Raw genomic sequence first — 278,565 nt, 5'->3', positions numbered from 1 at the left:
TCATGCAGGAGTCACTGATGAAGGTATACGGCAGAAACGGCCTTCATGATCACAGTGCCGGCTTAAAGCGAGAGGAGAGCAAGCTGCCTGCGTGCATCCCAGGTCTTAAGGGTCCTCAAGGCCACGCCCCAGGGGTGTGTACTTCAAGGTCATAGACAGATAAAGGAATAACCTGCTGCATCTCTAGGGGCAATGCTTCAAGGTCATAGACAGAACAGCTACCCACTACATCTCCCCTAAATGATGTCTAAATAAGAGAGTCCTAAACAAAATAAACTACACAAGAACAACATCAAATGAGAGACACAATCTAAAATCCAGAGAAGTCCAGAACATATATAAATGGTATGTTACAGAGATTATTCCAAAAGCTGTCCTATCCTGAAGAATCTGAATCTAGTACTTAAAATGTTCTAGCTAAGATATGAGAAGATAGTAACTGTAACTATCTAGTCTTTAACTCCATCAAACACCTGAGAAGAAACATAAGAATACCCGAGAAAACAGAAAATGCAAACAAGCAATTTCTGAAATTCTTGCAAGAACTGACATAGACAGTTTGCAGCCTGGACAATCACCTAAAGTTTCTTAGCACTGTTGAGGCATCCATTTTGGCTACAGGCCTAGAATATCTGACAGACCATTTTCAGAAACAGGAATTTTGAAAGACCATCTTACCCTGTCTTGGCAAGGTTCAGTAGTTGCTTTTCCTTGTGTCCTGCTCATCTGGAAAGAGCAGCATTTGTACTGTCAGCAGTTGAGGCAAGGGCAGATCTTTGCCCAACAGGCCATTTGTGGCAAAAAGAAGACAACTTTTAAACGGAGTGTCTTAGAAGCCCAACATTCTCTCGGGAGTAGATCAGTGCTACCAGGACCATGTGTCTCACATCAACAGAATTCTAAGTATCAAAACATTTAAATGCCATATTCTCTAGGTCTATGAAGTGTTTGAAGATTACCTGTCCATCTGATATATGTTTCTGTAAATCTGGACAACCTAACTAACATAACTATAGAAACAACAAGCATGGATGACTATAAATCTGTAAGTCTTCTCTACCTAAATAACCTAAGGACTAAGGCTTCACATTAATAAGGTAAACAGTCTGTAAACAGATGTACCATATAAGGACACTGACCTCAAAACTGTGACAATACACAAAATGTCTTAGAGGCAGAAATGTATAGTGCAATATGCAATATGACAACAATCCTAAATATGTATCAATATACAAAATATCCTAAGCAGAGGTAGAATATACATACAGTATGACAAATATAATTTTACACTTGTATCAATATACAAAATATTTCAAACAGGAATAGAAATATATGTACAATACAACAGGTAGAGTTTTGTATTTGTATCAATATACAAATTGTCTTAAATACAAATATAAAAAGAGTTTACATTTATATCAATATACAAGAATCCATATCAGTGCAAATTATCCAAGGCCGATGGTTTTCTAAATCAGTTTATTAGTAGATACAATAATCTACCTTAATATCCTATATGTAGTCATTCCCCTTTTTCTTTTCTTAAGGAGAATGCTGAGTCTAAATTTTATTGTTCCAACCCCAACCCTATAACCATTTATCCATAACCCCAAGAAAAATGAAACCTTTGGGAGAGGTGACATTTTCTTAGAATTGTTTCCTGCTATTTAGGGGCAACAGTATCTCTCTGTGTGTGTGAAGCCAGTTCCCATTTTTTCCCAGGGTACTCTTGAGGAGAGAAGGATAAGAAATTTGTAGATAGAAAGATAGTGTGAAGAAGAGACAGACAGAAACATAGAATAAAGGAGGGCCTGGGTCAATATCCACCAACCCCTTCTGTCTCTTCTAAAGGGCTTTTATAGGAATGCCAAGGTATGGGGCAAAAGACCTCCCCCAGGACAGCCAGTGCAGACCCTTCCAAACAATTGGTAAGCACACAGGTGGTCAAGCCTTGCCCTAATGCAGCCCTGATGCATAAAGCAAGCTCAGATCTCACTAGGAAATCTCTGTGGGCCCCCACATGTGGGGTCTCCTATAAGAGAGCTTACATAGTTAGGTCTCAATAGGACTAGCTATAGAATCTACAGCCAGTCTCAAAGTAATGAGTAATGTTGTCTGAGATTCTGGCTAGAAGTGTAGTATGATGGACAATCTTATCTTGGAACTGTCCTGAAGAGTTTTTAGTCCAAAGCTGATCACTGAGTGATGTTCTTAGGTACAATGGCATCATTCTGGACCAGGTAGAGTTGTTGTGGGGCCCTATCTTCCTTCTGGAGACTTCAGAGATGGATGTGTGGGGTTTAGATGCACGTGCCAGATAAAGCATAAAATCCACAGAGTCTGCTTAAAAAGCTAGGAATTTATTAGGGGATAAAAACTCACTACAGCATGGGAGATTTATCCTAGGGTCCTAGAAAGCCGAGCTATGATCCACGCCATTCTGCCTGGTCCATCTCAGCATCCAAAGCCATGAGAGAGAACGAGCTGCCTATATGCATCCCAGGTCATGAGGGTCCACGAGGCCACACCCCAGGGGCTTGCACTTCAAGGTCAAAGACAGATGGAGCAGTCACCTGCTGCTTCTTTAGGGGCAGTGCTTCAGGTCATGGACAGAACAGCTGCCCACTACACCCACTGACTGGCTATTTAAAGCAGGAGAAAAAGATTGCACAGTTATTATTATTGCTTTATGTAATCCCTTCACAAAAAAGAATGCACTTCAGCCAGGCAGTGATGGCGCACACCTTTAATCCCAGCACTCAGGAGGCAGAGCCAGGCGGATCTCTGTGAGTTCAAGGCCAGCCTGGTCTACAGAACGAGATCCAGGACAGGCACCAAAACTACACAGAGAAACCCTGTCTCAAAAAAAAAAAAAAAGAAAAAGAAAAAAAGGCACTTTGTGAGAGAGGATTTGGTAGTACAGATAAAACTGTAGTTTTAACCACCTTATTGAAAGAAAATTATAAAATATTATTGGATTTAAAAATAAGAGGAAAAAAATTTTTCAAAATAATAAAAGAAAAAACTTTTTATGATTGTTTGATTCTGGAGCTGATAACTATAGAAAGATGGGCCCTAAATGGCCTGTCGTGGGGGTAAATTCAACTCTGTCAGGACTGGGAACTATGAACTCGAACAGGATCAAACAAAGTGCTACAAAACTACAATGCACAGGTCTAGAGGGCTTGGCGGCTGTCTTTCAGCCTTATGTCACTTCTGCTCTGATTAATCTTTAGGGCAGAGACTTTCTGCAACAAACTCTTCTTCTCCCTGGGATTTCCAGTTTTTGTAATTAAAAAGAAATTTGGCAAATGGAGATCATTGATCAATTTACATAATGTTAATGCCACCATGTGGCCGAGGGGAGCTTTACAGCCAGATTTACCAACACCAACACCACCCCCTCACACCCCCACTATTTCTAAAGATTGGTCTTTAATATATTTGGATTTAAAAGATTGCTTTTGTACTAACCAACCTATCTGGCTTACTGTGTCAGCAGAGAAACCTACTGTTGAGGGGGCAGAGAACCACTATGGACATACTGTGCTTAAGAAATAAGAAAGGGTGGATGGATGTCAGAGCATGCTCCATGAAGGAAGTGTGAAGAGGATTCTGAGAGCTTGTGGGAAAAAAAAACCCTCCAATAAAGAGACAAGAATCTTGTGACCTCCGTTCCTCCAACACATGGGTTGATCTTGGAATGTGCTTCACGCCCCTCCCTGTGTAGTAAACAGAAGTGGGTTTGCTTCCAATTACCCATCATCTTACGATTATTCAGATGATGTTTCCAAGCACAGGTTGTCCTCGTGACTCTATACAGCCTAAACTCATGTGACCTTTGCTCATATGACCTTGCTTAACCTTCAGAATATCCTCAAAAAATAAAATAAACATTTGAATAAAGTTGATTGTTTCAGGAGACTTCAGCCTGCTTCATTTTTAGGGCTTGCTCTCCCAGGTTCATGCTGCTAACTAGAGCTGTAACACAAGTTGTATATATTCAACATACCATGATACCAAGTAAGCATCCTTATTCCAAAAAAGAAGACTCAAAGCCATAGCAAATGAACAACCACACCAAAGCACAATCAAACTCAGCAGAGAAAACACCTATCATATAACTCCAATGACTGTCATCTGAAACCAGGAATTCAGTCTTCTGGAATCTGTTAGGTCTCAAATCCAGGACAAAAGGCTGAGCTGCCTATTTAACGTATCAAAGTGGACCTGGCTGCCAGGGGTCCCCAGCACCCCTCAGTCCCTATTGCAGGTAGGGACTTGGGGATGCTGGGAGAACCTGAAGGCCAGGTCAGTTGTGATATGTTAAACAGGCACCTCAGCTGTTTGTCCCAAGTTTGAAACTTAACATCCCAGGCTTTTTGTTATTAAGCAATGAATGATTAAGGGGTGATGTAATCATCTATGACTACTTCCTGTTGACATTGGGGTGTCATTGTTGGGGACTCAGATGAAATGTTGGCCAAGTCCAGGAAGAGCAGGCTGTTTCACTCGCTGTCCCGGCTCTGCACAACCACTGTTTGTAATCCGTACTGAAATCCACATTGTAGAAAAGGCAGTGGACTCACACCTTGGAGTCATAGTAAAAGCCTGGGAATCTAAAAATGATTTTGGTTAAAAGCATTAATACTTTTACCAGAAACCTGGATGTGTATAGATTAGACAGATGGTTTTAGCACAATGGGAAGCACTTTTAAATCTATACTTAAAAGACAATAAAAGGGAATTTAAAATCTTGAGCCTGTGACTATGATAACACCAGTGCTAGCTATTTAGAACTACATTGATTAATGCTAAAACTCTGAACTTTCGAGTCTTAGTACAACAATAGCATAGTGAGTGAAGACATCTGAAACATTTTTTCAATTTTTTATACCTTAAGTCACTTTCTTATCACAACTTAAGCTTTCGCCTCCTCAGAACTTTGTAACTTGCATTTACACACTTTAAAACACCTTCTTAGACCCCCAAACACATTCTTAGATCCTCACAACTTAAGCTTTTGTATCCTCAGGCCTTACGTAAACTCTACACCTGTTTTCTATCCACTCTTCACCAGGAGACACGGGCGGTGATTACTGAAAGCAGTCATTGTGAAGTGAGTTCCTTTAAATAAAGGAATAGAAAGAAGTTACATTGAAATCGGTTTTGTGAGTTTATCTCTTTTTTGCAGCCAGACAGAAAGGTAAACTGTGTCTAGATCTAGTAGTAGCTCCTGGAAAGTGAGGCCTGAGGCCTGAGGCCTGATTTTTACATATGAAGAGAGCTGAGAAGGCAGCTGAAGTCTTGGTTGCTGCTGGTAAATTGACAAAGCCATCACTAGCCTAGTCATCAACACCATCAGAGACCTGAGAAGGGTGAATTTCACCTGAGTAAGCAGGAAATCCAGACCAAGCAGCTTCCAAATCTATTGAAAATGACAGGGACTTACTGGCTACTTGGACAATTACCCTAGGTTCCTCCGTGGTCACTGGGGACAGAGGTCCCAGGGCAGTTGCCAGGCCAGAAGACCTGACAGACTTTCCTGGGGAGTGGGAACTTCTGGGGAGACTGGCCTACCTTGTCTATGTAAATCAGAGTAATCAACTCCCCAGTGTCGTGCTTGTCCACAGCCTGGACAGGGTCTGGCAGCAGTTGAGGTGAAGGGCAGTGGTTTTTTTGTTTGTTTGTTTGTTTGTTTGGTCATGTCGTCCTCCCCCCCCCAACCCCCACTGGCCAGCTTTGCCACATTTAAAGCAAGCTCCAGGTGGAGGTTCTTCTGTACCCATCATCTTCTTTGGAGGAGATTAGGATACTGCTAGGGGCTATTATGTCTCTCTATCATGAAAAGGCTTTTTCATTAAACATTTTAAATACCATATTCAGCAGATCTCTGAAGAGTTTTCAGACCACCTCTCTGTTAAGTATACCTGATTTAGTTACTTGCTTTAGGCTTAACTTTGAAACATATACAGGAGGCTAAATAAATCTTGTTCCTGTAGTTAATTACATTAGTACTTAACATGACTGCAAGTATAGTTCTGAACACATTAAACAATTTGACCATTTATAAGGTGACTGACTATTGTATTTTTTAATTATCCTTAACAGTTTATAATAAGTTAGTAGTTTTTATAATACTAGGATTTTACACTCCATCCCTTTTAGGTTTAGCCTTAAAAAATAACAGTTCTTGAAATGAAGCTCTTCTAGTATCAAAACAAAAATTTTTAATCATAGATGCAGTCCATAGAGAGACTGACAGCTTTGTTGATCCTTTTATAGTGCACCATTAGGGAATATTGCAGGGTTTGTATGGCTTAGTTTATCCAAGTAGCTAAAACAAAGTCAGTAAAGACAAAGAAGCTGAATAAATATTACTGTGAACATGAGTAGACCTTGAGTATTTATAAATCTTGTTGTCAAATATACCTTATTTATCAAACATATGTTGTTACTTATCTAAATTTTCTAGCAGCTTGGTGTGGAACAGTTAGTGAAGACATAAATCTTAAATCAGCTTCTGTTAATCAAAATAGACCTTTATAACATTAAATTTTATCACCATATAAAGTATCTTCTAAACCAGAGTTGAATCACATATATAGCATGTTGTAGCATATAACTCTAAATTTTTATCATCATACAAAAATTCATACTAATCCAAAATATTTTGGAGACTTGTTGTTGTTTCTTTAATTTAAAAGGAGATACAATGATATACATAGAGCTCATTAGGACTGAGAAGTTTTATAATTGTTGCTTTATGCTACATGGTCATTTTAAGATGGTGAAGACAAATGGCATGTACCCTTTAACCTTAGTAAAGATGGCTGCTAGTCATGTGACTGCTTACATCTTGAAAGTCATCAGCTAAGACGGAGGAAAGCAACATGGTTGCTATATAAAACATCTGTTTTCCTAAACAAGAGTTGAACTAAGTTGTACATACAGTATATTCTAGATAAGAGTTGAATCACATATACGGGATGTTGTAGCAAATTAAAATTCCCATGTATAGGTTTTAATTATAAGCCTTTTGTGATAAGTTTAAAGCTAAATTTTGTCTCTGATTTTACGATTCTTTAACCACACCCAATGAATTTACAAATCCTTAGATAAAGACTGTATATACAATAGTGTTAAGAGATTTCTTGAGAGCAAACAACAGAGAAATCATAGATACAAAAGATTTAAGAATCAAAAGTTGTAAAACCTTATAGATAAAAGAATTTAGGAATTTGCTTGTGCAGTAGCAGAAGTTGTTACAATCTGCTAGAATCTGGAATGAAGCTGTACTGAGGCCAAGTCGTTTTCAGTTAGACAGTGAGACTGTAAGAAAATCTCTGCGACTACAATCCACAGATCCAGAGAAGCTAGCTAACAAAGTGGACCCTAAGAGGGACTCATGGATCTCCCTGGGAAGGGGAAATAGATGAGATCTCCTGAGTAAACTGGGAGTTGGGGGGGGGGCTATAGAGTAAGTAGGGGATGGGCCTGAGAACATAAGGGAATGGGATGGTCAGGCTAGAACAGGGACCGAGTGGGAGAGCACTGAAAGAGTTATCTTGATAGAGGGAGACATCATGGGGACAGGGAGAAGCTTGGTGCTAGGGAAATTCCCAGGAGTCCAAAAGAATGATCTCAGCTTAGACTACTAGCAATAGTGGAGAGGGTGCCTGAACTGGCTTACCCTGGTAATCAGATTGGTGAATACCCTAACTGTCATCATAGAGCCTCCATCCAGTAACTGATAGAAGCAGATGCAGAGATCCACAGCCAAGAACCAGGCCGAGTTCCAGGAGTCCAGTTGAGGAGATGGAAGAAGGATTCTATGAGCAAGGTGCATCAAGATCATGATGGGAATATCTACAGAGACAGCTGAACCAAGCTTGTGGGAACTCACGAACTTTTGACTGAAAGCTGTGGAACCTGTGTGGGACCGGACTAGGCCCTCTGCATACATACGGGAGACAGTTGTGTAGCTTGGTCTGTTTAAGGGGCCCCTGGCAGTAGCATCAGGCTCTATCCCTGACGAATGAACTGGCTTTTTGGAGCTCATTTCCTATGGTCTGACACCTTGCACAGCCTTGATGCAGAGGGAGGGGCTTGTTCCTGCCTCAACTGAATGTACCAGGCTCTGCTGACTCCCCATGGGAGGCCTTACCTTGTCCGAGGAGGGAATGGGGGATGGGTTGGTGTAAAGGGCAGGGGGTGGGAGGAGGGAAGAGAGGGGGATCTGTGGTTAGTATGTAAAATGAATAAAAAAATTATTAATGAAAAAAAGAAAATCTGAGTCCAAAACAATTGAGTCTGAGGAGGAAAGGTAGTGAAATGAACTCCAGCATAGGGAGGGGTAGGCAGCTAAGAGGCAGAGAACAGTGTGGCCATAAGGGACAAGGAGGAACAAGCAGGGACTCCACCCAAGCAGTTCCAATATGGTAGAAGCCAAGGGAGCATAGGGAAGCGGGAGGAACTTAGCAAGCAGCTCCTGGGGGAGACAGGAAACTTGAAGTGTACAGGCCAGGGGCCTCAAGGAGAAATAAAGCAGGTAGCTCCAAAGAGAAGAGGTCACAGACCCAGGATGTGGAAAACATGTGGGAAAACTAGACCTTAGTAGGTAGCTCCCAGGAGGAGGTAAGAAGTTCCAGGAAGGAGCTGGGAGGAGTCATGGAAGAGCAGAGGGGTATGTGTGGTGGTAACAAGAATTTCAATCCGAGTCTTCCCCAGGCTGACTAAGAGACTTGTCGGGGAAGTGTCCCAAATAACAGAGAAGAGGCATCCCTTTCCATGTGGTGCGGCCCAGAGGGCAGAGGGAGAGGGGACACTTACTGAGCAGGCAGGACGGTTAGTTAAGGTGGAGGGAAGAAGTGGCTGAAGAGGCAGACTCCAGAATTGAATTTGGTGGGTGGCAAAGCCAGCAGAAGCAAATGATCTGTCCATCCCCTAGGCAAGTTGGCTCAGCAGCTGGGTTCAGAGCAGCCAGTTCCTTGGGGAGGGAACTCATTTAAGCTACTGTTAGAATTCTGCCCTCACTCCAGCTGCATGACGGCACAGGCGCAGTTCAGGAGTTAAGCAAAGAGTATTGCGTCTTATGTCATCAGTGTGCGCTGGCGACTTCGTGCACACAGCATGGTCACGCAGTCAGCGCGTGCATGGTGTAGCTCCGGAAGCCCACCTGTGCATGTTCACAGGGGACCCTTAAAAAGCAGGACGCAGACCCCACCCTCTCTCTGTTCTGCTCTGTCTCTCCCCACCCTCTTTCCCTCACCGAACATGCTCCTTTCCCAGGCCTGGTTCTTCTCCACCCCCACCCCTTCCTCCTAATAAAGCTCTAAAACTAATACTGGGTTCTGTTATAAGCATGACCTTTCTACGCGGTAACCAGCGGCACCACCAGTGCCTCTTACCGTTCATTTCAGCTACTCCCTCAGTTTCAGCACCAAATGAATGAAATAAAGAAATAAAAAGCAAAGGACATGACTGCTCCTAGGTGTGATGGAGGAGAAAGTTTACTGTAGATAAAGCGGGGAGCATAGGTAGAAGCAGGGACATCTGGGAGAGTCCAGAGTGGACATGACCAGGCTGAGTGGGACCATGTGGGGGAGGGGGAATTGAGGTGCAGCAGCCAGGAGGCCAAAGGTACAAAAGGGGCTGGTGACCAAAATGGTTGGCTCACATAGGGAAGAGCAGCCCAGCCCCCTGGGTTGGAGAGGTGAGGGTAGGCAGCTGGATATGCAAGCCATACCCTGTAACAGGTATGGACCGAGGGATGCTGGGAGAGTCTGGAGGCCAGATCTGTTGTGTTACGTTAAATAGGCACCTCGGCCATTTGTCTCAGGTTTGAAAAATAACAGATCCAAAGAACTTGTATAACAAAGTTCTTTGAGGAATGTTTCATGTCTCGTAATTTAAATATGACAACAGAGGCTTATAACATTTAACCTTTAATATTATCTCAATTATTGCTACATTAAATAAACTCCAAATATCTACTTATTGTATACACAAGCATATTCCTTCCAAATAAGGGAAAAACCTGTCCATTACAGTACTCATTTCTGTAACTGGCCATGTGGCCTTACCTGGTATGACTACCTTCCTGTATTTACCCATTCTGTATCTCCTCTGCTCTCAGCAAACCCCTCAGCAGGTCCTGGGTCCTTTCCTGGAGGAGTGGCCCATATCTTCATTCCTGAAAGGTCTGGGTCATCTATCCCTCTGCTGGGACTATGCTGTTCTAATTTCCCACTGACCTTAATCACAGGACATGGTAACACCAAGAGGTGTCCTAAAGGATCTCCTACCCTCCAGACATATTCTTTCTTATTTCCACGATGGAGAAGCAGTCCAGTTTCCCTCTGGTAGTCCAGATATATCACTCCTCCGAATACTGTTACACCTTTCTTAGCCAGCTGCCTCAAGGACATCAGGACCTCAAAATAGCTGGGAGGAAACGCGTTTCTTCTGAATTCTAAGCCTGCAGAGCTTACAGTTGTGAGAACAGGAAGCAAACAGTTTCCTAGTAGGTCACAGTGAATGGAATCCTTTCCATTTCCACACCTTGACTCCTGGAGCCGTGCATCCTGGCTGAGGGAGAAACAGGACCATATACTGGATGAACTCGTAGCCTTCTAGATAACCTTGCCTAACCCTCCAGGCTATTACCACCCAAATGATGTTAGAGGTGGATCTTTAAAAAGCCATTCCATTGCTCTATCAATCCAGCTGTTTCATGATGGTGTGGGAGATAGTAAGACCAGTGGATTCCATGGGCATAATCCCACTGCCAGATTTCCGTAGCTATGAAGTGGAATCCACAGAAACAATGCTGTGTGGTGTTGGATAAGGCATTCTGTAAGTATGTCCCTGGATGGTCATTTTGGCAGAGGCATTAACATCCAGGAAAGGCAAACCCATAGCCAGAAAAACCATCTATCCCAGTAGGGGCAAAAGGCTGTCTCCTCCATCATGAAAGTGGTCCAATGTAATCCATCTGCTGCAAGGGAAATAATGCCATACTAGGAGCTCCTGTCAAACCAAAATAAGTGACATGCTTTCTTACTCCAAGAGAGAAGAGCCAGGGCACACTCACAGTCAGAGCAAAGCAAAGTCCAGCGGTGAGGATCAGTGTCAAACATCTGGGACTCGTGACGTCCAGGTTCCAATGGGTTTGCACAGAACACACAGCAGAAGCCATGGGGGAACATGCTTACATGCTTCTCCACGGCTCTGCTTCAGCTCCTGCCTCCAGGTTCCTGCCTTAACTTCCCTCAGTGATGAAGTGTGACCTGTAAGGTGAAATAAACATTTTTCTCCTCAAGCTGCTTTTCGGTCATGGTCTTTAACACAACAATAAAGACCTTGACTAAGAGAATGGTTATACCTGTTTTTATTGGGTTTTAGTGTGTGTGTGTGTGTGTGTGTGTGTGTGTGTGTGTGTGTGTGTGTGTGACTTTCTTGCCTCTGATCTTCTTTACCTCCATGTCTCTTCTTATCTGTCTACACCTCTTTCCAATCCTCCCTCCATCTCCAGTCAAAAGGGTCAAAAAGGCCAGACAGGAAACGAAACTGTTAAAACTGTCAGATGTCTCTAGGTCAGCACTGTGAAGGTAGATAAGGCCACTAATGGGAGTGTGTGGCCGCATTGCTGACTGATGTGTGGTCTTTACAAGAGCGGCTCAAAACCTCCTGACCTTTTCATGCTGGTGCTCAATTAAAACAGGAGCAGGAACGAGCCACCGAGTGTAAAAAGCAGGCCAGGGCCGGGCGGTGGTGGCGCACGCCTTTAATCCCAGCACTCGGGAGGCAGAGGCAGGCGGATCTCTGCGAGTTCGAGGCCAGCCTGGGCTACCAAGTGAGTTTCAGGAAAGGCGCAAAGCTACGCAGAGAAACCCTGTCTCGAAAAAACCAAAAAAAAAAAAAACCAAAAAAAAAAAAAAAAAAAAAAAAGCAGGCCAGGTGCACGTGCAGGGAGCGTGAGACCCCAGGGAGCTGGATGTGTTTCACACAAAGTCAGAGACCACGAGCAACGCCTTCCCAGGTGTGGGGCTGGCAGGGGTCCCTCCCCCTTTCAGGAAGAATATAGAAACGAAGGCTTTGCCATAAGAAAAGACCCACCCTTTAATATTGGCAGGTGGCAGTGTTAACCAGAGTGATGGAGTCCAGATTCAGGGATAAAAACAGAACTGAGCGTCATAGTCCCTCCAGTTTCTGGAGAAGTCAAGATGAAGACCCTGTGACTCCTCCAAGGGTGCTCAGACTTTCTCTCTTTTCTAAAATTTTAATTTTCCCCCTGTGATGCTCAGGATGCAACCTGGGGCCTTGTGCATACTGAGAAAGCACTCTACCCCTGAGACACGTCCACAGCCACTCACTGGGGTCACAGGCTCTGCCACTGAGATGCACCCCTGTCTTTCGTTTGTTTTGATAAACCAGGTTCTCACTACAAGGACTTCAAATGGGGCACGTTCAGTAGTGTACTGTTCTGGGGTGCGACTAGGGACAGAACCCAGGTCCCCTTGCATCATTGAGTTGCATCCCAGCCCACAGCAGCAGCCACCTCTGAGCTGACTGTGGGGTGTTTACAAATGCCCCTCTTTTCTCACCCCATTCACTCGCCCCCAGCTGTCCTTCCCACTGTTGGGGTCCAGCTATGTTCTCCGTGCCCAGCTCCAGGTCAGAACTTCCCCAGGGCTGCTGAGAGCTGCAACTCTCTCTCCTCCAAAGTCTCCCCATCTTCACTTCTTGAGGGGATCCTGAAGATTGCTCCAGCTTGGTCCTGGCTTCTCCTTGGAAGCACATGGATTTCCCCACTGGCTCCCCCGTTCTGTGTCCATACTTAGGACAGAAATGCTGCTCTTTGTGGAAGGTGACAGGACAGGCCCCAAGACAGCCTCATGGCACTGAGTAAAGCGGGATGGCCACATGTCCTTGCCCTTGAAGTAAGTTCAACTTCAACTCACAGCTGTTTGGAAGGTTTAGCAGGGAAAATTGAACAAGTCACTTGATGCTGCCTGGGCCCCCAGCTGGACCCCAGCCAGGAAAGTCTGGGATTCTAAAGTGGAGGAGTCTCCTCGGTAGGGTAGGAGCCTGGCTCACCTGCCTGCTGCAGCAGGACCTGTTTCTCCAGTTCTGCAGGAGTGGGCTCTGCCTGGCACCCTGCCCCAGGCCCCGGTGCCTCCAGCCTTCCCCCGCCAGGCTGCACCTCACTTGTATGTAGAGATAAGGGCAGACGGCTCAGGTGAGGGATGTCCTGCCTGGGTGTGTCCCAAGCCCCCATATCCTGTGTCCCTGCAGGAGCACGCCACCTGTCCAACTCTGCAGCTGCAGTTTTCTGAGAGACAACGGAACTATGTGATCAATGCACACTTCATGCTTAAGCTACTAAGTCTCAAGTTCACTGCCACTTTGCTGCGTGGCCTTGGGCAGCTTGTTTGACCTCTCTGTGTCTGTCTCCTCTTTTACATGGTGGGGCATTATACTGGGTCTCAAGGGGTTATGTTTATAAAGCAACTCCAACAATACATACAAAGGAGTAGGTGATATAGAAACATTAGTCTTCCATTCTGTTTTTGAATAATGATGATGATGATGATGATGATAATGATGATGATGATGATACCCCTAACTCCCAAGTTTCTCAGCGTCTGACTTTTTGGCCACCTTCTCCCTGTGCAAGATCTGTCCAGCTCATTGTCTTGTTCTGTTCAACCATCTAAATCCCTCCAGCCTCAGCCTTTCTCTGACTTTCAGTGTTTACTTGCCTCTCTGTGCCTCAGTTTCCTTATCTGTAAAAGAAGTGCACAGGTCTCTCTAATCCACAAAGTCATCAGAAGAGAAATGAGTCAGAGGTTTGGTGTCTCCAAGTCAGAAAATTCAAAATACTTCAAAATCTGAAGTTTTAGAACACCGAATGACACCTTCAGTTGGTGAATTCTATGCCACGGTGGTGTTAGGAAGAGCGTGCTACCCGCTGTGTGCGGTGCTCCACGCCTGTCACCCCAGCACTTAAGAAGCCAGGGCACGAGGATTCTCTGGGATTCAAGGTCAGCCTGAGCTGTAGAGTGATTCTGGTTCAGAAAAAGTTTAAGAGGGGGCCCAGGATGACTCAGCAGGTCGAGGTGCTCATCCCAGATCTGAATTCCATCCCCTTGACCCACGTGGTAGAAGGAGAGATCCAGTTCTGCAAGTTATCCTCTGACTTTGATAAGTGTGCACTGGCATGCATGATATAAACAACATAAATAATAATTAACATAAACACATGAATGTGATCATTTTTTAAATTTTTTAGTTTTAGTTAAGTGTGTCTACGGCTGTGTGTGGAGATGTAGTGCAGTGCCCAAGAAAGCCAGAAGAGGGCATCAGGCCCCCTGGAACCGGAGTTAGAGGCATCTGTGAGTCTCCTAACATGAGCGCTGGGAACCAAACTAGATGTGGTTGTAACTGCTGAGCCATCTCTCCAGTCCCACTGATTTCTCACATGTTTGAAAATACTTGAGAACAGGGTGGAGGAGATGTCTCAGTGGGTAAAATGCTTGCCTTGCAAGCAGGAGAACTTGAGTTCCATCCTCAGAAAACAGATGAAAAAATTAAAATTAAAAAAAAAAAAGCCAGGTGTGGTGGTGCTTATAACCTCAGCCCTGGGGAAGCAGGGATTCAGCCTCACTGAATCAGTTACAGGCCATGGAGAGACCCTGCCTGAGAAAAAAGGGGGGGCAGGGCAACATCCAAGGAATGATGGCTAAGGCTGACCTCTGGTCTCACACGTGCTTCCCTACACACATGTGCACCTGCACACACGTAGCACACATGTACACAACACACATGCACAGAGAGAGAGAGAGAGAGAGAGAGAGAGAGAGAGAGAGAGAGAGAGAGAGAGAGAGAGAGAGAGAGAGAATACTCCATAATCCCCATTTCTTCTGACCCAAGCACCCCGGGTGAGGAATCTTCCAGTCCTCCCGTGTGCAAACCCTGAAGGTGGGGCCAGAGGGAGTGCTCCCCAGAAGTTAACTAACTACTATACTACTGTGTGTTGCTGTTTTCCCTGCCCTCTGCCGCCCTCTTTCTGTCTGCCTCTGTGCTCTCTGGTTCCTATCTGTGGGCCTGCATCCATCCGTCTAGCCTCCAAAACCAAGACACAGGGGTCTGTTCTCAAAGGACTCCCAATGTTAGGAGAACTAACAGACAAACAAAACTGTGCACAAGTTGTTCCACTGGGCTCTGAGAGATGTGCAGGATGCTATAGAAAGTCAACAAGGGCTGAAGAGACGGCTCAGCGGTTAAGAGCACTGACTGCTCTTCCAGAGGTCCTGAGTTCAGTTCCCAGAGCCCACATGGTGGCTCACAACCATCTGTAATGAGATCTGGTGCCCTCTTCTGGCACACAGGCAGAACACTGTATACATAATATCTTAAAAAAATAAAACCAACAACAACAAAAGGGCTGAGACATGGCCTGGCTCAGAGGTCGAGCCCCTGTCTGGAATTCCTCAGTGAGGACTGTGGGTACGGCTTAGTGGTGCAGCTCCTACCTGGAGACCCCCGTGGGGCTAGCGTGTGGCTCAGTTGTGTGTCCCTCTGGGTATGTGTTTCTGCTCTTCCCATTTTCAGGTCTCCAAGTTTCCGTCTCTCTGAGCCTTCACCTCCTTCTGGCTTGGTGTCACTTTCCCGGTCCTCTTGACTCACATCTGTCCCTCCTTGTCTCTGCCCTTCTGCACCCCACACCTCAGACTGTATTCTGCCCATTGGAGTGGATTTCCATCTTAGTGCAAATAACTCCAACAGTGAGACCAGAAACACCCCCACTGCCTGAGTCTGTTCCCAAATAATCCTAGGTCACCTCCACCTGACCCAGTGAGAAAAGAGACAAAGAAAACACCATGCGCCTCTTTCCTCTCTCTTTAGCTGCCCCCTGTGCTCAGTAGGGGCCTCATCCTTCACAGTATGAGCCTGTGAGACCTGATGCACAGAGCACTACCACCTGAACCCCCGCATCTCTCACTGGACCTCAGAATCTCCCTCCAGGATCACAGCGTCTTTAATCAGGACCATGGCAACTCCCGTCTAGGGGATGGCATTTCACACCTCAATCTCAGCATTTCCTCCTCAGTGTGGTCCTCCCTTCCACCCCCTGCCTCTGTCCCTCCTCACCAAGAGTGATTTACAAAGTAGACAACTCACGTCACTTCCTCTACCACTGGGCCTAACATACAACCTAAGCCCTTAACCTTGATGTTTAAACCATTTCTGCAGGCTTCCTTGTCTGTCCTGTTTCCCATGGAAATATCCACCAACATACACCAAGATGTCTTCTGCTGCGACCCTCACCTGTCCAGTCCCCACTCTTCCTCATAGCTGTCTGGCTCCCGGCTTAAATATCCCCTTCTCAGACACTGCCAACCACCACTTATTTCCTGATCCCTCAAGGTTTTCTTTGTTGTCTGTCTCCCCACCCTCATTGGAACATGAGTCCCAGGAGACATCTTCATTTTCCCGGCCCTGGCTCCAAGCACAGCTGCTAGAATGCTCTTGACACGCTGGTTCCCAGGAGCCTCTGCGCTGGCACACCTGCAGAGTGAGGATCTGCTTGCAGGGTTATCTGAATTCAGGCTAGTCATGGGGTGATGGTTACCCTGATCCTACCTGGGAAAACGGAGGATCAGGCGGCTGGTCACGAATAAGGTTCCCAAGGAAGTACGAGATGCAGGCTGGATTTGATGCCGGGCAGTTTTTGGAAGACACACAGGAAGAAACTCATAAAGAGAGAGAATATGGGAGTGATGTAGGGGAAATTTTATTTGGTGAATAAGAGGAGCGTGAGAGATGGAAGGATGAATGAAAATGCATAAGGGAGGTTGGAAGGGGAGAGAAAAAGAGGCAGGAGAGGCTGGGATCTGGGCACTCTTCCCTTCCTGTGTCCTAGACTCCATCAGGCAGCCTGAGGGCTTTGAGCTGGAGTTTGCAGCACCTGACGTGCGGAATGTGTCCCCTGGGGGGCAGGGCCAGCCCCAGCTGAGGAAGCTTATAAAGCCCTGTGGGAGCCCCTGTGGGTAGCAGCTCTGCTCAGCCCAGCCGCAGAATCGCAGGTTCCACAGGATCAGGAGCCCAGAAGCAGCAGGTGAGGATCTCTCTCTTTCCCTCTCCCTCTCTCTCTGCTTAGAAGCTTCTCTCCAGTCCACTCTAAATCTTTGGCTCTGGTCTCTGCCTCTCAGGCTGCCTCTGACCAGAATCCTCTTGAATGCCCTGTCTGGGTCTTTCTTGTGTCCTAAGTGAAAATCTATGCCTCTGTCTCTCCATTTCCCCCGCTCCCTGTTCCTAGATATTAAATGCTTCCTCCTCTTCCTCCTCCTTTTTTCTCCCCCCACCCCATCTCCTTCTGCCCATTATATCCCACAAACAAGAAACGAGAGAGAGGGGGGGGACAGGGGGGGATGGAGAGACTAGGACTGCCACCCCCAGACTCACTGGTCTTCATTTCCAGGAGCCAACATGATGGTCACTGCGAGAACCCCCTGGGGCTGGTTCCTAGGGCATCTCTTCCTCGGGGTCACAGGTATCTGAGTGTGTGTGTCATGACGTGTGCCTGAGGGAACATTCAGGCATCACTCAGTGTCTTACTGCTTCTGACATCATACGCAGTATGATGTGACTAGGGGATGGGTGTAAGGTCATGCCTGCAAAAGGTGGTGGGTCATGGAATTCAGTGATCGTTTGTGCCACTAAGGGGAAAAGGGGTCTGTGCCTAGTTCCTGGGTAACTAGATGATCTATCTTCTTCCTTCCTTCCTTCCTTCCTTCCTTCCTTCCTTCCTTCCTTCCTTCCTTCCTTCCTTTCTTTCTTTCTCTCTTTCTCTCTTTCTCTCTTCCTTTCTTTTAAACTCACTATGTACACCAGGCTGGCCTCATACTTACAGAAGTGAGCCTATCTCTGTCTCCTGAGTGCTGGGGTTGATACCTGACCCATTTATTTATTTTTAAAGAGTCTTACATAGTCCAAGCTGGCCTTCAATTCACTAAAGCTAAGAACTTGGACTGTTGATTCTTCTGCCTCCACCTCCCAAGCGCTGGGATTACAGGTGTGCACCACCATGCCCAGGTTACTTGGTGCTGGAATTCAGACCCAAGGCTCTGCTCATGCTTAGTTAGCACTCGACCAACTGAGCTCCGAGCCCCTCTGGGATAATGATGTCTGGGTGAATGGGCTGTGGCTGGGTGTGACTGTGGTGAGGCTGGGTGGAGGCACAGCTATGCCACAAAGTTGAACAGCTCCTGGAGTAGCTGGCTGAGTGTCTCGTCTCGTCTGGGCCAGCTGGGTGAAGGGGCCGTGTGTTCTGAAAGATTCCTGGCATGGCTCTGTGTATGAAACATAAATGGTTCCTGGGTCCTGAAGACTAGCCTGAGACTGCAAGCTGACCCACCCTCCTGACAGATGACCCTGCATTCAGTGTGCTGATCCTGACTCCCAGCCCTAAGGAGGCCCCTGGACCTTAACTTCTCTCAAGGGACCTGACCCCATCCCTCTGAGCCTTGACCCCACCCCTCTGAGCCCTAACCCCACCCCTCTGGGCCCTAACCCCACCCCTCTGGGCCTTAACCCCACCCCTCGGAGCCCTGACCCCACCCCTCTGAGACCTGATTCACTCCAGGCACCACTTGCTTGGTGACTGGGGACTAGTTCCTTTTGACTCCCAAAACACCAATGACTCCTCTTGGTAATTCTCCTCCCTCTGACCCTGACCCTTATGAACCCTAAAGCTTCAGCCACACTCCTGTTCTCAGACTCTGCCCTTAAGAACCCTGGTCCAGCCTCTTCAGCCTGTCTCCAGCCATGCCTACATCCCTGAAGTAAGACCTTGTTCCCTGAGTCCTGGATTCGCTGAGTCCTGGATTCGCCTCCTGATTCTGTCCCCAGAACTGCCCAGTTTATGTGGTGAACCCTAACTGCTCTCAGGAGGCAAAGACCTTGATCCCTTATTGACACCCTGTCCCAGTGAGCCCTGCCTGCCCCAGTCCAGACTCTGACCTGACCACCCACCTTCAAAGCGCTTTCCTTCCCTTTCCCACGACTCTCCCAGGACCTGGGAAGCCCCAACCACATGTGTGTGCACTCAAACCCCACCTGGTCCAGCTTCCTCATTCTGCCCCCAGCCCTGGCTCCACCCCTGAAGCCCTGACCAAGCCTCCCTGCACTAAATCTTACCCCCAGAAACCCTGAGGCTGCATCCTGAACCTGTCCCCAGCAATGGCCCAGACCCTAAAACCCCGATTCCATCATAAAACTCTTAACCAAGTCCTTACTCTGATATCCTACCCTTGGGAGACATAACCCTCTCTCTTGAACTGATCCCCTGCCCTGGCCTTGCCCTGAGGCTGTAACCACTCCCCTTCACTCAGACCCTACTAGGAGGAACTCTAACCCAGGATTCAGTTTGTCCCCAGTCAAGACCCAGTCGCTGTCCCCCACCCACCCACCCACCCCCCACACACACAGTGCAGCTTCTGATCACATTCCTTCACTCAGACATCACCACCATAACTCTGAACTCTCAACCCGCCAGTGCCCGCAAACCCTGCTCTAAACCCTGTCCCATCCTAGAAGCCATGAGAGTCCCTGCTCCTCACCCCATACCTCCCAATTCTAACTCCATCCCCAGGATCCTTAGCCTCAAGTGCCAGCGGCCGGATCATACAAGGCCAGGACTGCCGTCCACACTCGCAGCCCTGGCAGGCGGCACTGTTCTCAGAAGACAATGTTTTTTTCTGCTCGGGCGTCCTGGTGCATCCGCGGTGGGTGCTGTCAGCCGCGCACTGCTTACAGGAGTGAGTGGGGGTGGTGGGGCGGGATGCCGAGGGGAGGGCGTTCGATGTCAGACTCGGCCTGCAGAGGGTGCTCAAGGGGCCACAGTGTTGGCAGCTGTGAAGGGAGCTGGACCAGCTGGACCAGGACAGTCTAGTGGGGAGAGAAAGGCAAAGCGGGAGGTCACCGTTGCTTTAGGGTGGAGGATGAGATGGGAGACACAGGCGCCACTGCACAGCTCACCTGCTGGGTGATCCTCAGTTCCTACACCGTGGGACTGGGCCTGCACAGCTTGGAAGGCTCCCAAGAGCCTGGCAGCCGGATGTTAGAGGCCCACCTCTCCATCCAGCACCCGAACTACAATGACCCTCCTTACGCCAACGATCTCATGCTCATCAAGCTCAACGAATCAGTGATGGAGTCTAGCACCATCAGACGCATCCCTGTGGCTTCCCAGTGCCCCACCCCTGGGGATACCTGCCTAGTCTCCGGCTGGGGTCGACTAAGGAACGGTGAGCTGCTGGGAACATGACTGCCCTCTCTAAGTTTCCCACCCGCCAAAAGGGCCTGACCCCCCACTCTGTGTCCCAGGGAGACTGCCCAGCCTGCTGCAGTGTGTGAACCTCTCGGTGGTGTCGGAGGAGACTTGCCAGCTGCTGTATGACCCTGTGTATCACCTAAGCATGTTCTGCGCTGGAGGAGGACCTGACCGAAAGGACACGTGCAATGTGAGATAGAGGGAGGACCGAACAGGGTGGGGGCGGGGAGATGCAGAAGGTACACCTGAGGCACACTGAGATGGGCTGGAGAAGTGGAGGAGCCAGGTGTGGCAGCCCACTCAGCAGGGGAGGCAGACGCAGGTTATTTCTGTGAGTTCAAGGCTAGCCAGATATACATACACAGTGAGACCCTGTCTCAAAAGGAAGGGCCAGGAGGGGAGTAGAGAGGAACAGGGAGGCAGAAACACACAGACCCAGAAGCCAGGCATGGTGATTCAAACCTATAAGCCTAGCCTCTCAGGAAGCTGAGAAGGAAGATCCAGCCTGGACAGTGAGATTGTGTCTCAAAATAAAATACAAAAAGACAGCTAGGAATATAGACCAGTACAAAACATCTGCCTAAATCCTCCAGTGAGGGGTGGGGGTGTGGCTCAGTGGTAGAGCCCCTGCCTAGGATCCCCCAGTGAGGGGCTGGGGTATGGCTCAGTGGTAGAGCCCCTGCCTAGGATCCCCCAGTGAGGGGCTGGGGTGTGGCTCAGTGGTGGAGCCCCTGCCTAGAATCCCCCAGTGAGGGGCTGGGGGTGTGGTTCAGTGGTGGAGACCCTGCCTAGAATCCCCCAGTGAGGGGCTGGGGTGTGGTTCAGTGGTGGAGCCCCTGCCTAGAATCCCCCAGTGAGGGGCTGGGGGTGTGGTTCAGTGGTAGAGCCTCTGCCTAGAATCCCCCAGTGAGGGGCTGTGGTGTGGCTCAGTGGTAGAGCTCCTGCCTAGAATCCCCCAGTGAGGAGCTGGGGGTGTAGCTCAGTGGTAGGGACCTTGGTAAAGGAACTGAATTCTGTTTCCAGTACTACAAAACAGAAAGAAAAATAAACATATTTAGAAACAGAAATGGCCATTCTGAGAAAGTAAAAATGAAGAAGACATAGATATATATGTGTCCCATAGAACACAGTGACATAGAGGCAGATGAGCAAACCCTGAAGGAGACAGACAGACAGACAGGGCCTCAACAAGCCTCAGGGAAGCAGCCGGTGGTGTGGACACATGGCTCCTGTTCAGGTGGCCTCTGGGCTCTGGCAAGGGCATGTGGCTGGCTTCCTCCTGTCTCTCTGTCTGCCATGCTTATGTGAATGCTGGGACCTCGTGTGTACCTTCAGCTCATGCTTTCCTGGGTTCTCTCTCTCAGGGGGACTCTGGGGGTCCCATAGTGTGCAACAGATCCCTGCAAGGGCTCGTGTCTATGGGACAAGGAGAGTGTGGGCAGCCTGGCATGCCAAGTGTCTACACCAATCTCTGCAAGTTCACCACCTGGATCCAGACCATCATTCAGACCGGCTAGCTGTGGACTGACCACCTCGCCCACATGAAGCCTGCTGAGGGAACCAGAGACTCAGATTTGCTTCCAGCCCTCTTCCCTCAGACCCACCCATAAGTTCAGGCCACAACCTCCCTCCTCAGACTCAGGAGTTCAGGCCATAACCTCCTCCCTCAGACACAGGGATCCAGGCCACAACCTCCTCCCTCAGACACAGGGATCCAGGCCACAACCTCCTCCCTCAGACACAGGGGTCCAGGCCACAACCTCCTCCCTCAGACACAAGGATCCAGGCCACAACCTCCTCCCTCAGACACAGGGGTCCAGGCCACAGCCTCCTCCCTCAGACACAGGGATCCAGGCCACAACCTCCTCCCTCAGACACAGGGATCCAGGCCACAACCTCCTCCCTCAGACACAGGGGTCCAGGCCACAGCCTCCTCCCTCAGACACAGGGGTCCAGGCCACAGCCTCCTCCCTCAGACACAGGGGTCCAGGCCACAGCCTCCTCCCTCAGACACAGGGGTCCAGGCCACAGCCTCCTCCCTCAGACACAGGGGTCCAGGCCACAGCCTCCTCCCTCAGACACTGGAATGGAACGCACCTGCGTTCTCCTCTGTGTGCAGCGTCCTCTAGCAGCCTAGTGCTGACCCAGCCTTGCCACTGTTAGGCTTGCCCCCACCCCAAACACCTGTTGTCTCCTTCTCAGGGATCCACAAATAAAAGGCCTTTTAGTTCTGTTTGAAGTATTCTCCTTGTCTCCCTTTCCACTCACGGGATATTCCAGCACATGGTTTTCCCTTTCCACTGGGCTCTTGTGCAGCAGCCTGTTGGCACCAATTCTGAGGATGTCCTCTCATTTCCAAAGGTGGGGTTTCCAGCTTTACAACCTCTGCTGTGATTGGTCTGCTTGTGTTTCTGTCTTTGATTTTAAGATTCATTTTTTTAATTTTTAATTTAAAAAAAATTGTGTGTGTGTGTGTGTGTGTGTGTGTGTGTGTCCCATAGAGAACAGAGAGGGCAGCAGATCCCCTGGAGTTGGAGTTGGAGTTACAGGAGGTTGTAAATCACTGGACATGGTTTCTGGGAATCCAACCCCTATGTCTTAGGGTTTTGATTGCTATGAAGAGACACCATGACCATGGCACCTTTATGTGTTTGTTTGTTTTTTGTTTTGTTTTCTTGCTTTTTTGAGACAGGGTTTCTCTGTGTAGCTTTGTGCCTGTCCTGGAACTCACTCTGTAGCCCAGGCTGGCCTCGAACTCACAGAGATCGGCCTGGCTCTGCCTCCCAAGTGCTGGGATTAAAGGTGTGCGCCACCACCACCCAGTGGCAACTTTTTCAAAGGAAAACATTTCATTGGGGCTGGCTTAGAGTTTCAGGTTTAACCTGCTATCTTCATGGTGGGGAGCATGGCGGCATGCAGACAGACATGGTGCTGGAGAAGGAGCTGAGAGTTCTACATCTTGATCCACAGGCAACATGAAGTGAACTGAGTCCCACACTGGGCATAGCTTGAACACATGAAACCTCAAAGCCCACTCCCACAGTGACACACTTCCTCTCACAAGGCCACAACTACTCCAGCAAGGCCACACCCCCTCACAATGCCACTCCTTATGGGCCAAGTATTCAAACACATGAGTCTGTGGGGGCCATACCTATTCAACCCACCACATTCAATTCCCTGGCCCACATAGACTTATAGCTATAACATAATGCAAAATGAATTTAATCCAACTTCAAAAGTTCCCATAGTCTATCACAATTTCAACAATGTTTAAAAGTCCAAAGTTTAAAGTCTCTTCTGAGATTCATACAATCTCTTAACTGTAATCCCCTATAAAATCAAAATAAAAAAAATTCAACATATAATGGCACAGGATATACATTATCATTCCAAAATGTAGGAAATGGAGCATAAGGAGGAAATACTGGACCAAAGCAAGACCAAAAACAAGCTGGGAAAACTCCAGACTCTGCATCTCCATGTCTGATGTCAAAACACTCCAGATCTCCAGCTTCTCTCAGCTTTGTTGACTTCAACACACTTCTCTCTCTTAGGCTGGTTCCACTTTCTGTTAGTAGCTTTCCTCATCAGGTATCCCACAGCTCTGGTATCTCTAACATCTTGGGGTTTCCAAGGCAATCCAGGCTTCACCTTCACAGCTTCACAAAATGGCCTCTCTGTGCCTCCACTCAGGGACACCCCTGACATATGCCTGGCCTCAGTGGCTTAGTTGCAGAGGGAGATTCCATAACCCCTTTCTTGTATCCTTGACTCTAAAGCCTGAACCATGTGGCTGAAGGTACCAAATTTCCGTTGCTTGCTGGGGCTGGAACAAAGTCTCCTTGTTCAATTACATCTTCACCAGCTTTTGTTTTCCATGATTTCCTTCACTGCCTAAGCTTGGCTGTCCTTGAATTTGCTCTGTAGACCAGACTGGCCTTGAACTCAGAGATATGCAAGCCTCTGTCTCCTGAGTACTAGGATTAAAGGCGTGTACCACCACCCCTAGACCCAAGCTGTTCTGCAATTCCTTTTCACAAGTTGGAAGCTTAGCCAGGTGAGATCTTGCCATGAGGTCTCCACTCCCTTTATTCCATGTCTTAATCTGTTTATCTCCTTAAACACAGGATTTAGCTCCATCCCACTTCCTGGTTCCCCCTTCTCCTCAAATTGTACATTTTGTATTTTTCCTTGCTCAGCTTTTTCTATTTCATTATAGATCTTCATAAGAGTGAACACTAATAACCATACAACAGAGTCAATCCTAGGCTGTTTTGAGATTTCCTCTGCCAATGGAATTAATCCAAAAGCTTCACTTTAGCCTCAGGTAGACTTTTCAGACAAGAGCAAAAAGCAGCCACATTCTCCACCCAAATATCACAAGACTGCTCACTGGGCCACACACTAACATTCTTCTCCTTTGGAGCCCCTTGATCCAGGCCCCCACAGTCCACCCTCAGCACCAATGTCTTCCATGATCCAACTAACGTGGCCCAGTAAGCCTTTAATGCATTCAACTGCATTTCTAATCCAAAATACCGAAGTCCACATTCCTCCAAATAAAAACATGGTCAGACCTATCACAACAATACTAATTTCTGTCTTAGTCAGGGTTTTCTATTGCTGTTTAGAGACACCAAGACCATGGCAACTTTTTTAAAAGAAACATTTAATTGGGGCTGGCTTGCAGTTTCAGAGGTTGGGTCTATTATTGGCATGATAAAAAGCATGGCAGCATGCAGACAGACATGGTGCTGGAGAAGGAGCTGAGAGTTCTACGTCTCGATCCACAGGCAACAGGAAGTGAACTGAATTTCACACTGGGCATAGCTTGAGCATATGAAACTTCAAAGCCCACCCCCACAGTGATGCACTTCCTCCAACAAGGCCATACTCCCTAATAGTTCCATTCCTTACCTCCAAGCACACAAACACATGAGTCTATGTGGGGGGCATACCTATTCAAACCACCACACCCTATTTTCTTCAAGAACAGCCAGTGCTCTCAACCACTAGCCATCTCTCCAGCCCCTGTTTTTGTCTTCCTTCCCACACTTTAAAAATGTTTCACTGTATCTGTCTCAGAACCCAGCTGCTATAGCTGGAAGCTGATGGGAAAAATCTGATGCCTGCTGTGAGACCCAGAGACAGAGACAGGGGCACACTGAGCACCCATAATAGGAGGAACTGCTATTGAGCTCCCCACTGATAAGTTATACTAACAAGGTGGTGCATATCTGTAATACAAGCATACAAGAGGCTTGAAGTAGGGAGATCAAGTGTTCGAGGCCAGCCCAGGTTACATAGAGAGACCTAGTCTCAAAACAAAGAAACAAACAAACCGGATTTGTGGACGTACTCATAAAGGAATTATGGAAATGTCTACCATCTTTTATTTATTTATTTAGTCTTGCTGTCCTTTACTTTGTTTTGCTTTGAAACAGGATCTTATGTAACCCAGGCTGACCTGGAATTCATTATGTAGCCAAGGATGATCTTAAATCCTGATGATCCTCATGCCTGCACCTCCCAAGAGTGGGGGTGACAGGTGTGCACCTTCACACTCAACTATCAAAAATTTTTATATATCATTTAACAGATTCTAAGATACACAAAATATAGAATAAGTTACTAAAGGGAGCATTATCAAGTTCCTCGTCACAGAATATTTTTACAGTGACTCAGAGTAAATGATAGAACAACCAAGACAGAAATCAGTATGATTCAAACAGTGTAATCAGCACACTTTGCTTCCTTGGCATCTGTGAAACGGGGCATCCTTTGTCTATAGAACGTATAATCTCTCTCTCCCACACACACACCTGCCAAGATGGCTGACACTGCCAAATGTGACCAGCTCAAGTGTCAATTATACAAAGAGCAGGAATTTCAGAGAGGACTTAAAATGTATACCAATTTAGAAAGCGGTCTAGCAGATTCTGTTTGTAAGTGTGTGTGTGTGTGTGTGTGTGTGTGTGTGTGTCTGTGTGTGTGTCTGTGTGTGTGTGTCTGTGTGTGTGTCTGTGTGTGTCTGTGTGTGTGTGTGTGTGTGTCTGTGTGTGTGTCTGTGTGTCTGTGTGTGTGTCTGTGTGTCTGTGTGTGTGAGTGTGTGTGTGTCTGTGTGTGTGAGTGTGTGTGTGTCTGTGTGTGTGAGTGTGTGTGTGTGTGTGTGTGTGACACTGTGGATGCATGTGTACCACAGCACATATGTGGAGGTCGGAGGACAACGTTGAATGTTGGTCCTTGTCTTCCACCTTGAGACAGTCTTGTTTTCTGCTATATTCAGCAGGCCAGCTTCTGGGGATTCTCCTGTCTCCACCTCCCATCTCACATGGGAGTGCTGGAATTACAGATATGGGCACTATTATGTCTGGATTTCCTGTGGGTGCTGGAGATCCAAGCTCAAACCCTTAGTGATTGCATAGCAAGTGATTTACCCAGAAAGCCATCTTCCCAGCCCGCTAGCAGATGCTTGATGGCCAGCAGTTCCACCCCTAGTTGTTTATCTAAGATCCATTGGAAGAAATTAAGAACAGAAGCCTTGATTAGGAATGGGGAAGGCACTCAGTAGAGTACTTACCCAGCATGCATGGAGCCCTGGGCTCCATCCACAGCACTGCATAAACTGGGTGTGGTGGTGGATACCTGCAATTCCTCCACTTGGGAGGTGGAGGCAGGAGACTCAGAAGTTCAAGGCAGTTCTCAGTTACTTGGCCTAGTTTAAGGCCAGTCTGGGCTACATGAGACCTTGTCGTCCCCTACTCCTCCCATACAAACTTTTTGCTTAGGAATCGGGTTGAAAATAAAGCAAGTGTTTACCAGTTAGTGAATGACATGGTGACTTGGAGATGAAATGGGTGGCACTCGGTGTTTAAAAGAAACAGAACTGCTGATATAAGCAACGATATGGTTATGGTTATGTCTGAAAAACCCTTGTACCAGGAAGCCATACACAGGCCGTTATATACTGTATGGATCCATTTACATGGGGTTCTAGGACCCGCACAACTAGCCAGAGGCACCTAGGTGTGAGGATGGGTGCTGGGATGAAAGGGGAAGCAAGTGTGCAGCTTGGTTTTAACTTCAGTTTGGTCCATCTTGGCCAGCCAGTAGGAGGTGTCGGATCCCTGGAGCTAGAGTTACAGACAGTCCTGAGCAGCCTGATATGGGTGCTGAGAGCCCAACTTGGGTCCTGCAAGAGCCGTACATGGTTCTCACTACTGAGCTAAAAGGAGAAAGCCAGAAAGAGTCTTAATGCACAATTATGTAAATAAGTTTGCCTGTGGGCATGTCTACAGGGAATTTCTTGGTTGCTAACAGACATAGGAGGACCCAGCACACTGTAGGAGGCACTATTCCTTAGGCAGGGGGTCCTGAACCAAACTGTCGAAGACAGGAGGAATCTGGCTGAGAGCAAGCAAGGGTGCACATTTTCTGTGTTTGTTCTTGAGTTCCTGCCTTGACTTCCCCAAAATGAAGGACCGTGACTTTGAATTGCCAGCCAAATCAACCCTCTCCTACCTTAAGTTGCTTTTTGTCAGGGTATTTTATCACAGCAACAGAAGGCATCAAAACATGCTGGGAAGAGGCACAGGAGAACATGCAGAGTTGGTGAAAATTTGCAGGAGTTGGTATAACTTTACAGTACTGAGAGTTTCACAGACGCAGGCATTTGCCAAGTCTCATTACATTATTCATTTGAAATCTGAGCACTATACCATGGATTCCTCAATGAAAAATTATCCCTCAATTAAGGAAACCACACACAGTATTTACAGAAATGAACCAGATACCAAGAGGCCCCACGAAGCGAACCTCAGCAAAACCAACTTTATAATACACACAGCACTTTTGTCTGGCCTCAAAGTAATTGCATCAGAAATCATGACAAAGTGGCAATCAGAAAATCACCACATGTTCATGACTGGAAAAAAAACACAGCTCCGATGGGACACACAATGGAAGTCAGAAATTATTTTCAAGTGAATAGTTAAGAAAGGTGTGTTTACTTTAGATGCCTGCTGCCTGTTTAGAGAGAAATGCATAGCCATCTTCACACAGTTAGAGAAGGAAAAAAGGTGAGAAATCATTACTAAGTCAATCATCTTTAGAAGAAAAACAGCAAATAAACCTCTTTTAAAAAGATGAAAAAGGAAAGAAATATTGAAGAGTCTGGAGAGATGGCTAAGTGGTTAAGAGCACTGACTGCTTTACAGAGGTCCTGGATTCAATTCCCAGCACCCATGTGGTGGCTCACAATTGCCTATCACCCCACTCCAGGGGATCTGACACCCTCTTCTGATCTCTGTGGGCCTCTACACTCATGTACAAGCACGTGTGTACCAAAGTAAGCATATTAAACATAGTTAAACATAAAATAAATCTTTAAGAACAATTTCAGCCACGAAATTTAACATATTTTGTAATTAGATTGTCATGGAGTATCCAGAATGGGTAACTCCACAGAAACATGCCCGAGCTGGAAGGAGGGGACAGTGGGGGATAACCACGCATAGTGTGACGTTTCTAGATTTAATTATGACGATGACAGCTGGTGCTTTGAGGCTCATGTGTGAAGGTGTGTGCGTGTGCGTGTGTGCGTGCGTGTGTGTGTGTGTGTGTGCACGTGTGCATGTGTGTGTGCGTGTGCGTGTGTGTGCGCGCGTGTGCGCGTATGTGTGTGTGTGTGTGTGTGCATGTGTCTTATGTATGCTAGCATGTGTGTGTGTGTGTGTACAAAGGCCACAGGAAGACATCAAGTGTCTCTTGAGACAGAGTCTCTTGCTGAACCTGGAGCTAGGCTGTCATCCAGTGAACCCCAGAGATCCTCTTGTCTTTGTCCCCAACAGTTCTGGGGTTACAGGCAGCCACCAGTAGCTTTTTACATGGGTGCTGGGGATTCAAACTCAGGACCTCATGCTTACGTTACAAGCACTCTTCCCCACTGAACCTCAGGTATGGAGGTTTGGCACATCTTGCCCTGAAGAGAAGATACATGGTCTGTTCATTCCCATAGGACAAGGACAGACCTCAATGAGTTGGTCGATGTTCAACCCTAAGGATCAGGATGAAGCCCAGGTTGGGGAGGGAAAGCCAGTGTGTCTCTATTAACATTGTAAGGGTCAGTGGTCCCTTGTGTCTCTATTAACATTGTAAGGGTCAGTGGACCCTTGTGTCATGTAGTGGTTTCCTCTGAATCGAGCTGCTCCCTCCTGCAGGGAGGAGATGGGGCTCATGAGACTCAGGAAGTAGATACAACTTACAAGTCTTGAAAAGTTCTTGCAACTTACAAGGTTCACAAGAAAGCTCCCCCGAGTTATACAAGCAGTGACGATTCAGGGATAATCTTTTGTGAGTTGCCACCCCGATACAGACTAAGCCACCAAGATGTAGCTGCTGTCCTTCTTGGTCACCTTATCTCTAGCTGTTGTCTAAAGCATAGCCTCTTTTCTGGAGTAGATGGAGGCTCATCGTTAGGAACCATTCTTACACATGACTTGTTACAATCAGCTGTATTAGAAGCAAGAATATGTAAAAGGACAGCATTACCCTGTGTGTGGTCCTCAAGAAGGTGGGGCCTTCAGAGGAGTCAGCTGGAACTGCTAGACTGGCTTTGACTTCCCAGTGCCTCGGCCTTCTCCTCAGGGGCTCATAGTCCGGTGTAAGCCCTTTCCTGTCAGTACGAGTGTTGCTGGTCATTTCCTTCCAGCCCTGACATCTGCTCACATCCAACTGACACTTGCCACAGTAGCAACGACAGTCCCAGGGCCTGCCTCCAGAGGCTCTTATCTCCAAAGCCAATCCAGCCACAAATTCGGATTCTGGAGTGTAGGCCTCTCATGCCCCAGATCAGACTGTGCGCCCCAAGCTCTGAGCATCAGCGTATCCTGTGGGCCCTTCACTTCCATTCTGATGCCCCACACTGAGACAGGCCCCACTTGCAGACCAGGGCCAGCTACCTCCTGTTGGTATAAATAAAAATTTTGAAAGCCAGCCATGCCACTGGAGGCAGGAGGATCAGAAGTTCAAGGCCAAGTTGGAGGTCAGTCTAAACTACATGAAACAAACACAAAAATCACAATTGAACTTTGAGGCTGGGCATGGTTCACATGACTGCAGTCCTGGCGACTAGGAGGTTAAGGCAAAAGGATCAAGAATTTAAGGCCTCTCTTGTGAAGAAAGAGGTGGGGAGGGAGGGAGGAAGAACCGGAAAGCCAGGCACAGCGGAGCATACTATGATCCCAGCATGTGGGAAGTGGAGGCAGGAAGATCATTTATTCAAGGTCATCATTAGCTACGAGTGATTTTGAGGCTAGCCTGGGCTACATGAGACCCAGGCCAGAAAGAAGGAAGGAAGCAGGGAGGGAAAGAGAAAGAGAAAGCCAGTGAGTCACCAGCCCCCTAAATCCACCCTGGAGGAGCTGTTTTTGTGCTAGGACAGCAGGGGTGAATAATTGTAGCAGGAACTGTCTAGCCCACAAAACCTGAAATCATTACTTTCTGGACCGTAACTAAATGTTCGCCAAGCTCTGGATCCCACAGTCCTGATGATCTCAACCCAGACCCCGGGGGCCCAGAGCAGGCGAGACCAGGATGGGTGACTTCAGGTTCAGACCTCAGCTGTGCTCACCATTTCACTGTCGACATCAGACCACAGGCTCCACGAGGGACCCCAGCACATTCAGACACGTAGATACACAGACCTGTGCAGACAAGATAGAATCCCCAGAGATGGAGGGAGGGAGAGGGAGGGGAAGGAGGAAGACAGGGAGAGGGAAGAGTAAGAAGAAGGGATGAAGAGGTGGGGGAGGAAGGAGGAGGGGAGGGGGAAGAGAAAGAAGAAGAAGAAAGGAGGAGAAAAATAATTTTGTCTACCTGAGAAGGATACACCCAGGCAGGTGCCTTGATGGGGCCACAGACTGGAGGACACAGCCCGACTGTGTCGCGATGACCCGTATTAGAAAACGTGAACTCATTTCCACTTGTTCCAAATCTATCTCAAGTATCTATTGTGTAAGCAGCAGGATTCTGGGGGCTTTGGATAAGCCAGTGGAAAACAACGAGGCTCGTCTTTATCATGATGAGAGACTCCATTGCAGGAAACAAGTGTAAGAAAGTTAACTGTCTCATAAACTAGATGTGTAATAAGATGTCACTGGTTACTGTCAATCCCCTGCACGAAGTTCAAGAGCAAGGGAGGTCAGGAGTGAGGGGAAATCTTGGTGTCCAAAAAAGACAAATGTCCCATAAACTGACTTAAATTGGTCCATCCAGACAACAAAATCCTACTCCACACAAAAGGGAATGAGCAGCCAGTGTAGTGGCACACACCTATAAACCCAGAACTCCAGAGTCTCAAGGCAGGAGAATCAGGAATTCAAGGCTATCTTCAGCTACATAGCAAGTCGGAGACCACCAGCCTAGGCTATACAAGACCTTGTCTTGGGAAACAAACAGAATTCAACAAAGCTGGATGTGATGGGCAGGTCTAAAATCCCAGAACTTGGGAGACTGAGGAAGGAGGATCTCAAGTTTAAGGTCAGCTCGCATTATAGAGTGAGAGCCTGTCTCTAAACAAAATCAGATAAAAACTGCCTTTAGGGCCAAAAACCCAAACCAGGAGCTTCTGGGAACTTAACTGATCTGAAAGGAGGCATAGAAGAATTTGGGGGATGATGGGAAATTCTGGAATGTGATGGCAGCAGTGGTTGTAAGGCTGGGGAGATGGCTCGGTCAGTAGAGGGTGTGGTGGCCTCCTCTAAGTCCAGCTCAGAAGTGGAGACAGGGCGAGCTGGCCAGCGGGAGCAGCCCCATGGGAGATCTCCAGGTGGGAGGGACCCTGCCTCAATAGCAGGAGGAAGAGCAACTGAAAACGATTCTCAACATCAGCCTTGAGCCTATATCCATACCCACACATGTGCGCGCGCGCACACACACACACACACACACACACACACACACACACACACACACACACACACACACAGAAAACCTGAAGTCATTCTGTGGTCTCCATGTGTACCACACCCAAGACTATACATGCCAAGTTTTGCAGGCCTGGAAAGCCTCCCCAAAAGTGAATTTTACTTTGTGTAACTTATTTAATTTAAAAAAAAAAGTTTATTTTTGTTTTTAATTACCTGTGTGAACATGGACTTGTGAACTTGAATTTGTGAATGTGAGTGCTGGTGTGCACCAACACCAGAGGTAGAACTGGATCCCGGAGCTGGGTTACAGGCAAGTGTGAACTGCCGGTGTGAGTGCTGGGAGCCAAACTCAGGTCCTTTATAAGAGCACCAAGGGCTCGAACTGCTGAACCACGGCTCCGGTCCACTGTGCCCAGCCACGGCTCCGGTCCACTGTGCCCAGCCACGGCTCCAGTCCACTGCACCCAGCCACGGCTCCAGTCCACTGCGCCCAGCGTCCCGCCTGGGCCATGGGGGTCAGACCAGGTCCTCATGCTTACACATTACTACCTTTTTGACTGGGCCATCTCCCCAGCCCCTCGGTGAGGTTTTCACGTCACAGGTCCTCGCTGCGTGGCCCCAGACAAGTTCATCTGTCTCTCTGTGCTTCTGTTGTCCACTCAGTGAGGTGGGAGTATTAATAAGACCTGTCAGATGTGATTGTTATTAAAAGGTGTCAGTGATGATCAAATGCTCAGAGTAACATCCAGGCAGAGGCAGAGCCCTGAGTGCACCGGCCACACACACCTTGGTTCATGTCTGTCATTAACTCACCCTGAGGCTTCTTTGTGACTGCGTCTCTGGTCCCAGTTCAGACCCTCTCCCAAACTGTCTTGTCTTTGGCTTTCACTGCCCCCTAGCTCCCCGACTCCCTTTCGGTCCCCCTGCCTCTCCCCGTCAGAGGTGTGACTGTCTTTGTCCGCCTCCCTGAGGCACAGTGGAGACAGTCTCAGACAGTGCCAATTGTCCCAACTTGGAAGGAGATGCTGGCATCTAGTGGTCAGACCCAGAACTGCTCCAAAACACTCTACAGTGTCCTGGGCAGGGGCCTGGTGAGAGCTGCCAGCCAGAGCTGACCGTGGATGGGGTCTGAGAAGACCATGGAGAAGCCCTTTAAATGGTGGCTTCAGGGTCACAACGGGAAATGTGGGGTGGATGTCATTCTTGCAGCTGGTCCTGACTGGAGGCTCCTAGGAGGTGTGGAAGGACAGAGGGACCCAGAGTGACCTGGTCAGTACAGAAATCATGGCAGAAACCTTTGGAGTCTGGCTCCAAGGATGCCCTTCAAAGGATAAATGCTCCCTCCCTCTGCCCCTCTGTCCCTCTCCGTCCCCCCCTTTCCCTCTCCTCCCTCTCCCCTCCCTCTCTCCTGTCTCTTCCTGTCCTCTTCCCTTATCTCCCCATATTTTGTGTCTCTCTCTGTCTCTATCCCTCTTTCCATCTCTGTCTGTCTCTCCCCCTCTCCTTGTCTCTGGATCTCTTTTCTCTGCATCTCCTGTCTCCCATCTCCCTCGTGTGTGTGTGTGTGTGTGTGTGTGTGTGTGTGTGTGTGTCTGTCTGTCTGTCTGTCTGTCTGTCTGTCCATGTGTGTGTGTGTGTGTGTCTGTGTGTCTGTCTGTCTGTCTGTCCATGTGTGTGTGTGTGTGTGTGTGTGTGTGTGTGTGTGTGTGTGTCTGTGCCTGTCTGTGTGTGTATGTCTGTGTCTGTGTCTATGTGTCTGTGTGTGTCTATGTCTGTGTGTATCTGTCTCTATGTCTGTCTGTCTGTGTGTGTGCCCCCACCCAGAAGAGAAAGTCAGACACACACACACCCAGAATTTGAGTTACTGGTGGTTGGGAACCACCTAATGCGGCTGGAAACTGACCTTGGTTCCTCTGGAAGACCAGCAAGTGCTCTTCACCACCAAGTCATTTCTCCAGCCCATCTCTCTCCTTCTAAGGACACTTACTATCCCCTCGAAGGCCCCCATTTGCAGACTTAGGTTACCCTCCTCTGCTTCCAAAGAATACAGTTTCAAAATCCGCCGTGGGGGCTGAGGCTTCTGTGTGTGGACTGGATGACAGGTCAATGCACCTAGCTTTGAGTGGTGTGTGTACTAAAATGTGTGCCATATCCTCCTCATGAGGCCCTGGGGAGGCTGAGTGAACCAGCTACAGAACAGGCTCTATCTGGCCATTGGCATCACCATCCAGCACCTGCAGAACCAGCTCACTCCAGGCTGGAGGACAAACGATGAGCTCAAGTGTGTCTGTCTCTGGATCCACCACTGCCAAGCCAGTGTTTCTGACCCTGTGTCCCTTGTCACATGGAGTCCCTCCAACATCGCACAGTGTCTAGCTGTTTCAGGGTTGCCTGTGGAATTCACGGGCAACTGACCACTGAAGAGTCCCCTGGGGCAACTTACAGCCAGCTACACCACTGAAGAGTCTGAGCTCCCAGTCGATATTTTACCTCTTCTATAGCTTCATGGAGGCTCAGGGGAGGCTCCAGCGAGTATTAAAGGGTCGTTAGGGTCATAGCCTGGACTATGACAGCTCTAACAAGCTAAACTTGGCGGCTCACCCTCTGAGATCTATTAAAGAGACACAAAATAGAGAAAAGCAGAAAGGATGTTTGTTCAGTGTGCCACATTAGGAAGCAAAGCAAAGAGGTCCAGTGACATCTCTGCGCCTAAGTTCACCTTCAGGTTCCTGAGCCAAAGGTTTGACTTTCAACCAAAGGCAAGAGGCAAGCATAGCGGAGCGGCGGGGTCGAGGTGTGGTGCCTCCCGTCGGCCTCAGCTGCAGTCTGTCCTGCCAGGTGCTCTGACAAGCTCAGAACTGTCGGAAATCTCTTTCCAGGAGAACCTCCCCCCTCCACAACCTAGTACTAGACTTCAGCCTTGGCATCTCCCAGCACGCAACTCCCAGGGAGACTCCAAGTTCTTCCAGTCTTTTGTCCCCATAGTCTGATAGCCAGGGCACAAGTGTCTCTCTCCTGGCACGTTCTACAAGAGAACGTTAGTGGTTCTCTCTTCAAGAGTCTCCTCTAGGTGAGCACAGCCACTCTGATCTAAGATCGATATGCCCAACTCCGACCTGAAGAAAAGAACTACACATTGCTGGGCTGGTGTGGAGCAGAGCCCATTCCTGAACTCCCACCCTCCTGGTCTCCCTCCCGTGCCAGCCATGCCCCACCCTGCAGGGGAGCTGCCAGCAAAGGCTGGGCCAGCACACTGGCATCAGCGAAGGTTCCAAGATGAGCAGGGCAGGAATTCGGAAAGGCCTGTCCATGCCTGCCTGTGGGTGCATAGTTTACCACTGGTCTCCTTGACGCTCCTCCATGACAGTCTTGGGGTTGATTTGTCCTGCAGTCTCACAGGGGCTGGAGATCACCCCAGACTCTTCACCTCTTGGAGCTGCCATGTCTCGAGACTTGCTGTAGGTCCCTCTACCCTCTGTCTGTTGTCTGAACACTGCGTGACAGTGCTCACCCTATCATTGTGGGCTCCTCCTGCCTCCATCTGTGCTGGGGAGGAGTGTCTGTGTGTGAGTGAGTGAGGGGGGTCTGTGTGTGAGTGAGGGGGGTCTGTGTGTGTGTGAGTGAGGGGGGTCTGTGTGTGTGTGAGTGAGGGGGGTCTGTGTGTGAATGAGGGGGTCTGTGTGTGTGTGAGTGAGGGGGGGTCTGTGTGTAAATGAGGGGGGTCTGTGTGTGTGTGAGTGAGGGGGGTCTGTGTGTGAGTGAGGGGGGTCTGTGTGTGAGTGAGGGGGTCTGTGTGTGAGTGAGGGGGTCTGTGTGTGTGTGAGTGAGGGGTGTCTGTGTGTGTGTGAGTGAGGGGGGTCTGTGTGTGTGTGAGTGAGGGGGGTCTGTGTGTGTGTGAGTGAGGGGGGTCTGTGTGTGTGTGAGTGAGGGGGGTCTGTGTGTGTGTGAGTGAGGGGGGTCTGTGTGTGTGTGAGTGAGGGGGGTCTGTGTGTGTGTGAGTGAGGGGGGTCTGTGTGTGAATGAGGGGGTCTGTGTGTGTGTGAGTGAGGGGGGTCTGTGTGTGAATGGGGGGGTCTGTGTGTAAATGAGGGGGGAGTTGTTCTCTCCCACCACCCTGTTCTTTTTCAACAGCACTCTTCTTCCCACAGGCACAGGAGTCAAAGACCTCATCCTTCTTTCCCAGACCCTATCCCTCCTCAGACCCAGGATCTGAGGCCCCAGCCTTCTCTATTAGACTCACATGTCATTGAAGAACGGATTTACTTACCCTGTGCCTCCATTTTCTTAATCTGTGAAATGGGGTTTGTTTTCAGTGTGAAACAAGGAGAACCCTTAATTATATAATAATCCCTTAATGAAAAGTAGTTATTTCAAATAAAAGCATATTAGTTATTCAAAATGCATATGGATATATACGATTGTAGAGATAATATCTAAAATAATATTTTTAGATCGCACATATTCACACAACTAGATAAAGACAGTCAAGGGTTATACCTTTATCCACCCATAAAGCCTGTAAGAAGAAATTCGGACTCATGGACCCAAACTTGAGAGGTTCAGCATTCATAGATTGATGCAGTGGACCACATTCCAGGCAAACCTCAGACACAGAGCTGCAAGGCCAAAGTTGTTGAGGACATGGCAAGGAATCAGGATAGGAAATATGTTTGTCTCCTAGATCTGCCAGAAAGCCAGGTACCCGAGGCTGAAGGTTACTCACCATATGGGGACATGGATTACATTTGAGGGGAGATGATGAACACAGAGAGGGAGTGAACAAGAGAGGGAAAGATGCACACACACACACACACATACACACACACACACACACACACATACACACACACACACACACACAGAGAGAGAGAGAGAGAGAGAGAGAGAGAGAGAGAGAGAGAGAGAGAGTTCATCATGCAGAAATGCCAAACGGGGCTTGCAGAATCCAAGGGTCACAATCCTTTCCCTTGTGATAGATTGATTTGTCTCCTCAAGAAGAAAGCCACACACACACACACACACACACACACACACACACACACACGTTCCTTAACAATAAGGCAAATCTTCACACCCTCTCATCATTGAGCCCCAGACCCAGAGCCTGGGGGAAGTTACACAGATGTGATAGAAGAGGGACATGATGAAGGTAGTGTGAGCTTATCTTGTAGGGAGGAATACAAGCACGCAAGCTGAGTGACTTTAGAAAGAAATTCTGGGGCTGGAGAGATGGCTCAGAGCTCTTCCAAAGGTCCTGAGTTCAATTCCCAGCAACCACATGGTGGCTCACAACCATCTGTAATGAGATCTGGCTCCCTCTTCTGGAGTGCAGGCATACATGCAGACAGAATACTGTATACATAATAAATAAATAAATCTAAGAGAGAGAGAGAGAGAGAGAGAGAGAGAGAGAGAGAGAGAGAGAGAGAGAAAGAAAGAAAGAAAGAAAGAAAGAAAGAAAGAAAGAAAGAAAGAAAGAAAGAAAGAAAGAAAGAAAGAAAGAAAAAGAAATTCTGCATGGTATCTTGTGTTTATATGTCTTTAGAAAAAAATAAAAAGATACCCTCTGTCTGGACTGTCTCTCAAGAATGTTGGACCAGGCAGGGTATGGTGGCACACACTTTGAGTCCCACCACTCAGGAGGCAGAGACAGGAGGATATCTGTGAAATCAAGGCCAGCCTGGTCTACAGAGTGAGTTCCAGGGCCAGAGTTACATAGTGAGACCCTGCCTCAAAAAAAAGGAGGAGGAGGAGAATGTTGGTCTAGTTCTCCACAAGAAGAAGAAATACATGCCTGGTCTGTAAATCTGGCTAAAAACCAATAGTTGAAGAGCTTACAAGCCATTTTGCTAATGGACACAATATCAGACTTGAAATGTGTAGATTAATGCAGCTCTCAGACCTCATAAAAGAAGTTTCTTTGGGCAGTGAATGGTGGTCAGTGCAGAAACTCACAACTGGTCAATACGCAGAGAATGAGTGTCAGTGGAGTGCTAAGTCACAAATGGGCTACCTATCACACACACACACACACACACACACACACACACACACACACACACACACGAATCAGAGATGATCACAGAAGAGGGAGTGTAAAGACTGTAAGAATCAGAGGTCAGGAAGGATCAGAGCAAAATGGTGTCTTCTGAATATAGCCGGACCGATGTACCCATGAACTCACAGCAACTATGGGTGCCTGCACAAGACCTGTGCAAGATCAGGCCAGGCAACATTCTAGGATGAAGTCAGAAGAGGTTCACAAGACCCCATCCTTGAAGAACTATGGACAGTATACAGCTCTGACAGAGGAAGAGTTAGTTCTCATTAAAGGTGTGGCCTGGTAGGTTGACTACTTACTATGTAGTGGGTGGCCCCACGCTCATGAGCACGTGTGCAGCACAAATTGGACTTAGTGGGTTATTTAAACAGAAGGAGGAGGAGGAGGAAGAGAAAGGAATTTGGAATGGGGGTGTGGATCTAGGAAGAATTGAGGGGAGAATGTGAGAGTGAATGTGTGATCAAAATATATTGTATGCATGTATGAAATTCACAAAGAATTTATCAAATACTTTACTAATAAAAGAGGAATGTTGAGCCAGCAAGTAGGTTTATTGCTGCACACTGCAGGAAAACTCAATTGAATTCAGCTACTATCACAAAAGCTACTACTTGGAAAAGTCAAGGACTCCTCCAAAGGTCAAGCCATGGCTTAAGAAGTCTTGGTGATATTTTGGTTTTGTATATATATTAGCTGATTCCTAAAGTGATTTTTCTTGTAATGCTATGCATGCTTCCAAGAACTCCTAACAGTGTATTTATCTAAAATGCCTATCAAGCATCCAAGGCCAAATGAAACGACACCCGTCTCCTAGGTCAGGAGGATAGCTTTATTTAATTTATGTAATTTAGGGTGAGACCCTCCTTCCTTATAGCCTTACTAATAGACTCCTAATTTCTTACCTAACCACTTCTCTCTCTCTCTCTCTCTCTCTCTCTCTCTCTCTCTCTCTCTCTCTCTCTCTCTCTCTGGAATTGAGGATCGAACCCAGGGCCTTGTGCTTGCTAGGCAAGCGCTCTACCACTGAGCTAAATTCCCAACCCCTCCTAACCACTTTTCAGATTGTAGATTGAGCACATAAATTCCCTTCTTGATATACTAATCAATCATTAGCTCTCTATTGACCTCCTCCTTTACCACTCCCCTTTTGGGTTGTAAAAGAAAGCCTGACAGTCACTGCCTGAGGAAAATTCTTACCTGCCTTTATGACCCCATAACAATTCAAGCCTGGTGACCTTTCTCTGCCAGAGGATTGCTATTGCTTGGGTTTATAACTGGATTCCTGAGAGACTTAGAGAGAACAGAGAGAATAAGGAGACAGAGAGGAGGAGAGAGAGGGGAAAAAAGAACAGAAGAATTAGATGGGTAAGAACTGGAGAGAAATGGACTAGATGGGAAGAACAACTAGAATAAGGGCTAAAAGAGAGTACTAGAGAACAAGATGGAAGATGAGGAAGAGCCAGATGGGGAAGAACAGGTTGAGGAAGAAGGAGATGGAAGAGAAGCTAAGATGAGAAACAACTAGATAGGTAAGAATGAGATGAGAAGAACTTAGACGAGGCAGAACTAAGATGAGAGAATTAAGATAGAACTTAGAAGGGACAGCAGATAAATGTAGAGAGAAATCAGGCAAGAAAGGAGTTAAGAGCAGACCAGAAACTTGTAAAGAGAGAACTGATACAGAATAATAAGGTGTATGGACTAAGGAGTTTTGTGTACATAGATTCTTTTCATTTCATCATGATTAAATTATCAGCTGGTTGTGGATTCTTCCCAGACCCTGGGAGGGGACTATCGAGGGGCCAGGCCCCCCTAGTTCCGATAGTTTATAAATCATGTCTCCTCCAGAGTGGCCATGATTAATTTCCAGGATGCCAGACGAACTGTGTTCCCAGGATTGTCTTGTTTAACATCAGGAATAATAAGTACTGTGGGTCCCTGAAGAGGAACCCTGACTGCCATTCAAGAGAGTAAGGAACCCATTTCCATCAGGGAAGAAGTCTAGGAAGATTGGCTGGTAGCTTTCCTTTCTTATAAGATCCGGGATTTCTGACTGTAGCTACAGTTCAGTGGGTAAAGAGCATGAGGACCTACCCATGTTTGAGTCCCAAATTTCATGTAAAAAAAAAAGAAAAAAAAAGGCAAAGCCAAGTGAAGTGGTGCATGCTTGTAATCCCAGCCAGCCTGTAAGTCATGTTGAGGAGACTGGGAAGGTAGAAACAAACGGCTCCCTGGGGCTCACTAGCATCCAGCCTTGCCCACTCGGGGCCTGTTCTCTTGCTGTCTCTCTGACAAGACTGGTCTGCTGTATCCCTGTGTCTCAGGAGGCCCTGTATGGCCTCTCCTGAATCCTGTCACTAAGAATCTACTCACCTCCCATCCATTACATCTGCTGCTTTCCCCCTCTGCCACAGGTGCCTTACAAGCACCTACTGTCCTGGCACTGGCCAGGTTTTTTGTCAGCTTGACACAAGCTAGGGTCATCTGAGGAATGATAACCTCAATCAAGAAAATGCCTCCATCAGATTGCCTTTAAGAAAGTCCATTGGGCAGTTTCTTGGTTATTGATTGATGTGAGAGGACCCAGCTAGCTTCAGATGATGCCATGCATGGAGAGGTAGTCTTGAGTTATATAAGAAAGCAAGTTGATAGACTATTAGCAATAGTGGAGAGGGTGCCTGAACTGGCCTGCCCTGGTAATCAGATTGGTGAATACCCTGTCATCACAGAACCTTCATCCAGTAACTGATGGAAACAGATGTAGAGATCCACAACCAAGCACCAGGCCGAGCCCTGGGAATCTAGTTGAAGAGAGGGAAGAGGGATTATATGAGCAAGGGGAAGGGGGTCAAGATCATGATGGGGAAATCTATAGAGACAACTGAACCAAGCTCATGGGAATCCACAAACTCTAGACCAACAGCTGTGAAACCTGCATGGGACCAGACTAGGCTCTCTGCATATAGGAGACAGTTGTGTTACCTGGTCTGTCTGAGGGGCCTGTGGCAGTGGGATCAGGATTTATCCCTGGTACATGAACTGGCTTTTTGGAGCCCATTAAGTATGGTAGGAAATTTTGCTCAGCCTAGATGCGTGGGGGAGGGGCTTTGTCCTGCCTCAACTAAATATTCCTGGCTTTGTTGACTCCCAATGGGAGTCCTTACCCTTTTGAAGGAATGGATGGGAGGGATAGATTCAGGGGAAGGAGGAAGAAGGGATCTGTGGCTGGTATGCAGGAAGAATTTTTTAAAAATTCTTAAATGAAAAAAAAAAAGGAAGAAAGAAAGCAGGTTGAGCAAGCCATTGGAAAGAAGCCTCTGTGGAGCACCCTGGCAGACCCCTGTCCCACTATCAGGCCAGAGGCTAATTCTCCAAAACCTCTGAAGAGTTATTTAGTTTTTATATTATTTGTGTGTGTGGTGTGGTGTGGTGCGGTGCGGGGTGTGTGTGTGTGTGTGTGTGTGTGTGTGTGTGTGTGTGTGTGTGTGTGTGTGTAAACGTGTCTGCCGTTATATGCTTCTGTGTGGGCATGGAGACCAGGGGAGGACTGCATGTCCCTCTCTATCATTCTCCACCATACTCCTCAAGACAAGGTCTCTCAGTGAACCAGGAGCTCCCCGGTGGTGGCCAACAAGGCCCTGTGGTCCTCCTGCCTCCACCCCCATCATAGATGGGGATTTCCGGTGTGTGTGACAGTGCTCTGTGTGTTTGTTTGTTTGTTTGTTTGTTTGCTTGCTTGCTTTGGTTTTTAGAGAAAGGGGTTCTCTGTGTAGCCCTGGCTATCCTGGAACTCTCTTTGTAGACCAGGCAGGTATTGAACTCACAGAAATCCTCTTTGCCTCTCAAATGCTGGGATTAAAGACCACCATCCAGGCAACAGTGCTTGTTTTCTAAAGGGTGCTGGGGATTGGGACTCAGATCTTCTGCTTGCATACCAAGCACATTTCCTCCCCAGCCCCAATCTCCAGCTTCTAATGCAGCTAGAACAGTCTCAGAACGCAGAACTCCCCGGCTCCCACCCTCACGTGTGCAGAATTGCCTTCCTTTGTCATAATACTCCTCATGATAAACGATGTTGTTCATAGACTCGCCTACCCAGCGCCCTCCAGTCAGGAAATGGGAGTCTCCATGACCAAGCCCCTAGGATGTCAAAGTCAGTCTTCATGTGAAGGATTGGGGTTCACTGACCTCCCTAGGCACCTTCCACTACCATGATATCTCCATAGATCACCATATCCTTTCAGGCCAAGAGCATCTTGTCAAAAAACAAAAAAACAGGCCGGGCGGTGGTGGCGCACGCCTTTAATCCCAGCACTCGGGAGGCAGAGGCAGGAGGATCTCTGTGAGTTCGAGGCCAGCCTGGGCTACCAAGTGAGTCCCAGGAAAGGCGCAAAAGCTACACAGAGAAACCTTGTCTCGAAAAACCAAAAAAAAAAAAAAAAAAAAAAAAAAAAAAAAAAAAAAAATGCTTATTTTAAAAAAAAAAAACAAAAAAAACAAAAAAAAAAGTGTCTTCTCTTCAGGACATCACTCAGACCCAGATTTGGGATTTGGTTGGATTTTAAATCTCATTGATATGTCACAGAAGAGAATCAGAACAAAAGCCTGGCCACTTCCTTGATTAACTCTCCCCAACTGCACCCTAGCCCATTCTCTCCAATCCTCATCCTCTGTCCTCAACCAACTCAGTATCTGAAGTGGTCAGAGGAACCCAAATGCCAGAACATCCTGATGCTCAGTCAGACCCCACGCTTGTCACCATGGGTCCCTCTCAACTAGGGCCACAGAAGAGTTCCCACCTCCACCCCCGCCCTGCACATATCATGCTAAGTACCAGGCAGCCTGACTAGTCCTTGTTCTAGACATGCCTGAGACCCTGGGGTATCAGCACAGTCCAATAGACCTGAGAGACCTGGGAGGCCAGTGGAAGTGGATGATGCCCCTAAAGGCAGGCTCTTCCTGCTTCCACCCAAAGCCATGGAGAGTCCATCACTGTGAAAGCCTGGCCTTCCTCAAGCCTCTTTCCACCAGGTTCCCTTGGGTCACAGGCTGTTTATCTGACCCAGCTTCCAGGTAGCATCACATGAGCTGTCCCTAGAAAAGAGACAAGGGAGCTTGCTGGCCTGGGAAATGGGTGAGGGCTACTTGCAGGAACATTATGTCATGGCAGTGGCTATATACCTCACAGTCTGGTTTCTGGGTGAGGCAGGATAAGACCCCAAACCCCAGGGCTTCGAACATGGCTCAAGGTACTACCTCAGGAGCACCCTGTTGTATCTAGAGTTTTCCTGCCTGGCCCACAGCCGCTCAGACCCAACCAATAAACACACAGAGACTTTTATATTGCTTACAAACTGTATGGCCGTGGGAGGCTTCTTGCTAACTGTTCTTATATCTTAAATTAACCCATTTCTATTAGTCTATAAGTTGCCACGTGGCTCGTGGCTTACTGGTATCTTAACATGTTGCTTCTCATCATGGCAGCTGGCAGTGTCTCCCTGACTCAGCTTTTCATTTCCCAGAATTCTCTTCTCTGCTTGTCCCACCTATATTTCCTTCCTGGCTACTGGTCAATTAGCATTTTATTTATACAGAGTGATATCCACAGCACTTCCCCTTTTCTTTTTTTAAAAAAGGAAGGTTTTAACTTTTATATAGTAAAATTACATGACAAAACAGTTATCAAGCAAGAATTACAGTTACAGTATCTAGTCTATTTATAATATCTAGTCTATTTGTATTTGGCAAAATTAAAGAAGATATCCTATCTCGCTTATATTTGTGAGTTTAAGGTTTCATATTTAACATATCTTTTATCATAACTGAGGAACAATCTAGTCTTCAACTACATCAAAGACCCCAGAAGGATATGCTATTACCTGAGAAACAGGAGAAGGATACAAGCAACTTTTGGGAGTCTTGCTAGGTAGATAGAGACAGCTGGCAGCATGGACAGTCACCTAATGTTCCTTTGTAAAGTTGTGGCATCTGTCTTCAACCCACAGGTCTAGAGTCTCTCAGTCACTTTTCTCTGTGTCCTGTAGAATGTCTGGCAGTTTCCTCTGCAAAGCAAGAACCTAAAGAACCATTTTGCCAAGCAAAATTCAGTGGTCACCTTCCTATGGGTCTTGCATGTCCAGTTGATCAAGCAGTCCAGGCAAGAACAGTTTCTTGTCCAAGTGCTATTTTTGCCAAGGTGAAGATAAACTCCATATTGAGTGTCTTCAATGCCCATCCTCCTCTCTGAAGTAAATTGGTGCTGCCAGGAGCAAACATGTCTCATTGTCCAGAAAGTCTAAATTTTTAAAACATTTTAAATGCCACATTCTGTAGGTCTTTGAAGTGTTTGAAGATTACCTGTCTATCTGAAATATATCTATGTATACCTAGAAAACTTAACTAACATGCTATAAGTTTGACTATCATAGAAGACTAATTATTAATCTGTATTTCTTAATTATCTATTACAATCTAAATGAGTTACATAAACATAATACCTCAAACGAGAGTAGAGATATATAGTATAACAAAATTAATTTTAAACTTGTATAAATAAACTAAAATCTATACCAATGTAAAACATTTCAAACAAGTTGTTGCTCTTTAAAAGTAGGTTCATTAATCTACCCTTTAATCCTATCATCTCTATATTATATATACATATATATCTATATCATATCCCCTTTTCTTCTTTAGAAAGAGATTGCATTTATAATCAACCTGTTTTAAATAAAAATATTGGGGTTTTTTCTGTCCCACACCAGAGGGCTTTTCTGATTTGGGACACAAGAATCTTTTAACCATTTTTTTAAACAATATGCCTGGGTTTAGAGGAGTGAGCCAATTCCATCTCCAAAGCTAGCTTGATATATTTGGGAATTTGGGCGTAGCTTCTCATACTACTTCCTGCTGGAGGGGGGTGCTGTATCTTATGGGGACACAAAGAAAATTTTAGGATTATGGAGTAGTCTGTGAGGGTGTATTGTCTGAGCCAGTTGCCTTGAAACTGTTCTGGATGTTGAATCATCTGGGTCATGGTGTCATCGGAGACCTTTCAGGAGGTCTTGGCTAGTCAAACCTGATGTATCTTAATCTGGAACAAATCCATAGCTTCTGGCTTTCTGTGGAAACAAAAGCAGAACTTCTTTTCCAAAGCAACATATCCTTACATCCAAATTTTGAAGTCAAGGTACCTTTAAAATATATATATTGGTTTAACTCATCTGCCTTTACAACCAAATGGTTTTTTTGCAGTAAAAATCCCAAAGACGACACAATCCAGATTCTCTGTGTGATATCCATCTTTATGTGGCTTATTTTTTATACTACATTTATTTCTTCATATAACTATATATATCATTTTTTTTCTTTCAAGCCTACGTATATTTTACACACATTGTAAACTATTCCATCTGAATCTGTCTTATTGTGAATCTACTGTTTTAAACTGCAGCATTCTAAGACTGTGGCTGCTGGCTCCACCCACCTCAGCTTCCCACATGGCGGTGGTATAGTTTACCGCCAGCTCTGGGTCTGGAGCCATGTGTACCATCAACTATCAGAAGCAGTTCTATCAAAACAGTGTGTAGCCCAGAAACCTCTTTTTTTTTTTTTTTTTTTTTTTTTGGTACTAGCAAAGACTAAATCCACCATGCAGCGTAACATGCCAATTACAGACACCTCATTCCCGCCATACTGCAGGTCAAGCAAGCATGCCAGGAACCCGCCCTAGTAGCTCAAACACGCAGGCTGCCACTAACTTGAGAGAGACAACTAGGAAGCTGTTTTTTCCCAGAATTCTCTTCTCTGCTTGTCCTGCCTATACTTCCTGCCTGGCTACGGGCCAATAGGCATTTTATTTAGACAGAGTGATATCAACAACACCCTGTGGAGGGAGGAGAAGAAGGAGAAACCATAGAAGGCAGAACCTGCTTCTCCATCTCTTTGGAAACCTAGGGATCTCAAGTCTTCCCTGAGAGCCTGGACCAATTGTTCCTATCAGGGTCGTGGAGCTCCCAGCCACACACAGCTGGAATGAGGCCCCTAGGCTTCCAGTTCTTTCTTTCAAGGATGCAGGAATCCTGGGCACCTTGCAATATTCCCATCTCAGTATTGAAGAGCTGAGGCCTCTCCAGTGTGCCCCCTCAGGAGCCTCAGGTGCTGGACCTACACCCTCTTCACCCAGAGCCTGACCTCAACCTCTTCCTCTTTCAGAATACAGCATTCCAGCCCTTTCCAGTCCCACCCATGGTCCTCAACTCAGCCAAGCCCCACAGAGTCTAACCCTGCCTGTCTTCTGGACTGACAACAGGCTGCTGTAGACACTGTCAGGAGCTGGACCTGCAACCTTGGTTACCAAGGACATGAGGAATGTAGCTGTCAGAATATTTCATGACACACTGTTGAGGTGCTCTGAAGATGGGGGAGGCCTGAGCAAAGTGCTGAGCAGACAGGAGTATGCTATGTCTCCTCCAGCCAGGCCGTCACTCCTGCCCCTTCCCAGGATACCCTTCAAGGATGTTTGTACAGCAGGCAGCGTTAGGAGATGGCATCTCCCAAGATCAGCTTTGCTTGCTGTCCTAGTAATAAATGTACTGTCTCTCTTACAACCAACTTCTTTACTGCTAGGACAATAAGCATAAAGTCTGTGGTGGTGGATTTGTTTTTAGCCTAGGCTAATAAAGATAGCATGTCTACAGAAATGAAAACTGGGTGTAGCCGGAAGTTTTCCTGTGTCCTGCCTAGTCCCTCGGTCGCTCAGACCTGAGTAAGCACACAGAGGCTTATATTAATTACGAACTGCATGGCCTATGGCTCAAGCTTCTTGCTAGCTGCTCTTATATCTTAAATTAACCCATTTCTATTCATCTGTGTTTTGCCACCTTTTCCATGGCTTTACTGGTCTGCTGGTATGTTGTTCCTTGGGTGGCAGGCTGGCCTCTCTCCTCTTCTTTCTCTTCCTGTCTGTCTGCTTGGATTTCCACCTGCCTCTAAGCTGCCTTGTCATAGGCCAATGCAGCTTATTTATCAACCAGTTAGAACAACACATATTCACAGCATACAGAAAAACATCTCACAGCAACTGGGTGTTCCTCCACAGGGCCCCTGATGTACTCAGGAGGTTTGTCTTTATGTGTGTGTGTGTGTGTGTGTGTGTGTGTGTGTGTGTGTGTGTGTCTACACGTGTATTTAAATTTTTATTTTTGCAGTGGTAGGGATTGAATCTAGGAGTTTTCGTGTGGTGTGGAAGCAGTCTTCTACTGAGCCACACCCCAGCCCCTCACTGGGGGATTCTAGGCAGGGGCTCTTCTACTGAGACACACCCCAGCCCCTCACTGGGGGATTCTAGGCAGGGGCTCCACCACTGAGCCACACCCCAGCCCCTCACTGGGGGATTCTAGGCAGGGGCTCTACCACTGAGCCACACCCCAGCCCCTCACTGGGGGATTCTAGGCAGGGGCTCTACCACTGAGCCACACCCCCAGCCCCTCACTGGGGGATTCTAGGCAGGGGCTCCACCACTGAGTCACACCCCCAGCCCCTCACTGGGGGATTCTAGGCAGGGGCTCTACCACTGAGTCACACCCCCAGCCCCTTACTGGGGGATTCTAGTCAGGGGCTCTTCTACTGAGCCACACCCCAGCCCCTCACTGGGGGATTCTAGGCAGGGGCTCTACTACTGGGACACACCCCCAGCCCCTCACTGGGGGATTCTAGGCAGGGGCTCTACTACTGAGCCACACTCCCAGCCACTCACTGGGGAATTCTAGGCAGGGGCTCTACCACTGAGTCACACCCCCAACCCCTCACTGGGGGATTCTAGGCAGGTGCTCTACCACTGAGACACACTCCTGCCTCTCAATGGGGATAGTAGACAGATGTCCTTACACCGAGTAGTTCCTCAGCCCTCTGTGTTATTTCTGGGACAGAATCTCTCACTGAATTTGGCGGTTACCAGGACTTGTGGCCATGGAAATTCAGGTTTTCATGGATTCACCTCAGGCCTTTTACCAACTAAGCATCTCTCCCACCATAATCATACACAGGAGCATCTCTTTTGTGATTCTTAAAAATCCCACTCAGGTACCTCAGGTGGACCTCATCTTAACATAGTGTCCCTGACAACAAAGATCCAGAGTCTGCTTGCCCATGCATGCATTCTTAGAACCTTGGGTTACAATACTTGTGTACTTGGGTTTGGTTGAGATTTTCAGACTCTGATGCTATGATCATGTGTCAAATGTTGGATCTGAGACAGTTTAAAGGACAGGAGGCAGAAAAGAGGCAGGAGTGTGACCTTCAATAGATGGGGCTGTGGTTATTGGCACACACTGCAAGGGTACCCTTTGCCCATAAGAAATTGAGAGTTCTGCCTGGGAAAAAATCCGGCTGTGGGGTGTGGAATGAGGAAACTGTTGCAACATGTAGCCCGGCAGCCCCTCCTTCCTGGAGTTGTTTGCCCACGGTGAGACAGGTTGTCCCAACAGATATTCCCTTCTGCGATGACCAAGCAAGGTCATCCTGTAGAAATTCTATTTTACAGTGCAGTCACTCTCTCATCCAAAGCCATAAATGGATATAAAATAGAGGATGGGCCATAGACCCTTCCTTAGTCAGGAGGGGGTGGATCAGGGTCTGTTGAAGAGGGGGATCCTCTGGCCTCTTAGCAGTCTGGTTTTAACTTAATCTCGCATGATGGATCATGATCGCTATCTTGAATTTCTGGAGAGACTTTTGAAAACTGATTATGAGAAGGCTGTAAGCAGATGGTGGTGGTCACAGTAGGACTGAGAGACTGCCGGGGGTGGAGCAGAGGGGGACAGAGTGGACCAGTGGGAAGAAGTGACTACAGAGTCGATTCAGGGTGACTAATCCCACCAGGGTGCTACACCAAAGTGAGCTAGCAGAAGCAAAGAGATCTACGCAGCGCTGAAGAAGGGGAACAGGAAAAGTCAGAGAACTAATTTAAAGAACTGTGGCTGGCCTCGGGTGAAAGGGTCCCTTGCAGCCAGAGTTTCTTCACAATGTCTGAAAGGTCTTTACAGATGTATGGGGAACAAATGGAGCTGTTGTACTCAAGAGTCATTGGAGAGCTTATGTGGAACATTTTAGTTTGATGTAGGGAGGTCAGTAGTAAGCCACTCAAGACAGGGCAAAATCATGAATATGGGGATAATAAGGAGGAAATAAGTGATCAAGGGGAGGAGCCACAGTGGCAGGAAACCAGAAGCCCATACAGGGGAGGAGGGCTGTGGAGGAAGTTTTATCTGGTCCCTGTGTCTTTGGCCCAGATTACAAACCAGTTAGGATTTGTTGGTGCAGAAGCAGCATTATTCATGGAGGACATTCAGGACCCTTCTAGACCACATCCTCCACATCTCTTCATCTGGTTGCTCATCAGTGTCCTTGATTACAACTTATGCTATTGAACTGTGACAGTGACAAGAGTGTCCCCAAGCTCCCAGAGCTGCTGTGACAAATTAGTGACACCTGAGTGGACAGTAGTACATCATGGAAGTCTTTCAGAAGCCCAGGACACACCCAAGGGTTGTGAGTGACATCTGAAGTGGGCTGCATTGAGTCTCGGGGGCCAGAGTCCTGTGACTTCTAATACTAACTCCAGACATACACATTCATCTGTGCTTTGACTTTGAAAACACTCAGCTAGTGGGTGATGAAGGATTGCTCAGCATGTAGGGAGTGAGCCTCACAAATCTAGTACCAGAAATGTGGCACTGAAGATGTGAGACTAGGAAAAACATTTTGGTGTTTCTTAGATCTTACAGTAATTGTCATAAAAAGAAGTTTCCAGTCATGTATGGCACATGCTCGTAGCATCAGGGTCTGCAGATCTCAGCTAAACACAAGGACACAAATAAGGCAACCAAGTTCCTAAGTATGCATGCATGGGCAGTGACACTCTCCATCCTTGTCATCAGGGACAGTGTGGTAAGGCAAGGTCCATCTGCAGGTACCGGAGCGGGATTGTCAAGGATCACAAAAGAGATGCTCATGTGTGTGTGAACACAAAGAGTGATACATGTCAGGGGACATGCTCAGTTGGTAAAATGTATGCCTTGAAACCATGAAGACCTGAATTTTGATCCCACAACTCATGTAGAAATATGGTGAGTTCCATGTTCAGGGAGAGACCCTGTACCAAAAACAGTGGGACACTGGGAAGATGGCTCAGTGTTAGAGCACCTACTTAGAATCCCCCAGATGAGCCCCAATCATGGCTCTGTGTTAGAGGCCCTGAAGAGCACCCCTCAGTTAAGGCACATAATAGTAGAGCCCTGGTCTAGAATCCCACAGTGAGGGATTGTGGTGTTGTTCAATGATTGAGCCCTTGCCTAGAATCTTCCAATGAGAAGCTGGGGGTGTGGCTCAGTAGTAAAGCGCCTGCCTAGAATCCCCCAGTGAGGGGCTGGGGTGTGTCTCAGTGGTAGAGCCCCTGCCTAGAATCCCCCAGTGAGTGGCTGGGAGTGTGGTTCAGTGGTAGAGCCCCTGCCTAGAATCCCCCAGTGAGGGGCTGGGGGTGTGGTTCAGTGGTAGAGCCCCTGCCTAGAATCCCCCAGTGAGGGGCTGGGGTGTGTCTCAGTGGTAGAGCCCCTGCCTAGAATCCCCCAGTGAGGGGCTGGGGGTGTGGCTCAGTGGTAAAGCCCCTGCCTAGAATCCCCCAGTGAGGGGCTGAGGTGTGTCTCAGTGGTAGAGCCCCTGCCTAGAATTCCCCAGTGAGGGGCTGGGGTGTGGCTCAGTGGTAGAGCCCCTGCCTAGAATCCCCCAGTGAGGGGCTGGGGTGTGTCTCAGTGGTAGAGCCCCTGCCTAGAATTCCCCAGTGAGGGGCTGGGGTGTGACTCAGTGGTAGAGCCCCTGCCTAGAATCCCCCAGTGAGGGGCTGGGGTGTGACTCAGTGGTAGACTGCTTCCACACCACATGAAAACTCCTAGATTCAATCCCTACCACTGCAAAAATAAAAATTTAAGTACACGTGTACACACACACACACACACACACACACACACACACACACACACAAAGACAAACCTCCTGAGTACATCAGGGGCCCTGTGGAGGAACACCCAGTTGCTGTGAGATGTCTTTCTGTATGCTGTGAATATGTGTTGTTCTAACTGGTTGATAAATTAGCTGCATTGGCCTATGGCAAGGCAGCTTAGAGGCAGGTGGAAATCCAAGCAGACAGACAGGAAGAGAAAGAAGAGGAGAGAGGCCAGCCTGCCACCCAAGGAACAACATGCCAGCAGACCAGTAAAGCCATGGAAAAGGTGGCAAAACACAGATGAATAGAAATGGGTTAATTTAAGATATAAGAGCAGCTAGCAAGAAGCTTGAGCCATAGGCCATCCAGTTCGTAATTAATATAAGCCTCTGTGTGCTTACTCAGGTCTGAGCGACTGAGGGACTAGGCAGGACACAGGAAAACTTCCGGCTACACCCAGTTTTCATTTCTGTAGACATGCTATCTTTATTAGCCTAGGCTAAAAACAAATCCACCACCACAGACTTTATGTTTATTGCCCTAGCAGTAAAGAAGTTGGTTGTAAGAGAGACAGTACATTTATTACTAAGACAGCAAGCAAAGCTGATCTTGGGAGATGCCATCTCCTAACGCTGCCTGCTGTACAAACATCCTTGAAGGGTATCCTGGGAAGGGGCAGGAGTGACGGCCTGGCTGGAGGAGACATAGCATACTCCTGTCTGCCCAGCACTTTGCTCAGGCCTCCCCCATCTTCAGAGCACCTCAACAGTGTGTCATGAAATATTCTGACAGCTACATTCCTCATGTCCTTGGTAACCAAGGTTGCAGGTCCAGCTCCTGACAGTGTCTACAGCAGCCTGTTGTCAGTCCAGAAGACAGGCAGGGTTAGACTCTGTGGGGCTTGGCTGAGTTGAGGACCATGGGTGGGACTGGAAAGGGCTGGAATGCTGTATTCTGAAAGAGGAAGAGGTTGAGGTCAGGCTCTGGGTGAAGAGGGTGTAGGTCCAGCACCTGAGGCTCCTGAGGGGGCACACTGGAGAGGCCTCAGCTCTTCAATACTGAGATGGGAATATTGCAAGGTGCCCAGGATTCCTGCATCCTTGAAAGAAAGAACTGGAAGCCTAGGGGCCTCATTCCAGCTGTGTGTGGCTGGGAGCTCCACGACCCTGATAGGAACAATTGGTCCAGGCTCTCAGGGAAGACTTGAGATCACTAAGTTTCCAAAGAGATGGAGAAGCAGGTTCTGCCTTCTATGGTTTCTCCTTCTTCCCCTCCCTCCACAGGGTGCTCCAGAGATAGCACCTTGAGCCATGTGCAAAGCCCTGGGGTTTGGGGTCTTATCCTGCCTCACCCAGAAACCAGACTGTGAGGTATATAGCCACTGCCATGACATAATGTTCCTGCAAGTAGCCCTCACCCATTTCCCAGGCCAGCAAGCTCCCTTGTCTCTTTTCTAGGGATAGCTCATGTGATGCTACCTGGAAGCTGGGTCAGATAAACAGCCTGTGACCCAAGGGAACCTGGTGGAAAGAGGCTTGAGGAAGGCCAGGCTTTCACAGTGATGGACTCTCCATGGCTTTTGGGTGGAAGCAGGAAGAGCCTGCCTTTAGGGGCATCATCCACTTCCACTGGCCTCCCAGGTCTCTCAGGTCTATTGGACTGTGCTGATACCCCAGGGTCTCAGGCATGTCTAGAACAAGGACTAGTCAGGTACTTAGCATGATATGTGCAGGGCGGGGGTGGAGGTGGGAACTCTTCTGTGGCCCTAGTTGAGAGGGACCCATGGTGACAAGCGTGGGGTCTGACTGAGCATCAGGATGTTCTGGCATTTGGGTTCCTCTGACCACTTCAGATACTGAGTTTGTTGAAGACAGAGGATGAGGATTGGAGAGAATGGACTAGGGTGCAGTTGGGGAGAGTTAATCAAGGAAGTGGCCAGGCTTTTGTTCTGATTCTCTTCTGTGACACATCAATGAGATTTGAAATCCAACCAAATCCCAAATCTGGGTCTGAGTGATGTCCTGAGGAGACGACACTGGGCTGGTTGTTGTTGTTGTTGTTGTTGTTGTTGTTGTTGTTGTTGTTTTGACAGGATGCTCTTGGCCTGAGAGGATATGGTGATCCGTGGAGACAGCATGGGAGTAGAAGGTGCCTAGGGAGGTCATTGAACCCCAATCCTTCACATGAAGACTGACTTTGACATACTAGGGTCTTAGTCATGGAGACTCCCATTTCCTGATTGGAGGGCGCTGGGTAGGCGAGTCTATGAACAACAGCATTTATCATGAGGAGTATTGCGTTCTGAGACTGTTCCAGCTGCATTAGAAACTGGAGATTGGGGCTGGGGAGAAATGCACTTGGCAGGCCAGCAGATCTGAGTTCCAATCCCCAGAACCCTTTAAAAGGGGGGTTTGTTGCACTGTTCCTGGATGGTGGTGGTGCACACCTTTATCCCAGCATTTGAGAGGCACGGGAAGGAGGTCTCTATTGAGAGCCACTGGCAGCAAAGTCCATGGGAGTATACAGCAGGTGACAACTAGAGTTCAGAAGGCCAACCTGTCAGAACTAAGGATTCTGTTACAGGAAACAATCACGGTAGGCATGATGGAATTACTGCCTTTTGAATGAATTGACTTTTTCTTGTTGTAAACTTCTTGTGCAATAACAGCTACGATTCTCCCCATTTACTGTGCATTTCCATGTTATGTGTACATGTAACTCCATGACTACATCTCTGTCTTGGGCACAACTTTCCTTATATATTTTGGGTGGAAAACTGTCCCCAGCTGTGTTTATTTTTTATTAACATACATCTGGTCAGGGCCATTCTCGGGACAAAAGCATTTCAGCTAAGATGATTTTTTTCCAAGGACAAAACTGCACATAGATAAACATTTGTTCATCTCACTTACCGATAAGAGGAAATAACCACTAGCAATTAAATCCCCAAGTCCTTACCTTCACCCCAGGTTATTCATATAAGATCCTAACTTAAGAGATTTCCTGCTCACATTCCTGGGATGATGTGATTTTAGCTACTTGCTAGTTACTGAGTTAAGGTAGATATTTCCCACTGACCTAAGAAGATATCTGATAAGGCCAGGCGAGCGATAGGTGCCAAGCTTCGTTTCCTGTGCAAATTAAGTTTTAATTCCTCCTCAGCCAGGTACTATTCCTAGATTTTCTCCTCAACAATTACTCTGAATGAAAGTGCTTTTACTGACCAAATGCTACTTGCTCTGACCTAGGTTGCCTAGCAACCGATCATACCTCCCCCTCCCTTCCAGAAAGGAGGTGCCAAAGACAGTTTACATTTTAGTGACTTACTGACCCCTAACTTTCTACCTAGCCACTTCTAGATTATAGTTTGAGCACATAAATTCCCTTATTGATCTTAGCCTTCAGTTGACCCTACCAGAGAACTCCCCTCTAGTCACTCCCCTTTTGGGGTTGTAATTGGAAGCTGATAATTATTGCTTTATGTGTGGATCCCTATCATCTCTCTCTGCAACCCTGAAAACTTCAAGCCTCACCTTGCTTTGCCAAAGAATTACTGCTTGTGTATACATACCGGTTCCCACACAGCCCTTGGGAAATTGATTCAGAAGAACAAAGATGAAGACAGAGATGGAAAGAACTAGATAGAAATGAGAGAACAGCAGAAGGGACTGAGCGCAGGAGGGACTGAGAAGAGCTAAGTATGAGAACAGAAAAGAAACTGTGCAGATAGAATTTACTTAGAAGACTAAAGGAATGGACTAAAGAACACAGTGTGCTTAGATTCATTGAATATCCCTCAGATTAGAATCCTCAGCTGGTTGGTAGACTCTTCCACTGGCCCTGGGAGCAAACAATATAGGCTAGACCTTTTCTTGTTTTCGGTAGATCTCTGCGAGTTCAAGGTCAGCCTGGTCTACAAAGAGAGTTCCAGAATAGCCAGGGATACACAGAGAAACCCTGTCTCTAAAAACCAAAGCAAACAAACAAACAAACACACAGGGCACCATCACACACACCGGAAATCCCCATCTATGTTGGGGGTGGAGGGAGGAGGACCACTGGGCCTTGTTGGCCACCACAGGGGAGCTCCTGGTTCACTGAGAGACCTTGTCTTGAGGAGTATGGTGGAGAATGATAGAGAGGGACATGCAGTCCTCCCCTGGTCTCCATGCCCACACACAGAAGCATATAACGGCAGACACGTTACACACACACACACACACACACACACACACACACACACACCCCGCACCACACCACACCACACACACAAATAATATAAAAACTAAATAACTCTTCAGAGGTTTTGGAGAATTAGCCTCTGGGCTGATAGTGGTGCAGGGGTCTGATAAGCTCACAGCCCAGATGGCACTGGTCATTGAGACTTGGGGGAAAGGACTTAATCGGCGTTTACTTGATGAGACTCTGCATAGAGGGCTAGTCACAGCACTGTTCTTTCACTCTCTCCCAAAATTTCCGCTTCCTTGATCAAACTCCCTGCCTATGAGCCCTTCCACGGTCAGGGCTCAGACCATAGGACCCATCCAGTGTGATCCACGTCACAGAACAAGAAGATGCAGTTCTCATGCCCAGTCACAGCCCTCCGTGCAGACCTGGAGGTGGGCTGGCATCCTCTTCATGCCAGCAGGGCGGGAGGGGCTGTGCAGGAACGAAGACTTTATAAGCCTGCAGGGACACTCAGCTCCCAGCTCACCGCCCGTCCTGGACACCCGCCACCATGTGGTGCCTGCTTCTGTGTCTCATCCTGTCTCTGGGGAAATGTGGTGAGAATTTGGGGGTGCATGGGAAGGGAAGGGGACCAGACTCCTCCAGCTTCTCCCCCATAAGTCCTTCCTCAGGCCAGCAGCCCAGCTGCTTAGGACCGGGGACTGGGCTCTTACTTCTGGTGGTGCCAGCGTGAGACCCCATCTCCGCCCCTCCATGCTGCACAGACCTTCCCACTCCCTGTCTTCTGAATGTACCCTGAGGCCCTGGAGCATCTCCTCATCCCCCTTGTCCACTCCCTGCCCCCAGGCACTTTACCTCAGGGGCAGGTCCCGGGTCATCTCTGTCTGTCACTGTGGGATTCGGAATCCTCCACTGGAGGCCGCCAGTCTGCACTGCAGCCTCCTTAGCCCAACTGAGACAGACTGCGGTTCTCACGGGCGTCACTGTCACGCTAGCCCTCAACCTGACTTCTGTCCCCCAGTCCTGTTGCTGGGAACACAGGTCCCATGACGCATGCTGTTTTTGAGACCAAAGAGCCCCCTAACCCTGCAATCTGGAATTGGGGTTCTGGAATTTCCTCCTTGTTCTGACTCTGAACTCTCATCAGTGGGGCGGGGGTGATCAAAGCCTCGGTTCCCTAGAACAGCTTCCTGGGTTACACCCCCTGAAATTTGCAATCTAGTCTGTCCCTGCCCTTTCCCACTCTGCTCCCTCAGCACTACGCAGGATCCCCTCCCAACAAGCAGACATCACCCACGGGAGCTCACTCCTCCACTTCAGGAACTCTCTGTCCCTGAGAACCCACAATTCACACTCTCACCCGTCCCATGCCCCTGCTCCCCTCAAATCCCTGGAGCCCACGCAGCTCCAGACACTGACTTCATCAGCTGTCTCCCAGGCTGCTGTCTGAGGTCAGCTTTGTGCACAGAGCATAACGTCTCTCTAATCAGGTCACACACCAGGTGACACTCCTAAAATTCAGTCCATTCTAGCACCCCTTAATCCTGACCTCAGTCCTGGTCCTCTGCCCGTGTCCCTCCACACCCACAGGACAGCTTCCCCTCCCCCCCCACCCCTTTTCCATGCCAACCCCGGGCCCCACCCAGCATTCCTTTCTACAGGTGCCCGGCCCCTCATGGAGTCCAGGATCATCAGTGGCTGGGAGTGTGAGAGACATTCCCAACCCCGGCAGGTGGCTGTGTATCATTATGGCAGGGCCCTGTGTGGGGGTGTCCTGGTGCACCCCCAGTGGGTGCTCACAGCTGTCCACTGCTTCAGCCGGTAGGATGGGCTAGGATGTGGCTTGTGGCCAGAGGCTGGCATGCTAGAGGCCCTGGAATCCATCTCCTAAACACATTAGTAGGAGAAGGGCAGTGTGGGAGGGGGCCTTCTATTCTTCAAGGAAGACATGTCACCTTCCTCCTTGAATGACCTCATGCGAGATAGGGGTCTGAGGGATGAAGGATGGTGATTCAGGAAGCCTGGGGGCGGCAGAGCTGGGGCTGGCCCACCTCCACCCCATGACCACCTGGGTCTCTCCCCAGGTCCCTGTCTTGCTGTCCCTTGGCATCCTGTCCTCTGTGTGACCATGTGGCCTTGGGTTTGGGTTTTGGTCTCTTCTCCTTCCCTGTCTCCTTGTCTGTGTGTCTCCCCTGGGTGACATCTCTGTCCTCCTCTGGGTGTCTCTTTCTGTCACTGTGTGTCTCCCCCTCCAGGTCTCTGGCCAACCTTCTCTGGGTCTGGGTCTCACCCTCCCTCTTCCATTTCTACTGGCCACACTGGAGAACAGGCTTGAGCGGAACCAAGCAGACGGGAAGAGGTGTCCCCAGCATGCATGTGTGAGAGAAGTCCTCAGCTTCCCCTGGCCAACCTGTCCACTCTGGGGACACGCGGAGGGAGGCTGGGCTGAGCTGGGTGTGGGGGAGGGCAACTGGGTGAGTATAGAGTGTGGGCAGGGAGCTGGGAGAAAATGGGATCAGACCTGGGGCTGTGGCCAGAGCCCGCAGGCCAGGGAAGCTCAGGCCAGCCCTGGTGCTCCTGAGTGGCCTCTCTGTTCCATTTCTCGTTCTCTCTTTACTTCCCGCCTCCCTCGCCCGCTCTGTCTACTCTTCTTTGCCTTTCGTCCGTCCCGGTTGCTCCCCTCTCCTCATCCACGTCCTTGCTGCTCCCATGTGCTTTCTCATGGTGCTCTTCCCTGCCCCCTTCCTCCCTTTCCTTTCTAGCTCTCTCCTTTCAGTCATGTGTGTGTGGTGTATGTGTGTGTGCTGCTGGTGTGTGTGTGTGAGTGTGAGTGTGCATGTGGAGGCCAAAGGTGGCTGTCAGCTGCCTCCCTCTCTTGCTCTCCAGCTTATGTTTTTCAACCTCTTGTATCGCATGCATTTGGTGTGTGTGTGTGAGTACGTGTATATGTGAGTATGCATGCCAATGCACACAACTGGCGGTCACAAGACAGCCCGCAGTGGTCAGTTCCCTCCTCCACCATGCGGGTCCTAGGATTGAACTTGGGTCATGCGGCTTGGCTGCAAGCGCCCACACACCCTGAGCTGTCTCACCGACCCCATCTTCTCTATTAAGTCATCTTAATAAAAAAATGATCTATATGAGTGTTTTGCCTGCATGTATGTCTGTGCACCATGTGTGTGCCTGGTGCCTGGAGACCTGAAGATGGCCTGCAACTGCAGTTACAGTCGTGAGCCACTGTGTTTGTGCTGGGACTTGAACTTAGGTCCTCTGGAAGAGCAGCCAGTGCTCTTAACCGCTGAGTCGTCATCTATCCAGCCATTCTCCATCCCTATTTTTTTTTTTTCAAAAAAACTCAAATGTTCAGCATAGCTGGCTGCCAGGCAGCTCTTGGGATCGTGCTGTGTCTGTGTCCTCAGCACAGGGACTGCAAGGCATGCACCACTCAGCCTGCTTTTCACGTAGGCTCTGATGGTCTAAAGTCAGGTCCTCACACTAGCAAGCCTTTATCCACTGGGCCATCGTCAGCCTGGATGCTCTCTTTCCCGCCTGTCTGTCTTCCACTCTCTCCCCATCTAGCGTTCTCTCATTGTTTCTGCTCTCCTCCCTCTCGTTCCCCATCCCCTTCTCCTCTCATTCCCCCTTTCGCCCAGATTCCTTAGCCCCCACCTTCTCCCTCATTCCTGCTTCCTCCCTAGCAACGGCGTGGTGGGGCTGGGTCAACGCAGCCCGTGTGCGGATGAAGACCCTGCTTAGCACGTTCCTGTCAGCCACTGAGTCCCACACCCACTCTACAACACGAGCCTCCTAAAGCCCAGATTTCTCAGCCACACCGACAACAGCCACAAGCTGATGCTGCTGCGGCTGAGCAAGCCAGCTGACATCACAGAGTTTATGAGGGTGCTGAGCCTGCCCACTGAGGAGCCTGAGCTGGAGAGCCTCTGCCTGGCATCTGGCTGGGGCAGCATCAGGCCAGATAAGTGTGTGCCTGGGCCAGACCCTATCCCTTGGAGCAGGAAGCACAGTTCTGGAAGAAACTGGGCAGCTGGGCTGCTGGGCCTCTGGGCTGCTGGGTACCTGCCATGGCTGTATTCTCTTGGCCTACAGCTATCAGAGCAAGGAAGCTGCGGTGTGTGGACGTCTGTCTCGTGTCCGATGATGACTGCAAGACAGTCATTTGCAGAGGGTGACAGAAGTCATTTGCAGAGGGTGACAGAATTCATTTGCAGAGGGTGACAGAATTCATTTGCAGAGGGTGACAGAATTCATTTGCAGAGGGTGGCAGAATTCATGCTGTGTGCTGGGTACGAGGAAGACGACAAAGATACTCGCATGGTAAGCAGTTCCATTCCCTAGGACTCTGAGAGGACAAGAGCAAAGGAACCTGATTCTGGGCTGAGGCCCAGCCAGCATCTCCTCAGCTGCTTAGAAACTGCAGCCCATCAGCCCCCCAGTGTGTCAGAAGGCTCCCCTGCTTTAACAAGGCACACTATGTCTCTCACTCTCCCACTCCAGTGGTCTCAGCCTATGAACACCTCTTCTTAGGTATCTCCCAGGTGCCCGTGACCACAGTAGACCTTGGGCAGCCAACAGTGAGCAGAGAGCAACCCCCCACCCCCACCCCCCGAGCACCATTATGGGGCTGGGACGTTGCATTGCTCTTCCTGGGCAACTGTTCCTACTCATCACAGACAGAGAAGACAGCATACTAATTCCATCCATCTTGGTGAGTTCACGAGTTATTGGGATTAGCTTCGGGCGCGTGGGTGACGTAAAGTCAACTGTATCACCAAAAAGCCTGGCCGGGCATAGGTGATGGCTCAGGAAAGTTGCACCCTGCACAACTTCAAGCAGTTCCACTGAAGAGCGCCCCCTCCTGAGGGGCCTCCTGAACCCCCGTGCCCTGAAACACGGCTCAGACCTGATGGGGTGGGATGTCATAAGGCTGTGGAGCCATGGGGCAGGCAAGAGGCCCGCGAGGGCAGGAGGCGCACCTGTGGTAGGAGGGGCTGCTGTGTGCAAGGTGAGCTGAGGTAACACCTGTGGAGGGGTGCCCTATGGTGTCAGGGGAGAGCAAGTGCCAGGTCCCCGGGGAGAGGGGCTGGAGGGTTGAGGGACAGCCAAGGGGCTTGTGACTAGCTAAGTGTCAGCAGACAGTGTAGACAGGGAGGGGTCAGAGCAGACAGGAGATCGCTTCCTGCAGGGTCTCAACTGGGCCATTTGGGATGCTTTTACCCTCTGCGGTGCGGAGCAGAGCCTGGAAAAGTTGGCTCTGCTCACAAGCGCCCTCTAGTGTCCATTAGATCAGACTGCAGGAAGGCAGAAGTGGAGGGAGTATGTCAGCGCGGAGCTGGGTGCAGACTCCAAGTCTTACCCTCACCTGATCTCACCCCGCCGCCTTCCAATGTCAGAGCTGGCTTTTCCCTGCCCCGCTTACAGCTCTCCGTGTAGTAGGGTATCTGTTCTGGGAACAGTTCATGAGGAGGGGGCCATGAGGTGACCAAGGGTGGAAGTGTTGCCTCTGTTCCCTCGATGCTGACCTGGGAGGCCTGCCTTCTGATCCCTGTACTGACTGGGGACCCTGCCCTCGATACAGGAGCTGCAGTTTCCCCTCCCCCTTTCCCAGGGCTCCAGGCTACGCCCCCTTTTGAAAGGCTATCCTGCCTTCTTCTGGAAGGCATAACTGGGAGGCTGCAGCCAGTAATCTGGTGGTGGTCATGTGTGAGAGATGAGGCACCCCAGAGAGAAAGTGGGGTGTCTTTTCTCACTCTATCTCTGTGCCTTCTCCCCTTAGGGTGACTCTGGAAGCCCACTCATCTGTGACGGGCTACTCCAAGGTATGACATCCTGTGGTGGTAATCCCCATGCTTGGCCTAGATGGCCTAGCATGTTCAACAAGTTGAAGCTATACAAGAAGAGGATTGAAGTCACCATGAGGGACAACCCATGGGGTCTCCGTGTCTTCCTTAGTAACCTGACATCCATCATCTTATGTTCCTCGCTGTGCCCCTTTTCTGGGCTCTAGGCACCTGGGGGCCCAGGACTCAGCTGGCAGAACCCAAACCCCCTAAGCCTCCCAGCTCAGGTGCTGGGTATAGATTCATGACTTTAACAGGAAGAAAGAGCTGAGACATGTGGGAGCCAGCAGGCCTCAGAGGGCTTCCATGTGCTCCTCCCGTCTGGAGAACACAGCAGGTCTAGAAACTGCTCAGGCAGAAGGAGGTGGTGGTGGCCTGGCATGTGTGTGTTTCAGAGATGGAGGAAGGGGGACACCCAGGAGACAGGACACAGGTACACGATGACAAATCCGCAAAGCCTCGAGCGAGATCCAAGGCCCGTGCAACTTGGCACATAGTGGGGTGATGCTAAAATGTCACCCTCATTTTTCTGGAGGCACCAGGATGCCTAAGGACATTCTGAGCAGAGGAAGGAGGTCACCCCGTGTTACAGGGCTGGGGCAAGGGAGGAGGACCACAGAGTGGGGAAGCTTATTCACTACATGGGTGTTGGTGACCACAAACCACAGTTAACAGTAGGACTCACAGTCACTGCAGATGTGGTGCTAAGGTGAGTCATGGGTAGAGACCACAGCAAGCAGCTAGAGATCCAGAGACAAGCTCTCAGGCGGACTGTGGACTGAAGAGGTAAACCCTACAACCACTTGTCCAGTGGCTCCTATGGACTGTGGCGTGTGAGGACCTGTCCAGTGTGAGGACGCGGCCAGAGGGCTCCTGTCCATGGCAGCTGGCCAAGCCTGGTGTGCGGGGTGCTCTGTACTCAAAGGGGGCCACGTGACTGACATCCTGTCCACCTCCAGTGTCGGCAGGGCAGGGCCAGGACCCCAGATACCCAAGTCCAGGTTCACACCTACAGTCACACTGTCAGCACAGACTGTTACTCCAAGGCTTCGCTGTGCTGAGACCTCTCAGACCGGGAAGTCTGAGGCAGCCGCCATTGTGAGGGATCTCATGGTCGAGTGCCCAGGCCTCCTGGGAAATCTTCTACTGATCAGGGGATGACGGAAGAGAAGGAGAAAAGAGGGGAAAGGGGGAAATGGAGGAGAGAGGAAATGTGGGGAGAGGGAGAGGAGGGGAGGCGTGAGGAGGAAGAGCTACATCCTGTGATAAGCTGATGGGGGTGGCATGCAGAAGAAAGTGAGGGTGGAGACGACCCTGCACTCGCTGGGGACATGGTGGTGACCCCACTGCTTTCTCTTCACACCCTTGTGCATGAAGGAATCCCACCCAAGTCCATGGCTAGAGGGACACCCAGCACTCCACGCAGGACACAGGAGACCTTCGGGTGTGTGTGTGTCACAGCTGGGGAGGTAGGGCATGGCTGGGCACATGGGACCACACAAGCCTGTACTCAGGATCAGGATGACAGCAGGTACTCCGGGAGTCAGGCTGAGGTTCGAGAACTCTGGTTCTCCTGGGGAGAGTGGAATTGTGCTGTCAACCTCCCTGAAGGCTGGCAGGATGTGAGGGCCTTGTGAGGAACTGCTGCTGACAGAGCAAGCCGCTAGCCTGGGGAGCCTTCCACTGGGAGGGACCCTGCGGGCCGCTGAGGCCTCCTGATGACAGACTTGGAGGCATTGGGTAGGGCTGGACCCCTCCCTCACTGTCCACAGCCTGTGAAACCCAGGCACTGCTGGACTTTAATTACTGCTCAGAAGAGCAGGGTCTGAGTCACAGCTGTGGCTCCAGGATAGGATGTGATGTCCTGAGCTACCCCAGGAGCTGATACTCTGTGGGATTACACCCTCACAGGAGACTGAAGAAGAACATGGATGCTCCACTACCCCCTCCAACTAGGCCTGTTAGTCACACAGACAAAACAAAGTACCCCAGTGCTGTGGGATGGTCTGTATGTCAAATTACTCTGATTGGTCAATAAATAAAACACTGATTGGCCAGTGGCTAAGCCGGAAGTATAGGCGGGACTAACAGAGAGGAGAACAGAGAAAACAGGAAGGTGGAAGGAGTCACTGCCAGCCGCCACCATGACAAGCAGCATGTGAAGACGCCGGTAAGCCACGAGCCATGTGGCAAGGTATAGATTTATAGAAATGGATTAATTTAAGCTATAAGAACAGTTAGCAAGAAGCCTGCCATGGCCATACAGTTTGTAAGCAATATAAGTCTCTGTGTTTACTTGGTTGGGTCTGAGCGGCTGTGGGACTGGCGGGTGACAGAGATTTGTCCTGACTGTGGGCCAGGCAGGAAAACTCTAGCTACACCCCAGGAAAAACTGCCTGTTCTGGAGGCTTTAGGAACAGAGTGAAACCTGCCTAAAGTGTAGACCACGACACTGTCCATGCTCACCCTTGCGCCTCTCTCTGCAATAAACTCTCCCATCTTCTACACAACGCTCTGTGCATCTCAGATGAATTCTTTCTGATGGAGAGCACAGTGACTGGAGAGTCAGGGGGAATCCAGCGCAAGGTCCTGGTGACTGGACCGTAGAAGTGTGAAGGGGTATTTGGTGACCAAAATATTTAAGTTGGATTTCAAGTTGAGTTAGAAATATCCTAATAAACACGCTGAAGGAGACAGGACAAGATATTAACAATATCGACCATGAAAACATAAAGCAAGGCCAGAAAAATACTAGGCAGGAGAAATCTAATAGTTGAAAAGCAAACTTGCAAACCGTGAGGATCTGGGCAGATGACTCAGTCAGTCAAGTGCTCCTTTGCAAGTGTTAGGACCCAGCACCTGCGGCAAACTCTAATCTTCCAGAAGGTTTATTACAGAACAACACAGTCAGTGGTGGGGTGGGTCTTCCCACCAATGAGGACAGTGTGGGGGGGACCAGTGTCGGGGAGCCATCCAAGACAGAGAAGACGGACAGAGACAGAGGGAAGAAGGTAACAGAAGCCGAGAGGCCATACAGGGTGTCTAGACCCAGGGAAACAGGAAGGCAGGAAGACACTGCGGGGAGCATCTTGGCATCACGGATGGGACTCTGTGCTGGCCCTTCCAGGATCCCACTGAACACAAATTAACCTTCTTTCTGGTCCTTTCTGCCTGGCTCCTTGTCTCCAGCCATGTCCACCTGCCAAGGTTTCCTCTGCCAGAGTCTCCAAGTTGCAGTTCTGTGGGAGTCAGCCTCCGCCTGACTCCTGTCCTCCTCTCTGTGCATCTTCAGCAGCTTTCACCTTCCAACTCTAAGCCTGAGAGTTTCAGTTTCCTGGAATCTGATCTGGCAGGCTGATATATGGATGCTGGGTCTCTAGGGTTTGGGTCTGCAATTCTGAACCTCTACTAATGGACTTTTGAAGTGGATGACAGTATGACCCTTGACAATCATTATTTAGTTTTGTGAATATGTCTGACTTTATTTATCTACACAATGTGACTAACCCTATGAACCTCCTATAAATATATTATATGCCCTTGATGAAAATAATCACTGTTTACGAAGGAGGTCCTGTATTTCAGGCATTATCATACATATACAAATAGAGAACTTCCCTGTACCCTTAAAACAACAGCATCTCACGGGTTAAATAAATAAGAGTGTGATCAAATAAGCTCTTCAAAGAAACAGGGCTGGTATGGTGAATGCCAGGGGTTTAGACTGGGCATGTACTCGATGTACCACAGAGCCCTGAGTATAAGTAATTCTGCCATTCACTCACAAAGCTCCTTGGACCCACAAAGCCCCTTGGTGGAGATTTGGAATTGTAGACCTAGCCACAGAGACCCAACACATAAGGACACATTAGACAAGATTCCAAGCAACTCCCAGACGTAGAGTTGGGACCTCAGCAAATGTCAGTATCTTCCCCTGCACAAACGTTTCAAGACACACACACCCTTTTTACACATCCAATCCCTTGTGCAAATATCCGCATTTGGGGCATAAGCTCTCCAAATTTATACTGGAAACCGTCTGTGTTTACCCATGTCTTAACCTTATATATTAATTTATGCATATGAACTCCAATGTTGTGGTTATTGAAGCTACACTGTGAGGTCCAGCTAACAGCATCATCCACATCGGTACTCTAGCTGTGCACATGGATCCACAGCTGAATATGGCCACATCCATGCTGTCCTAGTCAGGGTTACTATTGCTGTGATGAAATACCATGACCAAAAACAAATTGTGGAGGAAAGGGTTTATTTGGCTTATACTTCTACAGCACTACTTATCACTGGAGGAAGTCAGGGCAGAACTAACAGGGGAAGGAACCTGGAGGCAGGAGCTGATGCAGAGGCTGTGGAGGGGTGCTGCTTACTGGCTTGCTCCTACTAGGATGGCCCATTAAGCCCCTCTTAAAGCATTCAACCCCTTTTCTAGTCCAAAGTCCTGAAGTCCAGCATGGCCAGGCCCGTCACAGCAATACCCTGCTCCCTGGTACCAACGTGTATCTTAGTCACTGTTCTATTGCTATGAAGAGACACCATGACCAAGGCAACTCTTACAAAAGAAATAATTTAATTGTGGCTTGCTTAGAGTTTCAGAGGGTTAGTCCATCATCTTCATGGCAGGGAGCATGGTGGCGTGCAAGCAGATGATGCAGCAGTAGTTAAGAGCTTTGCATCCTGACCAGCAAGGGGGGTGGTGTCCTGGTGTGAGCTTTTGAAACCTCAGAGCCCACCCCCAGCAACACACCTACTTCAACAAGGCTACACCTCCTAATCTTTCTAAATAATTCATCAACAGAGGACTAAAAATGTAAATTTATGGTCTCATGGGGGTCATTCTCATTCCAACTACCACACATGACTTTGTATGTCACTGAGTTTGACTGACAAACACTAACTCTGGGAGTAAACCTTCATTTAGTATCTGTGACACATGGATGGTCTTCATGACTGGTTCCCAAGACCACCTGTCTGGACCCACTGTATCCATAATCCATAGTCCTCATCTCCATCCCCAACTAGAGATAACCTCAGCCCTGCGCCATCCCCATGCCTTCTCTTTTAGGGATCTACAGAAAATAAGGCAGATGGAGGAAATAAATAGAGACATGGTTCCAGAAAAACAGGAAGCTGGGGATGTGGCTCAGTTGGTAGAGTGCTTGCCTAGCATGAATGAAGCCCTGGGTTCAAACCACTGCACCTCACAAACCAGGCATTAATACCAGCAAGAAGATCAGAAATTCAAGTTTATCCTTGGCCATATCATGAGTTCAAGGCCAACCTGAGCCATAAGACCCTGTCAAAAAGAAAAGGGGGGTGAGAAAATAACTGAGGGTGTCTTAGTTAGGGTGACTATTGCTGTGATGAAACACCATGACCAAAAGCAAGTTGGGGAGGAAAGGGTTTATTTGGCTCACACTTCCACACTGAAGTCCATCATCAAAGGAAGTTAAGACAGGAACTCAAACAAACAAGGAACCTAGAGACAGAACTGATGCAGAGGCCACGGAGGGGCGCTGCTTACTAGTTTGCTCCCCCTGGCTTTCTCAGCCTGCTTTCTTACACAATCCAGGACCACCAGCCCAGGGATGGTACCACCCACAGTGGGCTGGACCCTCCCCCTTAGATCACTGATTAAGAAAATGCCCTACAGGCTTATATACAGCCCGATCTTACGGGGGAATTTTCTCAATTGAGTTTCCTCCTCTCAGATGACTCCAGCTTGTGTCAAGTTGACATAAAACCAGACAGGACAGAGAGGAAGGGACAGAGCCATAAGTGTTCTGAGGACTGTGCCTCTGTGACCCACGTCCAGATTGAAAAGTGACCTTGTAGGCCTTGGCAACTTGAGCCCCAAGCACTCCCAACATCTCCCCACACTGAGTGCTGCCTTTCAACTCAGGCAGGCTCACCACTGAGGCTGGGAGTGGGAAGTCCTGACTGCTGGTGAAGCCCTAGAGAAGGCGAGGGCCTGACTCCCAGATCTTGGGGAGACAGGTACTAGCACCCAGGCCCAGACCCTCAAATGCTATTCGTGTTTTGGCGCAAGATTATCCCTCTCTCAGCAACCCCGGAGTAGAGACTCCAGCTCTCCTCCTTCACACACTGGAGTCCAGGCCCTGGATCCTCTCCCTCAGGCGTCCACACCGGAGCCCTCATCCCTTAGACCAGGGCCCTCCTCCCCAGAGCCATGTGTCCAGACTTCAGTCTCCTCCCCAGATCCAGAACAATTCTCTGTCCCTTGTCCCTCAGACACAAGAGTGGAGGTGACTCACTCCTCCCCCATAGAGGAAAAAAGGTCCCTGTGGAGTCACCCTGGTGCCACCTAGTGGCTAGTTCCTCCAAGTACAAGTCGCACTTTCCACAGCACAGCCTGAGCAATGAAGACTTGGGAAACCTGGACTCCATCCACTGTGTTCTTCACTCTGTGGTGTGGCCTCACACTGGACTTCACTCACTCACCCATTTCTCCCCGTGCCTCGGTTTCCTTAACTGTAAACCAGGTCATGGTCAAGGTATTTTAGGGATACAGAAAAGGGTGTCACACCTGTGAGATTAAAAAGAAACAGCCAACACTCAGGAGGCAGATCTCTGAGTTTGACCCAGCCTGGTCTACAGACTGAGTTCCAGGACAGCCAGGACTACACAGAGAAGCCCTGTCTCAAAAACAAAAAAGAAATAAAGAAACAAAAACAAATGTCTTCTTCCCTCACCCCATCTGCTTCCCTGACCTCTGTGCCCAGAGACTGTAGCTCAGCACTGACTCCCAGCCTGCAGGGACCCCAGCCACCAGCGCTACTGTAGAGAGAGGCACTTACCATCCCTACCTCATAAATGAAGAAAACGGGGCACAGAAAGACTAAGAAAGCATTGTGTGTCTGGGCAGGATTTGAACTCAGCCTGCCTTGTTCTAGAGTTCATGCCTGATTCACACATGCTGACTGGTTTTTAAGCATTAGCTTGATTTTAAGATTTGCACATATGCTCCATGGGCATTACCTCACTCAACCCCAGTAAGGTCCTGTACCTTCCCATCACCCTAGCCTAAGACAACCAAGAAGGACTGCTTCATACCCAAGGGGCAACAGTATCCCTGGAACCAGAATCTTAGCCCCCCAATATTTGTGTCTTGAAGACTGGGACAATCTTCCTCATAAACAGCCTGTTTGGGCATGATGAATCTAACCACCATCATTTACTATGAAAACTTGAAAAAAATAATTTGGTGTTTCAGAAAAAAACTTCATGTGGGAGCCAGTACTGTTCTGACCAACTTCTTTTAAAAGATGAGAAACAGATGCACCAGGGTCTCCAAATAAATGACTAATAAACGAAGGTCCGGAAGGCAGCTTAGTCAGTAGAGCATGCGCAAGGCCATGGATTCAATCCCTGCTAGGCATAAACCAGGCCTGTGATACACGCCTGTAAGCCCAGCCCTGGGAGGCTGGCAGCAGCAGGCTTGAGAAAGAAGTTCAGGCTCATTCTTCACTGTGCAGCAAGTTCAACCTGGGATACATGAGACCCCGCAACTAAATGGGAACTGGAGAGACGACTTGATTGGTAAAGTACTTGCTGTACAACCATGAGGCCCTGAATTTCATCCCCAGCACCCACAAAGAAGTGGGGTGCACATGGAATCAAAGCACTAGGGAGGCCTGGACAGGAGGATCCCTGAGGCTCCCTGGCCAGCCAGTCTAAATGGTCAGGTAAACTCTGGGTTCAGTCAGAAATTTATCTCAAATAATAAGATGGAGAAGGATGAAGACACCCACAATCAACCTCTATGGTCTGCATGCACACACACACACACACACACACACACACACACAGCATTGACACTAGAAAAAAATAAATAGAATGGGGCCTGAGCCAGGCTCTGTGAATCCAGTTTGAGTCTTAGAATTCACCCTCAGCTGAACCAGTGGAGAATGGGGTTTGAGAGGTCAGGTTCCCTCAGCCTGAGACATCTGCTCTCCCTGGGCATCAGGACTCACAGGCACTGTCTCCAGCAAAGCCAAATCAAAAACCTGCAACTCCAGACTGAGAGGCAGGGCCCTTGTCCAGGGATGATGGAAACATCAGAGAAGGGCTGTGGAGGGTGTGGAGACCACGTGGTGGCACCGTGGGCAGAGCAGTGAAAGATTAGAATGTGAGCTGCAGCCAGGCTGAGGGGACAGAAATGTGGGACCCGGCAGAGGGAGAGGCACCCAGGAAAGGGCTGGGTGGATGAACTGCAGGAAGGAAGATGTGAGTGAATTGAAAAGGAAATAAGAGGAGGACATGATTGCTCCTGGGTATGGTGGAGGAGAAAGTTTACTGTAAATATTAGGGAGAGCCTAAGAATCCAGTAGACATAACCAGCGGACTAAGCCAGGTCACGTGAGGAGAGAGGGAGAGCCAGGAATAAAGACCAGGAGGCCCAAAGGGCCAAAGAGGCCCAGAAGGGCTGGTAGCCAAAACGGCTGAGGTTATAAAAGGAAGAGCAGCTGGGGAAGGGTAAGCCAGCCGGAAGGACCCTGCCACAGGTGGGGACTGAGAGATGCTGGGAGACCTGGCGGCCAGCATCAGCTTCGATGTGTTAGGCCGCTCAGTTAGCATGTGTCCCGGGTCTGAGACCCAGCGGTAAGGACAGCAGATGCACGGCGGGGGAGAAACGAGTCAGGGTCCTGGCGACACCGGGGAAGCGGGTACCGGGAAGCAGGTGCTGAAAGGTAGGATGAGATGGACTGAGCCGTGGGGCTGACCAAAGAAACACTCCTCAAGCGATGAAAGGGAAAGAGAGGACGGGAAGAGAGGGGGGAAACGGAAGGGTGAGAAGGAGATGATGGGAAAGAGGAGGAGGAAGAGGAAGAGGAGAAGGACAGAGAGAAGGGGAAGAGACGGAGGTGGGAAAGGAGATGTGTAAGAAGACCAGGAGATGGAGGCGGTGGGGTGAAGAGGAGAGAAGGAAGAAGAGCAGGCACACGGGGCCCGGGGAGGAGGAAGAACACACCCAGCCTGAGGCCCAAGGACTTCTGGGTCAGCCAAGACTCCCAAGAGGATGGTTGCGTCCAGCCTGGGGCAGGCAGGACACGCAGATGACGTCACCGCTAGGGGGCGGGCCAGACACACTCCCAAAGCCCACACCCCAGACTGCACTTGGCAGGGCGTGAGAGCGCCTAGGTTGTTGTTCTTTTGTGTGTCTTAGAGCCAAGGTCAGTACCTGCCTGGGCAGGCTCACAGCAGCATGTGTCATAGTGGAAAGCTTAGTTCAAGCCGCCCCCCTCCAGGAGCCCTCAGTATAACCCCAGAGAGCCCCCTTACCCGTCCCCACACCCACACTCCGCCACCAACCAGGGTGCTCCAAGACCAGAGGTGGCTGGAGGCTGGGAATAGGAAAACTAGACTCTCCTTCCCTGGTCTTCTGCATAACCTTCGCCCTCATCTGAGCTTCAGTCTCTCCGTAAGGAGGGAAGCCTAGGAGCCATCCCACAGAACTACAAAGAGGACTCGATGATCCGCGGACAGCACTGTGTGACAGCCCGCGTCCCACAGAAGTGCCCAGCTGAAGCTCATCTCAGCGTGAGGCTAGACAATGCTGAGTGTGAGTGTGGCAAGGAGACAAGTGGAACGGGAGACTTCTAGACTAGCTTAGCCTGGGGGTCCAGGGTGTCTGCAGGTCTAGGATGGAGATTTAAACTAGCGGTTCTGGGGGTTTGAAGCTCTAGGGTTCCAGGTTGCCTGGAGGCCTGTGATTCCAGACAGTTCTAACACCTTGGATTCCAGGGTTTCTGAGGACGTAGGCAGACAGAATGTCCTAGAATCTGAAACCCAATTTCTAAGGATATCTGTGTCCAGTAGCTCTAGAGGGGCTGAACCAGCCATGCAGGTTTGTCCCATAAAGTCAACAGCTTCCCAGACCTAGGGAGGGACGGAACTTGTAACTGAAGCCATGCTTGGCTGTGTGACCACAGCTCAGTCCCTCCAGCTTGAGGGGCCTTCTCATTATCGAGGTGTTAGGTAACTGCTCAAGTCCCTCTGGGGGTTTGAGACACCAGGAGCCACAGATACCATAAACCTTGGGCCATCTCTGTGATGGTTCCAGCCTACAGATGCAGTCTGGAGGCCAAGCTCCGGATCCCACAGGACTACAAAGAGGACGCGATGGTCTGCGGACAGCACTGAGTGGCAGCCTGGGTCCCACAGAAGTGCCCAGCTGAAGCTCGTCTCGGTGTGAGGCTAGACAACGCTGAGTGTGAGTGTGGCACATTAACCTGGGAATCCAGCACCGAGACACCGATGCCTAGCTGAACACTGAGCGCATGCTCCACAGCCAACACTAGCAATCCAGAACCAGAAGTCAGGCTGTCTTGAGTCCAGACGTTTTGTTTGTTTGGCTGGATAGCCCAGGCTGCCTCAAACCTCCATCTTCCTGTCTCTACCTCCTAAGGGCTGGGATTGTAGTATACAGACATGTGACGCTGGCCCTGGCTCGATGCAGGTCTGTTCTTTGTTTTGTTTTTGCTGCTGTTGTTGTTTGAAAGCAAGCCTTGGGTATCCCAGGCTAGCCTAAAGATCACTGTGTAGACAAGCATATCCTGAACCTGATCCTCCTGCCTCAGGCCCCCAAAGGCTGGGATTGGAGGCGTGCACTATTCTATACGGTTTGTGTGGTACTAGGGATGGAATCAGGGGCAAGAGGAGGAGGAGATGGAGGCAACACCAGAAGAAAGAAACAATAAGGAGCACAAGCCTGGGACCTCAAAAGTCATTCACAGTTCCGAGCCCAGGATACAGATGACTCCAGGCATGGGACATCAGCCTTCAAAAGTGAACTCTCTAGGGTAGGGACATGGCTCAGTGAATGAAGTGCTTGTCATGCAACCCTGGGGACCCAAGTTCAATACTCAGAACCTACGTAAAATCTAGCTTGAGCTTGCAATCCAGATGGGCACAGGTGGGTCTCGGGAGCTGGCTGCCTAGCCAGCCTAGGTCTATCGAGAAGCTGCAAGTCCAACTGAGAGAGTCTGCTCAGAACACAAGGTGGAGGGGCTGGAGAGAGAGCTCAGCAGTTGAGAACATAGTCTGCCCTTCTAGAGAACCTAAGCCTGGTTCCCATCACCCATGTCAGGTTGCAACCAACACAGCCTCCTGGGAATCTGAGGCCCTGGCCTCCATGGGCATCTGCACTGGTGCCCAAGCTCACATGTGCAAGCACACACATAACAAAAAAACAAAAACAAATAAGGTGGACAATGACTTAGGAAGACACCACAGTTGATGCACATGCGCACGTGTGTGCACATTTAATATATTTCAATGACTAAAAATAAAAGTAATTAAATTTCACACTGTAGACTCGAGGTCATGACGACCAAATTCGAGACCTCCCCATTCTGTAAGCTAAGATGAACCCAGATCCAAGTTCCAAGGTGGCATGGTGGCATACACCTGTCGTCCCAGCCTTTGGGAGGCTGAGGCAGAAGGATCTCAAGTTCAAACTCAGATCAGTCTGAGCTGCTTGGCAAGACCCTGTATCAAAACAACAAAACAGAATCAAAGCTCAACACTCTCTCCCAGGCCCAAGCAGCATGACTTTAGAACCCAGCTTCCACCCCACACCCAGAATCCCAGGCCTGCATTTCACAGTTCTGTGCTTGTCCTCTTGTCCCCTCCCTTGAGGAACTGCCCCTGGGTGGAATTCCTCCTCACAGACTCAGACAATGGCTTCAGACTAATAAACGCTCATTAGACCGACCTGGTCTGGCATCGCACCTGGCACCAGGGCGTCCAGCCTGTAAACCTGACCCTCCACTGCCTCTCACTCTGCTCTGCCCAACCCCACCCCAGACCCAGGCCGGCCCAGGAGCTTATAAATGCAGGCTTTCGGGCATCTGCTCCCCTTCTGGCATCCCAGCTGCTCTGGATGTCACTGGAGGACCTGGAGGGGGTGAGATCTTTGAGAAAGAGCTTGGGAAAGTGGGTGGGGGTGGAGAGGGGACCCTGAAAGTGCCTTGGGCTCCAGGAGGCACAGACTGCCCTGGAGGGCCAGTTGTCAAGGGCATTGGGTCTTCTGTGTCCTTTTTCTGTAGCTTCAAGTTGAATCTGAACCAAGAAAATGTCTCGAAGCTTCTAGAAAGAACCTGAGCTGAAGGGGGAGGAAGGGATGGGGTGACTTGGGAGGACGTCCCTGAGAACACTTGTCATGGAGCCAAGGACATGGTCAGCAGTTATCACGGGTCAAATCAGTTCAGAACAACCTCCCTGAGGACCCAGTGCCAGGTCCCAGGCTGAACAGAGCTGGGGACAGGAAAGTCTGACCTGAACTCCATCTTCCTCGAGGATGAGGAGTGGGAGCAGGCAAGTCTCAGTCTCTGCAGTCAGTGCTACCATGCAGGGACGGGGTGGACGCCACAGGATCTTAATGACACCCCTCTGCCTAACAGTGTCTTAGAAGAGTCAGGCTGGGCTGCCAGAGTAAGTAGCAAGATGGAAGATGGAAAGGACTTGAATTCGCTCCCCCAAACTTCCTGAGGTCTCTCTACTGGCCAGATCCTAACACTGGGTGGGCCCTGGGGACCCAGGGCCAGTCAGGTGGGGTCTGCTCCAAAGGAGTTCTCAGTCTGATGAGGAGACACCACAGAGGGTCGGGGGAGGGGTCAGAGAAGGTCCAGGGGGAATAAGCTGAGCAAAGTCAGGGTGTAAAACTGCAGAACCAAAGTCCCGCACTGCCTGTACCTAGGAAGGTCCCAGAAACCCAGCTGGACAGGCTGGAAGGGGAGGAGGCATTTCTGTCCTTCAAAGTACTGCTGGGAATGTGGGGCTTTATTTGGGGGCTCTCAGAAGACCATGGGAGGCTGAGACCAGGAGAGAGGAGCCCGCAGCTCTTGTGTGGAAAGACCCTGTGGAAGCCAGGTGTGGTAGTGAATACCTGTCATTCAGCACTTCAGAGGCTAAGACATGAGAGTGGAGAGTTCAAGACCAGCATAGGAAACTTAGTGAGACCCTGTCTCAAAATGAATAGTGAAAAAAGGAGGTGGGGATGTGGCTTAGTGATGTGCATTCCTAGAATCCACCAGTGAGGGTCAAGAGGCATGGCTCAGTGCAGCTAGTCAGCGTAGGTCAGGCTCTGGTATCCAAGGGGAAGGAGAGAGGAGAGGAAGAAGGAGGCAGGGAGGAGGGGAGCTTAGCTCTCTGGGGCTTTGTGTACAGGACAGACTACAGGAATACTAGACTTAAGGGGACCCAAGAGTCCCCATGGGAACCTGGATGGAGTCCTGCTCCGGGGCCATGGGGATGAGAGAGACCCAGGGTGCTATAGAACGATGCTGGGGTCTGCCAGTGCTGAAAGGAACAGAGGACCCTTCAGAGATAGGAACCAGGAAGGAGCGTGGGTGGAGGCTGCGGGAGATGGAAGGCAGGGCAGTAGAGGTAGGTTTCTTAGTCTAGCATAGTGCCCTGCCCCTGCCATCTCAGCAGTTAAGAGGCTGAGGCCGGAGGACCACGAGTTTGAGGTAAACCTGGGATATACAGAAGAAAGTGTGTCATATACAGGGATGCATTTCTGTCTGCAGGGATGGTGACAGGGACAGACGGATCCAGCCTCACCCCAATTTTTGTCATCCTCCCCGCCACCAGATCTCCAAGCCCAGGACCCTCCTCCACAATGTGGCTTCTCCTTGCTTTCATCTTGCTGGTGTCTGCAGGTGAGGGACACCAAAGTTGGGTACTGGTCTGATGAAATGGGGTGCCCCTTTTCCCAGAGTGTCTGGAACATGGGACCTGCTAGCCCATACTTCACCCAGAGACCCCTTTATGATCCTATCTGGACCCCACCTGAGCCACCTGCCAAATGTCCCTGAATCCTCAGTTCCTTGAACCTGAGTTCCAAGACCATTCCTTACTACTGTGTAGCCTTGGGGAGACCCTTTGACCTCTCTGGGCCTCAAGTGCTTCCTACCTGTGACAGTCACTGTGAAGTCCTAATCACATCATGTAGGTGATGTACAGGACAAGCAATCAGGCTGGTTGAGACACCAAGAGCATAGGATCTAGGTTTGAATCCCGTGGCCGCCCATTCCTCAACCCTGCAACTCAGGTTTCCCAGCCATGGGATGGAGGCAACTGTCCTCCATAAAAATTCAACGTGGTGCTCCATGAGGTGTGTGAGTATTATGGAACAGTTTGGACACTCCCGGCAGGGCACATAGCATTTGCACATAATGACCACGTGAGGTAGAGGGCTTGGGGAGATCCCCAGTCCCCTCGTGAAAAGCCTGCAAAATCCCAGAGCTGGGAGGAGGAGATGGGGGTCTCTGGGCTTACTGCCGTCCAGTCCAGCCAATCTGTAAGCTCTACGTTCAGTGAGAAAACCTGTCCCCCCAAATAAGCTCGAGACTGGTGAGGTGGTGCAGACGGTAATGCCGTCAAGCGTGAGTGGTTGAGTTCAGGACCCACATGGTGGAAGGAGATGAGCCACCCTTGCCCTCGTTTGCCAGGTGGAAAGCAGGGATGACCACTAAACCAAGGTCACTCCGGGTGACAGGCCAACTCCAGACCAACCTCTGCCACTTCTTGTGGGAATTTCCAGTGTAACCTGATGCTTCCTGCCCTGGAGAAATGGGAGGGGGTGTCCGTTAACGATCCCCTGCTCCCCACCTGACCTCTGCCCGGGGCTCTCAGCCCTCCCCCATGGCAGGCCAGCTTCCCCTTGGGCTCTCCCTGTGCTCTGCCTGCTGTTGCTGCACCCAGCTGGGGCCTCCGCCCTCCTCCAGCTGGGACTGGCCAGGTGCAGCCCGATGCCCAGCTGTTCAGCCGGTGCCCTCCTCGGCAGGGTGACCTCACCCTTCCTCTGTTAAGCCCCTCTTCTGCCACATCCGCATTCCCTTTGGCCCTGTTCCTGACCTTGGAGGACAGAGGGCAGAGTGTGGACATTGGCTTGGTTGTCACACAGCCCAGGAGTTGGGTGTCTGTCATGGTCTTGACCTTGGAGGAGTGGGACAACCACATCATTCAGTATAAGGAACTGTGGCCTCGAATGTCCCAATTATGTCATTACATGTGATGCCATCCTCCCTCTCTCTCTCTCTCTCCCCACTTTGGGTGTGTGTGTGTGTGTGTGTGTGTGTGTGTGCGTGCGTGCGTGCGTGCGTGCGTGCGTGCGTGCGTGCGTGCGTGTGTGTGTGTGTGTGTGTGTGTGTGTCCAGAAGCATGAGCCAGGTCCCCCCTTTCCAAGAGTGACCTTAAACATTAGAGATCCTATTTTCTCTGTCTCTCCTGCTAGTATCTTTGACCTTGAAATCTCAGCTCTGTATCTGGCGGCTCTGAATGTGGTCTAGGTTAGTGGGCACTGTTCATGTCTGAGTATTCATCATGTAGATGGGTATCTGGGTCTCTGAGTGCTACAGAATGGCTTGTGTGTAAAGCACATCTTTACATTGTGTACACATGCATGTGGATGCCCAGGTCAGTATCAGCTCACTCCTCAGGCAATTCTGCCTTGTTTTATTTCATTATTTTATGTGTAGGAGTGTTTTGTCTCCAGTCCCACCTTGGTTTTTTACACAGACTTTGTCAATGGCCAAATGCTCACTGATTAGGCCATGCTGGCCGGCCAGAGAGCTCCAGGATCCAGCTGACTTCAGGCACTGGAGTAATAAGCACGCACCACCATGCCTGACTTTTTACCTCGATGCTAAGGATTAAACATGGGTCCTTGGGCTCCCAAGGCAAGGATTTACCAACTGAGTCATGTCCCAGCCTTTAAACTGTAGTTTTGCTGTTAGCTGTTGTAACTAGGTCTGTGCAGATGTCTGCCATGCTTTGGCCTTACCTGCGTCACCAACCTGAACATCCACATGGACACCCCTGTAAATAAATGGGTGTCCTTCGTTTAAAGTAACAAATGCACATGACTATAATCCCAGAACCTGAAGACTTAAGAGAGAAGGCTGCCATGAGTTCAGACCAGCCTGGTTACATTGTAAGTTTCAAGCCAGGCTGTGCAACAGAGTGAGACCCTGCCTCAAAACACCCAAGAAATAAATCAATTGTGTTGCAAGGAGTTACAATGTACCAGGTACAATTCATACACGGGCACACACAAAGGCACCCATAGACCCCGCTTACCTTCATGGCCATCCCCACAGTTTTACAGCTGAGAAGAGCAAGCACCAAGAGATCAGCGTCTGCCTGGGGAGAGGGCTCGGTCAGTAAGCTGCTTCCTTGAGGACCCGAGTCTGCCCCTAGAACCTGTGTCACAGCCGTGTGTGTAAGGCGGCACTGGAGGGGGTGGGGGGAGATCAGTGGGCTCCTGGGGCTCACTGGCCAGCAGGCCTGGCAAAGTCAGGGAGCCCCAGGTTCAGTGAGAGTAATCCAGTCTCAGTAATCAAGGCGTTCATGCCTGAAGAAAGACACTGGAGACTGTCCTCTGGCCCACATGCACGTGTGTGCAGCCATGCATGCACAGACATGCAAACACAGGAGTCAACGCCTCATGGCAAGTACAGGCAGCAACCGTCACAACTGGAACACACGGCTCCAAGACAAGTGTGTGTGTGTGCGTGTGCAAACAAGTGTGCATGTGCATGTGTGCGTGTGCGTGTGCGTGTGTGTGTGTGTGTGTGTGTGTGTGTGAGAGAGAGAGAGAGAGAGAGAGGATCTAGAGTTAGTTAGCTGTGAGCCACCGTGTTGGTGCTAAGATCTGAACCCAGGTCCTCTGCGAGAGCAGTATGAGCTCTTAACTACCGAGCCATCTCTCCGGCCCTCCATCTTGTCTTTCTCTTCTTTTCTTTGAGACAGAGTCTCTCACAAACTAATCATCAAGCCCTGGGATCAACCTCTCTCCCCTCCCCCAACCCCAGCCCTGGGGTTACAGGCATGTGGGACCACACCTGGCTTTTTATGTGGGTGTCCAAACTCAGTTCCTCATGCAGCAAACACTTTACCCAAGGGGCTCTCCTCAGCCCTAAGCATAGATATATTTCCATCCTTCCTTTCCTTCTTTCTTTCTTTCTTTCTTTCTTTCTTTCTTTCTTTCTTTCTTTCTTTCTTTCTTTCTTTCTTTCTTTCTTTCTTTCTTATTTTCTTTTTGAGACAGAGGTTCTCTGTGTAGCCCTGGTTGCTCTGGAATTCACTCTGTAGAGCAGGCTGGCCTCGAACTCGGAGATCCATCTGCCCCTGCCTCGGGAGTACTTTTCTTCTCTCTCTCTCTCTCTCTCTCTCTCTCTCTCTCTCTCTCTCTCTCTCTCTCTCTCTCTCTCTCTCTCTCTCTCTTAAAGAAGTGGTTTCTTAACGAACAAAGGGAGGGCCTGGGTGAAACCTATAGAGAAAATAGGGTAAGGGGGGGCGCCGGATAGGGATGCTGAAAAAGGCGGGGCTCACGGAGAGATCCGCCCATGTCTCCCGCAGCTCAGGATGGTGACAAGGTGCTGAAAGGCGAGGAGTGTGCGCCTCATTCGCAGCCGTGGCAAGTGGCCCTCTACGAGCGTGGCCGTTTCAACTGTGGCGCTTTCCTAATCTCCCCACGCTGGGTGTTGACTGCTGCCCACTGCCAAACCCGGTACAAAGGCAGGGGATGCGGGTCCTGCGGGGTGTGGCTGTGACTGGGGACGGCTGGGTTTGCGGTACATGGACTGTTGGGTACGTGGGGAAGTAACGTGGGGAAGTAACGCAAGTCTTGGTTTCTGAGGACTGGGAGGCTGGAGGCTCAGGCCCTGGGTGAGAAGGGGTGTGGATTCTGCCACCGTAGATTCCTAAAGGGGAAAGGAGGAGGCTGCAAACGTCCCATCTTTTGGGCCCCTGCTGCGAGAGGGGTCTAGTGGGTGAGAATTTCTATTCTGAAGAAGGAAAGGCGCCAAACCTGGGACCGAGTTCCACGTGTGTACCTGACTTGGGACTCCTGGCTTTGTTTATCTGCTCGTTTTTTTGAGAAAGTCTCACTGTGTAGCCCAGGCTGGTTCAAAACTTAGAAAAATTCACCTGCCTCTGCCTCCCAACTGTTGGGGTTAAAGACATGTGCCACCACACCCTGCAACTCCAGGGCCATGGCTGGAACCACTGGTTTGAAGGACCTGAGAAAAGGAAATGAGATTTTTAAGGTTCTCAACGGGTCAGAAAATGGCAGGTTGTCGACTCTTTGACCCCTTTGTCTGCTCCTTTCGGGTAACGACTCACCCGCCCAGTTTCATGCGAGTGCGCCTTGGCGAACACAACCTTCGCAAGCGTGATGGTCCAGAGCAAGTGCGAGCCGTTTCTCACATCATCCCACATCCCGGCTACGAGGCTCGCACCCACCTGCACGACATTATGTTGTTGCGGCTTCTCCAGCCTGTCCGGCTCTCATCTCAGGTGCGCCCTGTGCCTCTGCCCACGCGTTGCCCCTTTGCCGGCGAGGGCTGTGTGGTGTCAGGCTGGGGCCTGCTATCAGACAACAAGCCTGGAGCCACAGGGAGCCGCAAGTCACAAGGTGCGTGGAAGGATGGCGCTGGATCTAGGAATTCCAGCAACGCTGTCCTCCGGGGCTCTTGGGTGGAGGGCACAGGGACCAAAGGGAGTGAACATATTCAAAGCCATCTGTCCTCCTCAGTGAGACTCCCGGATGCATTGCATTGTGCCAACATCAGCATTATCTCCGAGGCATCTTGCAACAAGGACTACCCTGGTCGAGTGTTGCCCACCATGGTGTGTGCTGGTGTAGAGGGCGGCGGCACGGACTCCTGTGAGGTCAGAGCCAAGGGGGGACTTTGGGTGAACGTGGGGAATAAGATGGATGTATCCTAGCTTGCTTTTCTGTTGCTGTGATAAAATACTCGGACCAAAAGCAACTTGGGGGGAAAGAGTTTATTCAGCTCTCAAGCTCACAGTCCATCACTGAGGAAAGGCAGGGCGGGAACTCAAGTGTGAGCCTGAAGCAGAAACCACAGAAGAATGCTGCTTACTGGCTTGCCCACCTGCTCCTGTTGAGCTGGCTTTCTCTTTCTTCCTTCCTTCCTTCCTTCCTTCCTTCCTTCCTTCCTTCCTTCCTTCCTTCCTTCCTTCCTTTCTTTTCCCTTCCTTCCTTCCTTTCTTTTTTTATGTGTATGAGTGTTTTGCCTGCATGTATATCTGTGCACCACATGTGTGTGGTGCACATGGAGACCAGAAGAGGGCCTTGGGATTAAAATTACAGACAATTGTGAACTGCCTTGTGGGTGCTGGGAATCAAAGCTAGGTCCTATGCAAGAGCAGCCAGCGATCTTAACTGCTGAGCCATCTCTCCATGTCCTCAGCTCTATTTCTTATACAACCAAGGCCCTTTCCCTAAGGGGATGGTGCCACTCACAGTGAGCTGGATCCTCCCGTACTGAACAACAGTGAAGACAACTTCCCACAGACATGCTCTGGGCAACCTCTCAATTGAGACTCCTCAGATGATTCTAAGCTGTGTCAAGTTAGAAGCTAATTAAGACAGAATAGAACAAGTAGGATATTGTTAGAATTTTCTTTGCTTTGGGCCAGAGAAAATGTTAAGTTCAGGTATGGGATAGATTTCCAGGAGCAGTTAGAATCATAGTGAGATTGGAAATGGTCTGGGAAGCTAAGAAGGGGAATGAGCTTGGTTTGACTCAGGACGGGAAGCATGTTGTGGTTGGCAGGGGATGGCATGGGTTTGGGGGAGGGTGGAGAAGCTGTAAAGATCGGGATTGGGTTGTTTGGTGAGCACAGGTCTAGTTTGATGTTGAATGGGGAAGGTGTGTGGATTGGATGGAATCTGACTTGAACTTAGTGCTGTAGGGCTGGGGATATGAGACAGAGCTGAACTCGGCGGGGGCGGGGGAGGTGAGCTCTCTTGGGTTGTGTTGAATCAGAGTAGGCTTAGATTGGTTTGGGGTGATACTGGAGTTTCCCAGGGTGAGGTTGGTTTGGGGTTTCACTGAGATGAAGAATAGTGGTTAGTTAGAACAAGGTTGACAGTGGGGTGGGGTTGTAACTCGGTTGGTAACGTCATAGCATGCACAAGGCCTGGCTTCCACCTCCAGCACCATGGGTACCCGACATGGCAGTGCACACCTGTCATCCCAGCACTTGGGAGGTTGAGGCAAGAGGGTGAGGTGTTCATCCTCTCTCTACATGGAATGAAACACTGAGGAAAACCTCCTTTTTCCCCACAGGGTGACTCTGGAGGACCCTTGGTCTGTAGCGGTGCCGTGCAGGGCATCGTATCCTGGGGTGATGTCCCCTGCGATACTACCACCAAGCCTGGCGTCTACACCAAAGTCTGCAGCTACACGGAGTGGATCCGGGAAAACATGAAAACAAGAAACTGACTGTTGGTGCACCACCTAGGTCCCTCACTAACCACCTGGGACCCTGACCAAGAATTCCCCATAGCCGGCCAGCAGCCCCATTCCTACCGGAGACAGAGCTGAGTCCTCCTTCCCATTGACATACACTGCTAGCCAGGGCCCCACCCCTCCCGAGGTCACCTGCCTAACACCAAGAAAACAGTGTTTCCCCAACACTCTCGCGGCAGAAGCAGGCAGATCTCTGAGCTTAAGGCCAGCTTGGTCTAAAACGTGAGTTCCAGGATAGCCAGAGCTACACAGAGAAATCCTGACTCGGGAAAAAGAAAAAGAAAAAAAGAATGAAAGAAAGAAAGAAAGAAGGAAGGAAGGAAGGAAGGAAGGAAGGAAGGAAGGAAGGAAGGAAGGAAGGAAGGAAGGAAGGAAGGAAGGAAGGAAGGGAGATAGTGTTGATCCAACTTTCTCTGTAGGGATGTGACTTTCTTTCTTTAGGGTATGATGGGAAATGGGTGAGGGACTAGGATACAAAATCTACTATTCCCTGTCACCTAGGGTCCCTTTCCCTGGGCTAGGGAACATGGTTTCAGGTATGACTTTGCTCATTTAGATCAGATATGAATGTTGGATCAGGGGCCTGACCCCACTCATTCTTGGTTTTACCATCTGTGAAATGGATCACCATAACACTTGTCTCCTAGGGTGTCTGCAAATATTAAATGAGTCATTCATCTTAATGGATCAGAACAGTGTCTGCCACTTTGTCCACACTCATGAACTGTACATCCCAGTGAGAGAACCCAATACACACTAGATTTCCAAGAGTCACCATTAGTTCTAGGCTTCCTGGCGACCAAGACAATGAGGCCAGCATTCTCTTTTCCTTGGCCACACTGATGACATACAGTACAGGCTCGTGAGCTGCCTTGCTGACTGTATCCAGGTCTCACGTTTGAAAACTCTGGCTTTACCATCAAGGCTATAGGAGTCCAGTTTCTGATTCTTTTCAGAGACCCCCAAAATGTGGTTCTTGGGGTCACTGAATGTTGAAGCCCTTGCTCTTGGTCATTGAAACTGATAGATTCTTAGATTGAGTGAGGGGTTGTCGTTGCAACTTCTGATGATATTATTTTTATTTCACATATTTATTCATGGGTGTTCAGAGATCAGAGAACATATTCTAAGAGCTGGCTTTCTTCTCCCACCATTGGGGTTGAATTCAAAAGCTGTCGGGCTTGGTAGTGAACATCTTATCCACTGAGCCATCACGCCAGCCTCAGAATATTTTCATTTATTTATTTACTGCTCATGTTAGCCGAGGATGACCTTGAACTTCTGGTCCTCCTGCCTCCATACCCCACACGCTGGTTTTACAGGCATGCACCACCAGACCTGGTTTTACACAGCACTGTGGCTCGAACCCAGGGCCTCATGCATGCTAGGCAATCACCCCACCAACTGGCCTACGTTCCCAGTTCCGACCAACTCCCACACACACTTCTTTTGGAAGTCAGGGTCTCACAAAGCTCAGACTGACCTAGAACTAGCTCTGTAGCTGAGCTACCTTAAACTCCTGATCCTCCTCCTGCCTCCACTTCCCAGACTCTATGGTGATAATCTTGACTGGGGAAGGTCGTTAGTTCAAATCTTTGGGACTTTGAGGACATGACTTTGAGTACCTTTATCTAGGAAACAAGGAATAGAAAGGTCATTGAGACCCCAACACAGTTGGGGTGGGTGACACTCCCCTGGGATAACCTGAATTCTCATATTCTTGGATCAAAGAGTGATCAGATATAGTAATGTGCAGTCTAACTTCCATTATTTTTATTTTATTTTATTGATTTGTTTTTGAAACAGCTCTCTATGTAGCCCTGGCTGTCCTGGAACTCACTCTGTAGACCAGGCTGGCCTCGAACTCACAGGGGTCCACCTGCCTCTGCCTCCCAAGTACTAGGATTAAAAGTGTACACCACCATGCCTGCTCCCAAACTTCTAACAAGAGCACTAAAATCAGTGATCTAGATTCCAAGTCTAAGAAGGTAAGAATTCTAACATTCTCAAAATCAGGATCTGTGCTTGCGAGGGGCTTGGGGCCCCCGGCTACCACTGTACCAGGAATTTGTTTTAACTGCTGGTTTCTGAGGGCATGCTGGGCCCTGAGGCACAGGACCTTCCTTAGAGCTGTGTGGTGGGGGCCCCCTGCTCCCCCACCCTCCTATTGCACCCTTCATCACCACCACCCGACCTTGCTATTCTGGCTATGGCCCCCAGATCGCGCACAGCTCCAGGAGCGGCAGGCCCTGTCCCACCCAGTCTCAGCCCGGGAAGGCGTCCAGGGTGACCTAGAGCCTGCAAGACAGCAGGTGCCACAGGTCCCTCCCTCCCACAGCTGTGGGGGTGAGTGGGGAGTCCACCTCCGTCAGCAAGGGCAGGGCCTTGGCCAGCATCTGGGTGCCAACAGGGCAGGGGCGGGGCTGGGGGGGGGGGAGAATAAGGGTTTTTAAAGGCTCCCTGAGGAGGTTCCTCAGCTCCAAGCTCACCGTCTGCTGCTCCTGGACCGCTGTTACCATGTGGTTCCTGATCCTGTTCCTGGCCCTGGCCCTGGGAGGGACTGGTGAGACAGTGATGGGAAGCGGGAGGGGCCAGAGCCCTGACTCTCATGCTGCCTTTAGCCCTGGAAATCCCTTTCCCCTTTCCCCTCACCCCAGCAGGCCCGCACCTCCCCCCTCCCCGCCCCTGCATGCTTACAGTCCTCAGTCCCATATCAGGCCCTGTTCCTTCACACTTTCCAGAACTTTCTCTTCCTCCCTAGCCACCTGATCATCTCTGGGTCTTTCCAAAGGAACTTAGCCCCTTGCAGCCCTTGGGATCTTGGTTGCCCCTCCAGTTTGCTGTTTTTCTAGAGCCCGATAGTCCAACTCCTGAGTTAGGGGCTAACTTGGGCTGTCCAGCAGCTGCCAGCCTCCAGCTGTGTCCTCCAGCTGACAGCTGGTCTCCCATCCTCTCAAGTGCCTCAGTTTTTACCAACAGTCTTAGCTTGTGACACTTAGCTGGTTTGGGGGATCTGCCCATGTCCCTTCTCACTGGGTTTGTTTGTTTGTTTGTGGGATCTGTTTTGGGAGGAGGAGTCGGTGGTGAAAGCCAGCGATGGATGCCGAGTGTCTTCCTCCACCTTACCACCTTATTTTTGAGGCGGGGTCTCTCACTGAATGAAGTGCTCCCCTCTTAGCTAGGTTGGCTGGCCAGCAAGCCTGGGGGATCCTGCTGTTCCCACCTCCCCAGCTCTGGGGTTTCAGAGCTCAGGTCCTAATGCTTGCGTGGCCAATACTGTAGCAACCAAGCCAATTCCCCAACTCTCGGGAATAACTTGTGAAACAGGGTCTCATTATGTAGCCCAGGCTTGCCTCAAGCCCATGGCAATCCTCTGCCTCAGCCTTCTGTGTGCTGAGATTACAGATAAGAGCCACCCACCATGCCTGGGCTCCCTTTCCTCTGTTCCTAAATACCATGTTCCTAAATACTGATCTTCCCTCCCACGCATGCCCCCCACCCCCAACCACAGGCTCCTGATTGACTTCTTGCTCCTCACCGGCTCCTGTTCCCTCCCGACTGAGTCCCACTGCACAGATCCGGTTTCCACTCTGCCCAGGACTTCCCAAAGACCCCACCCAATACCTGAACCTAGTACCCCATAGCAAGTGGGTCCTCCCCTCCACTCCTGTCCCAAGGCTGCCTCTGAACCTCTCCAGTGTCCCCAGACCACTAGCCCCACCCCACGAGAAGCAGAGCCCTCCCCACATGGCCCAGCATTTCCTTCTCTCACTCTCTGACCCACCCCAAACTCTGTTCTCAGGGAGTTCCACCCCTCTCAGATACCATCCCCACCGCAACCCTAACAGGAGCCCACCCCTAGCCTTAACCCTACCCTTCGACCTGGGAACCCCCTCATTCTCCCCCAGCCCAGCTGGCCACTTCCTGTCCAATCCAGGAACCCCCAAATCATCTTGGGCTCCCTTTCCTGGGAGCCTCCACTCTCATAGGCCCTGACTTCTCAAGCCTTGGAGACTGTAAATACCAAACCTTCTTGACCTCTGATTCCACTCTCATTGGACTAAGAACCACTGGCCTCTAGAATCCCACCTCTCTCTCTCTCTCTCTCTCTCTCTCTCTCTCTCTCTCTCTATCTATCTATCTATCTATCTATCTATCTATCTATCTCTCTCTCTCTCGCAACATTGCCCTGCCAGCCCTTAGCCCAAAGTTCTAAGTGACCTGACACCATGCCTGATTCTTGCTCCAGACGCCAGGAGCTAGGCTATTTCTATCCCCAGAGCAGCCGAGATCTCCCTATCCGGGGCCAGCCACCTATGGGTCCCTTCCCCCAGGTCACCTGGCCGGTGATCCCAGGCCTGGTCAATTGTGCCCCCCCAACAGCACACCTCCCTCTCTGAGCCAAACCCCCCCCCCCCGGCTGTGTTGCAGGTGCTGCGCCTCCCATGCAATCTCGGATCATCGGAGGATCTAACTGTGAGAAGAACTCCCAGCCCTGGCAGGCGGCTGTGTACCACTACACCGCTTTCCAATGCGGGGGCATTCTGGTGGACCCCAGCTGGGTGCTCACGGCCGCCCACTGCTACAATGAGTGAGCAGGGCTGGGGACAAGGAAGCAGGGTGGAAGCCAGGCCAAGCTGGGGTGCCGAAGGGCAGGAGGATGGGATGGGCTGAAGGTTGAGAGGAAAGAGGCAAGGCAGAGCTAGGCCCCTCTGTCCATGACCTCCTGGCTCTCTCTATGCCCCCTCCAGGCTTGTGTTTGATTCCGTTTCTTTCTTTTCTGTCTTATCGTCCATGTGTTTCTTGTCTGTATTCACAGCTGAATGTCTCTGGGGCCATCTGTTGCTATACATCTCCCCCTCCGGGGCTCTGCCTAGCCCTCTCTGGGTCTGGGTCTCACTTGTCCTTCTCCATCACTACTGACCCTACTGGGGAACAAGCCTAAGGGGCTCCCTGAGGATAAGCAGCGACGTCCCTGAATATAGACGTGAGGGAAGTCCTCCCTCTCCCCAGACCAGCTCGGCCCTCAGGGCCTTCTGTCCACTCTGAGGACACACAGAGAAGGTCTGGTCTGAGCTGGAGCTGGATAAGGGCAACTGCGTACAGAGGGAGGGCAGGGTGCTGGGGTGGAGGACTCGGGCCTTGGGCTGTGGGCCAGGCCTGCCTTCTGGGGAAGCTCAGCCCAGCCGCACAGCAGCTGAGCAGCTCTCACTCCTCCCTTCTCCCTGCCCCCTCCCCCTGTGTTCTGTCTGTCCGTCCGTCCGTCTCTCTTTCCTCCCCCCTCCTTCCCTCTCCCTTTCCCTCCCTCCCCTGCACTCTGCCCACTCTCCCTGCCTCTCTCCTCTCATTCCTCCATCCCTCTCCCTGCCCCAGCGAGTACCAGGTTTGGCTGGGCCGCAACAACCTCTTTGAGGATGAAGCCTCAGCTCAACACCGGTTTGTCAGTAAAAGCTTCCTTCACCCTGACTTCAACCTGGACCTCCTGAAGAACACCACCCAAAACCAGGAGAAAGACTTCAGCAATGACCTGATGCTGCTTCGCCTGGCCCAGCCCGCTGAAATCACCGATTCTGTGAAGGTCATCAGCCTGCCCTCCGAGGAACCCACGCTGGGGAGCACCTGCCTTGCCTCAGGCTGGGGCAGCACTGAACCCATCAATTGTAAGTCTGGGCCAAACCACACAGCCTGGAGAGGGACACCTGGGTCTGAAGGAGAAGAGAACAGGGCTAGGCTCTGCTCACCACCCTCTTGCCCCTGACCCACAGTCGAATACCCGGATGACCTCCAATGCGTGGACCTCGAGCTCCTGCCTAATGAGAACTGTGCCGAAGCCCACATCTATCTGGTGACAGACTCCATGCTGTGTGCAGGAGACATGGAAGGAGGAAAAGACACTTGTGTGGTGAGTGGGCTCCTCCCTGCAATGTGGGGAAGGGCTGACAGAGGGACCTCGGAGTCTTGATTCCCACTCCAACGCCCAGCCAGGCAGGTGCTTCTCACCCTTCCCTACGGAAGTGATGAGCTCCGGGAGGGGGGAGTCCTGGAGCTGGCACTACTTCACTTTGACTTGACTTCAGCAACTTCCTGTCCGCCCCCCACTCTAACCTCATGTCCCTGCAAGAGCAGGACCCCCAAGAGCTGGAGTCAGTCTCAGGTTGTCAAAGCAGAACCCAGTTGCCAGGCCCTTCCTCATGCCTACCACTCTCCTGCTTTCAGGGTGACTCAGGGGGCCCACTGATATGTGACGGTGTACTCCAGGGTGTCACGTCATGGGGCCCTGCCCCATGTGGCGAACCCAAGAAGCCGGGCATCTACACTAAAGTTATTGATTTCATTCCCTGGATGAAAGAAGTTATGGAGGAAAACTCTGAGTGACACACTGTCCCCTGCTCCTAATAAAACCCACCATGCAGCAAATGAGCTCGAGTTCTGACATTCTCTGGCCTTCTGGAGTCGGGTTTAAGTCAAGGCCCAACCAGCTGAGGTCAGGACTTCCCCAGTGGATCTCAAGTTTGCGGCAAGGGACAGGTGTACATGTACAGGTGGCCACAGGGATGGGTCTGAGACAAGTGCAGACAAAAGACTCAGACCAAGTCAGAGATGCCACCTGAGTCCACCCTGGCAAGGAAAAGGCTCAGATCTCAAATGCAAAGTTAGAGATGTCAGGAAAGTCGGCTCCAGCTAGGCTTGACCCTAGCTGGAGAGATAACAAGCAGTCTGACACTGAGAATTTTGGACTGCCGACCTGGTTTTATTGAGTCGGGGAAGCTAGGAAGGGGGCGGGATGTTGTATCAAGCCTTGACTTTCTGGGGAGGGTTCCGTCCACAGAAGGGTGGGGACCGTCCCCAAGGCTGGGCTGCAGAGTGTCCGCCTGGGGCCCCTGGAGGGGATTCCTTGGGTGGGTGGGGCTGGACCAAAGGTAGGAGAGCAGCTTAGGGGCGTGGCCTGTGGGGCGATCATCCCACCGCGCTCTGGCTGCTTGGGACCAGGGACCAGGCTGCTCAGAGGGACATAGCCACAGCCGAAAGTATTGGAGGACTTCCAGAGTGGTTTCCTCGCCAAGACTCAGACCGCAAGGGGTGGGTCCTTGCGCGGGGGAGCGGGGCTTGCCACCTGTCTCCCGAGGGTGCTGCCCGCTCTCATGGGAAGCGTGTAACCTCAAGGGAGGTCTGATGGTGACGGAGTCACAGGGACAGAGGTGGAGGCATCTGGCTGCCGGGACTTCGCAGTGTCCTGAGAAGTTGCAGCAGACTGCTTCTGGATGGACTCCGAGCTCTGGTCCAAATTGGACTGCTGCTGGGATTGGTGTCTCAAGGCCCAACGGAAGTAGCTGACCCTCCGCTCCATGATAGGCGAACTGTAGCTCCCCCTCCGCACTTGGTTGAGGAAGGATAGAGTTCCTATGAGGAGGGACCCGGTGGATATTCGACTCTGAGCCCCACACCAGGCCCCACCCTGGCCGTGGAGGCTGGCCTCCTTTCCTGGGCTCCGCCCTTGCCCTGCCCAAGCCCCACCGTTCCGTCCAAGGCCCCTCACCGGCCCACAGCATCAGGACGCTGGCGCACCAGCACAGGTAGAAGACCAGCAGGTAGGATACCTGTGGCCTCAGGGGCAGCCTATTGCAGTTGATGACAAAGAGCATCAGGCTGAGGAGAATCAGGAGCCCTGCGTCGGGATGGGGCCAGAGAAGGGCAGGAAGCTAGACAGGGGACCCCTCCCAGGAAGAGGACAGACACAAAGACAACCTCCCTGACCTGCCACACTAAGTAGACACACATTTGTACACACACACACACACACACACACACACACACACACACGACAAATTGAAACATACTTGGAGAGAGGGAAAGGGAAAAGGGGAAACAAAGCCATCAGCCATGACTGGTGTGCATAGGCCCTTAATCCTAGCTATCCAGGGTGCTGAGGCAAGAGAATTATATATATATATTCATTCAAGGCCATCATGGACTACAGATGAGTCAAGGCCAGCCTGAGCTACGAGAAAGCCCAAGACAGACACAGAGATACCCCTGTCCCCCAGAGCAACAGAATTGGAAGTCTAGCCACACCTCTGGGCAGAAGGAGGCTGTGAGGCGGGGTGGGGGCTCCCCAAGCATCCCTGTCCTCACCGACACTTACCGATGCCAGTGCTGAAGAAACTGAAGATGTAGTCAATCTTGTTCAAGCGGCGGCAGACTGGTCGGAAGGAGAGGAACATGGTGGGCAGGAGAATGAGGCACAGTGCCAGGGCCAGAAACATGAAGCCCTTGCTCATGTGAATGTAAACTGGGGAGGAGAGATGGAGAGACAGCCACAGTTAGCCCAGGTACACGCGCGCGCGCGCACACACACACACACACACACACACACACACACACACACACACGAACAACGCGTATACATTCTCTCTCTCTCTCTCTCTCTCTCTCTCTCTCTCTCTCTCTCTCTCTCTCTCACACACACACACACACATCATTCCCTCTCACACCATAAGGAGCCCCATGAATCTGTAAATTACCCCCAATACAGGGTCTGGTGGCGCACATTGTCATCCTAGGTACTCCGGTGGCTGGGGAGGAGTGCCGTTTCAACACCTGCCTGAGCAGTTTAGTGAGACCTAGACCTTATCTGTCTCAAAACACAAAGTAAAAGAAGTCTAGGGGTTCTGAGGATGTTGCGTCATTGGTGGAATGCTTGCCTAGCATGTTCGAAGCCCTGCATTCCATCCCCAGCACTGTGGTAAACTGGGTGCTGGTGGCACTTACCTGTAATTCCAACACTTGGGAGGAGGATCCGAAATTCAAGGTTATCCACAGCTACACATTGAGTTGGAGGCTAGCCAGGGCTACATGAGACCCCGTCTCAAACAAGACAGATGATGAGAAGTAGCTCAGCACCTGTCTGGAATCTCTCAGTGAGCAGCGGGGGCATGGCTCAGTAGTAGAACCCCTGTGGAGTGTGTGCAAGGCCCTGGGTTCTAGCTTCAGCACCCCCAAAAAATGAAAATGAAAAATCACTACTTCCACTCACATCACCAAAATCACTTCCTGGAAATTCTAAAACAACTCTACTGCCACTCAGAGTTACCCTCCAGCAACAACGACGCTCCCACATGAGCCCTAAGCTACTCCCCCAGGGAGACTCCTGACCCATGAGTAAGACCCACAGCCTATGCGACTGACCAGTGACTTGGCCCGCGTTGGCACACTTGTGCCTCCTGCAGTCAATCCAGAGGCCGATGAAGCCAGTGTACGGACCTTGCACATAGGCCATCTGCCCATCCACCATGCTGAACACCAACAAGGTTGCCAGGGAGATGAAGACGAGGGACCAGCCACGCAGGACCAACTTTCGGTCCTCCTCCCAGGAACAGAACAGGTCACCTGGGGAGGGAGAAAGTTCTGGGGACCTGGGTCTTCCTCCACTACCTCGATGCATACCAACCTCTAGCCTCATCCCACTTTCCCTTCAGCCTCCCACCTCCCACCACCTCCTGTGGAAGCTGTTCCCAGTTCACCTCCAACACCACTTCAACTCCTTCCATTCACACTGGCCTCTTTGGATGCATTACTACCCCGTGCTAACCCCAACTCAACGCCGGACCACCACACATTCACCAAGTCCCACCTCAAGTCCGCTCCCCTGTTCCTTGTGTGTCTCCAAGGGGCTTCTCCTACCTCCAAGAGCTGCCCGACCCAGGGGCCTCAATGCAGCCGCGTGCCTGCCCTTGGGACAATTTCATGGGTTTGGATTTGGGTTTTGCGACAAGGTTTCGTGTTGCCCAAGCTGGCTTCTAACCCACTAGAGAGCCAAGGACCACCCTGAACTCCTGATCCTTCTTCCTCCACCACCCAAGTACTAGGATAGCAGGTGTGCACCAACCCTTCAGGTTTATGTGGTGCTGGGGTGGAATCTGGGGCTATGGCAAGCCCTGCCTGCACTCTCCTGAGTGAGCCACTGCCCCAGCCTCCATTGCTCACTTTTGCCTGGCCTTCCACAACCACCTACCCTTCAATTTCTCTTCTTTCCATCTCCTTCCCTGAGCTCAGCCCGTACTCAGTCCCCAGAGCCCTCTGTTCCTGGTCAGTCAATCTGTTAGATGTCTCCATGGTGTGAGGTTCATCTCCTTCACTGACAAATCCCAGATTGACAATGAATCACTTGCTAATTGTTTCTCCCTCACCAATCCTCTGAAACAGGTTCTCCTGTGTACTCCCATCACTTAGCAGAGAGGCTGTGGTGCTTGTTAAATAAAAGGAGTAAATAAACGAATGTATGAATGGATGTATGCATCCACGAATGCACACATGAGCGAATGTGTAAGTGGACACATGAATTAATTAATGGAAACAAATGCATGAGTGGATACATAAATGAATGAGTGCATGAATGAGCTCATGAATGGATGAATGTGTTCATGAACAGATGTGTGCATTAATGGGACCAGAAATGGTAACTCCTTTCTCATCCTTTGTAAAAGAGAACAATGTAGTTTTCAGAAGAACTTAGGCACAGAGTCCTAGGACTCAGAGAAGAGCTTGGTGGCCAACTGATCACTCCTCAGCTGGTCTGGATTCAGGCTGGCCTGACCTTCTTGGAGTGGATCACACACCCAGATCAAATGTGATAAATGCCATGAGAGTTGAAATAATCTAGATGTCCAACAGGAGGGGATACGTCTGAAACATGCAGCAGGCACACAGTAAGTAGGTAGCAAAGGATATGTATTCCTCCTTTTCTATAACAGAACCCAGGCTGAACTCTTGATTTTTTAATTTTTTTGAGACTAAGTTTCCCTATGTAGGTCTGACTGGTCTGAATTTACTCTGTAGACCAGTCTGACCTGGAACTCACAGAGATCCCCCTGCCTCTGCCTCCCAAGTGCTGGGATCAATGGTGTGTGCCACCACCATATCCAGCTCCTAAGATGAACTCTTAATGGGGCTTCTGGAGGTGTGTGTGGCATTTTCTGGTTGCTGTTTCTTGAGAAAGGATCTCACATAAGCTCAGGCTGGGCTAACTTTGATATGTACCTTAGGATCATCTTATACTTCTGATCTGTCCCCAGGGATGACAGGCAATGCCTAGTTTATGCCAGGCTGGGATGCAACCCAGGACTTTATGCTAAATGAATACTCTACTGAGCTATGGCTCCAGCCTTGTCTTTGTGGTTTTGGTCTGAGGGTTTGTTTGTGTGTTTGTTTCTTTTTACATTTATTTCTTTATTTGTGTAATTAGGAAGGGAGAACATGAGTACCGTAGAATACGTCTAGAGGTCAGGAAAAAACCTAAGGGAGTCAGCTCTCTCTTTCCATCATGTGGGTTCCAATCATCAACCAAACTCAGGTCCTCAGGCTTGGCACCAAGTGCATTTACCTGCTGAGCCAGCTTACTGACCTGGATTTTGTTTTGTTCTGTTTGTGTTTGTTGTTTGTTTGTTTGTTTGTGTTTAAATAGGATTTCAATATTGGTCTGGAACTCACTATGTAGAGCAGACTCACTTTGACATTCTGGAGATCCTTCTGCTTCAGCATACTTAGTCCTGGTATTCAGGAGTACACCGGCTAGCCCAGCATGTGTTTAGGATTTAAACCATCTAGATTATTTCAACTCTCATGGCATTTATCACATTTGATCTGGGTGTGTGATCCACTCCAAAAAGGTCAGGCCAGCCTGAATCCAGACCAGCTGAGGAGTGATCAGTTGGCCACCAAGCTCTTCTCTGAGTCCTAGGACTCTGTGCCTAAGTTCTTCTGAAAACTACATTGTTCTCTTTTACAAAGGATGAGAAAGGAGTTACCATTTCTGGTCCCATTAATGCACACATCTGTTCATGCACACATTCATCCATTCATGAGCTCATTTAAATTTCATTTTGAAATTTGGTTCCAGTAGGCAAAAAAGTATCTCAACAATGGGATATACCACATTTTGTGCTATTTTAGAATGCAAATTTCTCTTAGATTTTGGTGTTGAGACAGGGTCTACCACATAATTTTGGCCTACCTAGAACTCACTATGCATATCAGAATGGCCTTGAACTCAAAGTGATCTTCCTGCCTCTGCCTAAGTGCCAGGATTACCAAGTCTGGCTCGAAGATGTAGTTTTAGCACCCTTAAAATTGGAATGCATCGTACAGTCAGACACATCTCAAAATTCACCTTTGACTTTTAAAAATAAAAAAATTAACATCTACTAAGGCCAGGCATAGTGGTGCACGCCTTTAATTCCAATACTCGGGAGGTGGAGGCAGGCAGATCTCTGTGAGTTCAAAGCCAGCCTGGTCTACATAGTGAGTTCCAGGCCAGCCAGGGCTATGTAGAGAGACTCTGGCTCAAAACAACAAGCAAACAAAAGAATAGCACCTGGCTCCTCAGTATTTACATAATCACTGAAATATGATCAAGCTTGGCATGGTGTCACCTGTCTGTGATCTCAGCACTTGAGAAGTTGATGCAGGAGGATTGTTATAAATTTGAAGCCAACCTAGTCTACATAGTGGATTTAGGGCCAGCCAGGGCTAAACAACAGGACAATCAATCAATCAATCAATCAGTCGGGGCCAACAAGGTAGCACTCAACAAGGTGGAGGTTTTCCCCACCGAGGCCAATAACCTGAGCCCAGTCCCTACAATCCACATGGTGGAAGGAGAAAATTGATCCTTAGAAGTTGTCCTCTGACCTCCACACACTCTCTGTGGTACACACACACACACACACACACACACACACACACACACACACACATAGATAAATAAATAAATAGATGTGATAAATAAGTAAATAAATGTGGAGCTGGAGAGTTGGCTCAGCAGTTAAGAGCACTTACTACTCTTGCAATGGACAAAGGTTCGGCTCTCAGCGCTCTCAGCCAGGAGGCTCACAACTGCTTATCAGTGCAGATCCAGAGAATCTGACACCCTCTTCTGGCCTCTACAGGTACTGCATGCACATGGCGCACATACAAACACACAGGCACTCACACATACACATAAGAAAATATAAATAGGGTCTGGAGAGATGGCTCAGCAGTTAAGAACACTGGCTGCCCTTCCAGAGGACCCAGGTTCACTTACAAGCACCCACATGGCAGCTCACAACTGTCTGTAACTCCGGTTCACATAAGACATACATGCAAGCAAAACACAAATGTACATTAATAAATAAATTTTTTTAGAAAAAGAAAATATAAACGAACCTTAAAACAAACAGATATAAAAATAAAATCTAATAACATGGGTGTTTGTATAATAGACATAAAGTTTGTGAGTGGTTTTTCCTCTGAAGTCCATCAAAGGGAAGTAGGGGAAGGAGCGGAAGGTTTTCCACTGCTGTCTTTGTTGTTGTTATGTTGAGATAGCCTCTCACTCAGTAGACCAAGATGGGCTCCAATTCAATGCAATCCTCCTGCCTCTAAGTGCTGGGACTGCAGGCATGCACCTTCATACCAGCTGGGGAAGAGGATTTCAAAAGTCCTTCTCCCTGTGTGGGACGCCTTGCTAAGCTGTGGCTGGGTCTTCCTCCCCGCCTGACCCCAGATCTGAAGTCTTCAGGAGCAAGGAGCAGATTCGGTTGTCTGTGAGGTCTCGGGAGAGGATGAAGGGAAAGAGAGCCAGAGGAGAAAGAAAGGGGAACAAAGTGAGACACAGAGGCAGAGAAAGGAACAAGAGACAGAAGCTGGCTCAGAGCGGGCCTGGGAACTGAGGGAAAGGCACGAGTAGGTGGAAGGAATTGTAAGTTCAGATCTTCTAGAAACCGGAATTCATCTCACACACGCTGCCCTGACTCTCAGTCCTGCCTGGCCCCGATCCTAGCCAGGTCTAGCCCAGACCTCCGCTAACCCAGCATCACCCTGTCCTACCCAATCCAGACTCCATCGAGTCCCCCTGACCCAGCCCAGACACCCAGGTCACTCACGAAGGTCTACGGTGGAGTCCGAGGCCATGGCCAGCCACAGCCTCTTGGAGCCCCTCCAACTGTCATAGAATCCACCCCACCCCAGCTGCTGCCCAGCCAAGACCCCTGAATAACTGTCTGGGGACAGAGAGACAGACAGCAGGAGCCACAGACAGAGGGACACATAACTTCAGAGTCAGACCTACAGGTGTCCAGGATGCCATGGGAGTGCCTGGAAGCAGAGGCTGGTGCGAGCTGAGCACACTCGGGGGCCAGCCCCATCTTCTTTCTCCACATGGACCGGCACTCCTCTGGCCTCCAGAGCAAGAGGGCAGCAGCTCCCTACAGCAGAAAAAATGAAACCCAAGACTCTCTGAAAGGGACCTCCAACCTCCCAGATGCCACCCAAGGTCATCAGATCAACATACAAGCACCTGCGCCCATCATCCATACTCAAGGACTCAACGGCCAGGAGCCATCAACATCCATACCTCACCGCAGGGTGAGAATCCAGGAACCGCCAGCATCCACCTTCCTTCCTTGGAGGCTCAGCACCAAAGCTTCTCCCCCATCCACCATTCTCCCTCAAAGGCTTAGCACTCAAGAGACCCCTTCTCAGGGTTCCCAGCCCAATACACAACGTATACAATCTGTTGGCTACAATCACTCTCCCAGTTCCAGAGAGAGCTTTTCCCTTTACCATAATCACCGACTCAACATCCGAAACTCTCATACCCTGAGCAATGTCCAGTCAGAAATCCACAGCTTACAAACCAACACTGACAGCCCCCTCTCCTTGATCCAGTCACACCAACTCAACAGAAAACAAAAACGGTCCAGTGTGGACGTCCCCCCATCCATAACCTGCAGCCCAGACGCCAGCATCGAGAGCTTTGAGTCCTTCGTCGGGGACTCCAAGGATAGTTTAAGAGAACACTTACACAGGTCTCTATCCAGTCAGAGCGCTGTAGGCAGTTTCTCCAAACTGGCAAGCCTTTCTACTGCAATGGGCTCCAATAGGTGAGTCGAGGAGGCGCGGGGGGCCACAGTCAAGCCTGGAGCTGTACCTGCATTTGAAACTGGAGGTACAGCACAGGCTAGAGGGGACCTGAGTGAGACAGAAGGGATCTGAGCAGATGCAAGGTAGATGAGTTCTGGTGTTTTGTTTTGTTGGGATAGGGTCTCTCTATGTAGACCAAGCTGACCTTGAACTCAGACCCTCCTTCCTCTGTCTTCTGTGCAGAGATTAAAGGCATGTGCCACCATGCCTGGCTTCTCAGATGGGATCTGAAGATGGTTGTGGGGTGGCTGGGCAGGGTACATGGACTTTCTGCTGATACTGGTCACATGATCTGTCACAGGACTCAGAGCAAACACTGGCCACTGCTGCGCATGGGCTGGATGCTGCTGCTGGAAGCCAAGAAGATCAGCCAGTACCTTAGCCTGGTACTGACTGTGGTCGGCATGCTGATGCTCAACTTCATTGCCTTCTGGCAGCCCTGGATCCGCTTCCAAGTGCCTCTAGTGCCCTCAGGGGACCCCACTGGCCCCAAGACCATCCCCATTGACACCACCTTCTTCATGGGCTGCCCTGACATCTCCTGCATGAATGACTATGGTAAGAATGCTTTTAAGGTTGGCCCTGTTCCCACCCCTGCGAGACTCAGGTATTCTCTTTGTCTCAGAGAAGCTCAAGGAATAGTTTCTCCCCTCCTTAGGTTACTCCTTGATGCCTCACACCTTCTTCATGCCCAAGAGCCTGATGTCACTGACCAAGAAGTCTGTCTCACATACCGGGTCTGATGCATCCAATAGCCAGTTTTTAGAGCTCAATGTTGGTTTGTGTGTGCATGTGTAAGTGTGCAGGTGCAAGTGTGTGTGGAAGCCAGAAGACGGCTTCAGCTGTCTTTTTTCAGGACTCATCTTAGTAGGGGTTTCAAATACAGGGATGAAGCACTCTAACCAAAAGCAACTTGGGGAGGTTTATTTCCTCTTCAGTGAATCAGCATCAGTTGCAGCAAAGCAAAGAATTCATTTTCTTGGTCTTGTATAATATTAGAGGAACCAGCCTCAATAGTATATATCCCAGGGGCTCAGGAGAGAGAACTACTAACGGCGAGGACAATTTTCAGGAAATAGAATCTCAGCACACCGAGCTCTATCGTCCACTTGCTTTAATTCCTCTGGCATAACATCCTTTATACACAGCTTCAGTTCTGTTCTCATGTCTAGCTCCTTTCTTGCCTAATTTCTCTATATTTGTCTACTGTCCCCTCAAGGTTCTATCTTAAATCCTTCATCTAGTTCTGTCCCTTCTAGGTTCTCATCCATCTAGTTCTTTCCCCATCAGCTCCTCTCCCATCTCCTTCTCGCTCATCTGGTTCTTCCCCATCTGGCTCTTCCTCATCTTCCATCTCGTTCCTCTAGTCCTCTCTTTTAGCCCTTCAATCTAGTTCTTCCCCATCTCAGTTTGTTCCTCTCAAGTTCTTACCCATCTAGTTCTTCCATTCTCTTTTCTCTTCTCTGTCTTGTGCCCTGGAAGTCCCGGTATATAAAGGGAGGGTCCGAGCTAAATTGTATAAAGCTATTACTTAATGTCCACCTCTCCTAGGCGGTGTCTCCTTGTGGAATTTACCGTAAGTCAGGAGACTTGCATGTGGGCTGTTATCATTGTTAGTCCACCTGGGACTAACAATGGGCGCCCACCTGGGTGGTGTTTCCTGTAGTCCTTGAAAGTGGCCAAGGGAGATATCTGATTCCAGAGAAAGCCTTTCCTGAGGCTGTTCTCCAAATACCTGGAATGTGTATGTCCAGAGAGTGATCAGTCTACACTGTTAGTCCTTCTTAGGGGAAACTCAATTGGAAAAACTATGAAGGCACACATGATTTTCATAACAGAAGACAGCTGATATATAACAAGCCAAGTAACACCAAAAACTCCTTGGGATTTGGCTTCCTCTGGAGGAATTCCCTGATCCCTCCAGGTATGACTTTGCCATAACCAGCTGAGTTCTTTTGAGATATTCCTGTGGCCCGCAGCAATGGTCCTTACCAATCCTAGGTGGCTTACAACCACTTGTAACTCCAGTTCCAGGTAATCTACTGCCCTCCTCTGGCCTCTAGTAGAGTTCTAGTAGAGAGTGTGTGTGTGTGTGTGTTTATCTGCCTGCCTGACTGTCTGTCTGAATGTATGCATGTCTGTATCTGCATGTGTCAGTGTGTATGTCTGTCTGTCTGTATCTGCATGTGTCAGTATGTGTGAGTGTGTGTGTGTGTGTGTGTGTGTGTGTGTGTGTGTGTGTGTGTGTGCATTTGGAGGCCAAGAGGTTAATGTTAGGCACTTTCTCAATCACTTTTCTTTTAAATATTTATTTATTGGATATAGGTTCTTACTATGTAAATCAGGCTAGCCTCAAACTCACAGAAATCTGCCTTCTTCTGCTTCTCGAGAGCTGAGATTAGAGGGATGCCCTACGATGGCCATCTGTTTTAAAATCTTTATGTGTCTGTGTGGGTATGTGTGTGGGTCTGTGTACATTAGAGCAGGTGCTCACAGAAGCCAGAAAAAGGCATCATATTCCCTGAAACTAAAGTTACAGGTGGTTGTAAGCCACCTAGAGTAGGTGCTAGGAATTGAACTCAGGTCCTCCAGGACAGCAGGGGGCACACTTAACTGTGAAGCCATCTCCTCAGCACAAGCTTGGCGCTCTTGATTCTCTTCTTTTCCCAGACTTGCTGGACCTGGCCTGGGCCTGCCTCCTCATCTCTGGTATCATGAGTTTCTGTGTGTGTATGGGTCTCATCAGAACCATATTCTTCTCCAGCACCAACACGCCCTCGATGGACTTCTTTCTCTTCATCTGCAGCCTCATGACAGGCATGTACTACGATGCTTCCCATGGGTGCCCATTATAAAGGCCAGCCACATTTTCTCTATACTCAGCTCTCCCCATCCTCATCTTCAGCCCCAGCCCTACCTCCTGACAAATCGCAGCCACCATGTTGCATCCCGGCCTGAAAGCAGCCTCATCTCTAACTACCATCCATAGCCAGCAAATCCAACCCCCTCCTTCCTGACACCTGTTCCATCCATCCCCATCTCATCCCGAATCCATCTTTTCCCAGACCACACTCCTTACTGTCCTCAGCCTCTTCACAAATCTCAACACCCAACTTGGCCTCAAGCCTCATTACCCTCCGAGACTGTCTCAAGGTCAGCCCAGCCTGCCCTTCTGAGAAGTCAGCCTCACTCACTCCCAGGCCCTAGCTTCACCTCCTTCTCAGTCCACACTCCAACTTATCCCTCGGAAACTCATCCCAAGTTGGATTCCCAACTCCATCGTCTTCTTCAAGCCCATCCCAGGACATCTTCCACCTAACACATCCCCAGCACAGCCTGGACTCCAGCCTTTACACCTAGCCCTATGTGTAGTTCTGTCCTACCTTCCCAAGAGCATTTCCTTCACGCTACTTCTTCTCTCCAAGTCATACTTTGCTCATCTCTTGAGTGAGGATACATTTTCATTTTTCTGTTTTTAACTGGGTCTCATGTAGCTGAGGCTGACCTTGATCTACGTAGAAATGCAGCCAAGTATATCCAGAATGTCTGTGAACTTCTGATCCTCCTGTTCCCACCTCCCTGTGGCTGGGATAACAGGTGTGTGCTGGCACACCAAGTTCCTGTGGTACTGGAGATGGAACCCAGGGCTTCGTGCATGCTAGGCAAGCATTCTACCAACTGAGCTACATCTCAGCCCACTGCAGATAAAATTTTTCTGTCATGTGATGATGTGGGGAGTGTTCAATTAGAAAATGTTAACTCTGGGGGTTGGGGATTTAGCTCAGTGGTAGAGCACTTGCCTAAGTCAAGCGCAAGGCCCTGGGTTCAGTCCTCAGCTCTGAAAAAAAGAAAGAAAGAAAGAAAGAAAGAAAGAAAGAAAGAAAGAAAGAAAGAAAGAAAGAAAGAAAGAAAGAAAGAAGGAAGGAAGGAAGGAAGGAAGGAAGGAAGGAAGGAAGGAAGGAAGGAAGGAAGGAAGGAAGGAAGGAAAGAAAGAAAAGAAAAGAAAAGGTTAACTCTGTTGTCTTTGTCACCCCATTGAGTCCCAAGGTTGGTTCATCTGATCTGACTAGCTAGGCAAGCGTCCCTTTCCTCCCCCACCCTCCATTGTAAGTCCCTCCTTACCCAGTAGAGAAGGGATATCCTCCAGACAAACTCCCAGGATCTGTGGAGGCACACAGGTTAGGGACACAGCTAAGACTCCAGGCATATGTAGTCCTCTGGTGGTCTCCTTGGAGAAGTCATGCATGGTGGCACAGGTCTAAAAGGCCAGCACCCAGGACGCTGAGGTGTGAGGACGAGAAGTGGGATTTAGAGGGTCAGCACTGGATGCTGGCTTGTTAACCCTTACTGTGATCACCTCCAAGCGATTCACAACTGACACGCTGATTGGAACGTCTGTGTCCATACCCGTGCCCAGATGGCAAGAGGCTGAGGGCGTTTTAATTTGGCGTTGACTGGCATGGTCCGCCTGTGCTTGGCAGTAACTGACCACAACTTCCAGTTGTGGAACAAAACATTTCCGAGGAGGATCAGCACGGCTGAGAACAGAGAGCACGCAGCTCCTGTCTGCTGGTCACTGGCTGGTGTCTGCTTTGTCTGTAGCTGAATCACCAGTGTGTCTGTTTGTTTCTAGCCGGGAATCTGCTGAGGAATCCCAGCCACCTTCCTGCTTCAGCCTCTTGCTTGCTGGGATGAAGGCACCACACCTCTAACTGTCTAAATACAGTTGTTGAGACTGGAAAGACAGCTGGAAGTTAAGAGCACACAGTACTCCTGCAGAAGACCAGAGTACTGTTCCCAGAACCCCCGCGGACCCCCGAGGCAGCTCACAACCGCCTGTACTTCACAAAGTAGCTTCATTCTTGTTGATTCAAATTACCTAAAATGTTTGAACTCTGTGTGTGGCTCCAGAATCCCAACATTAAGGAGCCAATAATAATGAGAATTATCCTAGTCTTTGAGGTTTACCATGGGTCAGGATACATTACAATCACCACACACCCTCATGATGGCCCTCACAGATCAGTTGGTGGTTATACCCACTGTACAGATGAGACTATTGAGGCTTAGGTACATTAGAGGCTGCTCCAAAGTAAGGAGCAGAGGCGGGAGAAGAGGCCTGGCCTGCAAGTTCCAAAATCGCCCAATGTCTCACATCAGGTACTGTCAGGAGGCCGTGGGGGGAGGTCAGGGTCTGGATATCAACGACACTGGAGACAATGTGGGGGCACATGCTTGCAGTTGTACAACTTGAAGGCTAGAGCAAGTTACCAGCTAGTTCACCAGCCTTAACTACATAACAAGTCCAGAGCTAGCCTGGGCTATAAAGCAAGCTCTCGTTTCAAAACGGCAACAACCAAAAGGAAGGTAAGAAGTGAAGAAGGGAAGTGGATGGAAAGTGGAGAGAGAAACCAAGGGAAGGAAGACAGGAAGAGAAAAAAGAGGGCTGGGGTGTAGCTCAGCTGGTAGAGCACTTGGCTAGGGTTCCATCCCCAAACTGCACACACTGAGCATGTGATGCCTAAGACAGGAAGAGTTCAAGGTCATCTTCAGCTGTGTAGGGAGATTAAAGAAACCAGCACAATAGTGGGAACGCCGCAGCCGTGTGCCTAAGCCTGTGGGGCTCACAGCTGGTCCTGGTCTGTGCTACACAGGGATCAGCATCATTCTGGGGGTCCTGTTCTACCTGATGCAAGCCAGAGAGTTCTTACAGGAAGGCATGACCTACACGATGGGGAGCAGCTTCTACCTGGCCTGGATCAGTGTCTTCTTCTTCTTCATGATTGGTCTGGCTGGCTCGGGTGTGGCCTCGGTGGTGCAGATGCTGCTGCGGGGATGTTAGGAATGGGGGTCAGGCTGCACACAGGGCCGGGGACAGTGGGGCTGGGCTTGGGAGTCAGGGTTAGGGATTCTCGTAGGCTTGGGGTGGGCTGGGGACAGCATGAGAGTGGAGTTGATTCTGGATTTATTAGCCTACTGACCTCTGTCTTCTCTGCCCTTTCTCAGGTCTCTTCTCCTATCTGAACTACATGAACTTCTGGTCCATCCTGCCAGCCCAGGCCAGGTGGTCCTAGGCCATGACAAATGAACCAGTGATCCACTCTCACGACTGTCAACTGCCTGACGAGCTCACTCTCCAGCCCTATACTCATGAGTTATGTAACTTCTGACTCCCCTCAACCCAGAGTAATAACTTACATTTTAAAGAAAAATATCTTCTGCCCAGAATATTTCATTACTTGGCTTTGTATTTTGAAAGCACATTGTGGAACTGCCATACCCCCCCCCCAACACACACACACACACACACACACACACACACACACACACACACACACACCTTGTCCATTTCGGGGCTATTCTTAAGTAGAGGGACAGAAAAGGGACTCAGGGGTAAAACATCAAAGGTCAGCAAAAAGACTACGGTGAGGATCCTTGGCATATACACAGTGCTTTTTTGTTTTTTTTTGTTTTTGTTTTTGTTTTTGTTTTGAGACAGGGTTTCTCTGTGTAGCCCTGGCTGTCCTGGAACTCACTCTGTAGATCAGGCTGGCCTCAAATTCACAGAGATCTGCCTGCCTCTGCCTCCCCGAGTACTGGGATTATAGGTGTGTGCCACATGGTGTTTAATGTTTATTGACTTACCCCATGTCTTAACTTCAACCTTTAGTTCTTTTGATTTCTGTTGTGGTTTTTGTTTTTGAGACAGGGTCTCACTATGTTGACCAGGCTGGCCTAGAACTCATAAAGATTGGCCTGCCTCTGTCGCCTGAGTGCTAGGATTAAAGGTGTGCCTCACTGTTCCGCAGCTCCAACCTTTAGTTGTATAATCAATAACTCCCCTTTTCTGAGAAGATCCTGCTCAGGTCCTCAACTCACCCCCCATCTTTTCCTGCAGCTTCTCCCCTAGCCCTACTCTTCTTCCCAAAGGCCCTCAACACAATCCCGCTCAGCGTAGGGCTCTGGGAGGGAGGTGTGGGGCCAATAGACAGCTGCTGAATAGGGAAGGGTTGATACGGAAGTAAAAAGCCCATCACTTCCCAGGTCCCCCACCACCTACCTCCTGCAGAGGGAATGAGGCTCTCCTTTTCTTATTCTCACAGGTTAGAGACTCTCACTAGCTCTATGACTCACAGCAAGGTTGACTTGGGACTCAGTTTTCTTGTCTACAGAGTAGAGGCAATGATGTACTATACAGGTCCAACCTTTTGACATCACCATATGATAATATTATCTACAAAGTTCACATCCAAGAACTGCACAATCAAAAGGCTGGAGAGATGGCTTAGTAGTTAAGAGTGTTTGCTTGCTTTCCCAGAAGACTGAGTTCAGTTACCAGCATCCTTGTTGGGTGCCTCATGCTGCCTGTAACTCCAGCTCTAGGGGATCTCTTGCCCTCTTTTGGCCTCTGCAGGTACTACACCCATGCATACACAAATAACCCCCAACACACACACACACACACACACACACACACACACACACACACACACACACAAATAAATTTGAAAAAAAAGAACTGCACAATTGTGTTATCAAAAAAAAAACCTGCAAGGGGCTGGACAGATGGCTCAGCTGTTAAGAGCACTTGCTTTTGCAGAGGATCAGGGCTTGATTCCCAAAACTCACATGGCAGCTCACAACCACCCTTAACTCCAGTTTCAACACTCTTCCGACCTCTGAGGGCACCAGGCACACCCGTAGTACACAGGCACACATGCAAGCAAAACACTCACACATATAAATCCAAAATAAATACATTTTAATTTAAAAAAAAATTAGACACTTTCTCATGTATTCCAGGCTGGTTTGGAACTTACTATGTAGTCAAGATGGAACCTAAATTCTGCATCTCTTGTTGGCATTACAGTTGGCCACAACCATGCCTAGTTTACATAATGTTAGGAATTGAAGCCAACACTTCCTACAAACTAGGCAGGTACTCTACCAAGTGAGCCACACCCCCAGCAAATGTGTCCATTTTTAAAGAGGAGCTACAGCTATATGCATTACACTAGGTCTGTAAGAATGATCAATAAACACAGCCCCAATCCTGTGCAGAGGAATACAAAGCCTGTGCCCATAAGGAACCAGATGAGATGTGAGGGAATCCATGCTATGAGGAAAGAGAGGAGGTGTCTTATTTATTTTTCTGTTGCTATGATGAAAACACCCTGGTAAAAGCAACTTAAGGGAAAAGGTTCACAGTTAAAAGTACAGTCCATCACCTGGGGTTAGGGGGTCAGGAGGCAGGAGCTTGAGGAGGCAGCTAGTCACACTGCATCTGCAGTCAGGAAGCAGAGGGACACGAACACTGGTACTCAGCTTTCTCCATTTATACAGCCCATAATCCCTACACGCAGGCAGATTATCTGGAGTGGAGGTAATCTGGGGATTCTCTGCCAAGATGACAGATGAACAAAGGTGACTGGAGAAGGAGGGAGTGTAATGAGTCTTTCTCTGTCCTGCCAGCCAGCTCCCAAATGACATGGAGACTTATTATTAATGATAAAAGATTGGCCTTTAGCTTAGGCTTGTCTCAACTAGCTCTTATAACTTAAATTAACCCATATTTTTTAATCTGTGTTCTGCCGCATGGCTTTACCTCTCTTCCATCTTGAGCCTCCCATTTCCTCCGTGTCTGGCTGGCAACTCTGCCTTTCTTCTTCCCAGAGTCATCTGTCTCTGGATGTCCCGCCTAACCTCTTCCTGCCTAGCTATTGGCCACTCAGATCTTTATTAACTCAATCAGAAGACACCTTGGCAAAGATACATCTTCACAGTGTAAACAAATATTCCCCAACAAGGGAGCCATGTGGATTGGAGTTGCTTGAAATGCAGAGAGAATGGTACATGCCAAAGGTCCTGGGCAGAGACGGACTTTGTAGGTTCCACAGAGATCAGGAAGACCACAAGTGAGGGAGGAAGGTAAGGCCCTGAGAACACACAGAAAGGCACCACTACCAGCCTTGTTGAGAATATTGCCTTTCCTCTGGTGTGAGCCAGCAGCCAGAATGGAAACTCATTCACATACCTAAGAGAGGAATCAACCCCTTCCCCTTTACTTCAGACCATTAGGTTCCAGGACAAATCTCCTCAATGGAAAGAAGAGCCCTAACGAGCAGGGGTCAGTGGAACAAAGGACACTCGGGTCTCATGAAGGATTGCAGCTATGGCTTAAAGAATGTAACAGCTCCATAGGCACTGATATGGAAAGACTATTTGGAGAGCAAATTGAAGAAGAAGAAAAGGAGAAAGAAAAACCGTTACCCAATGTGTATGTTCGTAGAGTAAAAAAAAAAATCCATGTCCAATTGTGTGCTGTGTGAACTTTTGAAATGGTATGAGGTACAGACTTTTTAAAAACAAAAACAAATCCTCTATTAGTTTTGTGCTTGAGACACTCCAGCCCAACCAATAATTCAGAGCCCTGACCTTTCTCCCTAAGACCTATGGGTCCAGACCCCCACCTCCTCCCTCAGATCCAGAGGTCCACACCTCAGCCCTCCTCCCCTAGACCTGGATGTCCAGGTCCCAGTCCTCCTCCCTCAGACCCAGCGGTCCAGATGCAAGCCACCCTCCCTCAGGTACAGGGAGTCCCCGCCATTCCGCCCTAGCGTCTCTGCTAGGACGCTGCCCATCACAGATCACATTCGCCTCTAACTGCACCACGCCGGGCTTCCCTGTGAGCCCGGGCTTGGTCCCGCCTCCCGCGCTGCGGCGGCGACCTCTGTTGGGTGGGCCCTTTAAGCGTAACCCAACCTCTGCTGCGGGCACTTGCTCCCCAGCCGCGCTGGCAAGTCCATGGTTTCCGGTTCTGACCCCGCCTATCCCTCGAGGGCCTTTCTCGTCCCGCCTCCTCCTGGAGGCTGCTTCAAGAACTGCCAGACAAGAGTGACGGAAGAGCTGTCCAGATATGCTCTTTATCCTTTTAGTACTCTTCGGAGACAACAGATCTTATGTTCTGATCAAGAATATTCTAGCGGCAACGGACGCTTATTCTTTCTTCTGCCGTCAAAGCGTGGTTCCCAGCAAAGGCTCCAGTGTAGGCTGCCTCGGGGCGGAGCCTGAGGGACGCCGGGGGCGGGGCCTGGCGGGCGCGGTGGGCGGGACTGACAGGCGGCGCGCGCTATAAAATGGGACTCGCGGCGCTGGCGCGCGCTTGAGGCGAGCGTGCTGGGTCGGGTGTGTGTGCGGCGCGGTTCCTCGAGGTTGGTCTCGGCGCCGTCCGGTCTGGGGTGCCGCCGTGCGCCCTAGGGAGCGCGTGTCCGGAGGTATCGGTGGCCTGCTCGTGGGTGTGCCTGTCGCGTGGACGGGTTCAAGGGCGCTGCTTGGGGCCGCGGGCTCGCCGGGGGTGGAACCGGGGTGTCCCCTGAAAGGGCGGATGCGGGCACTTTCGGGGATGATGCCTTCCGCCAGGTGTGTGGAGCTGTGGATGCCGGGACGGGCCTTCCTTTGTCTGTGCCTGAGCCGGGCTACGCCATTTCTGCTGCTCACGTCGCGGGTCTTGTCCGCCATCTTACCCGTTTTTAGGTGACAGGGAGGGGGTGTGTGTGACATAGGATTTTCCTCCCGGTGACAGCCCCGTGCTACCTGCAGGTTCTCTCCGTAGGAAATCTCTGCCACTGCCCCTCCTCCCGTGTGGGATTTTGACATTTTTGTGCAACCTAGAACACTTGAGGGCTGGAGGAGGATGGGGTGTAGGGGCAGATACAAGATACGGAGTTACCAAGGCGGAAGTGAGTGCACGTGGAGGACTGGATTGCTTCGGAGCACCAGGTAGGAGTAGACAGGAGAAAGGAAGTCAGGCCTTTTTTCCACCTGCAAGAATACTGATACAGTGTTGGGCCTGGCGGTATGTCATCCCAGCTGCTCGAATTTTGAAAGTAAATTACAGCCGGGAGGCGGTGGCGCACGCCTTTAATCTCATCACTTGGGAGGCAGAGACAGGCGGATCTCTGTGAGTTCGAGGCCAGCCTGGTCTACAGAGCGAGATCCAGGACAGGCACCAAAACTACACAGAGAAACCCTGTCTTGGGGGGAAAAAAAAAAGAAAGGAATTAAATTACATATTTCACCCAAAATATTTTAACCACACGTTCCCCTCCAAAACAGCCTTTTTCTGCCCACTGGTCCGTGCCATTATCACACTTGATTAGACTTTCCTCCTGGGATCCTGCTGTTCTCTTTGTGTTCATTGCGAAGCCATCTCCCGGATGCCTTTCACCGGTGGTTCAAATCTGGCTGAGTACGGTCCTTGTCCATATCACTTGTATCTTTGGGTTTGGGTTTTTTGTCGGTTTTATTTGGTTTTTCTCCATAGAACAACCCCTTGGTTCCTCCAATCAGGTTCTTCAGAGGGACTTGTGTCTTCACAGGTTTTATTTTTCAAGGTTACTAGCAGAGACAGCCAAGACAGGGGAGCAGCAGAGTCGTCTTCATGCCGCGGGTACATAGGGAAAATCTGTGGACCTGTCACTGGGCAAGTTGGGGCATCTAGTGGATTTTGTGTTTATAGCTTGGCCACCATCCCTGCAGGCAAGCGGCCTTCACATTGCAGAAGGTCTGAGGCTCCCATGATGTTTAGCACTGGGCTCCGATCATCCTTGAGGACACAGTGCCCCTCCAGGACCTTTGACACCTGGGGGTCTGAGGGGCTCTGGTTTTGGTGTTCTTTCTACACCTGTCCCCATGCATACACCCTCACCAAGTCCTTCCTGTGTTACAGGTGTATCTTGAAGCCAAGTAGCCGCCCACCATCATCTCATCGTGGTGAGAACCTTTACTTCTTGATCTCTCTACACCTAAAATAGAATACCTTCCTCTAGGGTGACTTTCTATAATTTGGGGTCTAATGGACCAGTAATTATGGGAATGTTACATATTAAAATTCTCACGTACGAGACCAGTCAGCCCTGCTGCTCAAACTCCATACTGGTCAGTGAGCCGTCTCACTTAAATCTGGGTGCTAGGCGGAGCAGACGCACATCAAGGGGGGGTGGCAGTGTTTCCTGCCTTCCAGGGGTAAGGGCTGGGTGCAGGTAAGGTGGTAAGGTGCAGAAGGGACCTGGTTTTCAAACTCAGTAGAAGGAACAAAATGGCTGTCAGCATTATCATCTGACCACTGGATTTTGGGCTGAATACAGTGTGCTTTTGAGAATCCTTAAATCATTTGTACATAAAAATGATACTTTTAAAAAAAAACCTTGAATTTACATAGGAGTCATTATTAAAATAGCAATGTTTATCAGAAGACGGGAATGTGTGTTATCTGTAAAAGAACAAGTTCTCAGCTCTAGGAGAATTTCTCCTTGTTTTTTGGGTGTTGGGGACAGGGAGAACAATGGCTGTGTTTTCTATCTGACCATACTGGGCTTGGGCTAGTAACGAGGTGTCCTGCATATCACTGAGTGACGCATGGAGTCTCGGTAGGCAAAGATAGGAGAACTGAAAAGGAGAAAATACTGGCAGGTGGCTAGGGAGACCTCGTTCCTGTAGCCTGTGTCCATGGTCCACTCCACTGTCAGAAATGTGCCCATTGTCCACCCCACAACCATATAGGGCTTATAAGCACCTGAAATGGGCGTTTCTGGGGCTGAATTTTTCATTCTTAATTGTGTGGCTACGTCTTTGGACCGCTTATGTCTGCACAAAATTGAGGCTTATGGTTGCTAAATAATTGAGCACTTGTGTGAGAACTTAAAGCAGAGCAGAGCAGGATAAGTTCAAGGCCAACCTGGGCTACATAACAAGACCCTCCCTGTTGGGTGGAGGAGAAGGCCACAGCATTTGAGGAAAATGAGTTCAGCAAATCCCAGCAGGATCCTAGCAATAGGCAGGTCTCCTCCTCCTCTGGCAAAGTCATCCTTCCCCAAGTGCAGTGTGGAACAGTGTTGCTGGCCTCAAGCTCAGGCAGGTCGAAGAGTTGCTTTGGGGTAAATAGGCCTGGAGGAAGGGCAGAAGCCATTGAGGTACATGTTCACTACGTCCTGGGAATTCCAAACGGGCCTAGAGCTGAGCTGTGGGCCCAGGACTGCCTCATGTGCCACACATTCCCAAGGACAAAGCAGCCTCAGTCTGTTGGCAGCAGAGCATATGGAAGGCAGTGTGCAGGGTCAGGGTGGACAGTGAGGGATAACTGTGGCACCTGCTTATACTCCCAGCATTCCAGGTGGCTGAGGCAGGAGGATCCTGAGTTCACGTCCAGCCTGGGTTACATACAAAACTACGTGAGTAAGATGGGGTGTGGGAGTGTGCGTCTGTGGTCCTCTTTGGGGTAGAGGCATGTCGGGAGTGTCACAGGGAGGTCTGCTTTCTCAGAAACCAAGTGTCAGCCATTCTCTTGCCTGAATGTCTGAGCACTGCGCTATACTATCCCCCTGGGGCCTAAGAGATGGAGAGTGTTGATATTACCAGGACCCCTGTGATGTCCAGCACTGGGCTCTGACCACCCTGAGGACACGGTGCCCCCCAGGGACCTTTGACACCCTGGGGCCTGAGGGGTCCTGGCTGCAAAGGGAGTAGACGGAGAAGTTGTGCTCTTCGTGCGTGCGTCTCACCAGCCACTTTCCCCTCTTCTCCTGCAGACAGACAGACAGTTCCTTCAGACAGCCAGGCTTCCCTCCGGGTAAGCAGAAGGGTTGCCTGGGGGTGGGTGGGGTCTCAATACTGCTAGTACTTACTGCTCAGTTAGACTCTGCTTGTACTGTAAGAAATCCTGTCAGTGTCTGCTGAGGGACCCCCGTGATGTCCAGCACTGGGCTCTGACCACCCTGAGGACACGGTGCCCCCCAGGGACCTTTGACACCCTGGGGTCTGAGGGGTCCTGGCTACAAGGAGGGGGTGAGTGGGGGTATCATGGTCTTCCTTACCAGCTTCTTTCCCCTTGCCTTCCTGCCTACAGGTGGTTCCTGCGGACAGCCTGCTTCCTCCGGGTAAGAACAGAGGGGCTGTCTGGGGTAGGGGTAGGGTCAGGGTCTTAATTCTAGTCCCATGAGCTGTGTGCAGACATGGGGATGGGTAAAGAAGCTGGACGAGGTGGTCAGGAGGCATCCTGTCCTACTGCTCTTGGTAACCCCCATGATGTCCAGCACTGGGCTCTGACCACCCTGATGGTGTGTTGCGTGACCCCGGGACCTTTGACTCCGGGCTTCTGAGGGGTTTCCGTTGGAGGGGGTGCTAGCTGGGGGCGTGGCCCTTTGTCACCTGCTAGCATGCCTTATGCCTTTTTGCAGCCTCTGCAGCAGCATTGCCTCCAGCCCTCTTGCTGTCCTTGCCTTGAGGCTGTAGGGCCATGGCGGAGAGAGTGCTGGTACCCACCCAGATAGGCCGGGGGGACCGCTACTACACATACACGGAGCTCTTGGCTATCTCACGGCGTTTCAAGCAAAACCCCAACGAGCTCATGGTCACCTGGATCCTGCGGGTGTATGACCAGGGAGGCCCGGCCCTGTCCCTGAATTCCGGGGAGCTGGGGCTGCTGGGTGACCTCACCCACGATGCCATCTTTAACTACCGCTGCAAGGCCCTGCGGGGGGGTGGCTGCCAGACGCTGCTGAGCTGGCTGCTGCAGGCCTGGCGCCAGCGCTGGGAATCTTCCCTGCATTTTGAGGCCACGCAGCTGCCCTTCAGGCCTTGGACCACCATGGAGGAAGGCATCCAACTGGTTCGTGAGCTGGGTATGATTGAGTGGATCTACCTTGACCCAGAGGGGCCTGTGGACCTGGCCCCAGAGGATGTGGCCTTCACTCAGGGCCTGCAGCGGCGCCTGCTCACAGCAGCACCCTCCGAGCTGCGGCTCTCGCTGGTCAGCCTGCTGGTGCGCGGCATGACAGTACTAGAGGCTGTGATGGAGATCCAGACCATTGCTGACGTGGGTCTGCTCTGGCGCCAGAGCCAGCCAGGCCGCACCAAGCTCATGCTGGGGCCCAACCCAACTCGAAAGGACCTCCTGGGCTGGCTGCTCAGCCACGGCGTGCCCCGGGAGCAAGTAGACAGGCAGCCCACCAAGGTGCTCCTGGAACTGTACATCAAAGAAGCCAAGCGCAGTCGTGGCCAGCCCGGCTATGGGCTGGCTGAGGAGCAGCCCCCACCTCCCCCCTACTCCGACCAGGCCTGTGGGGAAGAGCCCCCTGTGCGGCACGACTAGACCTGGACTGGCTTTGAGCGCACACGCGTACCCCGGGGTTGAAGGTGGGGAGGTGAAGTGCAGAGGCTGCCTGCAGCCTAGGCCACCAGGAAAGAGCTTGGCAAGCCCCTTTCCCACATTTGTGTCCCTCCAGCATTTAGTGCCAAGTTCAGTGGACCCCCAAAGAGAGGTGTGCATGTCCCCGGCCACGCAGTCCATGTGGGAAGTGAGCCACAGGTGGCCGGCCATTTGCTGTGAGTCTAGGGTGCTAGTGGCCCTGGAGTTAAACCCCTTGAGTTGGAGCATAAGGCCATGCTGAGGTGGGCTGCCACATCAGGGTCCCCGCCCCTCTGCCTCCACATGGGCCCCAAAGCACTACATACAGGCCATCTTGAATTTTTTACTTTTTCAATGCAACACTTAACAGTATTTTAGGTGTAGGCCACACTTCATGTACTTTTACTGGGGGGTTGACACTTTAGGGCCAGGCTCCCTATTTTAAAGACTTAATATTGTGAACTTTTCTAATGCAGCATTTTTACTTTATATTTTATTTTGAGCTTATGTGACACTTTGGTTTTGGGGGGAGGAGAGCCCCCTTTTGTAAGGACTTTGCTCTGGGGACCCTGTCCCTGTTTTCTTTTGGCCATGCCCTTCCCTTTTGAAGCACCTTCCAGCTGGGTCTGGTGTCCCTGGCTGCACACATGTCCCCTGGCCAATGTAGATCTGGATCTAGTGGAGGGGCGAGGCGGGCAGCCCTGGAGCTTCTGCCTCCGCGAGTTCCTATTAAATGGCTGCTTCATCGCCCTCCGCTGGGTGTGCTGTTTGACTTGGTCCCGGCGTGGGTAGATTCGGGAGGACGAGCTGGGTCCAGGGCAGGTGAGGCACAGGTGCACTTGCCCACCTCTGGCCTGTTTCCAGAGGATGCTCCAGCGGTCTGGTGAGGAAAGGTGGGCTGGTGGGCCAGTCAGCCACTGGCCGGCCTTAGCCCCTACCCTGCAGCCTGCGTTGGGTTTGAGTGTATTCTGCTTCTTGTGAACCAGACCCTTGAGCTCAGGCTGTCCTGGGGTCCCAAGGTGTGCTCCATAGCTTCCTCAGGATCTTTAGTCTTGTACCTCCCCCAGAGAGGAGCCTGGCCACCTCAAGAAAGAACACCCATTGACTTCCCAGTGTTGGCGGGGGGCTCCAGGGATGCCAGTGGCATGGTTGCTGGTCAGTAGGGGGTGGGGTCCTGCAGTGGCAGTCCTAGGTGCAGGCTCATCACCACATCCATCAGGAGCTTCCCCACTTCAGGGAGAACTTAGGAGAGTGGTGAGGGTGGGGCTTCTAGAAGACTGGTTACCTTAGCCAGTACCCTGGAGACCCCCATCTCCATCTGTAATTACTGGGAGCAGAGTTCCTTAAGGACAGTTCAGTCCTATAGGCTCTCACCTGCACACGTGCTTATTGCCTGCCACCTGTATGTATGGCACCTGACTGTAGAGACATGCCCAGTGCCTGGGGCCCACCCAGCCTTCATTCCCACGCGCGCGAGCACAGTAAGTGACAAGTCAGAGCAGCAGGTGAGCACACGTGTTGGGATCCAGTGTCAGCTGAGGGGGTGCTTTTGTGTTTATGCGTTCCCCCTCATACAGCCCCTCCCAGGGCCCTCAGGCAGCTGGGCCTCCAGGCCAGTAGGCCAAGCCCCAGGCTCAGCACAGCCAGCACTGCCACAGCTCCGGCCAGAAGGGGCACCGTGGCTGCAGGAAGAACATGGGGGTTGTGAATCCCAGGCCTTGGGAACACCCCGCTCCCACCCCTGCGCAGAGGGCTGTCACCTGGGGGGCTGGTGGACTCATAGGAACCATGGCAGGGGGCCCCACGAGCTGGAGGCCTGGCTGGAGCAGTCAGCTGCTGGAAGCGCCCAAGCGGACAGGGGGCTGGGCACCCGGGAACCTTCAGTGGCAGGGGTGGGCTGGAGGTGTCATTCCGGTAGATGAGAGAGACGGTGACATTCCTGGTGGTGGAGAGGACAGTGGTACGGCCTATTCCCTCCTAAGAGCTCATCCCACCCAGTGCCAAGCCATCACCCATCCTCACTCTCCATCTTCTTCCTCGGGTTCCCTGGAGCTCCCCCGGAACTCAAAGGCCATGCAGGCAGCGTAAGGTGGGGTGTTCCCGTCGTAGAGGCCCAGGGCCCCCTGGAGGGCCAGCAGGGTGCTGTCATGCTACAGAGAATCCATTGGGGGAGGTGAATTAGGACCCAGAATGCTTCTAGCACCCTTAGAAATAACTCCGGGCCACTCCCACGCACACCATGGACATTCTGTGATTGTCCAGACATGTTAGTTGTTCCTGGCAGTTCTGTTTAACAGTCCTTGAAGGGGGACTAGAGCTCCTCAGGCCCCTCCCCCTTCATTACTGTCTCCCATAGGTACTGTAGGAGATAGGGGTGACCCCAGGCTGTGGGCTTAGATGACATCCCCCTTCATTACTGTCTCCCATAGGTACTGTAGGAGATAGGGGTGACCCCAGGCTGTGGGCTTAGATGACATGGTCTTAACCACCACTGCCACCCACGTAGCAGCCAATCCCTGTCCTTCCCAAGGACTCACAGCTGAGTACATGACCATCTTGAGGGGCAGCCCCAGGCTCTGGGCCCGGGAGAAATTGCTGAGGATGGCATCCAGCAGAATCCCTGAGGGACAGGAACAGAGAGCTTATATACCCCCTCCCCACCTGAAGAACAGCTCCCCCACCCCCATAGGCCTTACACCTCACCCCCTGTCAGCTGGGCCTTTTCTGCTGCCCGGGGTGGGCCCACATGTGCCCTGATATCCAGAGCTGAAATCTGTGACAGAGTCCTCAGGACGTCTGGGGAGGCCCAGGATGGAAGGGTGAGACCATGGGCACGCTGGGGAGAGAAGAAGAGGACCTCGAGAGGGAGTCCTCAGTCACCCCCCATTTGCTTCATGTGTGCATGTGTACAGTGTGTGCCTGTGCACGCATGCATGTGCATGTATAGGTTAGAGGTTACCTGCAGGTGTTCCTCAGGCCTGGCCCACCACCTAGTTTGAGAGTCTCACTGGCCTGGAACTCACCAAGTAGGCCAAACTGGCTAGCACTGAGCCCCAGGGTTCCTCCCGTCAAGGTCTCCTCAGCACCAGGAGTGAGCTGCTGCATCCAGCTTTTTCATGCAAGTGTTGGCAGTCCAGACTCCTCGGGCTTGTACGGCAAGCACTTTGCTGACAGCCAGCCCTCCAGACCCTGACCCTCATTCAAACCCTCAGATCAGCTCACCACAGTGTGGGCCAGAGCAATACCAGACCAGAATCCTTACCAAGCCCTTGGGGACCAGAGATGCCTTGGAATCTGACATTTGGGATTCTAGAAAGATCCAATGAAATGGTACCAGGAAAGGGGGTGTCACTGTCCACCAGCCTGTCACCAGCCCCACCGTGCAGATGGGGAGACCAGGGTACACAGGCTAAATCACTTGCCCTAATAAACAGCTAGGCCAAGTGCTGGTTTGAAATGCCCGGCTGGGAAAGGTGAGGAGAAGACTCACCTGACAGATTAGTGTGTCCAGAACTTTCCACGCTCTGCGGAGTGGCTCTCCAACCAGCGACAGCCCGGTGAAGTTGCCCAGGCGGGTCAGGAAGTCCTGGGTGGAGATGCAGGGCTGGCTGAGCCCTGACCAGTCCTTGCATGGCACCCAGCCCCCCCCCCCCCCAGCACTCACCGTCCAGCCCTTCAGGGCCTCCTGGTAGTCCGCGGCCTCTGTGGACTCCCGCAGCAGCTCATGGTATCGGGGGCAGCTGCGCATGGGGAACCTCAGCAACTGAGAGAGACTGAGGCTCAGGGAAGACAGTGGCAAGTCTGGGGGCTCACGATTGGCCATGGGGCCAGGGTCCCTGGCCTTGTCCCTCTCCCACTGTCCCCTGTACCCAGCTAAGCTGGGCGGGGGTGACAGCTTACCCCTCTGGACAGTTCCACCAGGGACAGTCTTGCTGATCTCAGCTGTTCTGGGCTTGGAAGCCCAGCAGTGTGTCCACCTGGCTGGGGGCTGCCTCTGCCCCTCTCCAGCTCAGTGGGATGCTTTGCTTCCATCCCTTTTTGTGTATGTGTGGTGCTGGTTATGGAACCCAGGACCTTGGACAAGCTAGACAGTTCCTCTACCTCTAAACCACAGCTCCAGCTCCTCACTGGGGGACTCTAATGCTTCACCACTGAGCCACACTCCCAGTCCCTCCCTGGGGGATTCTAAGGTGTGTGTGTGGGGGGGGGGGGGTTACCACTGGCCTACATCCCAAGTCGTCTTGTTAACTTTTCATTTTGAAAAAGTCTCTCTAGGTTCCCAGGATGACTTTGAACTCGAGATCCTTTGTTTCTCCCATCAGATCCAGCCCCTGACCTTGTCCTCCGACACAGGCACTGTGTGCACTGGGATGGGCTTCCAGTCGGCCTCAGGACTCCCCGGGGCAGCTTCGGGGAACAGCCCAGCCAGGTTGGCCTGTGCACTCTCCAGTGTCCGGTCAAAGTCTGTGCTGCGGATGTACACCTGGGGGGGGGGGGACAGCAGAGGGGTGGGCGGGCCAACGCTCGGCAGTGTCCCAAATCAAAAGCTGCAGATTCAGTTTGGGGTAGGTTAGGTTAAAGGTCAGGCATTGAGGGTTAAAACTCAAGGTGAGTTCAAGTGTCTGGCCTTCCAACTTTGGATGTAGGGATGGGGGTCAGAGGTCAGAGGGGTCTACTGGGGTGTTGAGAGTTAAAGGAAGGTCAGACCAAGGAGGTTGGAGGTAAGAGGTCAAGATGTAGAAGGTGGGAACTGAAAACATGGAGCTCAAGTTCAGTACGCAATTCTCAGAGGAATCAGGATCGGGGCCAGGAGGACTCAGCCTAAGGATGCCAGCAGACAGAAAAGGGAGGCCAGCCATGATGAAAGCAGAGGTCCCGGGTTGGAAGTTGAAGCTTCTGGGGGTGCTGTCACTGATGAGGGCTTGCCCAGCATGTGGAGGTCCAGAACCCTCCCAAGAAACCCCACCCCAGGAAACACAGGAAGGCAAAGCAGGGACCAAAGACCAAATCAAGTTCAAAGGTCGGAAGGTCAGCATGGAGTAGTTGGGAATCAAGACAAAGGTTGAGGTCCAGTCAGTGGTCAGACTGCCATAGTTTCAGAGGTCAGTGTGGATTCCTTACTAACTCAAAAGCCCATGGGAATGCAGATCAAGCTGATAGAGACCAAAGACAAGAGGTGACGGCCAAAGGGGACACTGGGGTTAAAGGTCAGCAGCAAAGTACCTCTTCACGCCTGTACTCCGGGCTCAGGAAGGCCTTATAACGCCTCCTCAGAAATCGGCCCAGCTCCAGCTGCTGGCGGATCCCCTCCTGGGGACAGAGGCAGCCTCAGCAGACCCTCATCACCTGTCCCCCAGCCCTCTTCCTCACCCCCTCTCCCTCCTCACCTTGGTCAGCTGGCCCAGGCCTCGGGGCCACAAGGTGGAGGCAGCTTCCTTGTGTGGATCTGTGGGGTAGGAGGCCAGTGGGGCCCGGTCGCCATGGCGGAACACCTGGGGATGTCGGAGAACCAGGTCAGGGCTGGTCTAGGAGGTAGAGAGTGGGTCAGGTGGGGTGGGAGGCTGCGCACCAGAGCCACAAATAGCAGGGGCCCCTCTAGCAGGGCCTGGGGTGGGAGCAGCAGCAGCAGCAGCAGCAGCAAGGGTCCGGCAGTGTGGCCCTGAGACCCAGGCTCGGCCATTTCCACAGAGAGCAGACGCTGAGCTCAGCCTCCGTCTGTGCTGTGGCCTCACCTGCTCATTAGCCTCCGGCTCAGCCCCCTGCAAGCAGCGCAGGCCCCAGCACGCTCCACAGCACTGCCCCAGGCTGGGGAGGTCTGGGGTTAACCCAGTTCATCTTCACAGACCCCCCAGGAGGTGTCCATGTAGCCACCGGCATCTCTGCTATGCTGATGGGGAAACTGAGGCACAACAGGACCACTGACTTGCCTGAGGAAACATCTAGGAAATGGCAAAGCTGAGAGGTAGTTACAGGGAACCCCACCCCACCCCCACCACCCCTGCTTCCCCAAGCTTTCTGTTCCTTTTTGAAAATGTCAGGACTCTATGAGGCCCCCTTGGACTGCTTGAAGATCACTTTCTCCCACACCAACAGAGCCCTGGAGCCAAATTCCCAAGCCAGGAGTAGACGGACTAGGTTCAAATCTCTCACCATCACAAGCTGTGGGATACTATCAAGTTACTGGAACTTCTGCGTGCCTTCATCTCACAAGACAGACCAGATGGGTCAAAGAGCATTAAGCACTGGAGAACCTGCTTGCAGAAAGGAACCGCTAAGAAGTTGTGTTTATGACCACTTAACAAATGACCCTAAAACTTAGCAATCTATGTGTGTGTTCATGTGTGTGCAGGAGTGCATGTGTGTGTGGAGGCCAGATGGCAGGTGTCTTTCTCAAACACTATTCACCTTATCTTTTTAGATAGGGTCTCTCACTTAACCTGGAGCTTGCTGATTCAAGCTAGACCAAGCTCCAGTAATCCTCCTGTCTCAACCTCACAAGCCCTGGGATTACAGTTACATGCCATTATGCCAGGATCTTTAACATGGGTATTGGGGCACCGAACTCGGTACCTCATACTTGTGAGGCCAATGAGCCACCTCCCCAGCCCCAAGCTCAATATCTTAAGGCCGTTGTTATTGCATTGCTCATGGGTTTTATGGGTCAAGAATTGGGAAGGCTTAGTATAGAGGGAGTCAGCTGTTTAATTTTTGAGTTTGTTTGTTTGTTTTGTTTTGAGGTTGTGGTTTGAGACAGGGTCTCACTATGTAGTTCTGGCTGTCATAAAACTCACTACATAGACCATGCTGGCCCCAAACTTACAGATCTCTGCCTCTCAAGTGCTGAGATTAAAGGCGTGCATCACTACGTCAGGCCATGATTTTATTTATTTTTATTTTATGTGCTTGTATGTATGTGCATGCAATGCTCACAGAGGCCAGAAGAGGGCGTTAGATCCTCTGGAACTGGAGTTACAGATGTTTGTGAGTCACCATAACTGAACCCAGGTTCTCAGGAAAGCAGCCAAAAAGCAGTCTACTATCATTTGAACACCTGCTGAGCAAATACTGCGTCTCTGAGCTACATCTTTATCCACAACACCTTACTCCCCCCCCCCCTTTTTAATGTTGTAGACAGAATTGTACTACATTGCCCAGGCTAGCCTTGAACTCACCCTGTGCCCTGGGCTGGCTCACAACACTACAACTTCAGCTTCCCCAATGCTCAGAAAACAGGCATGTGCTACCATGGCTCCAAAATTGTGTTAATCCCAGCCAGGCACAGTGCTATATGTCTTTATTCTCAGCACTCAGGAGACAGGTGGATCTCTGTGAGTTCAAGGCCAGCCTGGTCCAAGTAGCAAGTTAATCCCAAAGCAAAACAAAAGACAGCCATAAGTGACACAGAACCATAGGAACAATGCGGAGTGGTGACCAAGTTCTGTCCCCAGAAATGCCATCGTACTCGGCCTCCTGGGGTGCTCACTCCCTGTGCCGCTGTAGCGATTGACCACCAGCCAGGCAGCAGCTGAGGACTCATGATCCCCAGCTGCCCTGGAGGCTCCAGGTCCCCAGTTTGTGTGACTAGCTGGAAATCAGGTTGTCCTCAGGCCATGCATCCACCAGCAGCTAGGAAGGAGAACTCTGTCCCCTGCCTTTCCCGCCTCTTGGAGCTGTTTTCCAGGACTCCATTTTCAAAGCCAGTCACACGCCACCCCCTTCAGCTGTCACGTCACTGGATTCTGTAACCTGGTGGCCCCCACTTCTGTGTGTGTGTGTGTGTGTGTGTGTGTGTGTGTGTGTGTGTGTGTGTGTGTTTATTCTTTGTGTTCATTGAAAATGTATCTCACTTGTGGGGTGGGGGCTCCCACATGCCACAGCTCATATGCCAAGGTCAGAGGAGAACTTGTCAGGTCTGTCCTTCTACCGTGTGGGCTCTGAGAACTGAACTATCTTGACAACCCTTCTTTTATTTTTTTATTGGCTTCTTCACTTAGCAACAGGGTCTCATGTATCTCAGGCTACCCTTGAACTCTCTATGCACTCTGTAGCTGAAGGTGACTTTGAACTCCAGTCCAGACAGAAAGAGCAACAGCAGACCCAAGAAATCACCCCGAGTCCCGCATGGTGAACCAGTTAGTGTATTGGGGTCACTCACAGGATTGTGACTCAAAAGCAGCTGCAGGACCAGAGAGTCCCACGGCGGGAGGGGGGGGCGGGGTGTACAAAGTTGTCTCACTGGAGTCTTCTGACACCTTGCAGGCAGCTCCACTTGAGAGTGTCTTCTCTCCAGCAACGACCTACTGCTCGTGTAACTTGTGAGTCTGGAAAATGCCTTGAGTTTTGTGAGCCTCTTGACCCTTCTTCCCAGCCTGGACTAGAGAAACCCCTCACCACACACAGAAGTTCTCCTCTGTGTGTGGAGAGGCCAGCGGTCGAGTCAGATGTCTCCTTAATTTCTTTTCACCTATTCTGATGGCTCTCACTGAACCTGGAGCTCACTGATTTGGCGAGCAAGCCCCAGAGATCGTCCTGTCTCCACCACCACCACCACCACCACCACCCCAGTGCTAAGGTGACAGGCACATGTGCCATGCCTGGCTTTTGACAGGAGTGCCAGGGAATCAAACCCAGGTCGTCATGCTCGTGGGATACGCACTTGGCCCACTGAGCACCCCCTCACCCAAGGGATATGTTTCTTTGTGTTACAAACAGAAAATGGCTCAGACATCTTTAAGTGACTCACCCAAGGTCATCCCACGGACAGACGTCAGAGCTGGGATTCAAGCCCACACAGGCATCCCTCCAGGAGGCTTCCTACCCTGTACTTCCCTCCTCAGTGTCTAGGCTGGGGCATCACTGCAAAAGCCTGGGCCCCTCCCATGGCTCTCACCCATGGGAACAACTGGTAACAATTTGTGAAGGTGAAGGCAGTTCGGCACACACGTGTTTATCTGCCCTCTCCTCTGTACCCCTAATAGCCTGGAGAGTCATTATAAAGTCTAGAGGACAAAAGAGTTAGGAACCTATGAAGAGCATTGGGTGGTCAGAGTCCAAGTGCCTTGATGTCCCCGTGGTCCAGATGTCAGCATCCGCCACCGCCACCATGCTTCACACTATCCTGATGCTCCTGCCGTCCTCACAAACTGGGGACCAAGTTCTAGTGTAACTCCTGACTGTCGTCCCCACCATTGCGTCTGGCAGACATGAGGATGCCGTTTTGCCTGGGCTGTTTAGACCTGGGGCAATCTCCTGCCTCAAGACACCAGACCCAGTCTGTTCCTCCCCTGCTCACAATTCTCCCATGGCTCCCAGCACACTCCAGGGAAGAAAACAGAACTCAGTGAGTGTGGAGATCCAGTTCTGAACTCTCCAATCTCATAGGTCTTGATGCTGGATTTAGGTACCACGTGTGACATTCCACACCCACATCCCCCTCTTCCCAATCCCCAGTGTGAATGTCTCTTCTACCCAAAATGCCCTTTCCTGGTCACCATGGTCACCATTCTGGTCTCCCCGACAACCCCCTCCCATTCTTGAGGCATCTTCCTGGCTGACTCAGAGGCCTGGGGGAGGGAGGTCAAGCCGCTGTGTGGCTAGGACCCATGGCCATGAACTTGCAGGAAGTGAGGACAGGTGAAGGGGCTGGGGCAGGGGTGGGCACAGGGAGGGGAGGGAGCTGATTCCTGACCTCCTCCCCTAGAATGTGACCTTGGCCATGGCCGTGTTCACCATCCTAGCCTCCATCTACTTCTTCAACAAGGTGAGGGGGAGACAGATGCAGGAGAGTCTGCGTCTCGCGTCTCTCTTCATTTGGCCGTGTAGCCTTTTCTGTGTCGAGTTGCCATGTGTCTCCATCACGCTTCTGTCTCTGCTCTAGGCTCAGCAATGAGAAGGCATGGCTCCCCAGTCCTCCAGCCTGGCCTCTGCCTGTTCTACCATCGCTCTGGCCTCTAAGATCTAATAAATGTAACAGCATCAGACCAAGGCTGCCTTCTCCCTAAGCCCTACTCGGCACAACCCTGCCCCCACGATCAGCCAAAATCTCAGTGGGAAGAAGGAAAGTAGAGACCTGGCCCCCTAGATCTGAGGGAGGAGGCTTGGGCCCTGGACATCTGAGTCTGAGGGAGGAGGCTGGGCCCTGGACCTCTGAGTCTGAGGGAGGAGGCTGGAGCTTGGACCCCTGGGTCTGAGGGAGAAGTTCTGGAAACTGAGGCAGGAGTGACAATGACCTGTGTGCTCTCTAGTTGGAGAATCAGGGTCTGATGTCTGACCTGGGTTTTGAGGAATGAGTAGGAGTCTTTAAGGGCCACAGGTATCTGAAGGGCATTTCAGCCATGCGTGTCAGAGCACAGAGGACTCCCACGGTCCCGTTCTCCCTCTGGCATCAAACGGCTTGTTCAGGACTTAAGACTTATAACTTCTCTCTGAGCACTCCTGCCAGGTAAAAGTGAAAGTCTGTTTAACAGAAGGCCACACTAAGGATAGCTGGAGCTCAAAGGTGTGTGTGAGCAGACCTCGTGACTGTGTCCAGCGTCTGGGTGGTCATGATTCCTCTCAGTTATCTTAAGGAATGCTGACGCTTCCCCTTTTTTCTCTTCTTAGCAAACTCCTATTCAATGGCTATCACATGCAATCAAATCCCTTTCTTATAGAAGCGTCCAGAACGCCGAATAGGGACTCGGTTAGTCCACACTCAATCACCTTCCTGTCACCTTCTCCAATCTCCCCAAGTGAATGCTCTGAGGAACACACCTGTTCATTTCCACCCAGTATCCGAGGCAGTGGCTTCTGAACAGGGTATATGCTGGGCCTTCAGGATAAGGACTAGAAATTTCAAATCACAAACAGATTTGTGAATCTGTTTAGCTCAGAACTGTGGAATTTTAGTGGCTTGAGACCAAGGGGAACTGGCAATCGCGCCCTCTGTTGACTAGAGCCTGTAACAGCACCCTCTGACCTCAACTGCAATGACTCTTTGGATGCAGAATCAGAAATAGCCGCATGATGGCGATGTCGGACTATCTTCCCAGCTTCTAATTGGCCACAGGGTTTGAATTTGCAGCGCATGCTGGGCCTCCCTGGGCTCTCTCCCAAACGCTTCCCAAGCCTTCACCTCCTCCTGTCTGTAGAGTGGCCTCCCTCCAACCCAAGACCACCGTGCACCTCCCTGCTCACAGGGCCCCCACCGGGCCTCTCTGCTATATCCTTAGCCCCGTGACTCAAAAGTGGTTGAGCAGTTCCACGCCAGGGCTTTCCACGCCAGGGCTTTCCACGCCATGGCTTTCCACCTGCTGTGCGCCAACAGCTGTGGTGCCCTTTGCAAGTCCTCCATTACAAACATTCCTTCCTGCCCAACCTCTTCTCCTCACTCCCCCGGTGGGCTGGCTTGGCTGCCAATGTGTCTTCAGACACATTGGCAACCTTTGCGTGCTCCTCATCCCTCCTTCCCCCAGGGCTTGATCGTTTATGAGGTTTCTGTGTCCTCAGGGAGCTATCAACTTGGCATTTTCTCAACCGCAGTCCAGTGGAGATGGATATGTCTCAGGCCGGCGCTGTGGGGACCCACTGAGGGCTTTGTCAATTCCCACCACTGGGCTTGGGGTGGGGTGGAGCATTGATTTTGCTCTGAAAGCTCCCCAGGGTGCTATGAATGGGCAGTTGGGGTTCTGAGGCTGCTCATTATTGAGAGGAAGCTGAGTGCTTCCCAGAGGTAGCTCTGCTGCCTGAGAGAGTCTTCCAGAGACCTCTACTCAGACAAAGATGGAACTCTATTACTATTATTATTATTATCATCATCATCACTATTTTAATTTTATTTTTAAAAGTAAATATTTACTAAGTGTCAGGATTGCATTATGTGCTTTAAAGATTATAATTTAATTAATTATTTGAGTCAGGTTAGCTGGAACTCAGTATATAAGACTAGAATGGCCTCAAAATAACAGAGATCTGCCTGTCCCTACTGGGATAAAGGGGTGAGTCACCACCCCTGGCTTTTATTTTTCAATTACATGTATGTGGTGTGTGTGTGTGTGTGTGTGTGTGTGTAAATGTGCACATATGTGGGGGGTGTCCGTGGGCCAGAAGAGGGTGTCAGATCCCCTGGAGCTGGAGTAATAGGCTGCAAACTGCCAGACATGAGTTGGGAAACAAACTCCTAACTCAGGTCCTCTGCAGAAGCAGCAGGTGCTCCTAACCACTGAGTCATCTCTCCAGAACTGTGAGTCAGGGTGAAACAGAGTTGGGATTAAGCGTTTAGGGCTGAAGAGATTGCTCAGTGTTAAGAGCAAACGGCCTGGGTTGGATTCCCAGCAAACACGTGGCAGCTCTGAGTCTTCTCTGACTCCAGTTTCAGGGGACTGAGGCCTCTGTGACACAGCACACATGTGATGCACAAGACAATGCAGACAGAACACACACACATACAATGTTAAAAGTGAATCTCTAAAAGAAAACAGTTTCGGCCTGAGGACATGGCTCAGTGGGTTCAAAGTACTTGCTAGGTAAAATGAGGACCTTAGTCTGACATTCCAGAACCCACATGTGTGGAAGCTTGAGGCTGTAATCCCGGCACTGCTGTGCCAAGATGGAAGGCACCCACAAGAAAACCCCTGGGAACCGGAAGGACAGCTGCTCTGGATACACGGTGACAACACAAAGACAGTGTCTAAGTTACTGTTCCATTGCTGTGACAAGACACCACAGCTAAGGCAATCCTAAAAAAGCCATTTAACTGGGGGCTGGCTTACGGCTTCCCAGGGTTGGTCCGCGCTCATCGTGGCAGAGAGTGGAGTGGCAGGCCTGGTGCTGGAGAAGCAGCTGAGAGCTCACATCCTGATCCACAGACAGAGACGCAGCAGGCAGGCAGGCCTGGTGCTGGAGAAGCAGCTGAGAGCTCCCGTCCTGATCCACAGACAGAGACGCAGCAGTCAGGGAGACAAACCGGGCCTGTGTGGGCTTTGAAACCTCAAAGCCCACCCCAAGTGATACACTTCCTCCAACAAGGCCATGCCTCCGCCTCCTCCTCTTCCTCCTCTTCCTCCCTGGTGACTAAGCATTCAAATCTATGAGCCTATGGGGGCCATTCTCATTCAGACCACCACAGACCCTGTCTCAACTAAGGTGGAAGGTGAGGATCAGCATCCTCAGGTTGCTTTCTGACCTCAAACACACACGTCATGTCACATGCAGACCTACAGTCTGACATGAATGCACACCCATCATAAACATATACAGAAATAAGATTTTTAAAATACTGCTTTTGACTGTGTGTCTGTGCACATGAGCTCAGTCAACGCCCATGGAGAGAGAAGGGGGCACCAGACCCCCGCCTAGGCCTTCATTTACAGGTGGTTGTGAGTTGCCACATCCTTTGGAAAAGCAGCCTATGCTCTTAACTTCTGATCCATCTCTCCAGCCCCAAGAAAAGATTCTGATCTAGAGAAATGCCTAGGGGAGAGCTGTGCTTCTTAAGACAGCATCACCCTCAAGTGTCTGGACTCTGGTCACATATTCGACTCTGTTATTTTTTTTATTTTTTGGAAGTTTCTGACATTACTTTGTTCAGAGGAACTTATTTTTTCTCTTTTCTTGCAAAATCACAAGATGCTTTCCGGGGCTCATCAGAAAAGATTACAGCTCTCAAAATAAAACCATAGTCCACAGGGGAGCTAGGGCATGCTTCAATCTGCACCCAAAGTTTATAGTTTTGTTTGTGAGATTCTCCAGAAAATTGCCTTTAAAATTCTTTAAAGTTTGCAGTTTACAGCTTTGAAAAAAGCTTGGCCACAGACGCTTCAGACTTGTTCAAGAGTTCGCTGCTATTTTAACCTTGGTATTGAAAACAGCTCTGTGGGGAAGGAACGCTGGTGTTTTGTAGGCAGCCATCAGAATAAACAGGTTTTTGTTCTGGGGTTTGTGTGTCTGTTGTTTGGTTTGGGATGGGAGGAAGGTGGCGCGTGTGCCACAGCCCTCGCCTGGAGGTCAAAGAAGGGCTTGCAGGGGCCGTTTCCCTCCACTGTGTGGGGCCCGGGTGTTGACGCAGGCTGTCAGGCTTGGTGGTGAGCGGCTTTCTTAGCCGCTGAGCTAGCGTGCTGGCCTGCAGATATGGATGGTGCTGGAATTCCTGACTCTAACTGGAGACTCAGCCAGACTCTGGTGAAGGCTCCTTTCCCTTCATGTCCGTCTACTTAAATTTCCCCTTTCTACATCTGACAGTGTCAGAGGCTCAGGACAGCCAGATGTGGTGGTGGTGGTGGTGGTGGTGGTGGTGGTGGTGGTGGTGGTGGTGGTGGTGGTGGTGGTGGTGTGGTGTGTAGGCTGGTCATCCCAGCACTGGAAGGGGGCCTGAGGCAGAAGGATCACCATGTGTTTGAGGCCAGCCTGAGCTATAGAATGAGACCCTGTCTTAAAAAAAAAAAAAAAAAAAAAAAAAGACTTAAAAAAGGCGAGATGGGTGGAGCTCAGCTTTGGGGTTGAGAGGTGTCATGGAAGGAGAGCACTTTTTAGAATCCTCTAGTGAGCTGGAGCATGGCTCACTGGTCGAGCCCCTGCCTAGAATCTTCCAGTGAAAGGTTGGGCTCTGGCACAGTGGCAGGGCTCTTCCTAGCATGCTCAAAGCCTTGGGTTCCATTCCCAAAGGGGAAGTGTAGTTAAAAGGGACTTGGGATTTCAAAATCCCAGAAGAAAGACACTTGGCCAGAAAGCCGCTCCTCCAGAGGTCCGGAGCTGGCGGGTCTCTCTCCAAACCACGTAGTGGGGCAAACATCCAGGTTCATGTGCGGGACTGTCCCAGCACCAGTACTGGGTTTGGGGCCTCAGGAACTGCTCAGTTCTGGGCCAGCAGGGGTGGCTGGTGACCAGGACTCTGTTCCTGTGTTTGTGTCCAGGCCAGGACAGCTGACTGCCTCACACCTGTCTCCTCTCCCAGGCTGCCTGCCTGCCTCCCCACCCCGTTCTTCCTCACACAAGTTCTATTTACACACACCACTGGAGCCTCCTAGGTTCTGTCTGTACACTTGCCCTGTCTGTCACCCCTGCTCCCTGTCAGGACCTCTGTCTGCCACATTCTGTGTGACTCCAACAGGACCAAGTGCTCCCTCTGCCTGTGTGCTCTACCCTCTCCCACTCCCCCAATCTCTTTCTTCCTCTGGGTCTCTGTCCCTCTTTTCTAAGTCTCTCTCTCCTCCCCACCCCACTTCCTGTGCCCTTATTTCAGCCCGACTCCATTTTCAGAAGACAGAACCCCGCCCACCCCACCCCAGACTGTGCCCTGCTCCCTCAGGCAGCCCCAGAGCCTCTCAGCCTCCACCCCCAGTGCCCAGGTTCCTCTGCCGCCTCCTCTTCCTCCTCCTCCTCTTCCTCTCCTTCCTGTCGATGGAACCTCAGGGCCTGGCCTAGCCATCTCTGGATTTCCTTGTCCCCACATACATACAGCAGTGGGTTGAGGAAGCAAGTTGATGCCAGCAGAGTGAGCCCCAGAGGTCTTAGCAACCCCCACACATCCCCCAGCTGCAGCCTGGGCCCCCACATGCCCAGGAACTTGAGCAGCATCAGAAGGTGGAAGGGGAACCAACAGACGAACAGCATGGCTGCAATGGCTCCCGGCAGACTCAGCAACGGAGGCCGCCCGGAGACCCTGGCCAGCTGGAGCTGCCCCCGCACCACACTGTGGAAGACACTCAGTACCCCCAGTGGCACCCCAAACCCAAACACCAGCTGATCAAGCACAGGGCTCCAGGCCAGGGGGTCCTGGCCATGCCTGGGGGATTCCAGGGTCGTTGTCCTGTTGCAAGGGTCACTCCAGCCGTTCCCATCCCTCCGAGTTCCCAAGGCTCTCCCAGCCAGGCCCAGCAGAAGGATCCAGAACCCACCAGCACAGATAACTATTTGGCGGACTACACAATGACCCAGTGCCCAGGATGGTTGGAGCAAGGAGGTACAGTGGTCAGCAGCCACATGAGTCAGCAGCCGGCCGCTGGTACTGAAAGCCAAGAAGGCCAGACCTGGATCCAGGTGGCAAAAGGTGAGGCCCAGGGGCCAGCAGCTGTGGGTCCAGGTGAGGCTGAGAGGCAGGAGCCCCAGGAAGACGATGTCAGCTATGAGCTGGTAGCCAACCCAGGCTGCAGACAGAGGGGCAGGATGGAGGGATCCTCTAGGCTGGGCCAGCAGGCTGTGGCTGGCCATGTCCAGGAGGTAAGAGACAATTGTCACCAGAGAGTAGAGGAGAAAGAGAATCGTCCAGGGCAGGTACAGAGTCCCCAGAGGAGCTGGCTGCTGCATCTCCGCAGGGTCCTCCTCCACGGGCTGTATGGAGCTGGAGAGAGAGACAAAGCCTCCACATCAGAGCACACACACAACCCTGCCCCTTTGTCCCAAGCCCCCGATCCCAGCGCCCCCAGAACCCTGGTGCCATTCTCTCCCTGTTCCTGTGACCTGTCACCAGTCTCCCCTCTTGACAAATCGTGCCTCCATCACCCTGACCAGCTCAGCCCTCGCCCTCCTCTCCCATGCCCCCCGAGTCTGTCCTGGTAAGCAGGGCTGACGTCTGCACCCTCCACTGTCCTTTGCCTCCTATGGCTCCCCGTGCTCCTGAGTCTAAGAAGGGAATATCCTACCCGGCCTTCCCCTTCTCACCTATGACCCCCTCCTGTCTGACCCTCGCTCTCCAGGCCCTCCGCTTCATCCCTGCCACCTCCCTCCATTCTGAAGAACACAGACCCTTCAAGTTCAAGGCCCACCAAGGCCATGAGGAGGAGTCAGGCCCTGGACCCTGTCCCACCCCTCAGTCCTCTGACCTCTTGGGTGTCGGCTCAGGTTTTAGACCCAGGTCTTACCACCACTCACCCCCGCCCCCGTCCCCTCATGCCCTGAGCTCACCAGTCAGTGGGTGTGGGGTGTCTCCGGGATACCCAAGCAGCATCTGGTGGTCTGGTCTTCTCTTGACCCAAAGTTTAAATGCATGGTGAGCTCACAAAAAAAAGGGAGTCAGACCTGGCTGGAAACCAGAGAGACCACCCAGCCAGACTGAGTCTGGGCCTCAGTTCCCCACTCTGAGAATGGAAGGAATGGCTTGTTCATCTGGGTACCCCCACGTAGAGTCAGAGCCCCTCAGGGTCTGTGTGTGGTGACTCTACCCACCTCGCCAGCCTCCTGGCCACCACTTCCCTTCCTCCTGCACTGTAGTTCCTAGAATAAACCATGTGTACACACACACACACACACACACACACACACACACACACACACCCTGTCCCTGCTATCTTAACATTCTGGTGTATCTGGCTTGATCTTGTTACTGCAGATACCATACTCCTGTTCACCCTTCAAAACCTCACTGAGTGCCACCTTCTTGAGACGCCCTTCTCTGGCTATCACTTATTTTATCAGGCTGGGAGAGTGTCACTGTCCTTGAAAGCAGGGTCCATCAAGAATGGTCTATTCAAGAATGAGTTCCAGCCACACCTTGAGTAAGGAGCTAGCTATCTATCTACTCTGTGCGGGCCACATTTTTTAAGATTTATTTTTTATTTTATGCATATGGGCATTTGGCCTACATCCATGTCTATGTACCAAGTGTGTGCAATGCCTGTGGAGGCAAGAAAAATGTGGCAGGTCCCCTAGAACTGGAGTTACAGAAGTCTGTAAGCCACCATGTGGGAGCTTGGAACTGAACCTGGGTCCTCCGGGAGGGCAGCCCATGTTCTTAACGTCTGAGCCATCTCTCCAGCCCCACGTACTATGATCTTAACAACACCTGGGCTGTGTGAGACTTGGGTGGATACAGTTGGTGGAGCACTGGCCTAGCCAGCAGAAAGCCCTGGGTCCAAGGCTTCGTGACACAAGCCTGCAATCCCAGAACTTGGGAGATGGAGACAGGAGGATCGGAAGTTCAAGGTCATCCTCACCTATGTAGCAACTGTGAGGCCAGCCTGAACTGCATAAGACCCTGAAAGAAAGAAGACAAGATGGTTTATCGGGCAAAGACGGATGTCACAAAACCTGGCAGTCTGAGTTTGATCCCGGGAACCACAAGCCATCCTCCGACCTTCACACAAATATGAAATGCTTTTACACCCCCAAGTGAATAAATGAACGCAATTTTTAAGCTTAAAATTTGATTTTATGTTTATAAGGGTTTTGCCTGCCTGTAAATCTCTGCACATGTGAGTACCTAAAAAGGGAGGCCTGGAGAGTATGGCTGGGCTGCGGTTGGGGAAGAGGAAGTGGGTGGCAGGTTAAGCCAGGCTTTGTCTTGGGGTTGTTGTGGGAAGTGGGGGAGGGGGACAAGGAAGGAGAAGGGGTGTGGAATTGAGCCTGCAGTCAGCTCCCACCCCGGCCCTGCACCACCCACTCTGCCCATCAACTTTTTGCCAAGCTCCTAGTCTGGGCTCTCCACCCGAAGGCTGCCTCCTCTGCCCTAGGTCTAGCTCTAAGTCCCGTTCTGCTCGCTCTAGAGGCATCTTTTTGCTACCTCCCCCAATCCTCTCCTGCTCCCAGACCTCACATAGCCCCCAGAACCCTGGGACAAACCCCAACCCCCCGCCTGACCCATCACAGAGACCTCTTCCAGCCCTAGCTGGCCCAGCCTCTCCTCCGGACCCTGGCTTGGCTTTGGGGCTGATCTTGGTGCCCAGGGTCTAAACCTCGGGGATGGTGATGGCAGCCTGCACGCAGGAGGCTGCGGGGACTGTGTCCTTCCCTTCTCCTCTTCCAGTCTCTTTCCTTCTTCTTTTCAGTGCTGCTCTGGATGTGGCATAGATTGCCTGGTACACACTCCCAGCTTATTCTATGCTGAGCCACACCACCAGGCCCTCACTACGGGATTCTGGGCAGGGGCTCTAATGCTGAGACACACTCCTAGTTGTTTTTTGTTTTTAAAACAATAACACAGTTAAGTTGCCCAGAACAGCCTTGAGCTCAGAATCCTCCCGCCTTCAGGTAGGTAGAATGACAGGCTGCCCCAGCCTGAGGCCCCATTTCCAAGGCCTGCATCCCAGTCCTGTGGCTCCCAAACTGGAATGAGTGTGAGCACAGCCTCAATCACCACTGTCACCATGGGTGTGGCCGGGGGCATAGACAAGAACAGAACCAGAATTCACACCTGGTGTGGGAGGACAACTTACTACAGGATCCCTGGGTCTTGAGGTCGAATCTTGCCTGGGCAGCGGGTCTGCCAGACCTTCTGAACAGCCACAGGATGAGAAAACTCTGGCTCTGAGGGAACAGCCATCCGCCCCGCACCTGTTCTCAGAGCAGGTTCCACGCTGGGTGGGGGCACGTCAGGGCGGGAAGAGCTCGTGACAGCTACTTCCCAACATGGGTGACAGATCCAGCCCAGACTGGGGACTCTGCCTCCTGCCACCTTCCAGGAGAGACACAGACAGTGAGGAAGGCTTCGCTCTGTCTTCCACGCTGTGTGCTGCAAGCTCCTGGAGCTTTGATCCACAGGGAAGGGGCCTGTGTACCTACTGTGTGCTAGCTAGGTCAGTGCTTGTTGGAAAAGGAGATTGAACAGTCTGGTCTACAGAGCGAGTTCCATGACAGCCAGAGCTGTTATACAGAGAAAGCCTGCCTCGAAAAACAAAACAAAACAACAACAACAAAAAAAAAACAAAAAAAAAAAAAAGGAAAAGGAAAAGAGAGTGAAAAGAAGTCACAGGCTCTCAAGCGCAGTGGTGGGCCAGCCACTGGGTGAATCAGCCACTCCCCAAGATATTAGCGCCTCCTCCAGTTGTCAGGCCCTTCCCCTCAAATATTAGCACCGCCCCTAAGGTATTGGCCCCTCCCCATTGCCCACCCATTTACCTGACAGGTGCCCTATGAACTTGACTCAGTGTGTTAATGGAGTCACACCCATCAAGCCCTGACCCATCACTTCCTTGCTGTGTGACCCTCAGAAAGTGACTTCATCTCTCTGAGCTAAATATTCTCATCTGTGACAGAGGGTCAAGGTGCTCACTCCAGCAGCTTGCATCCATAGAGATGTCTGTCTGGGGCGTAGGGTGCAGTGAGCACCTTTGAGCACCATCAACTGACAAAGTCGTCATTTTCACATGGGATCTTGTTAGAGTAGTTCTGGTCCAGTGCACAGAGGGTAGCCTGCTTTCCCCAGGGAGGTCTCTGTGACTTCTGCATCCACAGAGGCTAAGCTTCTCATCAGGAAGCCTGCTCAGGATCCCACTCTCCCTTCCAGAGGAAGGCAGATCCAAGACTGACCGAGGGAGTGGGAACAGTGAGAACTGAGGAGTGGGAACTGAGGGAGTGGGAACAGTGAGAACCGAGGAGTGAGAACTGAGGAGTGGGAACAGTGAGAACTGAGGAGTGGGAACTGAGGAGTGGGAACAGTGAGAACCGAGGAGTGAGAACAGTGGGACCTGAGGGAGTGAGAACTGAGGAGTGGGAACAGTGAGAACTGAGGAGTGGGAACAGTGAGAACTGAGGAGTGGGAACAGTGAGAACTGAGGAGTGGGAACAGTGAGAACCGAGGAGTGGGAACAGTGAGAACTGAGGAGTGGGAACAGTGAGAACCGAGGAGTGGGAACAGTGGGAACTGAGGAGTGAGAACAGTGAGAACTGAGGAGTGGGAACAGTGAGAACTGAGGAGTGGGAACAGTGGGAACTGAGGAGTGGGAACAGTGGGACCTGAGGGAGTGAGAACAGTGAGAACCGAGGAGTGGGAACAGTGAGAACTGAGGAGTGGGAACAGTGGGAACTGAGGAGTGGGAACAGTGAGAACCGAGGAGTGGGAACAGTGAGAACCGAGGAGTGGGAACAGTGAGAACTGAGGAGTGGGAACAGTGAGAACTGAGGAGTGGGAACAGTGAGAACTGAGGAGTGGGAACAGTGAGAACCGAGGAGTGGGAACAGTGAGAACTGAGGAGTGGGAACAGTGAGAACCGAGGGAACAGTGGGACCTGAGGGAGTGAGAACTGAGGAGTGGGAACAGTGGGAACTGAGGAGTGGGAACAGTGGGAACTGAGGAGTGGGAACTGAGGAGTGGGAACAGTGAGAACTGAGGAGTGGGAACAGTGAGAACTGAGGAATGGGAACAGTGAGAACTGAGGAGTGGGAACAGTGAGAACTGAGGAGTGGGAACAGTGAGAACTGAGGGAGTGGGAACAGTGAGAACTGAGGGAGTGGGAACAGTGAGAACCGAAGAGTGGGAACAGTGAGAACTGAGGGAGTGGGAACAGTGAGAACTGAGGAGTGGGATCCATGGGAACTTTGGGAAATGAGAGAACCCTGGGAGTGGGCCCTGGGACCTGAGGAAACTATGGGAACTGTAGGAAGTGAGAGAACCCTGCGAATGGACCTGCAGGTGCCAGACCACGCTGGACTCACCCTGTACCTGGTTTCCAGGAGCCACCTCCGCAGCACCCTTGTTTCCCAGGCTCACCAGGTACACCCGTGTTCCTTCATGCACACTCTCTTCAGCTTTCGTGCGTGAAGAAACAGAGAGGCAGGAGAGACAGTGGGGCATGGTGGTGCACACCGGATTCCAACATTTCAGAGGCAGAGGCAGAAGGACCAGTGGCTCAAGGCTAGCCACGGCCACATAGTGAGGTTGGGACTAGCCTGAACTACATGAGACAAGAGAGCTGAAGACAGAGGAGGCGCATGAGCAAGCACAAGCAATGCCTGCTCCCACCAAGAGCCTGTCCTCCTCAGCTCCTGTCAACGTCTCCTTTCAACTTGTCCTGCGTTTATTTTATTTTGTGGGTTTTTTTTTTTCTTCTTGAATCACTTGCTAATTTCCTTTTGGACATTGTTTTCTCCTCCTGAGATTTAAATCTACATTAAATCTACAGCTCCTCCTCTGAGGATGACTTTGATGGTTCCAAATGAAGTGCAGCTTCTGCCTGTCTATCCTCAGAGCATGGGAATTCTTTTAAAGGGCATTCTGCAGCATCCAGGGGCGTCAGAGTCCTTTCCCTTTCTTTCCAAAAAAAAAAATTACTTTTGTGTGTAAATTAAAAATAACTAGCATGGCTGTTTTGCCTGTAAGCCCCTCAAGGCATGGGAGTGGCCAGCCCCCACCCCCACCCCCACCCCCACCCCCACCCCGAGGATGCTCTAACAGCTGGACCCAGCCCCATGAGATGCAGGCAACCAAGCTCTACCCCACAGAGGAAAAAGCCCAAGATCAGGACATAAAATCCCACCAATCCCAGGCCACCTGGGAAAGCTCAGCCCACGCCCCCAAGAAACCCTATATAAAGCCTGCCTCCCACTCAGTTCCTTACTGCTTCTCTCTGAAGCAGAGGCAGCCGCCCTCCGGTGTCTTTACTAATACATCTCTCGTGTAAGGTTTGCTGTGCTGTGTGACTTTGTGGTATTCCTTGGCTCTGACTGCCAGGATACCTTTCGCCTCATGTGTATCTGTGTGTGCACTGTCTGCACACAGTGCCCTCAGAAGCCAGAAGAGGGTGTCGGATCCCTTGGAACTGGAGTTACAGATGGTTGTAAGCTGCCATGTGGAGCTTGGGGTCCAACTGGAGTCCTCTGGAAGAGCAGCCAGTAACTCTTAACCACTGCACTTTCTCCTGTTCCTCTCTCTTTGTTTTTATGTGAGTGTGCCTCTGTGCAGAGGTATGTGCATGTGAGTGCAGTGCCCACAGGGGTCAGAAGATGGCGCCAGGACACCTGAAGCTGGATTCACAGGCAGCTGAGAGTCTCCTGGTGTGAACTGTGGAGTGATACTGTGGTTATCCCGGTGAAATGTCCTTGTTCTCAGATGACTGCAGGATTTACAGATAAATATCATGATCCACACTTATATGCAGGCTTTCAGGAGACTCAGGAAACTTCCCATAATAGACGGTCTTGTTGTCTTGTTGTTTTTTTCTGATTCTTCTTTGTTTGTTTTGCTTTTTTAAGTTTTTAAATTAGCAGATATTAATTGCACACAGTAGTAAGTTTTATTATGACATATTCTCTCACGTTTATAATGTAATATTTAATCATATCCATCCTTGTTTCTCTCTCTTGTACTCTCCCACTCCTACTGAATCCTTTTCTTTCCCAACTAGTCCCTGTTATGTGACATTCATTATTCCTGGGGAGATATAAACAAACATCCACTCACCCTAAATAAGGAACTGACGACACCCCAAAGAACAGATGCCACAGAAAGTCCTCTTGGTGAACTGATGAGTTTTATTGGGGCTACTTACAGGGATATGCGTGAGGGTTAAGTACAGGAGCAGAAATGACTCAAAGACAGCTTACAAAGTCCATTCCGGCACAGGTAACAGCTCACAAACTCTGGGATCCTGAGCACACTGCAGTCTGCAGACAGCTCAGCAGGTTAGAGGGTGTCTCGCTCTGGTCTGAGAGTTACTTTCAGCAGTCCTAAGTGCTTATGTATACTTGGGGAGGAAGGAGCCTAGTGAATCTGGTCAGTTTCAGGGACTTCCTGAAGCCTTTGACTTGTTTACTTCCTAGATTAAGGAGCTTCCCTCCAAAATGGAAGGTTTTTAATCTCAGAGGAAATTTGCTACACAACAGTCCTCTGTGGTGAACCTTGGTTGTCAATTGGACCGCATCTGGAGTGAGATGGCTGCCCAAGAAAAGGTGCTTGCTTGCCAAAAGGTGCCTGATGCCTTGAATTAGATTCCCCAAGACCCACATGGTGGAAATAGAGTCAACACCAGAAAATTGTTTTCTGACTTCTACATGTATGCCATAGCATGTACACATGTGTACATGTGCATGTACATGCGCGTGCACACACACACACACACACACACACACACACACGAGAGAGAGAGAGAGAGAGAGAGAGAGAGAGAGAGAGAGAGAGAGAGAGAGAGAGACTCCTGAGGTTGATCCGTGATAGTGTAGGGTCATCTGTGAGCTAGACTTTGCAGTCTCTCTTGTGGACACAGAAGCATCTCACACAGCTACTGTGGCAGGGTACAAAATGACTGTTCTGTCTGGGCAATGTCACTTTGCAGATCTTCTCCTGGAGAGGCAAAGCCTGTCCCTCATGCCTGGATTCTCACTTGTAAGCCCTTCTTCCAGTGGGCCCGGGAGATGCTCAGTCACTACAACATGGCCCTGTAAAGCACGAGGGCCTGGGTTCAATCTCTGGAACCCACATTAAAAAGCTCAGATGTGGCCAGGCAGTGGTGTCGCACGCCTTTAATCCCAGCACTCGGGAGGCAGAGGCAGGCGGATCTCTGTGAGTTCGAGGCCAGCCTGGGCTACCAAGTGAGTTCCAGGAAAGGTGCAAAGCTACACAGAGAAACCCTGTCTCAAAAAAAAAAAAAAAAAAAAAAAGCTCAGATGTGATTTTGCACACTTGTAAAATCTGGTGCTAGCAGAGGTCAGAAGAGGGTGCCGGATGCTCTGCAAATGAAGTTATGGATAGTTATAAATTATATGGGTGCTGGGAATCAAATCTGGATCCACTGTAAGAGCAACACATGCTCTGAACTGCTGAGCTATCTCCCCAGCCCTGGGTGGGCTTCATATTTGAATACCTTCAAACTTGAAAGGGAGTGTTCGTCAAACAGCAAAAACTGGCTGAAACATTCCATTTCTAGTCAGACGGAGGAAGGATGGACAGAACGCTTTCATTTAAGGTCACTTTAAGGAAGTTGCATTTACTATGCATACTTATGACCTATTGGCCAGAAATCATGTTTGTATATAACTGCAAAGGAAACAGGATCTTTCTCTTTCACAGTTCACCGTGTGGGAAATGGATGCTGATGTCTATACTAGAAGGTTTTTGATGATGGATTGCTGGGGGTCTTTCTAGAAGTAGAAGCAGGTCTCAGAAGTTAATGTATTTGTTCATAGACTATGGAAGAGGATGTGATAGTCTGAATGTAATTGGCCTCCATAAGCTCATAGGGAGCGGCGCTACTAGGAGGTGTGGCCTTGTTAGAGTAGATGTGGCCTTGTTGGAGGAGTGTGTCACTGTGTCACTGTGGAGGAGGGCTTTGAGGTTTCTGCTGCTCAAGCTACACTCACTGTGAACACAGATTCCGGCTGCCTGCCTATCAAGATGTAGGACTCTCAGCTCCTTCTCCGGCACCATGCCTACCTGCACAGTGCCATGTCCCACCATGACAATAATGGACTGAACCTCTGAAACTGCAAGCACCCTAGTTAAATGCTTTTCCTTGTAAGAGTTGCCATGGTCATGGTGTCTCTTTACAGCAATAGAAACCCTGATTAAGACAGAGGACTTCTGGTCTGAACCCGAGGGTTTCCACCCTCTGTTGGAGCACTGGTCTGAGGGACAAGATGACTGATAAAACCCTCTTCTCCAAACGCTCTGGCCAGACAGAAAACCCCTGGTGATGAAGATGTAGAGGAAGGGTTTGAGGTAGCTGTTGAAGCAGCCCCAAGAGATGAGCAGCATCTTGGGGTTGCTGCAGAGACGTCAGCAGCACTGACTTCAACAAGAGCACCACACTAAGAGGGAACCTAGATCAGGAGTACAGCCTCTGCCTAGCAACCCCCACCGAAGGGCAGGGGTGTGGATCAATGGTAGAGCCCTTGACTAGGAACCCCCAGTGAGGGCTGGGATTTGGCTCAGCCATAGAGGGCATGTGTGAGGCCCTGAATTCAATTCCCAGAACAAAAACAAAAACCAAAAAAGAGGGTTGGGAGAAGCTCTGTGAGTCTACTCTACTCTAAAAGCACATGCTTCCACATGTGTGCACATCTGTAAGCCCAGCATTTGGGAGGTGTGGGATACATGGTAATCTGAGGCTAACCTTCAGAAGGGAGGTGCATTTCCAGAAATACTGACGTCAAATTTACTAAATGGGTGGAAGCGGTGGATTTACAGATCCATGTATCAGCTCCCAGTCTGAAAGGAGCTGGGGCACCAGGGACAGAACAGACTTGTCATTGCAGGCTGCACCGTGCAAGTGGAGAAGAGGCTACAAGACAGAACGGACCTGGAGAGACAGCTCGGCTGGTAAATACCTGCTGCACAGTCATGGGGACCTGCGGTTAGTCCCCAGCACCTACACAAAAGCCTTGGCTTGGCAGTGCAAGTTTCTAATGCCATCATTGGAAGGCAGAGACAGGAGGATACCTGGGAGTCCCTGGGCAGATGCTCCAGCTGACCCTAGGACAGTGAGAGAGCCTGTGTGACGATCAGGCATCTGAGCAAGCATGGCCAGTGTCAACTTCTGGCTCTGACCATGCAGAGGAGGGAAGCCAGGCCTTTGGACACATTAATCGAACACTTTCTCCCTAAGCTGTGGCCCCAGTCCCTGGTCTGAGACTATGTCTTCCATTCTCAAACTGGCCATCCTCTATCTCTGCCTCCTGCGTACTACAATTACAGGCATATGTCATAACACCATACCTTGGGTGATTTCCTCGCCCACACCTGTCTTCCCTTCCCCACTCCTCACCCCCAAACTCCCCAAGCCTGCCCAGCACATCTAGACCCCATCACATACCTTATGATGCATTGGACTAGCTGGCCAGAGTCGGGCCAAGGGTTCTGACTCTGATATCTGTCTGTCCAATCAGCCCAAGCTGAGGCTCAGGGCAGGGGTGGTATAGAGCTGGAAGCAGCTGATGAAGCTGGGAGCAGATTAAGTTCCAGGAAAACATGTTGAGCAAGTGTTATGATGACCCCAAAGATCAGTATCAAGACTGAGGGACAGGACACTCAATGTAAGGCCTGGATCCTGAGGTCTAAAGAGCCACCTCCCAGACATGGTATGTGTGTCTTGGCTCTTCTCCTCCAGTCATAAAATCAGTTAAGATGTGCAAAGGACTAGATGAGCGCCCAACACAAAGCAGATGTGCAATTAAATACAATTGGCTCTCCTTATTAAAAGTAACGTGGCGGGGGCAGGTGGGGGGTTGGAGAGACGGCTCGGCGATGAGGGTTCTTGCTGCTCTTGCCGAGGAACCGAGTTTGGTTCCCAGCACTGGTGTAACATGGCTCACAACCACCGTAACTCCAGCTCCAGGGGCCCCAGTGCTCTCCTCTGGCCTCTGTGGACACTGCACTCGTGTGTACATACACAGACACAGACTTACACACACACACACATAATTAAAAGTAAAAGGCCCATCATAGCCGGGCAGTGTGGCACACACCTTTAATCCTAGCACTCTGGAGGCAGAGGCAGGCAGATCTCTGAGTTTGAGGCCAGCCTGGACTACAGAGTGAGTTCCAGGACAGCCAGGACTACACACAGAAAAAAAAAAAAAAAGGCTCATCAAGACAAACATAGGACATTTATGTTTCATACACATCTTCTACTTGCAGCCTGATGGTAACTTCATAGTTTTCACAGGTATGTTGAGACTGTGACCCTCCTATTGTGGGGATTTATTAAGGTAACTCCATGTAGTTAAAAAAGAGGTTTATTGGGGGTAACTTACAGCCAGTAAAGGGGGTGGTTACAGGATCCGGGAGAGGTGAAATACAGTCCAATGGTGTTCTCTGGAGAACTCTGCTCGTTCTACCATCCAGCATCCAGGATCACAAGGAACCAAGAGGGCCGGCACATCTGGATCTCGGGTCTTAAGAGCTCCCATCTTGGCCCTGCCCCAGGGGTGCGGCGTCATAAGTAGGCGAAGCAGGTACTGGAAGCCTCATTGGGGTAGTACTTCCAGGTCAAAGCTGGAACAGCTGCCCACTACACCCTCCCCTCAAGACAGGAAAGGATTTTGCACTATGTCATATCAATGCTCACAAAGCTCTGGGTTTCAAACACTGTGGGTTCCAATTTGAGGATCAGGAATGCCGTATAACTAAAATAGTCTCAAAATGCATCAATTGCCACTGGAAGGGTGGTACACCCTCACCCACATTCAGGAGGCTGATGCAAAAGAACCACAAGTTTAAAGCCAGCATAAACTCCATGGTGAAACATGTCTCAAAAACACAAAAAGAGAAACTAGGGAGATGCCTCCGTGGATAAGAGTGCAAGGTGTGCAATCAAGGGGCCTGGAGTTCAAATCCACATCTCCTTGTCATAGCAGGCACAGCCAAGCACGCAAGTACAACCTAGCACTGGGGTAAGGAAGCAGGCAGAGCAACCAGTGAGGGCTGGGGCGTGGCTCAGTGGTAGAACCCCTGCCTAGAATCCCCCAGTGAGGGACTGGGGTGTGGCTCAGTGGTGGAGTCCCTGCCTAGAATCCCCCAGTGAGGGGCTGGGGTGTGGCTCAGTGGTAGAGCCCCTGCCTAGAATCCCCCAGTGAGGGGCTGGGGTGTGGTTCAGTGGTAAAGTCCCTGTCTAGAATCCCCCAGTGAGGGGCTGGGGTGTGGCTCAGTGGTAGAGCCCCTGCCTAGAATCCCCCAGTAAGGGGCTGGGGGTGTGGCTGGCCTGCCCACCCTTCATCACTCAAGGAAGGGCAGCACACAGCATGTTTGCTCTCATTCCCAGCCTTTTGAAGATTCATTATGACAGATCAAATTTGCTACATAGCGTCTTGTGTTTTCTTCCTTTTTTAAATCTTGCTTTTTGTTGGGATTGTGAATGCTATTTTTAACATTTTATGTCATGAAGAATTGCGGCATGGGTGTGTGGGTTCACGTGGGTCTGTGGAAAGAAGATTCAGAGGCACTTTAAGAATGAATCTAGCCTTTCATGATTGCTGGGGGGTCCAGCCTCTTAAGGACTGAAGCACTTTCCCTTCGCCGCCCAGGGCATTTTTATTTTTCTCAATATTTAAAGTTTAGCCAGTTGATTTCTATGTGCTCAAAACAACCTGAAAGGAGCTCCCCGAAATACAATGCCAAGTGCAAATTCCTTGATTTTCCAGGTTTCCTGAAGCAAGTTTTGCATAGGCCTTTGATCCTTGGGAAACTCTCAGACAAGATTCACACAGAGCGTCTAGTTAAACAAAAGATGGATTAGGTCTAGGTGCTGCTCTCTGGAGCCGGGCCAGGAGTAGCTCAGCAGGAACGCAGCCACAATTGATAACATAAAGAAATGAAATGACTTTACTATCTTCTTAATTTGTGTGTGTGTGTGTGTGTGTGTGTGTGTGTGTGTGTGTGTGTGTGTGTGTGTGTGTTTCTGTGCTGCATGGAGACCCCAGAGGAAGATGTCAGGTCATGCTCCCTACAGTTACTCCATCAAGACAGGATTTCCTACTGTTACTGGAGAGGGCTGACTTGGGGCCAGCCTGGCTGGCCAGCAAGGCCTGTGACATCTCCTGTGTCCACTTCCATCAGCACTGGGGTTACAGGCATGCATGGGCATGCTAGCTTTTCACAGGGGTTACATGTGTGCAGCAAGCACTCTCCTCTGCTGAGCCTTGTCCCCAGCCCCTCACACAGACTTTGTATGCTGTTCTCGTAACTGGAGACTCTCTGATCTCTGTGTATTTGTCCTAGTTTTTGTTCTGATTGATTGACAGAGAGTTATATCACATTCAAATGATGACAGCTTGTTTGGTTCCCTTCTGGTCTTTGGTCCTAGAAACCCACCCCAGAATCTGTACACACCTAAGGTGCATTCTCCACCACTAAGCTCCACTCTGGCCCCATCCTTCCCTTTAAGAATAATTTTGTTTTTAAGTGTGTGTGTGTGTGTGTGTGTGTGTGTGTGTGTGCATTCGCATATGAGTGAAGTGCCCAAAGAGGCCACAAAAGGGCATTGTTTCCCCCTGAAGCTGTAGTTACAGGCAGTTTGAGCCACTGTGTGGATGCTGGGATCTGAACTCTAGTCCTCTGAGTTGAGTGAGTACTCTGAACTGCTGAACCATCCATCTCTCTAGCCTCTTATTTTCCTTTTCTTTCTTTATATTTTGGACAGGGTCTCACAGCCTATGCTGGCCTCGAACTCACTATCTCTGTAAGGATAAGTTTGAACTGCTCCTCCTGCCTCCACCTCTGGAGTGCTGAGATTAAAAGCATGCAGCACCACATCCAGTGTATGCCGTGGTGGGGACAGAATCCAGGGCTTAGTGCATGCTGGGTAAATACTCCACCAACTGAGCCACATACCCAGCCAACACACACCACAATGTTTTGATTCACTTCAGAAGCAAATTAATGGAGTCAGCTGATCATAGACCAATGCTTCTGAAGCCAAGAGCTAAAATAAATTTACCTGGCCACCGCCACATTTCCTTCCACCTGCCATGCGGTGGCTCAGGTTGAACCTGAATAAAAGGATCCTTATGTGCTTGCATCAGAAACCGGCTCCTTGGTGGTCTCTGGGGGTTTCTTGAAACAGGTACAACATTTGGTGCATTGGCCAGGAACCCCCATGACCCCATGGGACTCCAGACCGAAGGGTTCCTGACTGGCCGGTAAGCTAAGTGTCTGTCTGTGTACAATTTCATCTCTGCGGCATGCCTAGGTCTGTGATTGTGATCAGGACCAGTTAACGGGTGGACACACCGCAGACCATGATCACAAGGAGCTGAAAGACGTTTCAGACCCCATTAGTGGGTTTAGTGGGGGTGGAGAACCCCACATCTGTAGTAGAGCCCCACCCACATCTGTAGTATAGATGGCATGGGTCACTCCCATGGACCAGCATGAGGCTGGAGTCTTTTTGGTTTTGTCTCCAGGCACAGGAGAGCTGTTTTGTTGTCTTATGTTGTAAAAACAGTTTTGTTTGCCTTTCTGTTGAAATGTCCTACCTATATGAGTGTGTAACTGTGTGAGAAGTGTGGCCACATGTATGCGTGCTTTATGCCTGGGCTTGTGTGTGTGCTGTGACTCCTGGGCCGGATGGCCAGCGGAAAGGATGGAGGTCCCTTTGGTTGAACTGGGACAGACTAACAGAACCGCTTTGTTCCCCATTGCTTCCTTGCTCTCTGACCTGAGCGCAGCAGTGAATGCACTTCAGTGAGTCCCAAGGGCGGCTGCGTGCAGCCCAGGGGCACTACAGGGACCCGGGGCACCCCTGAGTGGGCTAGGCGGACTTGAGCACCACAGGGCCCAGACGTGGGTTTGAGGCCAGGCCCCTGCTCTCTCAGGGAGCCATGGGGTGGAAGCTTCACAGCACATCGAGGGTGGCAGTTCTGGTTGCCTCCCTGCAGGAGTCAGAGAGCTGTGGGGCAGAGCTGGTGGAGCCAGCAGGGGCCTCCAGGAGCTCAGAGTGTGCCTGAACCAGACGGGGGCTGGTGGAGAACTAACTGCCCCTCCAGGGTCACAGCTGAGGAGTGGCCTCAGGTCTGTGCCCCATATCCTTTCTACCCCATCCCAAGTTGCCAATTCCTGGCTTGTGGTTTTTCCCTATAAAAACCCTCTACACCTGGGCTCGTGGCTGCCGCCACATTTCCTTCCATCTGTCATGCGGTGGCCCAGGTTGAACCTGAATAAAAGGACCCTTATGTGCTTGCATCAGGAATAAATAAATAAATTTATCTTCTTTACACAAGCAATCAAAAACCCTCAAAACAACATAATGCTGCATAGCAGGTGATTGGACATTGGCTGTGCCCAGATGTGGCATCTTCAGAGAGACATTGCTCACCTGTGCATCCTGCAAGAGACTGTATGGCAAAGCCTTTGTCAAGAGGCACTCTCGGACTGACTGGAGGGACTTTGACTTTTAAGGGGGAAGGGCTGCTCTTCCAAAATGTCCGTATCCTAAATATGGAGGCATTTCAGACTGAAGGAGGCCAAGTAGCGGGTGCAGGGGTGCATGCCCATCACCCCAGGGCCAGAGAGGCCAAGGAAGGAAGGCATTAAGGTACAGACCTGTCTGGGTTAGACAGGGAGTTACAGGACAGCCCCATCTATGTAGGGAGACTTGATCTTAAGGAACTAGAAAAAGAAACAAAGAGACATTCTGTAAAGGAGGCTAAAAAGGCAGTTATTACTAACCCCAGTGCTGACCCCAGACCGCATCCTCAGCTGATGAGGGAAGGTCCCGTGACAGACCCCACCGAGGGCACTAGAGACTAAGGGCTCAGTGAGTAAAGCCTGCCAGTCAAACATGAGGACCTTAGTTTGGATCTCCAACACTCACCTAAAAGCTGTGTGGGGGGGCATGTAACCCCAGTGCTGAGGAGGGAGAGACAGGAAGATCTAGGGGCTGGCTAGTCAGCCATCCGAACCAATCAGTGAATGACCCTGAATCAGAAATTAAGGTGAGAGAGACTGAGGAACACCGTGGACCTTAACCTCTGGGGAAAAATGCAAGTGTGTATGTATGTGTGTCAACAGACCAAATTAGAATACTATCAAGAGATTAGATAGAATGTCGTGTAAACATCAGGTTTACAGTTGAGTAACCAATTACATAAGGCCTGCCTCTATTCTTTGGAAGTAAATGTAGAGTAACAGGCCAGTGGAAAATCACCCTGCCCCTGGCCTGCCCCAACCCCCATGACTCCTCAGTTCTCCCTTTATAGGAGGTTGCTGGGGTGGACAGCTTGGTCAGGGTATATGTCCCCTTCTCATTAAGTGAATTCTTTACACTACTAATTCTCCCACCTTCATTAAAGAGGTCCAATATATTATCCCATCTTACAGCCTCACTGTCTTAGGATTCCCATTGCTGCGAAGAGACCCCACGACCATGGCAACTCTTGTAAAGGAAAATATTTAATAAGGGCTGGCTTAGAGTTTCAGAGGTTTAGTCCATTGTTGGCATGGCAGGTACAGGCAGACATAGTGCTGGGGAAGGAGCTGAGAGTTCTACGTCTTGATCTGCAGGCAGCAGAAGCCACTGTGTGCCACTCTGGGAGTACCTTGAGCAAATGAAACCTCCGAGCCCACCTCCACAGTGACACACTTCCTCCAACAAGGCCATAGCTCCTATTAGTGCCACTCCCTATGGTCCAAGCATTCCAACACGTGAGTCCATGGGGGTTGCGCCTGTTCAAACCACCACACTCACTTTCCAAGACATTTACGTGGTTCTCACCAACAGCCTTCTTCCTGAGGAGTGCAGGTAAGTCTGGGACCAGGCTAGGGCACATGCAGACAAGGTCCCCAACCAGATTCCCGAATGAATTACAATACCCCAGAGGGCATTTTAGCTAGAGATCAGTTCATGACTCACCACCTGACTGGTCTCCATCAGGCTGCCCTTAAAGCAGTAAATTATGAAAAACTCCCAGAGGTCACCCAGGACAAACATGAAAACCCACCTCAATTCCTAACCACCTTACAAAGGCCCTCTTGACAATATACCAATCTGGATCCCCAAACTCCAGATGGACAATTCCTCCTGACCTACTTCTTCCAGAGATTCCCTGACATTGGGCCAAACCTAAACATCTCAAAAGGGGGCCCCTGACTCCACAGGCAGAAGTCCCATCACTGGCCTTCAGGATAAAACCATGGGAGAGATGAAAGAGGCTGAAAACAACAACAAAATGCTGGCCAAGGCCTTCCCATAGCAACTGCTCAGGCTCCCTTTCCTCCCACAGCCCAAGGACCTCTGGGTCCCTCCTTCAAATGTGGTCAAGAGGGTCACTGGGCTCTGGCCTGCCCAAACCCTTGAAAACCACCCTGATGACATCCAAGTTGCCATCAAGAGGGACATTGGACTGTTGACTGTCCCCAAGTCCCTCACGGTTTAGAGACATCAGACCCAGATCATCCTCTATCCAACCTCCTAGGTCTTGCCATGGACAACTGAGGGAACCTGGGCCCCCTTGGCCCAGCCACCACTGTGCCCAACAGGAGCATTCGGTAGTTATTATGGTGTCAGGGTGACCCACCTCCTTCCTTCTGAACACCGGGGCCATTTACTCGGTCCTGATGGAGTTTTGAGGGCCCACCTCTCCTTCTCATTCACCTATTGCTGGGGTAGGTCAGCCTTATCAGCTTCACCAAACTCTACCACTCAGTTGTATCTTTGGGGGTGTTCCCCTTACCCCCTCCTTCCTAATGGTGCCAGCCTGTCCCGTCCCCTTGCTGGGAAGGGATCTCCTAGCTGAAGTGGGAGCCTCTGTTTCCTTTGTCCCCCCCCCCATCCACTTGACCCCAGGCTGGCCAGCTGTTCCCCTCACCTTCTTCTCCAAACCACACCATCCAACACACATTTTTCCTTGCTGGACTCCCAGGTAGATCCCCGAATATGTGACACCCAAAACCCCTCTATAGCCAAACATCACCTGCCCATCATCATCTAATTACAAAACCCTACCAATTACATCATCCAGGCCCAGTATTCACTCTCTCTCCAAACTCTCAGGGACTTAAACCTCTTATTTCTGACCTCTTCAGAAAAAAACTTAAAAAAAATAAAATGAAAAAGAAAAAACTTTTTGCATGCCACATGTTCCCCCTTTAACAACCTAAAAAAAAAAAAAAAAGAAAAAAAAAAAAAGAAAGAAAGAAAGAAAAAAAAAAGCCCAATCTACCACTTGGTTCAGGATCTCCAACTCATTAACTCTGCAGTGGTTCCTCTTCAAACCATCATACCCACCCCCTGTACTTGCCTCTCCACTATCCCCTCAGAGACCTCTCATTTCTCTGTCCTAGACTTCAAGGATGCCTTCTTTTCCCTTCCTCTCAACCCCAGACACAAAATATCTTTTCCTTTACTTGGACTGACTCAGACACTCACATGTCTACCTAACTCACTTGGACTGTCCTACCCCAGGGGTTCCAGGACAGCTCACATCTATTCAGCCAGGCTTTGGCTTCTGATTTACTCTTTTGTTCCTTCTTAAACCCAAGCTTATACAATACAGATGATCTTCTCTGTAGTCCGTCCCTACAAATTAGCCAGGCTGACACCTCTTCTCTACTAAACTTCCTGTCTGGCTGGGGACATAGGGTCTCACCCTCTAAGGTCCAGCTATCACCTCTCAGGTTACTTACCTGGGACTATTATTCTAACTCATAAGGCTATCATCCCAGATGAAAACACCTAATCCAGTCATGCTTAGTCCCTACCACCAAGGACAGAATTATGTCCTTCCTAGAGTGGCTCTCTTCGTATGCTCTTTGACCCCCTTCCTCCCTTTTTGATCACCCCCTATATGAAGTGGCCCTTCGCCCCCACGAGTCCATCCTTGCAACCATTGCCAAGCCTTCTTGTCAGCATCAACAGGCTCCAGGTCCTGACCCTACACATTCCAGATCTCTCTCTGAGTTACAGAGAAGGAAGGATATGTCCTCAGGGTCCTGGGTCACCAACTGGGAACCTTTCTTTGTGCCCATCATATACTTATCAAAATAACTAGACCATACTGCCCAATGATGGACACCTTGCCAATGTTCTCTGGCCACAGCCAAACTCCTTATTTGTGAATTAAAAACTTAACTATGTCGGGGGGAGGGGGTTGCACACCTTTAATCCCAGTAATTGAGAGGCAGAAGCAGGCAGATCTCTGTGAGTTTGAGGCCAGGATGTTCTACAGGGTGAGTTCCAGGACAAGGGCTACACAGTGAAACCCTATCTCAAACACACACACACACACACACACACACACACACACATGTTAACCTTTGGGTCACCTACCACTGTCTTTTCTTTTCACCACCTATCCTATGTCATAATGTACAAATTATCTTTTTCCTGAGTTCTCTCCCTTCAGGTAGCATTGATAGAGGATGCCACCCTTACCTTTCATCCATGCTCACCTCTCAGCATTTCAAAGCTCCTCCCTTGGCCAATCCTGGGATACTCTCCATCTCATTCTTGCATTGAGACCCTAGAAGAGCTATCACCTCATCCCACACACATACATAAGGGCCCTCTACCTCAAACTACCTACATCTATACAGGGGGTCCAAAAGGCAGGATACACCATCATCTTGGACACCAAGGTGGTTGAGGAACAGGCCCTCCCAGCTCAACCACAAACCAACAGACTGAACTACTAACTCTCACTCATGCCCTTGAACTAGCAAAGGGACAATCCCTAAATCTCTCCACAGACGCCAAGGATGCCTTCTATACCCTTCTTTCACACTCAGCCATCTGAAGGAGTTCGGACTAACAACAATGGGAGGATCAATCACCAACCACGGCCATGTTGAAGGTCTCCAATCTCCCCATGGCTATAGGAGTTGTTCACTGCCAATCACACCAAGTGGACAATTCAGTCATCTTCAGGGGAATAACTGAGCCAATGAAGGGGCTAAAGCTACAGCTCTTGGAGGCTTGGGTCCTTCACATTTCACAAGACATCCTTACTTTACAGCTCACGTCTTCACTATCATCCCCAGACACTCAATTCTATACTATGTGCACCAGCTCTTTCACCCTAATAGCCAGGCTTTGTCTCACTTCTCACTTCACTAAGGCCCATCTACTGCTCACCCATAGAATTTGGGGGTTTTGTTGTTGTTGTTGTTTTGTGTGGGTTTTTTTTTTGTTTGTTTTTTTGTTGTTTTTGTTTTGTTGGTTGGTTTGGGGTTTCTCTGTATAGCCCTGGCTGTCCTGGAACTCACTTTGTAGACCAAGCTGGCATCAAACTCATAGAGATCTGCCTGCCTCTGTCTCACGAGTGCTAGGATTAATGGTGTGCACAATCCTAGCTGGATTTGTCCTTCTTAAAGACTATCACTGCCTCTTGCAAGATCTGTCAGGGGATCTCATCCAAGAATCGACTGGCAACTCAATTTTACCCACATGCCCACTGTCAGAAGAATCTGATACCTTTTTTTCAGGGTGACTGGAAGCATTCTCCACCAACAACAAGGGGCTCAAATAGTCTCAGATCTTCTCTTCTGAGAGGTCATTCGTTACTTTGGAGTATTGTACGACATTTTATGTTCTGACAAATAAAGCTTGCCTGGAGATCAGAGGGCAGAGCTAAGCCACTAGTTAACCATAGAAACCAGGCAGTGATGGCACACACCTTTAATCCCAGCATTTGGGAGGATGAAACAGGAAGATCAGGTGTTGAAGTCACACTGGGCTACTCATGTACCAGTCTAAAAGAGATTGAACCAGTCTAAAAGAGATACAGAGCCAGGTGGTGCATGCCTTTGATCCCAGCACTTGGGGGGTGCACACCTTTGATCCTAGCACTCGGGAGATGAATACAGGAATATAAGGTGGGTGGAGACAGGATCTCAGTGGCCCATTCAGTCTAAGGATTCATAGAAACAGGATCTCTTCTCTCTCCATTCAGTCTGAGGATTAGTAGAGACAGGATCCCTCATTTGGTTTGAGATTTCATAGAGGTAAGAAGTCTCTGGTGGCTGGTTGCTCTGCTTCTCTGATATTTCAGCTTTCACCCTCAATATCTGACTCCAGGTTTTTATAGCTAAGGTTAATTAGATTCATGCTTCATTGGAGTCCCAACCTCCCTTCAATCATATCATGGCCCTGAGTTTAATTCTCAAATCCCTCAAACTTTATCCAAAGCTCTCGAGATCCCTTGGCATTTCCATATCATTCCTAGTCCTCATGGAAGGTCAAGCAAACCAATCATTGCCTCAAAAAAGTTCTTACTAAGCTTTCACAGAACTTCACCTAGACTGGATAAAGCGTGTGCACCTAGCTCTCCTAGGCTGAGGTCCCTCCCAGATGGCCTCTGTCCATTTCTCTGTTCGAGCTTATGTATGGGCAACAGCTCTTAACTCCTGCTCTCTTATCTCAGCCTTCACATCTCCCCACTCACTTGCTTAGCCCCCTGCTCACCTACCTGCACTCTATTCTCTGGACATCCACCAACCATTCTCTATTATGGCCATCTGACCACTCCAACCCATCATCTTTTAATATTGGGAACCTGGTCTTCCCTCTTTCCTGGACCAGTGACCCTACTGCTCTCCCCCTAATGGAAAGAGACATCCTTGTCACTCCCCCTTCTGCTAAACTTGAGGGCCTCCCCCAACAGGGTATACATCTCTCGTCTTAAACCCTTCACTCCAAAATTCAAAACAATGGGATGAATCTTTATTTTACAGTTTAACTCCCACAGACCTTTGCTCTCTTAAACTCCAGAAGACACAAAGACTGTCTTTGATCTCTGGCTTCACACAGTTGACCATGCTCAACTCCACTGCATTGGGCCTTGCTCCCTCCTCTTCTATTTCTTCCTTTCTACACCTGCCTAGGGGTGGCTCTGACATGGGGATGTTTAGCATCCAAGAGACTCTCACTTCTAACCAACAGCCCACCCTGTCAAAGGCTAATCCAGTTCCCTAGAACTCCTTTATCCATCTCTCCTTCATGGTCTTATGTAAGTGTTACAGTTCTGAAGGGAAAGGTATCCCAGCAGTCAGAAGGCAAGGGTTACCACAAAGTCATGCCTTACAACAAACTTCACTCAAGGGATTATTGGGAGGGAGGAATCCAGGAGAGTGGCTGCCTCTGCCAGAGTGGAAAAGGGAAGGCCCAAGCTGAACTGGCACAGGGCTTATAGGGCCAAGCTTTCCAAGGTAGAGATTTTCTGGGTAAGGATGGGTAGGGTTTCAATGTCAATTTCAAAATTGGTTGGATTATCGTGCTCAGGGATTGGTTGGTTTCATTATCTGGGACTGGCTGGTTTTCATGCTCTGGGATTGGTTGGTTTTCAATTCCTTAATTGGATAGGGGCAGGGTGTATTTCTTTGGTGCTGGTCTTAGGTCTAGGATTTTCTTTCACTGGCCCTTTTTTTTTTTTTTTTTGGTTTTTCGAGACAGGGTTTCTCTGTGTAGCTTTGCGCCTTTTCCTGGAACTCACTTGGTAGGCCAGGCTGGCCTCGAACTCACAGAGATCCGCCTGCCTCTGCCTCCCGAGTGCTGGGATTAAAGGCGTGCGCCACCAACGCCCGGCTCACTGGCCCTTTTTAACCCTACAGCTTACCTCCATGCCTGTTTTCTCTATGACCAAAACAAAGATTACCGTAAGAAGTGGCCAGAAACTTACTGAGGTTTCCCATCGTGGTCCTGCAAATACCATGAGATAAATGTAAGCTTTGTTAATCCCTCCTCTTTTTACATACAGAAGGGATCCTTGCACCTCTACATTCAAGCCCCATGGGACACCAGATGGGAGTAGGGTGTCACTGTATTATGACCTATTCAGCAGGTGCCCAGTGAGCACAGTCAAAATACAAAGAGTATACACCCCGTTCTCCCAGCATCTAATTACAGAAAAAACGGAAGATGTGATCCAACATTTATCAAAAGTTCTTACCTCCCTAACGTATCCTCTCTTAGATGACACTAATCCCAAACTGCTGTCCTCATGGTTGCTCCATCTCTTGTTTCAGACCTTAATCTTCATGTATCAGTTACTAAATATTGCTCTGCCTGGCTGCCTTGGAGAATGCTGATTGTGTGTCCCTCCCAGAACAAACTCACAACTGCCACTCGTGTCTTCATCCATCACCTTGTCACTCTCCCCTCAATACCCTTTGTCAGTTGCTCTGAACCAAACATAACTACAGCCCCCTGTCTTTCCCATATTTTTCTCTTTGATAATGCAGGCTGCTTTAACTCCTCAGGGACACATTTTGTGGGCACACAGATTCTTCAGACTATAATGATACCCTAAACCTCAGCACTACCACCCAGTCCTTATGCCTGAATGTTCATGACATCTTCATCCTTTGTGACACTCAGATTTACCAATGCCTACCCATTTGGTGGTCTGGAACTTCTTCCCTGGTGTTCCTTTTTCCAAAACTAGAGATATACCTGGTGAAGAATCATCACTGGTTCCCACCAGAGTTTATAGTGGCAGGGCATGATAAACAAGCTGCTCAAGTCCTACCCTTTCTTGTAGTCCAGATAACTGCTGGTATCTCCACTGGAACAGCGAGACGAACTACTTCTCTAACAAGCTACCATCAACTTTCCCCACAGTTCATCCAAGACTTCTAACAGGTGGTTCAGACCATCCTCAGCCTCTAGGACCATATATACTCACTGGATACCATAATGCTACAAAAATCAGCAAGAACTAGATCAGCAGCAGAGAAGGGTGATGTTGTCCTGACTTTCTTTTTAGGACTTCCAGCTCCCAAATAATGACATGGAGAATTATTATTAATTATGAAAGCTTGGCCTTTGGCTGAGGCTTGTTCCCAACTAGCTCTTATAGCTTAATTATTCTGTTTCTATTAATTAACATTTCAACACATGGCTTTTTACCTGTCATCCATTCTGTATGTCCAACTTGTGCCACGTCTCGCTGGCTAAATCCTCATGCCTAGATTCATCCTGCTGAATTCCTCTCTCTGCCAAGAAGTCCTGCCTATCCTGTCCTGCCTATCTATTGGCTGTTCATCAAACCAATCAGAATAAAACATCAACACATTTCCCCCTTTTTGTCTAAATAAAAGGAAAGGTTTTTAACTCTAACACAATAAAACTGTATACAATAAGAACAATTATCAAGTAAGTATTACTGTGGAGGCCTACAAAGGTTTCCTAGTGAGAACTGAGCTTGTTTTACCCAGCACAGCAGCATTAGAGGATGGCTTGACCATGTGCATGGTTACCAGGTGTTTGGAAGGGTCTGCACTTGGATGTGCAGTATGCTTTGACCTAGCAAGAGGAGGTCTTTTGCTCTGCCCCTTGGCATTCCTTTTTAAAAAAAGCCCTTTAGAAGAGACAGAAGGAGCCGGTGGATAAGGATCCAGGCCCTCCCGAGCTATTCTGTGTTTCTATCTGTCTCTCTCCCTCTATCCTTCTATCTAAATATTTCTCACTTCTCCCTCCTCAAGAGTAGTAACCTTGGATAAAAGTGGGAGCAGGCCTCCCACAGATTACATTAATTGTATTTGGCAAATTTGGAGAAATTTGGAGAAATTATTCTATCTTGATGAGTCCAAAGTTTTATACCTAAACCACTTTCTATCATAATTTGTATTACCATCTTAAAAATATCTTTTTAGAACTTAAAACATTTTCTTAGATAGATAACTTAAGCTTTTATGTCTCTCATCCTTTATAAACTTTAAATCTCCTTTTAAGTTTGTTTTTCTGAATTTGGTAACAAAGAAAATGGCATAACTATCTAGTCTTCAGCTCCATCAGAGATCCAAAAAGGATAAAATATTACCTAAGTAAGCAGGAAGTGCAAAGCAAACAACTTCTAAAACTATAGAAATGACAGAGACAGCTGGCTGCCTGGACCCAAGATTCCTCTGCAATGTTGGGGCATCCATCTTAAGTCTACAGGCCTAGAATATCTGACAGACTTTTCTGTAGCAGGAATTTTTGAAGGGCTGTCCTACTTTGTCTTGTCAAAGTTCAGCAGTCACTTCCTTTGTGTCCTGCTTGTCCAGTTTGAACAGTATACTGTCAGCAGTTGAGGCAAGGGCAGTTCCTAGCCAAAATGGCTAGCTTTGCCACATAGAAAGCAAACTTCATATGGGGGTTCTTTGATACCCATCATCTTCTCTGAAATAGATCAGTGCTGCCAGAAACAGACATATCTCACTGTCATGAAAAGCCTTATGTTAGTAAAACATCTTAAATGCCATATTTTGTAGCTCTCTGAGGTGTTTGAAGACCACTTATCTTTCTAAAATATATCTGTTTTACCTTGAAAACATACCTAACATGCCTATAAGTTTGATTTAATAGGTGACTACTAACCTGCATTTCTTAACTATCCTAAATAGTTTGTAATAATAGCTTTTAAGGAGTAGAACTTTACATTATATTTTTAAATGAGCTCTATAGGTTCAATACCTTAAATGAAAGTAGAAACATATATACAGGATGTTATGACAAAAAAATCCTTAAATTTGTATCAATCTACAAAAATAAAGAAGAGTAGAAACATATGTACAGTATAAAAATAACCTTTGTCTCGATATACAAAAAATCCATACCAATGTGCAATGTTTGAGGCTAGTAGTTGCTTTTTAGTTTAAAAGTAGATTAAACAATCTACCTTTTTATCCTATCATTCCTATACCCCCCTTTTTTTCTTTTCATAAAGAGATCCCTTAATTTAACTTCCTTTGCTTAGTTTCCTCCCCAACCATGTAACAACTTGCAACTAACCTACCTGAACAATGACAGATATCTATAACCCACTGAGTGACCAAAACCACCCACCCCACCTCTTGGTAATATGGGAATTCTTAAAATTACTTTCTGTTGTCTGGGGGTGATGGCATCTTTAGGGGACCCTGAGAAAATTGAGATAATGGTCAAGTCCTGGGAGAGTTAGCTGTAACATTTGTTGTCCAGTCTCTGTGTGATGGGAAAGTTCAGGGCTTATCTGAAGACCTGGCTAGAGTAGTCTGTGAGGTTAGACCATCTCAGCTGGCAGCTTTAAAGTTGTCTTGAGCAATTTTTTGAAGAAACTTCAATAGAGGTATTCTGAGAGGGTGGATCACCTGGGCTACTTGTCTTTGTTAGTACCTGGTTCTTTTCTTCTGAAAACACACAAACATTTAAAGGTAAAATTCATATCTGCACTAACACAAGTATGGAATGTACAGTATTCATAAATCAGCTAATGATTTTCTGTTCTATGTTTGAGCAGATAAAAGGCATCTGTCAACTTTATAAGTCTGTTTGGACTGCATAACCAACTGTAATATAAATCTCCATCCATGCCACATGAAAGGATGGCAGGTAATAATAAGTCAGGAGGACTCTATAGCCAATAGATTTATCATGTCTCATCCAATCTCAGAGTTGTTCCCATGGTAGAAAGATCAGCATATACATCACCTGTCTTGTGATGTTTTTTTCTTGGTTTCTTCCTTCATGTCTGAAGCTATGATTTTCAGGAGGTCTCCCCCTATCAAATCTAACCTTTATGAATTTTGAAGAAATCCATAGTGCTGTTGGACGGTCTGTATGTCAAATTGCTCTGATTGATCAATAAATAAAACACTGATTGGCCAGTGGCCAGGCAGGAAGTAGGTGGGACAAGGAGAGAGGAGAATTCTGGGAAGCAGAAGGCTGAGGCGGGGAGAGACACTGCAGCCGCCGCCATGACCAGCAGCATGTGAAGACGCCGGTAAGCCACCAGCCACGTGGCAAGGTATAGATTTATAGAAATGGGTTAATTTAAGATAAAAGAACAGTTAGCAAGAAGCCTGCCACGGCCATACAGTTTGTAAGCAATATAAGCCTCTGTGTTTACTTGGTTGGGTCTGAGCGGCTGTGGGACTGGCAGGTGACAAAGATTTGTCCTGATTGTGGACAAGGCAGGAAAACTCTAGCTACAAATGGCGCCCAATGTGTTGGCAAGAGTTTCCACCTAAAACCTGAGAAAAGATTCTAAAACGGAACTAAAAACAGCTTCCTAATTGTCTCTCTCAAATGAGCGGCAGCCTGCCGGTTTGAGCTACTGGCGGGTTCCTGGCGTGTGTGCTCGACCTGCAGTATGGCAGGAATGAGGCCTCTGCAAGTGGCACATTAAGCTGCATGGTGGATTTAGCCTTTGCTAGTACAAAACAAAAAGAGGTTTCTGGGCTACGCGCTGCTTGGATAAAAGCATAGACCCACGATGGCTCCCAGAGCTGGCGGAAAATGTACCACCGCCATGTTGGGAAGCTGAAGTGGGAGGAGCCAGCAGCCACAGCGCCGTTTCAGGCTTAAAAGGCTGCTGTTTAAAGCAATAGGCTCAAGTAATATAAAAAATAAGCCACATAAAGATGACTATCACACAGAGAATCTGGATTATGTTCTCTTTGATATTTGTAGCTGAAGAAAAACATTTGATTGCAAAAGCTGTTGAGTTATGCCAAAATGTATATTTTAAAGGTACCTTAACTTCAAAATTTGGATGTAAGGATATGTTGCTTTGGAAAGGAGACTCTGCTTTTGTTTCTACAGAAAGCCAGAGGCTATGGATTTGTTCCAAATTAAGATACATCAGGTTTGACCAGCCAAGACCACCTGAAAGGTCTCCGATGACACCATGGCCCAGATGATCCAACATCCAGAATTGTTTCAAGGCAACTGGCTCAGACGATACGGTCTCAAGGACTACTCCATGATCCTAAAATTTTCTTTGTGTCCCCATAAGATACAGCGCCCCCCTCCAGCAGGAAGTAGTAAGAGAAGCTACGCCCAAATTCCCAAATATACCAAGCTGACTTTGGAGATGTGTAAAAGTTAAAACCTTCCTTTTAAAAAAAAGAAAGGGGAAGTGCTGTTGGACGGTCTGTATGTCAAATTGCTCTGATTGATCAATAAATAAAACACTGATTGGCCAGTGGCCAGGCAGGAAGTAGGTGGGACAAGGAGAGAGGAGAATTCTGGGAAGCAGAAGGCTGAGGCGGAGAGACACTGCAGCCGCCGCCATGACCAACAGCATGTGAAGACGCCGGTAAGCCACCAGCCACGTGGCAAGGTATAGATTTATGGAAATGGTTAATTTAAGATAAAAGAACAGTTAGCAAGAAGCCTGCCACGGCCATACAGTTTGTAAGCAATATAAGCCTCTGTGTTTACTTGGTTGGGTCTGAGCGGCTGTGGGACTGGCAGGTGACAAAGATTTGTCCTGATTGTGGACAAGGCAGGAAAACTCTAGCTACACCATAGCTTTTTGTTTCCTGTGAAAACAAAGGCATAACCTCTCTCCCACAATGCAACACATTTCCTGACTTCCATTCTGAAGTTAAGACATTCTTAAAGTATATAGGCTGATTTGATTTAGTAGTTTCCTTAATCCAATGTCTCTCCACAGCTGTTGTTTTTTGTTCCCTAGTATTTAAATACTTCAAAGTTAACAAAGCACTATATAAGATCCAGACATTCTGTGTTATATTTTCATCCTTGTGTGGCTTATCCTCCTTACCCTGCTTTACTCTCTCTTTAAAGGCTTTATTATTTTTAAACCATTTAATTTTTTATGACTGTCTATACCCAATTTATTTTCTTCTGTCAACACCTAAGCACATTTTCAAGCATACTGTACCTGTCCAGATGTTTTCTTGGCCTAGACCTGTTCTTTTGTTTGTTTGTTGCACATCTGCAGTGTTTCTCTGACCACATGAGCCAAACCTTAACCAGCTAGGCTACCCACTCTGTGTCTCTGCTTTGCACATGGTGCTGGTGGCTGGCTCTGCCCACTTTGGATCTATGAGAGCTGAGGGTCATGCCTGTGGATCCCAGCCTGGAGCCATGTTTACTCAGCTCTGAGAATTTTTTATCTAGTGCTGAGTAGCACACCACCTGCTCAAGTGCTCAGCTAAACAGCAGGGCCTCTTGAAGGGCCTGGCCTTTTCATGGTGCTAGGGATAAAAGCTCCGGTCCTCACACTTCCAGAGCAAGCACTGTATTGACTGAGCCATCTTTAGTCGGTTTGTTTTTTGGTTTTGTGGTGTTTGTTTGATTGTCTGTTCAGACAGGTTCATTCTGTAATCCAGGCTGGCCTAAAACTTTAGCCTCTGCCTCACCTTCCTAAATGCTGGGATTGCAGGCGTCAACCTCTACTTCTGGCTGCAGAGAATTTTCATGTGTGTTTTTGTTTGTTTGTTTGTTTTTTGCTTTTTGCTTTTTCGAGACAGAGTTTCTCTGTGCAGTTTTGGTGCCTGTCCTAGATCTCCCTCTGTAGACCAGGCTGGCCCTGAACTCACAGAGATCCGCCTGGCTCTGCTTCCTGAGTGCTGGGATCAAAGATGTGCGCCACCACCGCCCGGCTTCATGTGTGTTTTTAATATTCTATTCAGTAAATGTTGTGAAGAACCAGCCTGCTTCCATCTTAGACTTAAAATCCATTTAATAGTAAAGACAAACTGGGCTTGTCCTGTTTATGATTAGACCTCTGTTTCTCAAGGATTGGCTATGCCCTACCTGTAACCTTAACTACAAATGGTTCTGTACTGGTTGTTCAGGAAATGGCAGCCATGTCTTTTGTTTCAAAAGGTTGCTATAACTGCCTTGTTACAATCACCTTGCTCCTTTCAATCCTGTCTTTGTTTCAGTAGGTCATCATGACTAACTTGTTATGCTATGTTCTGCTTCTGTAACCCCATCTATTTTGCCCACTAAATCCCACATTTGAAAGTTCCCTACCCCTGAGCTATAAAAACCTTGTCCTTCCTCACATTCAATGCCTGACCTCCCTCTTGAACTCCACCTTAGGGGGAGGCAGCTGGTGTGCACAAATAAAATAGCTTGCTTTAATTAATTACATGCTTGCTTTAATTAATTTGGCTATAACGATTTAGGATGATGGCCTTTCTCCTCAAATCTTTGGGATTAACAGTCAACACCCAACTTTTCTAACCATTTCCTACACATATGTATATATTTTACATGAAGCAATTTCACTTTTAAAAAATTGTTACCATCTGCCAATGAAAATTCACAAGTTTTTTCCAGGGGGTTTTGTTTCAACTCTTGTTAGAAAGGAGTTACTGTGTAACAATCCAGGGACAGGACTACACTTCCCTAGGTGCTTGGGGCCAGGCCAGTGGGAGGAGAGAACTCAGTTTTCTTTAGAGACAGCTGATCTCTCACTTCATTGCCAAGGGTGTGATCCTCAGGCATACTGGGAAATGTGGGCCAACACCACATGGAAGGAGAAGGTGGGGCTTGCTAGAGGACCTGCATGAGACCTGGGCTCAGAGATGGGAAGACTGACTTGGCTTCTCAGACAGGAAATAACTGAGGGAACCTGCGTGTTCCACATGTCCTGGAGGTTGTGAGACATAAAGTCGTGGTGGGTGTCTCTCTTCTCTGGTATGGGTGATGAAATGGTGCCCTGCCCCTCACTCGGGAAAGCAGGTCTGAGACACTGGTCAACGCAAAACAAGATTAAATGTCAGTACCTGGAGTAAACCTTGATGTTTCCTTGGTTTCTCTGCTCAGGAGCAAAGCCAACATGTAAAACAATGACAGGACTCAGGTCCTAAAGGTTCCATGAGGAAGCATGCTAGGAATGTTGGCATCCACATAGGCGCGTGAATATGCCAGACATCTGTGTACAACCACGTGTTCCTATGAACATATGCTCTCCAACATTCTGCATTTTAAAAAGACAGGTACAAGTATCCAAGTTCTTCCTGACTTTCCCCAGGCAAGATAAAGGCCAGGTGTCTCCACAGGCCCTCAAATTATATTACAGGGTTTATTGGCACTGAGCTTAGCTGGGAGCTTGAAGCTTCAAGGACAGATCCGGGGACATGGAGAGGTTGCATAGGGTATCTTGGGGGGGGGGGGGAGCCCAATCAGCCGGGACTGGTGGCACTTCGGATCCAAAGAGGGTTCAGGGTGCAAAGTGCAAGGCAAGGCGTACAGTGTGAGCTCAGGTGCACGATGTAGGGTACAGTGTGCAGAGTGCACATTTGTAGGTGTGATGGCGAACATTACACTTAAACGTTTAGACTTACTATGCTTGGGAGACCAAAATCAAAAACTGCCTCAGGGTCTTGTACGGGCTGTACCGTCACCCCTCCCCACCCCCGACGTTAAAAACTCTTCTTAAAGTGACTGATCTTGTAAAGTTTGCTGTTCTAGCAAGACAGTAAGATTGCTATTTCTGCTCTTGTAATCGAACTTGCTTCCTCTACTCAAAAGATGACTAGGGCAACTGCAGGACATTCGCGTTAAAATAAGCCCCTGCCTGCACGGAGGGGGTTTGCCCACAAGCATACCAGCTCTGGGCTGATATGGCCAGGGGCTGCATCTTTGAAGTTCTCTCGGGTGCAGACCTGGCCCCAATCAGTCTGGGTGCCAGTATCTAAAATAAAAAGCCTCTAATTATTAAAATTTATTCATGGTTACTGTCAACCTCTGAGCGACCCCAGACAGTAGGGTGCACTGAGCAGAACGTGTGCTCGAGCTCTGGGGCAAGGACCGGCTCTCTAAAAGGGGAACTCGCAGATGAAGTAGAGGCGCCGCTCACAGTCATGGTCCCACCAGGAGCCGTCGTCTGAGGCCTGCGCCACGCAGTTCTCCAGGACGCCGCCATTGGGCTGATTCGGGCTGAGTGGATGTGATGCCGCGCTGGGCTGGGCGCCGGGCTCCGGGCTGGGTGCGCGGTGCCAGGCGAAGAAGGACACACGCTGGCCGTTCTCGAAAAGGTAGAGGCCTTCCGAGCGCCGGTCGTTCACGCCCAGCCACACCGGCCAGTTGTAGGGGGCGAGGGCAGAGCGCAAGTACCGGGCCACCGCATCCATTTGCTGGCGGTCCGCCGGCTGCGCGAGACTCCCGCCCCGCGCCTTGCACCGCGCCTGCGCTGCCGCCTGGGTCTCGAAGTCCCGCGATAGCAGGAAGCACTTGTGGCCCAGGCGCAGGCCCTTCAGGCAGCCTGTGTGCGTGGTGAGGCGGAGTCAGAACATTGAGCGGAGGGGCGGGGCCAGAGCGAGGGCTTGGGTGATCAATGAGGCGGAACCCAGGTTTCAAGAGGCGGGGGAGGGCGGGGTCCGTAGGTAAAGGGAAGCCAGAGCCGAGGAGCGGTGCATGAGGGTAGAGGGCGGAGCCAGATAAAGGCGGGTTAGAACTTGCGATGGCCAATGAGGTAGAGGCAGGCCTACTGGGGGCGTGGCCATAGCTCCGAGCGGGCGAGACCAATGAGGCAGAGCCAGGGCTGCAGGGGGCGGGGTCAGAGCTTTAGGGGCTGGAAGAGGGCGGGGTCAGAGTTAGAACGGCTGTGACCAGTGAGGCCAAGACAGGGCTGTTGGGGGCGTGGCTAAAAGAAGACCGTCCTTCTGTGGTCGAAACTTAGTAGGGGGAGCCAGAGCATTGAGGACAGGGAGGGCGTGGGTAATGGGCGGGATTAGAGCTTCAGTGACCAATAAGACCTGGCCAGGCTGTCAGGGGCAGAGCCAACACATTTGTGGGTATAAAAAGGGTGGGGCCAGAGGGACGCCTTAGAGCAGCAGTGTCTGATGAGGTGGAGCCAGGGCCTCAGAGGGGCGTGGCCAGGGTGTGGGCGGTACCAGACAGTGGGTGGGGCTCCCAGGGTGTGGCACAGGTTGAAGCGAGGACAGTCTCATGCACCTCACAATCCAGCTACAGATGTGTGGACACATCCCAGTTCTATGTGGACCTGACACCCTTGGTCCCCAGGTCTTCAGACTTCCCTGGGTCGCCTCCTCCCACCTAAGCCCTCTTGGTGCTGCTGAAACTCACCCTCCAAGCGGCCGTGCTCCTGCTCAGCACGGACCTGTGCCTCCTTCAGGGCTTGCACGGAGTCGCGGGTGTCGCTTGTAGCATCCCGCAGCTGCCGCAGTCCCTGGGTCAGCTGGACCACACGGGTGTCCAAAGCGTGCAGACGAATGTGCAATTGGTGTAGGCCTGCATCCAGGCCAGCCAAGCGGCCCACTGGGAAAGAACAGAATACACAACTGGAGGCGCAGTCAGGGGCCCTAAGCAAAAGGGAGGGCATGGCCCTCGGACTCCCAAAGATGGGATGGAAGAGATAATCTGGACTATGTGGATGAGGTTCAGTGGTTTGGGCTCTTGACAGGCATGTCTGGGGACCTGGGGCTCCCCTGATGTGTCTGCCCTCCAGGTGGGTCAGTGATTGACATACAGGCCATCCTGGCTTCTGGGTACTCACAGATGTAAGTGATGGCGTCCTCTGGCGTAGGAGAAGGGCTGGGGACAGGACTGGAACTGGAAGTAGGTGCTGTGGTGATTTCCTCTTCCTCTTCTTCTCCTGGAGTCTCCTTGGTCCCCCAGACCCCTTTGCCTTCAGGATTTCCGGCAACACTATCCTTATTTCCCAGCCCAGTGGACAGCCCCAGGGCCTCCTGTAGATTCTGGGGCAGAGAACACGTTAGTCTCCTTCCCACCCACCCTCTCAGCTCTTTCTCTGAACCCATTGCCCCCTCTAAGCCCCATTATTTTTCTTTGCCCCTCCTACAACCCTGCATCCCAAGCCCACAGTGCCCCCCCACCCCCGACACTCACCTTCAACATCAGTGACTCCCGCTTTCGCTCCTCCTCCAAGGCCCCTCCCCAGCCTCCCTCCCACTCCCTCCCAGGACCCCGGGCTCCATGGCCCAAACCCAAAACCTGAGGGACCACTAGGGCCCCCAAGAGCCAGGCTGCCTGCATCCAGCTGGGCTTCCCAGCACTCAAACTAATAAGGATCAGGATGAGTGCTATAGGACTGGCGAGTGCCTCTCAGTCCTCCTCCTGCTGGGCTCTCTCTTCTGCCTCCCTCCTGATCTGGTCTGTCTCGACTTTTGGTCTCTTCAGCTTCTCTTGGTGTGTCTCCCCGCCCCTCTTGGCTTCCAGGAGGCTCTGCCTCTGTGGCCAGAAACCTCCAACGTTCCAAGGCCTGATCCCGCCTTGGGTTTCTCCACACCCACCCCTCGCCGTTTCCAGACCTCTGCTTCTGCCCCCCCCCCTTTTCCTCCCTTTTGCAAGTACAAGCACTTAGATGGACAGAAGAAAGATGGAGCAAGTTCTGTAGGGTATCCTTAATACTGGTAGGCCTCAGCCTTGGTCCTTCTCAGAACAAAGCAGGCCGTGATAGGATGCTGGCTTTTGGCTCTGTTCCCTTCTCCCCCTCCTGGCCATTCCTAAGGAGGGAGCAGACTGCAGGGTATGCTAAGGTTGTTATTATCCTGTGGTCACCGCTGACCACACAGCCTAATGAAGGGGACTCTTCTACCATTCTCAGGCTCCAGGCTCTCCCAATCCCCACCAGATGGTCTATCCCAGCCCTCCCAGCCCTTGTGTATGCCTGCTTGTGGGGACATGTGTGAACAGCATCATGTGTACAGCTTGAAAGGTGTAACTCCGAGATTCTCCTGCAGGTCAGGCCCTGAGCAGGTCAGTGCTGGAGTGGGAGGTGGTGGTGCTGGGGTGGGAGGTGGTGGTGCTGGGGTGGGAGGTGGTGGTGGTGGGCCCAGTGGTTCCCCCACCAAGGAAAGGAAGGGGCAGACAGTCAGAGCAGGCATCTCCAGGAAGTGAGCTAACCAAGCCCTGGACTCTGAGCAGAGAACATTCTGCAAGCTGCCTCACCCCAGCCTAGACCACTGCAGTCACCTCCCCCTGCTCTCCCCCTCCTTCCTCCAAGCCCCTCCAATCTGGGCTGCTTGCCTGCCGCAGCCAGAGCGAGCCTTCCCAACTATAAATCAGATCGCATTACTCCCCACGCCCCTGCTTCCTCACTTTCCCATCAGAAGCAGGAGAGAAGCCAAACCTGGGCCTCAGTCCTCAGTGCAGCCTGCAGGGCCAGGGCCTGGAGAGAGCCATTTCTGCAGTCTTTCCCCATTTCCCTCACCCTCTGCCTCGGCCCTGTCCTCCTATCCCTTTCCTCCTGGAGACTCTTCCCTCAGCTCCTTCTCATCACTGGAATTTCAGCCCTGACCACCCTATGAAACGCCCCCTTTTCTTCCAGGTATGGTGCAACCAGTATGGCTTTGTTTATTTACATCTGTCTCTTGCAGACCAAGGATTGGACTATTGGTTAGTTCTGTATCCCCGAGTCAAAGCAGGGCTTCCTAGTACCTAGTAAGTGCTAAGTTAAGCTGCTGAGTAAGAAGACCACTGTTCCTGGCAGAGTAACAGCAGCTTGGTCCAAGGCCTCCAAGGCAGACTTTAGTGTTCAGGTGGCACCTGAGTTCTCAAGGTGTCTGCCTGGGTAGAGGTGCTGAAGGCTGTGGGAGGATCCGATGCCGGGGAGTGGACGGCTGTGCCATGCCCACTCCATGCCATGACTCCTGCAGGGCTTTTCCAACTATAGTCCAGCAAGTCTTGCCAGTTCATGAGCCAGAGATCTGGGGGCCTAAGCTCTGCAGGGAGAAAGCAGAGAGGCTCAGAGAGGGACATGGCAGCCCCGTGGAGGTCATGGGTGTGGTGGCAGCTAGCCAAGGCTGCTGGCTCCAAGCAGGTGCCTCACATCTGCTCTGGGCTGCTGAGAGCCCCATGAGGGGCCTTGGAAAGGAACACACCAGTTTTCAAGAAAGCCTGGTACGTGGAGGGCAGCGTGACCTTGGGCAGCCTACTGGCTCCCTCAGAGCCTCTCAGATGCTGGTCGTCGTCGTCGTAGCACAGAGGCCCCTCATCAGAGGCTGGAGACCTCCATATAATGCACAACAGCCTTGTCAACTGTAGAGTTCTTCATAGCACTCAGTGTTTGTGCCAACACCGCCAGCTGTTCTCCATGGGCTCAGCTGCTCAGCACCTGGGTGGGTGCATCAGGATGAGGGCCTCTCTGAGATGGTACCGACTCCAGCTTATCCCAGGATGTTCCCAGAGCCTGCAGCTGCAGATGAACCCAGAAGCTACCTAGAACTGCCCTTTGTCGGTGCTGGTGTTCCCTAGTGGCTCTGGGGATGCTGCTGAAGCCGGGGCAAAGTGGAAATCAGGACTGAAGATGAAGGATGATGAATGAATCTGCCTTGCCACCGTGAATGTACCAAGCAGGAGAGTGCTAACTACCTGCACATTCTTAGCTTTGTGTGCTCGTGTGTGTGAAATCAGGGGTGATATATGATGAATGAAGACACACAACCTCAGGCATGTTCTTTGGAACACCACCAGGCTAGTGGAGACTATGGAGACAGCTTCTGTGTTCTTCATCCTTGACACCACCTCTTTATAGCTGGGTGACCTGGAGCAAGTTACTTAGCCTCTCTGTGCTTGAACAGGAAAGAAGTCCCTAAACCTGGTACCTGTACTCAGGGATAGTTGTGCAGGGGGCGCTGTGAGCAGGGTGCGCAGTCAAACAGGAGTTCACACCTGTGATGGACAGCGGGTGGGTGAGCTCCCTCAGACAGCATGCATGTCTGTCTACGGTGTGCTTCTGTGGGCAGATCTGAGCAGGCAATTGGAGTATGGTGTGGGTAAACCTTGCAGGGTGCTGTCGGTATGCTGTGACACTGAGGTGTGACATTGTCCATGACACCGGGTGTGTGTCCCTGGTCATGTGTACTGGGCAGGCATGCCCTAAGGAGTAGGCAGCTGTGGGTATGCTTCCTTTACAGGACCAGCTGGGGGAAGGGACATACGTCTATCTCAGGTGCTTCCATATGTGGGGGCTCATATGGAAAGGGGTGTGTGTGTGTGTGTGTGTGATCTATAACCCTCAGCATTCGATTTGGGAATATACAGACTCTCTACAAATACAAATAGCACCCCACCATGTGTAGAAAGAGCGGGGAGCACTCTGGGAGAGGGGCTCCTCTGGGAGGAGCAGGACCCCATTTGGGATACACGGGGGTACGCAGGGGTGGAATCTGGGTTTGGGGATGGGGCAGTGAAGATGAAGGGTGGAGGAGGGCGAGGGGAGAGGGGCGGAGCTGCGTTTGGGGGAGGATGGGCGAGGTTTGGGGGCGCGGGGAGGGGCGATGTCTCTCTGCGGGCTCCTGGAGGGAGGGGAGAGGGCGGAGGGAGGGGAGGGAGGGAGAGAGAGGAGAGCAAGAGAGAGAGAGAGAGACCGGGTGAGGGAGAGACAGCTAGTGCGAGAGAGCGAGCCGGGTGGCAGTGGAGGCGCCGAGCGGGGAGCAGGCGGCGGCGCGGCGGCCCCAGGCAGAGGAGGAGGAGGAGGCAGAGCCGGCGGGAGCCGCGGCGCCCGTAGCCCGGCCGGACCCCAGCCCCGGGGCGGGCGAGGAGGGGCGCGCGGGCGCGGCAGAAAGGGGGGCGCGCTGCGGATGGCCGGGCCCGGCCCGCGGGGGGGGTGAGGTCCGCGGCCCCCCCGCCCTCCCCCCAGCCCTCGCCCGCCCCCTCCCCGGCCCGCTCGCCCTCCGGGGCGGTGGGGCATGGCCTGAGGGTCCCCCGTGAACGGGGGGGTGGGGGGTGGGGGGAGGGGGGAGGGGCCGCGGGCGCCGCCGACCGGGACTCAGCAGCCCCGCCAGGCAGGTAAGGGCACCGGGCACCCCAGGTGGGTTCTGGGGTAGGGTGCAGCTGCGAGAGCTGGGGTTGCGGGAGAGGGCGGGGGCGCCCCGGATGTCCTTGGCCTGGCGCCGGCTCCAGCCTGGGTGTGCATTTAGGGTGTGTGTGTAGGGGGGTGCGGGTGTGGAAGGGAGCGTGGCCCCTACGGGTGACATCAAATTGGGTTGCGACCCAGTCCCGGGTGCCCCGTCCCAGATCGCATCCTTGCTGGGAGGGTGTGACCCATCCCCCACGTGCTGCGCCCCCTAAGCTATACTGGTCTCTTAGGCTCTTCAGGGCCACCGCTGGGTCCCGGTCCCCGCCTCCCAACCCTGCGGGCCACTCCCCCGTCTCGCCCACTCTGGCGCACCTGGGCCCCTCCCCTAGGTCACCCTGGTCCCGAACCCCTCCAAGCCCAGGGTCTGGGCCAGAGCGTCCTACGCCGCCTAGACCCGCCGCCCCTTCCAGGCATCTCCAGTTCCTTCCCACTCGCGCCTCGTTTGCCCATCGCACCTCCGGTCCCTTCTCCGCGGGCCGGCGCGCCCCCTCTGCTCCCGCCCCCAGTCCCAGCTCCCTCTCTGACCTGGGGCTGTCCCCTCACCAGTCTTCCTGCCTCAGCCCCAACTCCCGCCTTCCTCCACCTCCATTCATTCTCCCAGGGCCCGGCTCTTGGCCGCGCCAGCAGTCCCCTGTCCCCCCGCAGCCTCGCAGGGCACCCCCTCTCTCCCCATCGCCAACCCCCCCTTTGCCGATTCCTCAGCCCGTCTCGGTACCAGCTGCGTGCCAGCTATTCTTAGCCGCCGAGCTTTTGATTCATGCCGCCCCGGCGGAGTGTGCCCGCTCCCTCCCTCGAGGCCGGAGGGGGAGGGGCCCGAGCTGTCCTGGGTGTTGGGGCAGTGGTGCCCGCGCTGTGGGTCCGGCCCATGCTGACCTTTCATCCCACCTGCCACCCCGTTCCTGTAGAGCTGGGGCTACAGAGGGGATGTCAGCCAGGGTCAGCCTAGGGGGAGTGGCTGAGGTCACACTGCCAGGCGGGATGTGGTGTAGGGCGGTCACTGGACTGAGCTGGAGACCCGGAGTCTCCTCCCAAGCCCGGCGGGTTGGGCAACAAGACCAGGTACCTGGGCGAGGGGCGGCGGGGCTTCGGAGCTTGGTCCCCGCGAGGGGGAGGGGTCCTCAGCCCGCGGTTAGACGCCTGCTCGCCTACAGTTCTTGGAACTCTCTTCCTTAAACATTTCGTCTTTCCTTCCCCAACCCTCCTCCCCCCCAGCCCATCCCCACTCCCCCAAAGTCAGCAGTACCCTCCACTGCTTCCCATCTCCATGGCAACGGTGCAGGAGCCGGGCCTGGTGTGGGGTGGGAGGGACCAGACCAGACATTCTGCTTTCCGGTTCTAGAGTGGGGAGTGGGGGGTAGTGAACAGCAGAGAAGAGGACCGCATTTGGAAAGGAGCCACCCCTCAGTAGACCACTTTGAGAGGGACGACCCTCCCACCTCCTGGTCCCCCAGATTGCTGCAGCCCACTTCTTAGCCTCCTCCCCAGCCACCCCACCCAATCCAAGTTCTTTTCGGTGGAGCCACGAGTACCAAACAGTGCCAACCCACCCACCCTGCTGTGCCAGTCCTGAAACACACCCACAGGTCACCTGCAGCTGCCCACACCCACCCAGGCCACCACAGCTTGTCACCTGGACCGTCCAGCCAGGGCCAGCCTCCCTGTCCACCCACACATCCTCTTCACATGCCCCAGTAACCTCTCATAGGTCCCCTGGGCACAGCTCAGGGGAACTTCTCTTTTCTGTACATCCACCCACATTTGTATCCCTCGATCCCCTCCAGGGACAGCTCACTCCCCAGCAGCAGCCCTCCAAACATGTGGTCAGCCACACTCCAGTGAAGTCACCAGCTCTCGGGCACCTCCTGCTGCCCCAGGCTCAAAACTCACACCTCCATCTCTCCCTTACTATAAAAGCCATCCTCAGCCTCCCTGGGATGAAGAGGCCAGGCTCTGGCCAGGAGGGCAGGATGCCGAAGTGGATTGGTCCACCTGTCTGTCCTTAGCTAATTTTAGCTTCATTTTCTGTGGCTTGACAAAGTGGGCCAGTAGCTCCCGCGGTGATTCTGTGATTTCTGGGACACACTGGGTCAGCCACAAAGTGGAGCGCAGGGGGGTGGGGGTGGGGGCTGCACGCAGGGCCAAGGACAGGGAGGAGAAGGGTGCCAGGAAGGCTGCTGAGGTGGTCTGAGTTGGTCTGTGCAGAGGTCTGAGGGCATGCCTAGCCTCCCTTGCCTCCCAGGGCAGAGGGAACAGGCTGCCACCGTGTCTGTCACTGAGTGGTACTGGTAGCCTCTGAATGGCTCTACACTGAGGGACACCCTTGCCTTGCCCAGCTGCCTGTGATGCTGCTGTCCCCCGTCGCCCCGTGGCCCCACGATGACCCACAGCCCCGCGACAAGCGAGGACGAGGAACGCCACAGTGCCAGCGAGTGTCCCGAGGGGGGCTCAGAATCCGACAGCTCCCCAGACGGGCCAGGGAGAGGCCCCCAGGGGACTCGGGGCCCGGGCAGCGGAACACCTGGTAACCTGGCCTCTACCCGAGGCCTCCAGGGACGCTCCATGTCTGTCCCCGACGACGCCCACTTCAGCATGATGGTTTTCAGGATTGGCATCCCTGACTTGCACCAGACGGTGAGTGGCTACTCACCAGTCAGCTGACAGACACACTGACCAAGTCTGTTTCCCACCCCCAATCCCAGCTCCAGCTGGACTCTACTTCTTTTCCAACTACCCTTGGCCCTCAGACTCTCGACCCAACCTAGCCCTGGCCATCCTGTCTCCCACCAGAAATGCCTGCGCTTCAACCCTGATGCCACCATCTGGACAGCCAAACAGCAGGTACTCTGTGCCCTGAGTGAGAGCCTACAGGATGTGCTTAACTACGGACTGTTCCAGCCGGCCACCTCAGGCCGGGATGCCAACTTCCTGGAAGAAGAGAGGCTGCTAAGAGAGTACCCCCAGTCCTTTGAAAAGGGGGTACCCTACCTGGAGGTGAGACTACAGAACTCTTAACAGAAGTCTTACCTTGGAACACATCCACTCTGACTCCAAGAGAACCCCAGTGGGCACTTCAAGACTTCCCGAGAACTCACAGGAAGGAGATCCTGAGTCCAAATCTCCAGCTGAGTTGGCTCTTTCCCTTTCCTAAGCTCCCTATGCCATCAGCTGGTGAGGGAATCCCAACTACAGTAGTTACTCTAGAACATTCTGTGTGTGTGTGTGTGTGTGTGTGTGTGTGTGTGTGTGTGTTACACTTACAAGGTAGGAGTTATAGTGCAATAGACCTTGATGACCTGCTACTCTTGGAAAGGTGACTCTGCCTAGGGCCATTTCCTTGCTAACCCTGAACTCATGGGAGGAAGGGAGAAGTGTCAGACATTCTCCAACAAAGAGTCTGATTACAAATCTGTGTCTCTTCAAACCCCACCCCGGTCTCAGTTCCGCTACAAGACCCGAGTCTACAAACAGACCAACCTGGATGAGAAACAGCTGGCCAAATTGCACACGAAGGTAAGAGTGCCCTGGCAGAGGCCTCCCCTGGGTGTGCCCCCTGCACCCAGAGCACCCTGTCCATCACCTTCTTTCCCAGTCTTTCTCCAGCAGCTCTCCTCTCTGCCAGTTATGCCAAGTCCTCCATTTGACTTTGAATCCTGTTTGGAGACACCCATCTATCTCCATCTAACCCCTTCACACTTCCCTCTATGACCTCACTTGTCCAAACTGATGCCATCTGTGTGTGCATTTGCAGGGGTGGTGGTGATGGTGGCGGCGGTGGTGATGGTGGCGGCGGTGATGATGGTGGCGGTGGTGGTATGAGTGGATGGGAGTGGATGTGGAGGCCAGAGGACAATTTGGGGGGGATCAGTTTTTTCTTTCCACCATATGGATCTTGGGGATGGAGCTCATAGGGTCAGGCTTGGTGGCAAGCACCTTTACCTGATGAGCCGTCTCACTGGCCCCACCTTATTTGTCTGTCACTGGTCTGAGGCTCACCATGTTGGCCAGACTAGCTGACCAGGAAGGCCCAGGGACGTGCCTGGTCACCTCCCCAGCACTGGGATTACAAGCGCGCACCACCACCCCTGGCTCTCTCATGAGGTTCTAGGGAATCAAACTAGGGTCTTTGCATGACAAGATTTCACTTCTAGGCCTCCAACCCACTCTTTTAACTCTGCCTTCTCTGCTCAGAGCACTTAGGGCCCTTTCCTTACCCTGCCTCAGTTAATTTCCTGCCTAGGGAGTATTTCACAGACACCCACAATTCCCCAGTCCTATAGCCTATATTTCCATCAACCACAGACCGCCTTTCCTCTTCAGCCACATTTATCCTGCTGGGTCCTTTCCCTCCAGACCTTGGGTGATATCCGCCCTGTGTCTGCCCTAGTCCCCCAGGAACTAGGAGGAAGTTAGGAGGCTGATGTGGCCAGAGGGAAACAATTCTTGACGTTTAATGGAAAGAAATCTCCCCCCTTTTCCCCAAAGCTTCTCTGTCCCACACCATCCACTCACTTCTTTTCTCCCTCCCTCCCTACCTGTGCCATTCACTTTGGGAACCAGTAACCATGTTCAGCTCCTTTGTGCATGTGACAGGTGTGAATTGAGTCACACTGCAGAAACAGTACAAAAATCCCGTTTTATTTTTTTTAAGATTTATTTTATTTTTAATTATGTATGTGTCTGTGTCTGTGTGTGGGTATGTGCATGTAAATGCAGGTGCCCAAGGAAGCTAGAAATACCAGATCCCCCTGGATCTGGAGTTACCTGCCATTGGTTGGTGCTGGGAACTGAACTCAGGTCCTCTGTAAGAGTAGCAAGCTCTCTGAAAAGCTAAGGCTTCTCTCTAGGCCCCATGATATTTTTTTAAAATTACATTTATTTATTTATTTATTTATTTATTTATTTATTTATTTATTTATTTATTTATTTATTTATTATTGTGTGTGTCTGGTGATGGGTGGAGATGGCATGTTCATGTTACGGCTCACATGTGGAGGTCAGAGGGTAATTTCTAGAGCTCATTTTTCTCCCTTCACGTAAGTTCTGGGGATCAAATTCAGGTTGGCAGGCTTGGCTGCAAACCCCTTTATGGCTGAGCTATCTCATCACCCCCAAACCATGATGTTTTTCTTGTGGATCTCTGTGTATCGAAACAGCAACATTAGGGATATATTCCTTTAAGAACATGTGTCGTCAGGATGCTTTTCAACACGGTTCACAGTTCCCCTTTGTCCTGGGGTTTTTATTACTGTGAAGAGACACCATGGCCCTTATGGCTACTCTTATAAAGGGAAACATTTAACTGGGGCTAGTTTACAGTTTCGGAGGTTTCAGTCCATTACTGTCATGTGTGGAAGCATGTCAGCACACAGGCAGACCTGGTGCTGGAGAGGTAGCAGAGAGTTCTGTATCCCAATTAGCAGGCAGAAGGAAGAGAGAGTTCTGAGACCTCAAAGCTTGCCCCCAGTGACACACTTCTTCCAATAAGACCACATCTGCTTCAATAAGACCACTCCTTATGAGCCTATAGAGGCCATCTTCATCCAAACTCCCACCCCTTCTGTTTCCGAATATTCCTTTGAAGACAGGGTCTCACTGTGCAGCTCAGGCAGGCCTAGAACTCATCACCCTCCTGTCCCTGCCCCCAAGTGCTGAGGTGACTGGCGTGACCCACCACACCAGGCTTCCTTTTCGCCTTGGGAGGGGGCTGGCTGTGTACCCACCGGGTGGTGCTGTCTCTGATTGCTGCTCCCTTCTCTTGACCCCCTGATCTCTCTGATTCCCCTGCCTTTCTTTGTATATGATCCAGACGGGGTTGAAGAAGTTCCTGGAATATGTGCAGCTCGGGACGTCCGACAAGGTGGCAAGGCTGCTGGACAAGGGGCTGGACCCCAATTACCATGACTCAGATTCAGGAGGTAGGAAGAGGCATGGGCCGGGAAGGACTGGGGTGAGGAGCAGGGTTGGGTAGAGAGGACAGGGCACCTCCTCAACCCCAGAGGGTGAGGCTGAGGGACCAAAGGTTGTAGGGGGCTGAGCTAGGAGACCAGGGTGGAGTCTAAGAGGCAAGGGCCAAAAGTCCTGCCTCTGAAGGTCTTCTCTTGTCCTTCAGAGACACCTTTGACCCTGGCGGCCCAGACTGAAGGCTCAGTAGAGGTGATTCGAACGCTGTGCCTGGGTGGGGCTCACATAGACTTCAGGGCCCGGGATGGCATGACAGCGCTGCACAAGGCTGCATGTGCTCGGCACTGCCTGGCACTCACGGTGAGGCTGCTGTAATCCCCAGGTGGTGGGACCCATTCCTTTCCCTTTATTTCTCCAACCCCATTTCCTTCATTTCTGTTCAAAAGAATCCCTCTTCAGCCAGGTCTGATGTACACCCCTACAGTCCTAGAATTGAGGGGTTCGAGGCTGGCCTAGGTTCCATGAGACCCTATCTCACTGCCCTCCAACCCAAACAGTACCTCTGTTTCTCCACCACAAAATCTGTTTCTGCACTCTGGCAAATGCACAGTTCCTGCTGTCAGTCTTCCAGGTGCCCCAGCTTAGTCTAGAAGCTGGTTGTGACTCAGCCGGGCAGGTCCACATAAGCTTCCTCCTTGGGCACTCAGAGTGGCCCCCTTTCCTCTTCCCATCCGGTATGCACCCTACCTCTGCCTCCCCAAAGTACCTGCCCTTAAAGTCCTTAGAACACAGAAAATGAGTCCCTGCTATTCGGGAAGTCCATCTCCATGCACACCCTGGATTTGCTCCTCTGTTCATCCTTGCTAGCTCAGCACCTCACCTCCCAAAACACTCATTTTCACAGGCAATCCAGATCCTTCTCATACCTAAGACACAAAATACACCTCCCCGAAACCAGGTGTGGAGGCACAAGCCTGGTATCTCAGGACTTGGGAGGTAGAGGAAGGAGGATGAGGAGTGTAAGGTCAATCTTGACTACATAATGAGTTTGAGGCTAGCCTGGCATCGTGGAACTCTCTCAACAAAGAAACAAAATGTGGTTTCCCAAACAAATAAGCCCTATGTGCCCATAAAATGCACAGAACAAATTTGTGTGCAGTTTTCGTGTGTGTGTGTGTGTGTGTGTGTGTGTGTGTGTGTGTGTGTGTGTGTGTGTGTATGTGTGACCCATGAGCAAGCATGTACAAATGTGGCAGCCAGAGAACAACTTTAGCTATCAGTCCTCAGGAACTAGCCACCGTATTTCTCCAAATGGAGCTCCCTAATTAGGCTAGTCTGGCTGGCCAGTGAGCCCCAGGAATCCACCTGCCTCTGCCTCTCCAGTATTGAGATTGCAAACGTATACTTTTTACACATGGGTTATTGAGATCAAGCTCAGGCCTCCACGTTTGCATGGCAGACACTTTGCCATGAGCCATCCCACCCTCCCGCAGCCCTTGCTTGCAGTCTTATTTTAAAATATTCTTTCTCTTCTGCCTCTACCAGGTCACCTGATCCCTCTTTAGGTACAGGTCAGGATAGGCTGCTTCCAAAGATTGAGGCACACCCATATTCACAGATGCCCCAGTTCAATGATGTACCCTTCTCATCACACTCTTTCCCCAAGAGCCTTGGTGTAGCCAAACACTTGGCGTTTATTGCCAGAACCAAGGGATACTCCGTGTGTGTGTGTGTGTGTGTGTGTGTGTGTGTGTGTGTGTGTTCCTAAGTCTTTGCTACCTAACCATTAGATTTAAATGAATCAAAGTGGAATAAAATTAAAACGGCACTTCCATGAACTCACCAGCCCAGTCAGGTACTCATCGCCCCCCTCCCCCGTGGCCACCATATTGGGTGACATCACTGGAGACGGGTCACTGTAGTGTCTGACCACACAGGGCTGCTATGGGGCTGTCTACCCAGGGGCAGCTGTCAGCACTTGTTCTTACGCAGGTTTAAACTCCTCCCTCTTTTTCACCCTTTCTCTGTTTCCCCTAGAACTCCCACTGTCAAGGAGACTGGCTCAATATTTGAGTTCACCCCAGGCTTGCCTTTCCCAGGTTACCTTTTGTGGGAGTCTGTGTAGTGCTTCTGCACTTGATCAGGGGCGTTCTTAAACTTAGATCCCGTCCTTCTGTCCATCTTCCCTACAACCATGCCATGTATTAAGGGGCCCATGGTCATGGACACCCTCCAGTGGCTCATCCAAAGTCACCCACTAGAGAAGGGTTGAGCTGCATGTCAGAGTGGGAGGGTCCTGTGGAGGTGTCCACCTTGTCTTCTTAAGGGCTAGGACTCGTGCAGACTGGGGAGAGAGTCTGGCTCAGTCTGGAAGACTGTGGGAGGGGCTGGAGAGACGCTGTGTCTGCAGAGTACTTGCACAAGCATGAGGGCCTGGGTTCGGTCTCCAGCACATAAGCAGAAAGGCAGAGTGGCGGCACATGCCAGTCATTTCAGTGCTGGGGAACGGAGACAGGAGGATTCCTGGGCCTTGCTGGTCAGCTATTCTATCTGAACTGGTGAGCTTACGGGTCAGTGAGAGACTCTGTCTCAAAAAAACAAAATGGAGAGCAACTGAGGAAGTTAATTGGCATTAACCCCTGGCCTCCTCTCTGTGCACACACACACACACAAGCACTGGAGCAGAAATGAGACAGGTGTGAGCCTGTATGGGTCATTCAAGGCTCATCTCCCTACCAGCCCCTTGGAACTAGAACTGCCATCTGTCCTTTCTTCCTGAGTTGTCTGTCCCTCTGTAGGCACTTCTGGACCTTGGGGGCTCCCCCAACTACAAGGACCGCCGAGGGCTGACCCCCCTGTTCCACACAGCCATGGTGGGGGGCGACCCCCGCTGCTGCGAGCTGCTGCTGTACAACAGGGCCCAGCTGGGCATTGCGGATGAGAACGGCTGGCAGGAAATCCACCAGGTATCCAGACGCAGTCCCGAGCACTGGGGAGAGCTTGGATACCTGGGCTTTGCAGCATCCAAGGGGCTGGGATGAGAAAGAGACGGCAGGGTTTCTTACAGAGAGGAGAGTGACCTTAACGTAGTCCACACAGAGGAAAAGGCAAAAGGACTCGGGCAATAGATGCATAGGTGAGGCTGGTTGCTTGACTCACTCGGAGGGCCAGCCTGAGTGTTTGTACATTGTAGTAACTGAATGCTTAGTGTCAGGAAGCTAATGTCCTGAGTCCCTGAACAGGAATAAGGGCAAACGTAGAAAGGGTGTGGATGCAGCCTTGGAAGGACTCAGAAGAGGTCTAACCAGGCCTATGCACTCCCTGTACCCCCAGGCCTGCCAACGGGGCCACTCTCAGCACCTGGAACACCTGCTCTTCTATGGGGCTGAGCCTGGAGCCCAGAATGCCTCAGGAAACACAGCCCTGCACATCTGTGCTCTCTACAACAAGGTCAGCCCAAGCAACATCCATTGGCCCCTTCAAAGACACATGCTTCACACCAGTTCACTCAAGCCTCCTACCTCTGCAACCTCTGTTCCTTCACCATTTCCACCACCTCTCCATCCATCTACCCATTCATCCATCTATCCATTCACCTATTTATCCACTCACTTATCCATCTACCTACCCATTCATCCATCCACTCACTCATCTACCACTTATCCATTCATCCATCCATCCACACACCCACTCATTCATCCACCCATCCACCCACCCATCTATAAACCTATCACTTATCCATCCATCCACCTACCCACTCACTCATCCATCCATTATCCAATCATCACCCACCTACCTATCCACTAACTTACCCATCCACCTACCCATCATCCATCCATCCATCCATCCATCCATCCATCCATCCATCCATCTATCCATCCATCCACCTACATACCCTTCATCCCTCCAGCCATCATCCGCCCATCTACCCATCATGTTTAATGAGCTTCTCCCCTCTGTGTAGCTCCAAGCTTTATACTGAGCTGCTGATCTAATCCTAGGTGCTCAGTAAAGTTATGGAGAATCATGTTCCCTTGGGAGCTGTGTCTGGACTTGGGTGGAGGTGGCTTTCTGAATGATGTCAAGGCAGCAGGGGCAGATGCGGGGAGAAAGAGTGTTCCAGGAGGGGAGCACAAGCTGGGGAACAGACAAGCGGCTGAGCAAGTGGGACTGAGGGATGAGCAAAGTACGGTCTGGGGATGAGAATGCTGTGTATTCAGCAACTCAATGCTTTGCGGAGGGTCCCCTCCCCAGGAATTTTGAGGAGATGTGGACTGTAAAAAGGAGGCAAGGATCCCATCAAATGGGACTGCTGCCAGCAAGAGCTAAGCCCCCTTTGCCACCTGAGTACCAGGAGACCCCAGGTGAGCCAGGCCCCTTGGGGCTCCAGCCTCCTCTCTCCTCAGGTTCTCCCAGATCCTTGCCCTTGAAGAACTGCTTGGAGGACTTCAGGGGAGGGAGGGCAGCACCTGCTGGGATGCTGCTGATCTGCCTTCCCTTCCTCCAGGAAGTCTTCCAAAACAGCCCCAGCCCCTTCTGCCTCCTGAGAACTCTCAGTGCTGGGGATATGGCGGGTATCCAAGTGCCGCCTTGTGGCAGTGAGCAGAATGCTCAACGCCAAGGGAGGACTGGTGTTCCTCAGCCTGGCAGCATGGTTCTGGCATTTCCTTCTCGCTTGCTACTGCTTCCTCTACTGCTCCTTATGCAGGCCTCTGGGCCAAGACCTCTGACTGAGGCAGATACCTGATGGAGAAAGCAAAAGCCCCAGCCCCACGCACCCAGGAAGACCCTGAACAAGTGCCTTCTACTTTCTGAGGCTTTGTCCTCCCCAAAATGAGAATCCTGTCAGCTGACTGAAAGGGATGAGTGATTGTGTACATTAAGTATTCATCCCTAGAAGACAGCCGTGATAATAATTGTTATTATTAGTACCATCGCCAGTGTCAATTGCCAGGATGCGGTCAGAAGGCTGGCATTCATCTGAGCAGGGAAAATTGAGTACAGAGAATTATACAGCAGCCACTATTCCCCCAAAGAGGGCCAGATGAGCATATTGTTTTGCCTTCTTCAGCTCCCCCACTTCCCGCCATCTGTGAAATGGGTCAGTCATGACTATCCTTCAAAGGATCAAGCAGGTGAACACTCTGCTTGCTATCAGATCAAGTAGATGCTTAGCAAATGTGAGTTCATCTTCTACTTCTCACCCCTGTCTTCTTTCTGCTCCTCCTAGCCAGCCACCCATGTACACATCAGTACACCCATCTGCCACACACCCATCTACCACCCACCCATCTACACATTTATCCACACACCCGCTCATCCACCCAACAACCCACCCATCCGTCCATCCACCTACTCACCATCCATCCCCTTCATTCATCTACTCACCCATTCATATACAACCAATGCATCCATCCATTCATCTACACACCCATTTATCCATCTATCCACCCAACTACCACCAATTCATCCATCCATCCATCCATCCATCCATCCATCCATCTATCCATCCGTCTATTCATATACCATCTAACCATCCACCCACCTACCCATCCTTCCACTCATCCATTCACCCACCTGTCCATCTGTCTGTCCACCTATCCATTTATTGACCCATCCATCCTGCTAGCAAAGGTCAGGTTCCCTAGGCTGTGAGCCTCTCAAGGGTGGGGACAGAATCTGGTAGATTCTGGTTCTGTTCCAAGCCCCCAAAACATGGTGATTCTTTTGCATCCAAGCATCCATCCCTGCACCCATCCATCCATCTATTTATATATCCATCTGTTCATCCATTCACCTATCTGGGCCGGGTCTGACTGTCACATTTTGCTATCTGTCACCTTGGCCCTGTGGCATGCACATGTAGCCCCTGCTGGTGGTCTGGTCCTAGACTGTGATTCTCTCTCAAAATGGGGACAGAATCTCATAGACTGCTCTGTCCCAAGCTCCCAACAGTGATCCTTGATGCCTCTGTGTGCAGTGAGCAGATGAATGAATGCATGACTGATTGAATGAATGATGGAGCTGTGGATCCCCACCAGAACTGTGCACAGCTCTGGGCTCAGCACTCTTGACAGGTGGCTGCTGTTTTTGACAGATTGAATGACTCAACAAATGAATGAATAATTAAGTGACTTGAGCAAATGAGTTTTGATTGATAGCTCCACATCCTCCATCTTCATCTCTTCCAAGTGCATTTCTTGAGCACCTACTGTGTGTTTGGTGCCAGGATCTGGGGATAGGAGATGAGTCAGAGATGGTGACAACCTCAGGAAAGGTAGAGGAAGCTCTCAGTTTCATGGATGTTTAAACAAATAATTGCAATCCCTTGAGATAAGTGCTAGTTTGTAAATAAACACAAGATTCTCCAGTTGCCCGGTGGAGGGAGCTACTCACTAAAATGTGGACATTTAAACTTGGTCAGACAGGGGATAAACTATGGAGCTTGTGAACTACATTGTAGCCCATGCCCCTCAAGGTGGGAGAGGCATGAAAGCTTGCAAAACATACATATATGATGTCATGGGAATATATGGCTATACATGCTTACACACAACACAACCAGAACGTAAACTGGACTTGCTTTGCTATCCAAGAAGTGATGTTAGCAGTCAGACCCAGACAGACAAACACTAAGATCTGAAGGCCAAGTTCACACCCCGCCTACTCCAGTAACAGGCTGCAAGAGTTTAGGCGCAAATGTCGCCTGCTCTGATCCCATCCTGTAGAACAGGCTTGTATTGAGTGTAAAGTACACACTTAAGGGGGTTCCTATGTAGAGGGTGTGTTAAAGAGGCACTTATGAATTCACATTCAAGGGAGCCAGAGTGGAATGGAACTGCAGGCCAATGTGGACAAAGGCCAGATGACATTCCCCCATTGAGTAAATGTTCCTGGGCAGTCCGTGTGGGCTGGACATTGCTGTACGAGGTTGGTGTCACAGACAGAAGACAGTAACACAGAATATGGGATGCTGGCATACAGTGTTTTGAAGGAAATGGGTTAATATTGGCTTAGAAGAATACTGATGCAGGCAAGAGAGTCAGAGAGGATAAGGAGGGAGGGATATGTGAACAAGTTCCTGTCAGCACTCAGGAGGCTGACCAAGAAGATTGCCATGCATTTGAGGCCAGCCTGGGCTTCACAGCTAGTGTCAGGCTATCCTGAGACCCTGCCTCAGGCAGTCAACAAAAGACAGGACAACGAGGAAGGGCTCTCTGGAAAAATGGTGCTTTATAAAATGAAATCGGAGTTGCTGTGTAGAAATCGATGGATGGAGAATTCCAAGCAGCTCTTTAGAGTGCAAAGGTCCTTGAGCAGAAGCATGTCTGCTCTGGGGAGGAAGTATCCAGCATGGTTGGAATGTGAGAGGTGTTGAGGCTGGGGTAGGATAGCCAAGTGGGTTGTTTGGGTGAGGCCTCGTGGGTCATTTCAGAGTTTAGCTCAGAGAGTGGTGTGAGGGGGGTGTGGTCCCCACCGTCTCCCACCTTCCCTCTACGCTTTATGCTGTGTGTACTATTCCTTCTGAGTCTGGCAGAGAGTGCAATTAAGACAGACTCAGGGGACCAGGGGTGATGGCTTGGAGCTTAAAAGCACTTGCAGGCAAGCATGAGGACCTAGGTTCAAATTCCAAGAACCCACGTAAAAACGGGTGTGGTAGCATGAATGTGTAACCCCACGGCTCTTACAGGAAGATGGGAAGTAGACAGGGAAAGCCTCCCAAACTCATGGACCAGCTAGCCTAACATAGGCAGCCGCAAACAAGAGACCTTGTCTCAAACAAAGCAGAAAGCAGCATTGTCTTCTGACCTCCACATGGGCATCGTCACCCACAGGAACACATACACACATCATACACATATCGTTCACACACAGAGACATGCATGCACAAATACAGACCTGGAATGGAATCTGAGGTCAATCAGTCACCAGCCACGTGACCTTGAACAATGCAGAGAGCTTAGTTTTCTCATCTGTTGAGATAAGCACAGTGATTTCTGTCAGGCAACTCAGTGAGCTCCCTTCTAAAGCTCAGTTCCTTGGAACACAAGACAAGGAGCCCTTCACAGAGCCCAGGGGTGCTTCTGTCTTAGCCACATCTGGAGCCCAATCCCCTTAGCAGGAGACAGCTACTGGAATCTGGTGGTAGAAACCAGAGAAGTATTATTACTTCAATATGAATCAACATAAAATTACTAGAGATATATTTGTTGTATCCTAAGTCCATGTAACTCCTTATTTATTTATACATTGTAGTGCTGGAGATTGAACCCAGGACTTTGCACATGTTAGGCAGGCAGCCTACAACTAAGCCACACCCACCCCTCACTGGGGGACTCTAGGCAGGGGCTCTACCACTGAGCCACACCCCAACCCCTCACTGAGGGATTCTAGGCAGGGGCTCTACCTCTGGTTTACATCCTAAGCTCACAATTTACTTTTTATCTCAAGACAGCATTTTGCTAAGTTGACCAAGCTAGTCTTGATCTTGTAATCCTTCTGTCTTAGCCTCCCAAATAAACTAGGATGATGGATGTGAGCCACATCCTAGCTTCCCAGTGTATTTTATACACATGGTCCATCTCTCCCTCCGAACAGCCACATTGTCCAGAGACTGCTGTCCTGGGGAGTGCTAGTTTAGGTGAGAGTATTTCTGAAGCCCCTGGCATAACAGCGGTGTTACCCATGCTAACTTACCATTCATTTTCCTTTCCTCCTGGACCACTGGCTGCCACTCTCAGGAGACCTGTGCCAGGATCCTCCTTTATCGTGGAGCAAACAAGGATGTGAAAAATAATAACGGACAGACACCCTTCCAGGTCTGGGGTTCAGGGTTCATAGGTGGTTGCAGGGACTGAGTGAGGGGACACAGAGGACCAAGGGGACCAGGGGAATGGCGGTGGGGGATGCTGCAAGGGGAGCATGGTCTGGGAGAGGGAGAGGGTCAGGCCAGCGGAGCGGAAGGTGGGTTGATGGAGTGAAAGGCTGGGTTAGAGGAATTCAAGATGTCTCCTGACCTTGCTCTCTACTGAGCATCTGCCTCCCTGCACCCCTCCTACAGGTGGCTGTGATTGCTGGGAATTTTGAGCTGGGGGAGCTGATCCGTAACCATCGAGAACAGGATGTGGGTGAGTGAAAAGGAGTTGGGGTGAAGGGGGAACTGAGGCTCATGTTGGGGATTACAGAGTTGGGGGCCCGACTGAAAGGGGCCAGGGTGGGACACAGACTCCTCCGAGTTCCAGAGAGGTCTGAGGTGTGGTGGGGGTGACTCAGGGCCACTCCCACCCCCACTTTCTCACTCTACCTTTCTCTCTCTCCCACCACCTCTTGTCCTCGTGGTCCCACCTGCCTCTGTTTCCCCATCCTGCCTGCCTGCCCCGATCACCACTGTTCACTCTCAGTACCCTTCCAGGAGTCCCCCAAGTATGCAGCCCGGCGTCGGGGAGCCCCAGGTGCAGGGCTGACTGTACCTCCAGCGCTGCTGCGAGCTAACAGCGACACAAGCATGGCTCTGCCTGACTGGATGGTGTTTTCGGCCCCAGGGGCCTCATCATCTGGGACCCCTGGCCCTACCTCAGGACCCCAGGGCCAGTCACAGCCCTCAGCCCCCAGCACTAAGCTCAGTAGTGGGACCCTCCGAAGTGCCAGCAGCCCCCGAGGTGCCCGGGCACGCTCCCCATCCCGGGGGAGACATCCTGAAGATGCCAAGAGACAGCCTCGAGGCCGGCCCAGGTAGGCAGGACTCAGGCCCCCAGCCCCCGGCCCCAACCATTTTAGCACCCACACAGCCAGCCCAGCTACCCACCTCCTGTCCCAAGAGTGGTGGGTCCTCTACCCACCTGCATCTCTAATAGTCTTGTGGGTAAAATGAGGGTGTTAGGGATGCTTGGTCTCACTCCTGGCTTGAGGTGAGATAGGACACTAAAAGAAAAAGCCTGCAACCTATGAGCGCAGACAGGTGTCAGGGTAAAGAGAGAGCAAAGAGAGCAGGAAGAGAGAATTGAGGTGGGCAGGGACTGTGCGAACAATGTCCAAGGCTGTTCAGGAGTTCAGGGAGGGGAAGCTGAGAGCTGAGGGAGCAGAAGGGACCGTTCTATGGTAAGGATGCCAGGGAGAGAGGGAGGCTCACAAGGTGTGCCTCAGGTCCCAAGAAGGTGGAGAAGACTGGGAACAGTTGGCTGTGGCCCTGGGCCTGCCCTAAGAGGAAGCTAGGAGTCACTGAAGGCTCATGAGCTGGGGGATGTACCAGCACAGGTCCGAGAAGCTGAATCAGGCTGCGTTGTGCAGACCATGGGAGGGGTGGAATTGGGAGCCTGAAGACGGGAGACAGGGGTGCAGCTGGTCTCCCAAGGGCACCAGAGCTTGGAAAAGCACTCAATCCCTGTCCCCACCCTGATTCTCTGCCTTCCTTCCATCCAAGGACCCTTGTCCCCCCAGAAGTGCCCTGTCCTTCCACTCTCCCCTGCCTCTCACAACTTCTGTGTATGCAGCTCCAGCGGGACACCCCGAGAAGGGCCGGCTGGGGGAACTGGGGGCTCAGGGGGCCCTGGGGGCTCCCTGGGCAGCAGAGGCAGACGTAGGAAGCTCTATTCAGCGGTACCCGGACGTTCCTTCATGGCCGTGAAGTCATACCAGGCGCAAGGCGAGGGGGAGATCTCTCTGAGTAAAGGCGAGAAGATCAAAGGTGACAGAATGGGGCTGGGTGGGTGCAGGGGAGGGGGCATCAGTTTGGGGACCCGAGAGCCCTGAGAGGCTCCTCTGACTTGGAGGAGAGGGTGCAGGGTGAGGGGACCTCAGTCTGGGGACCTGAGAGCCCTGAGAGGCTCCTCTGACTCGGAGGAGAGGGAGGCATTGTATGGGACAGTGTCAGGAGGAAGAGGGAAACTGAGGAGTGGAGGGAGAACATTGATTGACATGTGGTAGGCTGGATGGGAGCTTTTTTTTTTCTTTCTTTCTTTTTGTGTGTATGTATGTTTATGGTATAGGTGCATGTGTGCAAATGTGTTTGAATGTGTGTGGGCACATGTGTGTGCAGGTGTTTGTGCATGTGTGTAGTATGTATGTGGAGGCCAGAGGTTGACATTGGGTGTCTTCCTCAATCTCTATCCATATTGGTTTTTGCAACAGGGTGTCTCACTGAACTCAGCCAGGCTGGCTACCCACCTATCTCTGCTTCCTGTGCTGGGTGTTACAGACACCCACAGCTGCACCTGGCCTTTTATGTGGGTTCTGGGGATCCAAACTCAGGTCTCTGTGCTTGCACAGCGGGCAGTTTACCTACTGGGCCATTTTCTCGCTCCTAGAGCTTTTCTTCTTGAGGCGGGGTCTCATGCTTCCCAAGCTTGTCTCAAATTCACTTAGTAACACAGGTTCACCTTGAGCTTCTGGTCATCCTGCCTCCACCTCCTGAGTGCTGGAATTACAAGTGACCATGCCTGGCCATCTCTCCAGAGGGCAGTGACTAGCCCACAACTTGCAGCCTTCACAGCATGGACAGTGTATGTTCCTGGACAAATGGATGCCTTGGACACAGGGAACCATGTTGAAGGCAATATAATTCATATCAAACAGAGGGTAGTTTTCTGCCAGATTCTTATCTATCCAGGAGCCCTGCAGTGTAGCAGCTGAGCAGCAGGCTGTCTGAGCTCAAATCTTGGCCTCACCACCTCTTGGAGGAAAGAGTTCTAGAAACCAACTTCTCTGAGCCCTGGTCTCACTGTCTTTAAAACAAGACTCTCTGCCGGGCGGTGGTGGCGCACGCCTTTAATCCCAGCACTCGGGAGGCAGAGCCAGGCGGATCTCTGTGAGTTCGAGGCCAGCCTGGGCTACCAAGTGAGCTCCAGGAAAGGTGCAAAGCTACACAGAGAAACCCTGTCTCGAAAAACCAAAAAAAAAAAAAAAAAAAAAAAAAAAAAAAAAAAAAAAACAAGACTCTCGGGAAAATCATGAAAGTCACTAAGTCTCTTACATCCAGTCTTTGGATGCTGTAAATGCTGTGTAAGACCCAGCCTTCCTCCTCATAAGCACTTAAAGAAAGACCAGTGATGGCTGGACAAGCAGGAGGGTCCTTCCAGGGGACATAGATATGAGGAAGGCCTTGAAGGGTGTTCAGAGGGCCTCATCCAGCAAGCTGAATCTTTTATGAACTTAGTGGTCTGTTTTCCCATAGCAGGGAAGGTCATTGTGTGTGTGTGTGTGTGTGTGTGTGTGTGTGTGTGTGTGTGTGTGTGTGTGTGTGTGTGTGCTTGTATCTGTTATCTATCATGTATACATAAACATGTAACTTTGAATCTAGCCTACAATCTATTAGCTGTATCTATATTATGATCTACCAATCCATCATGTATCTATCTACTTATCTATCATCTGTATATCTATCAATCTATTTATCTAGCAATCTATGTTTCTATCAATCTTGAGGTAGGGTGTCATGCTGTAGCCTAGCATAGCCTTGAACTCATTCTGTAGCCAAGACTTGCCTTAACTGTCAGCAATCTTCTTGCCTCAGCCCCCTGAATGCTGGGATGGTATACATGAACCAGCACATTTTGGTTTCTAACATTCTGTAGCATTTATGTAGAAAACGCTTCCACGGTCTCCTTGTGTCCTCAGCTACTAGGGTGCCTCAAGTTTTAGGGATATTTGGATGTCTTGTTCAGTTTTCAGTTCCCATACTGTCATCTGGCCTCTCTCCAGACACCATTTTCTGTTCACCACCACCCCCCATTTAAAAAGGTATTTTATTGGTTTATATGTGTATATACTATGGGAATATATATGGTGCCTATGCCTGTGTGAATATGGAGACCACCATCTGCCTATTTCTGTGAGGCAGAGTCTAGGCTGAAAGCCAGCATGTCCCAGCAATCCTTTTGTCTCCACCCACCTTAGGACTAACTGGGACCATAGGCATCCAATGGACACCCAGCTTGTCACATAGGTGCTGGTCCTGAACTCTAGTCCTAACGATTGCACACAAATCTTCTTAATCACTGAGCCATCTCTCCAGCCCTACTTCCATTTCTGAGAGCTTGTTTAGAGGTCCTAGCAAGGGGGTGCAAATACTCACATACCCTTGATCGAAGAATGGTTTTACTCTGTAAGAGAAAGCCATTCTCTTAGACTGAGTGCCCATTTCATGGGGGACGCGCATGGAGGGGTGAGGAGGAAGGAGCACCTGGCTAGCCAGCCAAGCCAGCCAGATCATCCAAATCAACCCTGGAAATCAGTAGGGTGAGAGATGTTACAGCTGGCTCCCCTTCACGTCCACCCTCACTATTTTAAAAAATTGTTATTTATTTTTGGTTTATATGTATGTATGCTTTGCCTGCATGAATGTATGTGTACCATGTGCATGCCCAGTGCTATGAAAGTCAAAATAGGGCATCAGACCCCCTAGAATTGAAATTATCAATGGTTGTGACCCACTATGTAGATGCTGAGAATAGAACCTGGGTCCTTTGCAAGAGCAGCCAGCGCTCTTAACCTCTGAGTCATCTTCCCATCCCCCACTTCCCTGTTTTTTTAAGACAAGGTGTCTCACTATGTAGTCCTCGATAACCTGGTACTCACTGTTGTAGACCAGGCTGTCCTTAGACTTGCAGTAATCCTCCTGTATCAGCCTCCGGAGTGCCGGGGATAAAGGCATATGCCCCCATGCCCAGCCTCTTCTGTCCCCTTGATCAATATTCCTCATGTAGGTGTTCCCCCAAGGGCTGCTGGTCTGGAAGCTCTCCTAGGGCAGGAACTACATAGTTGTGTCCAGCTGTGTATCCTGGTACCTGACACTTAATCAGTGCTCAATAAGTGTTTCTGCAAGCAAATGATTGATCTCAAGCCCAAGCAGTCAGGTCTGGCAGAATGGACTGAGAGCACAGGTACCTGAATGCCCCATTGATAACTTGCATCCATGACCCAGGGCTTCCTCTCATGGCATTGCCCCAGGTCCTTGGGAGAGGGGGCAGTGTGTAGGGAGAAGTATCCAGGAACCTCATGGCGACTCCTACTGTCATCTGAGCTCTAGGGAGACTTTTCAAGTGTGATCCTCAGCATCTTTGTGTGTGTGTGTGTGTGTGTGTGTGTGTGTGTGTGTGTGTGTGTGTGTGTGGCTATGTGTACACTTGATCCTCAGGACCAGTCCTCCTTGCTTTTTGAGACAGGGACTCTCACTACTCTGGAACTTGTCAAGTAGGCTAGGCTGGCTGACCAGCAAGTCCCAGGGTCTTCCTGTCTGTACCTTCCCACAATGAGAATACAGTATGTGCCACTATATCCGGCTTTCTCCATGGGTTCTGGAGGACTGAATTCAGGTCCTCACACTTGTGAGGCAGGCACTTCATCTGCTAAGCCATATTCCAGCCCTTTATTTTTTTTTTCAGTAGTTGGAATTGAGTTTAGGAGACAAGCATTCCGTCATTAAGTTAAGCACCCAGCACCTCACTAGGGGAGTCTAGGCAGGGGCTCTACCACTGAGCCACACCCCCAGCCCCTCATTGGGGGATTCTAGGCAGGGGCTCTACCACTAAGCCACACCCCAGCCCCTCACTGGGGATTCTAGGCAGGGGCTCCACCACTGACCACACCCCAGCCCCTCACTGAGGGATTCTAGGCAGGGGCTCTACCACTGAGCCACACCCCAGCCCCTCACTGGGGGATTCTAGGCAGGGGCTTTACCACTGAGCCACACCTCAGCCCCTCACTGGGGGATTCTAGGCAAGGGCTCCACCACTGAGCCACACTCCAGCCCCTCACTGGGGGATTCTAGGCAGGGGCTCTACCACTGAGCCACACCCCAGCCCCTCACTGGGGGATTCTAGGCAGGGGTTCTACCACTGAGCCACACCCCAGCCCCTCACTGGGGGATTCTAGGCAGGGGCTCTACCACTGAGCCACACCCCAGCCCTTCTTTCACTTCTTCATTCTGGGACAGGGTCTCACTAAGTTGCATAGGTTGGCTTTGAACTCACTCTGAATCCAGAAACATCTTGAATTTTCAATCTTCTTGCCTCAGCCTTCTGAGCAACTAGGATGAGAAGCCTGTGCTACCAGCCCCAGCTTGCCTTCAGATTTTTTAAAAATATTTTATTTTTATTTTAATGTGCATTGGTGTTTTGCCTGCATGTATGTCTGTGTGAGGGTGTCAGATCTTGGAGCTACAGACAGTTTGTGAGCTGCCATGTGAGTACTGGGAATAGAATCCAAGCCCTCGGGAAGAGCAGTCAGTGCTCTTAGCCATCTCTCTAGCCCTCAGCTTCAAATTTTTTAACCTATAAAGAGTTGAGGACTGAGTGAGGAGAGAAAATAGGTGAAGGACCAAGTCCAGACAGAGTTGGGGAAAACACTGGAGATACAGAAAAGACAGTGTGTCTGTTGCTATTAGCAACAGTGTTTTGGTCCTTGGATGGGAATTCAGGCACACAGTAGCCACTCAAAGCTGTATTCCTGGAAGCACACGGGCTTGAGTTCGAATTCTGACATGCCGGTAACTAGCCTTGTGGCCGGGGCAGGTGGCAGGTGGCTCTTGGAGTCGAACTTCAGTGTCTTTGTCACTAACATGGGGGTAGTAAGAGTTCCCCCTCTCGAGTTCTAGCTGGAATCAGAGCCCAGGCTCCTTGCCATCTCTCTCTGCTTCAACCAGACAAGGGGCAGGCAGGATGGTGACATGTGGCAGGACAGGTCTGCTCCAAGGGCTGAGTGGCGGCTGCCTACAGCTGTGGGTGGGGAGGGAGGAGACCGGCAGAGACTCCAGGGAGCACCGGGGTAGGAGTAGAGAGAGCTGTCTCCAGAGCAGCCATCTGGGCCCTAGCACTTTGGAGGGGGAAACACCCAACTAGGCTGTGGACGGTAACTAGGAGGGACAAGGACCAAGTGTGGACCTGCCCCTCATGGGGGGGGGGGGGCTGTGCCACAGACTCCGGTCTGCTCCCCAAGCCTACCCGATGTGCTCCGCAGGTTCAGAAAGCTCACATGCAAGCTCACCCAACTTGGCTCTCCACTGTGCTCTCTCCCATTCCTCAGACCTTCTGTTTTTGGTTTTGAGGCAGGGTCTCTTGTAGCCCAGGCTGGCCTGCAGCTCTCTAGGTACTGAGAATGGCGTTAAAGTCCTCGTCCATCTGCCTCCACTGCTGCGGTTATGGATGTGTACCACCATGACAGTGTTGCTTTGTTTGGGGGTTTGAGTGTGAGTGTGGCGTATGCACACTTGTGTACAGGTGCACATATGCAGAGGCCAGAGCAGGGCTCTGGGTGTCCTGCTGAGGCACTCTCTGCCTTACCCCCTTAGGACAGGGTCTCTCACTAGACTTGGAGCTAGGCTAGTGGCAAGCAAGCCCAGTGGTCCTCCTGCTTCCTCAGCAGTGTTAAAGGGCTGGGTGTGACCACACTCAGCTTTTGTTTTTAACACAGCTGCTGGCATTCAAACTCTGGTCTTTAGGGTTGACCAATAAGCATTCTTACCCACTGAGTCATCTCATCACCCCCTATCCCTAAGTTTTTGTTAAAATCTTGTGATATAGCCCAGGCTAGCCTTGAATTCACACAAATCCTGTATCAGTTATTTCTTTTTTAAAATAATTTTTATTTTACTTTATGTATATCATCACTTTGCCTGTGTGTACACCACCTGTGTGCTCCTGGAACTGAGTTACAGATGGTTGTGAGATGCCATGTGGGTGCTGGGAATTGAACCCGGGTCCTCTGGAAGAGCAGTCAGTGCTCTCAACCTCTGAGCCATCTCTCCAGCCTGCAGTCAGTACCCTTAACTGCTAAGCGATCTATCTCTCCAGCCCCCATGCCTCACATACATCTTAAGGACATCTTTGGGTGTTGGGATAACAGGATGGTGTGTGCCACGTATGTTGGGAGCAAAAGAGAATCCTAGACGCCTCAAGGAGGGGCTGGCGTCCAGCTGTCAGAGGGCTTAGCTGGCGCGCACAAAGCTCTGGGTTCCATCCCCAGCACCGCATAGACTGGATTTGGCGGTGCACACCCGTCATCCCAGCACTGAAGAGGTGAAGGCAGGTGAATCAGGAGTCCAAGGTCATAATCAGCTATACAGTGAGTTCGAGGCTGGCCTAGAATACATAATAACTCATCTCAAAAATATAGTGAGGCGAGGGAGGAGAGGAAGAGGAGGAGAAGGTGGGGAGAAGAGAGGAGAGAGGCGGGGGAAATAAAGGAAAGAAAGCTCAAAACGTTTCCCTGTCCCCACTGTCCTATCCAGTGCTCAGCATCGGGGAAGGAGGCTTCTGGGAAGGCCAGGTCAAAGGTCGAGTTGGCTGGTTCCCCTCTGACTGCCTAGAAGAGGTGGCAAACCGCTCCCAGGAGGGAAGACAAGGTAACAAGGGATGGTCTCCATCACACCCACAATCTTCCTGTCTCTCCTGCCCCACCGCACGGGGGTGCAGGAGTCTGGGGGTAGGCTTGAGCTTGCTGTTTACAAAGTGAGGGACCAAGGCCTTTTGTCCCCGCAGAAAGCCGAAGCGACAAGGCAAAGAGACTCTTCAGGCATTACACAGTGGGCTCCTACGACAGCTTCGATGCCCCAAGGTAAATGTCCTCACACGCTTAGGTGTCCCCCCACTCCCAGCTCCCTTCACACACCACAATAAGGCCTCTCTCTCCCGTTGATCTACTTGAAAGTTGGGAGAAGGCAGAATTCTGTTAATGAACAGCCCAGTCCCAAATCTGCCCCTGGCAGCCACTGAGACCATCTAGTTTAGGGATACCCAAAACATGGGTTAGGGTGTCTTGGGGCCCCAGGTTCTTGTGTGCGGGCTAGTTAACAGCCCTGCTCTCCTTCCTGTTCCCCCATCTGTGTGCAGTCCCATACTGTGGACATATGTACATCCTGTGTGCCATACAGTGTGGGGGGTGGAACCAGCAGGACCCAATGGGTGGGCACAGGGAGAGGGGCACACTGACACCTGTCCCCTCCTTGGCTGCTGGCTGACTTGCTTCTGAAGTCTGATCAATGGGATTGACTCAGGGAGGTGAGAGGGGCGGGGTAGGGTGGGGATTGGGCCAGGATGGGGTGCTTGTCTATGGGGGATGAGAATGTGTATGTGTGCATGACCAGAGTTGAGGAGTCCCAGCGTGTGGACATTGTCTCTGCCAGTGTGCATGACGCTTCCGCGTGCATGTACAGGCAGAAGGCCCTTAGTTGGATATCACTGTAAATATCCCTAACCAAGGCTGTGTGCGGCAGTCCTCAGTGCACAGGGGTGCATTTGTGTCAGTGTTGACTGTGGGGCTGGCTTTGCACATGTGTGCTTCTCTGACTGTGGGCAAGCACTGCCAGAGATGTCCATGTGTCTGCTGACATGTGACCAGGTGACAGATCTCTACACACCCTGCGTCATTGCGTGTGCTTTGTTAGCCCGGTGCGTGTCTGTCTTTCTTCTCTGATTGGTCTGGAATTCAGAACCTGGAATGCTGTGGGAGGGAAGGGCAGAGGAGGGACAGACTCCAGGGGCCCAGGGCTCTGCTGTGGGGAAGAGAAGCCATAATCCAGGGTCTGAAAGATGACACCCTCCTCTGCCACCCCATCCCACCCCAATCCAGGGAAGGGTCTCCCTGTTCACAGTATCCCTCCATTAAATGTGTCCAAACCTGTGTCTGTGTTCTGGCCAGTGGGGGAAAGGTCTGGGTGGGGGAGGAGAAAGGAATGATATCATGGGTGGGGACAGGGTGGGGCTGGGGTGCCAGCCACCCTGCGCCCCAGGGTCTGAGGCGGATCATCTTGTGCCTGTTCACCTGGTACGTCTCTGGCTCTGGGCACTGGGTGAGTATGGAGGCTCCCTCTACCCCAAGTCAGCCTCTCTGGAGGGGAGGTGTCTCCTGGGCCTGGGTCTTGGGGTGATGGGAGGGGTCTCTTTCAACCCCAGTCTCCATCTTCCTTTCTTATAACTATCCTGTCCTGAAGCCTTGCCATTTCTGTCCCTTCTCCGCCTCTCCTGGGGCTGAGATCCAAATGTCCCTTCAACAATGCCTTCCCTCCGCTCTACCTGACCTAGTCTGCAGTGCCCTGGCTTGTGTGCTCACACTCTGCACCTTACTCTTGGTCCCCAGCATCCCAGCGAGAGCTGGGCCGCTTGCTTGTGTACCTACCCTCCTTGTTCCACTTTCTCTCCTCCCGCCTGGGGGGGGGGGCGGTGCGGTGGGGGTCCACGGCTCTGGTGAGCTGTGGTGTGTGGCCCCTCACTACTCTCTGTTTCCGTGTTCTGGGTCCCAGTTGAGTGTCTTGGGTCCTTTACCCCACGCCACCCCCGCACCCTGCCTTTCCTTACTATGTTGGGGATGAGGTGTGTGTGTGTGTGTGTGTGTGTGTGTGTGTGTGTGTGTGTGTGTGTGTGTGTGTGTCTACGCTGAGGGTGGGCTGTTTGCCCTCTCTTGGGGACGTGTCTGCCTCTCTAACCCTTGGGTGTCCCTTGCCTTGAAAGTGTGGTTCTGTCTGTCTGCTCGTCCCCGCACGCGGTGGCGAGGCATCTTATATGATGTGTGGCGCTGCGTCCTTCTCCCCGCGCTCCCGCTCTCTCTGGCTCACTCTCTCTGCACCTGCGCGAGAGGACTCTGGAAAGGGGGGGTACAGCTGGGGGGGGACAGACCGGAAGTGACTCCCTCCCCCTCCCCGAGCCTTGCCCCTCCCCCTCCTCCCGCCAAAGGGGCCCCCGCGTTACCCTCCCCCGCCCGCCCCCCCCCCCTCCGCCCGGCTGCCCGGCGCAGGACGCCAAGGGGTTAACGCTGGGCCGCTGCTGCCTCCGGAGCTGTCCGCGGTGCTGGAGCCTCAGCCATGCGCTGTCCCCCACGCGCCCCCCGCGGCATGTGAGCCCCCCGGGGCTGCCCGCCTTCCCGAAGGGGGGTGCGCGCCCCCTCCCCCGGCCCCTCCCCCCCTCCCGGCGCGGGTCAGCATGAGGCGGGGCCTGGGGGCCCGGACACGGGGGTTCAGCCGAGCGGGGACGGGGACGCGGCGGCGGCGGCGACGGCGGCCGCGGTGGTGGCGGGGGCGGCCCGGATCGGGACCCGGGCCGGGGCCAGGGCCGCGGTGGCGATGGCTTTGTCTGCAGTCGGGGGTGGCCCCGGCGGGGGCGCCCTACCCCAGCCGCCCCCTGCGCTCTCCTCCAGCTGGCCGGCGCTGGGGCCCCGGCGGCGCAGCGTCTGGTACATTTACAGGTAACGGCGCGCCCCTCCGTGCGTTCAGGGCCCCCAGACCTGTCCACTTTCCTCTTCGCAGCCTCCCTTCTCTAGGCCTGAACCCTCCCAGACCCTCTCTCAGCAGCTCAGCACCCGCCTCTCTCCCACCTCCCTCCTTCCTGTGCCTCAGATGCGGCTCCAGGGCCTCCTCTGCTCTCCACCAGGACTTTTTGCCCACCCCCCAACTAAAAGACCCCACTACAGCTAGACTCTGCAACCCACTCTTGCCCTTTCTGGCACCCCTAACTCCTCTACTCTAAGGAGCCCTTCCCCAGGGTCCCTCCCCAGATACCCCAGGCCCCCTATCCTTCCAATCCTCCGCATCCCCGCCCCTCTTCCTAGAGTCAGCAAGTCCCCCCATTCATACCCCTGTCTCCCATTCACAGTCGGTCCCCCACACACACACCTCCATCACACAGGCATCCCGCCCCCAGCCTTCCCTCCCCTCCTCTTTTTCCGCTGCGTGTCACTGTGCGGCTGTGCGTGTGTCAATGATGTGTGTGCCTGTGACCGCCTGCGTGTGTGAGGGACAGACAGAGACAGGCAGGCTGTGGGCTCCAAGCCCACCCCCCACCTATGTCCATCTGTGTGTCCCTGCGTGGGGGTGTCTGTCTCTGTGTGACTTGGAACCATAACGAGGCTGTCTGGGGACTGTGTGCGTATGTGCGCCTGTGTGTCTGTGTGCGTGCGCGCACACGTGTGTGTGTGTGTGTGTGTGTGTGTGTGTGTGTGTGTGTGTGTGTGTGTGTGTGATAGAGTGCATCTGTCCCAGAGACTGCGGCTGTTTCCCAACACCCAACCTCCTACGCCTGGCCTGCCCCCTTCTCCCCCGCCCCCCCCCCCACCAGTTTGCTCTTGTGTTTCTGTCCCCATGTGCCCTGCTCTGTGCCCCCAGGAGTCTGTGCATGGGGAGGGACGACCTGAGGTTCTGCCCTCTGCGGGGATGGGGGCACGTGGGCTGAACCTCGTCAAGCTTCTGCATGGGGCTCTGGCACCTGCCTGTGTGCTGCTCTCGGCATGGGGACAGAGACCGGCTTCCTTGCATGCGGGGGCCCTGTGCAGGCCGTGGAGAGGCCTGCCGAGATGGGAACACAGGGAGGGAGCACTGTGGATGGCAGCCGGCTCCAGGCTGTGGCATCCTGAGTGGGCAAGAGGGACCTGGGTGGGGGTGGGGAGCAGTCGCGCCGCAGTCTCCAAGAGGGAAGCAGCAAGCCCTGGAGACCTTCTCTGGGACACCGAGGGATGGCCTGGGGAAGGACATGGTGCCAGCTCCTGATGAGCAGGTAGTCCGCACCACATACGGTGGTGCTGGGGGTTGGGTGCTGGATAGAGGGGCAATGGGATGTGTGGAGAGGGGTCAGGTACTGGAATTTGGGGGTGCTGAGTGCCAAGAAAGGAGCTGGGATGAGGATAGAAGGCAAACAGTAAGAAGAGGATTGGGGAGCAGGAATGGGGCCCCAGAGCCTAGAGTTTGCAGGGAAAGAGGCTGCTGGGAAAACCAGCCCGGGCAGCAGGGCAAGCTGCAGATACCCACAGGAGAGAGAGCTTCCCCTGGCAGTGTGAAAGGAACGTGAGGGCTACTGGGGGACACCGTGAACTTCTGTGTATAGAAGGCAGGAGAGTGTGGAGGGCTGAGGCCCAAGAATTTTGGAGAGGAGGCAGGCAGGGGTTAGGAGGTGGCAGAAATACGAAAAGGACCCTTGGAAGAAGGGATAAGCAGAGTGCAGGGGTGGTCTCCCTGTATATCCTAAGGACACCCCCAGACTGGCTGGCTGAAGGGGTAGTTTGGGGAAACATGGGGATACAGGGTGGTATGAAGTGAGGTGTAGAAGAGGGAGGAGGCTTCCAGGGAGGAAGGATAGAGGCAACTGCAGGAAGCTGAGAAGCAGGAAAGCGAGGAGATTTGGGGCTGGGAGTACCACATCTGGCAGAGGGCGCACAAAGAGCTGTAGAAATAGAGAGACACTTCTGCAGCATGCTGGGGTCCATAAGAGAGGGAGGGGCAGACGTGGGGGCTGTGGTAATGGAAGGGCTTGGCTGTTACTGGGGTGTGTGGCTTTCTGGAAACCTAGCTGTGGTCTTGACAGTTCTAGCTGATGTGATCTTGAGCAGGCCCTTGCTCTGTGCCTTAGTTTACATAGCTTTAAAGATGGGAACACTCACAATCAACCCCACCCAGAAATGCTGTAATGACTTAAATATTAAATGACCCAAAAGTGGTTGGCATTGCATGATTCTTGATGTATTTGTGTCACTAGCCGAAGTTAGGATAAACCCCAGAGGCTGGAGGGGCATTTGGGGTTTGTCTTAGTCAAGGCTTTCAAACACCATGAAAGCAAGTTGGGGAGAAAAGGGTTTATTTGGTTTACACTTCCCTAACACTGTTCGCTGAAGGAAGTCTAGACAGGAACTCAAACAGGGAAGAATCCTGGAGACAAGAGCTGATGCAGAGGCCATGGAGATGTGATGCTTACTGGCTTGCTTCCCATGGCTTGCTCAGCCTGCTTTCTTATAGAACCCAGGACCTCCAGCTCAGATATGGTACCACCCACAATGGGCTGGGCCCTTCCCAATCAGTCACTGGTTAAGAAAATGCCCTACAGCAGAATGCTATGGAGGCATTTTCCCAATCAAGGTTCCCTCCTTTCAGATAACTCTAGTTTGTGTGTCAAGTTGACATAAGACTAGCCAGCATAGAGGTCTCCTGCTGAACTTTGGGGTAAATGTATGTGTCTGAGGTATGGGTGGTGTGACATGAAAGGAATTGTAACTACAGTTACTCAAGTATTTTCTCAGGTATGAAAGAATGTTACTTATCAGCCAGGTATAGTGGTACACACCTTGAATCCCAGCACTCGGGAGGCAGAGGCAGGCAGATCTCTGTGAGTTTGAGGGCAGCCTGATCTACAGAGTGAGTTCCAAGACAGCCAGAGCTGCATAGTGAGAGCCTGACTGGAAAACAAATACACAGTGTTACTGTGTGTCTCTGCAGAGTTTCTTAACCTTTTTGTGTCTTACTTCTTCACCCATAAAATGGAAGTTAGTGGTATTAAGCCTTCTTCCTGGCCTGGCTGAGAGGAGCTAGCCCGGTGGGTCTGTTGTGAAGGGCTTTCAGCGCTGCCAGACCTGCAGCGAGCCTTGGCATATGATCAAGTGTCTTGTGTCTGAGGACAGGGTACGCAGGAGAAGGCTGATTTGTAGAGCTGGGGCTGAAAGAGATTGCAGAGTTCACCCCAACACTAGGAAGGCTGAAACAAGAGGATTGATGTGAGTTGTAGACCAGCCTGGGTTGGAGAGAGAGAGAGAGAGAGAGAGAGAGAGAGAGAGAGAGAGAGAGAGAGAGAGAGAGAGAGAGAGAGAGAAAGGGAGAGGGAGAGAGAGGAGGGGGAGAGAGGGAAGGAGAGGGGGAGAGAGAAGAGAGGGAGAAGAGAGAGGGAAGAGAGAGAGAGAGGAGGGGAGAGAGGGACTTCAGAGTGTGGGGAAAGGTGAGGGCAGCAGGCATGCATGAATGACTGAGGGTGACTTTGCCTTGGTGAGGTGTAAGGGGGGCCTGAAGGGCATTGTTGCTCATGAGGAGGCTCTTGGGAGTGTGGAGAGGGTGTGACAGAGTAGTAAGGACATACGGACTTAGAAGAGGTTATCACCGTGTGTCGGGATGGGGACGAGACCGTCGCAGAACACAGTCAGAGCCAAACTGCCCTGACCTCTGAATAATCTCCCCGACTGTCCATTCACCTTCCAGCCTCCTTAGACCCATTTCTCCCATCCCCCCTCACCCCTCCCCTTTCTCCAGCCCTTCAGTCTTCTCCCAGCACCTGCTCCATGCAGCTGCAAAGACTGCTGGGGGGAACTGGGGAGGTCTGTGGGGGAGGAGGTGAGAACCTATGGACAGGTTTGTTGGCCTCTGGGTAAGCGCAATGGCTGGGGTATGCCTCTGTGTGCATGCATGATGTGGTGCCCATTCAGCATGGCAAGGACAGAGGCAGCACACAGGCATGTGCACAATACCCACTGATGTATGGGTGCACAGGTTTTTCCCGTGGAAGCTGTGGGGGTCATGGGAACCTAGAGAGGCACTGGTGGGGGGAGGTGGCATTAGAATACAGTAGGCACACAATTAGGTGTTATCCCCGTGTGCTGGGAGGTACTCAGAGGGCGTGTGATGGGAATACACTGATATCAAAGTGAGGAGAGTCAGAATCAGGGCATACTGGGATGTGTGGGGGTGTCACTGAAATATACTGGAGTACTTGTGGAGGGCTGTTAGCTGAATATGTGGGGGTGGGTAATTGGGGAGCCCGCATGGATATTATTGGAGTGGCTTAGAGCCACACAGATCTAACTGGGATTTGTTGTGTGTGTGTGTGTGCGCGTGCGTGCGTGCGTGCGTGCGTGCGTGCGTGTGTGTAGGGGGGATGTCTGAGCATTGCTGCAACACAGAGCGTGTGCATGGCACTGGCCCTGGGTTCTAGATGCTAACAAAGACTGCTGCTGCAAAGAGACGCTGCAGTGGGTGTGTTCTAGTGGTGCATGTGTTATGGGGTATTCTGAAAGGCAGTGGCCTGAGGTAGAGCAGTTCAAGTGTCCCTGCCCGTATACTGGGATGAACAGAGAATGGCTGCTGCTTGCTGAGGCGGTAGAGTGGTGATCCGGGATCTGAGGCTGTGTTGCAGCCAACCTGAGCAAGCATAGAAAAGAGTGCCACGATTGGAGTTTTATTGGTTTTCTCCGTGTTTATATCCTACTAAGAGGTCCTGGTGAGATATATGACTCTAGAACTGACACCATATTCGGGAGAATTGGTGTTTATTGTTTTCCAATGCTGGTAATGGAACCCAGAGCCTTTGTGCATGCTAAGCAGGGGCTCTACCACTGAGCCACACCCCAGCCCCTCACTGGGGATTCTAGGCAGGGGCTCTACCACTGAGCCACACCCCCAGCCCCTCACTGGGGGATTCTAGGCAGGGGCTCTACCACTGAGCCACACCCCCAGCCCCTCATTGGGGGATTCTAGGCAGGGGCTCCACCACTGAGCCACACACCCCAGCCCCTTACTGGGGGATTCTAGGCAGGGGCTCTACCACTGAGCCACACCCCAGCCCCTCACTGGGGGATTCTAGGCAGGGGCTCTACCACTGAGTCACACCTCCAGCCCCTCACTGGGGGATTCTAGGCAGGGGCTCTCACTGAGCCACACCCCAGCCCCTCACTGGGGGATTCTAGGCAGGGGCTCTACCACTGAGCCACACCCCAGCCCCTCACTGGGGGATTCTAGGCAGGGGCTTTACTGCTAAGCTATATCCCCAGCTCTCCTTTCACATTTTATCTTCAGACACAGCCTCACTAAGTTGCTCAGGCTGATCTTGAGCTTTTGATCCTCTTTCTCAGCAAACCCCTGCAGTAGCTGGCATGACAGGCTTGCATCACCAGGACTGGTAATTGGTGTGTGACCAGAGTGTACGGACAGCCTGTGTCTGTGTGACACACTTGACACTTAGCAAGAGATGCAGCAGTCAGCACTGTCTACCGGAACTTTTAATAACTGACAGGAATGTCCTGTGTCAGCGCTGTCATCAGGAGCATCACGTGGCCACTGAGGAGCTGACACCTTACATTTAATTTTGATTAATGCTGATAAAAAAAAAAATAGTCACGTGCACCTAGCAGCTACCATACGGGACAGGGTAATGTAAACATTGTTTCGATTGGTCCTCTGGAGGTATTCCTGTAGTAAAGGAGATGGGATGTGTTAGTACATTCACTCTCTTAACTTAACACTTTGGCCTGAGGACATGGTGTGGGCTTTGTGCTACACCGTGTGTGTAGTACAACTTCTAAACTCTCTCACAGTCTCTTCAGGAAGGTTCCCCCGATAGACTTGGAAACTGAAGCACAAAAGGTTAAAGTCATAGGTTCAAGGTCACAGACAGGAAGCTGCCCGCCAGGACCCAGGCAGGGCTGTGAAAATTCGGAGGCTCCTCTGCCCACCCCACTGGGTGCCTGGTGCACCGTGGGCTCAGTAACAGTTCTGCTGAATGGATGGGTGGATGGAGTCACGGAAGGATGAATGAGGAAAGCGTGGGTGGGAACAAGAGCTCCCTGGGCTTTGAGGGGGTGTCGTGAGCATAAGTACAGACTGGATGGGGGTGGGAACTGCAGTGAATGGTCTCCATGCAGGGGCTGGGGCACCCTGTGACTGGATGGGGCACCGACTCTGTGCCTCATGAGCCCTTCTCCATCCCCCCATCCCTTCCTCCTGCCTCCTGCCAGTGATTACATCATCAAGGAGAAGACAGTCTTACTGCAGAAGAAGGACAGTGAGGGGTTCGGGTTCGTGCTACGGGGGGCCAAGGGTGAGTGCTGGCCGGGGAGGGGATGGGAGATCCTCTCTGACCCAAGAAGCAGGGCCTGGATAGGGAGGATGGAAAAAGAGAAGGGACCCCCTACACACACACCCTTAAGCCCACCCATTGCCCCACCCTGGGGTGCTGGTCCCTCAGCTCCAATGAGTCCTCTGTGACTTGGGTCTGAGCCCCATCCCCTGCTCGGCCTCTCCACCCCCTCCTCTCCGACCCCGCCGGCTCCTCCCCGTCTGCAGCGCAGACCCCCATCGAGGAATTCACCCCCACCCCGGCCTTCCCGGCGCTGCAGTACCTCGAGTCTGTGGACGAGGGTGGCGTGGCATGGCGGGCTGGACTACGAATGGGAGACTTCCTCATCGAGGTGAGCCCCAGACACACTGTGCTTCTGGGTCCCCGGGGACAAGCCCTAAGCCCACAAACTGTGCTGCTCTGGTCATCACATTGAGTCTGTGGAGTCATCCCGCCCAGAACTCTCCCTGGACTCTTGAAAGGTGCCCGTACTGTGTGGTGGCTCACACCTGTCATTCCATCTAGTCACCTGGGCTGCCTCATGAGTTCCAGGCCAGCCTGGGCCACAGAGTATAAACGTGCCTGAAAATAAAAATAAAAAAGTGTCACAGAATTGTCCCCAATATATGCAATACAGAGACATGAAGGGTGCAAGTCAGCCCATTCCTGGGGACATGGGAGTTATAGGGAGCCATGGGAGGGTCATAGGGATGAGAAAGGTTGGCGTAGGAGGTCACTCTGTCAGGGGCTCTGGAGCTGAAAGTCTACCCTTCCTTCGTGACGCAGGTGAATGGACAGAATGTAGTAAAGGTTGGCCACCGTCAGGTGGTCAACATGATCCGCCAGGGAGGCAACACACTGATGGTCAAGGTGGTGATGGTGACCAGACACCCAGACATGGACGAGGCCGTGCACAAGAAAGGTACTCCCTCACCGCTGTGGCCTTAGCTGTGATGGCAGAGAGCTGGCCTGGCACACACAGCCCTGGGCTCCAGCCCCAAAGCTGCAGGAAGAGGCATGCATCATGGTGCACACCTGCAATCCTAGCACTCGGGAGGTGGAGGCAGGAGGATCAGAAGTCCGAGGTCATCCTGGGCTACTTAGTGAGTTTGAGCTAGCCTAGGCTACATGAGACCTTGTATCAAAATAAAGGGGCTTCTCCAGCCACCAAATTAAGAGTCTTAAGGCCACTCCTCAACGCCCCCACAAGGCCCTCCTTCCCCTTCAAGGCCTGCCTGTTCATAACCTTTCTGGGGAGAAACTGAGGCAGAGAAGGCTCAGCGTGCTGGGGTGCTGTTCTCAGAGTTCTGGAAGCACAGTGAAAGGAATGGGTGTCAAGGGGTCTTCTCCCTGCAACACTGACACCTCCCACCCGTCCCCACCTTTCCAGCATCCCAGCAGGCTAAGCGGCTCCCGCCCCCAGCCATCTCCCTGCGTTCCAAGTCTATGACCTCAGAGCTGGAGGAAATGGGTGAGCCTGCGGGGCTGCCGGGGCCGAGGGCCAGGGGCGGCCAGGGGCCAGGGGCTGGACCACCCTTGACTTTGTCAGTGTTGTTAGTCACGAGGGGTCCTTGTCCTCCTCCTGTCCCGCCCCCCCTCCATGTCCTTGGGCCAGGTTCTATGGCCTGCCTGTGTGTCACTGGGGAGTTTTTCAGAGTCTCCCCTCTGCCCTCTTGTATCTCTGTTTCTCTGTCCCGGGTCTCTGGGGGTCTGTATGTGTCCCCCGCCATGGGTCACTCTCCTTTTGTCCCCTCCCCCTTCTACTGGCTCCCTCAACCAACAGAAGAAGGTTAGCAGCTCCTTGCAGGCAGAATCTCACGACCTGGGGCGGGTCTCGTTTCCCCCTGACCTGGGGCCAGTTGGGCAGATGACTGACTGTCCCACCACTCGGGTGCCTAGGGAGGTGGGCATTCCAAAGAGGGGCCCCTCACCTCCCCTTGATGTCCTAACTCTTGGCTCCTCTGCTGTCTACCCCTGGGCTAGTCTCCCCCTGGAAGAAGAAATTTGGTGAGTGGGCTCAGGTCTGGTGGGAGGGTCCCAGTCTCCCGACCCCACCGGCGGATTTACCCTTCCCCTGACCCCAGCCCCTCACTGCCCCCACCTCGCGCTGGCCACACCCGCTGGTCCACACCTGCCGGCCTGCCCTCTGCGGGGCGCCCTTGATCTTCATCCTTCTCCTTTGCCCACAGAATATGAACAACAGCCTGCGCCAGTGCCCAGCATGGAGAAAAAGCGGACTGTGTATCAGATGGCACTCAGTAAGATGTCACAGCATGGCTCCCCAAATCCCCCACCCTACAGCCTCTGGGGATGCCGCGTGCACTCCTTGCCTCTTCCTTCCTGTGAGCTCAGCACTGGGGCCCTGGAACCCCGGTTGCTTCACACCATCCTTGTACCACCCACTCTCCTGTGCTTTGTCATCAGCGGGCCCTGCCTGCTGGGCTGGGGGGTGTCCTCAGAGACAGAAACAGGACCCCGTGAGCTCTTTATCATACCCCAGGGCAGCCAGGGCTCTGCGGAGGGCCGAGGTAACTTTCCCTTTCACTGTCTCTTTGACTGTCTTTACTTCCCCACAGACAAACTGGATGAGATCTTGGCGGCTGCTCAGCAGACCATCAGTGCAAGTGAGGGTCCTGGGCCTGGTGGCCTCGCGTCCCTGGGCAAGCACCGGCCCAAAGGATTCTTTGCCACTGAGGTAGGTAACCTGGTGTAGAAGGAAACTGAGGGGATCATGTGCTATGTGAAGACTCCCAAATGTCTTTTACATCTAAGCTCGACGCTAGTCCAGAGAAGTACCACACTCTTCCTCCTCTCCCATCTCATCTCCCCTCTTTCCTTCCCACCTTAGGGATCTCATGTAAGACAAAGGGATGCTATAGAGATGTGGGTTTATGCCTATCATCCCAGATCCTGGGAAGCTGAGTCAGGAGGGTTACTGTGAGTTTGAGTTCAGGCTAAGCTACATAGGGAGACCTTTTCTCCAGACCCGGGCTGGGGGGGGGGGGCGGCGGGGGAGGGAGTCATAGTTATATATCCTAGATGCTCAACAGAGGTTTGATGGCTATTAAAATATTGATCCTGGGACTGGAGAGACGGCTCAGGGGTTAAGAGTGTTTACTGTTCTTGAAGAAGACTGACAATTGCCTACAACTCCAGCTCCAGAAGTTCTGATGCCCTCTTCTGTCCTCCTAGGGCACAGCACTGTCCACGTGCACGGTCCCACATACAGACACGTGGACACACACATGATTTTTTTTTTTTAAATAGAGTTGAAAGTAATCGAAGAAGACACCTAATGCCGACCTCTGGCCCCCACACACATTGTTCACACACTGTGAACAATGGATTGTGTGCCCTCTCCACCTGCCTTTCCCCACAGGCAAAGGCTGATCTCTATCAAGTTCAACATGTTTCAGATATTGTATTCCATACAGATTACCTCATTCCTGCCTTAGAATCTTCTTGTGAGGTATGCAGCAGTGGTTAGCTCACTTACAGATATGGAAATGAAACTCAGAAAAGACCCAAACCCTGCCTGGGCTCTTCTGCCAGGGCCCTGCTGACTCTGCCCCCATGGGTTTGGCCCTTTGACACCAACACACGCACATCAGACCTGTGTGTGCTAGTCTACACTCCAGCTGTCACTTCTGGAGGTAACCCACTGCCTGGCATCTCCCTTAGCCTGTGCCCTCTGCCTGCCAAGGCTCTGTCCTCGGGCCACACTCACAGCCTGGTGGCCCAGAGGCATTTGCTCTAAGGTGAGCCCAGGATCTGCCTGGCAGGGTGGCGTGGGCTTTCTTAGCTGTGCTCTGCATCTGGGTCTTAGATCAAGTGCGGAGTGATGCTTAGAGAGACAACCTGTGGTGTGGACACTAAAATAACTGTTCTGTGGGGGGGGGGGGGTTGAACGTACAGTCTCATGCATTTTACCACTGAGACATACCTCCAGCTCCTTCATTGGGGGATCCTAAAAAGGGGCTTTACCACTGGGTTATGCCCTCAGGCCCTCACTGAGGAGATTCCAGGCCAGCAGTTCTCAATGTGTGGGTTAGGACCCCTTTTACAGGGGTCACAAAGCAGACACCCTGCCTATCAGATATTTACAGTTCATACCAGTAGCAAAATTACAGTTATGAAGAAGCAATGAAATAATTTTAGGTTGGGGGTCCCCACAGCATTCAAGGGAGGCAGTGTTAAGAACGTTGAGAAGCTCTCTCACTCAGCCACACCCCATCCCCTCACTGGGGGATCCTAGGCAGTGACTCTGCTGAGCCACACCTCCAGCCCCTCACTGGGGGTGTTATGTAAGCGCTGTAAGTGTCTACACCTCCAACCTTCAAAATAATTTTTTGTTTTTTTGTTTTGTTTTGTTTTTCAAGACAGGGTTTATCTGTGTAGCTTTGGTGCCTATCCTGGAACTCACTCCGTAGACCAGGCTGGCCTTGAACTCACAGAGATCCGCCTGGCTCTGCCTCCCAAGTGCTGGGATCAAAAGCGTGTGCCACTACACCCAGCTCTTCAAAATAATTTTTAAGTGCATTTTGAAGTCAGAAGTAGTGACTCACACCTATAATCCAAGCGTTCCAGGGGCTGAGGCAGGAGGATTGCCATGAGTTTTAAGGACCAACCTAGGCTTCAGAGTGCGACTGATTCAGAAAGCCAAAGGGTAAAACAGATTTGTTTCTACAGCGATATCAGTAGACACACGTTTCTACAGCGATATCAGTAGATATCAGTAGGCTGGGCTGTGGTGCCTAAGTGCTGAAGCTGCGAAGTCTGCAGCAGCATCTCTACACTGTTTGTAGAGATGCTGCTGCGATGAGGGAGGGAGATCTCTGGGATCTCTTGGGAAGCAGGGGTGCAGCCGCCCATCTTGCTGAGACTAGCAGAGCTCACTGCCTGTAGCTGGAAGGGAGAAAGGGGCCGAGCTTTCCACAGGATGGTGTGAAGACAGGTGTGTCATTTATCCCTCAAGACCACACACCCCGACCCCAGAGAGCCCCTGCTTTTATGCAGAGGCAGGGAGCAGGTTTTGCAGCCAGATTCCTGGAGTTTCCAGTGTAGAGGCTACTTCTCTGGCTAGTAGAGTGTCCTGCAGGCCCCAGCCCTCCCTTCATGCCCATCCTTGGCTTCTTAGGATGTCTGAAATGTCTGCAATTGTTAGGGTGGGTTATCTGCTGTGCCATCCTTCCACACAAGTTCAGAGTAAGAAAAAAAAAAATGAGAGCTGGGGGTGCATCCTGTGGAAGAGCGCATACCTAGCAGGTGAAAGGCCCTGTGTTCAATCTGCAGCACCAATAAAGGGGGGAGGGGCAGAAAGGAAGCCGGGAGGCAGAAAGAGGAGGAAAAGAGAAGGAAAGGAATGAAGCATGGAGGAAAGGGAGGAGGGAGGCGGGAAGAGAGTGTGGGGTGAGAGAAATGGAGGGAGGATGGAGACAGGAGGCAGGCAGAGAGAGGAACCAAAAGGGCACAGGTCCTGCAGCCTGGCTGTGCATTCCTATCCTGGACATATCCTCTCCCTCTGTGGCTTTGAACCATGCTACCTCATCCCCAGCATTTGTTTCCTGCTCTGTAAAATTGGTTGAAGCCTGGCTGCACTCAGGAGGGTCAACTCCTGTCACGCAGGGCTCTCGACACCAGCAGTCTCCCTCTGCAGCTGGGTGTGATCACCCTCTGCTCTCACTCCCTGGAGCCTGACCCTTCACATCCGCTTCTGAGTTGCGTGGATCCCTGTCATCTGACAGCCTCAGCCCGCATCCAGCCCATCTCTTGCTTGTGTGTGTGCAAGTGTGTATGCGCATGTGCCTGTGGACACCAGAGGACAGCCTTCGGTGTCCATCCTCGGGTGCCAATCGTATTGTGTTTTGAGGTATCTCAAAAACAGGGTCTCTTGCTGCACCTGGAGGTCACCAATAGGCTAGACTGGCTTGTCAGCAAGCCCCAGAGGGCCACCTGCCTTCTCCACCCAGCATTATGATTACATACACGTGCCACCACACTAGGCTTTTCCTGTGGGGTCTGGGAATTGAACTCGGGTCCTTTCTTGGGCTTACATGGTAGGCACTTGACCAACTGAGCCATCCCCCAGCCTTAGCGCTTAAATTTTGATACTTCTGTTTCTTTCTTGTTAATCATGTAGCAGATGCTTGAACAAATTTAAAGACAGGAGCTCACAACCTCTTATTGCAGTTATTCTATATATGGACAGACTTCTAGAAAGTTCTTCCTTACATGGACCCCAAATTTACCTTCTCTGAACTTCTACCTTTTCATCATGGTCTTCTCCAACAAGGTTCCTTGGAGAGGAAGGATCATCTCAATTTTATAGAAGACAAATGGGTGTTAGGGAATTGAACTCACTTGCTCAGGACTCTTGGAAAATGTAGATCTAATCAAAATGGAGGTCTGCTGAGACTGGCCCCACTGTAAGCTAACCCAAGCAGGTGGGGTGTTTTTTTCCAAATAATTATTTTTTTAAGTGTGTGTTTGTAGGGGGGCAGTATATATTGGGCATGTGTATGTGGTGTAGGCATGTGGTGTGTAGCATGTGTATGTATGGTCTATGTGTATAGTATGGTGTATTTATGGTGAGTGTACATGGTATGTATATATGTGTATGATATATGTGGTATGTTTATGAGTATATGGTGTGTGTATAGTGTGTGTATGTGTGTATGGTGTGGGGTGTGTGGTATACAGTGTACGGTGTGGGGGGTATGGTGTGTGTGTGGTGTGTGTATGATGTGAGGGGTGAGGGTGGTATACATGTGGTGGTGGTGGGTAGGGTGTATGGATTGTGTTTATGTGTGTGTGGTGTGCAAGTGTGACACATTCCAAGACCAGAGCAGAGCAGATATCTTCCTCCATCACTCTCTGTCTTGTGCCTTTGAGACAGAGTCTCACTGAACCAGAAGCTCACAGGTTTGTCTAAATTGGCAATCTGTCAAGATCTAGGGATCCACCTTTCCCCTCACCACACATGCACCTCGATGCAGGTATTACAGGCCTGGGCAGCCAGGCCCAGATTTTTATGTAGGTCCTGGAGATTCAAACTCAGGACCTCGCACTTGCAGAACAAGGGCTCTTACACTGAGACATCTCCCAGCCCCACCCATTGTTTTGACCTGAGCTTTTCTGAAGGTGATCTTTGCTCAGGCCGGGCTCCCTTCAGAACCTGCTCTTCTCCCGGGGAGCCTTCCCTGTTGCTCTCATTACCTCAGGGCTCCTCAGTCCGTTCCAGGCACCCTAACGTCACTTCTTTCACACCAGTATTTGTGACTCTCACCCCTCCCTTTTTACCACCTCCCCCTCGGGGCACCCTGACCCCTCCCCCATCACCCTGACCCCTCCCTCATCCCCATGCGCCTTCCCTGTCCACCTGTCCCCTCCCCCCCACCACAGCCCCTTCCCCATCATCCTGACTGTCCTCCTGATCCCTGATCCCTGTGAGGAGCCTTTTCTAGACTCTGGGACTCTTCGCTCGTCTAATGGGGTAACAGACACCTAAGCTGGGGTTGCCTGGGGACCCGTGGAAACAGCACCTCCTCAGGGTATCCGTCTTTCCAGGTTTGGGCTATTGTTCCTTTTTTCTTGAGTATTTGTTATTTTCCTGAGACAGGGTCTCCTGCTGTAGCTGACTCTGCCTGGAACTCACTTGTAGACCAGGCTAGTCTGGAACTCATGGTAATTCTCCTGCTTCAGCCTCTCCAGTTCTGGGATGACAAGTGTAAATCACCACACTGGACTCCGTGTTCAATTCTCTAATTTATTTGCAGCCGCCTTTCATATAGATATAGCCAGGACATCTGTGGCTTCTAGAACAGACCTTGTTAGTGGAATGAATGAGACCCAGGTAGGCCCATGCAGGGATGGCGCCCTCAAGACCCAGGAAAGCCTTGAATCTCTCAGGCCATCACTGCCCTCCAGAGCTCTCTGGGAGGATGGAAATAGTCCACATGTCTTGTATGGATTCAAACACAGCCAGTGTGATGAATGGATGGAAAGTCAGATGGACAGAAAAAAATTATGGATACTTGGAATAATAGATAGAATGGTGGATGGAAGATAGATGGATGGAATGATGAATAGATGAAATACTGGATGGATGGTCTAACAGATGGATGCATGCAATGATGGATGGGTGGAATGATGGACACAAGATCAGACAGATGGGTAGGTGGAAATGATGAATGCACAAAACAATGGATAGATGGTGGGACAGACAGAAATTTTTCTTTAATGAGATAAATGGGGCTGGAAAGATGGTTCAGTGGTTAAGAGGCTTTGTTGTGTCATCGTGAGGGTGGGAGTTTGGATCCCAGGCTCACATAGCCCAGCACCCCCCAAATCTGAAACTCTAACTCCGGTGCCCCATCTGGCCTCTGTGAGCAGAGAGGCATGTGTGAGCACCTGCACGCACACGCACGCACACGCACGCACACGCACGCAGACACACACACACACACACACACACACACACACACACACGCGCGCGCGCGCGCACAGACACACATCCTTGAGATACTGATGGATTGGAATTGAAGAGCAGCTCTCGGGCTGCAGGAGCTCATGGGGGTCTCTGAGGTGAGGGCGGTGACTGTGTGCCAGGCTGGCTTCATATCTCTGTGTTTCTGTGGGTCTGACATAGGCCACAGCTGCTGGGATCAGAACGGAGGTCCTCGTGTGTGTGTGTGTGTGTGTGTGTGTGTGTGTGTGTGTGTGTGTGTGTGTGTGTCAAAGTACTTTACAGCTCAGCAGTCTCCCCAGCCCTGATTTCTTTTGAAAGATTCTGCCAAGTCTGGAAAAGAGACCAGAAAGGCATGAACAAGGGACGAGGCAGCTGCTGCAGGCCAGAAGGGTGTCACCTGGGCACAGGCCATGACTGCAGGTGGCGCCTGGTTTCCTGGGACAGCTCATCTGCTTGCTTTTCTTTTCTTCTCCCGACTGCCACCCCAGAGAGCGTTCTCCCAGGAGCTGCTTTCTAGCTTCTCCACACCATGTTTCTGCCATGCAGGAACTCAGAGGAGAAAGTAAGCAACCCTCGGGGTGTGGCGAACTCTGACTGATCCTCCTCTGCTCTCTTCTCTCTCTTTCTCTCTCTAACTGCTGCACTGAAGTCGAGCTTTGATCCCCACCACCGCTCCCAGCCAAGTTACGACCGGCCTTCCTTCCTGCCTCCTGGACCTGGCCTTATGCTCCGGCAGAAGTCTATTGGTATGTCTCCAAGAATGGGATGTGGCCCGGGAGCACAAGAGAGGACTGTCTAGGTTTGGTAATGTGTTCCAGCACCACATTTGACCCTGGTTAGATGAGGTCCAGTTTGGATGAATCCCAGGTTTGCTTCTGCCCAGCTGTGTGACTTGGGGTGGGTAGCATCTAGAAACCGGGATCTTGTGTTCAGAGGGTGGAGCGTTGGTAGCAGGCAGGTAGTAAGTGGAGGCAGATACTTGTTGAAGGAGAAGCCAGCTGCTTCCTGCGCGGCTCTGTGTAAAATGATAGATAGCCTTTTCTTCTCAAGCCTGCTTTAAACTCACTCCAAGTCACCATTATCATGTGCGCAGACCTTTGAACAATTAGTAAACGGCGCCCCCTCGTGGCCGGATGATGAAACTCCATTTAATTGAGCCTTCTCCCCGGAGCCCCTGCTGGTGATTGCTGTTGCGCAGTGCACAGCTTGTATCTAGGGAGAGCTGGGCCAGTTTCCAATTCCTCCCTCGGTCTTGTGTGTCTCAACAGGGGCTGCGGAAGATGACAGACCCTACCTAGCACCCCCAGCCATGAAATTCAGCCGTAGTCTGTCTGTCCCCGGTTCAGAGGACATACCCCCACCACCCACCACATCCCCACCAGAACCTCCCTACAGCACACCTCCGGCCCCCTCCTCTTCTGGCCGCCTCACTCCCTCCCCTCGGGGAGGCCCCTTCAACCCCGGTTCTGGGGGTCCCCTCTCGGCCTCCTCCCCTTCATCTTTCGATGGGCCATCTCCTCCTGACACCCGTGGTGGGGGCAGAGAGAAGAGCCTGTATCACGGTGGAGCCCTACCCCCCGCCCATCATCATCCACCTCATCATCACCATCATCACGCCCCACCTCCACAGCCCCACCATCACCATGCACACCCTCCTCACCCACCGGAGATGGAGACAGGAGGTTCCCCCGACGATCCCCCACCTCGATTGGCCCTGGGACCCCAGCCTAGCCTTCGAGGCTGGCGGGGCGGAGGACCCAGCCCAACCTCAGGGGCCCCATCGCCTTCCCACCACAGTAGCAGCGGAGGCAGCAGCGGCCCCACTCAGGCTACCGCCCTGCGCTACTTCCAGCTGCCCCCGAGGGCGGCCAGTGCAGCTATGTACGTGCCTGCTCGCTCGGGCCGAGGTCGCAAGGGCCCACTGGTCAAGCAGACCAAAGTGGAAGGCGAGCCCCAGAAGGGCAGCCTCCCTCCTGCGTCCTCCCCAACATCCCCGGCGTTGCCGCGGCCTGAACCACCTCCGCCCGGGCCGTCGGAGAAAAATTCCATCCCCATCCCTACCATTATCATCAAAGCCCCATCCACCAGTAGCAGCGGCCGCAGCAGCCAGGGGAGCAGCACAGAGGCCGAGCCCCCCACCCAGCCCGACAGCGCGGGCGGTGGCGGATCCTCGCCCAGCCCTGCGCCTGCCACGTCCCCGGTGCCGCCGTCCCCGTCGCCCGTGCCCACCCCTGGGTCGCCCAGCGGCCCGGCCACCCTGGACTTCACCAGCCAGTTTGGAGCAGCCCTGGTGGGCGCGGCGCGGAGGGAGGGAGGCTGGCAGAACGAAGCCCGGCGGCGGTCCACGCTGTTCCTGTCCACCGATGCGGGAGATGAGGATGGAGGCGACAGCGGGCTGGGCCCGGGGGCGCCCCCAGGTCCCCGGCTGCGCCATTCCAAATCCATTGATGAAGGCATGTTCTCCGCCGAGCCGTACCTCCGGCTAGAGTCGGGGGGCAGCAGCGGGGGCTACGGGGCCTATGCAGCCGGCAGCCGAGCCTACGGGGGCAGCGGGAGCAGCAGCGCCTTCACTAGCTTCCTACCCCCGAGGCCCCTGGTGCATCCGCTGACTGGCAAGGCCTTGGATCCCGCCTCTCCGCTGGGGCTGGCCTTGGCCGCCCGGGAGCGGGCCTTGAAGGAATCCTCGGACGGTGGGGGCACCCCCCAGCCGCCTCCGAGACCCCCATCGCCACGCTACGACGCCCCGCCGCCCACCCTTCACCACCACTCACCCCACTCACCCCATTCGCCACATGCGCGTCACGAGCCAGTGTTGCGCCTCTGGGGGGACCCGGCGCGCCGGGAGCTGGGGTACCGGGCAGGCCTAGGGAGTCAGGAGAAGGCTCTTCCCGCCAGTCCACCTGCAGCTCGCCGCTCTCTACTGCACCGTCTACCCCCGACGGCTCCTGGGGTCGGGCCGCTCCTGCTGCAGCTGGGGCCGGAACCCCCAACTCCCCTTCCCGGGGTGAGCAAGGCCTGGCGCACTGCAGCCCCCGAGGAGCCCGAGCGGCTGCCTCTGCACGTGCGGTTCCTTGAGAATTGCCAGGCCCGGCCTCCCGCAGCGGGAGCGAGAGGGTCTTCCACTGAAGATGGGCCTGGGGTTCCACCGCCCAGCCCTCGCAGGGTCTTGCCAGCCTCTCCAACCTCCCCGCGGGTCAGTGAGGAGAACGGCCTTCCGCTGCTGGTCCTGCCGCCGCCAGCCCCTTCGGTGGATGTGGACGACGGCGAGTTTCTTTTTGCGGAGCCGCTGCCTCCACCCCTGGAGTTTTCCAATAGCTTCGAAAAGCCAGAGTCGCCTCTCACGCCCGGGCCTCCCCACCCGCTGCCAGACCCTCCCTCCCCGGCTACCCCTCTACCTGCAGCCCCACCCCCGGCTGTGGCCGCAGCCCCTCCCACCCTGGATTCCACCGCATCTAGCCTGACCTCTTACGACAGCGAAGTGGCCACGCTGACCCAGGGGGCTCCTACGGCTCCTGGGGATACTCCTGCTCCAGGCCCGCCGGCCCCAGCAGCCCCAGCTCCCCCAGCCCCGCAGCCAGGCCCCGATCCTCCACCTGGCACGGATTCTGGAATCGAGGAGGTGGACAGTCGGAGCAGCAGCGATCACCCGCTGGAGACCATCAGCAGCGCGTCCACACTCAGCAGTTTGTCGGCCGAAGGAGGAGGCAACACAGGGGGCGTGGCTGGGGGCGGGGCCGGGGTGGCCAGTGGGACGGAGCTCCTGGACACCTACGTTGCCTACCTGGATGGCCAGGCCTTCGGGGGCAGTGGGACTCCCGGCCCGCCATACCCCCCACAGCTCATGACTCCCTCCAAGCTCCGGGGCCGGGCGCTTGGGGCTGGTGGAAATTTGAGACCTGGTCCCAGTGGGGGACTCCGAGATCCTGTCACCCCCACCAGCCCTACTGTCTCTGTGACCGGAGCTGGAACAGATGGGCTACTGGCCTTGAGTGCTTGCTCCGGACCCTCAACGGCAGGTGTGGCAGGGGGTCCCGTGGCGGTTGAGCCAGAAGTCCCGCCAGTACCTTTGCCCACTGCCTCGTCCTTGCCTCGGAAGCTGCTACCGTGGGAGGAGGGTCCGGGACCCCCACCGCCACCCCTGCCAGGGCCCCTGTCCCAGCCTCAGGCCTCTGCCTTGGCCACGGTCAAAGCCAGCATCATCAGCGAACTCAGCTCCAAGCTCCAGCAGTTTGGTGGGTCCTCTGCCGCGGGAGGAGCTCTGCCCTGGGCTCGGGGAGGCAGCGGGGGCAGCACAGACAGCCACCACGGAGGAGCCAGTTACATCCCAGAGAGGACCTCCTCCCTGCAGCGCCAGAGGTGAGCAGAGGCCTGTGGCTGGCGGGTGGCGGGTGGCTGTGGCAGGTGCTGGAGCCCAAGGTCCCCAAAGAGCCTCGGAGTTACAGAAAACACACTGGGATGTCTTGCAGGAATCGGACCTCTAAGAAGCACACTTTCAGCTCCATGGTCACCATAACCCATGGCCCAAGATGAATGGCTGCATGTTTTTATTTTGTTTTTGATGGTCCTGGGGATCAAACCTAGGGCTTCAGGCATGCTAAACAAGTGCTCAACTACTGAGCCACAGCCACAGCCCCTCACTGGGGGAGTCTAGTCAGGGGCTCACACCCCAGCCTCTTACTGGGGGGCTGTAGGCAGGGGCCCAACCACTGAGCAACACCCCCAACCTTCGTATTATGTTTTGAGTCAGGACCTAACTAAGTTGCTTTGTCTGGCCTTGAACTCTGTTTAGAGTTCAAGAACCAAGTTTAGACTTGTAATCCTCCTGCCTCAACCTCCCCAGTAACTGGAATGACAGACCTACACCACCAAACCTAAGATACAAAATACTAACAACAACAAAAATGCATTAACTGAAAGTGTCTGTGTGGCTCTTCATGGCACCAGGTGGATGACACCTCCCCGTAGAAGGAGGGGGCACAGTGCCTACTTGAAAGGGACTGGGACAGAATTTAACTTGAGCCATTGCTGTCAACATGTGGAGGAGGGCTGGGCATCTTTGAAGGACCTAGCACCCACTAGATGGGAAGATAGGGGCCCGTGCTGGCGTTCCCCAAATACTCCTTAGTTGTGGTCTCTTTGAAGCTGTGACCCACGCATGCAATTGCTAGTCACGGGGAATGATATCCCATCTCTTACTCAGGTGCAGCGAGAGGAGTTTGAAACTCTATAGTGCACTGTAATTCTGTTCCCCACTTAACATTCCAGTGTGGATTTAGCAGACTTTGGAGATACAACAATTCACTCATTATTCTTCATGGGTGGATGGAGGATGATGCATTAGTCATCATATGCATGGATTAGATGTTTAGCCCAGTAGTGTGCCCTCCTAGACAGGTCCAGAGTCCATCTTGCTCCTAGTTTATTAAGGCTCAGATGCCACACCCCCAGCCCCTCACTGGGGGATTCTAGGCAGGGGCTCTACCACTGAGCCACACCCCCAGCCCCTCACTGGGGGATTCTAGGCAGGGAAGGGCTCTACCACTGAGCCACACCCCCAGCCCCTCACTGGGGGATTCTAGGCAGGGAAGGGCTCTACCACTGAGCAACACCTCCAGCTAGACAGTAGGCATAATAATTACAGCTACCCTCCCAAAACAACCCAGGAATTAGTTGGTTACAGTTCTCTCAGAAAAGGTCACCAGACTATGTGCGGGAAGAGTGATCTCCCCAGCGGGAATAGGCAGTTCAGGGCCTGCGGTGTGGCCGGCCGTGCTGAAGGGAGCTCAAGGGATGAGGGGAACCTTTTCCTCCCCTTGTTTCTTCTCTCTTTCATCTCCCTCTCTTCACCTCTCTCTCTCTGTTCTCTGTCCCCATCCCCTTCCATCTCTCTCCCCCTGAATACCCACCCTCTTTTTCGTTTGTTTGTTTTGTTTTGTTTCTGTCTCCCTGTCTTCCACTCTGCTATGACTGACCATAACCAAAAAAGGCAGTATAGAGTAGTGGTTAAGAGCTCAGACTTTGGTGACTTCTAACTGGGCTCTGCCACTCCCTGGCTGTGTGTCCTTAGGCAAGTTTCTTAAGCTCTCTGTGCTCTTGATGAAAATAGTAACCGTCCACCAGGGCTGTTGTGGGGATGAAATTGAGATGTGATTCAGAAAGCCTCTAGAACAATGCCTGACACACACGAGCTGCAGCAAGTGGTGGCGGGTGTTATTGCTATCACTTAATGCTTCTTTTTCTTCCACCTCTCTTGGCTATCACCCTCCCCTGTCCTATTTCTTGCCCTGGACTTCTCTCCTGACACTCATCTGACCCCTCCTCACCACCACCCTATCTTCTCCATTTCTGCCCCTACCCTTGTGTCTCTCCCTCTGAATCATGACTTCTGCCTCTTTTTCACCCTGGCCCTCAACACTCCCCCCAAACCCTTCTCCCCCACCCGTGGCCCCCTACCCCCACCCCTTGTCACATTCCAGGCTCTCCGAAGACTCCCAGACCTCTCTCCTCTCCAAACCCAGCAGCAGCATCTTTCAGAACTGGCCTAAACCCCCTCTGCCTCCACTCCCCACCGGATCTGGGGTCTCCTCTTCGACGGCTGCAGCCCCGGGAGCTATCTCCCCTTCAGCCTCATCCGCCTCGGCTTCCAGCCGACACCTGCAGGGCGTGGAATTTGAGATGCGGCCTCCGTTGCTCCGCCGGGCACCCAGCCCCTCGCTGCTGCCTGCCTCGGATCACAAGGTCAGCCCAGCGCCCAGGCCCTCTTCTTTGCCCATCCTGCCTTCAGGACCCCTCTACCCGGGCCTCTTCGACATCCGTAGCTCCCCGACCGGAGGGGCAGGAGGCTCGGCTGACCCCTTTGCTCCAGTCTTTGTGCCGCCACACCCCGGGATATCTGGGGGTCTCGGAGGAGCCTTGTCGGGGGCCTCTCGCTCCCTATCACCCACCCGCCTGCTCTCGCTACCCCCCGACAAGCCGTTCGGCGCCAAGCCTCTGGGGTTCTGGACCAAGTTTGACGTCGCCGATTGGCTGGAGTGGCTGGGCTTATCAGAGCACCGAGCCCAGTTCCTGGACCATGAGATTGATGGCTCCCACCTGCCCGCCTTGACCAAGGAGGACTATGTGGACCTGGGCGTGACCAGGGTGGGCCACCGTATGAACATTGACCGGGCTCTCAAATTTTTCCTGGAGAGGTGATGGCTGGCCTGGACGGACCAACCCGTCCATAGGACCCTTGAGCCCGCTGACCTCTTGACCTCTGACCCCTCTGACCATCATTCTCTCCCCACCCCCTCAGGGGGCCAGGGATTCTGCTGAAACTGTGCCCTGCCCCGTCTCCCCAGGCCTGACTGAAGTCCCCAAGTGGACCGGATACAGGCCAGACACTGGCACCTCACAAGAGGTGGGCAGCTGATACTAGACTGCGTGCGAGTGGAATAGAGGGTAGGGGGAGATTAGAAAATGACACAGGGGTACTGAGAAGGAGGGAAAGGTTGACTGGGAGGGGGAACAGACAGAGCCATAGAGGGTCAGCCCAGAGCCTGTCCGGATGGGGGGAGCTGCCCCCCAGACCGCAGGGGAAGGTGTGCCCTCCGATTCCATCACCTGCGCCCCTCTAATAACCCTTTCCACCTCTCCAGGCCCCTCAGCCTCCCCCTCTCTCTGGCACTCCCAGCTGCCCCGCCCCTGCCTCTTGCACGCCGCTGGCTTCCCTCCCAGGCTGCCTTCCCTCCCAGGCTGCAGTTTTGCACAAGCTTGCCCCTGGCTGTCCTGCACACCGCTGGCCCGCAAGGCCCCCCAGCTCCCTAACACGCTGCTGCGTTCTTTTTTGCTCAAGCGCCACGGCCTTTGCTAGCTTGCTCTCTTTCTTCTTGGGATGGAGGGTGGGGGGTTGCACCCTTTATTTCTCTGATCACCCTGGACCCATGCTGCAGACACACATGGGACTTTCCTTCCTCTCCTCCTCACAGACCCAGGCATACTCCTGTAGCCCCTGGTCACCCCTTTTTTCTGCTCTGTCCTTGCACACTCTGAACACATTTACCTCCATTTCATCCTTGGGGACACTTTCCTGTCCTGGCGCCCCCAGCTCATGATGGCACTCCTGTCCCTGCCTTCTCCATTTTCTCTGTGACACATTTTCTCGCACATCCCTGGCACATTCACAGTCCAGGTCTCTCTCTCTCTCTCTTCTCTCTCTCTCTCTCTCTCTCTCTCTCTCTCTCTCTCTCTCTCTCTCTCTCTCTCTCTCTCTCTCCTCTCTCTCTGGTTATTTGAGACAGGGTTTCTCTGTGTAGCCCTGGCTATCTCTGGAACTCAATCTGTAGACCAGGCTGGCCTCAAATTCAGAGATCCACCTGCCTCTGCCTCCTGAGTGTTGGGATTAAAGGCGTGCGCCACCACCCCCTGCCTACTTCTGTTCACTTTTATCCTTTCTTTTCTGTGCCCTCTTGCACACTTCCTCTTGTGCACTTACCCTCCCCAGCCCCTTTGCATCTCCCCAGGAACTTTTTTTTTTTTTTAAATGGTGCTCAGGTGCGGAATGTGCTTGCTGCGCTGTTCTGGTCTTTCTAGGTAACTTTGCCCAGTTGCCCTGCAGAGCCTGGCCTCTTTTCAGTTTGCAGACTCGCCTCTCTCTTTCGCACTCTTAGCCAGTCCTCTCCTCCTCTTTTCCTGCACCTACCCTAGGTCTTTGCTCACCTCCTGCTGTTCCTAGAGAGAGGAGACCCTGCGCGTGCACGCTGGCTCCCTGCTCACTAGGCTGTCACTCAGACCATCCATCCGTCTGTCTGTCCATTTTGCACGAGGATCCCCTCTTCCCCCAACCCTTTTTTCTCTCCCAGATTACTCTCCTCCCACCTTCTAGCATGGCTCCTCCCTCCCCGCACGTTCCCCCTTCCCTGCTTCTGGGGCTTAGGAATTCAAAGCCACCTCTCCTCCCCTAGGTAGCCCCCTCCCCTGCTGTGAGTAAAGGGGGAAAGGGCGTCGCCCTCAGGTTCCCCACCGTGTTCAGCTGCCAAAGAAGGGAGCTCCCCTCCCCCCAGCCCATTCCCTAAAGCTGCCCCCAGGCCCGCCAGGGGCGCTCCGTCCACGAGGGGAGGGCCAGCGCCCTCCCCTCACCATGTCAGGGAAACGCAGGGAACCTTGTGGGAGGGTCGCGGGAGGGGGGAGGGGTGGCAAGGACTGGAGTGGAGGTGGCGCTGGGCCCCTACCCGCCCCCTCCCCCTAGTCGGATGCCCCCCGTCCGCAGGGGGCCTACGCGGCGCCTGTCTATCAAGGGCTTGTTAATTCCGGATGGGTGCCGCGGGGTTGGGGAGGGAGTAGGGGGTGGGGTCGGGGGTGGAAGGAGTGGGAGAGGGAAGCGGGAGGGCCTGAATGGGGGAGCGGGGTGGAGAGGAGAGACGAAGCAAAAAGAAACAATAGCAAAAGAAAAAAAAACTATACAAATCAAAATAAAAATAAAAAAACCCTAGAACACACACAAATCCTAACGGGGAAAAAAAAAAAAAAAACTCCTGAAATAAAAGCCCTAGAACTGTCTTCCAAGGGGGCGGGAGGGGACGAGAAAGGAGTTGGGCTCCTCTTGCAGGATCGCAGGGATGGGGTGTGACCTGGAGGCAGACGACAGTGGAGGTCCGCCCCGCCCCCCACGTCCAACAGGACTTTGCTGAGAGAAATGGCTTTTGTATCAGGTCATTCTTTATAATTAAACTCACAGTATCCACCCCCTCGAGCCGGCCCCGCCTCCTTCCTAGGGAGGCCACACCCCTTGGATTCGCCGGGTCTGGGGGCGGGGCGCAGCTGGGACCCGCCCCCGCCACGCGTCAATCTTCCTCGGACGGCTCCGCCCCCAGGGCCTCGAGCATTCGCCGTCGGACCAGGGATCGGCGCAGGTGAAGGCGGTAGTCGCCCAGCAGCAGATCGTCGTGGCGCACGAGTGGGTGCGCGGTTCCGCGGAGGCTGAGTCCCGAGCGCAGCAGGCGCGAGCGCGTCTGGAAGTCTGTGACCGTGATGAGCCACCTGCGGGCGAGGCGAACACCGAGGGACGTCGCTAGGAGTTCGCCCTGTCCACCTTCGCTCGCGGACGCCGCTGCGGTCTCTGCTGCTCGGTATCTCTTTTACCTCACCAAGGATGCGCCAGACCCGGCCTCGCTGCTGTCCTTATCGGACTCAGCCAGAGATGCCACTCAGGCCAGGACCCGCCCCTCTGCGTGGCTCTGGGCCTCATACTTCACTGACCCCCTCACCTTGACTTCACCTTTTCTAGGCTTCAGTCTTTCCGTTGCTCTCAGCTCCACCCCTCACTCTCCTCCTAACCCTACCCACCAGCCTCCTACTCTAGGCCCCGCCCCTCACTGTGTTCACTGTCCCTCCCCCTCTTGTTGCGGCTAGGCTCCGCCCCTCACTTCCCCACCTCACTCGCGCGGACTCCGCCTCCCAGTTCCATTCGCTAAGACCCGCTCCCTGGCTACACCCCTCCCAATTCTATCCGTCACCAGCTCACTCTAGAGCAGGCCCATGCATGGACTCACCTGTCCCTGCGGCCCGCGGTCCCGCAGATGACATTCATGTTCTCATACCGGATGCTGCTCAAGCGCCCACTCTCCAGGGCCCCGGGCAGCTCGGCCTCCAGAGCCTCCAGCACCTCTAGGTGCGTGAAATCCTCCTGCGTGTGGGTGCACACAGCTTCAGCTCGTATCTCCCCGGCTGGAGCCCGGCCCAGACTCCCCCTGCAGAACACTAGGTTCTGTCACTCTGGTCAAAGGGGAGACCACAGGTGTCTCTTGGGTGAGAAGGCATCTGCCACTCAAGGTCATTCTCAAAAACCAGAATGATTATAATTTCACCACCCTACAGGGAAATTCTCCCAGAAACCAGCCATGGTTTAAGATGATGCCTTAACGTTCTGGAAGATTCTTGCCAGAATTTGGACCTATGATCTCATGTTAAGGCGGTGCAGTTATCAGAAGGATCGGAGGAGGTTGATTCAGGAGATGTGTTGATCACAGTGCCAAAGGGGAGAAACAGTGGTCCAAGCATATGAAACCCATGAGGATGGGCTGGCGGTACAGTTCAGTGGTAAAGGCTTGAGTTCAATCCCCATAACCCACATAAAGGTGGGGAGAGAGAACTGAGCTGTCCTCTGACCTCCACCTGCCAGACGGGTGTGTCTGCAGGAAAGGCCGAATGGCCGCCGCCTCCGCCTCCTCCTACCCATGTACTAACCAGGCCTGCTTAGCTTCTGAGCTCAAAAGAGATCTGCTGTGCCCAGGGTGGTATGGTGGTACACGGGGGTGCCTCCCTCAAAGGCACAAAGGAAAGGAGAAATGGGGTGGGGACCTGTCCCCAAGAAGTGAGGACAGCAACCCCCATAACAGAGTAAAGTCACACAGACACCCAAAGAGGTGCCGAGGACACAGTAGGTGCCTCTTACTGTGAGACACAAACAGATATGGGTGTGTGTGCGCGTGTGAGCATGTGTGCACATTTGCTCTGTTTGGACAGAGCTCAGGTAGCCCAGGCTAGCCTTGAACTCACTATGTAACTGAGGCTGACCTCGAACTCCTGCTCCTCCCAGCTTTGGCTCTAGAGTGCTGGGATACTAGACCATGCCTGGCCCTGAACTTTGACACTGGCCACCTCAGTTCTGACCAGCTGATCCTCTCACTACCCAAACCAAGCTGTGCAAAGAGCTGATGGCCTCTCACCGAAGTCTCCATGCAGAGGCAGAGGGGCTGGGCAGAGGGCGGTGCTGAAAACTTTCGGATGCATGGGAGCTCCCGATCCAGTGCCTCGTATTCTGAGATGACCTGCCGAAGGTACTGCTTTCTGGGGGAGGGGGAGCAAGGCAAGGCAAGGGACCTCTGAGGTCAGGGGCTGCTGGTGTCACCTCTGCAAGAGCTCAAGTCAGAGGTCATGGAGCTAGGGGGGTACTCACGAGGATTTGATGGGTCTGCCCAGGCTCCGAGCCATGGGCTCCTCTATAGCCTCCAGATCCACAAGGACGGAGCCTAGGGACAAGAGAACCCAGTGTCACCGGCCAAGGGCCCTTGGCAGCCAAGACTCTCTTTAGAAGAGAATCACCCAGCAGTGTGCACACCGCCTCCAAAAGCTAGATCTCAGAGGCTGGTCCCTAAGATACCATCTGGAAGCTACAAAATCCACCCTTCCACTCTGGCTCTGAGATTCCAGATTCCTCATTAAGCTCAGCCTGAAGAAGCCAGCAAGAGGAAATACCACTCTGCCCAGAATTAATACCAAAATCCAGCCTGCTGGTTGGAATTTGACTGACAAGTTCCTCACATGTGACTCCTTCTTGTCAACCTTATCATTAGCTAATGGGCCTCTCTTTCCCCCTGGCTAGTGATTGACACACATGACCTATTTTCCCTCTTTACTTCAACCCTAGGGGTTGTACAGGCATAAGGGTGTCTAGCCTCCCTGACCGGCTCCTTTGTGGCCTGGCAACCAAGTTCTCACCAACGGTGTGAGCAGGAGTGAGCCATCTACATAAGGGATTGTCTACCAGGTGTGGCAGCACGAACACCTGTCACCGCAGCACTAGGAAGACTGTGGCAGAGGTCTGTCATAAGCTAAAGGCAGTTCAGTCCACACAGTGACTGTGGGGGCAACCTGGGCTTCACAGGAAAAGTGTGGGGAGGAGGGACGGATGGAGGGAGAAGATGAGGAGAAGGAAGAAGAGAGATGGAGGCAGAGAGGGAAGGAAGGAGGGAGGGAGGGGGAGGGAGGGAGGGAGGGAGGGAGGGAGGGAGGAAGGAAGGAAGGAAGGAAGGAAGGAAGGAAGGAAGGAAGGAAGGAAGGAAGGAAGGAAGGAAGGAAGGAAACTGTCTGATGTTTGGCTCCTTCCTTCATATGGGCTGGAATGTGAATGGAGTTTCAACCATGTTGGGATATGCTGAGCGAAAATACAGAAGCATGCTGGGCCTATGAGCTGTCTTGCAGAGTTCAAGAATCCCACAACACACTGAGACAAATTTAGGTCTGCCTCCTTTATGTTATTGTGTTTCAAGGCAGAAGAGAGAAGAGTTGCCCCTGACAAGGCTGTAGGATGCTCTTCCTGGAAGAAACAATTACCCTAGGAGCAACTCCAGACAGGGCCACTAGAGCAAGACCCACTGAGATGAGAGCACTGTGAGGTCATGTCATAGCAGGGACCAGACACATAGAAACATAGAAACTGCTGGGTGGTGGTGGCATGTACCTTTAATCCCAGCACTTGGGAAACAGAGGCAGGCAGATCTCTGAGTTCATGGCCACCCTGGTCTACAGAGGGATTTCCAGCACAGACAGGACTACATAGAGAAAACCTGTCTCAAAAACCAAAAACAAAACAAAAAACATAGAAACTACATAAATGATAAAACACCCCCCCCTTGGCTCAGAGCTGATGGCTGTATCTCACTCACCTCAGCACCCTGTGCTTGAAGACCCCACATGCTCCATCTTGAACTTGAAATAAAACACTCTTTGTGCACATGTACTCTCCCAATGTAGTGAGGACCTTGTTTAAAGGCAGCGTTCTAATGCCCAGCCCAAGATTAGAACCAGCATTTTGTTGTTGTTGTTTTGCTATTGTGTGGCTGTGATTGTTTTTCAAGACAGGGTCTATATAGCACTCACTGGCTGACCCGGAACTCAGAGATCCACCTTCCCCAGCCTCCCGATGGCTGGGATTAAGGGAGTGGGCCAGCACGCCCAGCTACTTCTGTTCACTTTTATCTTTTCTGTCCTTTCTTTCCTGTGCCACCCCAGCTTAGAATCCGCATTTTTAAGAAGATCCCTGCCTTACTGCCTCTTTCCCATCTTCTGGCTCTGTCATACTTCAAACACAGAAGTTTTCTGGAATGTATCACTGTAATGTGTCAAGCAGTTCATTGATGGTGCTAGGAATCAAACCTAGGGCCTCTCAAAATGCTAGGCAGATGCTCTACCACCAAGACAAGACCCCAGACCCTCACTGGGGTTTCTAGGCCAGCGGTTTCCTGGCAATGTACATGTCTGATCATGTCATACCACCTCGTCGCATGCTGCTTCCTGTGACACTGAGCTGACTGAACTCCCCGAGAATGCTGCAGAAAGTCTCCAGTGCACACAACACACACTCTGCTTCATTCTCCGAACAGGCACAATCACTTAACTAATTCCACACACTATACAATTGGTTGTCAACACATTTCTGAGCAGTGTAAGGGCCATTGACTCAACTGTGTGTTTAGTACATGTCCGTGTGTGTGGAGGTCAGAGGTGAGCATCAGGTGCTATTCATAAGGCACTTTTGTTTTGAGACAGAATCACTCACAGGACAGGAGCTCACCAAGTTGACGAGGCTGGCCAGTCCACAAGCCCCAGAGACCTGCCTGTCTCTGCCTGTGCAGTGCTGGGATTACAGGTGTGCACCAACACGCCTGCTTTGTTTTTGAAAGAGTTATGTTATTTTCTCTTTTTTCCAGAGCTGAGGACCAAACCCAGGGCCTTGTACTTGCTAGGAAGCGCTCTACCACTCAGCTAAATCCCCAACCTTGAGAGGTTTATTTTTATTTTTATTTGTGTCTCTCTGTGTACCACATGTGTGTGAGTGCCTGCAGAGGCTGGAGGAGGGCATCAGATCTTCTGGAGCTGGAATAATAAGTGGTTGCCAGCTGTCTCATGTGAGTACTGGGAACCAAACTCAGGTCCTCTGCAAGAGCTGCTGAGCCGTCGCTCCTGCCCATTTGGTTTGTCTCGTGGGTTCTGGGAATTGGATTTAGGCCCTTTGTGCCAGCATGACAAGAGCTTTGCTGACTGAGCCATCGACAGCCTTTTCAGTGGTGTTTAAAGGCAGGGCCTCAATCTACAGCCCAGGCTGTCTTGAACTCATTATGTAGCCCCGGCTGGCCTTGAACTCATGGCAATCCTCCTGCCTCCACCTCTTGAGTGCTAGGATGGTAGGTGTGCAACACCATACCCAGTCAGTCCACAGCCTCAATGTGTTTTATTGTTGTTGTTTTGTAATATTTACTTTTAATTTTGTGTGGCATACCCATGGAGGCCAGGAGAGAGCATGAGTGATGGAAACTGAACTTGGGTCCTTGTCAAGAGCAGCATGCACATCTTTCCAGCCTCAGACTCGGTGTTCTTGCCCTAGCATCCAGCAAATTGCCAAGTGCAGAGATGGCCCCAGATGAGTGCTGACTGGGAAAGTCCCAGGAGACATGAGTTGCAACCCTTGTGTGAACTGCTTGAGTCCCAACTCAGCAAAGCAACTGGAAACTAACAAAAACAAGCAAATAGATCTGGACATAGGTTGGGGATTTATGTCCAGATTTAGACATAAGAATCTAAATATGTACTACACAAGAGAATCTCCTGGAAGAATTGTGGACTATGATGTGGTGGATATGTGTCCTTAAAAATTCCTAGCAGTTTGAATGGGACTATGGGGATGGCTCAGTCAGTAATGTTCTCACCTTGTGTTGGGTTTGCTTTTAATTGTCTACTTGACACAATCTGGAATCGTCTCGGAAGAGTCGCAGTGAGGGACTGTCCGGATCAGGGTGTTCTGTGGGTGTGTCTGTAGGAATTGATTGTGTTAATGGAAGTGAGTGCACACCCACTGTGGGCAGCACTGCTCTCGGGGCACAGTGTCATTCTCTGGGCATGGGACCCTAGATTGTATGGACAAGAGAGGAGACAGCAAGGAGAGCACCAGCATGCGTGTGTGCGTGGGCTCACTGCCCTCTGCTCTTGCCACTGCGTGTGACCTGACTAGCAGCCTCAAGTTCCTGATGCCTTGACTTCCCTGATCTCATTGACCTGGGACTGTGAGCCAAATAATCTTTATCTCCCTTAATTTTTTTGGGGGGGGGGGGTCGTTGTGTTTTGTTACTGCAGCAGGAAACAGAGTAAGATACCATGCAAGCATAAATTCTTAAGTGTGGTCCCCAGAACTCATGTCAGCAAACGCCTGTGATCCCAGTGCTGGGGCTGTAGATGCAGACAGATGCTGGGCTCACTCATCACAGTCCAGCTGAATCAGTGAGCACCAGGCCAGTGAGAGAGCCTGTCTCAAAAAAAAAAAAAAAAAAGTGGCCTGTGATTGAATATGTCAACCTCTAACCTACACACACACACACACACACACACACACACTCACACACACACACACACACACACACTCACATACACTCACACCAACTCTCTCTCTCACACTCAAACACACACCCTCACACACACACACTCACACACCAATATGGAGACAGAGCTGAAATCAATCTTGGTAAAAATGATATTGTGTCTATAATTTGTGGTCTGTATAATGTCCACACAAATGTAGTGGGGTGCCTCTGTGAAACACAATCGGGAAGATATTGCTCACATTGCAGCTCAGTATTGCTGGGACAGTGAGTTCACTAAACTATTGTCTTGATTTTGCCATAGGGTGAAACTCTCCATATTAAAACTCTGCATTTCTACCCTGATAACTTAGAAGGAAATTGATATGCCCTGGAAATGTGTGGCCATTTGGAAGATGTGGCATGGCAACCACAGAGACATCTGTGAAGAATGAGAATGATTTCTCAGGAAAGGTGATGTTAAATACATACCAGATTTTTCTAAACTGTGACAGCATTTCTAATCCCCATAACTATGCAGCTGATTACTAAAAAAGTATATTTATTCAGTGGTAGAACACTTTCATAGCTTTCCCATCACCACACACACACACACACACACACACACACACACACACAAAATCAGGCATGGCCAGAGTCTGTCATCGCAGTTATTCAGAAGACTGCATAAGGACATCAAAAATTCAAGGCTAGCCTGAGCTACATATAGTGATCCTGCCTCAAATAACAAAAGGCTGGGCATGTGGGTCAGTGGTACAGCCCTGCCTAGAACCCCGCAGTGTCTCAGTCACTGTTCTGTTGCTGTGAAGAGACACCATGACCAAGGCAACTCTTATCAGAAAAAGCATTTAACTGGGGCTGCCTTACAGTTTCAGAAGATTAGTTCATTATCATCACGGCAGGGAGAGTGGTGGCATGCAGACAGTCATGGTGCTGGAGAAGTAGCTGAGAGCTATATCATGATCCACAAGCTGACATGGACTTTTGAAACCTCAAAGCCTACCCCAGTACACTCTTCCTCCAACAAGGTCACACCTCCCAATCCTTCTAATCCTTTCAAATGGTTCCACTCCCTGCTGACTAAGCTTTCAAACATATGAGCCTAAGGGGCCATCCTATTCAAACCATCACATTCCACTCCCTGGCCCCACAGGCTTGTAGCCATAACGTAATGTAGAAATGTATTCAGTCCAACTTCCAAAGTCCCCATAATCTACCACAATCTGAACACTGTTTGAAAGTCCAACATTCAAGGTCTCTTCTAAGACTCATGGCAATATCTTAAACTGTAAGCTCTGTAAAATCAAAATCAAAAATCAGATTACATACTTCTAACATACATAATATAGAATATACATTATTGTTCCAAAAGGGAGGAATAGGATCATAGTAGGGAAATACTGGACCAAAACAAGACCAAAAACCAGTAGGGCAAACTCCAAATTCAAATTCAAATGTCAAAGATTGGACATGAGGCTTGCACTCTTCAGATCTCCAACTCCTTCCAGGGGGTGGTGGCACACGTCTTTAACCCCAGCACTTGGGAGACAGAGGCAGGTGGATCTCTGAGTTTGAGACCAGCCCAGTCTAGAGAGCTATTTCTAGGACAGCCAAGGCTACAAAAAGAAACCCTGTCTCAAAAAATAAATAAAATAAAAAACAAACAATAGCCGGGCGTTGGTGGCGCACGCCTTTAATCCCAGCACTCGGGAGGCAGAGCCAGGCGGATCTCTGTGAGTTCGAGGCCAGCCTGGACTACCAAGTGAGCTCCAGGAAAGGCGCAAAGCTACACAGAGAAACCCTGTCTCGAAAAACCAAAAAAAAAAAAAAAAAACAAAAAAAAAAAAAAAAAACAAAAAACAAACAATAAACAGATTTCCAACTCCTTTCAGCTTTATTGACTGCAACACACTTCCTTCTCTTGGGCTGGTTCCATTCCCTTTGAGCAGATTTCCCCACAACTATAGCATCTCCAACATCTTGGGGTCTCAAACACAATCCAGGCTTCACCTCCATAGCTTCATGCAATGGCCTCTTTGAGCCTCCATGCAGGGACACCCCTACACACACCAGACCTCAGTGGTTTTCCTTAGCTGCAGACAAAGATTTCACAGCCCCTCTCTTGTGTCCTTGACTCTAAAGCCAAAACCACATGGCCAAACCTGCAAAGTTTTGCTGCTTCCTGGAGTTGGAACTTGGCTCCCTTGTTCAATTACATTTACATTGGCTTTCCATTATTGATGTTTTCCTTCACTGCTTAAGATTTCCTTTAATTCTGTTTCACAAAGTGGATGTGGTCTTGTTCTGAGGTCACTACTCCCTTTATTCCATTTAGCATCAAGCTTTTCTTTAAGCTTTTTATTTCTTTGGGCATTGGACTTTTAGCTCCATTACACTTCCTTGTTGTGGTGTTTTGAAAGAAAATGTTCCCCAAAGGGAGTGGCACTATTAGGAGGTGTGGCCTTGTTAGAGTATGTGTGGTCTTGCTGGAGGAAGTGTATCACTGTGGAGGCAAACTTTGAGATCTCCTATATGCTCAAGATGCCCAGGGCCTTAGACTACTTTTTATTGCCTGCAAGATATCGGATTCTCAGGTACTTCTCCATCACCATGTCTGCCTGCACACCACCACGTCCCATCATGATGATAATGGCCTAAACCTCTGAACTGTAAGCCACCCCAATTAAGTGTTTTCCTTTATAAGAATTACCATGGTCATGGTGTCTCTTTACAGCAATAGAAACCCTAAGGTAATGGTTCTCCTTTTCTTCTCTAACTGTACATTTTGTATTTCTCTTTGTCCAGCTCCTTCCTTTTCATTGTACATCTGCAGAAGAGTGATCACTACCCAGGTAGTGGTGGCACACGCTTTAATCCCAGCACTCAGGAGAGGCAGGCAGATCTCCAAGTTTGAGGCCAGCCTGGTCTACAGAACGAGTTCCAGGACAGCCAGGGCCACACAGAGAAACCCTGTCTTGAAAAACCAAAAGAGATAGAGAGAGAGAGAGACAAAGAGAGGCAGAGACAGAGATAGAGACAGAGAGTAATTAGTAATAACCACATGACACAGTTTTAATACTAGGCTATCTTGACATCTCCTCTGACACTGTCATTATTAATCCAAAAGCTCTTCAATTTAGTCTCAGGCAGGTATTTCGAACAAGGGCAAAAAAGGACCACATTATTTTCCAAAATATCACAAGAACGGTGTTCTATTGCTGTGAATAGACACCATGGCCACAGCAACTCTTATAAAGGAAAGCATTTAATTGGGGCTGCCTTACAGTTCAGAGGTTTAGTCCATTGTCATCAATGGCAAGGAACAGGGAAGCATGCAGGCAGACATGGTGCTAGAGAAGGAGCAGAGAGTTCTATGTATGGATCTGTAGGCAGCAGGCAGAGAAAAAGCCTCTGGGCCTGGCTTGGGCTTCTGAACCCTCCAAGCCCACCCCTAGTGGCACACTTCCTCCAACAAGGCCACACCTCCTAATCCTTCTAAGTAGTGCCACTCCTTGGTGACTAAGCATTCAAATATATGAATCAATGGGGGCAATTATTATTCAAACCACCACAAATGGTCTCTAGACCATTTAGTTCCCTCTGAAACTTCTTGAGCTGGGCCCCCACGGTTCAAATCATCCTCAACATTGTCTTCCATGTGTAACATACTTTCTTTTGGCCGCCAACCAGCTCCCAAATCATGACATGGGGACTTCTTATTAGTTATGAATGTTTGGCCTTATCTTATGCTTGTCTCACTGGCTCTTATAACTTAATTTAATCTGTTTATTTTGCCTTGGGGCTTTTAACCTTTCTTTCATTCTGTATGTCTTACTTTTCCTGCTTTGTCTAGCTGGCTGGTGGCTACCTTACTGGCTGGCCCTAGGCATCTCCCTCTCTTTCTCCATGTTCTCTTCTCATTCTCCTCTGATTCCTCTTCCTTTCTTCTCTCTGCCCCTCAGCCCCGCCTATCCCTCTACTGCCTGGCTATTGGCCATTCAGCTTTTTATTAAACCAATCAGGTACCTTATGCAGGCAAGGTAAAACAACAACACAACTTTACACCATTAAACAAATGCACTATAAACAATGTAATACACATTTACATAGTTAAAGTAATATTCTGCAACATTTCCTTCTTTTTGTTTACATAGTTAAAGTAATATTCTACAACATTTCCTTCTTTTTGTTAAAGGTTTAACATAGTCACACTATATACAATAAGAACAATTATCAAGTAAGAATTACATTTACAACAGCCAGTCCTTTGCATTTGACAAATTCAGAGAAATCACTCTATTATCTGTACCTAATTTACCTTCTATCATAACTAAGGAAAATTGTAACTATCTAGTCTTCAACTCCATCAAAGACCCCAGAAGGATATAATATTACCTTAGTTAAACAGGAAGTACAGAGCAAGCAACTCCCAAAACTATAGAAATGACAGGGACATCAGGTTGCCTGGACAGTCACCTAAGGTTCCTCTGCAACATTGGGGTATCCATCTTCATCCTACAGGCCTAGAAGATCTGGCAGACCTTTCTATGAAGCAAAAATTTTGAAGGACCATGCCACCTTGTTTTGGCAAAGCTCGGCAGTTGCTCTCCTTTGTCCAGTTTGGATGGTCAGCAGTTGGGGAAAGGGCAGTTTCTTGTCCAAATGGCTAGCTCTGTCACAATGAAAGCAGACTCAATATGGAGGTTCTCTGATGCACATACCCTTTTTGAAGTAGATTGGTGCTGCCAGGAGCAGACATGTCTCACTGTCATGAAAAGCCCTGTGTTAATAAAACATTTTAAATGCCATATCCTGTAGGTTTTTGAAGTGTTTGAAGACTATCTATCTAAAATACAGCTCTGTATGATCTTGAAAACATACCTAACATAAGTACAAGTTTGATCATTATAGGCAACTGACTACTAACTTGCACTTCTTAATTATCCTAAATAGTTTTTAATAACAGCTTTCAAGGACTAGAACTTTACCTTATGTTTGCAAATGAACTGCATAGGTAAAATTGTGGTGGTAATCTAATTGTATTGAAATATTATTTTGATTTGTACTGAAATATTAATTTGATTGTATGTTAATAAATAAAGTTGTCTGGGGGTCAGAGCTATTAGAGCCATAGCAAGAGTGTGGCGGTGGTGGCACACGCCTTTAATCCCATAAGATCTCTGTGTGTTCAGGGATACAGCCAGCATTGGAGACATATGCCTTTAAGACCTAGGGGACTGTACATTCAGACAGTGATGAGGCAGTCATGTGTTTGGGTTTACAACCAATGAGAAGGCAGAACAACATACTTTAAAAATACGAACCGACAGGAAGTAGGTCTCTTTTCGCGAAGCTGGGACAGCAGGAGGAAGGGTGAGATTTTAGCTCTGAGCTCTGACTTCTCGGCTTTCTCTTTTACATTGTTTCTGTGTTTCTTATTTAATAAGACGGTTGGTTACATCTACATACAATGTCTTAAACAAAAGTAGAAACATATATACAGTATGTTATAATAAAAAATAACCTTAAGTTCGCATCAATATACAAATCCATACCAGTGTAAAATATTTGAGATTAACAGTTTCTCTTAGGGCTAGAGAGATGGCTCAGCAGTTAAGAGCACTGGCTGCTCTTCCAGAGGTCCTGGGTTCAATTCCCAGCACCCACATGGTGGCTCACCCCTTTCGGTCTGAGGATTTGGGAGAGGTAAGAAGTCTCTCTAGTGGCTACCTCCTTTACTTCTATGATCTTTCAGCATTTACCCCGATATCTGACTCTTATTTTTATTAAGACCAATTAGAATTTGTGCTATATCTGATGCCCAACATGGGGCACGAGTTCATGAAAAAGTCGCTTGCCTGTGGCTTTGCAGCCACCAGCAAGGCTGGAGCTGCACTCAGACTGAGTCTCTACCCTGCCAACTAAGGTTTTCCTTAAGCCTCTGAGCGAGTTGGGATTTTCTGTTGCAGCCTCTCTGCAGCAAACTCCACAGGCATTTGGGCTCTAAAAACTGCAGGGGTTAGCTGCTTTCTCACATTCTCCCAGGCAGATGGCTGGCTCTTTGGCTTCTTTTCTCCCCATGGGTTGTGGGCTTTCTCCTCAGCCTGCTGCCCACACTAGGTAGCTGCCTTGAAACCCGCTCAGGATTCTACTGTTCTATGCAGAAGCAGTCAGCCTCACATCTTTATCATCATTGTCAGTAGATTTGGTGAGACAATTGGGAATTCTTAAAGGGAGGAATTAGTTAAAAGAGAGAGGTTTTTTTCCACATTAAAAAATGGGAAACACACCGGGCGGTGGTGGCACATGCCTTTAATCCCAGCACTCAGGAGGCAGAGGCAGGCGGATCTCTGTGAGTTCGAGGCCAGCCTGGGCTGCCAAGTGAGTTCCAGGAAAGGCGCAAAGCTACACAAAGAAACCCTGTCTCGAAAAAGCAAAAAAAAAAAAAAAAAATGGGAAACACTATTACAATGGAGGGAGTTAGGTCTCTGTATGATAATATGCTGGACAGTTTGAAGATGGAGCAATTAAATGAGAGGATAATTAATTTGGATGGGATTTATGTAATGTCAATTATAATTATTATCTGTTTGATCATTTTTGCTATATCACTAAAAAAGAAAGTGAATATGTGTGCCAAGATAAAAGTTTTAGAAAAACTTATTAAAACAGATCATAGAGATATTCAGACCCAGACAGAGGAATTTAAAAGAGAGCCAATCTCAGCATTGCATTATAAGGTTACAGAGGAACAGCCTAAGGTTTTCAAACAGCCAACCTTAATTTATCCAGTAACTTCCAGGAACTTCCAAATGATAGATGTCCCGAGGCTGTGTAAGAGCTGAATGGACTCCTGTGCAAATATTAGATTCGAGGCGATTCAAGGAAGTGATATTTTCATATGGCATGCATTCACCTTTTGCGAAACAGATGTTAAACTCATGGTCAACTTGTAACAGACTTACCCCTCAAGACTGGAGAGGCTTGGTTACAGCAGTCTGGGAGCCTGGTCCTTAGTTACAGTGGAAGACCTTGTGGAAAGATGAGGCTAAGACCGTTGAACAACGAAGTGGGACTAGAGGCATAGAAATCTCCCAAGACCAACTTTTTGGAGAGGGAGATTATGCTAATATAGAAAGGCAATCTCTATATGATGACCACATCCTGGCTTTATGCTGTATGGCAGCCTTGAATGCTTGGGACAGAATTGAAAAAGTAGGAGAGAAACCTGAGTCATTTGCTAACATTATACAAGGCCCAAAACAAACTTTCACTGATTTCTTACAAAGATTGACTCCAGCAGTAAATAGAATGATACCAAATTCAGAAGCTAGACAAATAATAATTGAATCTTTGGCTTTTGAATGCTAATGCACAATGCCAAAGAATAATTAGGCCTTTAAAGGCAAGATGCTCCCCCTTAGATAAATGGATCCAAGATACAGTCAATATTGAATATTTCATAACCATGATGACACTTAGATAAGAGAGGTGATTTCCAGAGATATGAAGAAAAATTGAAATGTCAAGTGTTTCAACTGTGGTAAACAAGGTCACCTAAAAAGGGATTGTATACAGGGTATTCCTAGAAACAATGCTTTTTCCAAGAATAATTCCAACAGAACACTCCTCCCTTCTGGATTATGCAGAAGGTGTGGCAAAGGCAAGCATTGGACTGATGAATGTAGATCAACAAGGGACAGTCAAGGTAACTCTTTGCCATTGGAAAACGCCATGTCAAATTTGGTTCAATTGTTTCCTGTTATCATGGAGGAAACTCCTCCCCAGAACAATTAAAGAACCTAATGTCTATTGTAAGAAACCACACTGCTCTGGATGATAGAACAGCTATAAAAGAGAGAACATGTAGATGTAACCAACCATCTTATTAAATAAGAAACACAGAACCAATGTAAAAGAGAAAGCCGAGAGGTCAGAGCTCAGAGCTAAAATCTTATCCTTCCTCCTGCGTGGTCCTAGCTTTCCGAAAGAGAGCTACTTCCTGTCTGTTCGTCTTTTCATAGTCTTTTTGTTCTGCCTTCTCATTGGTTGTAAACCCAAACACGTGACTGCCTCGTCACTGTCTGTATGTACAGCCCCCCAAGTCTTAAAGGCATATGTCTCCAATGCTGGCTGTATCCCTGAACACACAGAGATCTACCTAGCTCTTCTACCAAGTGCTGGGATTAAAGGCGTGTGCCACCATCGCCACACTCTTGCTATGGCTCTAATAGCTCTGACCCCTGGGCAACTTTATTTATTAACATACAATCAAAATCACATTTCAGTACAATTAGAATACCACCACATTAACAAAAAATTCAGAAGAAATCATAAAGCAAATATTATAAAGATTAGATTTGAACAAGACAGACCTCTTGATTAGAAGAGGTGATAGTTCATCAAACAGCATGACTGTTCAAACTAAACTAACTTATAAGATAACACATGCTTCTCATTTGATCAGACATAACTTGCCAAAAGGGAATCTCCCCAAAATTAGGGTTGGGGCAGGTTTTGTTTTTTGTCTTTTCAGGAAAATGAAGGCAACCAGCTAAGGAATCTGAAGACCACTTGAGAAATGAGACTTATGAAGAAAAAGAATAAATCATCCAGAAAGAATGTCCCAAGAAGAGTAAATAAGCCTGTTGCTATACCATATCTCCAACAGGATAAAATTTCATAAATTTTTCCAAATGTTTGTTTCTGCTGTTCTTTATAGACACATAATTCAAATGGTCTTTCTTGTAGCCCCAGTCCAATTAAAAATTAAAGCTGGCTTTGGAGTTGGAGTGTGGCTCTCTCCTTCTCTAAAACAAAGCATGCTTGTTAAAAGGAAAATCCAAATCTCTGTCTTATGTCAGAAGAGCCACCTGATATGAGACAGAAGAAAAAAAATTAGAGACTTTTTTTGTTTGTTTGTTTGGTTGGTTTTGTTTTTTGAGACAGGGTTTCTCTGTGTAGCTTTGCGCCTTTCCTGGAACTTACTCTGTAGCTCAGGCTGGCCTCAAACTCACAGAGATCCACCTGGCTCTGCCTCCAGAGTGCTGGGATTAAAGGTGTGCACCACCACCACCCAGCTTTAAAACTTTTCTTAAGGCATAAATATTATCTCAAAATTTATAAGATTAATATATATTTTTAAACTTTTTGTCATGATTTTAATGGTCATATAGAATGCTAACTAATTCTACAAAAAGGCTTCATCTATCTTCCTGTATATGACTTCAGGTTTGAGTCTCTATCAGGAAACTAGGAATTAAGTTTTTGTACTCTGGATGTACATAGCAAATATTTATCCTTTAACCTCTTTGAGATCTCCTACATATGACATTTAAAATGTTTAAGTTTCTGCAATGAACCATGACCATGCTTAACAGTGACCTTTGAAGTCTCCAAAAGGATGATGTGGCCCCACAATGATGATTCCATCAGGGCTATGATAACACCACTAAGCTGAAAAACACCATCTGAAAATCGGCTTTGGACTACAAATTTCTCATGACAATTTCAAGGTGGCTAGCTGAGATGATCCAGCCTCACAGACTACTCTAGCCAGGATTTGAGACAAGCCCTGCACTTTCCCATTTTGCAGAAACTGGACAACAAATGATACAGCTACCTCTCCCAGGACTTGACAGTTAACCCAAATTTTCTTTACAGGATCCCCTAAAGATGCTGTCACCCCTAAACAGCAGGAAGTATATTTAAGAACATGATGCCCACATTCCCAAGAGGTAGGGTGGGTGGTTTTTGGTCTCTCAATGGGTTATAGATATTTGTCATTGTTTAGGGTGGATGGTTGCAAGTTGTTATTGGTAATGGTTTAAAAAAAAACTGAAGAAAGGAGATTATATTCAGGGTTCTAAGAAAAAAGGGGATATAGAAATGAGAGGATAAAGGTTGCTTATTGAATCTACTCTGAAAAGAAAAAAGGGGGATATAGATAGGATAAAAGGGTAGATTATTAAATCTACTTTTAAAGAGCAACTATTTATTTTAAATATTTTTACAATGATATTACTTTGTATATTGATATAAAGTTGAAATTATTTTTGTTAGAACAAACTGTACATACATTTCTAATCTTGTTCAAGGTATTGTACCTATACATCTTACTTAATAATTTAATGCAAATTGCTAGTGCTTAAAAGTTATTATTACAAACTATTCAGGGTAATAAAGAAATGTAGGTTAGTAATTAGTCACCTATTACGATCAAACTTGTAGTCACATTAGGTATGTTTTCAAGGTCAAAAAGAGGTATATTTTAGATAGGTCATCTTCAAACACTTCAGAGATCTGCAGAATATGGCATTTAAGCTGTTTTAATAACATATGTTCTTTTTTGTGACAATGAGACATGTCTGCTCCTGGCAGCACCAATCTCCTTCAGAAAAGATGATGGGCATCAAAGAAACTCCATATGGAATTTACTTTCTTTGTGGCAAAAATTAGCCACTGGGCAAGAAAGTGCTCTTGCCTCAACTGCTGACAGTATGCTGTCCAAATGGGACAAGCAGGACAAAAAAGAAAGTGACTGCTGAACTTTGCCAAGACAAGGTGGGACAGCCCTTTAGAATACCCTACTTCACGAAAAAGTCTGTCAGACATGCTAGGCCTGTAGGCCGAAGATGGATGTCCCAACGTTACAGAGGAACTTTGGATGACTGTCCAAGCAGTCAGCTGTTTCTGTCATTTTTCACATTTTTTTGGAAGTTGCTTGTTTGCATGTCCTGCTTACTCAGATAATATTATTTCCTTCTCTGGTCTCTGATGGAGTTGAAGACTTTACAGTTATAGTTTTCCTTGTTACCAGATTCAGAAAAGAAACTCACTAAAGAGGTGTAAAGTGTATAAGGCTGAGAGACATCAAAAGATAGTTTTGGATTGGTAATACAAATTAGAATAGAAAATGAATTAGGTACAACACTTTGGACTCACCAAGATAAGATAGATAATGGAGTATTTTCTCTGAATTTGTCAAATGCTAATGGACTAGACATTATTGATTCATTTATTGCCTGTATGTACTGTATATATTTATTGTATTTATTGTATGTAGTTTTTGTTATATTAGTTATAACTTTTTTTGTTTTGTTTTTGTTTTGTTTTTTGTTTTGTTTTAGACAAAAAGGGGGAAATGTGGTGATATTTTTGTTTGTGCTCTAACAAAGTCTGCCTGGAGATCAGAGGGCAGAGCTAGCCACTAGAGGCCAGGCAGTGGTGGCACACACCTTTAATCCCAGCACATGAGATCTCATGCCTTTGATCCCAGTAAGTGGGAGGCACAGACCTTTAATCCCAGCACTTGTGAGGAGCACACAGGAAGTGATATGGCTGGGTGGGGAGAGGAAGTGATAAGTCTGAGGATTCAGTAGAAGTCTTTCTAGTGGCTGCTCCTTTACTTTTCTGATCCTTCAGCATTTACCTGATATCTGAATCCAGGTTTTTATTAAGACCAATTAGAATTCGTGCTACACTTAACAGCATCTCTATGGCTTCCTATGTATCCTGGAGAACAATGGAAAGCACCCATACACCAGAAAACTTGAAACAGTATTAGCCAAATGACTGATACCCACTCTTTCCCTGAGAATTTCCAGTCTAGCAGAAGTGGAGAGGAAATCTTTCCCCAGAGCAAGCACAGAATACTTCCCTAAGGAGGTGTGGTCCATAGTGGGACTTAAAGACTGTAGGAATATGTTAAGTTTTTTTGGTTTTTTTTTTTTTTTTTTTTTTTTTTTGAGACAGGGTTTCTCTGTGTAGCTTTGCGCCTTTCCTGGAGCTCACTTGGTAGCCCAGGCTGGCCTCGAACTCAGAGATCCGCCTGGCTCTGCCTCCTGAGTGCTGGGATTAAAGGCGTGCGCCACCATTGCCTGGCGGAATATGTTAAATTTTATAGTTTAGATGTGAAGTGTCCCTACTGGCTCACAGTTTGAACACATGATACCCAATTGGGGGTGCTATTTTGTAGGCAATGGGATCTTTTAGCAGTGGGGGTTTAGCTGGAGGAAGTGGGCCACATGGGGGGCGGGTCTTGAGGTTTATAGTTCTGCTCCCAGGTTCTAAGAAATATTCATTATGCTTAAACCAAAATATCCCAACTCCAGTTTGTTAGCACCACCTGACAAGCATTTAAAAACCTAGGACTGCTTGAGTCCTAGTGGTAGAGAGTTTTGTTAAATGAGCCGTGGGTGCAGCTAGAGCTGGAAGTCATAACAAGGTCATCTTGTTCCTCTTGTTAAGTAAAACAAGGTGGATAACTGAGTGCTTGCAGTTGAGATGAGAGAACATCTGGGGAGCTCTGAGAATGAAGACTTCTGGAAATGATGGTTGAAATTATGGCAGCTACCTTGTGACCATGAGGTAGGCATGAAATGTATCTCAAATCAAAACTCTGAGAGATGAAAGAAACTGGGTCCCTAGTGGTGTCACTAAATTTAACCTCTCTCTGCTTTTTGTGTAGGACAATGTCATTTCCACTCTTTACAGAGTAAGTTTCTACTATTTATAGCCATGCAGAGTCTTACTGGGATGTCACTCAGCATTTGGGAGGTGGGTGGAGTGTGCTGAAAGGGCTGCAAGCCTGGGGCTGACATGAGCAAGAGGCAGCCGTGGTCTGGCTGCATGTTAGGAAGACTCTCTGGAACCAGGCTGGGCCCGGGGGTAAGGTCTGTGGACAGAGAAAAGACCCAGACGTCAGTAAGACAAGATGATGGGCTGTGGAGGGCGCAGAGGAACTGGGTAGGGCTGAGGTGGAAGATTGGCACCTGGAGTCTGGTTCAGTATCCATCCGAAAATAAGAACCAGGGACTGAGGAGAACGGGAAGACGTTGAACTATTGTGCAAAACCAAGGAGTGAAGGTATCCAGGGGCATTGTTGAAGTCCGGGAAGCTCATGGGAACTGTAGTTCCGGGCCCAGAAATATTAGCCAGGACACTGCAGCACTTCATGGTAAATTCTTTGTAAACCGAGGTTTTTTCCCAGGGAACTGAAGAGGGTGATAGGAAATGGGGTTCTAAACGCAGAGTATTAGCTAGGGAACTGCAGCGTGTCATGGGAAATGTAGTTTTAGGCCCAGAAGTGCGTTCAGAGAGCGGCAGAACTTCGTGTAAAAGGTTATTAATTAGCCCGACAACTGCAGAGGCTGATGGAAAATGTAGTTCTGGACCCAGAATACTGGCCAGGGACCTGCAGAGTCCTATGATAAATGTAGTTCGTAGATCAGAGTCTTGGCTAGGGATCTGCAAGGCCTCCTGGGAAATGTAGTTTGATTCCAGAAAATATAGCAAGGGAGCCTCCTGGGAAACGTAGTCATGAGCGCGGGGAACTGCAACGTCCTCTGAGAGACATAGTTTGGGGTTTTCCACACTGGCCAGACTTTCAGAGTCCCAAGGGCAATGTAGTTCTGTACCCAGTCTCAGACTGGGAAGGGCAGGGGCTCCTGGGAAATGTAGTTCGGGGCTCGAGGGCCAACTGTACCGGAGAGCCGGTTCGCCTGCTCCCAGGCCTGCTCACCTGCCTCCCTGTGCAAGCCTGGGGCGCCCTGGTTAGGGGAGCAGAGCGGCTCCACTTCTGGCTGCATCCTGGAGAGGCGGGTCGGCGGAGGTCCAGGAAGAAGGGGTGAGGTGCTCACACTGGGCCACACACCCCAGCTCTTTTCCTCGGCTTCTGCTTCTTGCTCTTTGAAACCACGTGGGACAAACCCGGAACTGGGAGGCTGAGACCACAAGGACACGCGCCTTCCCCTAACCTCGGGAACTCGGTGTGCGCCCCAGTTCCTGCGTCCCTTCATCTCTGCTTCCTTCCCCGTCTCTCCCTGTCTCCTGGCCTCTCTTTCTCCACCCCTCCTGCCCCACCCCTGTCCTCGGTTCTCCCCCCACTTCTCTGCCTGCCTCCCTCCCAACCCCAGGCCCCAGTTGTCCTCTGAACTTTTCCCAGAAGTCTCTCCCCTATTTCCCCCCTCACTGGTCTCTCCCTCCATCTCCCCACCCTTCTCCATCAGCCTCCCCAGCGCCTCCCCAGCTCCCCGAATTGCCCCCTCTTCATTCTTTGGAGTCTCTCCCCAACCCTGTCACCCTCTCTGAGCCCCCCTGCTTCCCCTTTCCCTTCTCCCAGGGCGATTCCTTAGTCTCCCTTCCATAGCTGCTTCTGCCCCCATCCCCGCCGCCCCACCCCGCCCCTCTCTCATCCCTGCTCTGTGTCCACTTGCCCTCTGCTCATCCCCGACTAGATACCTGGAGACAAACAGAAACTGGGTTCTCTGCGGGGGGAGGGGACGATATGCTGGGCCTGGTTACCATGGTGCCGTGAGGCGGGTGGGGAGCAGGGCTGGGGCGATTCTTCCTGAATGTGGGGAAAGTAGAACTGAGGCCCGGACTGGAGGCTCTATGCAGGCAGGTGCCTGGTTAGGCCAGCCTTTGTGCCTATGTAAGTTTCGTCTATGTGCCCCCAGGCTCCCTCTTCGTGTCTTGTATCTCCCTCTTAATTACCCCCCCCCCACCCGATTGAGACGGTCTGCCTCTGTCTGGCCCTTGCCTTCCAGCTGAAGAAATGATAGTGATGTGTCACCACACCCGCCCGCCCGGGACGGGAACCCTTACTCTCCCTTCCCAGGCGGCCTTTGACTGCTTCCTGAGTTTACAAACCCACCCAGACTCTGCAACCAACGCTAAGGAGTCTCGTTCTCTTTCTTTAAGGGTGGTGGTGGCCAGTGTGCCACCCTGCAGATACAGAACTTGCTTGAGAGCAAAGACAATCGGCGGGGAAGGCAGCCAGCTTTCCAGTGGTTGGCATGGCCGGGTCCAGCTGTGCCGGAAGCTCACAATTCTGTTAGGAGTTGAGAAACTTAAACGTCGATCAGTTTAACTGGTTTTGGTGGGTTTTGTTTTGGCGCCGGCGGGGCGGGGGGGGGGGGCGGGGGGGCGTTGGTTTTTTTCTTTTTCTTTTTTTTTCAAGACAGGGCTCACCATGTAGCCCTGGAACTTACTATGGAGACCAGGCTGGCCTCGAACTCACAGTTGTTGGCCTGCTTCTGCCTGCTGAGTGCTGGGATTAAAGTCATGCCCTCTATGACTGGCTGTTATTGGCAATTTAAAAAGTCCATACTTCAATGGTCTCAGTCAATCTTCTGTGGCCATTGTAGTGGGTAAATGTTTCAGCTTTGACCTGGAAGTACTACCCCTAGTGAGGCTTCCGGTAACTGCCATGCCTACCTATGAGTGGGGTCAAGATAGGAGCCCTTAAGACCCGAGATGTGGATGTGCCAGCCCTCTTGGTTCCTGGTGATCCTGGATGCTGGATGGTAGGCCGAGCAGAGATCTCCAGAGAACCCTGCTGGATTGCACCTCACCTCTTCTGGATTCTGTAACCAGCCCCTTTACTGGCTGTAAGTTACCCCAAAATAAACCTCCTTTTTAACTAGCGGAATTGCCTTGATAATCACTACAATAGGCCATGACTTTCATTGTTCTTCCAGAGGTGTGTGTGTGTGTGTGTGTGTGCGCGCGTGCGTGCGTGCGTGTGTGTGTGTGTGTGTGTGTGTGTGTAAGAGCGCATGCACTAGCGAGCAAGAATGCTCCTGCATGCACGTGGTTCTGGGAATTGAACGCAGAGTCCTGTGTATACTAGGCAAGCACTCTGCTTCTTCACTGGCCCTTCCCTTCCCTTCCCCTCATTAAGCTGCCTTCTTCAAGTCCATCTCTGAAGGACAGGGAGCACCATTGACTGCCCAAGCCCTCGTGTTGGAGGCGAGTGCATTACTGAATGGATGAGTGCACCCGTGTCTAACCATGCAGCCCCAGCCCAGTGGACCCCGTGCCTCCCAATCCTCGTGAGACTAGAGTGCGCAAGAAGAGAATACAGTCTCAGATCAGACGGCAGCCTGGAACGCTGTGTAACCTGACTAACTAGATACTCTTCTGTTGCTGTGATAAAACGCCACGGCCAAGGCCACTTAGAAAAGATGTGCTTGGCCTTACAGTTCTGGAGGGGTAAGAGTCAGAGGTAGCACCAGGCAACAGACATGGCTGCAGGAACAGCAAGCTGAAAGCTCACATCCTAACCGCAAGCAGGAAGCAGAGAGCAAACTGGGAACGACAGGCTTTGAACTCTCAAAGCCTGCCCCGAGAGACACTTCCTTCAGCAAGGCCACACCTAAACTGCCCAAACAAACGCCACAACAGGGCGTCAAGTTAATTAGCTGCCTTGGGGAAACATCTCACTCAAACCTGATGTTCTCTTGGGTCATTCCTCTCATCTCTTGCTAAGACAGTGGTTCACTGAAAGTCCTCTGTCCCGGTGAGCTTTGACTGTCAACTCCACACACTTGGAGTCACGTGAGAGAAGCCTCGTCTGAGAATTTCCTAGCCCAGATTGGCCTGTGGGCTTTCTGGATTTTTAGTGGCTGTTGCAGGACCCAGCCCACTGTGGGTGGCACCATTCCCTAGGCGGTGGGCCTGGAATTCATATGGAAGATAGCCAGGCAGAGGCATGGATGGCAGGCATGCTGGGAAGCAGTTTTCCAACATGGTCCCTGCCTTCGGGACTTGCCTTGGCTTCCCTCAGAGATGAACCGAGCCCTGCAAGTGTGAGTGAAAAAAGCCCTCTCCTCCCCTAAGTTGCTTTTGGTCAGAGCATTTTATCTTAGCAACAGAAAAGTAGCTGGAACTTTTGTAAAACAGGAGACAGGCCTTGGCCGGTGGAGCCAGGGAGCCTCAGGGTGGGTGAGGGAGACGCACCATGCAGACATGGCATCCATGTGAAAAGTTTTATTGGGGGGAAGGGAAGAAAACAGGCAAGGTCTGAGGAGAGGAGAGGAAGAAGAGAAAGAAAAGGAAAGGAGGAGATGCGTGCTACCTCATGGCGACAGAGAGGAAAGAAGAGAGAGAAGGGGAGGGTTTTTTCTTAAAGAGGACTTTAAGATAACGTTGTCAGGGCACTGGGTGGGCCAGGGGTGGGTCTGAACAACTATCAATCCTCCAAATCCTGCTCTCACTTCTGTCTCTCTCTGGAACTCAACCTAAGTTCTTAAAAATAAGTAAGTGCAATCAGATGCACACATGCATACACACATCTGTTTTATTTATCTTTGGCAATTTCATATGTGTATAGAATGTATTCTGATAAAACTCAGGCTCTCTGTCCTCCTCAGCCCCCAGTCTGCTGTCTCTTCTTACTTTGGGACCTCTCTCCAACACTGTCACCCTCTCTTATTTCCCCCCAATCCTCCTGGAAGTCTTTTCCCCAACACCTTCCCCCTCCCACTTTAGTGCCTTTTTTTTTTTTTAATGCCCTGTACGTAATTAGAATTGCTTGTATGAACATGGGTGTGGTTATTTGCCAAGCACAGCAGTCTGCTAGCAGCTACACTACTGAAGAAGAATGGCTTCCCCCAACCAATAACCACTGGCCACAGCCCCTCAGCGAGGGGAGGGGTCCTCGAGCCTCTCCCTCTTCCTTGGCCCCCACATTCATCTCTTCCTGAATCAGGGTCACCAGACTTCCCAGCAGCCTTCTGCATCTTCGCCATGCTCTGTGTTCCTGCCTTTCTGTGTTCCTGCACACCTCTGTCTAACGCATCTCTCCCTGTATCTCCCTCTCTCCTCCTCCCTCTCTTCGTCTCCGATTCTTCATTTTTCTGTCTCTGTTCCCTGGCTGGTCCCTCTGCCAAGCTGCCAGCCCCTCCTCTCTGCCACTCTGCCACCCCTGTTAGGCCATCAGCAGCCCTTGGCCACCAGCCCAGGGCCCACGTTCCCACATCAGCATTTTCCTCTAGGCCTACAATGACGTCAGTACCGCAGCCCTGTTTGGACACTTGCCTTTCCCACTTGCCTCCAGACAAACCCTGGCAGCTTGGCTGACCTCTCTCTCGGGGTTAGCTCTTGCTACCGAGCACCAGGAGGGACCCGGTGTTCATGTAGACATGGGCATTTATCCCTGGACAGGGCTGTGTGCCGATCTGTATGGTTCTCTTTGAATCCCAGGGCCTAGCCTGGCCCACCTCAAGCACTGTTTTTTTAGGTGGTGTTGGGTGGCACCATGAGGGATTCCCAGCAGGTAGGTAGGAGTGGGTGGGTTGAGGGAATACCTCGGTGGGGCGGGGGAGGGGGGGGAGGAGCGAAGGGATTTGTACAAACTTGTTCATTTGTTCACCCACTACCCTATCATTTATTCTTCAAATGTCCAACCATAAATACCATCATCCATCCATCACTCTAGTGTTCAACCTTTCAGTCATCCATCAGACCTTCCCTCCATCCGAATATCATCCATCTCTCCACTCCTCCATCTGTATTAGCTACCTTTCTATTGTTGTGATAAAACACCATGACCAAAGGCAACTTAGAGAAAAATTTATTTGAGCTTTTGGTTCTGGAGGGGGAGTCCATAACGGCTGAGGAGACATGACAGAAGACAGCCAGAGCAGGAAGCCGAGAGATCACATCTTCAACCACAAAGAAGAAGCAGAAAGAGGGAACTGGAAGTGGGACGAGACCTTGAACACTCAAAGCCCAGTAATCGCTTCCTACAGCAAGACTCTGCCTCCAAAAGATCCTGCAACCTCCGTAAGCAGAGCACCACCAACTGGGACCAAGTGTTCAGATACATGACACTGAGGGGCAGCTCCCATTCAGACCACACACCATCCATCCATCTGCCCACTCGTTCCTCTTTGTTTACCTTCTTGGCAGTTCATTCATTCATTTATTTATCCAATTCGGTGAGTGTCTGCGATGTGTCCGGCACTGTTCAAGACCGTGAGGCCATGAGAGAGTGAAAGAGCAGCCTGACAGCATTCTCACTGACGGGGCCCGGCCTCCTCGTGCCCAGGCCTCCTCGCTGACCGGGTCCGGCCTCCTCGCTGACCATGCCCGGCCTCCTCGCTGACGGGGCCCGGCCTCCCCGCTGACCGGGCCCGGCCTCCACATGCCCAGGCCTCACTCGGGCTCTCCCTCCCCCAAGCATCCCCTCTGTCTTAGGTACTTAGTTCTGTTATGGGGAAACACCATGACCAAGGCAACTTTTAAAAGACAGCATTTAGTTGGGGCCTTGCTAACAGTTTCAGAGGGTTAATCTATTTCCATCATGGTGCTGGAGGAGTGGCTGCGGACTTACATCTTATCCACGAGTTGCAGGCAGAGAGAGAAAGAGACTGAGCCTGCTGTGGGCTTCTGAAAGCTTACAGCCCACCCTCAGTGGCACACTGCCTCCAGTGAGGCCACACCGACTCCAGCAAGGCCACTTCCCATCCTTCTCAAACAGTTTCACTGGCGGGGAACCAAGTATTGAAACGTCTGAGCTGTGGAGACCATTCTCATTCAGACACCACACCCTCCCTTCACCTCCTCCTGCTTAGACCCCACCACTCCTCCGAGGTCAGCTCGTGTGTCCAGACGCCTTCCTTGACGTCTTTCTCGGCGCTCGACACCCTGGACTTCTCTTCACAGTCCCAAGGAGGCCCTCGGCTGTCTCCTCAGCCAGTGCTCTCAATGTTAGCGTTTTTAAATTTTTAAAAAATAGTTCATTCATTGTACCTTTTGTGCGGTGGACACGTGCATGCCATGGCATACATGTGTAGACCAGAGGGTAACTTGGGGATGTCAGAGCAAACTCAGAACATCAGGCTTGGTGGCCAGCTCCGTCACCCGGTAAGCCATCTTGTCCTCCTGGAAAGAACTGATGAACCGATGAACTGTATTACTTACTTTTCTGCTAAGTCGAATAGGATGAAGGTGGCCAGCTCACTCTAGTTCCTGGTTCCCATTCCTCACACCCAGTGGCAATAACACCCAAGGTCCTCTAATATCCCAGATGCATATAAAATCAAGGCTCCACATTGAGACCCAAAGTAACTTTCCGATTAGCCCAGCCACTTCCCGTCTGTGAGGGTGGGCATGGTACTTGCCTTCTAGGACCCTCCATTTTCTCACTTGTCAAATGCAGTTAAGGATTAAACCAACAAGTATAACCACTAGTTATGACAACACTAAATACTAACCGTGAAAGCATTTCCGCTCTACCACTGAGCCCTCGCCCCTCCTCACCAGGGAGTTCTACCACCGAGCACGCCCTCAGCCCCTTACCTGAGGGTTACTAGACAGGTACTCTACTACTGAGCTACATCCCCTGCTCTCACTGGGTAACTAGGAAGGCAGGACTCAGGGTAATTTAATTTAATCTTCAAAATGATGTAGTATCTCATTTTTTAATCATCATTATCAGGGCTGGAATAAAACTGTTAGTAAAGTGCTTCCTGTGCAAATGTGTTACATTTGAGCCCCAGAACCCTCATTAACAAGTCCAGCTGTGGTTGCGCCCACCTTTAATAGCAGCTCTGAGTGGTAGAAGCAGGTGGATCCGTGGGACTCACAGGCCGGCCAGCCTAGCCTACTTGGTGAGCCCTTGTCCCAAAAAACAAGATGGGGAGGGGTGGTGGGGGGCGGGGTATAAAAAAAAAAAAACAAACAAGATGGGGCTGGAGAGGTGGCTCAGCCGTTAAAGGTTAAGCTCACAACCAAGAGTATAAAAAGATAGATGGCACCCTGACATCTGCACATACATGCGCATGCATTCACACACACATACTTGCACACACATGAACCGATTATCATCTTTGGGGCAGGGGTGTAGGAGCACAGGTTAGTAATTCTAGTAACTCAGCTGAGGGAACAGGGTTGCTAGTTCTCGTCTGGTCTGGGCTCCATAGTAAAACCTGGTATCCAAAAAGTGTTTTTAATGTAAAAATCTTCCTCATTTATAAAGAGGGAAACTAAGGCAGTTAGAAACAAACCCACCCAGGGTTGTGTCCTGTGCTGAGCTGGCGTTTGAACACAAATGTGTTTTCCCGAGTTGCACAGACGGCTAGTTCTTGCTGCAGCTGCCGCGGGATGCTGGCTGCCTCAGACTCACAGTGTTTCTTTGGAAATGTGTCATGCGAAGCTAGCAAGCCCATCTGTGTGCACATTTCTGAGTGTGTATGTCACCGCCTGTGTCCCCCCGCAGGATGGATTTCTCCTGAACCCTGGTCGGGCTGAGCTGTATGGCTGGGATGAGTTGCTTGAGACAAGCCATGAAGGCCAGTCACACCTTTGGTGGGCAGACACCCATGCATGCCTGCTCAGACTGTAAGAGGGTGCTAGAAACATAAGCGTGGGACCCTGGATGGAGCCAGGAATGTTTTTGGAGGCTTCTGATGACTGCTGTATAGGTTACAGTGGAGGCAGGCAATCTAGTTGAAAGGGTTACATTGAACCCAAGGTCTCAGACATACTAAGCAAACACTCTTCCATTGGGCTATATATAGTCCAAGCTCCTCACTGGGAGATTCTACTAAACAAGGGCTCTACTCTTGAGCCACGCCCCCAGCCACTCACAGGACAGGATTCTAGGTAGGGGCTCTGCTTCTGAGCAACGTCCCCAGGTCCTCACTGGAGGATTCCAGGCAGCTGCTGTACTGCTGAGCCACACCCTAGCCCTCTTGTTATTTTCAGACAGGGTCTCACTCATCTACAGAGACTGGCCTTGAACTCATTTGTAGCCCAGGCTGAAACTTGCTCTCCCCCGTCACCATCCAGAGTGACTGGCTGTGACCTCTGCCCTCAGGCCTGGCAGCAATCGGTCGGTCTTTCGTTGGAGGGTGTGTTTATTTTGTGTAACTGGTTGGGGGGGGGGGGAGGACAATAGCAATGGGTGAGACAGAGACCTCCAAGCCAGCCGTCTGGGCTGCTGTTGTGTAGATCAGGACCCCATCCGAGGGATTGGATCTCCATTGGCCTCAGTTGTTCTGTGAAATGGGAATAACATGCTTGCACTCATCCCTATGCCAAAGTGAAGATTCCATGAAAAGATGTCTTCAAAGCTCTTAACTCATTACATTGGTAATGGTGAGCAGCGATTATCATTAGCTGGGGTTAACGTGGCAAAACCCGATGCTTCCTGCCCATAAGTAATTGTTAGCACCTACCTGGTGCCAGGGCTTGATGCACATTTACTGGTTTCTCAGGCTACATCCCTGAGGAGGTAATTCCATCGTATTTTGCTGGACATCAGGATTTGGGATGCTTCAAGTCTCAAGGGAACTAGGGCAGGATTCAAATCTAGTGCCTGTGGCTCTACTTCAGACCTGAGACCTCCTGTGGCCAGCTTTTCATTCTTGCCTGCTTAGCTGCAAACCCTGACGCCCTGCTCTTTAGAGGACGGAGTATTTGTGGCCTGGGACTTGGGAGTCCTAGTCTTCTGGGTCCCTCAGGTGGCCTTGAACTGGGTGGAACCGTGCAGCCAGAGTCCAGGGAGGTGCACACCGCAGGCATAGCAATTTTGGCTTTTGGGTTGGCGGGGAGGGGGGGAGTGGCGTGGGGAGGAGCCGAGGAGCTGCGACAGGGGCAGGGAGGAGCCAGGCGGCACCGCGGCGGGCGGGCGCGCGCCCTGGGCTGCAGCAACCGCGGCTCCGGTGAGTCCGCCCCTCCCCCTCCCCGCCCCCGCCCTAGCCTCATCCCAAGGGGGCGGCCCCGAAGAGGTCGGTGCAAAAAGGGGCACATCTGGAACTGGGGAGTTGGAGTCTGCAGTGCCAGCTGGACGCCCCGGGGGAGGGGCACGTGGCCCTGGAAAAAAGGTGATCCTGATCCCAAACACCTGGGTGCACTCCACCCCTCGCCCACCCATCCCCAGGGCCTTGGGATCGGTGACCCATCCCATGGCCCCTAAGGATTAGAGCCACGTGACCCCTCGAGGTCCTGGACCCCGTTCACCTCTCCTGCAGCGTCTCGGGACTCTGACATTTTAACCCTTCCAACACCCTCCTCTCAAAAAAAAAAAAAAAAAAAAAACTCATCTTCTGCAGCCCAGAGATACATTAAAGACTTCAACTCCCAGCAGCCCTTGCAGCTCCGGTGCGATGAAGCCGCAGTAGCACTAGCAGCAAGACCTACTGGGAGTTGTAGTCCCTAAGTGTTTAACACGCTACTGGGGGCCAGGAGGTGGGAGGGGGCGGCTGGACCTCTCTGGGGTCACCTGGGGTCGCGCAGCTACTTCAGGTAGGGCAAGATGCAAAGCTTGGGCTGATTTTTTTTCCCTTCCTGGCTTGGGTCCCCAGATTAGACACCAGCCCTCCTTCTTTCCATCCACCTGGCAAGCGTGGGGGACCGGTCCGCAGCGGCTAGACTCGTCCACCCTGCAACCCCCATGGGCTACCGCCCTCCGCCACCTCGGCTGCCACCCAGGACAAGGCAGGGTTAAGCACAGGTGAGTCTGACCCTGGCCGAATGGGAGTCTTCCTCAGCAGCCCCCCTTCACCTGACTCTTTCCGGGCCCCCTTTCCCATGTCTGATGTCTAGCCCCAAACCTTGTGTCCTCTCTCCTCTCCCACCTCCATCTCTCGATCCTGTTCTCTTTTTTCTGACCAAGTGTCTGTCTGTCTATGCGCCCAACTCTCTTCTCTCGCCTTGTGTCTGAGGTCTCCAGCCATTGTCTGGCTGTCGGACCAGGGATCCAGCATCTTCTCTCTCTTCTGAGCTACCTGTCTCTCTTTGGAAGGTATTCTGCCCACACTCCTGCTCTCTCTCGCTCTCTCTCTCTCTCTCTCTCTCTCTCTCTCTCTCTCTCTCTCTCTCTCTCTCTCTCTCTCTCTCTCTCTCCTTTTCTCTCTCCCTCCCTCTCTCCACCATGTCTTGGATATAATGAAGTACATGCCGTTACCAACCTGAACGCGCTCCACGTTCTGTGTGCATCGTCCCCTGACTACTGGACTTCACTTAGCCCTCTCTCTCTGGTCTCTCTCTTATCTCCATCTCTCTTATCTCCCCTTCCCTCAACTTGAGGTTTCTGCTCCCCGTTTCTGTCACTCTTTCTCTCTCCTCCAACCCTCCAGCAGCTTCCCACCCTGAGCCTCCCACCAAAGCTGTTCCACCTGCCCCCAGTGCTTTTACCTGCCACCGCCAAGCGTCGACTCCGGGTGGCTGCCTCCTCCTTCCACTGTGCCTGCCCTGACTTCCTTCCTTTAGTCTGAGAGTACCCACCTTTTGCTGCGGCTCTGTTGATCTGTTTGCTCCTTGGTGCCTCTCATTGGATCATGATCCCAAGAACTGTCCTTAGCACCTGTGTGTCGTTTCCATCCTCCAATCCTGCCCTGAGCTGCCACCCTCTGACCTCTGCCCTTTACCAGTCCCTCTCCCTCTAGCTTCCTTTCCTTGCCCCTGCGACCGTTCCTGCCCCCGTCTGCAGCTCTCCCACCCCACTCTCAAGCGTAGGACCACGTGGCCATTATGTCTGGGGACTATGAAGATGACCTCTGTCGGCGGGCCCTCATCCTGGTCTCAGACCTCTGTGCCCGGATCCGGGATGCTGATACCAACGACAGGTGCCAAGAGTTCAACGAACTGCGAATCAGAGGCTATCCCCGGGGTCCGGATGCAGGTCAGAACCCCAGCTGTCCGCAGCGGCCACTGCCTTCTACCCAGCTCCACAGCAGCAAAGACTCTGGGAAGGTCAGAGCAGGGGCTGCTCAACTTCCCATGCCCTGTGGATGGCCCCACTGAGTCTTGCCTCTGTCTTGCCTGCTGCTGCTTTGTCTAAATCGCTGAACTGGGAGAAATAGCTCTGTGTTTGGTCCATCTAACTCCTGACCTTGGAATTGGAGACTTCCTCCCCCCTAATTATGGCCACCAAATATCTCCTTCAGAAATCATGAATCTTTTTATTTCCCTCTTTTTTTTTTTTTTTTTTTTTTTTTTTTTTTTTTTAGGTGAGGAGAGGGTTGAGGTGATATCAGATAGGGCCTTATGGAGTCCAAGTTGGTCTTAAACTTGAAACAATCCTCCTGCCTCAGTCTCCCAGATGCTGGGATTCCAGATGTGAACCACCATACCCAGCTCTGAGAGAATTAATTATGCCCCAAAGCTACAGACTAAACCAGCCAAAAGCAGGGGGCTGGTGAGGGGGCAGGGAGGGGTGCAGAGTTCAGGAAGCATCAGGAATGACTGTCCAGTGCTTTCTCCTTTGAGGTCACAGGTCACCTTTAATTCTCCCATCACTGTATGTGACACATTACCCACCAGAGAAGCTCCCCAAAACTTTAGTATTTAGGGGTTTTGTTTGAGTTTGGTCATGTGATTTATTCATTAATTTTTGCACCGCTGTGGCCAAATTCCTGGTGGAAACGAAGAAGGAAAGATTTACTTAGCTCATGGGTTTGGAGGTGTAACTCCACCGTGTTGAGAAGGCACTGGGCACAGCAGCACAGGCATCATGGCTGACAGGAAGCAGAGGATCCTGGGGATGCTGGCGCTTGTTTCTTCTTTTATTGCATTTGGGCCTCTAGCCCACAAGCCAGTGCTGGCTGCATTAGGTGGGTCTCCCCTCCAAGAATCCTCTCTGGAAATGCCCTCACATGTGCAGAGGTGTGCTTCAGGCTCTTAGGCGTTTGCTGCTGGGATATGTGTGTGTGTGTGTGTGTGTGTGTGTGTGTGTGTGTGTGTGTGTGTGCGCGCGCGCGCGCGCGCATGTACACGAGTGCATTTGGAAGTCAGAGAACTCTTTAGGAGCCATCCTTTTTTAATTTGTATTTTATGTGTCTATATATTTTACTTGCATGTATGTCTGTGCACCACATACCTACTGGTGCCCACAGAGGCCAAAAGAGCCTGTCAGGTCCCCTGGAACTGGAGCTACAGATGGTCGTGAGTACCATGTGGGTACTAGGAATTAAACCCAGGTCTTCTGCAAGATTAGCAAGTGTTCTTAACTGCTGACACATACCTTTTAATTTTTTGAGACAGGGTCTCTCGTCAGCCTTGGACTCACCAAGTAGGCTAGGCTGAGTGGCCAGTGAGCCCCAGAGATCTGCGTGTCTGTGTCTGTGGGCACTGGGATGACAGGTGTGCACCACCACTCCTGGCTGGTGTCATGTGGGCTCTGGAGAGCGAACTGAGGCCCTGTGCCTGTAGGACAGACACTTGGCTGACTGAGTCGCCTCCCCAGGGCTTGTTGTTCTGCGTGCTGATAAAACGTCTCTCTCTGTAACCCAGACTGGCCTAGAACTCACTATGTAGCCCAGGCTGGCCTTAAACTCAGAGCAATCCTCCTATCTCAGCCCCCTAGGTGCTGAGATGACAGACAGACATGGGCCACCCACACCTAGCTCCTAGGTGATTCTAAATCTAGCCAACTTGACAATGAAGAGCCACCGTCCCAGGTAGATGTGGTGGGCTGTCTGTGTGGCTGGCAGCCCTTCATCTTAGCCCTTCCAGAGTGTGAGCTGATGGCCCATAGCTCCCAACATAATTTAGCACTACCATCAACTGCCCAGCGTGGCTCAAGCAAGCAAGGAGGACATCTCAAGAGTTTAGAGCTCCCTAGGGGCTGATCAGGCTTGGGCAGAGTGTGTTGTCTGTTCTAGGTCCACAGCTGCCTTGGACATCCACCCCCTGTGCTGTGCAGACAGGCATGGGGAGCTGGAGAGGCTTGGAGGATCCAGAGTTCTCTGGGATGGGGATCTGTAGCTAGAGTTTTCCTGCCTGGCCCACAGTTAGGACAAATCTCTGTCACCCGCCAGTCCCACAGCCGCTCAGACCCAACCAAGTAAACACGGAGACTTATATTGCTTACAAACTGTATGGCCGTGGCAGGCTTCTTGTTAACTGTTCTTATATCTTAAATTAACCCATTTTTATAAATCTATACCTTGCCACGTGGCTGGTGGCTTACCGGCATCTTTACATGTTGCTTGTCCTGGTGGTGGCTGCAGTGTCTCTCCCCCCTTCTTCCTGTTTTCCCAATTTTCTTTTCTCTTTGTCCCACCTATACTTCCTGTCTGGCCACTGGCCATCAGTGTTTTATTTATATAGAGTCATATTCACAGCAGGGATCCTGCACTGGCAATGTTAGAAGCATCTGGCCAGTTTCCTCTATGAACCTGATGGCCTGGTGCCTCCTATGTACAAAAGTTGCTAAAATCCTGGACTCTGGTTTCCAGTAGTATTTAGGACTCTCGGTGGGGTGGGGTGACCACTTGGACAGGAACACCCTAAGGGAGGTGGCAGGACACCAATGCCTGGCACATGTTCCTGAGACTCCCCTCTTTTTCACAGCCTCAGTCTTCTCAGCTGGGAGATGGAATATATCACATGTAGGTTACACAGGAGCATGAGGATTAATGTTACACCCTGCTTTGGCTTCACCAAGTGATCTAGAACTAGGAGGTGCTTCCTTTTTCTGGAGTGTTCCTTAAACACAGCAGTTACAGTTGGATGTCCCAGGTGGCAATGGCTGAGTTACCTGCCCCCACCCACCATGGTTCTCCATATAGATAGAGCAAGGTCTCATCCTTATTCTACCTCCAATCCCAGGAGTCACCTCCAAAATAAATCCTCACAGCCTGGAGAGTTTACTAAAGGATCCACAAAACCCCACTCCTAGTACTAATTACTGAGAGTGCCACAAAACATTGGCTGTAAGAAATGGGCCATGCTGGGCTTTCTCAGCAAAACATGGCAGCATGTTAAGGGCATTCAGAAGGTACCAATTAGTGTGTATATCATGTGACAGCAGTCATGAGATGATGATTTGAATAAGGAAGTCTCTCTAGGGCCACTGTTCATCAAGCAGTACTGAGGTGTGAAAGTAAGAACATAGGTTTTGAAGTATGGCACCTGTGGAGTGTGTGTGTGTGTGTGTGTGTGTGTGTGTGTGTGTGTGTGTGTGTGCCCACTTGCACAGCAGGCCAGAGGTCAATCACAGATGTTATTTCTCAGGCACTGTCCACCTTGTCTTTTGAAACAGACTCACTCATTTACCCAGCAGGCTAGGCTGACTGGCCAGCAAGCTCCTAAAGATGCACCTTCCCCTGCCTCCCCGGCGCTGGGATTGCAAGCACGTGCCGCGCTGCCCGGTGTGCCCCCCTGCCCGGTGTGCCGCCCTGCCCGGTGTGCCGCCCTGCCCAGCCTTCCTGTGCAGGCACTGGGGATGCAAACTCAGCTGTCACACTTGTGAGCAAGGACCTCACTCACTGAGTATCTCCCCAGTCCCCATGGATCACATCCTGTCTGGACCTCCACTTCCTGTTGTCAAAACTGGACTGACTATGTCATCGTGGGTCTCCCAGGGTGCCCTGGGGTGTCAGTTCCATGGTCACATCTCAGCAAATGTTGCTGTTGTACTCTGTCGTTTGCCTTCGTTACTGTCCGCTGCAACAGAGAGCGGCGTTGACTCATTCCCAAGGACAGACAGCTTTTCCTAGATGCTCTCCAAACTTTTGGGGGTCTTGTCCTTCAGAAGTTTGCTATGCAGAGAAGCAACATGAGCTATTGGTGGAGAGAACAAACCCTGGAGACAGTCTCCGGGACTTTCATCTCCAATCTGTCACCTGCTGCCTACAGAATGTGAAGGGAAACCCCACGGCCTCTGCGAAGTAACCACTGTGTAGCAGTGTGACCACAGACGAAGCATGGGGTTCACACTCAGTCACAGTGGGAAGATACTCAGGATAGTACGTGCCAGATATTCTTGGGACAGCACTGACCCCTCATGACCCCTGACCTCTCTCTTCACTCTTTCCAGACATTTCCGTGAGCCTGCTGTCAGTCATCGTGACGTTCTGTGGCATCGTCCTCTTGGGTGTCTCTCTCTTCGTGTCCTGGAAGTTGTGCTGGGTGCCCTGGAGGGACAAAGGAGGCTCGGCAGTGGGCGGTGGCCCCCTGCGCAAAGACCTAGCCCCTGGGGTTGGGCTGGCAGGCCTAGTAGGAGGTGGTGGGCACCACCTGGGAGCCAGCCTAGGTGGCCATCCCCTGCTGGGTGGCCCACACCATCATGCCCACACAGCCCACCACCCACCCTTTGCCGAGCTGCTGGAGCCAGGTGGTCTTGGGGGTGCCGAGCCTCCAGAACCTTCCTACCTGGACATGGACTCATATCCAGAGGCTGCTGTGGCCTCTGTGGTAGCCGCTGGGGTCAAACCAAGCCAGACATCCCCAGAGCTGCCTTCTGAGGGTGGGACGGGCTCTGGGCTGCTCCTGCTGCCTCCCAGTGGTGGGGGCTTGCCCAGTGCCCAGTCTCATCAGCAGGTCACAAGTCTAGCACCTACCACCAGGTGAGAAAAGGTGTTGGGCTGGGCGCTTCACCCTGAGACTCTGCTTCTCTCCTCTGTCTTGTTCTTATCCTTGGCTCTCCTGAGATCAGGGTCAGGACAGGTAGTGGGGTATGGACTCCTGGATCCTAGGGAGGATGGGACTGAGGCCTAGACTCCTGGACTAAAGAGGAAAGGAGCAGGGCCTTGGGTTCCTGGGTCCAGATACAGAAGCAGCCTGGAGACAAGAATCCAGGTTTACAAGCTAGCATAGTAGTGTACATGGTATCCCAGCCATTTCACGGGCTGAGACAGAAGGATCTAAAATTTGAGACTGGCCTGGCACTTAGCGAAACCTGGTTTTTTCTTTTGTTTTTTTTGTGGTGGTTTTTTTTTTTTTTTTGTTTGTTTGTTTGTTTGTTTTTTGTTTTTTCAAGACGAGGTTTCTCTGTGTAGTTTTGGTGCCTGTCCTGGATCTCGCTCTGTAGACAGGCTGGCCTCGAACTCACAGAGATCTGCCTAGCTCTGCCTCCTGCATCCTGGGACTAAAGGTGTGCGCCACCACTGCCTGGCGAAACCTAGTCTTAAATTTTTTTTTTTTTTTTTTTTTTTAAAAGAAAGCTAGGATGTATCTCAGTGGGAGAGCACCTGCCCAGAATTCCCCAGTAAAGGAGTGATCCCTCAGTGAGGTGCAATGGCGTGGTTCTGCAGAAGAGCTCTGGCCTAGCTTACAGAAAGCCCTAGGTTCAGTCTCTGGGGGACAGGGGTGTGGTTTCTGAGGTGTAGGCAATTATTGATCCCATTCAGTGTAAGCTGTGATTATAACCTGGACCCAGTGTTCACCTGACCATTCTCGTTCTTCCTCATTCTGTGCATGTAAGCTTAGGGTCTGGTAGGAGCTGGGCCTGAGATGCATGCTGTGCCCCAGGTCTCCACCCTCGGGGCTCTGACAGTCCAAGGGGTACACGCTAGGAAGACAGGAAAGCAGCTCTGGGCACTGCCAAGAGCCCCAAGGAGATCCCAGCCCATGCTTGGAGGAAGCTGAGAATTTCCTGGAGGTGGAGGTACCTTGATAGACATTCACGAGGTGGGGAAGCGAAGACAGATGTGCAGGGAGGGGTGTGTACACAGTCATTTCAGGGACAGATGTGCAGGTAGGGTGTGTACACAGTCATTTCAGGGACAGATGTGCAGGTAGGGTGTGTACACAGTCATTTCAAGGACAGATGTGCAGGTAGGGTGTGTACACAGTCATTTCAGGGACAGATGTGCAGGTAGGGTGTGTACACAGTCATTTCAGGGGCAGATGTGCAGGTAGGGTGTGTACACAGTCATTTCAGGGACAGATGTGCAGGTGGGGTGTGTACACAGTCATTTCAGGCAGGAGAAAGCGGCAACAGAAGAGACCAAGTTCTCCGCGGGCAAAGCCTGGGACATGAAGCTGCAGACACCAGCCATTCAAGGCTGGAAGTGGCAGGTGTAAGGCTGTGTCCTGAGGGCACTGAAGAGCCACAGCAGGGATGTGAGCCAAGGGGAAAGGTGCCAACTCTTGAGCCATCTACAGGGCGGGAAGAAATGAAGGCCAGTAGCCCAGGCAGGCAGAGGACAGGCTCAGCCAAGAACAAGCCATGGCCACAGAGAACAGTGACAGGCTAGGGAGAGCGAGGTCTGCGGAAGATGACTTTGAGGATCTGGGTGGGGTATCGGAATGAAGAAGTCATTCTGGCCACCAACTTAAGTCCTGATGACCTTTAGCTCTGGCCAGAGCTAGTTTAGAAATGTGGTAACACCCTGCTGTAGATGGGGAAACTGAGCCTCAGGAAGCACAAGTGTCTTATCCATTTGAGGACAGGATTACCCCTGGCTGGGAATCACAGGGAATCAGATCTGAACCTCATCTGCCTCTCCTCCTGGCACACAGGTACCCAGCCCTGCCCCGGCCCCTCACCCAGCAGACTCTGACCACCCAAGCAGACCCGAGCAGCGAGGAGCGGCCGCCTGCACTGCCCTTACCCTTGCCGGGCGGCGAAGAGAAAGCCAAGCTCATCGGTCAGATCAAGCCAGAGCTGTACCAGGGCACTGGACCTGGTGGCCGGCGAGGCGGCGGGGGCTCTGGGGAGGCAGGGGCACCCTGTGGGCGCATCAGTTTTGCCCTGCGGTATCTCTATGGCTCTGACCAGCTTGTGGTGCGGATCCTGCAGGCCCTGGACCTCCCAGCAAAGGACTCCAATGGGTTCTCAGACCCCTATGTCAAGATCTACCTGCTGCCTGATCGCAAAAAGAAATTCCAGACCAAGGTCAGGGCAAGGAGGAAGGGTTCACAGTGTGAGGGGGATCCACCAGGTTTGAGGAAGGGAGCTAGGGAGGACCCCTGGGTCTGAGGGAGGAGGGCTGAGGTCAGGATCCCTGGGTCTGAGGGAGGAGGGTAAGGGCCTGGACCCCTGGGTCTGAGGGAGGAGGCTAGGACAGGATGCTTGGGATAGACATGGAGCACATGATTCTAGGAACAAGGCCAGTGTACATCCTGCCTGTCTCTGCCTCCATCCCCCAGGTGCACAGGAAGACGCTGAACCCTGTCTTCAACGAGACGTTTCAGTTCTCGGTACCCCTGGCTGAGCTGGCCCAGCGCAAGCTGCATTTCAGCGTCTATGACTTTGACCGCTTCTCGCGGCACGATCTCATTGGCCAGGTGGTTTTGGACAACCTGCTGGAACTGGCTGAGCAGCCCCCCGACCGCCCGCTGTGGAGGGACATCCTGGAGGGTGGCTCGGTCAGTGGCTGCATCCACAATGGGCCCCTGCACCAACTCTTCCCCTCTGCACCCTCAGGTCCCCCGCTGTCACTCTCCTCACCCTGGGACTCACAATGGGCCCCTGCACCAACTCTTCCCCTCGGTACCCTCAGGTCCCCCGCTGTCACTCTCCTCACCCTGGGACTCACGGCCTCCCCACTTCCCAGCCCTGAGTGTTACAAGCATTATTTTGCAGGGAATATTGCAGACACAGAAGCTAGATGGTAGAGGGACCTGGGGGGGGGGGGGTGTCTCTGCCCTCCTCAACTTTATGAAACACTATTGTCAGGCCCTGGGCTTAGATTCCCCCGCCCCCCGAATATCTCAGGACTTCTCAATGCATCCCTGTGACTTTCTGCCCTCTGGCCCAGATGTCACTATCCAACTCATCCCAACATCCTCTTGTTCATTTCCAGACTTCCTCTCTGAAGCTCTTAATTCTTCAAACCCTTTCAAATTCTTTCCCTCTGTCTTTTTGGGGTTCCTTTGGAGTCCTGCTACCTGGGTCTTCTCACATCTTAGGTAGTGGGTTCCCCCCACTTTTCCCAGCATCAGATCCAAGAGTCCAGAGCCCTGATCCCCGGATTTTATGCCTTCTGCTGTGAGGAGGCCTTTCACGCCTCTGCAGCCCCAATGTCATGCCCAGGCCTGGCTGAGTGTTCTGGCCCTTGGTCCTTAGGCCTCACACCCAATTCCTAGCCACAATTCCTACCAGTTTGGGGAAGCCAGGGGCTGAGGGGTGAGACAAGAATATCCTCCTATCAGGAAAAGGGCAGTTCTGAGACCCAGTGTCCTCAGCTGTCAGGGATGTGGTGGAGGCAGGTGCTGGCAGCTCTTCCGTAGGGAGTCATGGTCATGGTCATGGTCATGGTCATGGTCATGGTCATGGTCATGGTCAGCTTGCTTGTCTTCAGGCTCTGTTTCCAGGAACTCACGTTCACCCTGCTGCCAGCTGAGGTGCCCCACGTGAGGGCTTCACTCTACCTCCACCTGTCTCACCCATCCTCCTGCTCCTCACCCGAGGGCTCCACTCCTCCACTCACCAGAATGGGGAGGGAGAAGGAGAGACAGAGCTCTAGAGAAGCAAGTGCCGAGGTGGGAGCAGTCAGTCAGTCAGAGGGGACAGGGTTGGTAGCTGGAGGCCTTAAGGAGAAAAGACAGAGCCCCCCCCAGAGCCCCCTGGCCTGTATTGCTCAAGGACAGAAGATTCCCGCAGAGCACAGGAGACACCCGCAGAGCAGAATGAAGCTTCCGGGAGGCCAGTTGCTCCTTTCCGGACCCTTCACAATGAAGCGGTGGCCGGAGCGCCGTGGCCCCATGCGCCAGGGCCTCCAGCCTCCGACCCACACTGACTCAGGCCCTGCTCAGGCTGCTCACTGCTGTCAAGGCTTCTGCCCGTGAAACCCTTCCCTCCCCGCTTCAAAGCCCCTTGTCTCACCAGCCCCTGTGGCCCCCTGATACTGGGCCCTGGTCCTCTGGTGATTTATACCTGCCGTGATTGCCCCCCTCTCTCTAGGCCTCTATCTCAGTCTCCAGCTGCCTCTCTATTTTGGTCTTTGTCTCTCCTGCCACCACCCCCAGGTCGGCCGGTCTGAGTGTCTGTCTGTCTGTCTCTCTCTCTCTGCCCATTTCTCTGTGTTTCTGTCTCTCTCCAATCTTTATACCTCTCTCTCTTTCTGTCTCTCAGTTTCTGTCTCTCTCTTGTCAACTCCCTCTCTCCCTCTCCTGGTCTCCGTGTCCCGCCCTCTTCTCTAGAGAACAAAACAGGCTTTGATGGTAGGGAACAGCTGTGGCGGGGAGCTATGGAGCCTTGGCCCAGAGTCAGACTGCTCAGTGCATGGGAACCTAACAGTAGAGCAAAGAGGAGGCAGGGTGGAGAGGGAGTCACAGGCCGCCCTCTGTCCCCACTGCAGGAAAAGGCCGATCTTGGGGAGCTCAACTTCTCACTCTGCTACCTCCCCACGGCGGGGCGCCTCACCGTGACCATCATCAAAGCCTCTAACCTCAAAGCAATGGACCTCACTGGTTTCTCAGGTGTGTCCGGGTTGAGGCCTGAGGAAGAAGGACAGGGTCTGAGACCAGAGGGCTAAGGCCGGGACCCCTGGGCCTGAGGGCAGAGGCCTCTGCTCAGTCCCCTGGCTTCTCTGCACAGACCCCTATGTGAAGGCCTCTCTGATCAGTGAGGGGCGACGTCTGAAGAAACGGAAGACCTCCATTAAGAAGAACACGCTGAACCCCACATATAATGAGGCCCTGGTGTTTGACGTGGCTCCGGAGAGTGTGGAGAATGTGGGGCTCAGCATCGCAGTGGTAGACTATGACTGGTGAGAGGCACCCGCGAGGTGGGGCAGGCAAGCCGGGGTGGGGGGTGGCCGGCTCCCTCCGCTGACCTTTCCGGTAAATCACTTCCCCAATCCCCAGCATCGGCCACAACGAGGTGATCGGTGTGTGTCGCGTGGGCCCGGAGGCTGCGGACCCACATGGCAGAGAACACTGGGCAGAGATGCTGGCTAACCCTCGCAAGCCTGTGGAGCACTGGCACCAGCTAGTGGAGGTGAGTTGAGGCCCCTGCTGTCGCGCATGGGCACTAGGGGTTCAGTGAGGCCCCCGCGGCTGTGTCTGACTTACCGCGGGCTGCAGGCAAGTCCCCCAGCCTCCCACTCCTCCGCTTCCTTTCCGGGGACACCGGCCTGTGACTAACGGCGATGGTGAGGGCTGCTGTGAGGATTCAGTGCTCTGCAGTGGCCAGCTGCTGTTCTTTCCCACATACGCGAAACACAAAATATAGGAAGAAACCGAGTGATAAAACCTCTTTTTTTTTTCTCTCCCTCAGAGCAAGGTGTGAATATTAGTAGATGGTGGTGTAGCGGGTGAGAACAATTTTTTAATGAATAAGAAAATATCAGGCGGGAGGGCGTAGCTCGGCAACAGAGCACTTTCTTGCCATGTGCAGAAACACAAACCACACAATAATAACAACAAATCCAAAACAGCACAACAAAATGTCACAGGGTCACAGGGCAGTGTCTATTGTAAGGGGCACTGTGTGTCTGTGTCTTGCCCAGGGGCTGTGGTCTGAGTCTTCTGAGGTACGAGGCCTTCTGCACAGGCCCTGGGAGAACTTCGTGGAATAGAGGGCGCTAGGGAGGGGCTTACAAGGAGGTTCACGTGGGCAAAGTGGAAGGTGACACAGGCTGAGGAGACTGGGCAGCAGTGGCCACTTCTTTAAAAACGTATTTGATGTGTATTCGTGCTCTGCCTGCTTGTACAGCTGCACACCATGTGTGTGCAGTGCTTGTGGGAGCCAGAAGAGGGCATCAGATCCCCTGGAAGAGGACTTACAGACTGTTGTGAGCGGCCATGTGGGTGCTGGGAACAGAACTCGGGTCTTCTGGAAGAGCAGCCCGTGCTCTTAACCCTCAGGCCACCTCTCCAGTCCCTACCAGTGCCTGCTTTGTATTAGAAGCTGTGCAACCACCTCTCAGCCTTGCAGAAGCTGATTCAAGTACTCTCTTGGGCTGGAAAGGCGGTTCAGTCAGTAAAGCTCTTGCTGTGCGAGAGGACCGTGTTTAAATCCCTGAATGCAGGTAAAAGTCGGCCCTGGAGTCATGCCGAGACCCCAGCGGTGAGGAGGCAGAGACGGGAGCCTGGGGCTCACTGGCCAGCCAGCACAGCCTAATGATGAGCCCTAGGCCCCAGTGAAAGACTATCTCAAAACACAAAGTGTGGCTGGGGAGGTGGTGCAGTGGCTAAGAGCCCTTGCTCGGCAAGCATGTGGACTGGGACTGAATCCCCAGCACCCGTGGCTGCCATGCCGGGAACCACAGTGCTGAGGGCAGAGGCAGGTCCTGGAGCTCACTTCCAGCCAGCAGAGCTAAAGTGGGGAGCTCCTGCTTCAGGGAGAGCCCCTGTCGCAAGGCGATAGGGAGAGGGCACGTACAGAGGACCCACGTCCTGCTCTGGCCTCTGTATTTATGTGCACAGACATGTAACAGGTGTGGGCACCTGCACACATATATACACATCACACATACAAAACACACAAGTCATGCACATATACACCACCACACAGCCACACATGTATACACCACACACACACACACACACACACACACACACACACACATACACACATTCACACTCACCTATGGGTCCACAGAAACTGTCAAATGTGACCATTTTCTCTGCAAAGATGTCCAATTTGAAAATATTGACAAATTTGCTTTCATTGAAGCCAAGAAAGTAAAACTACAGTAAATTATGTTTAGACTAATGTAGATTTCAGGGCTTTAATTTTGTTTCTTGGTAGTTTTCCATTACTTGGGTATTCTAAGGAAAGATTTACCCTGAAACAGTGTATAAACTGGGTGCCACGGCTCACACTGTAAGACACACCTTGGGAGGACAAGACAAGGCGTTCGTCTTGGGTTTCAAGCCACCCTGGAGTCAGGTCCAGGTCTGATTGGGCTATGGAGTGAGGCTGATCTAAGTTTAAGGTTAACCCTAACCCTGAGTCAATTCCTTTCTACGCACGCACGCACGCACGCACACACACACACACACACACACACACACACGCCCCTTTTCCAGTAGGTTGAACAGCCAGGCCCAGAGCTCAGGGTGACTGAGATCTTGAGAGATGTCCCACTGTGAGGACAGAGGCTGTGGACTCCTGGGTATTCACTTTCCCAATGATCTCGCTCACTCCACTTCTCTGGAAACTTCCAGTAAGCCACATTGTCAGTGCTAGAAGGCTCAGGGTGCCCTTGGCTGGAGGCAGGCGCAGCCCCTGAGTCCCAGCCCACAGTGCTGTGTGTGGCCACAGACTGATGGCCTCCACCTAGACCACCCTGCCCACGGCCCGCTGGTCTGCTCTCCGGCTCCGCAGTACCCCAGGACAAAGTTTCAGCCTTCTGAGCCCCGGACCTGTCTCGTAGCCCCTTTGCATAACCTTGCCTTTCTTGCATTTTTAGGGACTTGTCTTTTGTGCCTCAGTTTCCCCACTGGTAGAATGATGGTGATATCACTTCCCACATCCCCTGGGAACTCAGGAAGGCAGCAGGTAGAGAAGGAGGGGGCAGGAGCTTCCTGCTGGCTAAGGTGGTTGTTCTCTTCCATCCCCAACTCCAGGAGAAGACTCTAACCAGCTTCACGAAAGGCGGCAAAGGACTCTCAGAGAAAGAGAACTCAGAATGAGGGCAAGATCCAGAGAAGGCAGGTTGCCTCTGAGCTCTGGCTGAGGGAGGAGGCTGGGCCTGGACCCTGGGTCTGAGGGAGGAGGCTGGGCCTGGACTCTGGGTCTGAGGGAGGAGGCTGGATCTGGACCCTGGGTCTGAGGGAGGAGGCTGGGCCTGGACCTTGGGTCTGAGGGAGGAGGGTGGGCCTGGACTCTGGGTCTGAGGGAGGAGGGTGGGCCTGGACCCTGGGTCTGAGGGAAGAGGCTGGGTGGGACCCTGGGTCTGAGGGAGGAGGCTGGGTGGGACCCTGGGTCTGAGGGAGGAGGCTGGGTGGGACCCTGGGTCTGAGGGAGGAGGCTGGGCCTGGACTCTGGGTCTGAGGGAGGAGGCTGGGCCTGGACTCTGGGTCTGAGGGAGGAGGCTGGGCCTGGACTCTGGGTCTGAGGGAGGAGGCTGGGCGGGACCCTGGGTCTGAGGGAGGAGGCTGGGCAGGACCCTGGGTCTGAGGGAGGAGGCTGGGCGGGACCCTGGGTCTGAGGGAGGAGGCCGGCCTTCTGACCCCTCCCTCCTTGCAGTTGATACAGCTGCGGTGGTTACTCCCTAACCTCTCAGCCTCTCCTGTCCCTTCCACTCCTGTTTCTAGGTCTGGTCTAGGCCTGGGATCAGACCAGGTACCCTCAGGACCCCATCCCTTCCTGCCCGGACTGTGAACTCATCTCCTCGAAGCCATAATGTCCGAGCTGCTGGTGCGGGGCGGCCTGGGCCTGCCCCTCCTTATCCTGGAGGTGTGAGGCTGGGAGGCCGCAGGTCCAGCTCCCTGTTTCAGGGTGGGAGGTTCTCAGCCTCCATTGTCTGTCTCTTATCCCCAGAGTTCCCCTAGAGGCAAGGGGTTGTGCATGTCTGGGGACCCCTGCCCCATCCCTCTGTCTGACTGTCTGTCCGTCCCTTTGATGTTGTCCGAGTCTTGCTGTTCTGGCCCGTGACCTCACCGTGAATGTCAACAGACCAATCTTTGCTGTCCCCTGAACAGACACGCCCTCCAGCGTCCATCCCTTGTGTCCCCCCCCCTCCATCTGCGTCTGGCCGATTCCCCTCTGCTGCTGCTATCATCACCAGAAATAAACACACTCTGTGGGTGTCCTTCCACCCGGGCTCCTGTCTCCCTGGGACCAGGAGGTGTGCTGGAGCATGGGACTGTGTGGGGCTAGGCCACTAAGCGATTTCTTCGAGCCTTAGCCTCTAAATGATATTTTCAGATGAAATCCAAAACAGAATTTTGAACTATAAGAGATGAAGTGACAGAGATTTCCTGTGCGCTTCTCACGGACCTTCCATCCCAGGTAAAGCCAGGCACTGAATAGGTGGCCTTCCTCTCTTGCATACGGGCTGTCTACCACAGCACTGGAGATCCTGCAACGACATGCAGGCAGGTACCTCGGACAGGGGCCTCCACATGCAATCATCTTGTCCCTCTAGAGATTCTAGAACTGCCCAAATCTAGCTGTAACTAACTCTGGGTTGCAGAGCATTCTGGGAAAGTGATCTCTTGTCATGTGGGTTCTCCTCCATGAGGGCTTTATCAGCAGCAAGGAAGCAGGAGCAGGGGGAGGGGTGGGGGGAGGGCATTAACAGGACTCACCCAGGACCCACCAAACCACCTGAGATGACTTCTGAGAAGATGACATGGGGACCATGCCTTCTTAGGCATCCTCATATTTGGGAAAGTTTCCGATTGGTCCTGCTTAGGCTGGATGGCCACCTTAAGTCATGTAACTTGAGTCTGGTAAGTGTAGGGCACTCCCCATCTCCTCCCTTCACCACCGTTGGTCCAGACACTCAGGAGACCTCATCCCTTTTTTGTCCCTATGGCAAGTGCACCTCAAATTTATAATTCTCTGTCAGGAACACAGGGGCCATTGATGGATGTTCCTGCAAGAACCGTACATGGAGGGGAAGGGGGGCCTCCGTATGTCTGACGTAGCCCACCATTTGCTCCTTATTCACACCTGCCTTCGCATACACGCCCACGAATTCTCCCACCGTGGGGACAGAAACCTGTGGAGCTGCTGCCCTCTTGGTCTGACAGCCAGGACTGCAAAATGGTGGACTGAGCACACAGGAAATTATCTGCCAGGACCAGAAGTCAGAATCAAGATGTGTCCGGTCGCTTCCTCCCATGATGCTGAGGGAGAGTCCAAGCCATGCTTGTCCCGTGGCAACTGATGGAGGTGGGCAAGGCCGCCTTGCGTAGCGGGCGTCTCCTCACAGCACTGTCCTCCGTCCCTGTCTGGGTTTGTTCCGTTTGAGACAGGATCTCACATAGCTCAGGATGGCTTGAACACATCATGTAGCTCAGGATAACCTTGAGTTCCCGATTCTTCAGCCTCTACCTCCTAAGTGCTGGGTGACAGGTGTATGTCACCATGCCAGTGTGTGTGAAGTTGGGATGGAAGCCAGAGCCTCCTGCATGCTGAGCTAGCCCTCCTCCCTTAGGCTCTCTGCTCGTCTGTTAGAAGAACACCTGCTATTAGATGTGGAGACCAGTCTAAAGCCAGGATGATCTTACTTGGGGATCCTGAACTGCATCTGCCAAGGCCCTGGTCTTGGTTCTGATGCTGAGGACATGACCATCTTTTGAGTAATACTGTGACACGACTCCTCCCTTGGGAACTCAGTTTATTTTTAAATCATTATTTGTTTTATGTGCATGTGTGCAGGTGCCTGTGTGAGGAGGTCAGAGGACAAACTTCAACAATTGATTGTCTCCTTCCGCCATATGGGTCTCAGGGAATCAGACCCATCGGGTCATCAGGCTTGGGAGCTAGTGCTTTTACCCATCAACTCATTTCATCCTGCCCTCCCCTCCCCTCCCTTCTCCTTTCTTCTCCCTTCCCCTCTTCTCCCTTTCTCTTCTTTCTTCCTTTCCACTCCTCTCTCCAGGGGTCCCCTCCCCTCCCCTCCCCTCTCCTCTCCTCCCCTCTCCTCCCCTCCCCTTCCCTCCCCTCTCTCCCAGGCTGACCTTGGACTCATGGTGATTCTCCTGCCTTAGTTTCCCAAGTACTGACATTGTAGCCATGAGCTACCATATCCAGGCCAGATACCTTTTGAAGATGAACCAGTATTCCATTATCTGCAAATGTGCAGCCTTTTGTTCATCTAGTACTTTGGTGTGTTGCACTTTTGCAGCTGGAGACTGAACCCAGGGCTCTGTGGGCTCTGTGCATGCTAGCAAAGCCCTCCACACTGCACCATATCCTCAGTGCTGCTCACTTATCAGCTGAAAGACTCTTACATTACTTCCTCTCACCTTTTAGCTTCTGTGACTAATAGAACATGGGTGCAGAAGTACCTCTGAAAAAATCAGAGTTGGACATGGTGGTGCACACTATATCCCAGTACTTGGGGAGGCTGAGGCAGGAGGAGCCTGGGCTACATAATAAGTTGAAGCCAGTATGAAGTACACGAGATGCTGTCTCAGAAAAAAGAACCTATACATTTTATTATAGTTAGACCTAACCTCATTAAGGTTGTCTGAACACTAACAAACTTATGGGGCTGGAGAGATGGCTCACTGGTTAAAAGTGCTTGCTGCTCTCTCAGAGGATCTGACTTGGGTTTCCAGTATCTCTGCCAGGCAGCCCACAACCACCTGTAACTCCAGCTCCAGGGGATCTGATGCCCTCTTCTGGACTCTGTGGGCATCTGCATTCATATGCACATACATAAATCTTCAAAAAATATCTCTGGCTCCCCAAATTCAGCCACCTAACAGAAGGCATCCCTGTACTGAACACTGAGATCCATTTCTAGGCTACGCCCTGAAGTCAAGTGTGATAAAAACAACTCTGATTGAATAGGCCTGACACATGCATCTCTGGTAGAGCATACCCAAAGCATGTGGATTTGGGTGAGAAGGGATGATATGAAAATCACGGATTAAAAGAGGGCAGTGAGATGGTTCAGTGAATAAAGGTACTTGCTGCCAAGCTCGGTGACCTGAGTTTGACCAGGGACCCACATGGTGGACAGAGAGAGCCAGTCCTCGCAACAACAAATCCTCTGACCTCCTCACATGTGCTATGGCCCATGCATACCAAGCAAGGAAGTGTAATTTTTACAAAGAGAATCGAAGAGTTGCAAACTGTGAAGAAATCTTTGCAAAACACAGCAGGTAAAAGATTTCTATCTAAAATATATTAAAAAAACAAAAAACAAAAAACTCTGAAAACTCCAAAGAAAGAAAGAACTCAGAAAAGCCAGCCAGGCACAGTGGCCCATACTTGTTGTCATAGCAGTCAGGTGCTGGAGGGCAGAGGAACAGAAGGGCAGGGCCAACGTCAGCTCTACAGCAAGTCCAAAGTCAGCCTCGGTCACATGAGACCAGACTCAAAACACCAAACAAAAATAAAGACCTAGATAACTCAACTTACAAATGAACAAAAGATGATACACACATGTCAAACAAATGTCAGGCACACTTTCTGTGCCTCTGACAAAACTTGTGATCAGACAAGGGGAGGAAGGTCTGGGTGGGCTCATGGTTACAAAGGTTTCAGCCCATCTTGGTGGGGGAATCTGCTCTATCACAGAAGCCAGGACGCAGAGAGAGCATGCTTTTGTACATAGGATGCTCCATCCAGACCCACAGCCCATAGTGACAGTGCCACTCACACCAAGGGGCGTGGATCTCTACCCTTTCATTAATCCTTTCTGGAGACATCCTCACAGACACTCAAAGGTGTGTTTTATGAATTCCCTAGGTGTGTCTGAATCCAGTCAAGTTGACAATCAAAATCGTAAATCGTTGTGACTGGGAAACAGCTCAGTGCACGAAGCGCATGCTGCACAAGCCTGAGGACCAGAGTTCAGATCCCCAACTCCTACCTACACCCTGGGTGCAGTAGTGTGTACCTGCAGCCTCACATGGCTGGGGAGGGAGAGACAGGAGGACCCCACAACCTCACCTCCCAGCCAGTCTAGCTAAAATGTGGGGCTCAAGATTCAGTAAGAAACCCTGCCCCCCCCCCCCAAAAAAAAGCCAAGGTGGAGATCCAGGTGTGATGGTGCTACACACCTTAATTCCAGCACTCCGATGGCAGAGGCAGGCAGATATCTGTGAGTTCAAGGTCAGTCTGATGAACCGAATTTGATCTCCATAATCTACATAGTGAAAGGAGAGAACTGTCTCCTGCAAATTGTCCTCTGACCTCCACATGTGTGCTGTGGCATGTGCACATTCACACATGTGTACACACACAATATTAAACATATTAAGTACATAGAAATATGCTCAATACTGTATGTCATCAGCGAATTGCAAATTAAAACAATAAACCCCTCCTGCCACCCAGGAGAATGTAATGCCCAAGGCAACTCTTGTAAAGGAAAGCATTTAATTGGGGGCTTGCTTACAGATTTTGAGGGCTAGTCCATGATCATCATGGAGGTAAGCAGACAGACATAGTGCTGGAGCAGTAGCTGAGAGCTTGAAATCCTGATCCACAGAGAGCAGGCAGAGAACGAGGGAGAGACTGGCCTCAAAGCCCAAAGCCACAGAACCTCCTCTGACAAGGCCACACCTCCACCAACAAGGCTCCACCTCCTCCAACAAGGTCACGCCTCCCCCAACAAGGCCACACCTTCCACAGCTAGGGTGGGTCTTTCACCTCAAACAACCCAATCAGGGCGTGGCCAGGGTCTAACCCCTCACAGGCATGGCTAGGGGCTGGTTTCCATGGTGATTCTAGATCCTGTCAAACTGACTGAGACTGCCCAGCACATCACTGTTAGTATGGCCTTACCAGTTGAAACAAATGTCTCATACTGCTGTGAACATATTGATAATAGCAGAATAATAGTTGGGGAGGGAGCTGGTGAGGGGTGAATTAAACTTTCTGTATTTTCGCTAGATTTTGCCTACAACTGGTCATTTTAAAAATCAGTGAATGGAAAAGAAAATCACAGATAACCGCTGTTAGGCCACGACAGACCTGGACCTAGGTCCAAGTTGATGTGTCTACTCGGAGCGCACACCGGGTCACATGGCTAGCAGAGATAATAATAACGACACCCTTTGCATGCGTCCGCAAAGCTCGGCGTGCGGCCAGGACAGCGGGCACCAGCGTCCTGTGGTGTCCTCTGGCGGGAGGCACGGGACGTGCTTGTGAGAAGGCCGGCCTGGTCAGCTGACTCGGCCGAATTCCGGTGTCATGGCCGACGCTCCTCACACCCCCTGGAGGCTTTAGTCACTTTCGTCTCCACTCGGCCCGTGCGGGCTGCCTGGAGAGAGGGGAAAATGAAAGGAGGCGCCCGAATTCTTTGACATCCAATCAGAAACAGGCATGGAGGTAAGAGTTGTCCAATCAGATTAGCGGAAATAGCGCGAGGCTTCGATTGGCTAGTAAGAGTTGCCATGACGACACACGTGTCTAAAGTTCTAGGCAAGCGCCAGGCTCTTGGCAACGCACGGCCACCTCCCTAGTGGAAGACAGCCAATAAGCGGGGCCTATCTCCAGTGACGTCAGTAGTTGCCAAGGCCGCTAGCAGAAACACCTGAGCTTTCCCTCGCCCCAGAAAACGCAGGGCTGTCGCGCATGCGCCCATGCTCCCATGTGCTTGTTGGAGACCAAAGGCGGGAAAGTATGTGAGCCGAGGTGAGAGGCGAGACAAGGACAGCCAGACCAACTGCCTGACGGAAAGCAGATGGCCTTTCAAAAGTCCCATTGCGGCACAGAAGCGCAAAGAGAGACCACAAGGCAGACTGAGGGAAACAGCTATCCAGGGACACAGCTCACAGGAACTCAAAGCAAATAAACCAAGGAGAAGCAGGAGGTGATAGGGAGACATTGATGGGGAGGCGCCAGAGGCCGGGAGATATGGGCTGTACGGAGAAAGGCTTAGGAAGATGGAAGGGCCAGAGCTGGAGTCCCATCACAGAAGGAGGGCACTGAGGCGGCGGCTAAGAACAGGGTCAGGACGAGAGGATGGAGTCACATGGTGATGACAAGGAGAGGTAGAGGCAGAGGGAACAGGAACAACAGCGGACCCACTGCAACCACGCTTCCCAGGCCAAGGCAGAGACCAAGAGGTCTAAGAATAGTGTCAGAGGAGCACAAGTACCACAAATAGACCAGTGTCATGGGGCGGAGAGGGGACAATGACACAAGAGACAGAGGTAGAGGGGGCGAGGATAGAGGGGGCGGGGATAGAGGGGCGGAGATAGAGGGGGCCGGGATAGAGGGGGTGGGGATAGAGGGGGCGGAGATAAAGGAGGCAGAGATGATAAAGGGGGCAGAGATAAAGGGAGCAGAGATAAAGGGAACAGAGAGAGGGGAAGGTGCAAGTCCCAGAGACAGAGAAGACAGTCCCAGAGACAGAGAAGACACAGTCCCAGAGACAGAGAAGACAGTCCCAGAGACAATAACAGAGAGATGAGGGGGCAGAAAGAACACAGAAAGGAGTGGCGAAAACAGAGAAGGTGGCGGTGGTAAGAACGGAGGCAACAGGCGACGGGGCTAGAGGCAAAGAGCAAGCGGAGAGGGCGGGGAAGGATGAGGACTCAGTGGAATCTTAGAGGGTGGGGGATAAAGCCAAGGAAGGGTTTTGTTGCCACCCAAGGCAGAGTTCACACTCAACTGGGGGAGCAATGGCTATACCTTCAGTTGGTGATTGTTTGTGGCCTCAAAACCTGGCATGTAGTCATGGCTCAGTGGATCAAGTACTTGTGCAAGTGTGAGGACCAGAGTTTGGAGCCCCAGAACCCACAAAAAAGCTAGGAAGACTTAATGGCTGCTTGTGTTCCCCATACCCAGGAGAGGGGATACCTGGGTCAAGCTGTCTCGCTAGACCAGAACAGCCGACCTCTGGGTGAAAGACCCTCCCTTAGTCAAGTCCTCCATTCTTCCAAAGGCTGGTAGAGGTGTTGGCTGGATCTAGACTTTGGTAAGTGGCTTTGCAAGTATATCTTTCTAAATATTAGTCTCTAAATTGTATGTGTGGCGTATGAGTGGGTGGGTGGGTGGATGAACTGTGGAGGCCAGGGGTCAATGTCTACAGGGGGAAAAGCCTACTGTTATGCCCAGATAAGGACCCCCAAAGAGACCACCAGGAGACTAGATATATCCAGAATGCAATAGCAAGGTTTACTTCTTGGCGCAATACGAGCTAGCAAGGAACCCTCGTCCGCAGTGCCCGGCACAGCGAGGCAGGAAGGAGAGTTCCTCTTTCTTGGGGAGATTAGCTTTTGAAGGCAAAACCCGCAAAATTCTTCAGAGAGGAGGGGGTTAGTACGGGCCCACCCTTGATTGGTCCAGTTTTCCTGAGTTTGGACTTTTATCTTATTTTTTGCTCTGTCAGGAGTTTTACAGCCCATCTCCAAAATTTGGTCATGTTATCTCAGGGGAGGGGGCTGTCTTGTGGTTAGCTACCACCAGATAGTCTGATTTTGTACTTTTAAAACTTCTGACTTCACCCTGTCTGGGAATGGGGAACTGACTTGGTTCTGGCTATTTTAAGATGTCCCTTTGCTCAGCTCTCCGGGCCTTAGGGGGAACTGGGGTGGGGGTCTCTCACCTACATTATGTTTTATACATATATTTCCATGCAAAATGTGTTCAAGTAATAATGGATTGTCCTAGTGTGTGTATATTAGATATATATCCATATCTATATACCTATATCTCCAATGCCTAGTATCATAGAGTAAATGACTACTATTGTTTGGGCCAGCTTGTGAGTGTTTAATGTGAACAAAGTCTCACTGTACACATTGTTCTGCAGCTTGCATTTTTAGCTCTACATTTTGTTTTAGAAATGCATCCAGGTGAAGCCAGATGTAGTGGTGCACGCCTATAATTCCACCACTCCAGAGACAGAGGCAGGCGAATCACTGTGAGTTTGAGGCCAGCCTGGGCTACAGACCAAGTTCCAGGACAGCCAGAGCTACACAGAGAAACCTTGTCTTGAAAAGAGAAGAGGAGGAGGAGGAGGAGGAAGAAGAGAAAGAAGAAAAGAAACGCAACCAGATGTATTAAAGGTTATTGTCCTCTACCTTGTAAGAAATGGCAGTGGTATCCCAGAAACCCTTTGTGTTTGGATTTGGTTTTTCCGTCTTCTCTTGCTGGACTTCGTCAGGGTTTCCTACCAATGACGAATAATGCTGCCGTGAGCATCACTGCTCAGATTTCCCTGAGGACATGTCTGTCTGCTCAGGGTAGGAAGAAGTAGTCACCAGCCACACCTGCTTGAGCCAGGGTCAGGATACACTGTTGGCATCCCAGCACTCGGGAGGTGGAGGAAGAACATCGTAAATTAGAGGCAGTCTAGACCACATGGTGATGCGCTGTCACCAACTGACTTTAAATAAATAAATAATAAAATACGTCCTTCTCCACTTCATGGAGCAAGATCCTCTAAATTCACGTAAATGCAGTCTCCATTCAAATGCACAATGCTGCTGTCATAGCCCTTACATTGTGGGACTCTGGGCCAACGGACAGAGAGGGGAGGGGGACAAGAGGGTGGTGTGCAACATGGGTAGACGCGTGCGTGCGTGTGTGCGTGCGTGTGTCTGTGTGTCTGTGTGTGTGTGTCCTATAACAGCATTCCCTTCTGTCACACTGTGAGCCACAGAAACCCAGTGCTCACTGCTGTAGGTTAAAGACAGTGCATATTTCTCGACTCAAGTAACTGAAACTCTCTAGACTATGATCAGCTTCAGGAATGGCAGCATCAGGCAGGCAGCTGAGTGTTATGATCATGAATATGTCCCTCACCAGGCCTGGTGGCACAGGTCTGTCATCTCAGTGACTAAAGATGAGGAAAAGGATTGAAAGTTCAAGGTCTGGGCTGAGAGAGATGGATCAACAATTTAGAGCACTTGCTCCTCCAGTGAGGAGCTTAGGTTTGCCTCAGTGGTAGAGTCCCCCCTAGATCTTCCCACTGAAGGGCTAGAGGTGGCTTAGTGTGAGAGAGTCTGTCTAACCGGGAGAGGCTCTGGGTCCCATCCCTCACACCACCACACATGCTGTGTCCCTCATTCTCAGGCCAGAATGTCAGCTGACTTACAAATTACAATAAACGAAGATGTGCATAACCTGGGTTTTACAGTGTCAAAAGCCTCTAAATCAAATGAATAAATTCAAGAGAGCATTCCTCTTATTCTGCTAGTCAGTCTTGCTCCCAGGACTAAGATTTGATGAGAGGAATATGGGCTGAATTTGCCCACAGCTTGATGGAGTGAGTGCACCTGCCATGAGCACAGTAAATGGCCACTGCCATCTCCAGGTCACCTTCTCCCCACATAGCAACCCCAGGACCAAAGCCCTTTCCTGGTAACCAGGAAGGGCTCTGAGCACCAGTCCAGTCCTGGGCCCTGCACATGCCCCTCCTCAGCTGTTACCCAGTCGGAGAGGGGAAGCGTAACTGGTGGGGGGAGGGGGACTACTAGAGGGGAAGCCTTGTGCAAGAGCAGGGCCAGGTGTGTGGACAAAACGGTGGGTGTAGCTCTGGCTGCTGCAGAGATGCCTGGCCAGAGGTCAGTGACCTGACACTCCCTAGAAGCCCAGCAGCTGGGCTCCCAAGGGCAGGGAGGGCCGGCTTCTCTGATTCTCAAATTTGATTTCAGTGTTTTTGTTTGTTTTGTTTTGTTTTGTTCATTTTGCTTGTTTGTTTCTGAGATAGGGTAGCTCTGGGTGGCCTAGAAATCACCATGTAGACTAGGTTGACCTCAAAACTCACAAAGATCTGCCTGCCTCTCTTCTGTGACAATTTCCTTCATGTATGAACAGAAGTTCTCTGAGAAAGCTAAAGTGGGGGCCAAAGAGATGGCTTCTTTACAAAATGTTCACTGGGGAGGTTACTGTCCTTTCAGAGAGCAATATGGCAGTCCATGTCACACAAAGGAAAAATGTTCATGTCCTTAAATGCACCGAATTCCATTCCTGGGAGTCTACATGCAAGTCAGAAGCCTGTATGTATATAAAGATGGCCAACATGACAGTGGTTACAACGGTCTTCCAAAATGAAATGACTGGCATCACCCCCCGGGGGGACAACTTAATTATCTGGGCCGCTCTAGTCACATGGCATTACAGTGAAATTTTGAAGGATGTATCAGCATGGATGTTCGCGTTAGGCAGGTCCTAGGGTACAGGCAGAGAGAAGTGCTTTATAACAAGTGTGAGCACCATGGTGTTGAGGAGATGGTTCCGTGGGCAATATGTTTGCCTCACCAGCATGAGGACCCACATTCGGATCCCCAACACCCATGAAAACATTGGCTGTGGCAGTGTGCATCTTTAACCTAGTGCTGAGGAGCCCAGCCAGCCTACCAAGTGAGCTCCAGGTTCAGTGAGAGACCCTGCCTCAAAACCAAGGTGATGAGCCACTGAGGGAATGTGCTGGGACGTACACCCCCACTCCCAGCCCTGTTCTTTAAAATGTGTGTGAGAGCACACATGGGTGCAGTTCTCATGAAAGCCAGAAGAAGGAGCTAGATCCCCTAGAAATGGAGTTCCTGGTGGTTGTGAGCAGTCTGGGGTGGGTGTTGGAAACTGAACCCAAGTCCTCGAAAAAACAAGGGTTTCTAATGGCTTAGCCATCTCTGCAACTCACACTCTTAAAAGCTAAACTTTTTTTATTTTGTTTTTTTGAGACAAGTTGCACATAGTCCAGGCTAACCTCTCACATTCCTGATCATCCTGCCTCTGTCTTACAGATGATAAACAAGAACTTATCCCAGCCCTAGCCAAGAAAGAAAGAAAGAAAGAAAGAAAGAAAGAAAGAAAGAAAGAAAGAAAGAAAGAAAGAAAGAAGGAAGGAAGGAAGGAAGGAAGGAAGGAAGGAAGGAAGGAAGGAAGGAAGGAAGGAAAGGAGGGAGAGAGGGAGGGAGGGAGGGAGGGAGGGAAGGAAGGAAGGAAGGAAGGAAGGAAGGAAGAAAAGAAAAAAGAAAGAAAAATACACCTTTTTATTTAAGAAAAAATATTTTGCCAGGCTGTGGTGGCACACACCTTTAATCCCAGCATTGGGAAGCAGAGGCAGGCAGATCTCTGAGTTCCAGGCCAGCCTGGTCTACAGAGAGAGTTCCAGGACATCGGGGCTACACAGAGAAACCCTTTCTCTAAAAACAAAAAAAAAAAAAAATAAGAAATAAAAAAACTTTAAAAACCATACTTTAAGAGGAGACTGCATTGGGATATATTGTATGAAAGAATATATTTTTTAAAGTACTTTATTTTACGTATGGCAATACAGCTTAAATATTAAATAACTCCCTAACAGAAGGATTTGATATTGTTTTAAATAGAAGGAAAAAAAAAAAGAAAATTTCAGATTACAAAAACCCTATCCCCCAAAACCAATATACCAGTAGCACATTGTCTTGTTGTTTTGTTTTGTTGTTTTTGGAGACAGGGTTTCTCTGTGTAGCCCTGGCTGTCCTGGAACTCACTCTGTAGACCAGGCTGGCCTTGAACTCACAGAGATCCACCTGCCTCTGCCTCCCAAGTGCTGGGATTAAAGGCGTGTACCACCACCCGGCTTCACGTTGTCTTTTCTAAGTGTATTATTGAGCAAGATGTGCTTGGATCTGTCACAGCTCACTTTGTGAGGGGTCCAACTGCCACAGCCAAGACCTTGGAGGAAAGCTGGATTTTTTTGGGATGCAGAAACTTCTTGCTACTTCAATACACAGAAAACTAAATCCACAGATCTACCAGGAAAAACAAACAAGCCCCAACTACTAGGGGAAAAGTTCCCTCTATATTCTCTTTCCTGACTTATCTGTCCTCTTGTCTGCACTCTGTCCTCCCTTATCATCTCTCTCTCTCTCTCTCTCTCTCTCTCTCTCTCTCTCTCTCTCTCTCTCTCTCTCTCTCTCTCTCTCATCTCTCTTCTCTCTCTCTCATCTCTCTCTGTCTGTCTCTGTCTCTGTCTCTGTCTCTGTCTCTGTCTTGCTCTCTCCTCTCTAAGGGTTAGGCTTTACCCACACTCTCACCTGCTTACACTATTAGCTGGGATACCCAAACGAAGGAGAACATGTTTTTGATTTTGTTTTTTGTTCTTTCTTTCGGGTCACCTTACTTAATATTGTGCTTTCTAGGTCCATCCATTTTCCTGCAAATTTCACAAACCTTTTAAAAATGTTATATTTTGCACTGAGAAACACGCACACAAGGTGCTGGAGCAATTGCTCAGCAGTTAAAACCACCACAAGACAGTTCACAAAGGTCTGCAGCTCCAGTCCCAGGGATTCGACACCGTCCTCTAGCCTTCATGGGCGCTGCACACACATAGCACACAAATACATTGCAGGCAAAAAAACACACGTTAAAATAAAGAAAACACAGGTTACAATGTGCACTCCAGAAAATTCTTTTTTAAGAAATTTTGTGTATGTAGGTGTGTACACCCCTGTGGGGGTCAGAGGTAAATATCAAATGTTTTCCTCATTTTTATATTTATCTACTTGTTTATTTATTCATTTTGAGGCAGGGACCCTCTCTAAACTTTGATCTCACCCACTGGCTAGACTGGCTACCCACCAAGCCCGGTGATCTTCCTGCCTCCACCTCCCCAATGCCGGATTACTGGTGTGTGCCACTGCACCCAGCTTTTGTGTGGGTGCAGTGGATCTGAACTCAGACCCACATGCCCGCATGGCGCTTTACCAACTGAGCTGTCTCCTCAGCCATCAGCAGATCTTCACAAAGTGGATGGAGGTGCATGTCAGCAGCCCAGTGAAGAAGCAGAAACCCTCCCGTGCTCATCCGGACCCATCCCGTCCTAGGTGCATCGAGTCTCGGATGGGCCTCTTCTGTGAGGCTGCTCTTTCACTTCATGTCTGAGATCTGTCGTGCTGTGGCAGGCAATTGTCTGGCATCATTCTCACTGCTCTGGGGGCCACTGGTGAGATCAGCACACGTGGAGTTCATCTTCATCAGTCAGATAGGATTTGGAGTCACCTAGGAGATACCTCTGGGCGTGTCTGTGAGGGAATTTCTACAGGGTAACTGAGGTGGGAATACCCACCCTAACTGTCGGCAGCAGCATCTCATGAGCTGGGTCCTGGACTAAATAAAACGGGGAGGTTGAGCTGAGCACCAGTCTCTCTCTCTCTCTCTCTCTCTCTCTCTCTCTCTCTCTCTCTCTCTCTCTCTCTCTCTCTCTCTCTGTGTGTGTGTGTGTGTGTGTGTGTGTGTGTGTGTGTGTGTGGTGTGTTTCCTGACTGAGGATACAATGTGACCAGCCACCTCATGCTCCTGCTGCGATGACTTTCCCACCATGAAGGACTGTACTCAAACTGTGAGCCTAAACAAACCCTTCCTGAGTTGCTTTTGTCTCACAGAAGTGAGAAATGACCGAAGCCTTCAGGTTTCCTCATCCTCCCTATCTCTTGTACACTTGAACTGCTTTCTGATGGTGTCTGCCTAGGAATCAGTATACACAGGTGTCCCACCAACAGCTCTGCTTGCTGCTGAATAGTAGTCTATGATATGAATAGACCTCATGGGTTGACTGCTCTAGGGAGCACTGGGCTGTTCTGTGTCACTACCAAGCACAGTCCTTGCCCTGTTGTCATGTGGACTGTGTAGACGTGTTTTCATCCTGGGAAAATACCTAGGAGTAAGACTCCAGGTCCCAATGTGGACCGCGTTTAGCTTTTCCAGGAGCCTTCACCACACCCCTTTGTACACTCCCAAAGCCGTGTGCAAACACTCCAGTCCCTCCCACACCACAACAGCATTTGCTGTTGTCTTCTTCATTGGTCCATCTGACTTGGAGAATAGTTTCCTCGTTGTGGTTCAGCGTGTGTTTTCTTTGGATGCATGATGTTGAACACCTTTGTGATGGTGACTTCTGTCACATCAATACAACCTAGAACCACCTGAGGAAGGAGCCACCGCACAGGATTGTCTAGAACAGGATGACCTACGTGTATGCCTGTGGGGATTACCTTGAGTGAAGTAGGAAGACACCTACTGTGGGCGGCGCCATTCCCTGGGCAGGGGATCTTAGATTGTATGTACAAGTGTGGAGACCGGGCTGAGCATAGCTCCTGCCTCGACGTCTCTGAAATGATGGACTGTGACCCGGACTTGGGAGCTGAATAAACCCTTCTCCCTTAAGGTGCTTTTGTTGGCTTGTTTTATCATTCCAACCAGAAATGAAACTAAGAGGGCCATTTAAGATTTCTTTATGTATTGATTTTTTTGGTGCTGGGAACAAATGGGGACATAGGCATGAGAAGTGGGCACTTAGCCCTTGGTCCTCAACATAAATACCTCGTGGTGTGTTTATCAATCCCTCACACGTGTTCTCTGTGAAATGTATGTTTAGGTATCTTGTCTGTTTTCAGACAGACTGCTGGTCCTTACTTGTTGGTCTGTAGGAGCTCTTCATAGTGATGGCTCCACTCCTCTCCATAGTCCACAGCTTGTCCTTTCATCCTCTCCACTACGGTTTGTGGTTGGTTCCTCCTGTACCCACGTGACAGAGTTCGCTGGCCCTCCTCCTGTTGAAGGCTGTAGCTGTGTTGGGATGGACCACAGCAGACCCGCACTGGTGGCCTGTGGAATGGGTTGGGATGGACCACAGCAGACCCGCACTGGTGGCCTGTGGAATGGGTTGGGATGGACCACAGCAGACCCACACTGGTGGCCTGTGGAATGGCCCTCGGGCTTTCCTCCACGCCCCACCCCCTGGTCTGGCAGGTCCTCCTTCATTCCCCCCCCCCCTCCAGAGCGGCTCTGCACTGTCCACTTGGCTTCTCCTCACTTCTGTGCCCGTTACCAAGTTACGGTTTCTTTGGAAAATGCCTCCTTAGGGTCCTGGCCCTTGTTTGTACTGACTTGATGGTGACATGCTGTCACTAAGGAAAATTTGTTTAGTGATCTGCAAGCATAGTGTCCCCCACATTTGGGTTGAGGACGTGACCTCAGGCCTGGGTCGTGACTTTGTATTTATTGTGGTTTTTGTATGAAGTGTTCTCAGACCTCACCGAGTCTAGCTTGCATGGGCGTGACCTCCACATCCTGTCTATTACCTCACACTGTAGAATTTCCATGTTTACTCTCTGAGCTTGATGGCTTGAGTTTCACACCTGACCAGACCTTGAGTGAACTCTCATGTAGGTGGCAGAGCTTGAAGTTAACTGTGAGCGGTACGTGTGTCTCTGCCCCAGGCTTCCCTCCCATTGATCATTTTTTACTAATGTTTTAATTTTTCAATTTCACTTTATGTGTATGAGTGTGTTGTCTGTCTGTCTGTTACCATGTGTATGTGCACGTCTGGTGCCCTCAAAGGCCAGAAGAGGATGTTGGATCCCCTGGAGCTGGAGCTACAGATGGTTTGAGCCACTGTGTGGGTGCGGGAAACTGAACTGAGATTCTCCTCAGTGTTCTTAACGCTCAGCCATCTCTGCTGCTCCTACTTCGACTTTAAAAAATACATATATTTATTATTATTTGTGTATGTGTGTGCAAATGCGTTCATATACACACACGTGCATGCATTTGGAGATCAGAGGACAACTGGGGGCATCAGTTCTTGGTGGGTCCTGAATCTACTAGGTCATCAGGCCTGGTAGCAAGCACCACTATTCACAAACCCATCTTCCTGCCCTGCTTTCACTCTGTTTTGGAATAAATCACTGATTACAAATGTGGGTCTACACACCTCTCTCCGCTCTGCTCTGAATTATCTGTCCTCACACCAGAGCCACAATCCCCAAGCTCTCGGAGCTTTCAGCTAAGTTTGAAACCAAACAGTTTGTCAGGTTTTGTTCTCTAAGTTGCTCTGGCTCCTCAAAATCCTTTGCGTTTCCATAGACATGTTGTGTTGGACCCGTGTCTTCTGTAAGAAGAATGTTGGGCTTTCCGTGGGTGCTGTGCCACGTCCACAGGTGGTAGGCACCCTATTTCTTCTTATTTTCTAGGAAATGTGGCACATGGGAACATGGTGCCCTTTGTTTATAGACCCTGTGGCACATGGGAACATGGCGCCCTTTGTTTATAGGCCCTGTGGCACATGATGAACATGGCGCCCTTTGTTTATAGGCCCTGTGGCACATGGAAACATGGCGCCCTTTGTTTATAGGCCCTGTGGCACATGTGAACATGGCGTCCTTTGTTAAAGCTGTTTCTAGGCACTCTTTATATTTGATACTATTTTGGCAGGACTTAATTTTTTCATCTTCATCTAGTATAATTAATTCCATTGAATATAATTTAAATTGTCCCATTGACCTTTCTTCTACATGTTTGTTCTAGAATCTGGCTTTGCAGATGGCTTCAGGCTTCCTGTGTGTGTTCCTCGAATAAGAACGGTTCTGGGGGTTCTCTGTGTCTTTGAGATGCTGCCTGCTGGGGCCTCCCCTTCACTGTGCTCCGTGCTGACTCGCACCCATTGCTCTTTGAATGTTAAACACACACTGCTCGTGGTCTAATCCCTCGTTCACGATGTCTTAACCTTTTCACATATTACCATTTTGATCTCCAGTATTTTGGTAAGGCTTTTTTCCATCTGTGCCCATGAGGGATATCGGCCTGTAATTTCCTTCCTCATGATGTCAGGTTTGGGTGTTGGGATCTGCTGCCCTGTGAAATGGTTTTGAAACGCTTTCTTCCTTTGCTATTTTCCAGAAGCCTGTGTGTGAGACCAGGACTTTCCCTCTGATCGGTACAGATTATTATGTGCTGAGATCCCCCTCACACCCATGGCTGCCCCACCCTGCAGGCCCTTGAACACACTCACCATGTCCCACGGTCGGTCATCCTGGTCTCTCCACTGACTGTCTGCAAGGCTGGAACGTGCTCCTGTCTTTTCATGTTTGCCATTATCTGACCCCCAGGCATTGTGAGTGCACATGGTATAAAACCTGCCTCACGCGGTCTTCCTCTCAGAGGACTGAGGGTGTTCTAAAGATCACCGTGGGTACTGTCAGGTTCAGTGCTTACCACTCGCTGTGTCAGTCCTGCGAGGCCCTCTGAGTTGTCAATGTCTGGGTCTCAGCAAGGCCCTCCTGCTTCCTGCTTCAGCCAGGACCTCCATACCAGGCTCCAAGAACTTCGTGCCTCTCAGTTCTGTGTGCCTCTCTCCCCAAAGTAGCTGCTTACTCTGGGGCCTCCTGGAGTCTCGCCCTAGACTAATTCCAGTCCTTGGTCACAAGCCTGAGGCTGGACCCCTGCACTGGTCATTAGCACCTGCCTGTTGTGGAATAATCTTTTTGCACACTGTGTCAATCTGATTGGTTTAATAAAAAGCCAAACGGCCAATAGCTAGGCAGAATTTCCAGGCACGGAGAACTCTGGGAATAAGATAGGCAGAGTCACCAGCCAGACGCAGAGCAAGCAGGATGGGCAGTGCAGAGATGAGGTAATAAAGCCAGGAGGCAGGAAGTCAATTAATAAAAATGGGCTAATATAAGTTATAAGAGCCAGTAGGACAAACCTAAGCTTTTGGCTGGGCTTTCATAATTAATAATAAGTCTCGCCGGGTGGCGGTGGCGCACGCCTTTACTCCTAGAACTTGGGAGGCAGAGGCAAGCAGATCTCTGTGAGTTCGAGGCCAGCCTGGGCTACAGAGTGAGATCCAGGACAGGCACCAAAAAATACACAGAGAAACCCTGTCTCAAAAAACAATAAATAAATAAATAAATAAATAAATAAATAAATAAATAAATAAATAAATAAATATCAAGTCTCTGTGTCATTATTAGGAGCTGACAATCCTGCCAACAAAGGCCGACTGCCCTGCCTGCTGTAGTTCCTCCACACTGCAAGTTCCGTTCCCCTTCAGACCTCCCAGGTGGGCTGTCTGGGCTCATGAGGAGGCCCCACGGCTGCACTTCTGTTCTAAGGCAAGGGTGGTAATTCTCGCTTCCCAGAAGTGCAGGGAAAGGAAGAATCACCTCCTGTCTCTCTCCTCTAGGACCAGGCCTCTTCTCCATGCACACAGTCACCTCTCGGCTCCATCCAATGTTGAGTGTCTGTGTACAGCTGCCTCCTGG

General features: G+C 51.0%; 13 protein-coding genes, 2 long non-coding RNA genes and 4 other non-coding genes across 94 annotated transcripts; 14 read left to right on the top strand and 5 right to left on the bottom strand.

The window, feature by feature from the left end:
- Positions 1-17,041: 17,041 nt before the first annotated feature.
- Klk4 (kallikrein related peptidase 4) lies at positions 17,042-22,580 on the top strand. The gene is made up of 6 exons (XM_006986308.4): positions 17,042-17,125; positions 17,489-17,560; positions 19,661-19,826; positions 20,065-20,315; positions 20,395-20,531; positions 21,706-22,580. Exons 2-6 carry the CDS (start codon positions 17,497-17,499, stop codon positions 21,856-21,858), a joined length of 771 nt encoding a protein of 256 aa, XP_006986370.1. The 5' UTR covers positions 17,042-17,125; positions 17,489-17,496; the 3' UTR covers positions 21,859-22,580.
- Positions 22,581-55,946: 33,366 nt separating this feature from the next.
- On the top strand, positions 55,947-63,888 carry LOC102908488 (kallikrein-1E2-like). 7 transcript variants are annotated; one of them, XR_013052792.1, is made up of 3 exons: positions 55,947-56,116; positions 57,182-57,341; positions 58,283-63,888. XR_013052792.1 is itself a non-coding variant. In XM_076576521.1 (3 exons), exons 1-3 carry the CDS (start codon positions 56,071-56,073, stop codon positions 57,900-57,902), a joined length of 333 nt encoding a protein of 110 aa, XP_076432636.1. In that variant the 5' UTR covers positions 55,947-56,070; the 3' UTR covers positions 57,903-63,888. The 7 variants fall into 7 exon arrangements, 1 of the variants encoding a protein (XP_076432636.1); XR_013052788.1 differs by having other exon boundaries at positions 57,182-57,898; XM_076576521.1 differs by having other exon boundaries at positions 57,776-63,888.
- Positions 63,889-74,964: 11,076 nt separating this feature from the next.
- Klk15 (kallikrein related peptidase 15) lies at positions 74,965-81,989 on the top strand. The gene is made up of 5 exons (XM_006986309.4): positions 74,965-75,081; positions 78,785-78,935; positions 79,558-79,841; positions 79,962-80,098; positions 81,526-81,989. The coding sequence occupies exons 1-5, from the start codon at positions 75,042-75,044 to the stop codon at positions 81,679-81,681; spliced, it is 768 nt and encodes a 255-aa protein (XP_006986371.2). The 5' UTR covers positions 74,965-75,041; the 3' UTR covers positions 81,682-81,989.
- Positions 81,990-84,125: 2,136 nt separating this feature from the next.
- Positions 84,126-88,125, top strand: LOC102922717 (kallikrein-1). Its single transcript, XM_006986174.4, has 5 exons — positions 84,126-84,271; positions 86,140-86,299; positions 87,082-87,368; positions 87,474-87,610; positions 87,925-88,125. The coding sequence occupies exons 1-5, from the start codon at positions 84,226-84,228 to the stop codon at positions 88,081-88,083; spliced, it is 789 nt and encodes a 262-aa protein (XP_006986236.1). The 5' UTR covers positions 84,126-84,225; the 3' UTR covers positions 88,084-88,125.
- Positions 88,126-88,438: 313 nt separating this feature from the next.
- On the bottom strand, positions 88,439-98,759 carry LOC102923023 (uncharacterized). 6 transcript variants are annotated; one of them, XM_076576487.1, is made up of 6 exons: positions 96,815-98,758; positions 95,631-96,717; positions 90,895-91,095; positions 89,852-89,998; positions 89,246-89,374; positions 88,439-89,109 (listed from the first exon to the last, which is right to left on the bottom strand). In XM_076576487.1, exons 2-6 carry the CDS (start codon positions 95,656-95,658, stop codon positions 88,868-88,870), a joined length of 747 nt encoding a protein of 248 aa, XP_076432602.1. In that variant the 5' UTR covers positions 95,659-96,717; positions 96,815-98,758; the 3' UTR covers positions 88,439-88,867. The 6 variants fall into 6 exon arrangements, with proteins under 6 accessions (XP_076432602.1, XP_076432604.1, XP_015860263.1 ...); XM_076576489.1 differs by having other exon boundaries at positions 95,631-96,688; XM_016004777.3 differs by having other exon boundaries at positions 88,439-89,085; positions 95,631-98,759.
- On the top strand, positions 95,092-102,881 carry LOC102909107 (uncharacterized). 2 transcript variants are annotated; one of them, XM_042273967.2, is made up of 5 exons: positions 95,092-96,629; positions 96,971-97,227; positions 99,340-99,486; positions 102,324-102,455; positions 102,676-102,881. In XM_042273967.2, the coding sequence occupies exons 1-5, from the start codon at positions 95,905-95,907 to the stop codon at positions 102,741-102,743; spliced, it is 1,329 nt and encodes a 442-aa protein (XP_042129901.1). In that variant the 5' UTR covers positions 95,092-95,904; the 3' UTR covers positions 102,744-102,881. The 2 variants fall into 2 exon arrangements, with proteins under 2 accessions (XP_042129901.1, XP_015860260.1); XM_016004774.3 differs by lacking the exon at positions 102,324-102,455.
- A 3,901-nt stretch (positions 102,882-106,782) lies between these two features.
- On the top strand, positions 106,783-112,606 carry LOC102923340 (uncharacterized). 50 transcript variants are annotated; one of them, XM_076576429.1, is made up of 9 exons: positions 106,801-106,943; positions 107,269-107,448; positions 107,785-107,917; positions 108,048-108,118; positions 108,398-108,441; positions 109,833-109,898; positions 110,260-110,296; positions 110,573-110,603; positions 110,904-112,606. In XM_076576429.1, exon 9 carries the CDS (start codon positions 110,963-110,965, stop codon positions 111,815-111,817), a length of 855 nt encoding a protein of 284 aa, XP_076432544.1. In that variant the 5' UTR covers positions 106,801-106,943; positions 107,269-107,448; positions 107,785-107,917; positions 108,048-108,118; positions 108,398-108,441; positions 109,833-109,898; positions 110,260-110,296; positions 110,573-110,603; positions 110,904-110,962; the 3' UTR covers positions 111,818-112,606. The 50 variants fall into 50 exon arrangements, with proteins under 50 accessions (XP_042130068.1, XP_076432515.1, XP_042130062.1 ...); XM_076576314.1 differs by having other exon boundaries at positions 110,256-110,296; XM_076576334.1 differs by having other exon boundaries at positions 108,048-108,151; positions 110,256-110,296.
- LOC121827020 (small nucleolar RNA SNORD88) lies at positions 108,238-108,329 on the top strand. The gene has a single exon (XR_006069167.1). It is a non-coding gene; the product is annotated as a small nucleolar RNA SNORD88 (small nucleolar RNA).
- Positions 110,085-110,175, top strand: LOC121827019 (small nucleolar RNA SNORD88). Its single transcript, XR_006069166.1, has one exon. It is a non-coding gene; the product is annotated as a small nucleolar RNA SNORD88 (small nucleolar RNA).
- On the top strand, positions 110,405-110,495 carry LOC121827017 (small nucleolar RNA SNORD88). Its single transcript, XR_006069165.1, has one exon. It is a non-coding gene; the product is annotated as a small nucleolar RNA SNORD88 (small nucleolar RNA).
- On the top strand, positions 110,741-110,832 carry LOC121827021 (small nucleolar RNA SNORD88). Its single transcript, XR_006069168.1, has one exon. It is a non-coding gene; the product is annotated as a small nucleolar RNA SNORD88 (small nucleolar RNA).
- Acp4 (acid phosphatase 4) lies at positions 112,183-117,811 on the bottom strand. 2 transcript variants are annotated; one of them, XM_076576235.1, is made up of 11 exons: positions 117,423-117,807; positions 117,241-117,345; positions 117,077-117,163; positions 116,190-116,336; positions 115,518-115,616; positions 115,344-115,439; positions 114,557-114,689; positions 114,391-114,473; positions 113,876-114,003; positions 113,614-113,792; positions 112,183-112,733 (listed from the first exon to the last, which is right to left on the bottom strand). In XM_076576235.1, the coding sequence occupies exons 1-11, from the start codon at positions 117,531-117,533 to the stop codon at positions 112,321-112,323; spliced, it is 1,581 nt and encodes a 526-aa protein (XP_076432350.1). In that variant the 5' UTR covers positions 117,534-117,807; the 3' UTR covers positions 112,183-112,320. The 2 variants fall into 2 exon arrangements, with proteins under 2 accessions (XP_076432350.1, XP_006986240.1); XM_006986178.3 differs by lacking the exon at positions 112,183-112,733 and adding an exon at positions 112,746-113,535 and having other exon boundaries at positions 117,423-117,811.
- Positions 117,812-120,062: 2,251 nt separating this feature from the next.
- On the top strand, positions 120,063-121,833 carry LOC121828131 (uncharacterized). Its single transcript, XR_006070619.2, has 4 exons — positions 120,063-120,168; positions 120,566-121,476; positions 121,554-121,613; positions 121,731-121,833. It is a non-coding gene; the product is annotated as an uncharacterized LOC121828131 (long non-coding RNA).
- Positions 121,834-127,061: 5,228 nt separating this feature from the next.
- Gpr32 (G protein-coupled receptor 32) lies at positions 127,062-144,335 on the bottom strand. Its single transcript, XM_076554413.1, is given in 5 exon segments — positions 127,062-127,174; positions 127,177-128,168; positions 130,978-131,158; positions 142,627-142,840; positions 144,294-144,335. Coding segments are annotated over 5 exon segments (1,542 nt in total).
- Positions 144,336-159,339: 15,004 nt separating this feature from the next.
- Clec11a (C-type lectin domain containing 11A) lies at positions 159,340-161,861 on the bottom strand. Its single transcript, XM_006986179.4, has 4 exons — positions 161,500-161,861; positions 161,147-161,348; positions 160,717-160,908; positions 159,340-159,892 (listed from the first exon to the last, which is right to left on the bottom strand). The coding sequence occupies exons 1-4, from the start codon at positions 161,644-161,646 to the stop codon at positions 159,447-159,449; spliced, it is 987 nt and encodes a 328-aa protein (XP_006986241.1). The 5' UTR covers positions 161,647-161,861; the 3' UTR covers positions 159,340-159,446.
- A 210-nt stretch (positions 161,862-162,071) lies between these two features.
- On the top strand, positions 162,072-223,149 carry Shank1 (SH3 and multiple ankyrin repeat domains 1). 7 transcript variants are annotated; one of them, XM_076576203.1, is made up of 26 exons: positions 165,296-165,402; positions 167,806-168,103; positions 168,260-168,463; positions 168,911-168,982; positions 171,279-171,387; positions 171,582-171,733; positions 174,172-174,339; positions 174,707-174,823; positions 180,115-180,192; positions 180,435-180,501; positions 180,775-181,105; positions 181,864-182,057; positions 188,595-188,708; positions 188,845-188,920; positions 189,337-189,363; positions 197,834-197,916; positions 198,162-198,286; positions 198,721-198,856; positions 199,325-199,405; positions 199,918-199,941; positions 200,124-200,192; positions 200,511-200,629; positions 207,051-207,147; positions 207,670-210,757; positions 212,388-212,468; positions 212,878-212,989. In XM_076576203.1, exons 2-25 carry the CDS (start codon positions 167,849-167,851, stop codon positions 212,431-212,433), a joined length of 5,832 nt encoding a protein of 1,943 aa, XP_076432318.1. In that variant the 5' UTR covers positions 165,296-165,402; positions 167,806-167,848; the 3' UTR covers positions 212,434-212,468; positions 212,878-212,989. The 7 variants fall into 7 exon arrangements, 6 of the variants coding, with proteins under 6 accessions (XP_076432295.1, XP_076432318.1, XP_076432315.1 ...); XR_013052726.1 differs by lacking the exon at positions 212,388-212,468 and adding an exon at positions 222,836-223,149 and having other exon boundaries at positions 165,297-165,402; positions 212,878-216,507; XM_076576180.1 differs by lacking the exons at positions 165,296-165,402; positions 212,388-212,468 and adding an exon at positions 162,072-162,369 and having other exon boundaries at positions 212,878-216,141.
- On the bottom strand, positions 216,080-236,871 carry C1H19orf81 (chromosome 1 C19orf81 homolog). Of its 2 annotated transcripts, XM_042274161.1 has the most exons (6): positions 236,773-236,871; positions 236,054-236,255; positions 218,337-218,409; positions 218,107-218,227; positions 216,931-217,064; positions 216,080-216,418 (listed from the first exon to the last, which is right to left on the bottom strand). In XM_042274161.1, the coding sequence occupies exons 1-6, from the start codon at positions 236,836-236,838 to the stop codon at positions 216,223-216,225; spliced, it is 792 nt and encodes a 263-aa protein (XP_042130095.1). In that variant the 5' UTR covers positions 236,839-236,871; the 3' UTR covers positions 216,080-216,222. The 2 variants fall into 2 exon arrangements, with proteins under 2 accessions (XP_042130095.1, XP_015860277.2); XM_016004791.3 differs by lacking the exon at positions 236,773-236,871 and having other exon boundaries at positions 236,054-236,401.
- An 8,025-nt stretch (positions 236,872-244,896) lies between these two features.
- On the top strand, positions 244,897-260,705 carry Syt3 (synaptotagmin 3). 6 transcript variants are annotated; one of them, XM_076576149.1, is made up of 11 exons: positions 244,897-244,985; positions 245,628-245,776; positions 246,781-246,946; positions 251,087-251,615; positions 253,513-253,888; positions 254,143-254,361; positions 256,296-256,416; positions 256,535-256,706; positions 256,804-256,936; positions 259,513-259,596; positions 260,203-260,705. In XM_076576149.1, the coding sequence occupies exons 3-10, from the start codon at positions 246,796-246,798 to the stop codon at positions 259,576-259,578; spliced, it is 1,767 nt and encodes a 588-aa protein (XP_076432264.1). In that variant the 5' UTR covers positions 244,897-244,985; positions 245,628-245,776; positions 246,781-246,795; the 3' UTR covers positions 259,579-259,596; positions 260,203-260,705. The 6 variants fall into 6 exon arrangements, with proteins under 6 accessions (XP_076432264.1, XP_076432266.1, XP_076432272.1 ...); XM_076576151.1 differs by having other exon boundaries at positions 244,909-244,985; positions 246,776-246,946; XM_076576157.1 differs by having other exon boundaries at positions 244,909-245,147.
- Positions 260,706-265,690: 4,985 nt separating this feature from the next.
- LOC143272009 (uncharacterized) lies at positions 265,691-268,974 on the top strand. Of its 2 annotated transcripts, none has more exons than XR_013049373.1 (3): positions 265,691-265,906; positions 267,371-267,500; positions 268,369-268,974. It is a non-coding gene; the product is annotated as an uncharacterized LOC143272009 (long non-coding RNA). The 2 variants fall into 2 exon arrangements; XR_013049374.1 differs by lacking the exon at positions 265,691-265,906 and adding an exon at positions 266,870-267,045.
- Positions 268,975-278,565: the final 9,591 nt, after the last annotated feature.

This window comes from Peromyscus maniculatus, chromosome 1 (genome assembly GCF_049852395.1).
Source record: "Peromyscus maniculatus bairdii isolate BWxNUB_F1_BW_parent chromosome 1, HU_Pman_BW_mat_3.1, whole genome shotgun sequence".
Lineage (NCBI taxonomy): Eukaryota > Metazoa > Chordata > Mammalia > Rodentia > Cricetidae > Peromyscus > Peromyscus maniculatus.
This window is presented reverse-complemented; position numbering and strand designations above follow the sequence as displayed.

Coding starts and splice junctions, on each gene's coding strand:
- Klk4 (XM_006986308.4), top strand. CDS start 17,497: ATGATGGTCACTGCGAGAACCCCCTGGGGCTGGTTCCTAGGGCATCTC. Junction 19,827..20,064: donor GCCGCGCACTGCTTACAGGA/GTGAGTGGGGGT, acceptor GGTGATCCTCAG/TTCCTACACCGTGGGACTGG. Junction 20,532..21,705: donor ACCGAAAGGACACGTGCAAT/GTGAGATAGAGG, acceptor TCTCTCTCTCAG/GGGGACTCTGGGGGTCCCAT.
- LOC102908488 (XM_076576521.1), top strand. CDS start 56,071: ATGTGGTGCCTGCTTCTGTGTCTCATCCTGTCTCTGGGGAAATGTG. Junction 56,117..57,181: donor CCTGTCTCTGGGGAAATGTG/GTGAGAATTTGG, acceptor TCCTTTCTACAG/GTGCCCGGCCCCTCATGGAG. Junction 57,342..57,775: donor GCTGTCCACTGCTTCAGCCG/GTAGGATGGGCT, acceptor CTCCCCCTCCAG/GTCTCTGGCCAACCTTCTCT.
- Klk15 (XM_006986309.4), top strand. CDS start 75,042: ATGTGGCTTCTCCTTGCTTTCATCTTGCTGGTGTCTGCAG. Junction 79,842..79,961: donor AGGGAGCCGCAAGTCACAAG/GTGCGTGGAAGG, acceptor TGTCCTCCTCAG/TGAGACTCCCGGATGCATTG. Junction 80,099..81,525: donor GCGGCACGGACTCCTGTGAG/GTCAGAGCCAAG, acceptor TTTTCCCCACAG/GGTGACTCTGGAGGACCCTT.
- LOC102922717 (XM_006986174.4), top strand. CDS start 84,226: ATGTGGTTCCTGATCCTGTTCCTGGCCCTGGCCCTGGGAGGGACTG. Junction 84,272..86,139: donor CCTGGCCCTGGGAGGGACTG/GTGAGACAGTGA, acceptor GCTGTGTTGCAG/GTGCTGCGCCTCCCATGCAA. Junction 86,300..87,081: donor GCCGCCCACTGCTACAATGA/GTGAGCAGGGCT, acceptor TCCCTGCCCCAG/CGAGTACCAGGTTTGGCTGG.
- LOC102923023 (XM_016004776.3), bottom strand. CDS start 95,658: ATGGCCTCGGACTCCACCGTAGACCTTC. Junction 89,375..89,851: donor TTTCTTCAGCACTGGCATCG/GTAAGTGTCGGT, acceptor ATCCCGACGCAG/GGCTCCTGATTCTCCTCAGC. Junction 89,110..89,245: donor CGTCCTGATGCTGTGGGCCG/GTGAGGGGCCTT, acceptor CCCTCCTCATAG/GAACTCTATCCTTCCTCAAC.
- LOC102909107 (XM_042273967.2), top strand. CDS start 95,905: ATGGACCGGCACTCCTCTGGCCTCCAGAGCAAGAGGGCAGCAGCTCCC. Junction 96,630..96,970: donor ACTGCAATGGGCTCCAATAG/GTGAGTCGAGGA, acceptor GATCTGTCACAG/GACTCAGAGCAAACACTGGC. Junction 102,456..102,675: donor CTTCTTCTTCTTCATGATTG/GTCTGGCTGGCT, acceptor GCCCTTTCTCAG/GTCTCTTCTCCTATCTGAAC.
- LOC102923340 (XM_042274134.2), top strand. CDS start 110,963: ATGGCGGAGAGAGTGCTGGTACCCACCCAGATAGGCCGGGGGGACCGC.
- Acp4 (XM_076576235.1), bottom strand. CDS start 117,533: ATGGCCGAGCCTGGGTCTCAGGGCCACACTGCCGGACCCTTGCTGCTG. Junction 116,337..117,076: donor CGGAGTACAGGCGTGAAGAG/GTACTTTGCTGC, acceptor CCCCCCCCCCAG/GTGTACATCCGCAGCACAGA. Junction 113,793..113,875: donor CCCGAGGAAGAAGATGGAGA/GTGAGGATGGGT, acceptor CTCCACCACCAG/GAATGTCACCGTCTCTCTCA.
- Clec11a (XM_006986179.4), bottom strand. CDS start 161,646: ATGCAGGCAGCCTGGCTCTTGGGGGCCCTAGTGGTCCCTCAGGTTTTG. Junction 160,909..161,146: donor GGACGCCATCACTTACATCT/GTGAGTACCCAG, acceptor GTTCTTTCCCAG/TGGGCCGCTTGGCTGGCCTG. Junction 159,893..160,716: donor GGAGCACGGCCGCTTGGAGG/GTGAGTTTCAGC, acceptor CCACGCACACAG/GCTGCCTGAAGGGCCTGCGC.
- Shank1 (XM_076576180.1), top strand. CDS start 167,849: ATGACCCACAGCCCCGCGACAAGCGAGGACGAGGAACGCCACAGTGCC. Junction 189,364..197,833: donor AATGGGATTGACTCAGGGAG/GTGAGAGGGGCG, acceptor GCCTCCTGCCAG/TGATTACATCATCAAGGAGA. Junction 200,193..200,510: donor TGTGTATCAGATGGCACTCA/GTAAGATGTCAC, acceptor ACTTCCCCACAG/ACAAACTGGATGAGATCTTG.
- C1H19orf81 (XM_016004791.3), bottom strand. CDS start 236,330: ATGAAGGGACGCAGGAACTGGGGCGCACACCGAGTTCCCGAGGTTAGG. Junction 218,410..236,053: donor AGGCTTGCACAGGGAGGCAG/GTGAGCAGGCCT, acceptor TCTTGTCCCTAG/GCTCCGTCCTTGTGGATCTG. Junction 217,065..218,106: donor GCCTCTGCATGGAGACTTCG/GTGAGAGGCCAT, acceptor ACCCACACGCAG/GAGGATTTCACGCACCTAGA.
- Syt3 (XM_076576149.1), top strand. CDS start 246,796: ATGTCTGGGGACTATGAAGATGACCTCTGTCGGCGGGCCCTCATCCTG. Junction 254,362..256,295: donor ACATCCTGGAGGGTGGCTCG/GTCAGTGGCTGC, acceptor TCCCCACTGCAG/GAAAAGGCCGATCTTGGGGA. Junction 256,937..259,512: donor ACTGGCACCAGCTAGTGGAG/GTGAGTTGAGGC, acceptor CCCCAACTCCAG/GAGAAGACTCTAACCAGCTT.